We start from the raw sequence: 255,193 nt of genomic DNA on the forward strand, positions 1-255,193 counted from the left end.
GTGGTTCATAGCCTGTTACTAAAGACAGATTGATCATATCTAGTAAAGAGATGCTAACTAAGGGTAAGACTTCCTTAAGCAGCCTACTTGGAATGGAGTCAAAGCAACAGGTTGGTGGTTTAGATCAAGAAATCGTTGAAATTAGTAGGAAGGTTGATTGGAGAAAAACAGTCTAAATGCCGGTGCTTGTCCTATATGTTTTAAGACTACCTTACCAGACTAAGCAAGATTCTTCCAGTTTGGTGGAACACCATATCCTTTAAAATTTTCGCAATGTTTGCTTTAATTTGCGGAGTTGGGAGTTATACCATGGAGCTAACCTCTTTTGTTTTATTATCTTCTTTTTTAAAGGGGTGATTGAGTCAAGTGTCATTCGCAATGACAGCACCATCAACAAGATTAGCAATTTGGGAGGAACTAAAGTTAGCATAAGAGTCCTCTGTCGTATTGAGACATGGCATTGACTTTAGTGTTGATGGAACTGCTTCCTTAAATTTAGCTACAGCACTATCAGATAGACATCTAGTGAAGACATTTTTGTCTAATGGCATGTAGTCAAGTAATAGGAATTCAAAAGTTATTAAGTAATGGTCTGATAAAATAGGATTTTGTGAAAAAACTATTAAATGTTTCAATTTCTATATGTCAGAACAAGGTCGAGGGTGTGGTTAAGAGAGTGAGTGGGTTTACTTATGCTCTGAGAGAAGCCAATTGAGACTAATACTGAGCTGAATGCAGTGCTAAGGCTATCGTTATCAACATCCACATGAATATTAAAGTCACCTACTATAATTACTTTATCTGTACTGAGGACTAAGTTTGACAAAAACTCTGAGAATTCAGATAAAAGTTCAGCATACGGGCCAAGAGGACAGTACACTATAACAAATAGAACTGGGCATAAAGTTTTCTAGGTTGGGTGTGAGAGACTAAGAACAAGGCTTTCGAATGAGTTATGATTAAATTTAGGTCTGGGGTTGATCATTAGGCTTGAGTTGAAAATAGCTGTAACTCCACCCCATGCAACTCCATGTGAGTATTAATATGACTGGGGGGAGTGGATTCATTTAGGCTAACATATGCTTCATGACACAACCAGGTTTCAATAAAACAAAATATATAGATTATCCGAGATTAGATTGTTTATTAATACGACTTTAGATGACAGAGATCTAACGTTTAAGAGTCTACATTTAATTAATCATATTTTGTTGTACTATTACAGTGGTGGTGCTCATTTTTATTTGATTCTTATGAATAACTCCTCTTTTGTTTACTTTAGATTTAATTGGTTTAAGTGGTCGGGTTTTAGACACAATTTCTATGTGGTGCCAGAGTCGATAAGCATACTACTGACAAAACATACATTATTTATCATTAGTGGTAAATAAGTTGTCCTTAATATTAATGTATGCTGCATTGGCACTGTGTCTTACTTTATTCAATCTACATAGCGGCTAGAAATTCGGGGTACTTTTATTACCAGGTTGTAGGGATGTCTGTTCTGTTTGAAACTAATTTGGAGCCAATTGTGAGCCAGTATTCAACTTGCACAAGTGTGATGTGGAAACTTGAAGCCTCCAGTGTTTGAATTATAAACCTGTGTAAAAGCCCATTATGTAACACTGCAAATCAAATAACCTGCTCTGTAAGACACTGTTTGAAGTTAAAGGGAACATTATTGAATTTATGGGGACATTCTTTTCTTGCTTGTATTATACCAACCAGTGCAGGAGACAAGGAGAGTCGATGGCGCTGGCTCAGACCAGATGAATGAAAATCAGTAAAAAACTGAATTATATGTGTTGTGTGGGCTGTGCAAAACAATTTCTTATTTATAGTGGAATTCCAAGATAATAACAAGCAGTGAGTAGCAGTGCAGTTTCACATCAGCAGAAGCTCTACTTTCATTTATCCGTTTTGTCTCTTTAGTGCAGATAATGATTATAAAACTAAGACCCTTAGAGGTGCTTATCGTAATTTAATAGTTAATTAGTGATAAACACACTGCGGCATTTCCTTCCCCCTGTGTGTACATCATTCTGTAGTTGTGCCAGAAGATATCAGATGCCCTTGGGCCTCATTTACAAAATGGATTTTGGCGTCAAACTGACATTTTAAAATGTGAGATTAAAGGATAAAATGTCTAAAGTGTGTGCAAGAAGTTCATAATTGAGTCAATCTTGTCATCTTTGAACACAAGAGAGTCTGAGCATTGGACACCTGTTTTGAATTTTAATACTGGAAATATCTCTGCATTGAAATTGCTCAGCATTACTTGCCCAAGACGACTTTCTGTTCGTCAATTTTCAAAATCCTCCACATATTCAAATACTGAACTATAATACCATTTATACTCTTCAACTGACAATATAGACTCTTAAAACCCAAAGGCTTATGTTGTATCAAGGTGAAAGTCTTTAATAAAACCTTTCCTTTCATTCTGCAGAGAATTTGTGTCGTAGACATTTTTATAAATGAGGTCTGGGTGCACTTGATAGTTGGTGCAAACTAATGAAAACATCCTTAATCTCAGCACTCCCACATGCATTCAAGCTGAACACTGTTGCTGTGCAAAAGAAACAATCTGTCTTCTTTAGATTCTCGTCACAGTGTTATCATTTCCATCTCTGCCATTCTCATTTCTCTCATGTGAATATGCTGTGTGTGATTTCCTTATTGATATTCATGAATCCTGCTCAGACATATAAAATAAGCATTACCCGCCGTACAAGACAGCACTAAACACTGATGACTGCTCTTTTTTCTTCATTTTTCACATTTAGATCTCCATCTTCTGCAGGTTGCATTACTTAGTCTCTTTGTGTGTGCTTGTGTCTCTGTTTCTTGGCTTGATCATTTCTTTTCTCTGCAGATTATTACAAGAAGTGTTATTCCCTTTTTAGAGTACACTTTCACATAAAAGTACAATTGGTCTTGCAAACTAGCATTGAACATTTATTGTATTATCTAATATACATATTATTCACCACTGATTAAGATGACGAAATGGAAAGATAATGAACACATAGGAGTGAGACAAGATGAATAAAGAGAAAAAGAAAGAGGAGCTTCCTGTGCTGTTTTGCAGCACATTTATCCTCCTACAGTACCTTTTAATAAATTAACATTCGCGTACGCACACACACACATATGCCTTCATATTTACATATTTTAAGCCTTCACTGTGACGCTTTCAACAATATCACTGCAGAAACATATACACACCTGCAGGTGATCAGCCTATAATTGTACCTAAAAATGTCTGTTTTAAGGTGACCAATGCTTTTGAATTGGGCGTATCATCTCAGTGCAGCTTGTATTTGGTTGTCCATGCACAAACAAAAGACAAAAGAAACACAGGTCAAGCAGGTCACACCACAGCATATGACAGATACACTGCTGCAGCAGAAGAAAAACATTGATCGATTACTGTAATGAAAGGCCAAGTGTAAGTGATGCACCTAAAAACAAGATCAATAACAATAACAACAATACATATAAATGAAAACTCAAAATTATTTTAAAAGAAAATAACAAAAAATTGTATCTCAGACAACAAACTAACATCACATGTCATTCTTAGGTTATAGCTGTGGGTAAATATGTGGAGTGTTTAAGACCAATAAAAACATCAAACAGGTAGTAACCTTCAAACCTAAGTATGGTTTAAAGTCTCCTCCTGGTTTTTTTCTCCAAAATCGGGAGTCAAACTAATTATAGAACCAGCCTTTTAAAGACTAAACATGTTAATCCTGTTCTTATTGTTGCCATACAACAGCATAAAACAAGACATGGCCACAAAGTTCTGGTAGAAAACATTAAGCTTCTTACTGACCTTGAAGGACTTTATTTCCCTAAGAAAAAATAACCTGAGCTGTATCTTTTTCAACATTTTCTAACCAGTTTAATTTCATATCAGTATGAACACCTATATATTGTTTTTGATTCTGTCAAACTGAGGCACAAGTGTATCATCAAAAGGTTGTTTTGCACCCAACTGACTGTATCTGTGTCAACAAGCAGTGGTGCACAGGTGAATGAGTGGAGAGACACTTCAGTATGAAAACAGAAGCTGAGAAATGGGATGTAATGATTCTGTTTTACCAAAAGTGACCACTGGAGAGCACTGTTGCATACATAAACAATGGACAATTGTAATTGCACTGGGAAATGAAGGAGGTACTCAGAGTTTGCATGTGCACATTCAGAGTACAAGCATGTGAGTGTGCATGTGTATGGTCTTGCATCTCATGGGGGACATGTGCATGTGCATATACAAGTGTGTGCAATTGTTTGGTAAATTTCAATTATGTTAATCAGACCAGTAATCTCATATCCAAAGCTTTCAGTGTACAGCAGTGCCATTTATTTCAATTTTCTGTTACTTACTGTCTTTCTCTCCCATAAATGAAAAAGATGCACCACCACAGGGCTCCCCTTGACATGGAAATGACAAATATTGCTTGCCATGGCTGTCAAACTCAATATCCATGGTCAGACAGCGCAGCTGACATTTCCTATAGGTGTCTGTTTTATTGCTTTGGCATTTAGAGGGGAAAGCTATACAGATCTCTTTGGCACATAGCTGGACAGAAAAAAAGATGGTTCCGGATCACAATCATTGTTTCCATGACAACATCAATGTTGACACCAGGGGGAATTGGGTTCTGCCATTTAACAACATGTGGGTGCTGAACGGAAGTGGCTAAAATTACTTTTAAGTTGAATGTTGCTACACTCACAGTTGGCTCTTTTTCTTTAGCAGCAATTTGGGGGGAAAACATTTCATGCTGAGCTGAGTAGTCAGACTACCAAGTGTTAAGTGTAGGCATAAGTATGTTTGCCAGAGGAATGCTCACAGTGGATCCTGATGCAGATTACTGTGGGCCCGTGTACACATAACACTACAGCAGATAGCTATCTCTTTATTGTAGATGAAAAATGAACTGCTGTGTGCGTATTAAACAGTTCCTAAGGATAGAAAAACACTTCTTGACCACATATGTACATATACATATACACTATGTCATTTTTATGCTTAACAATAGAACTGCCTGTTTATTACCCTGAAGGCAGTATGTCTTACATGTCAATAGGTTTGATTTATGGTATTGTAATTAACAAGCCAGAAATATACAGCACATACACAATACTAAGCAGCATTTCCCCATTTGTGAATCTAAAGCGTTAGCAAGATGTCAAAGCGTATCTCTGAAGAGTTCATCAGGCAGACGCTTGAAGGGATGAAATGAGGCATCTGATCTTTTTGTTTCAGTTGTGGAAGCTTTGGGGAATCGGGATGCACTCAGAGGATATGATGAGTCTGCAAAGATCTTATTAGCAAAACCAGTGTGTATTATTCAAAGAGCTGGGGGATGCTTGTGTTGCTGCATCTGATTAAATTATTATTATCCTGTTGAATCTGATTTGATTTTTGATAACCAGCCTCTGTTCAGAAGCAAACATTGAATGTCAGGACACAGTGGAGGAACAGAAATACCAAACCTTTGTTGCTCAAAACCCTCAAAATGATGCCATGGTTACTCACTAACTCTATTATATATTTCCTGCTAGATACAGGGTGGTGTAGAGTTACCAAAGAATGTTTCCTCATTTCAGTGTCAGTGTGATTAAAGGATGCCAAATCCTGAAAACGTTTGCCTAAAGCCATGCTAGCAGCTCTATGAGGCTGAACTTAGGCATAGCGTGCTTTGAACTAAATCACAGTGACACTAACATACTGTCTGATGTTTAACAGGTAATGTTTGCTGTGTTCACCATCTTAGTTTTGTCTTTTAGCATGCTAACATTTGCTGATTTTTTTTAGATTGTTTTCATGTGTAAATTAATTGAATATATGTACTTGTTTTCAAACTTCCTTGCCTCAAATTGCTCCTTGAGGGATGAATAAATGTTGATGGCACTAGAAGTAAAGTCATGGGATCACCAAAGTCGGTAGGATTCAATGAATATTCAATGAATATTCAATGAATATCTGTACTAAATTTCAATCCAATCAACAGTTGTTACGATATTTCAGTCTGGACCAAAGTGGTGCACAGACTGACATTGCCATCCAGAGAATCAATGAAGATCACCTTGTTTATAACGCAACCTTTTCTCTTCACTTTTAATTTGTGTTCATGCAACACTCAGGGGATGTTCAAAGGCAGTGTTCAAAATAACACTGCCTCAGCCACAAACCTGCTGTAGAAGTTAGTTTGTGCTGGGTGCAATCAAGATTAGTAGGGACAAGACATATCACCGAGAAGCTGCTCTGCATATTGGTGACGGACGGCTACCTCTTGGCTTTTAAGCAAATTGTAATTATAGCTGCTACGATTGAATTTTAAATTTGATTACTTGGAGATGCCAAGAGCCCCTCAGAGGAATTGTTTAACAACATCACAGTAACGGATTTGGACTTGTAACTGCTTAGCAACAGACAACTCAGTTGTCTAATAGAAAGAAAGAAAGTTTTTTCAAACAAGTTAATGCCTTCCAAGGTTTACTGTGGTCTTCCTGGGCTCTGTTTCCTCCTCGAAATGCCCCTTTTTACATTTATTAGAGAGAGTACAGCTGCTGAGAGTGGTGTTTTTTCAGTAGCTCTGCCATCTGCTATTTAGAGTAGCTTCACACTGTTCACTCGTAGTGAGACAGTCCTCTTCCTGCTTTGGTTGATTACCCTCCTTTGTGTTGTAGTCAGTCCTGCACAGTTTGTAGGAAATCGTACCCAGGGACAAATGAAATGAACACACGGAGAGCAGAGAATGAACTGATGTTATAAATAATGTTCTTCTTTCTCAACAGCCATGATATTAAGCTATAAAAATCCTGTCCATCATCACTTCAAAACTTTGGTCCACTGAGCAAGACGTCTCAACAACCACAGGCCGGATTATCATTCAATTTTATACAACTGATTTGGTTGAGCAAACTGTTATTTTGCCCAATTGAAATTTCCAGCTCTGCCTCATCTATTATTTTCTTGTGTGTGTGTAATACTTTCATGAGTTTGAGGACTTGAAATCACATGAGTACAAATTTAACAATTGGTCCATTTTTCAGCCTTTAGCATGTACTTCATAGGTTAGTAATGCTGACCTTTCCATTATGAGTCTATTAATAGATGCAAGGTTTCACCTTTGCACCAACAATGCAATTAGTTGCTCTTATGTAAGACTGGCTCAGCCTACATGTGGTCACATTTTGTATGTAGAGCAGAGTCATAGAGGCCACAAATTGAGGGTTTCTGTCTGTTTTGTTCATAATTTTCTCTTCCTATCTTTGGTTTTCTTCTGTTATTTTCCATTTTCTTCTTGAGTTTTTAGGCTCAGCACAAGACATGTCATTATGTTGTTTTTCTGTTTTTACAGAATAAATATAAATTTTAGAATGTACTTGTTTGGTTGTTATAAGACTCTCAAACTAGGAGGTTGGGCAAGACCCTTAGGGAGTGATTTGTTAATGGAAAAAAGATTGTCGTACTTTGAAGTACTACCAACTCGTATGATCTTTTCAGCTGGAGAGCTGATGCCTCTGATAGGAGTTACATCTTTAAAGACCAGGTGTCTGGACAAGGTAACATCTGCTGGGGAGGCTCCTTTTCATCTGAGCAAGAGGCAACAGATGCCTCTGCACCACACCGCCTCCATAGCAATGTTCTGTCTTAAGACGAAATAGATTTTAGTTGTGACAAATTAATGATATTAAACATGCCTACTGCATACTGGATGTCTTGAGGGACAAGTTCAAGTTAATGAACATAGTCTTGTACGTTCATCTCCACATCATAGCATAACAAACACAACAACAAACCACTAAAAATACCATGTGTTACTCATTGATTTATGGCCACTTTGCTTGCCTGCTGCCAACAGCAAAGCAGATTTCACGTGGTAGCTTTGGTCAATATCTCTGACCTGGATATCCAGCTGTTTTCCAACACAATCCATGTCGATACGCAATTCATTACAGATGATGCCCACTGACAAAATGCTGGTGATGCAGCTGTTGATCTATAATGCTATTTTAAAAAAGGAAAAAATACAATTGGCAGTGTCAGCGTATGAATGTTAATGAAAGTAGGTTGGTTGGCATTCAAGTGACTACCAGACTCAAACCTCTCTGGGTTCTCATTGTGCACTGAGCTGGAGCAGTGAAAGTGTGTCACACTGCAACAGCTTGGGTACACTGTTGGTGGCCTGGACAACTAGGGCAGACAACCGAGATTGGGCAAAGCCAGAGGACAGAAAACCATTGGAAATCTGTTCCACTCAGCCTGACATGGTTCACTTGTGTGTGTCCATTTCAAATGATGGTCTCAGGCTTGAGTCTGTACAAAAAGGATCATCAAAGACTGTGCGAAGTAGAGGAAAGAAGGCAATTGATATGGCTACTTTGCGGCGCCAACCAAGATCCAGAACAGCCTCAACTCGGCAGGATCGTGGCTCCTGCTCTTCCACTGCATCATGCCCTGTTTTCTCTGGACCATACAGTGACCACGAAGACGACCCTCCAATGCGCCGCCAATCATCTCCTTTACTCAAAGGCTCTTTTTCAAGTCTACACAACTCTGGTCCAAGCCCCAAAGGTTCTCTTTCGAGCCTACAGGGGTCTGTTACCTCCCTCCAAGGATCATTACCGAGTCTCCAAGGATCTCTGCCCAGCTTCCAGGGCTCTTTACCCAATTTGCTGGGATCAATCTCCCGGTTGAAGAGACGGTCACCGGGCAGCCTGGACAACTCCAACCCATGCCTTAGCGAGCGGAGTACCAGCCCCAGCCCACAAAGCGGCAATGACAGCTCTAGTGATGATGATGATGGCAGCTGGGACACCAATAGCTGGAGTTCAGGGGCCACTTGCCTGCTACGGACACCTGTTAAGCAAGATAGTACAGAGGCATCAGGGGAATCAGATGGAAAGGCTTGCACCACTGACCAGGCTGAGCCTGAAATCATTTACCAAAATCTTATCTTCTCACGCCCTGCTGCTAAAGCTGAAAGCAAAGCAGATTGTGCTCCGGAGAGAACCTCCACAGTACTAAAAAAAGATGCAGGAACCCAAAGTGTTTCCTCGTCTTGCATGAGCAAGAATTCCGCTACCACTTCATCACATCAGCAAGACAACAAGAAAGAGGAGAGGCGCAAGTTCTCACAGTTTCTGAATGAGGTGACCTGCAGGGTGCTGAAATCTAATAGTTCTAATGGTCCTCCTCAACAACAATCCACCCTCCGACATCGCCACCAGTCTCCTCCGCCACCGCCACCATCAACCCCTTCTCACCCACCACTAACAACCGCTCTACATTCAACACCAACAGTCACGCCGCCATCTACATCAGCAACAAACATGTGGTACAGCCCGACCAGCTCAAACCTCCAGACTATCAAGGAGTATGATTCAAAGGACATTACCAGCTCCATCCACCAGTGGAGCAAGACATTACCCAGCTGTAAGATCTTGGAGCCGGGGGATGAGTTGAGGAAAGTTAAAGGGGAAAGTCACTCATACTCAGAGCACGACCTGGAGCTATGTACAAAGATCCAGGCGCAGCCCTCCACTGGGAGACTTTATCTAGAGACAGACATTGACAGAGTGAGGCGACTTGATGAACTGGTAGCTAATGGTACCCTGGGGAAAGAGAGGAGTGAGAAAGGACCGGAGAAGGGTATGGAGAGAGGGAAGGAGAAAGAAAGCAGGATTCTGTGGGAGAGAAATGGAGGCTTAGGGCCAGTGAAAGGTAAGGAGAGGGAGAAGAGAAACGAGAGCCCTTGGGAGAGAGACAGAGGAGGTGAGAAAGGGAAGGAAAAGGATAAAGGGAGAGAAAGGCCCTGGGAGAAAGACAGAATAACAGAAAGAGGGAGGGAGAAGGAGAAGAAAGTGGTACTTACCAGTTATGAGCACCCTTCTTCTCAATTGGCTTCCAGTGGACGAAGTAACCCCTGCCCTGTCTTCAGCTGGCCCGAAGGATTTCCCAGAATGTCCTACAGGTCTACATCACTACCCAGACCTGTTAATATCACTGTGAGTACACAAGTACAGTTAAAGGTTCAGTTCACAGAAATTACAAAAAATATATTTTCCTGCTTACCTTTACTAGTATCTAGTCATGCATATAGTTATTTAGATCATTTGTGGTTCTCAAAGTGATTAAAATTACATTTAAGAAGTTTGACATCATAGGTTCACAGTTTTTCAAGTCTGGCCTAAAACAATATTCAGGTGCCCAAATGAACATAAACACGTTTTTGCCAAATTCCTTGTTTTTTGTTGTTGTTTGATCCTTCCACTGCAGCTGAACAGGAAGACACTATCCATCGAGACACAAAGAGGGGATTTTTTTAACTAAAAAGACTGTAACTGTGGAAGATGTCCACTTTATCTGAGTAGGTCAGACTGTTGAAGCCTCATATATTACCTTGAGATGAACATTTAAATACATTTTAGCTCAAAACAAGGACTGTGGATTTTGTCCTCCATCACATCAATTGTAAGCACATTTGGAGGGGATCTTCTAACGGTCAGTATGAATAGGAGGAATGATTAACAGTGAGAAAAACCTTTTGCAATGTCCATAAGGGCACCTGAATGTTGTTTTAAGACAGACTTAAAAATTGTGACCCTATCCATTTAGGCTACATAAATACCATGCTACTCCGAGCACTGGCCCTGAATGTTGGTATTGGATATAAATTATGAATTGTGGAATTCACCAGCTGGAGAATAATTACTAGAAAAACTGGGCTGCAAAACACCCAGTCAACAGTTTTTACAGTAGAAAGTCATTCCAGTGAATATTTCTTAGTGACACTGGTGCTGGACTAAGCTGGCTCTTTTTCCTTCCTAATTTAATCAATATTAAGTCCTAATGTGTATCACGGCGTCTTTCTCTCAACCCCTCTGTTGGCCAGGGAAGGGTGTCAACTACCATCTGCCATATACATGAGGCTGTCTGATGCTGTTTTTGACCTGATAGTGAGGAATTTTTTATAAGAACATAAAGTCTGAAAAATGTTTATATGAGAGTGTACCAGGGTGCGTTCTGGTAGGTAGTAGTGAGCTTATACTGTTGGTTTAATTACTATATTGTAAACACAGATGTATGCACCTGAACATGCACAATTGTCCATACTGTGAAAAGTATTTGTTAGAAGTTTGATCATGACTCAATGATAGTCACTAGAATCAGCTTAGTATAGTACAGGTCAGTCTAAATATGTATATTTGGACATTTTTGCAGACTGTACTGCCTAGAGCTGTGGGATCTTATTGTTGAGGTGACTTTCAGCCTTTACCACATGTGATGCACATGTGATGATATAGATGAGATTTTATTACATTTTATGCAGTTATTACATCATGCGCAGTTACTGCATCATGAGTTATTGTGAGTATATTGTTATTCAAGAGGAACATACATTGTCTGCTCTACTATACAGTTGATGTTTCTTGTTCATGCAGTACAAGTAGATTGCCAGAAATGAGGGACGAAATGAATAAGACTACACAAGCCACTGATGATTTCACTCAACCTTTATTCAAAGCTTTGATAGAGCTTATTGCATCACATTCCTCCTTGTTAGCTGAATATTACTCTTCCCTGAGTTATTAGAATTTATGTTTGGTGTTTTGTTTAATTGTATCTGACACATCACCTACTTGCCATACTATACAAAATGTGCAAAAATGATTATTCGTTAATGTGATGTGAATGGGGAATCTGTACTATTTTGTACTGAGCATGCACAGGAATGTATTGCATATGCAGAACATATCCGCGCTCTTTCTCAATCTTTTCAGACACTCCAAATCAAAGCATGACCTACAGTTTGAATGAATCTCTTCTCACTATGTGCATTTTCATAGCCGGGATGTTCTCAAAGGGGTGCTACAGTAAAGGTCTATATTACTTCTCATTTAAATGCATTAGCATCTTTCTGCCCTCCAAGCATCCAACAGAGAGATAGCAAAGAGGAAGTATTGGTCCCCATGGCATGCAATATTAAAAACATATCCACCCTTATTTACTGCTTATTCACTCAGAGCCTAGAGTAAAAGAGAGAAAGATGACTTAGGTTTCAAACAAATTTCCCTATCTTGCTTGGCTGCCTGTGTGGAGGTAGCTAATACATTAATAATTTAAACACTTTCCTCCATTTTTTGTCAGTTTGAGCCTCAGGCTTAGAAATGCCACTCAGTACTCTGGCCTCTCACACCCTGCTGCACTGTTGTACTAACACTCGCTTGCTAAATGAGTGGACCTTGACCGATGTCCAACAGCGAGGGAACAGGAGATATTTGGGATGCAGCTTACTGATTAGAAATTATTCACCGAATGTCAGCTCCCTAGCAACTGTTGAGCCGATGAGTGGGTGTATGCATTGAAAGGCATATATTCAGTATCAAGAGAAAAAACTGCTGTATGGCAGCTTTTCACACAGTTGGTTACTTGAGAGTTGGACATTGGACAGACAAGGAGGGTAATTCTTTAAAGGCAGGAAGAAAAAGAAGACGGAAAATGTCCTTTGCAGTTAATGTGTTGAAAAGCTTTAGGAGAAGGCGGAGATACATAGTTCCTCTGTTACATATTGCATACAATGAATTTTACACATGCACTAAATAAAGGTATATCTATAGTACAATAAAATGGCAAGTTGGCAGAGTATACTAACTCATTCAGTTGTTACCAGTGTGTCAAAAGCACAAAGGCCATGCACTGAAATGAGCATTAGCCAATCCATATTAAAGCTACAATATCCAAGTTCTGGAAATCAATTGTTAGCATGAGACCCAAAAACAAACCACTCCTCCCTCCACTCCCTCTCCCTGCTCCGCTGCACTCTGCCCAGCCCGTCACCTGCATCCTCATGATAGTGCACATCCAATGTGTTTATGTACTGGAAGTAACAGAGTTCTTGCATTCGACTAAGTATTGGGAGCTTGCTAGCCAGTAAGTAAGCCAGCATTCATAAGTGTGACAAAGGAAGGCAATGCAGACTGCAAATACTCTGGGTGGCTATTGCTGAAAGATACTGGCTATAAATTAGATCAAAAACCATGGTTTCGGCTTAACTTTACTGTCAAATCTAAGCAGACACATACAAGCTAGTTTTGAGCAGAAAAAGGAGTTTTTATACAACTGTATAAAAAATCTGTATTAACATAACATGCCAACAAGAATCTATGTTATTTGTTTGGCACAAAAATACTATTGTGGGGTTTCTCTTTAAAGAGCAACTTACCAGGCTGAAAAGTTTCACTGACCTGTTGCACCTCTGACGACACCAATGATGTCAGAGTGTACTGACACACCCTGAGTACACCAGTCTAGAAACACTGCAGCAAGGTGAGAAGTTAAACCACTAGAGGTCATCAAAAACAAGATTTTTAGCTGTTGTTAAGTTGCTCTTTAATGATGACAAATCTATATTGTTGTCAGCTTATCATAATTGAGAACATGAGCATGTTTTATGGCAGCATTCACAACCATAACTGATGTAAACTAACCGTAACCAGCTTCTGGCTTGATTTCGATGATAGATTATACCTTAAACTTAGGAACAGCGACATAAAGGCTAACATGTTTTTCACTGAATGAATGTACATCCACAGTAGCTCAGGCTGAAGATTATCATTCAGTGATGCCTTTCAGGAATACCGATCCACTCCTCCTCCCTCTCTCTAGGCTTGCCCTCCCCGCACAGAGGGAAGCTGGGATGGACAGAGGGGATTACTGAGCGTTGTCTCATTCAGTAGCTGTATGAGTCATCCTGTTGTATCACTCGCACTGTTTGTAACACCCACACAACACCACGAAGCACAGCATACACGTGCTTGCTGCGCTCTCACAACCCGCATGTTGAAGCTGTGTAGCTGTGACATTCATTATACCTCACTGAATCCTCGACTATAAATCCTGAGGCTAGCTGGAACTGTGTGCAGCTTGACAACTTGGCACACACTAACACACTAACCTCCTGCAGCACTAACCACACACACACAAACAGTATCTGAACTTCTTGAACTGAGCTAAATATTCTTTGTTTTGGACCTTTTCCAGGGGATGCAGTGAGTAATTGGTTCTGCACCAAAGAATTAAGCCCAATTGAAAATGTAAATGGTAAATGCTCTTGTGAAATCCATGTCATGCATAATGAATGTGCAGCAAATAAATGTGTACAAACAAGGACCTTTTTTACATTCACCTCTAATCAGGTTCACACGTATGAAGATGTGATGAAACACAGGCGAGCGGAGTGAGGTGTCACCTCCGTCTTGTGTGATATTTCAAAATGTCTCAAATTGACTTTCATACATGTTGTTTACCTTTTTACTTTCCATGCTAGAACTTTCCATTTCCTATCATTCATCTTTTTCTGGTTCTCTTCTCTCCTTTCAACATCTACAGTATGGAAGTCCGCCCCTTGGGCACTTTCTCTCCAATTCTGCAGCACGCAGCATTTTTCTTTCGCACTGTTAATCTGTCATTTCTTGCTCTGTCTCTCCCCTTCTCCCTCTTTCACTTAATGCTCTGTCTTTCACTTAATGCTCTTAATACTGATATATTGTGTGTGTGCTGAGAGCGAGAAATAATGGATATATTTGTTTGCCGAGACATAGCCACTCTGAGAGCTCGTTAAACACCAGATAAGAGGTACTCCACAGCATGCAGTGGCAGCAGCGGCGCCAGATAAATCTGCTTGATAAATAAATCTAATCATTTCACCCTCTTTTCTTCTCTTGCTACCAGGAATCTGATGGAGAGATGCAGCATGACACGAGGTTAGCCACTTTCACTTTTTACCTCCTCTCTCTCTCCTCCCGGCAGTGACACCACCACACCTCTCTCTCTCTCTCTCTCTCTTTTTTCTTCTCTCCATCACTCCCATAACCCCTCCTCTTCCCATACACCTCCTCCTGCTTCATTCAATTCTCAGCTCCCTCTCTCACTTTCTCTCTCTCTCTGCCTACCAGCCTGTCTCCAGTCAGAATTAGAGGAGGCTTTTTCTAAATGCATGTCGCTCTGAGGGGGATGCACAGGCACATGAATATTGTGATCTTATCTGCTGAAAATGAGGCGAAAAGCATATAAACGGTAAGGCAACAAGGGGGAAGTGCATGCCTGGTTTTATTAGGTGCTCTGACATAAGTATGCATAGTTGCTTTGCCACACTTTGTACATAACAATAATGATTGTTGTCAGGGTTCTTCTGCAGCTGTTGTGCCATTCTGTCCATGTGTTGCACAGTCTGAGTGCTCCAACAAAATGGTTGGGTAGGCTTGTGGATAGTATGCTGTGCATTCAACAGTGCAGTATGTATGGAGAATATGAAAACATATTGTGCAGTGTGTTCGGGAGTATGGAGAACATGAAAACATGTTGTGCAGCATGTCTGGGAGTAAACTGAAGCGTTTTGTCACTGTAATCTCTGCAGCAGTGGGAGTGAGGCTACAGGAGACTGTTTGGTTTAGTGGAAGTATCTGCGCTTTTTGCTCGATTCAGCTGTCATTTGGCTTTTATTGGCGTGAGAATAACAAGGCACCAAATGTTTTCACAGCCCTCAATTAACTCTCATATTCATTCGCTGGGGCAAGATGATACCACAGAGAGGCAATTATGAGCTGAACAAGCGCATCATGAGAGAGAAAGTTGTTCTCATTAAAACAAACTCCTTACCTTGTATAGATTAAGAGAAGAGGAAATCCATTGTGTTGTATTTTTTTCTTGATGTCAATCAATCAATCAATCAATTTTTATTTATATAGCGCTAAATCACAACAAAAGTTCTGGAAAAGGTCCAAAATGGACAAAATGTGTGGAGAAAAGACATGTGATTTCTTCTTCTTCCGTATGTTGCATGTCAGCGGAACATAATCACAACATCTAGAAGTTAATTGCTTTCACCTCCAGTCTTAACCTCCAGCTAGAGTGAGGAAACATTGATTTTTTGAGATGATCTACACTTCCTGTTATATAATTAAAGCAAACAGCACCTCCGATAAGGTGCTGTCCAGAGGGAAACTTTTAAGCCTTTGAAGTGAGTTTTAAACTTCCTGTACAGAGGAAAGAGCTTTAATTAATAAAGAAAAGTGAACAATGTGTCCTAACCCTTTCGGCACCACAGTGTTACATTTTTGTGTTATGTTAGCTTGTGATTATTGTGTGTCATTAGTTCAAAGATGACACTAAAATTATATTCAGTATGTTAAGCTTTAGGAATGACAGTTTAGTCTTATCAATAAATACTTCATGACAACTAAATTTGGAAAAGTTTAAGCATAATTCATCACAGCAACATGTTTTCTGGTGATATAACCAAAAACTCTACTGAAATATTTGATTATTCTAATGTCCAAATGCTTAAAATGGGCCAAAATATGAGAATTAATAAGTCTTGAAGGCTGTCCAAACAAATCATCAGCTCCACCAACCCCCAGCAGCACACCATGCTCTGCTCCTCCTCAGTCTTCTGAAATGATTCTTGTCATAGATAATAAGCCGAAGCTTATCACCAAAGGCTGTTTTCTTCCTCATTTGTAAGATGAGTCAGATCGATGCCAACTAAATTGAGATCATCATGCACTGACAAAACATTACAAACTCACTGTCTTGACATGCAGGATGAACAATGTAAGCGGCACGCAGGGGAAGAAGAGCACATAAAAAGAATATTAGCCAACTAAAAGTCAGTTTTTATGAGATTAACAATTTTTTTATTGTCTTCTTTTAACTGAAACTCATACTTTCCATCTTCTTGTGCTAATTTTCTGCTTCAAAGTTCAGCTTATTGTAGATTGCCATAATTGCTATTCTTTTATTTTTAGGTTATTAATATCCTCCTTATGAGGTGACTTACACCGCTCGCTCACTTTTGCCAGTCAGACAGAAGAAATATTCAACTTTCCAAAAGAGTGTAATACAAATCTCAGTTTCAAACTGAAATTGAAAGCCAAAATGGTGATGCCCAAAGGAGCACATTATGTACTTAAAAGGGACACTGTGGCCCTTAACTTTAATCCTACCAGCTGGGGTACCTGCAGACCTGAGAGGTCTACTTTCTGTCATATCTCACAAGTGCTTTATTCTATCATTCCAATTTTTCATGACTTTGTCAATCAATTTGTTCCTAATGACTTCATATCATTGTTTTCTGTTTCCGTTTTAATTAGTGCTTTTTAAAAAAATACCAATGTTTTGGGGTCCTGGGGGACCACAGTCAAAAGCACCCAATTCTGCCCATGTGGTTGTAATAGATGGAACTATTTACTGAGTTCATGTTTTCCAGGGGTCCTAATTTAAAGTATCACACACTAATAGGGGGGCAGGGGCACTCTGTCAGTCACTTTGAAGGCTTTGTGGAAAGATTGTACTTGGGAAAAAGCCTCAATTTGTATTAAAGAAAAGTATATATTTTCTTTTCACACAACATGCAAATTAACTGTAACTTTCCTGTAATAATAATAATAATCTTTTTTTCAGATGACATTAATTCCATAACTAATAATGTTTTGAGAAGTAATAAGTTAACATTTTGGTTGGTTTTGGTTGTTTCTTACAGCTTACAGTAGTTTATTCTTCAGTCAGTAGTCTTTGTATGTTAAATATGTTGGTAGGATGAGGGTTAAGTTAAAAAAAAAAAAGTTTGGTGACAGCTTGAAACCTCGCATCTTTTCACGAGAGAGGTGAAAAGAGTTTCCATGAGTCCAAGGGTAGTGAAAGTTTCTTTGTGTACATAAGGCCGCATAAAATTACACTCGTAGCTGCTGAGATTAGTTTTGGATAACCAAGGACAGAAAAGTGATTAAAACTGTACAAACAGCCAGCTCGATAAAAAGGCATTGAGAGAGAAAAAAAGTTGCACCAGCTTCACTTGACTTGCTGCGACTTTTAATTAGGTTTCTACAAATGTTTCAGCTTACCTTCATCAGCTGTATCTACCCGTGATACACTTTGCCTCCAGCACCAGCCCCCGGGAGACATTGCTAGCCCACTCTGCTTCACTCAGACTTTGAGGAATAAACCTTAAGAGGCTTTGTTTGTTCATCTCCCGTCTTTCCCTAAGCTAGGCACGTAGCATCCAAAAGCAGATGCTATACGAACGCTCCCTTCAGGTTAGCCTGGAGCAGTTTACCACCTCCCCACTCTCATTCTTCCATCTAATTATTTCCAAGATGGTGAGATTTATGCAGAAGACATTTGTGAAGGTGGACTATTGTAGCATCTGGAAGTGGTTGATGAGGGATCTGCCTTGGAGCGTATTCAAGAGGTTGGCTTTGTCTTTGAGTGTGCACATGTGTTCGTATGCTCTGGTTCAAACCCAGTGAATCGCATGTCTAAGTCTTAAGACTCCTTCTCTCTTTGACTTCCCACCTCGCCACCCTCATCGCTCCCTGGACTATCGGAGATACGCCTGTCTGCCACAAAGCATTTATGCCGCTCCGTCAAAGCCAACAGGATAGGGTCAGCTGAGCAACATGAGCCTCCGAAGCACACGTGCTGGAGATCTCAAGTGTTTTACAAATACATGTGCTCTATGTCCAAAGAAGAGGATGTATGGCATATTTAATGCAGATAAAATACAGAGGATGAAGCTCTTCAACACCAAAGTTTTAACTTGATCTCACTGTCCTCACACAGACTATTTAATCTCTGATGAATGAACGACTTTTTCTTTGTGGTTGCAGCTTATTAATGCATTAGCTTCAGTCCTGATCTCTCTTTTTGTTCAGTGTCATGGTTCAGGGGCTGCTCCTATTATATCAACAATAATCTGTTTTGCAGCACAGCGCACACCATGCTGTATCACCAGACAAGAGGCTTGTTGTCAAACACATGTGTACAGCACTCTTATGAGCTACATGTTGAACAAATTGTGCACCTATTGCACCCATTACGCCTCAGTAAACACTTCAGTGCACCTTGGAGGGCTATGCACGCGGCTGTGTGTTCAACCTGCATGCACACAATCGTACCAACCCCTGGTCGCCTCCTGCTGTGTAATGCATGGGTTTTCAAATGTCCAATCTGGGCTGTGATGATAAAGAGAAAAGGCTCGAAGGTGAAAAGCGCAGGATTCTTTCTTCAAAGGCGAAATTTGGTCGTCATGGCCCTTTGTACTTCTTTATGCTCTGCAGTGCTGGGCCATGCTACTGTACATGCTGTTCTCCACGGGAGGGACTGGAGCTTATAGACTGTAATCTCTGCAGTCAGATTCAGAAGTTGGTTAATTCGTGTGTCTCTGAAAGAAGCAATCAGTACCGTAATGTTTGGATATAGTTCATAGTTTTTGTAAAAGTTTGATTTGTAAATAGAGAAGAAAAGTGTCTGGAATTTTCTTATTTAATGCACTTTATTTTATAACATTTTTGTGGACACACTGCTTCCACCATGTTGATTAGCTACATGTCTGCAAACAAATATGGGCTGCATCTCCTTTAAAGTACCTAACAATATTTTTATATTAACGTTGAACACATAAGTGGCTTGAAAGCTGTTGCTCATAGTAACAAACCCACAAAGACTTATCACTCAACACTGCAGTTCACCTCAGCTCTACAGAGCTTTGTAGCAACTTTCAGCTCATTATTTTAGCTTTCTAGCCTGCACCCTTACCATTCTGGTTCAGTCTCATTGCTTTCAGCATCATTTTTGGCCATTTTTGGCCTCAGCTGTTTTTCACTGAAAAAGCTCTAAAGAGTGACAAATATGCCTATAACAGCTTAAGAGCCACATATGTTCCTCAGGGGTTGGTGGAGCTCAAACAAAGCTAAAAAGAGAGTAGATATAGGACCAGAAACACAACTTCAAATGAATCTTAATGTTGCTCTGTATCTGCTGGATGTATAAATAGGCAACTTATAGCTAATACATTAGCCACATTAACTAAAAGGTAATATAATATGATAATATGCCAGTGTTGTGTTCAGAGCTTGTTTCTGCTGTCTGTAAGTGATTTAAATCACTGTATACTGTATTTTATATAAAGCTGACTATGGGGCAACTACAAATAAGCTATGATAAGGTACATTTTATGGACCCCCTGGTGGGAATGTGAAGTCTCACAGCAGCAGATGTACAAGACAGATGTATAATGTAGATACGTAACTTAAAAAAACTACAGTACTATACAGTAGATTGTGGGCTACATTATGGTCATCGGATATATAGGAAATGAAGCATAAAAAAAGGAACTAAATGTTCAAGTTTATACAACAGACATAAATAGTAGCTCTCTGTCAACACTGTTGATTCTAAACAATCTGAGGCGATTACTTTGCCAGACTGGGAGCACAGGTATGTCACGACTGTGTTGTCGTGGCAACCTCAGTGAGGAGTGAACTCAGTCTCTTTCAGAGAATTTTAACAATGGAGAAATTGAGAGATCTTAACTCAGGCTGTGGTTCTAACGCACAAACACATAAACTATGTGAATCTCCCCCTCAGTATCTCCTGTTTCTCTCTTCCTGTCTGTGTCTCACTGTCTCACTATTGTTGCTTGTTCAAAGGGTTATGAAGGGGTGAGGAGCACAGTGAACTGCTGGCCTGCAGCACTGTGTAGTTATATTGTCTACTTATATCAGGAAGCAGAGAGAGAGGAGACATTCTGTCAATACATGCAGATATAGCAATATAAAACACAAACGCTTCATCAAGTTTATTAACGCCTTTTTAAACTAAAAACTTATTTTTACTACGAGGTTGCTATTGTAAAAATTAGAGTCGAAAAAAAAAAAAAAAAATATATATATATATATATATATATATATATATATATATATATATATATAAAGAGATCTCACAACTTTGCCTTTGGCTAAAAAAGGAATTAAATTTAGGCAGGCTGGAGTTGTTTTTCTTGATGAGAAAGGAAACATCTTTGGAAAGTGTTGGTAACTTGAACAACATTTGACTTGATGAATTTAAAGTCTATTATATCATTCAAGTTGTTGCCCAGAAGGTATTCCGGCAAATATTTTTTTGTCCACCTCTGAAGTTTTTTCAATCTTCCGTAGACACTGAAGAAATTTACACATCGAGATAAATTTTTCCAGAGGACAATGTTGTACCTCTTATGTAACTGATAAAGGTAAAAGTAAATCCAGGGCAACCAAGAAGCTTAGCTGTACCAATGTTGTCCAGGCTGCAAATCTTACATTGTGTGTCATTCTCAATATTTTCCTCTAATTCTTCAGAATAAATAAGGAAAATTAAAATAAAATTCAGATGAGACTGACAAGCTTGTTGAATTGCAGGGTAATTGTAATTTAAAGCTCCTGCTCTGGAGCATGCAGTCTTTCCAGAGAACATTTCTGGTAGATTTTATTTTATATTTCAACATTCATTGTTGAGCTTCTTTGACAGAATTTTTGAGCCGCACAGAATAGTTGGTATTCTAGCCGAAGGCCAATCTCACTCTGACTTATCAATAACTGTATGTACAGTGAGTTTTTCACCGATCTAAAACTGAGATCTGAATCCAAAGTTGCAGCTTTAACTTGTAGTCCTAAAGTTGCAGCTTCATTTTTCCACTTTGCAAGCCCTCCTTTGATTTAGTGTTAATATGAAGCTTTATGAAACCTGGTTAAAGCACCATTTTGCCCATTTTCAACCTTATCTCTAGCTATCTAAAGTAGGGATATAGTGTGAAAAAAGTCAGCAGTCGTTGCCAATGTTCTCTGTGTCGCAAAATCTGTTGTTCTTCCGGCACCAGTGCCATCATTTGATGTGTACAGTGACAAGGAGGAGGCACGGAAGAAGTATAGGCCTTCAAGTGATGCCCTCAAGAACAGTCAAAGGTGGGTCTCCCAAAACACTCCACCTACCATGTTAAGCTAGTGATAAGGAAAAGCAGATATCTTACTACTAAATACTTTAAAATAGTGTGAGTGTGGAGGAGGAAGCAAACACCAGAGCTACATTATATCTGAATATATAACAGCACAACAGCGACTGTTACCTGTAACTTTTGAGACTGCCTCCAACTTTGAGCACAATCCGGTCCCACCTGCTCCTCATCCAAAATGATGAAAGACACAGCGTTTGGTTGCAGTTTTTCACCCCTTCATCCATGATTGCTTATCAAACCAAGCTGAAATGGAGGCGGCAGACTGGGAGGTTTTTTGACTGCCCACTGGAAGCTCAGCATTTTGGCTTGCGTGTCAGTAAGTTTGCATTGATCCACATAATTAACTCCAGCACGTTGTTTGTGTTATGATCCTTGCACACCATTATGATATATCCAGATTCGATGAAGAAAAACATTTTGTGAATGAAAATAAGCCTCAGTAAAGAGATACAATGCTGCTCACTAACTTTGAATCTGCTAACCGGCCGCTTTGCTGGGAAATGTACTCACCACTTGCGTTCCGTAAACACACCGTCAGTTGGATAGGACGCACGCAATGCATTTTGGTTGTTGTAGGATACCCCCTTAAGAGCGATATGTGGTATCTACAGCCTTTTTCTCAGTTTTCTCTTGTCATAGGTTACCAATTTCAAACATAATTGCACATTTCTACTACATAGGTAACCTAGTTTTAAGAAATCATCATATTCATGAAGTTTCCCTTTAAACATACACAACCAAATTTCTTCTAAAGAAATCTACCTTTTACCCTTTTACTTACCTAAGTATTTCATGAAAACTGAATATTCATGATTAGATAAGCAACAATCTAGGTTAAATTTCAGAAATAAAACATCTTCGGGTATCATTTCTGAAGAGTTTAACTCTTGAAAAATCAGCTTCATCAGAGCTTTGTGTGTTTGTGGTCTGCTAACATAAGCAAACAACCCCAACTGTAAATAGACTTTGATTAAAAATTGGCTGAATTCTGATTGGTGCATGGAAGTACAGTATATGACATCACCAGTGGCGGCTGGTGACTCAAAAATTTGGGGAAGACAGGAGGAAAACCAACATGGAATCTTACAACAAACAGCATCAAACTATATCATTGTCTCTACCTGATGAAATCAGAGGGCTGGGGGGCAATTTTATATGCCAATAAAACAATTTGCTTTCAAAAACAAAAACCCCTGAGTGGTGAAGACGTAGCATAAATATATTGTTTCTAAACAAAGAAGTGCTCATTTTAGCCGTGCAGTGGTTCAGAATGTGTCATTTTACCAACAAAGCGAAAATTCAAATTTATAGTATTGTTCTATTGTTACAACAGATTTATGTTCTCATCAGAAATAGACAACATATCACATGATTTACAAATGTTTGCTGTGTATTTTCTTAATATACGGAAATATATAAAGTACCACAAAGCTTATAATCTGATACAGGTTCAGATCAGTGCTGAATACTAGAAAGATTGAACACTAAAAACATTCACAGATCTAAAAGTGTAGGTTCACATCAGAAAGTATTAACGCATGTATCAAATACATAACTTACACACTCGTATCTATATGCACAGCATATAAAATATAGTCTACAAAGCTGACATGTTAACACTTATTATTCTAGTTACTTTAAGATTATTACTCAATATAGACATTCACACAACAGCCACTGTTTAACTTTCAGAGATGAAATTAACGATCAAAGAGACAGAGAGAGAGAAGCTGTATCTGACTCACGTTATCTGACGTCTTCTTCTTTCTTTCATGGAGATGAAGTATTCATGTCATAGCATCCATTTGTAGCTGTTGGTCATCTTGTTTGTTAGTTAACAGAGCTTTGTGGCTGCTGCTTAACTAGTCTGATATCATTAGCAATAATGACAAACAAGCTAACTCTCCTGGTTGTTTCTCCGGTTGCTTCTCTCTCCAGCAGCTCCCTGGCGGTGTCCTGCTGCTGCTGCACCTCACAGTCCAGATCCATTCTCACCGTTAGCTTAACAACAGTCCTTAACAGTCCTTCCATGGATGTATAAAGATTCCTTCAGGCTGCCACAACAAGCTAACTGTTGCATTGGCTAACACAAGGAGCTATCTACTGCTTGTTTTCTACTGCTGCTACTCTGCCTTACAGTGGAGAGAATTGAAGATTAAATCTGGAAACTATCATTAGACCAACGCGATATCAATATTGCATTCTGGTTGTTGATTGGTTAGGGAGGACGTCCTCCCTTTGAGCGTCATTTTACATGTCTTGGCCAATCATAGATTAGCATGAAAAAATGAAGTACATTAAATCGATGTAAGAGAGCCCGCCCTGCGGAGGACAGCAGGCAACCGTCCTCCTCTGTCCCACACTCCACCTCACTCTCCCCCACTGCACCCCACCACCACTTAGCACACACTGCTCTTTCTCCTCCTGCACTGCAGGTGTCGCTGTTGAAGCATTTTAACCAGAATTTCAATAATGGATTTTTTCCAAAGAAGAGAGAAAAAATATTTTATAAATAATACTGAGATTGGTAATGGTTTATTTCAACCAAATATTCTTTTTTATATTTTGATCTCCCTCTTGCCTCTCAAAAATAGAGGAGGAGCAACCTCCTCTGCCTCTGTGGAGCTCAGGTTCTCAGGTTCTTTAACCTTTAGTGGAAACCCTATTTCTCTATTTACCTACAATAACCTACTTACTGCCAGGAAGGAGGAATACTCCAAGACTACTCCAGCTCCAATTCAGTATTACACATCCATAAAGTTGGGTGAATTGCAAGAGACAGTTTAGAAAATCAGACTTTTAGTCAATTGTGTGAGTCAACCTCCAAAACCACTGGATCCTGGCTGTCCTATAATTCAGTTGTAGTGTCTCTGCTGTACTGAAGGTAAATGACCATGTCTTTGCAGTTTGCAACACAGGCATTAAATGTGATATATAAAAATGCCACTTTTTCAGAGTATTTTTTTCAAGCTTTTCAAAGTTTGCTCTAGAACCACAATAGATTTAGACACAAAAATTACTTTGACATGTAAAATCAACAAAATTCTCCTTTAAGTGCAAGTATATGTCTGTGTACTATTAATTGCTAAAATAATGTGTCTGTCTCATGATGGACCAGTCAGATCCAGATCCACCTTGCTGTACTGTGACAGATGGCCATCCAGTAAATGTAAATATATATTGCAAATAATGCAGCACAACAAACAGGTTTAAATTGGACTATGAGGAGGTTTGAGCTGCCAGTACCATAATGTAGTGAGTGTGGTTTGGCAGGAGGAAAATACAGATGGAGCTGCAATTTACTCCCCATTTAGAGGTGTAGTACATCGCCTTAAGCTTCTATCGTTTAGCTCTGTCTGCCCCATGAAGATCTCCATCAAGGCCAAATGGTCATGGCTTAGCTTAAAGACACTCTGTGGTGAGATGGTATCGGTTCTTATTTGGGGACTACAGAAATGAACAGACTAATCGGACGTTTATTTTATTTGTGAATCAGCCTGTATCATTCCTGAAGTCCTAACCACAAACACACAAAATCGCCACAGTGCTCCCCAGCTGCCTGAGCTGCACAACACACACACACACACACACACACACCACAGCATGATGTGGGAAAGATTCCCTGCGGTGGCTCCTGCTGTGGCCCCCTGATGTGATTTGATCTGATCGGGAATGGTGTGAAATCTGCCTACAAATTCTCAAAATTGATTGAACGCTTGCTGTTTCCTCTGAAGCTCATTACACGCACGCACAGTTCCACTTGCATGAATAAAACTTTGTTGACATGCTGTTTAAGGGCCAAGGATACATGGGGGAGCTGGAGGGAGTTTGATGAGTCATAGCGCAGCAGGGAAACTATTCATTATCAGTTAATTTATCCCCAGGAGCTTTTTTTGTTGGGAAACAGCATTACATTGAGAAAACCCAACTGTGAATTCAAACAGATTAGCTTTCTGGCCCTGAAGTGTGTTTAACATGACCTGCATGAACTTGGCCAGGTCTCACAGTCTTGTTAATCAATGTAAATATTATCAATGACATTTTTAGATAATTTGATCCAAGACTGATGCTACAGGCGTTCATTGTAAGAAGTTAGAGTGCTCTATAACTTTTATTATTTTCAAGGCCAATGAGTTCTTCCTCTTGCCCACTTAAGGTTGTCTCTTTTGATATGTAGATAGAAATTAAAGGAGAGATAAACAGTGTGGAGATCGCTCCTTGGTTGCAGTTCTTGTCTTCAGGCAGCAAATTGTGTTGACTAGTCATCATCCTTGCTCTGGTGATTTAATCCACAGAGCTGTTTTCCTGGCCGCTGGTAGTGAAGCATGCACAAGAGACTTGTATTTCTGGAGTCTTGCATCAGAGGAAATACACAACACGTGGCTCTCAAGTAAAGCTTCTACCACTGTGGCGGAGCATACCAAGGGGAAAACCTTTGAATTTTTAAAATAATGTTGCTAATTATCACCTCTTCTGCATATGTTTGGTCACTTTTGGTGTTGTAGTGGTGTGTAGCTGAGATGCTGTTAAAGGCTCATTCTTGTTTATAGACAGCTTATTTTTCTAATTTTGGCCATCATTACTATCAGTAATAATAAGTCCATGGTCATGATTTCCTTAACCTTAAAAGGGACATAAGATACTTTTTGTATTATGATGTTGGATGTCTATGTTAAATATGGTCAAAGGTCCAAAACTTGAGGTGATAAGTAAGTGATATGTAATAATGCACCCTGAAAGTCAAAAGCCCAGGCTTTTACCATAGTGGCGGCAGATCAGAAAACAGTCACATGAATAATTTGTGTAACTGTTTTGGAAGGCACAGACAAACAATGGATGTGCCAGATCAGAAAATGTTCATACTATATGGGTCATTTTGGAAGGCAATGCCAAATTATGTATTCTGCATATTTGAGGATTTGTTGAAAGTGGTTTAGATTGATGTTTTGGTGTTCTCAGATCTCAGCAGTTTCTTGGTTTAGTATGACGCCATCATAACCGATAGAAATATGGTCAAAACAACAAAAATAACACCTAAATTGTAATAAACTGGATTTATCCTCTAAGCTGGAATATGAAGGTTTACTGTTTACAGTTGATCCAGTGCTTTTGTCTCTGTGAGCTGTTGACCTTACTAGCAGACTTCAGAAGGGATGGTACTGTGAGCATTAATGTTTAATGCCCTCATTTGGTCACTGTGAATAGTATAACTGGCACACAGTAACCTCGCTCACCTCCTGTGGCTCATTACTTGTAAATCAACCCGCAGGCACCGTAAGGGATCCCTGTTGTAGATCCAAGATGGATTCTAGCTGGTAGTGACCTTTAGTGGGTGTGAAACTGCATTAAGGATTTTTTTTTCTGAATTAAACTGGAGTCACTATCTATAAGAGGTATTCTCGTGGAGGAGAGAAAGTATACAGGCAGAGTGGGAGGTGGAAACTGTCTACATGAAGTAGGTTACAGTCTGCAGCTTTACAACCATTTGTTCTACTCTCTGTTGTGTGCATTGTCTGATCATTGTGACAAGTTGTAACACTTGGGGATAGTATTTCAGGTAAATAGGGTTTACTTGCGTTTCCATCCACACTATAGACTTGTCTTAATAGTTGTGAGGCAAAGCTGTAGAGAGGAAAGTGCACTTAATTTACATATCTTTTAATGTTTAGAGTTTCTGGCAGTGTAGAGTATCATGAGGTTCTCTGAGGACTCAGACTTGTTCCTTCATGTGGATAGTGTTTACCTTGCCAAACAACACCTGAGGCACCAAGATCTGCTGTTTATCCCCCTCCCCCCGTGATGATACATGCAGAGTACAGTACTTCATATACACTGCAGGGAGGTGTGTGTGTCTGTGTGTGTGTGTGAGGATGGAGTCTATATACAACCACACTTCTTTACCAATTCAGCAACAACTTCTGTCCTCTTTCTCTCTCTCTCTCTCCCTCTGTGACTTACAGATAAGAAAACCACAATAGCAACCGTATTCCCAGTGTTTCCAGAACCTGCCATTGTTTCCTGAGCCAGCGTCAAAGGAAGATTAAAAATAATAAGCAGTGGTGCCATTAGAAATGGCAGCAGGCCACAAAATATTTATTCCAGTTTGTTGTTGAACTGCTACCCTGCTACACTGCCACTCTGCGGGGACCGATAAAAGTTATGCTGCTGGAAACCCCCGTTTGTGTTTATGCATTTATGCATACTTGGCTTTTAAGGACAAGACATAGTGCTTTTCAAAAGAAAATATATGGATTAAATGAAATGTTTGCTCTCCAGCTTACAGTCAGTGATTGTTAGTGGAGATATTTGTTGAGGTAAATTGTTTGTCTCTTACTAAATCTTCCATTTCTACCAGCAATTATTTGACAGTTTATTATTTGTAACATCATATTTTTTATATCAACAAGACTCATCAAATGCAGCTGATAAAGAGTGACGCACAACTGGAAAAAGGTTTATTTCAGCTTTTTATGTTTGCCAGTGGCAGGTTATTAAGTTCTCACAGTGCAGGAGACCAGAGTTCAAGCCGAGGCACCGCAGAGCAACAACGAAGGATGGAAATGGAAACACAGACGCATTCATCATAACACTGATTTATTGAGGAATAACCTCTGTAGTCAGCTGGTCAATAACTCACTATTCCATAGGGTCCCGCAGTTTGCGGTGGCTCCATTCAATTGTTCCCAACCAGAGAGAGAAATTAACGATGAAAAAGCAAGCTGAGGTGATGAAGCTCTCTACTTTTATTGCTGTAGATTTCTTCTTTTTTTGTATTTCATTAATTCAAGTTGTGGTTTTATTTTGGCTTGTAAAATTAAAAGGAAATTAAATATAAGATCATTCAATGGGAAGTGCAAAGTTCAGCTGGAGGAGCAATAATTCAAAGTATTGCATACTATTTAAGTTTGTTTACCAAACTTATTTAATTGATCCCGCAGCTCTGCTACATCGTATCAAACTTGCTTGTTTTCTGAATGCACACAGAAATCTCTGTTTTTCTCTAGAGTCAACAGAACTAAATGTGATGCTAAATCTTTGGGACTTCAAAGCTGTTTTTCTCTGCTCTCTTGCCAGGGTCATCACAGATAGCCAACTCCTATCTGCCTCCCCAGGCAAGACTTAGAGCTTTGACTGTTGGTTTGTGGTTAGAGTTCAAACTTGGCTTCAACATTCAGCCGACCAGCAGCAGCAGCAGCAGCAGAGGCAACAACTATACACACATGAGAGCCGAGGCAGAGAGAAAAATATGAAAAAGATATATATTGGCAAAACTGCCCTCAAAACCCAGAGAAATGGTTGCAAACATCAAAAAAGAAGGTAAGATGAGTCAGTCTGAGGAGTGTTTTAAATTCTAAACATCAGCCTCATTATTGGGGAATCCATTTCATTCATTCTGACTAATGGAAATGGATTCTCATTGGGAGGTCATGACCATTAAAAAGCCATTAAAAACATAATGTGGCATCCATTCATTCCCATTATTCATCCTCATATCTCCTGTCATGTATCAGCTGACATTTACATCCAAGCTGCACTGTGTTCTGCCAACAACACTCTTGTTACTTCTGGATGCCAAACAAAAATGTAATACCCTTAAAAAAAATCAATGGCTATGTGCTCAGACTTAATTAAACTAGCATTACTTAGTGATAAGAGCCCAGAGCAATTTTCACATGTACTTACAATAGCTTTGTGGCTCCTTGCCATGTGATTTTACAACATCACTTGCAGCTGTTAAGACAGCCAAGAGGTTGTAAAGATTTTGTTTTGTCGTAATGTCAGGGAAGCGGAGTGGGCTGAACCTGCAAGTTTCAGCATTTTGGATACATAAACTCTTCAAACGACTCATCTATCTATCTATCTGTCCGTTTCTGTAGGTGTTAAACCACATGCACTGTGTTATTTGTTGAGTTTTAGAGGTGCAGGCAGGTGTATTTCTTCACTTTAGACAGAAATAGTTCTAGCTGTTTCCTCCTGCTTCCAGTCTATCTGCTAAGCTAGCTAACAAATCCTGACTCTAGCTCCATACTTAAAGAAATGTTTCAACATTTTGGGAAATACTTATTCGCTTTCTTGCTGAGAGTTAGATGAGAACAATGACACCAATCTCTCATGAGTGAGGGACTCATTAGCCGAGATATTCAATCAAACCCACACAATGAGGGTAGTCCATTTCCCCGCTCGTGTATTGACGCAACACAGTCCATAAGTCTTTCTGTGGACATCATTTCCTCCTCCTTTAGTGCCAGCTTCCTAATTGAGGCTGTAGGCTGCGGTGAACTTGGAGGTGCTCTCATTGCGCCTGCTGGTTGGCGGCGCTGAGCCATCGAAACCCCTCCGTGAGCCAAGTATCCATCAGTCTGGCAAAATGTTAAATCCGCCAGAGCAAACACTGCCCCTGCTCCCCATCTGTAGCCTTTCATTACCACATCCTTTCCCTCTGTCAGTCCTGTCGGCGTGTTTTCATCCCTTGTGCTCAACCTGTATCAAACCACACAAACCAAATATTACTCCCTGTCCGGTATGTTGTTGATGGTGATGTTGAAACAATGCTATTCTGGCCTTTCACTCACTCTCTCTCTCCCTCATGCTCTTTCTTACTCTCTTTCTGTCTCTTTCCATTTTATATTTTCACCACTTCTTCCATGAATCACCCATGGTCTGTGTCTGGGGGCAAAAATCCTTTCCTATTCTTTTAGAGATTCGATAGGGGGGCAGTGTAATGGAATTCACAATTACACCAATGGGAGCGCCTTTCCCAGCCCTGCTCCCTCCCTGTGAATGGGAAATGATTAGTATTCCTCCTCCATCCATCTCCTCCTCCCCATCAGCCTCACTGCCTTTCTCCTGCCTGGGAACTCTCTCACTCCAAACTTAATTACACTCTAGCTACACTTCATCCCTTCCTCCCTCTCACACAAATACATACACACTCTACTTTTACTCTATTGCCTTGTCTGCTTGTCTCTCTGCTTTCTCTCTCCAACTCTACTTGGCTCTATGAATCTGACAAACTGTGACAGCGAAGCAAGTACAGTCAGAGTTGTCTTTTCGAATCCTGTTCTCTAAACTCTCTCTGCTGCCCGTTCAGCTCTTTCCATGACCACAAGGATGACCTTCGCAAGCGCCTGTCCTACACCACCCACAAACTAGAGATGGTGGAAACAGAGTTCGACTCTACTCGGCAGTACCTGGAGACGGAGCTGCGTCGGGCCCAGGAGGAACTGGAGAAGTTCACAGAGAAACTACGCAGGTGTGTGTATGTGTGCTGGTCGTCTTTGTGTGTATGCATGTGCTGTTTCCATCCAGCCACCAGGAAGAAACCTACTGCTTGAACACCCACCAAAGTCAGGCAAGATGAAGTGGAAAGAAACTAATTTGAGCAACGTTTGAAGGCAAACATGATTATAGGGATAGCAGTCTCTTCCTAAAAGGTAGTTGTGCACTTTTTTGTACACACAAAATGTAACAAAAGTGTGAAAAATTATAGAGAGAGAGAAATTAGAGTCCCGCTTATTTTCTCAACTTCGCACACCCGGCCAATTGCAATGTGCGAAGGTGAGAAAATGGGAATGAGGAAATGGGCATGGTTGTTGGATTGTCGGTTTTAGAAGATTACAAAAAACTGGCGGATGCACCCAATTTTTCAGACACTATTTGACAGGTTGGTCTGATTAGTCTTGTCAAAAGGACTGCAGTGTTGTTATCATTTCATGTAACATACGCACAACATTCATCCATATAGGAATGGATGTTATGCAGATGTTTTTGAAGTGACCCTTTTATATATGCTGAAGAAAGATGATGAATATTGATATTTTTCCCCCTATATAGCTTTCGTGGCTATGAAAATATGCCTTATTAACATATGGATATTTCTGTTTCCTCAAGATGTTGCATGCACCGATTTACCTTATTTCCATGGTGCTACGGTATTTGATGATTTATTTAGCATAAAGGTATATATGAAATTTTTGTGATGCTTTTTTATATACTTGATGAAGGTAATTTAGACTGAAACAGCAGTAAGAAATACCAGAAGTGAGCAGGATTCACTTTTATTCAAATTCAGCTCCCATGCAACACACCTGTCACAAAATGATGTGTGTGAAAATATCGTTCTTTCAGTTATTTCACAAGTCTGACAAAATGCATGCAAGCCTTTGCTTGTTTACTTTACTGTAAGCAAGAACAAAACCACAACCAGCATGGGATGAAGTGAATCACTTATATCATGGCCTCATGCCAGCAATGTATTCCTTCATGCTTTTAGGCAATATGCTCTTTAAAAACAACATTGTTTTGGCACTATCTTTGAGAACTTTGGAATAACTCTTAATTTATTATTTCAAGAAGCTGTAGCCTTGTAACAGCTGAAGCTACTAGCCTTCTAGCTATGAGTTTTAATTCAGCAGCGTGATGATAACCTCAGAGCAATGAGATTATCTACAAATAGTGCAAACCCTCTGGTCAGGCAGAACAGAGTGTTCTCTGTGGCAATGATATTAAAAAATATGATAAATATGCTAGTCAAATAAACTTGAAACTCTTTCTTGAAACTCATCTCTGGCCAGAAATTTGGAAACTTGGACAGCATGCACGAGGCATTTGCGTGTGCTCAGGGGACTTTTTCGCCTTGAGTCTGATCCTCTCAGGCTGTGCACAAATCCCATCTTTTTTCTTATGATTGGCAGAGCCCAGCCGCCGCCATTAGCCTAATTTTAACCATCTGTTTGATTTGTAAAGCTTGTTGAAGACAGGAAGCGCTGCCTGAAGGTTCAGGTTCATATAAGAAACAACAGTCCCTCCTCTTTATGCTCCTCACAAATGAGGTACAGCATTAAGTGCAGCCACTCATAATAGCAGATTTGACCGCAGTTGTTTGCTCTCCATCAATCTGTGAACCACTCTCCTCTGGTGCCACTCCTTCATTCTCATTTGCACTCCTCAAATCTCTTTCAGGTCTTTATTTCATGATTTGTCTTTGCTCTTTGTCTCCACTGCCCACTTCGTATATCTGTCTGGTTAATGGAGCCATGAATGCTGGTTTATCAGCACTCTCTTAGGGCTCAGAGCTAATGTGAAAAATGATTCTGAACTGAGAGGTGACATGATAAAACATCAGGAGGTTAACAAGCAGAAAGTCTGGGTCCTGTTCCATTAAACATCCCTTCCAGACATGTTTTAAGATGTATATGAAAATACTTCACTTTGAATAATAATTTGTGTCTGATATGGTTTTGCCATAAAAAAAAAAAGTTTAATTATCTTAAAGATTTTCCTACTTCACTGTATTGTCCAATCTTAGTGTTTGTGCACTGGAGGCTTCAGGTTTCCACATCACACTTGTGTAAGTTGAATACTGGACAAAACTATCTGTGAATTCACAAATCATGCTCGTAGGCCCACACCCCTTCAAATCAGATTTTCAGTGAGCACAGAGAAACTTTCCGCTTTCAGCAGATGAATGTGAACAGCCTTCCAATGTCAAACTCTGCACATACATCATTCTGCACGGTGAAGCACAAAGCTTACTAATGCACCGAAAGTATACCAAAGAACAATAGTGATGAGAGAAGGAAGTGATGATGAAAATATAACTCAAAAACAAGAGGGGGAATTTCAAGAAAGGAAGGACACATTTAAAATGAGTCATCGCTACAGCTCTGCTTATGCATGTTTACTGATTTCTTTTCATAAAATATTTAAGGGCTTAAACTTTTTTTATGATCACATAATATTTTTTTTCTCAGTAACTCCTGCTGCAGTGCTTAAACATATCATCAACCCTTTTTACAGTGTATTAGCTCAGCAGATTTATATCCTGAGTGATCTTCAAATCTGACTCAGTGCTTAAAATACCCCACAAATCCCCTCTGAGAGCCTCCGTCAGGGTCCTGATGGTTTAATTTATTTATTTCTCTGTCTGAATTTATGTGGAGATTACTGCCATTTATTGAGGTTTATGAACAGTAAAACACTCTTTAGTCATGTCATATGTTGTGATTTTTTTAACAGCACGCAATTGTTTTCTATTCTTTCAGGATCCAGAGTAGCTATGCGGCTCTTCAGAGGATCAACCAGGATTTGGAGGACAAGATGCACAGGACGGTACGAGATTCATGCTGAAGTGTTTTCACTCTGCACTTTTAACTTCACATGGCTGAAACTATCACATCAGTTTCAAACGAAAATGTAGCACAAATGCAGCTAAAATCATATCTTGATTTGTAATGAGAAGATGCAAAATCACAGCAGAAGTTATCTCAGGGCACTTTTCACATAGAGCAGGTCTAGACTCTAGAAACCTCAAGCAGAACCGGGCTCCAGGTGGGCGGCCATCTGCCTTGACCAGTTGGGTTGAGAGAGGTTGAAAGAGGGAGGGGGAGAGGGGAGAGAGACCCAGAACAATAATCATAACAATAACAACAATAATATTACAAATATGACTAATAATAATAATAGCAGGCTTAGGCGTCAAGCAGGACCACAGCATCACGGGGTCCTTAACCATGACCCATGGAAGCTTTAAAGCACAAAAACTCCAGGGAAGAAGCCAAGTTAGTAACATGCATTATTGGTACATGAATGCATACAGATGGAGAGGGGGAAGGGGAGAGAGGAGCTTGGTGCATCATGGGAAGTCCCCAGGCAGTCTAGACCTTTAACAGCATAACTAGGGGCTGGTCCAAGGTGAACCTGGGCTGGCCCTAACTATAAGCTTTATCAAAAAGTAAAGTTTTAAACCTACTCTTAAATGTAGAGAGGGTGTCTGCCCCCCAGACAAAAACTGGAAGATGGTTCCACAGGAGAGGGGCCTGATAGCTGAAGGCTCTGCCTCCCATTCTACTCTAGGAACCACAAGTAAGCCTGCATTCTGGGAGTGCAGTGTTCTAGTGGGGTAATAGTACCCTATTACCCCACTAGAACATTGAATAGTATTAGATTAAAATGTGAAGTAAATATAGGCAGCTGTAAATATGCTGTAATTGATTTAAGTATCTTTCTCAGTAGTGATGTACTTATACAGTAGAAAAAATGGTGGGAAATAACTAAGTATATTTACTCAAGTAATGTACAATTTTGAAGTAGCTGTACTTAAGTATTTGCATTTTTGCTATTTTATACCTGTACTCCACTACATTTTAGAGGGACATATTGTACTTTTCCTTCTACTGCATTCATCTGAAAGTTATAGTTACTTTGCAGATAAAGACACCATTAAAATGCTACTCACACATTAAAGCATCAATAATTATAATCCAGTCATATAATTCTGCATAATGTTTTTTTTTACTTTCACACTTTTTTTACTTTCACACGCTGATAAATAAGTGGGTATTATTCTTTTCCTGGTATTTCTATTTTTATATATGTAAAGAATGTAAGTATAGATTTAAGTGGGCATCCTTCCAGCTTCTCCAATCTTTAGGTTGGGCATCACCACTGTGCAACTACATTTTCAGCTTCTCTCTCTCAGCTTTTATTTCCTGACCGCTGAGGTTGTTTGTATTGATATTAACAAGGAGTGCAGAATCCTAATCGTGTCTGTAAGTAGCATAGAGTTCTCAGCAAGACTCTCATAAAAGATGTATGAATGTGGCAGGGATTTGTGAACTCGACCACATACTTGTGCACATAGACACATACGCAGAGCTGAATAGCTTATGACCCAAAGCTCAACCTGGAACCATTTATTCGAGAATATGAAGTCCTGTAGTTACTAGGAAACCATCACTTGGCTTTTGTATGAAACTCTTTTCTACTTTTTCCCAGTTGTTGAACAAAGACAGCCAAGGAAAAGTTGTTGTCTTGGCAGTAACTATTGCATCGGCTCTACACTTTGTACTCTGAACATCTTTTCAGTTAAATCCAATAGAAAAAAAGAAGTGTTAAAATGGAGTCAAAAAAGGGTAAAAGTAGGTTTTGAAAAGTAGCTTGAAAAGGAATTCTTGGAAAAGAAATGGCAGTAAATGCAAAAGAGTTGCCAGTTGCAGAAATATTTTTCTCTATTGTACTTTAGAAACTGTAGAAACATGCAGTCTCCTGGGTAGTGTAACAATATTCTAAGTTATATCCATCTGTTTTTAATTATTCAACTTTGTTTCTCAGAAATTGTGTTTTCAGTTTGTTTGGGGCAAATGGCTACATGCATGAAGAGGAAGCCAATCAGAGGTGAAAATCAGAGCTGTAGCCATTTCAGAATTGTTGCACTTGGGAACAAAACACTGCACCATAGTTGCTGAATTCATTAAGAATTGACCAACAGTCTAAGAGTGAACAAATTTAAACTCCCAATTGTACAGTATTATCAGGTGTTTACAATATTTAGCTTTAGCTCGCCATTAGCAGCACATCCACCAGAATTTACGCTTGGTGATTGAATGTTTCTTACTGAAATGCTCCATAGGAATTGTAGTTGCCGTCTCTACACACTTTTTTACTTGTACAGACTTTTAAATTATACAGGCCAGATGTTTTGCAAACCCGAGGAAACATTTTTAATGAATGCATTTACAAAGTCACAAAATGTTCATACAAAGTATTTCATTTGTTTTCCTACAATAACTGCTTCTGCAATATCTGCATGACAAATGTCTTTTTTATAGTTATGTTTAGGTGCTCACAGCACTTGAATAAGGTTAGGGAAAGATCATGGTCTTGGTTGAGTATTGAATAAGTCAACAGTCACTTTTGTTGCCAAAGACTAACCACACGGGATACTCAGGACACAAACCTCAATCTCCAGCATCAAAGTCCTGTGTGAATGTAATTTCTGGGTTCAGGGTTGCATTTTCAAACACAGTGCTCATTTTTTGTACTGATTACTCAACCAGGAAGGCCTCATGTCCATGCACTGCCCGGTATCATGCCAAAGCCGAAACACAATACCATGTCAGTGTCACATTTTGCCTCACCTAGGCATGAAAAGTACACACATGTACTACTGTCAAAGGCTTTTTTTCCCCCCACGACTCTAACCCACACTCATTGCCTTCATTGGTTAGATTTGTTGGGGTTAGGGTAAAAATATCAGGGTCAGAGCCAATCAGAGGCAGAGTAGGGGCAGTTCTTTGCAGAATGCTGAATAAAATAACGCCTTTCAAAGCATGTTTCAAAGAGCCTGTGAAGTGGCGCAGTTCAGATTATATCTATATAAAGTGAATATCCATATCCTAACCTGCAAAAAGTGGATCTATTGGACCTTACTGCAGGAGACCGCTGTTAGCCTGCCATCTCCAACCATGAGTGTCGGGGCTTTTTAAAAAACGTAACTCCAGTTGTCGTGGTGTTTACTGTTGCCATGATGATGAACAATGCATAACTTTAAGGAAGTAGTGACTGTAACCCACACCACGTTTCAAGTGATCATTTTAACCCAAACCATGATCTTTCCCCAACCCTAACCAAGTGTTTTTTGTGCCTAAACCTAACCAGACCTTAACCATAGTGTTGTCACACCATAAAACCGTTGCCCACTGCTGGTACTGCATCTTCATACATGTATACTTTTCACACCTAGGCAAGGCAAAACATGACACTGACAGGGTATCCTCTTGTGGACCGGCAGGTGTATTACACACTTTGGTGTGATACCGAGTTGCCACGTAAGCCTTAGGAGTGGTCCAACTGCCAGTCACCTAACATTGTATACACAAAAAATGAACACTCAACGTAATTGCCCACTTTGCAACTATGTACTGAGTAGGCATACACATAAAGCATGTGGGCAATCACATCCCAAATCTTATTGTAAGTTGTTCTAGACAAAAGTGTCTGGCTAATGGATGTAATGTAATGTAATCTGCACCCACATGCTCAGATATAAATCAATGAATGCATTAAGTGTTTGGAGCCATGCTGAGAGGCCTTGGCCTCTGTTGAAAGAGAATATTACTGGAAAAGTGCCAGACTGGAGTTTAAAGCCAAAAGGCAGAGAGACAAAATATCAATAAACACACAAGCTTCAGATCCTCAAATACAGTGATCATAATAAATGACATAATGTTAAACTATGGTCACATAGTAGCAGATGATTTAACGCTGATGATGACGTTTACTGTCTTTGCTCTTTCTGTCTTTTGTCTAAGAAATGAGAAATCTACTATAATCGATCTGAACACACCTGTTTAGCAGCAGAACCACTCTCATCTCTCTCAAAGCAATTACATGATCAAAGACAGGGAGTGCAATCAATGTCTAAAGTAATTGGTCTTACCTGCCATTTAACCCTGTTAGAAAACTATTATAGCTAACTGCTGTTCTGGTCACCTCAGCAGCAGCTGTCCAATCACATCAGGTTGAGAGGTTCCCTGAGCATTTTACCCTCACAGCCTCCACTTTGGGACTTATCGGGCAAAATCAGTGCACGAGATGAGTTGGCACTACAGCGAGGTCCAGCCTTATGACTTACAGTATCTTGATTAAAGTGGATCGTAATCTCATCAGAAGTTTGATCCATGGGGCTAGTCTGCCCAGCACACACTCTAATGGAAGAAGACTGTGTGAAATTATTAGTGAACCAGCAGCCAGTTGTGAGAATATTGACCCCCGTTGAGCTAAAGAGGCCTTTTTGCAGTCAACTGATTCTCATGGTGCATTTCACTTCCTTGTCCATTCAAATTCAGGAAAGGTAAAAGTGTTAAAGGGTTGTTGACAAAGCAGTCTCACCTCAAGGTCCAATTAGTAGCAGTTCTGGAGGTTTTGATCATACCACATGATCATCATCCATCATCATATTTAATACTTCTCATTCATGTTAGCTTAAAAGCTGAGTTTCAAACTTAATTCCTGACCTTGTAAACAGCAGTTGACACAATCTCACATCATGCTTCAATTAGTATTTAAAGGGTTGGTTCGCCCATATTACCTTCAAGGCCGGATTACCTTTTTAAAGGGCCTGAGGGCAAAAGTTTGGGGTTGGGCCCCTATTGACACCCCACCTTCAATCCCCATTTACTGCACCTGGTGCATTGTGTTTATAACCAGTCGCCTTCAATCATCCATTGAGTACAGTGCAAGTGCACACAGCTGGCTTCACATGGCAGCTTCATTATTTGCCCAGAAACTAACCCGTGCTCCTACGCTGGAATAATACTACCCAGCCTCAAGGTTTTCTGTGTGTCAGTTATTTTGTGGTAATCTGATTACAACAACGTACAACTTTGTTTAGGAATATGCACAAAGTCAGCACAATATAAACTTAAATAATTAAAGCCTTAAAACTAGATTTTGACTCTGGACCCTCTACAAACCAGGGCCATAAGATTACGCGGGAATGCAGTAGTTGACATTGTACTGTAGTGATAATGGTTTATGAAATTACCAAAATAATTTGATATACAGTGAACCTGGGGTTTTCGGGACCCCTGGACAGCTGCCTAGTTTTAATCCAGTCTTGCTTACCTCTTGTAAAGCCATGCAGACAGTTTTGGTTGTATTTGCCCAGGTTTAATATATCTCTGAGCTTTCATTGTATTGAGTTGGAGGCAATGGGATAATAAAAAATCTTGGAGACAGATATAAATTAGAAGCAAGTGAGAAAATGTTTTTGTAATTTGGATGAACTGACCCTTTAAAGTTAGTAATGTGAATAGTTATGTTTTGATTTGTGCTAGATAATGAAGATTTGCTGGTTGGATTTTCCTTTAACCTTGTGCATGGTGGTGGACCAGTGAGGTGTGAAAATTGTGAAAAAAAAATGTGAAATACAGTACATTTAGGGGACAGTTATTGGTCTTGGAGCATTTACAGCCTATTATTTGTGAAGTTCCAATGTAATCCTTCTTGCTTTGTCATGCCATGAATACACGGAGAGCTCAAAATGTCTTCCTATCATGGATCACTCCTCTCACACAGGCACATACAGTACACACTCTTCAGTGTATTCTAGTCATGTGAAAATGATTTTGAAAACTGTTGGCTTTTCAAAGGGATTGTCTGTCTAGCAGAGAGCTTCAGTGTAGCTAATCGGTCTTCATGGCAGGAGACAGTATGGGATTTTTTTTAATTTTTTTTTTTAGAGGCAGGCCTCATTGGGATTGCCATTTCTTTTGATGTCATGTCATGCAATGGCATTTCAAGGGGGAAATATGTTCCTTTGTAGAAGACAGCCTAGGCAGGCAGGCGGTGATAAAGGCAGCTCCAATCAAATCAGACACATAATTAAAAGTTCTGAGAAGAACTAGCAAGGTCAACTGAAAAGCAACAAAAAATAAAACTATTTTACAAAGAGCAACGTAAAAGATCAACACCTGGAAGAACTGACAGATACACGTTGAGATGACACTAGAGTAGTCGTACTCAATGTGGATCAAGAGGGAACTGTCTACGTTTTGATCTGCAGTTAGATAAACAGACGAACTGTCTGTCTTTACCTAAAAGAAAATCACCTTGCTGAAAATTAGATATAGCAGTGCCAGCGTTGAACTAGTTATAGCTTGGTGCCTGTGAGACTGTTTAGTAAGAGTTCAAATTAATCTTTCAGCCTCTTCTGAGACAGTGCTAATGTGAGTAGAAAATAAATATTTGCATGCAATTGTTAGTCAGGTAAGATTTTTGTCTGTTGTACCCAAACATACACGATACAGACTGTTCCTTTGAACATATCAAACTTTAAAGATGCTCCTAAAGAACACACACTGTAATTCACTAGTCATAATTTAAACTAGAAATACAACTACATGCAGAGTAATACTATAATAGTCTATATTGCAGGAGTTATTTATATACAGTATAAGGAGCTGTCTGTGGTGCTGAAAATAATTATTTTTCTTAATACTCATAAGAGTCAGCTAACTAAATGCTGTCCTGGAACTGGCAGGAAATCAAGGTCTTACTCAATGACTGCCCTCCTAATAAGAATAATGTCCACTTAGGAAGTGTCACCACAAAGCACCGCTGTGCTGTGAATCACTTATAAACATTAATGAAAAATGGTCCAGAGTTATGTGTAATCAAAAACTGGAAGATAAAATTAAACATTACAGGTCCTTTTGGAGATCTAGAAGCAACACTAAGAAGCAATAAAATAATAGCATAAAGTATTAAAACACACACATATGTCCCTGCAATCACTCCGTATGCTGACACGTGGTCTCCTGCGCTGTTGGACATCCAACAAATGTCTCCCATTTGCCCTTCACTGGGTGTTGAATCTTAAATCTGAGGTGTAAACTGGAAAGTTGGCAGTTTAGTCCAGTGACAGATTCTCAATTTCTTTTTTTTATTGTGAACTGAGGCTTGGTTATTTGATTAGTTGGTCGGGGGAGGGGGGGGGGGACTCTGAATGACATGTTATGGGCATTTTGTCATTATTTTTCATATTTACAGCCTAAATAAGTAGTTGCTCAATTGAAAGTTTAATCAGTAGAATAATCAATAATGAAAAATGACCGCTAGTTGCATCATCTCCCAAGTGGCTGTATAGTAAATATTTGTTCTTGGTATACAGTATATTTGTATCCAGATCTATTAATCTATTGCCTGTCAGAACCAATCAGAATTATTTATGTGTTTATTTATGAAGCACAGAGGCTCGGTCTAATCTCTGGGGTCTCTGAACGGTTCATTCTTGGCCAAACCTCTATAAAAAAAACATTAATATGATCAATATGATTTGATTCAGGATCAATGCATTTTAGCTGCATAGTTTATCATGCGTGGCAATATCATCAGTAATTGTTTGTGCAGCTGATATCTATTTAATAAGGACATCTTACCATTTAAAAATTAAACATATGCTGGTGCTGTAGGCAGAATAGAAGAGAAGTTAATGTAATATGAAAGTTTCAGGTAATAAACAGGCTTGATTCAGTGTGGTCGGCGAACAGAGTAGTCATAGAAACCTGAGGCTGAGATCATGTATTGTTGTTTTTGAAGTTATATACCCAAACAAATGACCAAATAGCAAACAATGTCTTTCTTATCTGTGTTTACCAGTGTGAGAGGTGTTAGATGAATAATTGCCTGGTGAATATGGGACATGTGTGAGCTGTTGTGTCCGTGTGAATGTGTGCATGTACATCTCTATACGTGTTGCTCTCTGCTCTTCAGTGAGCAGCATCAAGGCCTGTGTGCAGTACAATAATTAGTGCCATTAACACTACAGGCATTTATTATAACTCTTAAATGAAAAGTGCAAATTTACATGAGAGAGCAGCGTCATCATAGTGATGCGATACACGTAATTATTCACTCCTGATTCTGTCTTTCTAGAGCAGAAAAGCAGCCTGGCCAGTGAAGTTGTGCAAAACTATTCAAACTAATTTAATGATTTGTTAAAGATTCTGTTGCTGACAAATGGCATAGTTTACTGTGTATTTACCAAAGACTGGATTCTTACATTACATTTTATTTATTTCATTCATTAGATTTCAGTATATGCTATGACAATGCAGGGATAAAAATCATCTGTGGTTATTTCATAACTTTTAATACACTCTTGATCAGTTATGTTAGCTATTATTTGTGTTTGTTGTGAACAGATACAGTAATGTTTTAAAGTCTAGTGATAGGAAAAGACCAAAACCAACAATGAATTGAACCTACTGACAAGTATTGCTTGTGTATTCAAAGCCTGACATACTGTGGCTTATTCCTCTGTGCCGTAGAGCTCCACTGTTGCCCAAAATGCATTAAAAACACATAAAGAAGCCACACTGGGCGACATGTTCCTTCATTACAATGGACATGGGGACTGCAGTTTATTGAGACAATGCCACACTCACTAAAGCACCAAAATGCTACTTAATTCGCGCCTGAAATTAGTCCCCACAGCATAGCTTGTGAATGTGATGCTTTTTGGCTTCTGCAAGGCATAAGTGCGTTGTCGAAGAAAACTTTTACTCAAAATAAATAACTTAATTAAGTGGAGTAAATGTTGAATGTGATGGATTAACTATATCCAGCGAGGTTCAATCTCTTCCAGTTTATATTCATAATGCACTGGCATGAACTGAATCCAATGGCTGCCTGAAAGGTACTGTAGAACAATCAATCAAATATATCTCACCCATATGAGGCACAAACTGAGGCTTACTTCCAGCTGTGAATATTGGTTTCACACCAGAAGTTGATCTGGACAGTAATCGGTTTGGGTCTTCCAGAGAATCTCTCTTGCCTCCATTGTCGATTTTAGAAATATTCTCCTGGTTTCTGAAAACTGTTATTCACAAGGTTTAGAATCTGCTTCGTGCAGAATAGTGGTTATCTTTGGTGTCTTGATTTGAAAATCCTCTTTAATGAGGTTAGAAAATCTAATTTGTTGTAACTGGAGTGTAGTTTTCTGCTTCCCTCAGTGAACCGCAGTCTTCAGTAATTGCGTCTCATGAGATTTAGGCTTCATTTGTTGTCCAGTGAAGAGGCAGAATCTCCAGCAGAATACGTGAAACAAATTGGGGTGTCTTGGAAAACGCTGGCACACATTTCACATTTTTTACACTGTGCACTCAATTCAATAAATCCTCCTGATCAATAATTGAAACAAGCTCTACAAGTTTTTTTTTTTTCCCCCATTACAACCATACCTGCAGAACAGAGGAGAGGACCCTTTGTTAGCTGATTTTAATGTGTCTTCACAGGTCACGGTAACCTTTTTGCTTTGAAGAAACTTGCATATATCAGTTGTCAAAAGGCAAAAACAAGAAGGGAGCAAGTTTCTTAGTTGCCATTTGATGAGAAACAATATCCCTCCTCCTCCACTGGGTCAATCTCCTTAAGATATAATTTGCATATTAATTTTCCTTGATGCTGCTCTCTTTATATGTGTAGCACCAACTGATAAGAACGCCTTGGTGACAGCCTGTGTATCCAACACAGTGTGACTGGAGGAGATAGCAAAAAATCAGTGTGCACAGCTGTCATTCCTCCGCTGGCCATAACGCTATAATTAAAATCACACTTCCTCCCTTTCTCCAAAATACAGTACAAGATCATGTTCATCATACCAAGCCTATTAAGATTGCTCCCTGTACATTTTTAATCTATAGGTACACTCTGTTTCCAATTTTACTTCTAATCATGTCCAAGTGGAGCATCAGTGTGTTAGAAGATCAAGAGATTAGTGGGTATATGAATGTTATCAAAGTCAGCAGCTATCGTGAGGAAAAAGTGAGTACTTCTGCCTTCAAAGTGCCGGATTATTTTTGAAACTGTACAACACTGTTTTCACAGCTTTTTACCACATACAGGGTCATTCTAGTTGGCAGTACATCACACATCACTCTTGGTTTGAAACATATTTATCACAAGAGAAATTTTGGCAGAAAGAAGAATCATGAATTAGAGTTAAACCTGTTGGATACTTTTAGACTGAAATAATGAAGGAAACGGACAGTATTGTGCTTTTTGCTAATATTAAAGCTGCACAAGTAAATATTTTTATATTCAAAACCTCTTAAATCACTGAGTCTGATGTGAAAGGTGTCACTCAAGTGACAAAACCACAGAAAATTATCAGCCAACTGCAATTCCCCTCAGTTCTATGAATCTATTTAGCATCTTTTAGCTTATTGTTTTTGTCTTATGGCCCGCAACTTTTTTCTGTTTCGATTCACTGCCACCACTCTAATCAATGTTGTTCTCGGACACAGCAGGCAGCTGTTTTCAGCGAGAAAGCTCTGACAAACCAAATGTACGCTACCTGTCTAGCACCAAATGGCACAGAGACAAAGTTAGCGGCTAGCTGGTGAATATAGTGGAGCATTTACAGTAGCAGCTAAAGAGCAAGATGTTTCCCTCTAGAGTTAGTGGAGAGCAAAACAGAGCTAAAAGGAGAGTGAATATTGGACAGAAACAGCAGTAGATGCAATTATACGTTACACACATATCAACTGCTGAGAAAGAAAATGTCTTTCATTCAATAAATAATCACGTTAACACAGACCAAACAGGGAGCAATAACAGATTTGAGGTTTAAAATGCGCTAATGTAGTCATCCGCACAGTCAGAATCAAAAAAATATGAATAGAAATCCAGAGTAATGAGCTGAAGAAAGAGTGCAAGAGCTACATGTCTTGACAACTGATTAATAAGACCCTAACAGGATTGGATTTGAATATCAATGCTGGCCTATTGCTTAAACTGACATTAATTGCCACCTATTAGATTGGCTCTGCACCCCTGTATTTCAAAACAATCACTGCCATTGAGAGATTAGAAGAGAGAGGGGTGGGAGGCTAAGCGAGTGCTCAGAGCAGCATCATTTGTTAGCTGGTGCTGTGTGGCAGGTTTCACAATTACCAGTGTGTGTGTGTGTTTGTTTGTGTGTGACAGAGAGAGAGTACGAGAAAATCACAATTTCAGTTCTTCCAATAAGACCCCCTACTGGCCCCTAGAGGCTGCAATGGTAATTACACCTCACAATATGAAGATGGGATCAGAACAACCAACAAACTCAAGACTTGACATAACATATCGGCTCACGCAGTGTTCAGTCAGTAGTAAACAATCTAGAAGATTAGCTCGCAAGCAGAAGTGCTAGCTCAGCTATCCATGTTGGTCATGTGATCTCTCCTTGCAAGTCGTGGTTGTCCGTCAAGAGTCTCCCATCTTAGACCACCAGCACACTGTAGTGAAACTCATAATGTGTCCAAAGTGGAAAGGGTTCCTCTACTGCTCAATTAGAGAGCAGGAATGTGCTCTGAAAATTACACTCCTATATGCTCGGTTAGATTTTGATGTTTCTTGTTTTGGCCAGGGTCAAGTAAAATCATTAGGGAACATCCTTAGGGCACCATGACCGCTGTGCCAAATTGCAGGACAATCTGGCCAATAGCTGTCAAGATAAAAGAGCTGGGCAGACAGAGCCACCATTCAACCAGCAGCACCATCACCATCATTAGGCTCCACTGTCAGTGGGGCTGTCACTGCCTAGCCTAGTGTCACTCCAGCAGTCATTTTGCATTACTTTAACAGTAATAACTGAAAATGGAACGAGCGTTTCATTTGTCTTTCTCTCTCTCTCCCTCTTTATTTTTCTCTTTCCTCTTTCTCTCCCCATCTATTTTTCTTTTTCTTTCTCCCAGAGTAATTGATATGATATGAGTTCTGGCAAGTGTAATCTTCTTTTAATTAAGACCTGCTGCTGGCACAGGGTTTTCAGACTGATAGTGACTTACGGCTCTCTTCCTCTCATTTTTCTTCCCCTCTTCTATCATCTTATTTTTCCTCTGTTGCTCCTCCAACTTTGGCTCACTCATCTTTCTCTTTTTATCTCAACTCTTTCCTCTCACCCTGTACCCCCTGTCCTTTTTTCTTATTATCTATTCTGTCTACCTCCACCATGTCTCCTCTTCTCCCTTGTCGATTCATTGTCCTGCACTGCAGTCCCAGCACCATGAAGAGGAAAAGAGAGCCCTCAGCCGGGAGATCATCGTCCTCAACAACCACCTAATGGAGGCGAAGATCACCATCAATAAACTCAGAGAGGACAACGTGAGTAATCAGGGCCACATTCTGTACTATGAGCTCCCACTGACATCCCAGCAGCACTGTTCATGTACCTAAAGCAAGGCTATTGCAACTCATTTGACAGTATCTGAACATTTTCTGTGATTTGAGGACATGCTCAAATTATTTTTTATTTCTAGACCCACAAATTAAACAGTAGCGTGGGTATTCAGGGCCACAGAGATCTGGGGCGGTTTCCTTCCTTGCCTGGTCAGTAATCCAACTTTGTTAGCACAGATTCAATGGCTGTCTTGGGAGACCGAAACGAATACTCTTCAGAAAAAGCTGTTTTCTCCTTATGGAAACACTTTCTCACTTTTTCTGTCACTTTGGCAGCCTCTTCTGTAGACCCATTCTCGCTAAAAGTCTCATATCTACTGTATTTCTGCAACATCCGGGATATTTGTGCTTCAAGGAGCCACAGCAGATAGAGGAATTAACTCTAAGCCACTGGGTGTTTTATAGTGATTATACTGAAATCAATGGGTATCCTCAGGGCTGCCAGAAGTTGGAGCTGAGGCTGCGTGGATCTGAGCACAGGAGCATGTGGCAATTTGGTGCCTCTCTTTCTTTGAAGTGATTTTACTGGTATATCTACTAGGGGCTCCAGGTCAGGTTAGATTTTCACTCTTTGGTCTATGGCAGTTTTTTAGCACTCCTGAGCTATAGAGTATTTTGAATCCCTCCGGATTCGGCCAGGCTGATTGGTGTCAAGGTTCATTTTGAGTGGGAGGAGAATTTGTCCCATCAGAGCCAGCAGCAAGGCAGACATTCAAGCTTTGAATTTACTGCTTATAACATGGGATAAAGAAAATAACATGCCTTAGATCTGACAGGAAAAACAAATACACAATATTGAATAAAATGTATTACATCTATTCACATATTCAGAGGATGAGACAGAAAAGCCACATTGCATCTCTTGAGATTTTGCCCTCATTTAAAATGTATACAGCATGACATGACCTCATCGTGAGACCTCACAAATGCTGGCTCGCCACCAGCTAGAACCAAAAAGCTGCAGGCTGACATTCCCCACCACACAACTCATGTTAACTAAGACATCACCGAGGTCTCAGAGATCTTTTTGAACCGTCCACAAAAACTACAGGGAGCACCCGAATGTCCCCTGGCGACAAAATGAGAAGAAATAAAACGATTCAAAAAGCAGTCACTGTTAACTGGTGTGGGAGTCAGAACTGTCAAAGAGAAAGCTTTGATGTTATGGGTAGTATTGTCAGGGCTGTGGCGTTATAGAGGCACAGGGAGGCTACAGAGCAGCAACCACTGACCTTTATAAGTGGACGGATTTCACAGAGGGGGGAGAAGAAAAGAAAGACCGGCTTCCCACCCACATAAACACATGAATGCACAGACACACAGAAAAAACAACACGGAATAACTGAGCATCTGCTGCGCCAGTAGCCCTCACTCTGGTCTGAGATTTAAGTAAAAATCTAAAAACCATCCATTAAAGAGAGAAAGCACAGAGAAAGAGATAAATAATACTGCACTGGTTTCCTTGGCTGGAAGGTGCAGATAAGTGAACTTACTGTTTCAGACAACTCACAAACTGTACCAGGCAGATAGAAGATATATTACCAATGACAAAGTTCAGTGGAGTTATTAAGATCCTGCAAACCCCTGATGTCATCCTAGTGAAAAAATATAGCCCAGGTGAAAAATACTAATTAAACTCTACCAGTTTTAATTGATGAATTTGTTCCGTTCTATTTGACGGGCCACTAAATCAATGAATTGTGTTATCCAGTAGGCTATTTAACCCACTTTTCCAGCAGAATATTTATTCATTATACTTTTCATGATATACATTCATTTTGAAATTTCTTATAATTAAAAGATGGTTGCCACAGTAATGCCCGGCTTCTTGTTTTGTTTCCCAATGACCCATAATTAATTTATAATTGCTCCATAAATAGTAAATTGATATCTTTTATTTTTAGACATATTGTTGCTATTGTTCCACGGTAACATTACATCACTGTATCCTGCTATTATTTCCGCCCCAAGTCCCCCATAATTACAAAATAATTAAACCACAATAGAAGGCTGTAATCTAAAGCATTACAGATTTTTCCCAGAGGGTGTTTGAACTCACAACACCTACTGGTCAGAGGCTTGCAGGAACCATCAGGCTGCAAAAACGAACGAGATTTCAAAGCATGAATTTAATGATGGATAATCTTTCTGTCTTTTACAGGATCTGTACAGGAAAGACTGCAACCTGGCAGCCCAGCTGCTGCAGTGCTCCAAGTCTCACTACAGAGCACACAAGATGTCTGAGGTGAGCTCCTCAACACTGCTGCTACAACTGCATCAATGAGTCAATTCAAATGTGTGCTGCAACAAAAAAATGTTTGCTGACTTTAAATCAATTTAAAACAATTTAAGTGGAAAATACTTTAATTGAAAAGATGTTACTTTTTTTTTTAATACTGTAAGTTTAGATAGAGTTATTAGTGTTTTACTTCCTCCATAATCGCTGAAATAGATGAAAATTAAGCGGTTTGATCATTGCTTCAGCTATCATTAAGGACACTCAGGTCATGTCTGCTGTATTTTCTCTTGGAATTTGGGGATTCAACCTCAGGAGGGTTTACATTCTACAATTAAAAGCGTAGATCTTTCATGGAAGGTATTTCACAGGCTGTTTCTAATATATTTAGACTTGATCTGCTTATATGTGACTACTTTTTAGGCCAAAAAATGAATTAATTAATAAAGAACCAGGGCTAGATGTAAATATCAGTGCCTGTACGTTAACTTACTTTGGGGAATACAAACATTTTCTCACCCCTTCCCTTTTTTTAAAGGAACAATATAAAAATCCTCCATGCATCAGTGTTACTGAGCTTGAGGGCTAAAACTCACTCATATTCATCATAGAACTTGTGCTGTTTATAATTAGTTTGCTAATGTGGTGGAAATTATGCATATATCATTCCTGTGATGGAGAGAGGTTTCTGCTGTTGTGTCCCATTAGAAGCCTTGGTGAGTGGGTTTTCACTATAAGACAGAGTCAGTGCTCATGGCCTCTTCCAGCCCAGTCTCACATCAAAATGTTTAATGGCTACGTTGGTCCACAGTGCAAAACATAGCAGTTTCACATGGCTCTAATATTGTAAGATGCCTTTTTTTTTGGTCTATTCTATTTTATTGGTCTGTTTCCACATGACGTGAAGTTTCTGTTTGCAAAAAAAACAACAAAAAATGGCTGCCATTCCTTTTATTCTCAGTGAAAAATGCAATATTTTCAGATAGTTTCAGCATTAAAATGTATTTTGATTACATTTCTAGTGAGAAATGTGCATTAATTTTCATAATTTTCATTCAGTGAATATATATGATTTAGTTTGTCAGTTATTATGAAGATTTTTTCAGATTTTCAATCATTGCTGTGGTGGTTGCTATAGACACTGCTATGGACGCTGAAACCAATTAATGCCGAAACCGTCTTAAAATATTGCATTTTCCACTGAGAATAAAATGAATGTCAGCCATTATTTTGTTTGCTTTTGCAGACAGAAACTTGAGTCACATGATGTGGACACAGACCAATAGAAAAGAAGAGACCAAAAAAATCATAGGCATCTTACAATTTTAGAGCCATTATTGTGAAATTAATATGTTTTGCGCTGTGGACTAACATAGCTATTAAACATTTTGATGTGACACTAGGTTGCCTCTTCAGTCAGACTGATGAAGGTCTGCTGTCTGAAGAGCCATCTGTCTGTATCGCTGTGCATAATGAATGAATGAAACCCTGAGACGACACTTGATTCACAAAAAAAAAACAAAAGTTATACGCTCCAACCGTGCAGAGACACATTTGACCATTTAAATAATTAAATGTTCATTATTTATCATCAATGATTAAATAAATAGCACAACTATGAATGTGACTCTTAACAGATATTTTCTGATTTTCTCTTTAGTCAGATTTTATCCAAATAAATACAGTGATGGATATGAGGCCAAGGAATAGAGGTAGACTGAACTAGCTTAAAGTGTAACTTCTGCTAAACAGCAGCCACTGTGGCCACAAATGACGATTGTGGGATGATGGTAAACGTTGAAAACGTAGCGTAATGCTAGCACAAGAAGAGAATAGTCATGAAGTCAGCAAACTGACTCAGTGATGTCCATCATACAATATTTTTCTTAAGTTTGCTAACATTAGTTTATAAGAGGAAGAATGTTTTTTCTTCTTTTAAAAGTTAAATAGTATCACTTTAAATTCAAAAAAAGTTATAAAATGTGTGAAAACAAGTAAAAAGCTCTTCTAAATGTTGAGTTTAATGATTGGCAAATATTCTGAACTGATAACTTACAAAGTGAGGCAGAGGATTGCTAGAAGGCCTAAAAAAATGAGTGTCAGCCCCATCGTAAGCCATTAAAACCACTTATTTCAACAAATGGAACAAGACCTGTCGATTTGTATGCCATCACGTGGATTAAAACTACAGAACTGTGTCACTGTTAATTAAGATTTGCCTCAGATAGCAGCTAATGCTGAGCTAGCTTACTTGGAACACACACTGTATATTATCTTGTGTTCCCCCTACAGCCTCACCTACTTTCCATCTCTATTCCCTCTGGGAGAGGCAGTGGCTGCTAAAAATAGCCCTGACTTAAAAGATGCAGGTTATTTTATGCCGAGGCGAGCTTCTATTTCTTAACAAAGCTAAGTCAGTATTTTATCTTTTTTTCTATTCCCAGCTGGAGACCCAGAGCACTGGTTTAATTTGAATCTAAGCCGTTCCCTGTGGAACTGATGTGTGTTTGATGGTAGACAGAAGAAAGAGACATTGAGAAAAAGACAGAGAGAGAGAGAAAGAGAGAGAGGGAATGAAGGCTTTTTGGTTGAGAAGGCAGTGGAGCAAGAGGAGAAAGATGAAAGGATAAAGAAGTGGAGAAGAAGAGAGAGAGCTCAGTGTGGTAGGAACAGTTTCTACTGACCCTGACCAGCTTTAATAGGCACAAAGAACCAGTCTGTAATTGATGGGAACAGTTTTCTCAAACATGAGCCAATCAAACAGATTATATGTCTGTCCGTGTGAGTGAGAGAGACAGCAAGAGAGGAAAAGAGAGAGACTGAGAAACAGACAGGAGAGCAGGGCAGAGAATGCTTGTTTGTGTTATGTCCAAGAAATATAAGTAAAATATAGACATGTGAGCAATAAACTGAATTATTAATATCAATATCTACTGTATGTTTGTTCATCTTTACGTAATGATAAATCTTAGTTTAACAGAAAAAATAGAAAAAGGAACATATGACTGTGTTGGGAACAAAGCAGACAAATAAATAAATAAATAAATGTTGTGTTCAGCAATTTTCTGACGAGTTCATTAGAGAGGCCAAGTTGCGCAATTCCCCTGAGATACATGTACTGGTCTGGACTGTGTGTGCTTTGCAAGAATGAATTACTTTCTAAACCAGAGCTATAGATTAAAGTCCTTGAGGAGCAGCACAAAAAACACTTTTGGTGCAGAAACACACAAAAAAAACAGAATATGTTTGAGAAAAAGATTGAAGTTGGTATTAGAAATAATTAAGAGAAGACTTTTAAGGAATTCTACATTTTTTCATTCTTCATTGTATTCAGCTTAATCTGAAAAACAGCAGCTGTCCCAATAAACATCTGTTTAGATATTTGTTTTAATATCCAATCTTAATCAAGCTTTCTTTTGTCTCTCTGTGTGTCAGCTGCCGCTGGATTTCCAGGAACGCATCAGTTCCCACATGGAGAAACATAATCGGGGCAGTGGAGCCACCATGGCAATGTGCCATTCCAATTACTCTGACGCTGTGCCCACATCCATAATTGCCAAGGTCCTGGAAAAGCCCGAACCAGGAAGCAGTTGCCCTGTGACACGCTCACCCAGCCCGCTGCCACAGGATGGAGACTTTCTAACGGGAACAGGAAGCACTGATCACCTGAACCGCCGCATCGCATATAAGACCTCTGACTTATATTGCAGCGACACGGCCCTCTACTGCCCCGAACGCTGGCAAGACACAGAGCGCAGGCAGAGCATCGACCTTCATGGCACCGGGCTGCTTCAGCTTCATGCCCAAAACTCCACTGACAGCAACCCAGACGAGGAGGCCTACCACTCTGGAAGTTTCTCCCACCATGAGCCCCCATCCTCCTTCCACCACCATGATGACTTTGGTACTGGCAGCCTCCCTGCCTCCAGTTCCTACTCTAGCTTCAGCCTTGCATCGGATGAGAAGGGTGGAGTTAGTGGTGGGTGTGGGCCCACTGCCAGCAGCACCTTATCCTCTTCCCATCAGGGTCTCTATATGAACTGGCAAGATGGTGGCAGTGGGGACTATGAACGTAAAAGCATGTCCTCTTATGATAAAGACAGCCCAAGCTTCCCCAAGTCCCACAGCATCCAGCACATGGTGACACCCAGGAGCCCGCAAAAGGGCAACTCACCAGCATACACACGGACGGCTTCATGCTTCAGTGAACCATACCACTCCAGCACCCCTCGCCTGGCCTCCTCTCACAGCATGGGGTCCACAACTGGGTTAGGCCAGGCACACGGCGGAGCTCTGGACAGCAGAAGTGACATCCAGGTCACTGAGGACGACTTGAGCAACCGCTGGAGACAGCTCAGTGTGGAAGACATCAACACGTTCTCATCTTCCTATCGTAACGTCACAGGGCGGGTCTCTCCGTACAGTTTCTCGGAGCGCCACTTTGCCATGGGCCCCTCTGGTAAGGCCAAGGGGTCTATCTACAGCAGCTTCCAAGAAGGAGACGACGTCTTCCACAGCCGGGTGCTGGACCAGTGTTTCGCTGTGGGTCCCCCTTCGCCCAGCCGCAGTCCCAGTCATCCACCAGTGGAGCATCGCAAACAGGAGAAAACCTCTGTGTTGTACAGAGCCAAGGAGGACAGTCAGGACTCTGAGTGCAGTCTGTTCCTCTCAGGGAGCTCTAAGGAGAAGGAGAGCAGTGGGGGAGCGACGGCAGCAAGCAGTGCCAAGAAGGACTACGTCAATCTGAGTGCAGACAGCTCGGCTGAGTCCTTACACCAAAGCTCCCTAGAAGCCTCAAGTCTTCAGCACTACCCCAGCCCCAGGCCGAGCGTGCGGCCTCGCCCAAGTTCCAGTTCTGCTCTCAGTGTCGGCCCCGCACTCCCAAAGAAGACCTCCCCAAGATACCAAAAATTTGGCAGCACAGGGCTGACGAGGAAGGACAGTTTGACCAAGGCACAACTATACGGTACACTGCTGAACTGAGCGGAGAAAAAGAGCATTTCATTTTATGCATGATGATGATGATTCCTAATTTACTGTACTGTACTGTATGTCTCAAACGTTCCCTGCAGCAAACACATACTTGGTGTGATAAGGGTATTAAGATGTTGTTGTTTTATGTATCTTAGCCAAGGCACGTTTCATGCAGTCTGCAACACTTTTTTCTATTGTATGTCATGATACGGTGTAGCTACCTGAGACCAGCTATTCAGTATGCTTTCATTCAAATGATAATGATGATAATTAGAGCCACTGGGATGAAACCAAGAAACACAACACAGACCATGAACTTACTGTGCTGTCTTTGGTGTTAAGTACTGTTAGTAAAACCAGCAAAAGACCATTCATTCCTGTTCTAATATATACAGTATAGATAATGGACTAAAGCGTGTATAATGGGATGACTTAATTACTCATGTTTGGGAGAGGGAAGGTTATTCATTATGTATTGTGGACCCTGATGAATGCAAGCAGTAAAAAAAAGATTTATCCATTTTCTATTTTCCCCTAAACAAAATGCTTGCTGTACAATGCATACAAATCAGATGGAAAAACACATTTCCAGCAAATTTGTTTCTCATAGGGACATTATCTGTAAGCACCAGTTACTAAATGGGATGTTTTATTAACATTTTGATGCATAACAGATATTTAAAAAATGTATTTTATTTACATTTCCATGTAATATTCATAGCGAGTTTTCAACATTTTTAATTAGAAACTTAAATATCACTGAATTGGTTTACTGAAATAATAGTATCAAAATAGCCTAAAAAATATATACCAGATGTGATGATTTGTACAAATTGTAGGCTTTAGTCTTGAAATGTTTAAATTAAACACTAATAATATATAATAATACCGTGAGGATTCAGATATGAGCTGCAAGATTTTTAACATTACTGAGATGGAATTATATATAATATATAATATTTTTGTATCAAAATGAGATCATGAAATCTGAGGCTGTACTGCACAGTAGTCGCCCTCATACCAGGACACTTGTGAAATTGCCTTAATTCTGTTCAGTGGACAGAATGGTCTCCTTTACAGCATCTAACAACTGTGTACATACTGTATATCTGCTGTATTGTTACTCTACATAAACACTACTGTTACTGTGTTTTTCCTGTTTGAAGTAACACACAGGGCCGGTTTCTTGGAGAAGGATTAAGTCTGTTCTTATAGTAGAATGAAACTTTTTAAAGTAGAAAGAAACTTTTTAGTGGATATGTCCATTGATGATTTGTTTTAGTGAAAGATGAGGCTTAATCCCTGTCTAAAAAAACGGCACACAGAGTATAACTATTGGCCAAGTTTTTTCTTGCTTTTTTTTTTTTTTTTAAAGAGTCTTTTTGGCTTTTTTGGCTTAATTTGCCAGCCAAGAAAGACAGGAAACATGTGGAGATGGGGTATGACATGTACAAAGGTCCCTTGTTGAATGTTGCAGTAATGTAGTATGCACCCTAACTATTAGGCTGCCCAGGCGCCCCCCAACCAAATTTCTACCCTGACGCAAACTGTTGGCACAAGTTATATGACTGTTACAAACCAAGACAAAATCGATGCTTCTTCTAGTGCTTTTTAGAAAAGATAAATTGGCAAAATTCTCCAGGCAAGCTGGCAGTTCTGAATTGTATGCGCTTCAAGTTTACTAAAAAGATAACAAAATGACTGATTAAAGACAAAAATGTACAGTCAATGTGTTTTTAAACCAGCATGCTCAATTAGGCTTTTTTAGCAGTGAAATAGACAAAGCGTGTATATATAAGTACATAGAAAGTGGCAAAGACATGCTGTCCTGTTGGTGAATCAAACAAGCTAAATCAGACCCCGCCTTATGTTAAACAAACTCTGCAGTAAGGTTGTCAAAGTTAAAATGCTCCAATTTTTGTGCACCCTTTGGCAGGATAGAAATTCAAGGATTTTTCCTGCCTGTGTAGCTCTATAGATCTGAGAGGAATGGCGACAGGGATAAGCTAAATAAAGGGAACTCTTCTTTGCCCTCAAGTAGTTATGGATGGATTTTTTTTTCCAGAAGGCCATGCTTCTACCTCTCCCATTCCTGCAGATCTGGGAATTGGCTCAAGGCTGTTTTAAAGATTTTAAAACCGCATCTCTTCCTCTTTTTAACCATGTCATGTTTATTAAGGTGAAACTGCATCAAACCTGTGATAAGTCTCCAATCATATGCTTATTTGGTATGGTGTATATGAATCTTAAGGGTAGAAAAGATATGATCTTTGAAAGGATATAAGGTGTTTTTGTTGAGGACATAATGTATAAAAATTGATATAGATGCTACATACACTACTGTTATTACGCTATTTTTTTATCCACTTTCAGTTGATTATATTTATTGAATGTTTTGACCCCCGAATGATGAGGCTGAAGCGGTTCTGTCCTGTCCTACCTCCAGCCCTGTTCCAGGAACAACAGGCCAGCTGTCTAAATGTCAACGTTTGTCTGTCTGATGCATGGTTATATATTTTTGCTGTATGTTTATTTACTTAATAAAGATGGGTGTTGGGAAATACATCACAGACTTCCAGGGGTATTTTTTTTTAACATATTTTATTTCTGAGATTTTTAGTCCTTAAGTTCTTAAAAAAAGTAAATACTGATGTTATTCTGTACAGATTTACTATTACTATTTTTTGCAATTACAACTGGGACTGGGACGTGTTTTTAAAACACCATCACCACTTCCTCGACTGATTGTAGCCTCTATGCGTTTTCGGCTTTGTAAAGACTCCCTTTGGCTTAATTAAGTTTTGTTAGGTTTTATTGATTTCAAGGTTTTTTTAATCAGGTGACAGGGAGATGATTTTTCCTTAACTGCCATACTCATTGATGTGTGGATTGGAGTTGTCAGAGGTATTTTCCCATTTCACCAAATGTTCTTCCTCATGCTCCTAAACAGCCAAACAGTTAAAAATGAACACTTTGTTTACTTACCTGTCAAAGAAGGCCATCTTCAAAGAGATATTTCCTGAAAAGTTTACCCTTGTATTCTGCTGTTGCTGGTCTCAAGTTTATTCCTTAATCACTTCTGAGAATTGTTTCATCCTCTCTGATTTGTTTAATAGTAATGATCTTCCATTCTTGACTTGTGAGCTGACTACAAACAGCACAAAACACATATGAACTGCAACAAATAGCAGTTTTCACCAATGAGTTTAAACACTTCAACAATGGGAAGTGTGTATTCACTTCACAAATTGCTTAGTGGTCGATTAAGAGAATAACATTCTTAATTTAACTGTTATTAACTGTAGTATAAACATCCGCAGGGGCTGGATCAGTGCCAAACAGTTAAGTGTATTTTAAGGACTGTTCTACAAGAGACTGAATAAAGATCATAAGCATCTGTCTGCACTTCACCGACTGCTCTGTTGTTGACTGGCTGGATTTTAAGAAGCACCTGGCAATGCTTTGACAGATGTCTGCACATTTTTTTTAGGTCTACGCTTGTCTCTCTGTGAGGCTCTTGAGTTTTCAGTGTGAAAAGAAATGTCATATCAGAGCCAGCAAGAACAAAAAGGAACAGAGGAAAAGTGATGTGTATGCAGAACGTGGAATGAAAAACACGACTGATTAGAAAATGCCCAAAGACATTTCTTTCTTTTTGTTTTGACAAAATCTTCAAGAAAATTGTGATGATGAAGTTCCTTAACGTATCTGGAGCGGAAAGTTGACTATAAAGGCATTGAGGTCGCGTGTATGTGTGTGGCGTACAAGATATTAGACTACTTTCCCTCCACCTACCACTTTGGATGAAACTCATAACAGTAGTTCACTTTGAAATGTTCACTGTGAAGAAACTTCCTTTGATCTAATGCAGAGTAATTTAGCTTGACTTCATCTAACCCATAGGAGATTACAGGATGTTAAAACAATGCAGGATGGGCCAAACCTGAATAACATTTTTACAGTTAAGATTTACACGATAGTGACCGTTGTTCTTGTGCTGATATGTAATTATCAGTGGGAATGAAAATGTATGTGGTTGTTTAAATAGGGTTGCCGTTACTAGATCTCTAGTTAGTAGTAAATATTATTACTAGACGAGAATGGTTAATTGAAGCACAGATTTGCATATATTAGAACACGGGTTAAATAAAACACATGTGGTATTTTAACAAATGTATTTATTGATTGATTGTTTGGGTATCGTAATGAGTCTGGTGTTTCACAGTGGGGACGCTGGGCTGTTCCACCTCGTTGTTCACCTGCGAACAAGCAAATAACATGCATTGATTCATGAATCAATAGTAACAAAGTATTTCTTAATTGAGGAGTATAATGGAAGATTTATGTCAAGCTAATCGTAACAGTAAAACTGATATCTGTCTGTGTCATGAACAAACTTACCTCTGCCTGTTCTCCTTCTCCCAGAATTCCCCAGGGGTTTGCACAGCTATTAACAGTTCCAGGAGGGTAACAACAAGCAGGAAGTGGGTTGGGGGAGTTGTACTGTTCAAATATATTTATTTATGCAAGATATTTATTAGATTTATATCTGGTTGTGTAAAGATTTATTAAGATTGTATATACTGTATTTTTGGCAATGGCTTTATGCACATATTTACTGTATATTTACATTATATGTTGAAGTAACCCTGTACACGGTATGTGCCAGCCAATTATTTGAGCAGACACTCTTACATGAAGGCAGTCAGTCTGTGTGTGTAGGTGATGCTGGAATGTGTTGGGCAGATCTGTTGTACACAGCGCGATGTAAAATAAATGTTTCATGCTGAAATGTCACCCTGGACTCCTGCCTCTCCTCATTTGCCTCCTTTGACCGCCCAGGCATTTTTTGCCAAATTCTTATCATCTTACACTAAGAGATAATGGGAGATAAAGTCTTGAAAATGGATGTACCCATGAGTTTTCAGTTTAATACAGTCTTCCATTTCATTCTCTTGGCCAACCTGCTACTTCTTATAACTTTTCAAGTCCGTTTTTACTTTGTGAGTTCTCAGTGCCAGACCTTGATCTCGCCAGCCCAGTCGCAAGTGGCCGCAGTTGCAGGCAGGACAGGATGCTGAGATACACACAGGCAGGGCTGGCTGTGGGCACGGAGAGTGTGCAGCATACGAGCGTTTTGGTAGTCATAGAAGTGAGCAGAGCCGGTGGAGCTCCCGGAGGCCAGAATAGTTCCATCCTGAGAGAACTCGCACTGCACCGCGTATCCCTCCACCTGCAACAAGAAAACACCTCTTAGTCACGATGCGTTAATTTTCCATCAAGAGCCAATTTAACATTTGCATCAGTATAATAAAATGTCAGCATAATAACTGTATTGTGATCCAGGAGCACAAGCAGCAGGGAAAAGAGATAGTGTAGCCTCTCTCTTAATACTACCACTGAGGTGCCCTTGAGCAAGGCAATAAAACACAGTACTAGGTGGAGCAGCTGTAACAAGGCTGTGGTTGCACTGAGCGTCTTCAACGTGTGAATTTGAGTAGAGCTGTAACAATTAGTCAATTAGTCCATCAACAGAAAGCTAATCTGCAGCCATTTTAATAATCAATTAGTTGTTTTAGTCATTTTTAAGCAAAAATGCCAAAAAATGCTGTTTGCAGCATCTCGACTGTGAGGATTTGAAGCTTTTCTGTATCAAACATGACTGCAAATTGAATATCTTTGAAATTTGGACAGCTGATCAGACAAAACAAGACATTAAAATACATTACTATGAGCTTTGAGAAATTGAAATGGGCATTTTTCACTATTTTCTGACATTTTATAGACAAAGCAATTAATCAAGAAGATAATTTGAATCTGAATGAAAATAATCATTGGTTGCAGCCTTAAATGTGTGTAAGTATGTGACTGTGGATCGGGGGGCATCTTCTGGAAAAATACCACGACACAATAGAACAGGGTTTCTGCAGTGACATTTTTAATACTGGATAGAGTGCAATTAAATACCCTTTTCGCAGTCATACTAGTCAAAAAATAATGGATAATAAGGCCTACAATTACCTATAAATCATATGAATTTACTGACATTTATATCATGTTTTTTGACAGTGCTTCTCAGCTATATATAATAATATTTCTTTAAGCACTATAATTAATCAGTTAAAATGACCTGGACACAGATAAGTGGGATTTAACAGCCTCCTATGTGCACAATCCCCTGTCACACCAGTCTAACTTGTAGTTTATAGATGTAGGACGTCAAACAGCCCTCAACCACATACCAAAAAAAACAGTTATGACTAATGTTACTGTCTATATCATGCTAGAAAAAATACTCAAGACCTTTGAAAATGAAATTTAAAATGTTTTTAAATTTCTAAGGCCTTTTTTGAGGGAATTGAAATAAATGCTTTTTTATGACTTTCCAAGACCTGTAGATACCCTGGTGGAGGTGATCTTTCTTTAATATCTCTGGTTGCATTAGGCTTGATTTTTATCATTTAACTCACTGGATGAAGTAAAAACAGACATTCTGATCTAGTTATTTTATATATAAACTTTTTTCTCAAGTGAATTTCAAGGAAATATACTATATCAGTATATATACTAATAACATGATATAAAATTACATGTAACATGATGGAAGATTTTATCCATATGAAACACCCCTTCCCTGGTTACATAGAGGTAAAACATACAAATTAAATCTTCATCATTCTGCCCCAGTTTGAGTGTCTTTTATATATATATATTCTGTATTTTTCTTGGAGCAGGATGACACTTAAAGACACTTACTATTTCAATTAAAACTATTGTGATTATTTTTCTATTTTTTTAAGTCTTTATTGATACAATACTCACATTGTGCCCATACATTATTTAGTGTGTATATAGTATGTGTACGATGGAAGTCCATACAAAAGGACGAACTTCTGAAGATACCCTCTTGAATTCAGACTACTGAAGTCTCATCTTAACTTCTGGTGGAATTTAGAATGAGATTTATATATAGAACTGGGACTGTAGATTTTGTCCTGCATCTCTTACATCAACGTCACGCTGCGAAGGGACGAGCATGTGAGTACTGCATTAAGACAGACTTGAACAAATCTGAACCTATCCTTTTAAATATTTGTTGGTATTTTTAAATATAACAGCTCGTTGTCATCAAAAGATGACACACACTTGCTTTCAGGCTATTTTTTGTACTGACAGTAAAGGTTGTGTGATGCCCTGATTGGTTGATAACACTGTTAGAAGTCTTTGCTTCAAAGTACTATATCATATAGAAAACATAAAAAAAGGCTCAGAAATGCGATGTTTTCAGGAATTATTTTTTGTTGATGTTGTGTTTTGCACCTCGGGGCCATCAACAAGAAAAAAAAAAAAAACTGGAGTGTGAGATATCAATTTGTTTCCTATCCATTTTTTGTATTTTTTTTAATCAACAATCCAAACGCCACAGTATCAACTCAACATGTTTTGAGTGATATTTATAATCTACAGCATATAGGCTCAGTGGAAATATTGTATTGTACTTAGTGTGTTTGTTTTGGGGGAGGGTGCTGTAGAGTAGATGCCGCAGGCTATGGATCTTACATAGCAACTATGTGTTGTGTAGGTTACAATGAGTGTGTATAGGTTTATGATTCTGTTTTTGCACAGCTTTGTTTGAATGAGGTTTTGTGTGTGTGCGTACATCCGACTCCAGTGCTTTTCTTATTGATCAGGCCTGTGTAACCCCCCACCTCCCACATCCCTGCCCCCGAGGCCACAGTCGTTACTGACCTTGTGTCCTTCATATCGCCGTCTCTTGTTCATCCTATAGGGCTGCTGGGAGGAGAACACCGCAACGTAGTTCCCATTTGTCTGGGCAATGAAGGACTCCTCCAGCGGATGAAGAGCCAGGCTGGGACATGTGTACCGCTCCTGGTGGTCAAATGATGTGGAGGGAAAAATCCAGACGGGAAATTACTTCAGCATTTGACCTTTTCTTGCTGTTACTAACCATAGAGGCAGCTGAATGTCAACTAGTCTATTCTGAAAAAGCGTTATGTCAAGAGGTCCGACAGGCGCACAAGGAAACAGACACACTTCATAATATGACGCAATCAATCCACGGTTTCAGAAAGCTGTTGATCCAACCCCATGTTCGTTTCTGAGGCAACAATACAGTTTGTATTAGATTATATTAACAATATTGTGAGAGTAGTACAGAGACTTAAAGTAACTGCTGTAGACAGTATTCTTCTGTACAATTAATGCTTCAACTGCAGAGACACTGATTCGAGAATGAGAATCTATTCAGTGCAAAAAATCTGAAAGCACAAAGGTTTTTTAAATAGGTGTAGTGCACACCCCCTCCAACCCCTTGTAACTGTCAAAATATGCCAGGTCCACATGCCTCATTACCAACTTGTTTCACATCAGGAGGTTCACACATTCTCAGGAATGTACCTTAAATAGGAAATGAGATTTGCTGTTAAAATTCCCACTGCTTTAAAGCCTTTTAGCTGGCAATTTCAGAATTATGTGCAAGTCAGCTCTATATTCATTCAAGGGCCTTTTTTCTCATTTATACACAGATTTCCTTACATGGTAGATCTGGTTGGAGACCTTGGCTGTGGTCTGGTAGTCCCAGGCAATGAGAGTGCGGTCCGCAGAGTCTCTGCTCACACAGTCTGAGCTTGTTATGAAGTCCACACCACCTCTCAGAAACAGAATGTCCAAGGTCTGCTGGATTCCTGCTTTGTACACTTTCACCACCTGAAAACACACGTGCACAAATCAGCAGGAAGCCCCTTAAAATTCATTGGAAAAAAAAAACAAAAAAAACATGCAGGCTGCTCTGAGGTAGTTAATATGCCATGTAATCTGCATGTCAAGTGTTCAGTAAAATCAAAAGTAAATATATACCACATTTTGTACAATGAATTTTGGAATTCATATTAAAGCTATTCATGATGCTTTTATAGCACATTTCTTCTTGTCATCCTACCTTCAAGGCAGGATGACAAGCAGACAAGTACATTGTGTCAGTGACCTTTCCTACAAAGACTCAGACATTTGCCTTTTATGCACTCTTAATATAGTGTTTTTGATCAACATGCTTCTACATTTGTTGCAATGTTGCAAGAACTCAAGGTGCTGTATCACATTGAAGCAGTGTCCAAACAACAGCTTATATAACTTATATTTTGAAATTTAACACCAAAAAAGCATCCAAATCAGATGTTTAAGGCTTCTAGTTTAAGGTAAACTTTAGTACTCTAGTTAACTTAAACGTTCATCTGCCATGAAAAAATTGTTGACTTATACGAACTTAACTGAACTTTTTCCTCTGTAACTTTGAACTCTTGCTCTTACGCACAAAACTGCACAGCTCCATTATTTTTAAAAACAGACATATCGTACCTAATCTTATAACACTTTTTCATATCGTCTATTGTTCATTTTTAACTTATGTTTCTTATATTTTGCAGTACTTGCCTGTTTTTGCAAATTCCTTGTATTTGAAAACCTACTTGGCAATAAACCCATTTCGGATTCTGATTATCAAACAGTTTTAACATAACATTGTGGAGCAATCTCATGAGTTTGTTTGGCAAGACTTCACACTAACTGTTTAATGTTGTGCCTGTGGGTGGGTGAGATGGTCTAGTGGTCCTTTTTATCTAGTGGGGTAATTTCATCCCGGAGCAAGCAACACACAGCCCGGGGCTCAGAGTGACAGGCAGCCTGGATGCTGCTGTATTAACAACCTCTTTGCTGAGGAGTGGTTGACGCGCTCTCCTCGCATTGACACCTGCTCGCATTGACACCTACTGGCAGAAGCAATCCCTGTTATATTGAAATCTAAAACCCTGCGGGGAGAAACGATCCAGTTTGCTGAGGGGGAAAAATTACATGAGAGCATTCGGATTCTGAGAAAGTGAATAGGATTATCATATTAAACAGTCCATTAAGCTTAATAGCAATATTAGGTTGCAGTTTCACAGGAACAATTTATGAGTCCCGAATGAAATTAAATTTTTCTTTGAACAATTAGTGAGATAATCTGCAGTGTTACTCCTATGGATGTAATAATTTTAGTGAAATATAGCATGGGTCATTGTGCACGGCCAAATGTAGACTAATTTGTTTGTGTTCGTGTTTAACTGTGAGTGTGTGGGAGGGAGCTGAGGGTGAAGAGCATTTGTTCTAAGCCTTCCTGCCTTACATTTATAAAGGTCAAACAACAGTCGGTGAACCAGAGTCGATAAAAATGATAGATGTACTGTAATATGTTTGACCTTGCAGGTGCGAGAGTCCCAGGCCTTAACCACTGAACCATAACCTCCAGTCAGGAATATCTCTGGGTTGCTGGGATGCAGGGCCACACACATCACCTTGAACTGGTTGTCCAATTTCACTACCTGCTGCCCTGCAGAGAGACACACACAAACACACAGAAAATAATAAGAAATGCTTCTTTCTTTAATTATAGATCTTTACAACTTTTGTCAGTGGAGTCTTGAATTATGAAGCACTAAGTTGAACTGTGATGGAAATCCGGAGAGATTGGTCCAATATTTTATTATATGGTTAAGTCAAAAGCTAAGATTCTTATGGAAAGAGCAACTTGCAACATCTTGAACTTATATACTGAATGCTGTTACTTTCAATCAGAATATGACATAAAGTATATTTCTTTTTATCAGCAATATTTTCAAATAACATCCAACAATAAGGAAGCAAAATATATTCACACGCAGTATGATGGCATCAAGGGCAAATAAGTCCAACACAAAAAGAGTTCAGAAAATTCAGTCAACTGCAGAGTATAACCTCTATCTATGACCACAGTGCAGTCTCCATATATTTTATAAAACAAAAAGGACCCCAAATTTTTTCAAAGAATAAGTGTTGTATCTTTAATAGTGTAATGTAATCTTCATTTAATCATCTACTTCGTGAAACAATACTGTGTCACTGAGTGATTATTTATCCTCTGTAGTAAAACGTAAAGAGTGTGTTGCCCACTCAGCTGTAGAGAACTCATTTTCAGATCAACTCTGTCCTCAGGCTTGTTTTCTGTTCTCACATCTCTCTGAACAAACAAATAGACTCTTCATGCGAGACTCTTTATAGGCTTTTTTGTTGTTTTTTTTTCATGTTAAAATGATGTAAAAAAAAAAAAATTCTCCAGAAACAAACCAACAGGGCACCTACATCTTGTGAGTGTGTTCTTCTGCACATTTTATTCACCGTTTATGGGAGAAAAAGGTTCAGACCAAATTGTCGCAGTCTGTGCTGCACAAAAAGCTTGATTAGACATTTTGTCTTTCTCAGCTGTCAAGACTAAACTAAACAATAAATTTCAACTACATTTCTCCTGAGATGCAAACTGTGCTGAAATTTCTCTTTGGTTTATTAATTGGGCACACTGTGAGGATCCAGTCCTCCTCGTGAAGGGCCCATTAGATTTCTGTGCAGTAAACACTGGGTGTAATTAAATTGTGCTGTCGCCTTTGTTGATAAACAGTGATTCACAAACGAGCTTGCTAATAAAGGATACAGTGAATCTAGCTGTAAGTTGCTGCCAAAGTTAGTGCTCCTGAATCAGTGTAGCTTCTGAAATCCATGAAGGAATGAACTAAAAAGAAGAGAAGCTTTCTGTGATCTCTTAGGTCAGACGGAGGGTCTGAGCTTGTTTACAGGCTGAACCCATCGAGTGTTTTTGATCATGTGTCTTTCTGTCATTAAAAAAAAAAAAGCTTCATATAATCTCACACAGGGACCATGGAGAGTTTCTTGCGATAAAAATCAAGACTTTTATATCATTGGATGCCCCAGAGCAGTTCAACAACTGAACTGTATGTCTCTAACTCACTTTAATGATGGTGATGATGAGCGTGCGATCCATTGAGGGACTGACCAAACATCTCTAAGATTGCATGGCTTTTGTTGTTTATTGTGTGGGGTTTGCAAGAGCCTGTCTGCATGCATCAGTCTTTGAGAAGCTACTTGATTTATACCTCGCTCAGGACACAAAGATAATCTAAACTGACAAAGACGTAGTGATGTAGAGAAGAAAAAACAGAATATAAAACACTGTTTTGGCTAGAGGCGGCTTTATCTAAATCAATTAAAAAGTGTCATACTTAAAAACAAAACAAAAACACCGAGGGGCTTAAATATAATTAAGCCTGACATGGTGCGACCAAAAATTAGTTTCCTGGGAAACAATGAAGACGGCTACATAAGCAACCAAGCCAGACTATGAGCCAGCAGCTCAGTCAAAGGCTATGCAAAGCAGTACACCTCAGGGTTCAACGGCACCTCATTAAATCCATCAAACAAACAACAAAGACCCCATCCAAAACAGTCTTAGGCAGTTAGCCCACAACAAAAAACGCACTTCATTACACACTTGTACCAGAACATTCCCACCAAGCCTTTTTAGAAAAGGGGGAATGAGTCACAGCTAATAAACTGCAGCAGAAATGGACCTGCTTTCACTTAATGGCGGACTAGCTTGCTCCCAAACTCGATTGCATTGATCCAAAGTTTTTAACAGCCAATTTCGTTGCGCTCACACTTCCTGCTTAATTGGCTTACCCTCGTGGTGATACGGAGAAGATCTGTCATCTAGATTTTAAACTCATGTTTGGCAAGACGATGAGAAATCAACATTCTCCTCGTAATAAATAGGGCCTCGTCATGTTTTGATTAAGCAAGATTAATTAGCTTGCTCGAGAGGGGAGATAAGGGAAGACTGCGGTGATCTGTCCCTCCCTCCCGATAGTTTACTTTGTAGTCCTGAAAGAAATGTGATCTGTGTGCAGAGCTGACACACACTGGATGACTGCAGAGCAGAGGACATTAGGGATGATTGGGATGGCAGGGATGAGCCCCTTAGAGCAGTAGGAGGCTGGGATGAAATGGATATTCTGCCTCATTACCGGCACCACCAAAGCAGGGTGCTGTCACTGCACATAAGCAAAGGTTAGAAACACATTACTTGGTTTTGACAAGCCTTATCCAAAAAAATATAGAAAATAGGCTTAATAAGCCACATTTGTAACTAGTTTGATCTTTTAAAGATACGTGACATTAAGTATGTACTGAGTCCAGATAAATGAGAAGGTGAGGAGACTTAAAATGACTGAATCTTGATTTATTATTTCAATCTTAATGAAAAGTTTATGTGCTACCTTATACACTGTACAGTGTGCTTACTGTGCTCCTGTATAGCTATTGATCACGACAGCAAAGATACTGCAGATTTACAATGTGACAGTAAGGAAGCAAAGTAAATATGTAAGTTTTTTTTTGTCAAGCTGCTGTTTCCAAGGTCAAAAATAAACCTTCCAGCTCAACTGAAATCTAACTCCAAAGTAGGAACAGTTGCAAGGCAATTGTCACAGCATGCATGCACAAACACTGGCTAACCTCTTTGAAAAAAGGCAAATTTAGCTACATTTAAGAGGTGTTAATGTATTGTAATGGCTCCTTAACCTTGATAATTGGGCTTGAATGTGCTTCAGTGATCATGCGCTTAATTAGCACCCCTCCACTGACAACCAAGCACGACAAAAAAAACAAAACCTAAAAGCACAAGCAGGTGACAGTTATCCCATCAAGGGTTGTTGATGACACTAGTATTGCATTAATATACTTAATAATATAGATATTCACTGAGACATTAAAACATAAATCCTAGGGGGGGATGAAAATACTTTAGTACTTTGAAGTAATAAAGCTGCAAAACACCAGACGTAAAGACCTCTGGGAACACATCCTGCTTCATGTTGGATCATATCATCACAGAAACAGTAAGTATGCACATACAGTACATCCTATCAATCTACCAATGATTCAATATAGAATGATCTGAGTTTAAGTCATTAGTTGCTTTTTTAAAAGTGGATCTTTTTTGTAACTTAACGGGGAAAACCTGTGTCAACCTAGCAGGTTACTCTTGTAAAACAAAGCCTTCAAAGTAGGTCAAAATGCAAATATGCTTGCCGGTGGCATTTGGAGTAAATGCTTCGTTGTGTGCTGCTGCATACATTGTCTTCTGGTGTGCATTGCTTAAGGCTGCTGTGATTATACAGCCACGCTGTACTGGTTACCTCGCTGAATATGCAAATGAGGTGTTAAGGAGGTAAAATGGAAGATATTGAAGAAAATACTTCAGTGTTGCAGTGTTTATAAAGACAAAGCATGTTGGTAATGTTATTTGAAACTTTGAGTGAAATTTACATATATAAGATTAAAACTCTTGGATCATTTCATAAATTCCTACCTATGATTATATAAAGTACCAGGTGTAGATTTGATTGACCAGATACCCCTAGAGACGTTTTTCTGTCATTTACATAAACTATAATTGAGAAAATAATTATGTCTTTTCATGCTCACAGCTCAAACTGTTAAGATAATTACCATTTATTTTTTGTAGAGTATCAACCATCAGTTGATTCATTGATTAGTTGATAGACAGAAAATTAAGCAGCAAGTAATTTGATAATTTCATAATCGTTTTAGTAATTTTTTAATGTAAAAATACCAAAAATTAGTTGTTTGTGATGATTTAATGCATTTCTTTGTCATACATGATAGTAAACTGAATATCTTTGGGTTTAGCACCACTGGTGGGACAGAACAAGACATTTTAAGATGTCACCTTTGACTCTGGGAAACTGTAATTTTTCACTATTTTTTGGCACTTTATAGACCAAATGATTAAACAGTTCATTGAGAAAATAATCCCATTTATTGATAATGAAAATAATCATTAGTTGAAGCCCTAAGTTTCTGAAATCATAACTACATACATTTCTGTTTAGTCAAAATTACATCATATTGGCCAAGTAACTATTAAACATGTAAAAACAATGATGAGTAAAAGTTTGTTAGGAATAATGTACGTGAAATAATTGCAGCAGCAAACACATGTCCCAGTTAAAATTTTTGAGCTGGAAGCCCACTGTGTGAGTGGTAACAATCTGGTACAAGTGCTTAAAATTCTGCACAACTGCATGTGGATTTTGATGTAAAAAAGACTTTCTGACAGTGTGGGTTACATGGATAGCCTGGTTTACTCCAATATATAACACCCAAATTATTTTTTTTAAACCAGCAGTTTTTGGTGGGATGACCCTAAAACTCAACCAAGCAATGTGACTCATTATTTTGCCCTTGCACTACTGGAACATGTAGCTTGAAGCTCATTCTTAGTAAGAAAAAAATGATGCATCTCACTGCAATAATGTGAAACTCCGTCGTACAACCTAACTACTGTTGAAGCCTTTAGTAACATTCATCAAGCATGATTTCGCGGAGCCAAAGTCAGGCGAAAGGCACTCTATAAGCCCACTCCAGTGCTGGCGCTATATTTGTGTATTATTGGTTTTTGGACAGCAAGGAGGATTCTGGCAGTGCCTGAAGGGATCTGGACAGATGACTCAAGTCCTGCATGCACATGCACAACCTGACACATCAACCTGCGGCTGCCTGTGGGTATATGGGCCTATTTTCCTATGCCAACCTCCGCCAATCAGCTTTTCCAAGGACAGCCGTGAAAGCGCTGGACAACAGCTGCCACTTCACACTAATGCCCTCCAGATGAAATTCATTTATTCCACTCCCCAACTCCTGCTCTTTCCGTTTCTCTTCCACTGGATTTATTCTGCCTCTTTTGATTTCTTTCTCTTGCATTCTTCCTCTCTTCTGCCTTTCTCTTTCTGCATTATGCCTCTTAACCTGCTCTCCCACCCTATATCCTTCTCCCCCCTCTACTATTGCCATTCAGCTGTGACAGCCTGTCCGTGGCCCACTGGGAGTTTATATAAGATTCGACAAATTAAATTGGACACAGGAACAACTGCAAAGATGGCCGGGGAAAATGGGCCCACACACCATTTTGGATGCATGGGCTCCTCTATAATTCCATTTCTCTGTAAACATACCTATTGGTGCAGCATCTGGTTGGGTATGCTAAGGTTAAAAACGGGGTCAGGTGTCCTACGAAGAAAGCGCAAGACTCTCACTGATCATTAAAGGGCCCACACACCTCTCCAAAGAGAGCCCAATTGAACAGAATAGGCCCAGCTGCCCTCCTCGTTGTAGTTGAGAGGCTCTGCATTAAATTGAAGAGTGTAAAGATCACATTTATCCTGATTGCGGTCTGACGAGCCAAACACTCCATACTCTGCTCCCTCAGTATCCCATCACTCCTGGTAGAGCTGGAGTTAACACATAGACTGCATTAACATCAGGAGCTTCATTAATTTTTCAAATATCACTGTCATAATTATGCCCAAACCTTGGTGTGTCACATGTGTCTGAAGTATAAATCCCCTGGAAGAATGGGAGATAAGCTTACTACACTGTGATGAGAAATCATAATTATGTTAGCCTGTATTGAAATCATTACGAGGCAAATTATGCATGCAGCTTGGCCTGTGTAGTATTCTCACTGCTTGGGTGTGATTGGTTATTAAGTGTCAGTACCTGGATCTTAGCTGTATGCACTACAGTTGTGCAGAAACAGGAACTGGAATTCCCAACTCCCATATTAATATGCAACTAAATTGAATTTCCTCAATCTTGTACTGCCATAGGAATGCATGCAAGCACACATCTGCCAACAACCACCAAACATAGTTTATTGGAATTTATATTCAAACAGAAAATAAACATAGTATGAATATAAATAAGAATAATGAAATATGAACAAAAAGGGAAAGGCTGTTGCATTGTCGGAGCTCTCTGGAAATCTGACATTACTTCAAAACTGACAGTCTGAACCCACTTGGGCATCCTATATCGCTCAGCAGGGCACTGGTGGCAGCCAAAGTATAAGACCAAAATAAACATTTGTTTGTTTATAGTTGTGGTTTGTGAAGTTCCAGTGTAAGGTCATGGTGGCTGCTCCTGCTGTGATGTATCCATTATTGATCCCCTTCCTGGAGCTGCCTGTGTGTTTAATGGGCTGGCCAAGCTATTATCCGTAGGCTTTATTGGCAGTATTGACAGACATGCTGAGAGGGGAAATGCAAACGGCAGCACGTCACCACAGCAATGTGTTGACCCTAGAGATGTAGATGCCACGGGGGCTTCAAAACGATGTCTGTTGTATGTTAACTCATTCTGATAAGCTTCTCTGTGGTCTTTTCTTGTACATATAAGCGCTGCAATGTGTTCTGGTAAATGCTGGTTAATGAACAGAAGGGACAAATACAGGGAGTTTAAGGTGATTCTTCCTGTTCAATCTGTTCAATTCAAACAGATTTTTTTTCTATAGATTATTATCAATGTTTTTAAATTTGGCTTTCTAGGAATTCATGAATTGTTACAGATAAAGGAAATGAGAGAATGTTATGTTAGCTGCTGAACTAACATAAGTGGTTTTCCTGTAATAGAGTGTGTGCTTTTACATGCAGTTGATTGTGTGCAGTTGAGTTGAGTTGTTCTCATCCCTTCTGCCATGCTTGTTAAATGTACACTTAGCCAGAAAGCACAGCATTTCCAAAGCAAACCAAATTATTGATCTTCTGTAAATGTCACCTTGAAAATGCATTGTACAAGCACACAAAAGGGCCGACAAACACAATGAGCCAGTGGATTAGTCTCAAAGTGGATTTTTACTGTTGATAGACAAAAATTGCCTTCAAATAAAGATTTTTAGACATGAAGAATGGTTGTTTTCTTTGTAATTGTGTACTGTACACCTGTGTTTGTATGTGTAAGAGAGATACAGAGAGATGGAGAAGGACAGGCGTCTCCATTGAGGTGAACATGAGCCTTCATACAACTTAATTTAGAGGATCGACCCGCTCTTTATATGAGACTGTCTTGAGATAATTCACTGCAGTGTCACTGCAGATTCTCAGGTCTGTAGAAAACAATGCAGCACAGCAACAAAAAGGTCACTGCAGGGAGTAATTAATGTAAATAATAATTACACATTTACATATTTTATGATGACATTATAATTAAACTGCTCTGTTAGTTGTTGTTGGCAGCTTTAATATTTTGTGATATGTTCACTGTTATAATCCTTTATATACATTATGATAAAGAAATGATGTTGCTGCAAACTAAACGCAGAAATGTCAGACATCATGAGCTGACGTGGACTGAATGCACAACTTAACTGGGCCGCAATGGATCTTGGGATGCAACAGGCTTTAAGGAAATGCCGGTTGTTTCATTGAAGTTTTGGGGAAAAAGGCAGCAGCATCTCTTGGCTGCATTTGGAGGAGTCGTGGGAATTGGATAGTTAAACTGGTCATGATGCATTTGCTCTACAAATGCGGATTTTGAAGCCCTTTGAAATGGTCGCAACTATAGAGAGAGGAGAATGAAAAGGAGAGAGAAGCAGCTTTGCAATGGGTCTAACAGGTTTTGGAGCTCAAGGCAATTTAAAGTCACTCCACATTTATATTACTATGCTAACTTTAAATTCAAGTTTGAAAAATGCTAAAATTGAAAGAACTGAAAGGGCCAAAAAGTTTTGTTTTCCCACAACAATAGCTTAGAGAAAAATGTCTGATGAATAGCACTTCAAACTGAATTTCAATTAAGTAAATTTAATGCTGTTTGACTGTAACTTTTTCAATATTTGAGGAAAATAGGTCCACCACGGTTATACTGGTTTAGTACCTCAACAGAGGGAGGAAACACTGGATGTATCAAATATTACAGCTAATATTGAGTTCAGCAGAGGTGACGTACTTCAAAGAGTAAACACAGCGGTTTGCTGTGTGACACTGTGTTCATCAGACCTTCAGAAATAAAGTGTCGCTGCTCACCTGTCTCTACGTCTGTGATCACAGCAGTGTTGTCAAATGAGCCAGTGAGGAGGCATCGCCCGCAGGGGGTCCAACAGGCATCTCGCACAGCTCCTGAATGGCAGGTGTAAACCCTCAGGCATTGTCCGCTCTCTGCTCCATCCCACACCTGCCAGACACATCACATAAAGCCAAAGTCACAAACACAACTAGACTGCAGTAACAAAGACATTTTTACATACTGTGCAAAAGCTAAAAAGTTTTTAAAGAAAGTTTGTGCTACAGAATGACTTGAATTGAAAGGAAATGATGTCGCTTAATGGTTTTCAGCAATTTTCAAATCCAGAAGAGAACATACAAATAATTTGTGCTCAGTCTTTGCAGGTTTCTTTGACATTACTGTTATATGAAAGAGGTGTACTAAAAAGTTAACAGGTGACACTTACTGCTTCATCCTTTACACACCAAACAAACACCTGATGAAATAATATGCAGTATGACATAAGGAAGCAGCGATAGAGACAGACAGCACTGACACACTGTGCTTTCCTTCACACAAGCATGAGAAAAAGGACCTGCATGCTTTGGACGAGGTTTCAAGGCAGTTTACTGAGAACCAAGTATTTGGCGGCCACTGATCTGAAATTTTTTCTGCCAGGTCCTTAGAGCTGACGCACGCAATGTTGTCCTCCAGCTCTAAAACGTTTTCCTGCGTGAATGACAACTAGTCCCTTTCCCTCTTTTCTGTTTCTCTCTCTGTCTTTCTCTCAAAGCTGAAAAAGATACAATCAAAGTCTTCCTTGGCTAAATTCTACTGTAATGAAACAACATGAAATGACTGAGCAAAGTGCTGCGGGAAAAAAATGCCATGATAAGTACTAATCAGGCTTATTTGGAGGATTTAAAAGCAAAAAACAACCTTTCTAATTAATTAATCGCACTAATTACTTTTGAGTGTGCCTATAAATCAGTTCTCAGTAAGGTGTTATGGCTTAATGGTTTTATATTGTCAAGGGCTCCTGTGATCACAGACTGAAGAAAAAAGCACCCGGCTGTTTGTTGTGACCACCGTGACTATTCTATCTATGAATGAAGTGCTAATCTGAGAATTTGGTGGCTTTGTCATTAGTCATTTCTGTGGTAATTTTGCACTTCAAAAAGATCACTTTGCAAGAAGGTTGGTCAATATTGTGACACGCTTTTCATCAGATTTCCTGTTCATAGGAGTATGATTTTCTGTCAGAAAGACAAAAGCGTCTCCCTGAAGCCGGGCCTGAAATACAGTGGGTGGTCTTGTCTGGTGCCCACTGAGGTGAGGTATTACACTAATGATGAGAAGGTTTTTTTCTGTTTTTTGTTTTTTTTTTCCTCTCCCAGCATCACCAGGGCCACAGAGGAACTTTGAAGATCTGTGGGGCACTGCAGATCCTTCTCTGCCTCTCTCTGTGTTTCATTATTAAATATGACTCCTCCAGTCAGCATATGAAACACACTGAGAAGTAGTGTACCAGAGCTCCCACAGGAGATAGACAGGGGGGGGGGGGGGGGGGGGGGGAGATGGACGAGAGAGAGAGTGACATATCAATCCAGCAGGCGGTAGTTTAACAAACAGAATGCCAGAAATGCCTCCGGGGTGTGAAAAAAGTAACTGGCAGAGAGAGACAGAGAGAGTTATTTTAAATTGCAAAAAAAAAAAAAAAAAAAACGCTAAATATGAGAGCGATGCATTCATTTGGAATATTTCAATGCATTGTGCAACAGGATAGACTCCCTCTCTGTGTGATCTTTGGCTTAGGGAAACACTGCCACCTCAAGGTAACATGGAAATCTGTTGATGGTAGGACGTACAGTCACAAAAGCTCCAATATATTCAGCCAAACACAGTTCTTCATGGCAAGTCCGACAAAGTGGCATGCTGCTTAAGCCCTGTCTCCAGGCTGTTTCCTATGAATGACAGTGTTAATGAAATGCTCCATAAATACACCATTCAGTGCATACATAATTGCAATAATCCCATACAATGTGAGACCTGAGCATGGGTGAAAACGAGCATTTGTTTATTTGCATCCCCTTTAATTTCACCGGCCACTTAACAGACATGCTGATGACTCATTGGGTAATCTGCTTTCTAAATGACTCTAGGTAATTAAAACTAAATTGGTATTCGTGTTATCAACTTAAAACTGCTGCCTTACACCTGCTGTAGCCATGGCGACAACAGCTGCCAAACAGGCTGGAATAATAATAGTCCGACTCTGCTTCTGAGGAAACTGGCAGACAGAATGGAGGAAGAGAAGCGGGAAGCCTGAAGGGTGTTGGTGAAGAAACGCAAGTACAAGGAGGAAAATCTTCATGAGGAGACTTCATAGACTGTGTCCCCTGTCTTTCTTAAGCCAAACACAAGCTGCAGTCAAAGTGAAAGAGTGCTGAAAGACATAATCAATAAAGACATACAATTTAAACGCCCCATTGTGAGGCAAAAAGGGATTTTCACATATGAGCCTGTTTTCTACACCAACACACCTCAGAATGTATTAAAGTACTTATACCATTGCCGCTTACCAAAGAAAAACTTAAACTGTACTTAAACCGTGTTAACATCAAAATAGTGTTTGATTTTTTTAGACCTTAACCACTTAGTAATAATCAATAGTAATAATTGATAAGTCATTCAAGTTACTTATCAGGCAAAAATGCGAAACATTCCCTTGTTCCAGCTTGTTCACAATTGTGAGAAACCAACATTTTTCTTTGTCTTGTGTGATAGTAAACTAAATATCTTTGAGTTTTTGGACTGTTAACTGTATTAATTGAAGAAATAATCGTCAGATTAATTGAATCGATGATGATGATGCCACTCTGCATACTTACACTCTGCATTTTTTTATGTTTGTAGTCAGTTTGATCCATCATTAGGTTTTACTACTAAAAGTTAATTGGTAACCCAGTGTGAAGCTGTGTGAAGTATTGTTGCTATGGTTACCTACATTTAACTATACTGTATTTCAATTACTGACCTACAACAGTGGATAAACTGTTGACCAGAGGCGTTAAATTGTGCAATTTATTGAAAACTTGCCATACAATTGGAAATACTTTTAGTGGCTATTACATAAAATATATCAAAAAGTGCCCGATGGCCACTGGTTTTATTATTGCAATAAATAACTGTCTTCTGAACTGCTATGACTATGAAGGGAAACATCTCCTATTTTCTGCCACCCGCTTATTACTTGATTACTTTAAGCTAAAATTCGCCATTACTATTGAATATTTATCAAGATTACATCACAATCATAATAAATCTTGGCCAAGATCATTAGAAAATTGTCTGCAGTAGAAAATTGTAATATTGTTAGCACTATTTTCATGTCAGATTTTGACAAGTTATAACTGAAATTACTATGTGGAAGCTGAAGATCTCTGAGTTCATTATGAACTTTTGGAGAGGAAAACACAACCTGTTGAAATCCCCCTACTAAAAATGAGCAAAATGGCTCAGGAGACTTGTGCATAGACAATTAAGAGTATTTCATATGCTCCTCTAACAATTCGTCTCACAGAAAACATCTGGTTACGTAGCCTGAGAGGGAGAAGAAGAGAAATCCTTGCATACAAACAACCAAACCTTCTCGTCCCCTCTCCTCCTCGTCTCCACCATCTGCTCCAAACAGCACTTCCAGGTGCCAGAAGAGGTGGCTGCCATATTGCTGCACTTGTATGATTATGCAAATGATCTCATGCATATTTAAATTATTAATTATTCAGAGTTCTCACAGGATATTGGTGAGGTGCGTGATTTCGTACTGGGACAGAAATATTCCGTCGCTGGCAGTCACCTGCATTGCTTGACCTTTACAGTAGGGAAATGAGGGATTGTTTTCCTAACCTGACGCATCAGATGGATCACAGAACCATCTAAGAAGTCATCCTTGGACACTGTTTGGAAAAGGGCAGGCACTTTGAAAAAAATACTTAGCAGGTGATTGGATGAACCATCTGTCTATCACCATCTATCACCGTCTTACCTTGCGGGGCAGCTGGATTCGCAAGATCATGCGAGAATCCTCATAACGCGCTGATTAGTCCGAACTATCGGTGGTTCGGACACAAGTGCATAACTTGAAGTCTGACAAGATGGATGTAATCCAGCTGCCTCGCAAGGTAATTGTTTTCCTGGTGTGAAATAAAGAAAAGGAGGGGGGGGTGAGGGGGAATCAGAGAGAGACCGAGAGAGAGAGAGAGAGATAGGAAGTCCCATGGGTCCTGACACAAATTCAACTGACAGTGACAGATATGATTCTAAAGAAAGTGGTTTGTGGTACATTTATAAAGTGAGGCAGCAGGGCAGATATGATCTCTCTGCCTGTGTCACTGTGCCAATTACATTAAATGTCAGGTAAGTGATTTTCCCCTTAGACCTCTCCAATGCACTTGGCACCTGCCTGACACTGTTCTGATAAATGGATTTTTTGCCAGACCAAAATGTATATGGAGCAGTCCATAAGTGACCCATAACCAAGTCTGACAAATTTTAATCACATGAGAAAAAACAGCAGAATGAAAAATTTAAATGGTTACTTTAATTGCAATCATCAATTTAAATAAAATAAGTCAATAAAACAAGCCTTCATTATTGGAAATGTTGCACTGCAGAGGCAATGAATCTCTCCTTTATTGTTTTTCAAAGCCTCCGAGGCTAAGCACATCAGGGCTCCGTTCTTTGTATGTGGATAACAGAGTGATCCAGATTGGACTGTTGATGATTTGAACATGAGTCTGGATTTTTTGGTTCTTAGAAGCTGTCTTAAAAGCCATCTGGAACTGTTGTCATAGCAACAAGTCCTTAAGCCCAAACCTGCTAACATCAGCTGGATCATGGCCGAGATGTTTTAGGGTGAACAGCATGTATGAACTGATTTTCTAATACAAATGTCTCACTTTCTCAGATTTATCATGAAGGAATGTTGATATAATTATGATTTTAGATGAAAAGATGCAGGTTTTTGATAAATCATTATGATCTATTGGTGTAATTATCACAATTTACTTATAATTAGTTATAATTAAGAGTTACCTATACTTATACATGATAAAATATAGGCTACAACTAAATGAAAGTTTGTACATGAAAAATGAATCAATACAATTTTTGTTTGAGATACTCTGTGCAAAAAGACAACTAAAAGACTGGCTGTTAGACTAATGGAGCCAGAACATGACATTTAACATAATATTTAGATGGGAATTTGTCATTTGAACACTAAAACTTATTGAAAAATGATTAACTGCAGAACTCACTTTGCTGAAACGTATTTATGCACTTAGAGCTGCTTTTTGAGATTTGTTTTTCATTTTTGAGATGTTTTAATATGGTTTCATTGTCATAGCAACATTCACAGTCTTACCACATTCACTGCTAACATCTAATTGTTTATCAGCGATGAAAGTGTGGAAACAGTAGAAACACAATGTAGAACAGTAGTAACAATGCAGGAACACACTTAAAATGAGACTTATGTCAATTAATCTATTCCCCCAGTGCATGCTGGGATGAGTTCCCAACACACCTACCACTTTTAACAGCAATCATATGATCAGCAATCAGCCAATCACATGAATACTGATCATTCTTTCAACTCTCTAATCATTTTTGCTTTTATTATTCGAGATGACTTCATCCAGGATTAACAAATCAAACCTCTAACTGCCTTCAAAGAACCAAATTAGCTGGATGAGAAATAACAGGATTATTTTAGTCTGATAACAGCATGTTAACCTGAATTAGTTAAGCCACATTTGAAGAAGAAGGCCCATGTCTAGTCTAGCCTTATTGTTGCTATCGTTACCTTGAAAGTCTTGTCCATGGAGGCAGACAGCAGCAGATGACTGAGATGAGGTACTGGACACCATTGCACTGTGTTTACCGGGCCCTGGTGGCCTCCCAGGCTCATTAGAAGCCTCCTCGGTATCCCTGCAGCTCCAGGTTTGTGAGCAAGATATGGCTTCACTTTCGTCGACACGTCTGAGAGAATTTGGCTGTCCCTGGTCTGAATCCCTGGGACTTGCTCTGCTGGATACTTTGTGCCCGCTTTCTCTACTGAAGTGACAAGTCTCTGTCTCTTCGGAATGTATGGTCTGACACCAGGTGGGACAGTGTGAGGTCTTTTTGTTGTGTTCGACCCATCGCCGAAGATTTGTGCCATGTGAGGAAGAGTCTGCAGTTGTGTGAGCTTCCCCTGAGTACCAGGTAAACACAGAGGAGCGGCAGTTTCCCTAAAATGTTTATCTTGAGCTGCACCACTACTACAATATTTCATTTCCCTGTCAAAGCAGCTCTGCGGCTGTAGTGATGAACTGTTTCTTTCTGGGACGTTTTCATGATATTTCAACATTGTCCTGTCAGGGTCAGCTGTGTAGTTGTGAGGGCTGGGTGTTACCTCAAAAAAATTACATCCCCTGACTTCTTGGTTGTCTTTTGCCTGTTTGCAAGACCCAGTATGGACAGAAGCTGATCCTCCTCCCTCCTTTTGATCCAAAGAATCATCCTCAGACTCAGAATCCTCATAGGCCACTAGTGAAGACATCTTCACATGACACCCTGTTTGGAAAGAGGTGACAGGTGAGATGTCAGTGTAGTTAATTCATTACAGGCCCAAGAGTGACATCTAGTGGTTGCCTGGATATTTCTATATCTAAAAGTAGGATGTAAAGGACAGGTTCACAATTTTTCAAGTCTGTCTTAAAACAACAGGCTTTTCGAAACAGGCTTTGCTTGCCATAATCATTCCTCCTATTCATACTGACCATAAGAAGATCCTTTCATGATGCACTTATAATGTAAGTGATGAGTCTTTTTAGTGCACTCTTTTTGTTAATATACACACAAAGAGGGAATTTGATGTTAAAAAGACTGTAAATGTGGCAAATATCTAGCCTACTTGATATGACTAACTTGAACTGCTGAAGCCTCATATAAGCTTCAGATAAACTTTTAAATGCATTTTTGCACAAAATAACTGTGTGGACACACTGTGAATTTTGGCCCCCATCACTTACATCAAAAGCACATTTGAAGCAAATCTTTAAATAGTCAGTATGAACAGGAGGAATGACTACAGCAAGGAAAACCTCCTCTTTCAGTGTTCATATGGGCGCCTGACTGTTGTTTTAAGACAGAATTGAAAAATTGTGAACCTATCCTTTAAGCCATCACTGCCACTAACATGCCACATTTCAGAGTTTTGTTACAACAGCGGTTTCTACATGAAAATAACATGACTTGGAAATTTAACAACAAATTTAAAGTTGTTGTTTTAACTTAGGTTATCCTCATTGATGAGCTGCCATGTCTAATGTGCATCAACCATAGACTGTATATAAAGATAAGTATCTTTATTTACAATCTATGGCATCAACTGAATAGAAACAAGAAGAAAAAACTAGAGGGCTGCTTGCACTTACAGAAAACAATTAAAAAAGGGGAAAGGGGACAATATTTTAGGCTGTTTCTGTTATCAGTGAACGTTGCCAAAACACAGAGTAATGTTAGCTAACTTATAATTACCTTCTACTAACAAATTAACTCACTACCTTGGGCAGAGCAAAGTCACTGTAGCTATGAAAGTTATATTGTTCCTACTTAATTCCTATTATAGACTGAGTAACGACGACTAACGTTATACCGAAGTTTGCACGTTAGGGAAACGTTATTGTTGTAACGTTTACATCGCAATATTAACGTTAGCTAGTGTTAGTTCTTCGCATTTCTGACTCAAATAATGACTTTGACACTGCTAGCTTACACACGAAGATATCCAGTAAAATACTGTGTACCTGTAAGCAATTGTATCCGATGTCTGAAACGCCAAAACAGTCAAAACGTATGTGTGCTGTCCAACATCCCGCAAATTGTAAAAACAGCCGGTAGGAACCAAATATCTGTCCCTCTCTTCCGACATCTATCCAATTATATGTATGTATATTTCATTTAGGTTGCTAGGTTTCATGCGAAATTAACCTTAAAAAATACAGGGAAAAAAACATTTTTGTATTAAAATGATCTTAAAATTACAAGCTTCCAAGTGGCATTGTTGCACTGATGAATCCATAGCGGAACGTTGGAGCAAGACAGTTTACCTGGGAAGAATTTGACCCAAACACCAACTCACACTCACAGCAGTAGCAGGCTGATGCAAGTTGCTGAATGAGTGAGCTGTCAGTTCTGAGGAGAATATCGTCCGGTAAGCTGTCTTGTCACTCTAATTATTCAACATCAGCGTATTACGAGTTTATTGTAATTTCGACTGTTTTATAATTTGTGAAATAGGCCATTGTAAATTAAATTTGGGTAGTAAATAATGCCAGACGCTTAGCTACAGAATAGCTAGTTAGCTCTATTTGTTCACATATGGGAGTCCTCTCAACTGCTTTGGATAGAGATACACTAACGCTACAATAGATAAATCTATATAATAAAAAATACTGCTGATCCCATGGTAGACAGTATTTCACTTTAACAATGTTATCCCTTGGATTTTTGATTTTTTTTGTCTGATTCTGATAATCCATAAAATCAATTAATCAATTCTTCAAATGTCTTGGAGCAGTGTGAAGATGACAGACTGTCAGAGTCCAATGGAGCTCTATGAGAGATTGACAGAACAGGGAAACACAGTGAGGTCCTTAAAAACAGCTAAAGCTGAGAAGGTAAGTGCTTGTAAACCAACTAGCCTAAATACTAGAAGATTAATAGTAAATTTCTCTTTTTTCCACTTACTGCTACTATGAGCTTGTCGTTCAAGCAGTTTTGATTTGATTTGCCCAGGTTTTGAGATATCTGAGATTTCTGTGGGTACAATTTGGATACGTTGAATTTCATTTGTAATGTTCACAGCATTGAAATTTGTTTATTAAATAAACATCAACACCTCTTTAAATAAAGGGTCCCTTTACTCTAAATAATCAAAAGAACATGCTATCAACTATTTCACCGAGATTTTTGTCTTCCATCTGTGGATTATCCCAAATAACACAAACATCGTTTCTGTAAAGACATGTTTGTGTTGAATTTTTAAAGGTACAGTGATTTTTTTTAATGCTATGAACACAATAAACAAAATTATACTCTGTTATTAGCTCATAACACCACTTCTGTTTTCATTGCACTGGCTCCCTGTGTCGTTCAGGGTTGACAACAAAGTCCTGCTACTCACATACAAATCATCAATGGACATGCGCCTCCCTACCTACAGGAACTCATCACACCACAAACCTCCACCCACACCCTCAGATCTGCCAGCAGCTTGCTCCTCCAGATCCCCAGTTCTAAGCTCCGGCACCATGGGGGATCGAGCCCTCTGCTCTGTTACACCACGCTTGTGGAACAACCTTCCTAACCATCTCTTCCATCTCTCCCAGACTCTTTAAAACAGGCTTAAAAACTTTTTTATTCAGGAAGGCTTGTTATTTTTTTATGTTATATGTTTTGAACACTGAAGCACTTGAGATTCATTGCAAATGAAAAGTGCAGTACGAATTAAATGCATTGTTATTTATTATTTATTATTAGGGTGGGGAAAGTTAGAGGCAGATATCTCAAAACCTGGATAACTAAAACTGAAACTACCTGTGTGGTTAGACACCACTGGGGTAAAAGGAAAAGAATGTTTTTTGTGTGTGTGTACTGACCCTTTTAAATTAAATATTATGCTGTTTGTATTCCTTAGGCTGAAATTGACGCTGCTGTCCAGTTGTTGCTAAAGTTGAAAGTGGACTACAAACAGACGACAGGTCAGGATTACAAAGCAGGATGTCCGCCCTCAGAAAACTCTGTTGTCCCTAACAACGGGCCAGCAGCAGATGGTGCTGATGATGACGACACAGTTGACCCATGGAACGTTTCCACCACCAATGCAAAGGGAGTAGACTACGACAAACTTATTGGTAAGATTAAAACAAGCTTCACGGGGTCATTTAAGGTTAATTAAGCAGAATAATTCACATTCTGGTGTCTTTCCTTAGTGAGGTTTGGCAGCAGTAAAATTGAAAAGGAGCTGGTGGACAGAATAGAAAAAGTCTGCGGACAGAAACCGCACCGCTTTCTTCGCAGAGGAATCTTCTTCTCACACAGGTCAGTATTTTAGGAACTGAAAATATTTAATCAGTTTGACTTTGTCATAATTTCATGTTCCTTGTTTCTGAGCTGTAGTGAATGGGTGTTTCATCATCTGTTGTGACTCAATAATTCTCAAACTTACGGGGAAAATATTCACTCTGAACTTTTAATCTAGTGACCATCATTCATATTTCCGTAAAACAGATGGTGGTGAGAGAGTTCATCGAAGAGAATTGACACATCAATAAATCACTTTCCTCTTATCGCTGTTTTTGGCAGAGATATGCATCAAGTTCTGGATGCGTATGAGAAGCACAAGTCCTTCTACCTTTACACTGGCAGAGGTCCGTCCTCAGAGGCCATGCACGTTGGCCACCTCATCCCCTTCATCTTCACCAAGTGAGTTCTTCTTTCAGAAAGCTGTCAAGATAAAAGCACGTTTGCCCGATGTCGTATTCAACAACCAATTACATTTTGGTCAAAGAATAGAGAAAAAATAAGTGTTGTATCAGCAAGAGGATGTCATGCCATTGGTGTGACAGCCCATTATTCCAAAAACCCAATAGAAATAATTAGTCCGACGGCCCGTTATCCCAAAAACAAAAGCCCACTGCTCTAAAGGCCCATTGCTCTGAAAATACATGCGCTCCCTGGAGTTTTATTGCCCTTAATATCTTTCTGTATTTTGACATGCAAAGATACCATTTACAAAATGCTTGCTTTTTAGTACATTAATAATGGCAGTGCGTCCACACAGGTTCCGGCAGTCCAACAACTCCAGTGTGTATTTTCGGAGTAATGGGTGTTTGTTTTCAGGATAACAGGCCATCAGACTAATGGGCTTTTGGTCCAATGGGACATTTTTCAAACTATTGGGGTTTCAGAATAATGGGCCTTCGGACCAATGGGCAGTCCCCAGCAAGAAACCATTCCATATTATGATCTATGTGTTTGAAGATTTTATACTGGTTCCAAGTTACAACTGAAACCTACTTCCTTGTTGCAGATGGCTGCAGGATGTGTTTGACATCCCGCTGGTTATCCAGCTGACTGATGATGAGAAGTACCTGTGGAAGGATCTAACGCTAGAAGAATGCCACCGCTTTGCTGTGGAAAACGCCAAGGACATCATCGCTTGTGGCTTTGATGTCAACAAGACCTTCATTTTCTCTGACCTCGACTACATGGGGTAAAATATGACAGAAAAATATCTTTATATTCCTATCTGGCAGACTTTACTGCAGAAGCTTCCTAGGAAGAGGCATAGATAACAAGGAAAGATCCACCTAATTTGAGTCATCTTATAATTTCTTATTTTAGTCAGAATTGTTTGTTTTTTCTCAATGTTTTTTTTTCTTCTGCTCCCAGCGCATCCCCTGAGTTCTACAGGAATGTGGTAAAGATTCAGAAGCATGTGACGTTCAACCAGGTCAAAGGCATCTTTGGCTTTACAGATAGTGACTGCATTGGTAAGACAACTGAAAAATAGTCAATGGTTTAAAAAAAGAGATGTAGTCTTGTTTGAGCTATCGTGGAGCTCTGCTCATAATACTTTGGAAAGAGGAACAAACCTGAAATTAAGTCTATCCAGTCTTTTGCCCCATGCTTCCCAATTTAGAGTTTCTAATAATACAGTAATAATTATTTTGTTGCTAATCAATAAATTCACTTTTTAATAGATGACTAACTTTGTAAAACATAAACAAATGGCTGATTATCAGCACTGTGTTTCTCATTAGTTTATTTGTTATCTATCCAGGAAAGATCAGCTTCCCAGCCATCCAGGCAGCCCCGTCCTTCAGCAACTCTTTCCCACAGATCTTCAAAGGCAGAAAGGATATACAGTGTCTCATCCCCTGTGCCATAGACCAGGTCAGAACAGCATCACAGTAATACATAACAACACCACATACTAGCACCGTTACCTACAAATGTCTGTGTCTGTCCCCTCACTCATCCAGGACCCCTACTTCAGGATGACCCGTGATGTAGCCCCAAGGATCGGCTATCCCAAGCCAGCCCTGCTGCACTCCACTTTCTTCCCCGCCCTGCAGGGGGCGCAGACCAAGATGAGCGCTAGCGATGCCAACTCCTCGATCTTTCTCACCGATACACCCAAGCAGATAAAAAATAAGGTGCTGCCAGGACAGGATTAGTTGAAGTTAATCTTTGTTATTTGTGCATGAATGAATGAAAGGGGGCAAAAAACGGAATAAGATCTCATCCGTTGCTACTAGTCAAATTTACTGTATTTAATTTACAATTGTCCTTGACCTGATCTGATCTACAATTACTCACAGGTAAACAAACATGCATTTTCGGGAGGAAAAGACACAGTGGAAGAGCACAGAAAGTATGGTGGTAACCCAGATGTAGACGTCTCCTTCATGTACTTGACCTTCTTCCTGGAGGACGATGAACAGCTGGAGAAGATCAGACAGGTAAGTGGTTCAGACAACACAGAAAGCAAATTATATCTTCCAAACTTTTAAGCTTTTGCTAACCACACCCTTCCGTCTGTTTTGTTTTCCTCATTCTCTCTATGACATTCTGCTTTCCTTTCTTGTTATCATTCTTCTCTGCACCATCAACCTCCTCTACAATTTCCTTTCTGCACACTCCTCCCGTCCACTCCCACTCCTCCAATCTACTCTCTCGGTAGGACTACGCGAGTGGAGCTCTTCTAACAGGGGAACTAAAGAAGATTTTGATCGAGACCCTGCAGCCGATGATTGCCGCACATCAAGAGCGACGCAAACAAGTCACAGAAGAGACAGTCAAGCAGTTCATGACACCCAGACCTTTAAATTTTAACTTCTAGCCTGCTCGAGCGTCTGAGATGTCTAGGTTCATCGTGCTGTTAAACTCAAAACAAGAAAAAATAATCAATCCAGCTTTTTTTCCATTTAAAATCATTGTCATTTGAATTTGTCATGGGAAGACAGTGGCATCAGGACTGGAGAAAAATGTTTATGTAAATTACTGTATTGATGATTTGTGGCTCTGTGTCAAATTAAGCATGGCATTGCATTGCACAAGCCCTCATGCTAATTGTCATGCTATTTGTTAGCTTCATGCCGCACTAAATGTGCACGTTTCTCTTCATCAAGTGTTTGTGTTTGCAGCACTGACAATTAAAGTGAAAAATCTGCTCAACAACAACACAACTAGACATCTTTGCAAAATGTTGGTTAAGAAGTAAAACTTAGTTTTACTTGGGGAAAAAAGCCTTCTGAACAATAACTGAATCAAAAGCAGCTGTGATATATGAGAAATAATGAGACGTTCATCTCTTTTTAAGAATTTGATCACATCAGGTAGTAGGCTGTCAGTGTCTGACTCAAGGGAACTAAAGCAAATGTAATTGCTATCAGCAAAAATGATCTGAACTAAGGTAACTCTTTCTCTAAGGGAAGAAGACATTTCATTCAACTTATTCCCAGACTAAAAAGTAAACTGCAAAAAGAAAACATTTTTAAAAGCACGTTTTATTTGAAAATTCAATCATTTTATTTTATTCTATTAATAGAATACATTTTAATTAAAGTAAGTGTCACATTAATGTGTGTACATCTTTTTTAATGTTTCTATGGTCACACAGCAAAAGTACCAATTTTTTCCATAATATCTGACATATCAAGATTGATATTTAGTGATATAATAACTGTGCCACAGACATTTTGCCATGCCACAGGAGCAAAAGCACAGCTGTAAATAATTGTATTAAATATGGCTGAATTCCATTTAGCTGCTTCAGTTTCAAGGTCCTGGTTTATACACTGTCAGGGCTTATTGGGACATGAATAGAACATAGCTTGTGCTTTTCCTTCTATAACAAGTCAAAATGTCTGTTGTGAATTATTTGACCATTGAGGAATTTTTACATGTTTATTTACATTAAATATTTCATCATATTATGTTCCATTAAAGGCTCTGCACACTGACACAGGCGTTTTCAATTACTCTGATTAGATCTTTGGTCAGGTGGACGTTGGGTGGAGCTGTGTTGGGAATTACATGATGTCACCAACTCCTTGAATCAATAAGAATAATAAAAGCATAAATTGTCCTGCCCCAACATATTAAACATGACTATAGAGTAGGGGAGAGTCCAGTGCTAATCAGGCACAGTAAGTGAAAGCACCTGTGTAGGTGGACTGTGGGTGTCTAGAGGATTTAAAGGCACAATTTTTGATCAGAATTCCAGAATTCACTGTGCAGTATTGGGACCAGCTGTCACTCACACATCATTGTCTTCAGATGTTGTAAATGGTACAGTTCTTACAATATATATAAGAATGCACCTGTAATTTAAGCTAAAACGATATGATTGGTCCTTAAATGATAATAATGCAGCCCCGTGTCTGAGAGAGCAGGATAGCGTTAATGTCAGTAACATGGAGATGGGTGCGAGATGTTGCAAATACAACTCAAAGGCAATAATAAAGATAAAGCTGTTTTTAAAGAGGTAGATTTTAAAGAAATAATACTGGGTACAGATGGCCCCATGAAAAGAGCATATTTTTATCTGCTGTCTGTATTGGATGGATTCTCAGTAAAGGGAGTATGATATTAACTTCCTCACAGAATAAACATTAACAGTGATTAACAAGCTATTTAAAATATATTACATCTAGCCCAGTTGTTCTCTGCGAAAAAACTAAAATTAATTAATTATAATAGATTATCACAAACAGAATTTATCCATTGCAATGTTACACTTCAGCGTGTTTTACATTATATATATTTACATCATGTATTAAAACCAGAATATGCAATAAACCTGGTCTATTTCAGATTGTTTAGTATTGATATAATGTGGTTAGAAGAATGTGATGTTTTACTGGAAGGACAATTCCCTAAAAATTGAGCTGCTAAGAAATGATTTCTTGCTTAAGTCTAAAATCACTTGAAAGCAGGTATCTGAAAACCACTACAGCATTCAGACATGTCAGCATCAGCTTTATACAACTCCACACAAATATTAAAATAAAAAATATTTAGCACAGCCTTGAAAGTCCCATGATGCATTCTCTGATTGTGGCGTGATCCAAGCTGCAGGTAGAGTTAAGCTGAGTGTTTCAGCAGGTGCATCGTTATTTCATACACGGAGAAGACCGCCATGTTGACAGGGATGGCTCGCATGCAGTTGAGACTCAGGCCCTTAAAGAAGACACCGGGCCCCTCTGAGCGTACACTGTCTGTAATGCAGTGGAAAAAGCCTTGGTACCTTCGCTCACCAATCCAGTCCATCTGAAGACGAGTTTTGATCAGGTCCATGGGCGTGGAAATACACCAGCCACACATCCCTGACAAGCCCCCTGCTAGAAGCACCACTTTCCACTCTGTATGAAGGGGAGACATTTGTATGAGTTTCAAATCATAAAAACTGAAAACATGACTATTGGTTTCCATTTTGCATATACGTGTTTTCAGATGGATGTTCTCCTATAATTTACTGGTAAGCAGAGTTTGGATTTACCTGGCTGGGTCTGTCCCGGGGTCGACAGCAGTTCACAGATGATGTTATAAGTAGTAAGGAATGTGGCAAAGAACGGTCCATCTCTTAGAGCCAATGCCTGGGCTCCTTTGTAGAGGCCCAGTACTCCTTCTTCATATGCAATAGTACGCAGACAGTGCACAGGGCCGTGATACTTTGGTTTGAGGGCTTTGGCTGAGAATGATGAATTGGCAACTCTCTGACACTGCAGACGCACCTTCACCATGTCAGCTGGGGACATCAGTAAAACCTGAGAAAAAGAAATAACGGTATGAAAGTACTTGACAATTATAAAACTTGGAACATCTGCACATTGGCAAAACAATGCATTTCAAGAGGGTGTCCTACATTATTTGAGGATAAAAACAAAAACAAACAAGAATAACTGACACTGGACACTAATTGCACCTTTGAATGACTGGAGGCTAATTTCCAACTTGCTCATCAAGAACACACCAAACAACTAAAGCGAAGGAGAGACATGTAAAAGACTAATGTGTTTGTTTAACATGAGACATACTACAAGACAAATACAGACAATTCAACAGCAAATACAAGTATGCAAAATACCCTTTGTGTAAGTGGAATTCCCAAAAACATTTGAATTGTTCTCGTTATAGTATAAAGGCAAAGTTCAATGATTAAATACCTGTGCAACTCCTCCAGTCAGGCCTGAGAGAAAGATGTCACACTTGGCGGGCCGGGTATCAGGACTCCCATGCCGTAGTTTACACAGGCGCTGAAGGACGTTCCTGTAGGTCCCAAACACCACAGAAAAACTGAGGGATACAGCTATGACAGGCATTGTCATTCCCTTGTAGAAACCACACACCTACAGCACAGAAAGGTTTAAAGGTTTAAAGAAAGCAGGCTCAAGAACAGTAATATTATATTGTTCCACAGGGAGGCAGCTGTAGATGAACTATGCTTCAGATGTGAGGAAATCAGGCGTCACTGACCTTATGTGACAGTTTGAGACACTCACCCCCTCAGTCTTGTATGTTGAATGGATGCAATGCCATATTCTTCTGTACATGTTGTGGGATTGAATGTTCACCTGTGACGTGTTGACAAAAAAGAGAGCGTTGCTGAGCTGAATGTCCAATTTACATCTACTCAAGCACATGTAATGACAGTGTGTGTGTATGTGTGTGTGTGTGTGTACCTTTACAGTGTCAAAAGGGTACCCAACTATCACACCAAATGCCCCTGAAAACACAAGCATCACATCACATGACAAACACAAACGTGGCTCCAAAAGCAGACATTTAGTCAACAACACTAATATACCATAAGAATTGCTGTGAAAATAAATAAAAAAGTAAATGAAATGCACCTGCCACTGACATTAGCTGAACTTTTTAAAAAAAAATGTAATCATAACCTCCTGCAGATCCAGCAATAAAATCCATTCTTCTTATGTTCAGTTGGTAGGCTGCTAGCATCCAACTCAGTGTGACTCACCACCTGTTAAGACCTTAAACAACCTCATGTGTCTTTCTAGAAATGTCAACAAAACTTTTGTCCAGAGGCTAAGAGTTAATGTAAATGAGGTTTTTTTTTCTTTCACAACTTTATTAGCCAAATATTGAAAGACAGAACACACACAAATAATACACAAATAAAGGAAAACTATCACATAAAACAGTCAAACAAATCCATTAGGGGACATAAAAAATCACAAAAGAAAAAGAGAACTGAACACAATAAATAACTAAATAAATAAAAAAAAAATAAAGATTACATGTTTAAATAAGTTCTGAGTGTCGAGACAGTAGGATGGCACTTTTGTGGTTCCTCATATGGCTTAAACAAAGCAGGAATTTCTGCAAGGAAAGGCAGCAAACGAGGTGGGGATTTAGAAAATTTGCATTCATGGATATAAAATTTAGCCATGGCTCATCAATGAAGCTGAAAACAAGGGTAGCAAGTTCTTGCCAAAAAGTCTGTATGACATCACAGTGAAAGAAAAGATGAGCAATACAAAAAGCACAAAGATTTGCAATGTCCGCATATTTTGCAATAAAGGAATTAACAGGATAGATACAATGTAGAATTTCAAAATGCCTTTCTTTTACCTTATTATAAAGTAAAAGCCATTTTTCCTCCAATTTATGTTATCAGTGATCAAAGCCCAATAGAATTTACCTTCTGGAACAATTTTATTTTGGTTGTGAAGAATTTCATGTGTAAAATTACTGCTACACTTCCTATCAGTTAGTTGAACACCTCCTAAGAGCGGTTTAGTGTGTACAGTTAATGTTTCCCCAGAGCTAAGATGGGATTTGGCAAGATGCATTGGAGCACAAGGAACAGCTTTAATGACTGAATTAAACTGAACTGAATTAAATGAATGGGAAATTCAAATTAGTGGAGGCATTGTTCATATGTAAGTAAAGAATCTGAATCATCAGATAACAAAACAATGTTATCAATACCTTTTTCATGCCAACTGGGAGGAAATATTGACTTATTTTGAACTGTGATATCTGCATTGTTCCAGAGTAAGGCTTTATGTGGAGAAAAACTGTGAACATGGCAGATCTTTCAAGCTAACAGAGCTTATTGATGAAACTTTGACAGTTTAACAGGTAGTTTACAAAAAAACGTGCAAGATAACAGAAAGCTTAAATCATCAATTTTGTTGAAAATGTGAGATGGAATGTTCCAGATAAACTGGTAGGATTGTTCAAACATCTTTTTAACCAGTTTAAATTAAACATGTTGTTAAACATGTGGTGTAAATGAGCTCCTACAGTACAGAGTTCCCAAGCTCACTGTGTTATACACATCAACGTAACCTGAAACATAAGCACGAGGCTTTGGTTTTGTATTACACTGCTTCAGTGACGTCAGGCAAATTAACATTTGGTATTTCCATTTATTTGTGTCCCAAATAATCTAATGGGCCTTCCCCGAGGGTTATAAGGAAAATAGGTCATTAACGAATATGCAAAGTTGTCAAAATGGTTTAAGAATCAGGCCCATTTATTCCTCTCCTTCTCCTTTTCTCCTTTTTTTTCCTGGTGCACCTACAATGATTGTTTATTTTGTCATCAAGAAGAACTTTCTGTGTTTAACATTACTGCATATACTATAATTTTTTCAAATCATTTTACAAGTGCATCATATTATATACTAAAATACAAGCTTGTTTGATATTATATTTATAACCACATCATAGATGAATAATAGAATTAAAACTGTACTTGACATACCTAAATGCACAAAAAATACACTTCACTATAATCACACTAACACACTTCACTCATAGACAGATTAACCTGCTAGGAGGCACTCATTAACACCCCATTCCTCCTACTCTGTGTATTTGTGCACAGTTTTTATAATCTGGAAAACTCTACCTGGCCCAGATTTCCTGTGTGCAAAAATTACCATGTTAATTAGATTTAAAAGTCAGAAAAATACAAGCAGATAACTGAAATAAGTAACATATTAAAACTCATTTCGGTTATAAAACAGAACCTATCATGTCATTTACTGTGTGGTGCATATTCAAGAAGATATTTTTAATTCTCAAAACAGTTGATACACAGTAAGACTGGAGCTTTAGTAATTCCACCTTCATTAGATTATTTACCCTCTAGTTAGTTTTATGACATAAAAATACTATTTCTATACTATTTCTTCAAATTACATCTACTCCTCTCTCTCCATTAAATAATCCAGAATCTACGCAGATCTATCTACTAAAGGAAGGAATCTGTCTATATGTCTGTGTGTCTGTATGTGTGTATGTCTGTGTCTATATGTTTGTGTGTCTGTATGTCTATGTATCTGTATGTCTGTGTGTCTGTCTGTGTCAGAGAAGCCTCCCTCTCCTCCATGAGTCCCTCTTGTAACCCCTCTGAGGTGCTGAGCTGAGGGTGATGCAGCAGTCTGCACTTCACAGTCCATGTCCTGGATGGCAGAGATAACACCCTCTCTGGCAGAGAAAGAGCTTTCATCATAATCCATCAGGTGAAAAGTCTTGGAGTGATGGTCAAATTTCTCAACGATGTCTCTGACCACGTACCTTCCCGCTACAGTGCAAACCTCGAGCAGAAGAGGTGTAGAGACAGGTCCATACTGAGAGAGACAGGGTACTGCTGAGTCAATCAGCAGTCTTCCAACCTCAGTGCTGGCAGCTTCAGTTTTGGCTTCACTCTCTGGTTCCTCCAGGAGGAACTTCAGAGTCATGTTCAACAACACTCAGTAAGTCTCAACAGTAAGATAATAAAGGTGATAGTAGACTAGTGTTATATGCAGGTTTACATATCACACTACAGTTTGAAGATTCACTATATGTTACTCACCACTTCAGCCACAAGGAGATGTTTTATCTCCCCCGATCCTTCCCTGTAATACAAAATGTCAGTTTCCTATCAGTGTAGGAGTGAAATAACAGTCAATTTGACTCACTCCTCCACAAAATTTCTTCCTGTCAGCAGCCAGGTCTTCATGTGTCTGACTTAATCCTGCTGCTTCATCAGCATAAACTGCCTCAGCATCATTTTCTGAAAGACATATTCAGTGTACAATCAGCTCACAGAAAGACCATATTATACTCAAATGTAACATTAAATTGAACAGTGCACCTTTGCATTTGACAGTGACTTATTTCTGCTTGATAGCAGTGTGGCTCTTTTTCAGAGAAAGAGGATGGTCTCATTTGTTGTACTAGTTTAAAAACAAAGTCGATGTCCATTTTTAAGAGATGTCAGTTTTCCACAGAGAGACAGATAATAATCAATCAGTAACAGTAACACTCAGTCAACAAGTTTGTTTAACACAGTGAACGAATACATTGGTTCAGAGAGTTTGGATAGCTGAGTAATCAGATACCAAATGAGTGAGAATCTGCACATGTTGCTCAAGTTAAGAGCTTACAGAATGTAGAAATGTGTGACATGATCAACATCATGATGGTGAAGGTTCGATCAGAGAACAAAACACATCAAAGCATGGGACCAATATTCAAATCAGGGAACCAAACACTGAAATCAATGCATATATGTATTAAAGTAATATATTTTTTCACAAAAAGCATCCCCCCAACAGACATTTTGCAGAATCTACATCTTTCAAACCATACTTGGCCAAGTTTCCTCCAACAGACAAAATAATTATAAATATAATACTATATACCTTTCAGAAATGTAAATGGTTGTAAATATATAGTTAAAAGAGAAGGCTGGTAATATTCTGTAATTTTTCTTTTTGTAAACAAATACCATGAAGAGACCAAAACTGACAAGTGTGTGTGTATCCAAAGCCTGTATATCCTCTGTGCCATAGACCTCCACCATTGTCCAAAAACTTTTAAAATCACATCAATAAGCCACTAAATTCTAATTTTTCTCTCACATTCACCATCCTGTTGTTGTAAATACTCGCTAGCAAAATATAGATTAATCTTGCAGCTGAAAATAACAGCTGATATGCTTCTTCTCATGGTTGAGTAAAATTTGTTAAAAACTTAAGCCTTATCTTTTAAATATTTGCCTGGGAAAATACTACAACTAATTACAGTAAGGTCCATGTTGTAAAGGTATTAAAGAACCACACCTGGGGTTTTGTATGTTTTAGTCCTTTTACTGAAAATCAAGTATATTTTGAGAGTAGCTTATAGTATTATAGTATTGCTTGCCACAGCATTTTGACTCTCTGACCTGATTACCTGGACATCTGTGCCTCCTTTCGTCCTCCTGCCCTGCTGCTACATTCACTTTCTTGGATCTGATGAAATATAAGATACAACTTAGAAATAAAAGTTATACCTCATATCAGCAAAATAATAGCAACTAGTTAGTAATTCAAGTAAAAGTAGTCTGATTATATAATGGCTAACGTTAGCCTAGCTAGCTTACAGTTCAGCTAACACAATGACACAGCTGAAAATAAGACTTTCATTCAATTATTTGACTCATGAGTGGTAGGGCCATAGCAGTAGCGTACCTCCTGTTGGGAAGAGATTTTTCTCTTTTTGTTGTTGACCAACCAATAATTTTAAGTTGTTGGTCTTTTGCGCTCATCTTGCTATTGCTCTCTGCTGCTGCTTGAGAAGAGGCGGGAGGATAGGTTGGGCGCAACCAAGTCTCACAATACAGGGGTGGAGAGAGGTTGAAAAAAATGGTATTCTTTGCTTGCTAATTACATTTAATTGAGAAAACCAACCACTTTATCATATTTTATAACAGTTCATATTTTTCATTCATCATTATGATATGATATTTGGGAGGGTTGTATGGGCCGGTTTTGGTTATTGGGGTGTTACAAACCCCCCCCCCCCCCCCCCCCATAATTTCCGCCTATGCAAATAAACTTGAAACTTGCTTATTGTGTAATTATTATTATTATATTATTTTTTGTCAAAGTTACATTATCGTTATGAGATAATGCAATGCGGACTTCAATTCAGTCTGTTTTAAAACTGCATTGCCACACAAGTACAAAGATTAACGCTGACCAGATGTTTTTTTGATTATTGTCTAATCTTTGATCCAGATTGGAAATCTCAACAAATTTCAATTTGTTCAATATTTCAGCTTTTGTCCTTTGTGCCCTGTGCTTATCAGCAAATGTCAGAATGCTAACATGCTAAGCTAACATGGCAAAAATGGTAACCATTACCTGCTAAACATCAGCATGTTCATGTTGTCATTGTGAGTATGATAGCATGCCAACATTAGCATGTAGCACAAAGCACGGCTACGCTAGTGTGCCTATAACGTTACACTCTTTATTTTTTTCTTTTTAATTATTTTTTACATTTTGCACTATAGAATGTAATGGGTATTGCATGTGAGCTGCGGAGCTGCTGGAATTGTGTTGGTGGCTGCCCATAAGTGAGCTTATGAACAAACATCATATCCTGTTGTTGAATGTTTCCTCTCCCTCTGTCCTCTGTGTTTTCCACTATCCCTCCATCTACCTGGTTTATTTGTATGTAAGAGCCATAAAGTGAGAGACAGAGAGACAGAGAGGCAGTAGATTAGCCGGAGAGCATCTTGATCAAAGCTGTCACACGACATGTATACCAATCACATCGTGGCATCATCCTTGGGGCTTCTGCAGCTCAGGTCATCCATCTCATTCACTTTACCTTGCTTATTCCTCCTGTCTTCCAGCTCCATCAGCTTGTTTTTACACCTCTATTGAGTCCTCCTCTGAATGCTTGTTTTTCTACGACAACACCTGAATATCCACAGCACTGCAATGATGGATGTGTGGAGCTAAATTCAATTAACTAGGCAGTTGTTGGTTAAAGAGGTGATCAGCAGATCCTGCCCAGCCCTGAGTCCATCAGAGGAGGAGTGTTGCTTGGCTAGAGTATTTAGAGATATCTGATATGGAAGGAGGGTAGCAATTTATTGGAGGTCAAGCCTTGCTGTCTCGCATCTTGTGGACAAGCAGACATTGCAAAGACGAATGTAGATGGTAGTGTCAAGGCTTCTACAATCAGCTATTCTTTGTTTGGAAGAAAAGAGAGCAAAGAAGAACAGAAAAGAAAACCAATGCAACATTTCTGGTGAGAAGTTGGAGATGGCAGGAAGCAGAAAGTTGAACCAAAGAGGGGACATTTGATATTATATTTTTACTTTCTCAAAAGGTGATATTGGGACATTCATGAGGAAAGTCTTCACACATCAGTGAATCAGGTCTGGCAGGTCTCTCACTTAATGGTGATCTGCTCAACCACTGTAATGGAGACCAAAATGAAGCCCCTTTTTAAAAAACAGAAGAAAAGAGGTAATTATCTGTTATTACAAATACCTGGGGAGGCAGGCAAGTTAGAATTGTTGAGCAATCAATTAAATTCTTAGATGTGTATTCAATTTCACTATATGCACTTTATGAAGTAGGTGGATGTTGAACTACTATGCTTGGTAAAACAACTGAAAATTGCCTACATAAATTTAGGTCTGTCACACCCCCTTTAGAAGTAGAAGACATGTAACCCCATTCTCCATGTAAACCAATTTAAAACACCCATTAAGTCAACATCATGTCGCTGTTTATCAACTGTAGAGCACAACTCGAAAATTTCATGTGAATCAGATGATGTTTGTCATATAAGGTTGACACCTGTGTCATCAAAGTTGTGCAAGTTTTGAGCACGGTCACTTGAATTTCAATTAGTACATTGAAAAGTCTTGATGAGTTTGTGTGTAAAACAAATTAATTTCCTATTTTTCATCGTCTATTTTTAGAAAAGTAAACACTTTCAACCCACATGATCTGGTCAAAGTTTTATTGAAATGTGTACTGTCACTGGGCTCTACAGTGCGAGTATTTCACCCGCATTTGCCCCTAAAAATAGATATGTGTGGAGAAATAATTTATTCGCACACTGTGCAACTACAAATTACAACCATAAGACTATATGAATCACTAGAGGGATTTAAAGTTGAAACAATGGATACAGGAAGTGGCGACGCTTGTAAGGCTAGCAGAGCGTTAGCTGCAGCATGACCGAACAGAAGCACAACCAGTTAGCCTCCGCTAGCCTCTCAGCTAGCCCCGGCTCTCTGTTTGGATCCAGCCAGACTACCGAGCCCCAGTTTGTTATTCAGGTTAAAGTGGGAAGATGCAGCAGGTCTGTCGGCCAGCTGAGTGAAGTGAAACCTGTGGAAGAAACACCGGTACCATCAGGGTGAAACAGTCCGTCGAGGAGCTGCTGTGTTCAGCTGCACAAATAGGAAATCCCTTGGCTGACAGGCGGTACCACTCTGTTTGGTTTTTTGCTATAACTTTATTGTAAATGCTCCAGTCTGCACCAAACTCCTCCCGGCCTGAACACGTCTACATGACAATATTCCATCAGTGATGCAAACTGGCTGAATAGCGCCCCCTACGAAATTTCAGCGAAGCAGCCTCAGCAGCAGGCAAAATAGTGGACAAAGGAAGTGATGTTTATCTCCTTCTTGCACTGTCTGAAAACAGCCTGGGTCTGACAACATCTACATGCCCGTGACAGAAGCCCTTCGATTGCTCCGTGGCCCGATGTGCGTGGAGGCGCGAGGGCCCATTCATCGCGGCTTGCAGATTTAATTTCTTATTGACATTGTGGGTGTATGTGATGTGCTGTTGTGTGTAGCTTTGTATTTTGTATGGTGTGTTCTGTCTGTTTGTTTTTTTTGCTTCGTACTGTTTGTTGTTGTGCTGTTGTAAGTTGTTGTAAATTAGCTTTGAGCTAACTCCGGTGCAGTGCATCTTTTATGTTAAAAACTGTACAATGTCCCAATAAATAAATACAATCAAACACTGAGCAGCATCAGCATTAATTTTTGTGATTTTCTGCTATTTTTATATTGTCATGATATGAGGTATATGAGCTAAACATGGATGGTTAACGTATGTAGAAATAGCAACACGTGCAAACTTCTCACAGTCGTAAGCACTGGTTATTAGTAATTACATGTTTCATGGCTTGTCAACGTAGCTTCCAGAGCCAGCGGAAATCTCCTAAGGAGCAGCTTCCAAGAGCGAAGTAAAGTGAAGTTTTTCCACTAAAACCAGCTTCCTGCTGCTGGTAATGGGGTTAATGAGAGCGGAGTTCCGGGCTCAAAAACCAAAACAATGAGCTAAAAATGTTAAATCCCTGTAGAGCTAATGCAGAACTGCAGAGTTAGGTAATAACTCTCGGTGGGTCTGTAACTCTGAGCCAACATTACACTGTCATTTAGCTATTGTTCATATAAAAATAGTGATTAGTGCAGCTTTAAACTTTACTTCCATTCTACATCTTTTATTTTCATGCCTGCTCCCCCTGCAATACCTCTAGCACCCACAGGGGGAGCCCGTCTCACAGTTTGAGAACCACTGGTCCAGATACAGTTCCATACACATTCCTTACACCTACACCCCTTTTAATGTGAAGAAGCCGCTGCTTGATCCATTCTTGTCTATCTACCAAAAGGAAGGAATCTCTGTCTGTATGTCTGTGTGTCTATATGTCATGAGAATGTCAAGGGGACGACATCTCTCTCCGTTTAATAACGTTAAAAGTTAGGCGTTGTTGTTGGTTTCCCAACTCATTTTAAAAAAAGACAAGAAAAGAGAGAGGGCGAGTGACAGAGACACAGGCTGGAAAGCTTTCTCTGAGAGAGAGAAAGCCCTTGAACAACAGAAATACAATGTTATTTTCTGATTGTTTCACGGTGGTTATGTTCTAAAGCAGAAATAAACAACCATCAAATACTCAACAGGTGATTTACTGAGACAGCCACTCTTTTGGTGCAATATGGACATGTGTAACGTTTAATAAGCTTTTAATAAACAAGCGAACAGCGAGCTGCTCAGCTCTGTGTCTGAGTGCAGCAGGTGCTGTTTGATATAAACACTGTCACATCATAGTGGGGCTTCTAGGCTCTGACTCGCTGAGCAGGACAAAGGCATGTGCCCCGCTCAGTTAAACTGCCCAAGAGAGAAGAATGAGCATACACAGGAGTAGTAAAACTAGCCAATAGGAGCAGAGACACGTTTGATTGGCAGCAGAATCAACCAATGGAAAGCCGTAAATTGCTTCTATGATTCAACTTCAGTTTAGTCTCACTGCTGAAGTCTCTGCATTAAAACCATTTAATCTATTAAAGCCTTATTGTTTTAATTGATACATGTGTCGGTTGATACATATATATATGGTTCTCGAGAAATAATAAGCAACTGGCCTGTTCTGAACAGGCATGTTTTGAACAGGCACTGCACTAGTATTGTTAATTAAAAGTTGGACACAAGATGTCTCCTATACTTCACTTAAAAGTCTATTGTCAGCATATTCAAGTTTTCACATCACACTTGTGTAAGTTGCATTGAGGACCAGGATTGGCCTCTAAACTAGTTGTGATATCACAAATCCTGCTTGTAAGTACATGCATTACACTTAGATTTTTGGTGACACAGAAAAACTTTCCAGCAGATTAATGTGAAATCAGCTTTCTAGTGTTGAACTCTGCACATAGCCTACATCATTCTGTATAGTGAAGCTCAAACATCACAGTCAGGTGACAATCAGAAAAACACATTTTTGAGTGTAGGGGGACTTTAATATTTTGTTTCCTCATAAAGTATACACATAAGTATGCTTTAAAACCAAGGCTACTACAAAATTTGCACTCAAAAATTACCACAGTTACTTCGGCTCTTCTCACACAAAATTGATTATTAAAACTCCCAGATATTTGCTGAAGGGCTGTTTGCACAGGCGCTCATGATGCCATGTCCTGGTACAATATACTGCACGTGGATTCCCTTTGACCCTTTAAAAGTATGCCAGTTGGCAGTGGTTTAAGAAGTACTCAGATCATTTACTAAAGTAAAAGTACCAATACAGCAATGTAGAAATACTCCATTACAAGTAAAAGTCTTGCATAAAAAATCCTACTTAAATAAAAGTACATAAGTACTAGCAGCAAGATGTATTTACAGTATTAAAATAAAACTTCATGTTTCGTCCCTGTGACTGATATATTATTATATACGACATCAGCAGATTATTAATACTGAAGCATCAGTGTGTAAGCAGCATGTTACTGTTGTAGCTGCTGGATGTGGAGCTAGTTTGAGCTACTTCATATACAATTAGATAATTTAGTCTGGTGGTTCCCAACCTAGGGGTCGACCCCTCCAAAGGGTCACCAGAAAAATTTGAGGGGTCTTTTTTTTCTCTTTTTCTCTAACCTTGATTTTTGGTGAAATATTGGATTATTTGAACAGTTATTTAAACTGTGTAAGACGTTTAGAGGGAGAAATCACTATTTGGTGGAGCTGTTAACAACTCATAGACATCTGAACTGTGACCCTGACTACACATTGCTTTTTGTAAGATGTCAAAAGCCAAAAAAGTTGGAAACTATAATCTTTAACAGTGTGTTGTATTTTAAAATCTTGTTATATTATCCATTGTGTCAAATCTTCATCTAAAAAGTGTGAGGGAAATTATTATATAAATATGAAAAATGCTTGTGTGAACTTCTGAAAGGTTAAAATGCTTAGTGACAGAAAATAGAAAAATGAGGCACAAATCAGACCAGTTACCACAACCAGAGGCAAGCCAACCAGACACACATCCACGCCTGTGTGATGGGTTCGAGATCAGTTGTGGACCTAGACCTGATAGCGATTGGAGAGTCTTCAGCCAGTTCATCCTCATCACCACCTCCTTCATATCCTACAGATTCAGCCAAAGAAACTCTGTCAAAACAAACAAAAGCGGACACAATCTACAGAGGCAGGAGCAGACAACCTCCCAGGCAGGTGACTGTGACCCACCTGCAGGGGGACCAGTACTATGATGAGGTAGACGGGGCCAACATTTCTGGTGAATGCACCCCCAACACCAAACATTCACACAATGAGGAAACTGAGAAACATATTCAAATGACAAACATTTCAAAATTGCTTCAGAACTATTATCAGCAGCACCCTCAGCATCATTGGCACCCCTCCTAGTGACACCTGAAAGCACTTACCGACTATGTCAACAACAATACCCACTGAAACCAGAAGCCGTTGAGGGAACCACACCAGTGTTCAATAGTTTGCTACCAGCAGGAGTGATTGTGCCATCTTCTGACTCACCTGTCAGAAACGCTATTTTTTCCACCCAAAAAAGTACAACTGGAGGGTCTGAGTTTACCTGCAGGTAGTGTTTTGACACAGTATGTAGATGACCGAGTAATCTGTTCATCTACCCAGGAAGCAAACATAAGTGACACTGTGGCACTGCTGAAATATTTAGCAGAACAAGGTCACAAGGCTAGCCTATCTAAATTGCAGTTTGTATCACCAACAGTGACATTTCTTGGGCATGAGATCAAATCCTAAAAGAGTGGAGGCTATCCTAAAAATTCCATAACCAAAAAATAATTTCAATTAGTCAATTGATGTCCTTTTTAGGCATCACAGGCTTCTGCAGACAGTGGATCTGTTACTCTTTAATTAATTCTTAACTCTGTAATGCCTGACTGGAAGGTAGCCATAATACATGACCATGGCCTCAAACCGACTGACCAAGTGACTTGGACCCCAGACTCAAGACAGCATTCATTCGACCAAAGCAGGCCCTCACATTCACACCTACTTTAGGATTGCCAGACCCAAAAAGTCTTCTACTCAGACCATTTACCAGAAAGGGAACTATATGACATGAATAAACAGTCAATGCATATTTAACTTAAAAATAGCAAACGCTCATAAAGTTGGTTATGCAGTCGTGAGTGACCATGACATAATTGAAGCTGCATGTTTACTAAAACCATCTGTCAGCTCAAGCTACAGAACTGTTTGCACTCACAGGAGCCTGCCTACTAGCAGAAGACAAAACATTAACAGTGTGTACAGATAGCAGCAGGCATGGCACATAGACCATTTATACATAATTTGCTTATAATCTGAAAAGTGTGAGGGGAAATTATTGTATATGAAAAAAAAATGCTTGTGTGAACTTCTGAAAGGTTAAAATGCTTAATGAAAAAATAGAAAAATGAGGCAGAAATCACACCAGTCACCACAACCAGAGGCAAGCCAACCAGTCACACGTCTATGGTAACCCTAGAATGTAGGGGTCGCCATCTAGACGCGACCCCATGATAACACTGTTGATTTTGACGGTGGGTAAGAGCAGCAGCCACAATTTCAAACTCCTCTCTGCGGCTGCAGCCAATGGGTACGAGGGGCGGAAAGGAGCCGCTAGGGGAGTTGTCTACCTCCAAGTAATCTGATTGGGCCCCCCCCTTAAAAAAAGTCCGAACACGCTCCTTTCTTTTCTACTTTGAACCCCCGCCTCCTCCTCCGCCTGCTGCTGTGGCACAGAAATAGAAAGGTTTGGCAGAAAGCGTTCATCCAGTAGTAGGAGTGAGGACACATCAGCAGAAAATAAACCAGTCACAGCTTCAGCGGGATCTCAGTAACCTGATTATCTTCCGTTTTACCTCAGCATCAGCAACGACTGAAACCTAAAAGGAGGATATTGTAGAAAGTGCTAACCAGCTTGGCTCAACACCAAGTCGGGTTTTTTTTTTAAATAACGAAGTTGAGACAGACACCATTTATAATAAAGTACCCAGAAAGGGCTTGAGAATTACGGTTTTTTGTCGGCCACACATTTCAAGAGTTAGCTTTGTGAGGGAATGGCATTGGATTTCGCTGCAGGATGCGTAGGAGGTAAGTAGTTATAGCCAGTTTGATGTTAGCTTAGCCACGTTAGCCAGGTTAACAAGTTTCAGCTAGCGACTAGCATTAGCTTTAGCCGGCTTTCCAACGCGTGGACAGCACCAAGCAGCAAAGTTAGTGATTTGTGTTTTCATCTGTCACTTCTGAGAATCATTACAAACCGATAAGGGGAAAGATTTGATTTTAAAAACCTAAGTTTAAGCAGTTTTTTAAACGTTAAGTTTGTGAAAATCCCGGATATAACGTTAGTTTGTGACGTTACATTCCTTACCTGTGGCATTTTAATTTTTTCATGTTGTCACTCATGAAAGTGTTTTCTTTAAAAACTCTCACACATTCACACAAAACCTGACGGTATTGTATTTCAGTGTTTTAAGTTTTGTTACATTGTCAAATCAGGATACACTATCATCTTTCTCCTCTTTTTTTATTATCTGACAATCTCCCTCATTCCTACATTGTGAAATAATCTTCATTCCACTTTAGGGAGTAGCCTCAGTCTCTGGAGAAAAAAAGGGCTACCAGGAAGTTGCCTTCCTGTTTACATAATGTCAGCTCAAAGTCAGTTTTTTTTTTAAATCCTTTGGGAATCTTGTCAGCTGTTTTGTCTTTACTCAAGGCCAAGGTCTTCCCAAAGTTTAGCACAATCAAGGAGCCTAGCTCGACTCACCACAGAGCAAAGGCCCTGATGTGATGACAAAGTCGTGCACCAGAGAGCCGTAGTAAGAGTTGTGTTGTCTTTTCTGACTATTGAGAGACTGAGACATCCTACACTTTAACTTATTAGGTTGAATATTAATTGTAATTCAGCTGCATTCAAGTGGGATGGGTGTTAGTGGTTTAGGATAATGATATTACAGCAGTTTGTTACTATATCAGCTACGCTATCAGGAATGGAGCCTGGTTTGTGTCACTATAGGCATGGTTATAGACTGTTTGTTATTCATTCACTGATTTCTGCATGCCAAAGCTTTTTCCATAGTTACAAATCAGCGAAAACAAGAGAGGTATTTAAAAAAAGTCTGGTTATAAATCATATTCCCTTCTATGAACATCTATCCAATAGCGCTTCACCACCCTCTGAATAATTTAAATGGCTTTTTGTATTTTTACTGTTTGCATTCAACATTTTCATATCAGTAATGACACACAAACGAGGTGTCAGGTTAATCATTACATGGCGTTTAATGGATGCATTTATCCAAAGTGCTACCTGTTAGTATCATCAGTGCAAATGCAGGAGTTGTAGTATAAATCAAAAACCTGCAAGTACTCCCTACTGAAATTTCAAGGTCACTTTTATTGACTCCCACAGAAGTAATTTGTCTTGGATAAAGGGAATTGTTGCAACAATCACATCACAGTAAGAAAAAAACGCAATAAATAGGACACATGGAGACACTGGCCTAAAATTTAAAAAAATACCAGAAAATTAGTACAAAAATCATTGGCTATATTAAAAAAACTGCAGTTTTAAGGCAAAAGCATCTCAAGCATACTCACCTCAGTAAATCAGTTGAAAACAAACAGACACATCTCACTTAACACACATACAAACAAGCACAAAATCGGTGAAAATCAGCAGTTATCTGAGTGCCTCTCAAATTTCCAGAAACACTGAAATTAAATGCAAGTTTAAAAGTTTCCCATAAACAAACTGTATAAATGTGTAAATGTGCAACATTTTCAAATGAATTACCGCCTCATGATTGAATGCCTCTTGGCTAATAGGTCCTAATATTACATGGTCAGATGTTACTGTTTGTATAATGTTTTTTTCCGATTATTGGCATAAGTCAAGGGCAGGCCACTGTTAGGCTTTCGTCATTGGGTGCAGTGCAGTCTCGTGATGGGTGGGCTGTTTGCTGTTGCGAGATGAGCCATTTGATCATATACCTTTTTCTCCCCTGATACCAAATTGTACACCATAGGTTTAGGAGTGTGTTGCTATATCACTTTTATCAGGTCTAGAGGATAATGATGAGATAATGAAAAATAATTTGAAATCCTGCTTCCTATCTTTCAGGTGCTGCTGGTGTTTTGGTTGGACATCCGTTTGATACCGTGAAGGTGGGTGTCTTCTTCCTTCCTCCCCACTATTTACTCATGTTAGGCAATGACACGATTCAGGACTTTGCTGTAAAAATGTTGTGCGTCACACCACTCTGTTGGCAGCCTGAATTTGAATCCAGATAACTTAAAGGTACAACAGTCAGATAATTGAGCAAGAGGGGTGAGTCCTCACATTACTCTATAATTAAGATATTTGTCAAACCATTAAAATCATATCATGTTTACTGTTATAAATGTGTTGTTTTTTTAAAAAATTTCTAAACAATTTCTACACACATCTTCAAAAATATACACAATGCCTCTAACAGGTTGTAAAAGATGTAACTTAAGCTTCTTTATATTGTTGTCCACCACCAAACAAGTTAGTAATATTGCTCCAGGTTAACTTTTATCAGTTTGCATTGAAGTTCAGAACAATGAGGTGAGGTGCACTCACTAATTTTCAGATTTCATTGAAATCAATTATCACAGGCTCTGTATGGAAATTGGCTTCAGTTTCCAGAATTTTGCTGGATATCTGTGGATGTCACTAATCATACAAACTCATTATTTTTGACTAACTGCTAAGTCACAGCAAGTGTTATTGGCATTTGATGTGTGTAAACCGTCTATGTAGTAATCCTTTGGCTTTAAGCTACTTGTTAAAGTCAAACAAAATATTGAGACTAACATTTTTTTTGCTATTGTATGTTTTTTTTTGTGTGAATTAACATGAATTTTCAATGTTTTAATGTGAGGCTATTAACCTATGAAATTTCTTAAACATTACAAATGTATTCAGTTTGCTGTCATAAATCATTCACTTGATATGTTAATGGAAAGACAATGAAGTTTTAAATATAGCATACCATTGAAATTGAAACACATTGAAGTTGGAGAATCCACTTTGCAGGTATACATGACTGGTCAATAATTTGGTTGTAGCTCTTTTATACTTTGCTTTCAATGTCATTTCTCCCCGAGCTGGTGTCTGCTTGGGGGCTCGGGGAGGCTGTCTTTAACAGCAACAGTGTCACTGTGTTGTAGATGAGAGAGAGAAATAAACAACCTCTCCACGGAAATGTGACCTAGTAAGTATGGTCAAGGTCTTTCTTTCTCTCACCCTATGTCCTGTTTTGAGCTTTAGAAATATAAAACACCGAAGACATTTTGTTTTTTGTAAAAACATTCTCGGTTAATTTTTTTTCTCCCACATGTTGCAATCCCTAAGCATAATTTTTTTTTTTGTACCCTGAAAGAAACCATTTCAAAGCACAGTTGCCTGCTTGTTTCCATGTAAACATGTATTGAAATATGTGGTTTGTAGCTGTTGTGGTCCTCTTTGGCCATGTCACTTTTGCATGTGACTGTAACATGATGGCTGTCGTCCACAGGTGCGACTTCAAGTTCAAAATGTGGACAAACCTTTGTACCGTGGGACGTTCCACTGCTTCCGGTCCATCATACGCCAGGAGTCGGTAAGCTTGTCTGTGTTGTGAATGTCTAGTAATGTTTTTACTGCTTTAAATCAAATAATTCTTGGGTCGCATTCAAACATGTCATGGCTGTAACATAGCTTTCACCATGTGCTGCTTACTACACCATATTACTTACTGTTGAGTCAGAATGGTCCATGCGCTAATTAAAGTGTCCAGTTACAGTCCCATCTCTGAACACATGCACCAGCCAGCATGTTCCTAACATGGGGTGTTAAGGAGAGGTGTGACTGTTACCCGGGGTCAACGAGGGCCTTATTCCGGTGTAGGCTAAATTAAGCTTTGGACATCATGGCATTTGAGCTAAGCCGAGCATGCTTGGTCACCATGATTTTCTCATGCTTGTTTCATACAGAAACTGTATTCCTACCACATACTGAAATTTTAGATGTTTTCTCTACAGAACTGGACAGTTTACTTGGATAAAATCAGTGATAATTGATTTATATAAGAAAAATCAGTATTGGCACATGTCAGTTGTAAGGGTTAAAGGAGATCAGCAGGCTAGAGAATATGTGACTGTGCTTTGTTTTAGTGGTATTTGAAAGGTTATATAATTTTTAAGTAATCAGGCAATGCCACGGTCATAGCCTCGAGGCTTTCACTCTGACATAACTGACATGAAGTGTTTGATTTATGGCGTTTGACTTTCTCTAGAGGTGTTCTTGGATGACTGTCAAACAAGTCGGAATGTTACATTCCCACATTTTTTTAGCCATGCTAGTGGCATGGCTGTAGGGATGATGACGTCTGTCTGGTAGGACAGTCAGTTCAGAACTTTTGGTACTTAAAGTATTAACAGCAGACCTTGTGAAAAATGTCATCCGTTTCTGTTCACGTACGATAAAATGAAGCAAGTCGCAAACAGAATGTATTGTTCAAAGATAATGTTACAACATTGTGTTTAACAGTCCAAACCAGAAGTATATCCATGTGTTAAAGTCAGAAATTAAAATCTATTAAACCCTAGTGGTCCATTTAGATTGTCCATGACATGACTAGACAGTTTGGGTTTTTTTTTTTTGTTCATTTTGCACTGTTGCACAGCTGCACTGAACATTTCCCATTGCAGTGTGACAGAAACAGAAATGTGGTCTAGATAAAGGCAGGTGTCTTCATCAAGATACAAATTATGTATAATTGTGGGTTTGATGTTTTGTGTCAAATAATGAAACATTTTTATCATTGTCTAAAACCAAATCTTGTGCATTTATGAATGTTTTTATTCTGGACATGTCAAAAAAATTTTGGCAAATTAAATTTTTTCATGTGTTGATACAACTCAGTGCTGTTCAACAAATAATCCCAGTAATCTGCCCTTGTGTCTGTAGATTTTCGGTCTGTACAAAGGCATCGGCTCTCCAATGATGGGTCTGACCTTCATCAACGCCATAGTTTTTGGTGTGCAGGGCAACGCCATGCGGAAGCTTGGCTGCGACACACCACTCAACCAGTTCCTGGCTGGAGCCTCTGCCGGAGCCATCCAGTGCGTCATATGCTGCCCAATGGAGCTGGCCAAGACACGCATGCAGTTGCAGGGGACTGGAGAAAAGAAGTCAAAGAAGAAGATGTACAAGAACTCCCTGGACTGTCTGGTAAGAATCTACAAGAAGGAGGGAATCCGTGGTATCAATCGCGGCATGGTGACCACCCTGATCCGTGAAACGCCAGGGTTCGGCGTGTACTTTCTTGCTTATGACACATTTACACGTTATCTTGGCTGTGAGCCGGAAGACCCGTACATGATCCCAAAGCTGTTGTTTGCCGGCGGAATGTCTGGGATCACTTCCTGGCTCTCCACCTATCCTGTAGACGTGATCAAGTCCCGTCTTCAGGCGGATGGGGTAGGCGGTGTCAACCAGTACAACGGCATCATGGACTGTGTGAGACAGAGCTTAAAGAAGGAGGGCTGGAGGGTGTTCACACGTGGACTCACATCCACTCTGCTCCGCGCGTTCCCAGTGAATGCTACCACATTCGCCACCGTGACTCTATTCTTATTGTACATGCGCGAAGGAGAAGAGTGTAACATTCAGGACTCGGAGCCACAGGCCGTCGCGCTGCAGCCACTGCAGCCACAGGCACAGCCGACCAGCATGTAAGCCACTACGCAGCTGAGATAATTACTACAGTCCTCAGCAAATCTATCCAGTATAGATTGAATTTGCAGCTTCATGCAGGTCTGTGATCTGTTAACTGGTGTCCATAATGACAAAGGTGAACTGATCCTAGGTATGCATCCGCCCTTGGAGCTTCAGCCAAGTGACCACACTTAGTATTTAAGTAATATATTATAAGATAAAAGCAGCATTTGTAAATATGGTCTCTTTTTAAAAGCTTGGTTTTGTACACATTTTTTAAAAATGTTGAATTTAGGAAACTTGACGGTTACAAGAGTTGCTGTAATGTACAGTAACGGTTACAGATGTCCCAAAAATGTATTTAGAGTCAAAGAAATGAATGCTGTGTTCAGGTCATAATGAGGTATGCCTGGAATTCATGTTAAAACTGGTCTCTACTATCAAGACATGCTTAAACTTCACTCAGTATTAATGTCATTTTAAGTTTAGATTTATTAGGTTTAAGCAGCTGACCAATCCATTGTATCTTCTCCATGGTGTGAAGAAGTTTTCCCCTTTCCATTTACCTCCATATAGTGTGAACACAGTATTTCAGCATTTTATCATAATGGTTACAAATACAAAGAAAGCCTGACACATGTACTGTACATTTATGTAGATATTTTTTCTTTCTCTAATGTTACAATTGTGTTTGTAGTTGAACTTTCCTGTGAGAAGTCATAGGAATGTCATCCAAATGTTATGAGGTGTCTGAGGTTTTAATCAAATGAGGTGTATTTTTATTTCTTTGTCTACTTAAATAATCTGCTTTTAAATTCTGAAATTCAAAGAGAAAATATTACTGGCTTGGACATTGAATTTCCCATTGTAGTGTGATAGACACATGGTGTAGATAAATGCAGAGATTTCATCCAAATATAACATAATTATGTATAATTGTGGGCTTGATGTCTTTTGAAATGTTTTTTATTTGACATAATCATTGTCTAAAACCAAATTTAAAGCATTTATTAATCTTTTTGTTCTGGGCATCATGCAGTGTCCAAAGAAAGCACCTTATGGTATAATATTAAGCACATTACTGTAAAAAATACATTTTTGGCAATCAGATTTTTCACTACAGTTACAATAGATGCAAGAATCTGTTACAGTGTCAAGCAAACTGATGGCTTTGTTAAAGAAGGCTTTTGAAAATCCAAACTATATTTTTCAACCTTCTCTCCCTCTAATTAGATGTGAAGCACAATGTTCCACAAGAGGGAGTTTTCATTGTCAGATGAGCTCCGTACACACTAACCTGCGCCACCTACAGGCAGAGAAAGTAACTGTTGCTGCAATTTTAACATTTGTAGCTGCAGATTTTGTTTGTCCTTGTTACAGCTGCTGTTTGTGTGTTTTTAATAATGTACATTTGTACTACCTGTTAGCAAAATTACAATTATATATCACTGTGTCACTAACCTCCAAGTGGATATTAAATACTCAAAGTGAAATAAAACTAAGAAGATGTTTCAAATGAATTTATCATTTATTTCTGTTTCTAAATGTTTCTAAAACCATAACCTTTTCAGACATTAAAGTATTCTGGCAATAAACACCAGATTTCAGCTAACGCCAACTTCAAATACTCACCACCAAAGATAGAACCAACCTCTTTTGCTATTTTTGTTTTTGTATTGCTGTCTTTAAGCTTGTAAATCCAAAGCCTTTATATTTTTTTTCTTTCTTTTTTTTTGCAAACAAAAATGGTTAGGAGCCCCCTGCTTCCCCCTTCATGTTAACCAGGACAGGACAGAAGGCAAAATATGTCACTCAGAGCGAAGTGAACTCTGAACTCTACCCTGTTAACATTTGTTGAAGTTAAAACTTTTTACCTCTCACAAGTTAAAAATGTAAATCATAAACAGCAGCTGAAATAAAAACAAAATCTATAACTTTAATTACCTGCAAGTGACAAGTGTTATAATCGCAGAAGCCATTACTTTTCCTGTGTGTAGATAGCGCACATTCTCATGTCTACATCTGCAGTTGTAAACTGCTGCTGCTCTTACTTTTCCTGCAACAGGTGACAGGTTAGACTGGGACTAAAGGGTCAGAAATGAGGGTCTAAGACTACTTGGGGTTGTCGAAAGACATAGCGATGTGTGTATATACTGTGAATTTGGTGTTCAATGTGTGAAATCTCTCTAGGCTTTGGAATTATTAAATTACAATCTATTATTTCTGTCCCAAGATTTGTTCTGTATTTTCTATTGTAAATTTGATGAGGTTTGTCTGACTGTACTGGTGGGTGACACACAATTGCTAATATCTTTGTAAAAGAGTTTCTCTAAATATCTAATGTTGTCTTTTGTGTTCTGTACTTGTTCATGTACATCTTGCACCAAAGCAGCATGCACACTATGTAGTCCTGAAAGAATGGTGAAATAAAAGCCACATTTTTTCTCATGCACTCTGACAGTTCTTGGTATAGCTGCCACCACAATATGTTAGGTATATGAGTTTTAGAAATTGATCATAAAATGGTTTAAGTAATTAATAGATTGAGTAAGTTTCAGTCAGTCAACTGATCCAAGAGAACTCAATTAATCCAGTAACTGATTCATGTTCATGCAAAGTATCTGAATTCTAGCATTTACTTTGTGGATGTTGAAGTTTACTTTTATTTAAGTGGAAGATCAGAAAGCAGTTAAATGATAGCAAGTGCTTTTGACCATATAAGAGATGAAAGACTGACCTCTAGTGGTTGTAATAGGGTCATAGATTTTTGTGAACTTTGTGAAACAATAATTTACAAAAAAATAGACTGTTTATTAAAGAAACTTGATGACATATTTAGTCATTTCAGAGTAATAAGTTACAGTGAGAGGGCTTTAAACAAATGTATACATAATTTAACAAAAACAAGTTATTCAAGTATCAATCAAATATTGATTGAGTTCTTAGGACCACAGTATTGCCTCCACACTGTCTTGACACTAATAATGCCAGCACATGAGTCTAATACCATGAAACGAGACAAGATGTTTGGAAACACCACTCACTCACTCACGTCTTACATCAAAATAGTAGTATATTATAACAAAAATTGAGTTGAGTGGCATTCCCCTTCAACTTGTTGTGCAAGAAGTTTGAGCTGATATCCTGAGGCTCCTTTTTCATTCAGATAAAGCAGAAGATAAAGGTGTCTCCTGGTCCCTGGTGAGACTGAAAAAGAAGTAAGGAAACAAGAAGGGCAGAGAAAAGAAACAGAAGATACATCACTAAGAAAAGAGAAAGTGGTGGAGACAGAAAGGAATACGGAGGATGAATGGAGGAAATGGATTTCAGGTCGTGGCTCTCTCCCACGCTACTAGCAGGTTTTCCATGCTTTTGATGTGTTCATGAGGAAGGAGTCGCAGGAGTAGCGCAGGAAGCGGTAGATCTCCTCCGCTCTGGGTTGACTCATGCAGCCTCCTTTCTGTATGGCTTCAATAGGGCTGTAGGAGGAAGATGGAAAGGTGAAGAGCGAGTTATAAAAGAGGGGAAAACCTTTATGTCAGTGTCTGAAATCACCTTACTCCAGCAAAGCATCACATTCTTGTCTGTTCCTGTTTTTTTTCAAATATACTGTATATATACACACACTTCATCTACCTGTTTATGAGTTGGGCGATGGACCTGAAGTTGTGGCTCATGTTCAGAGCGTGAGCATAGTTGACTGAGGGCAGGCTCAAGTACATCTGCAGGGCCTGCTGCCTGTGCTGCCCTTTCACCTCCAGGGGCACAGCGATGCCCTGACCTTTACGCTGCTCCAGCCGTGCCAGGTCTGCCAGCAAGCCTGCACTCTCCTCGGCACCATTGCTCCACAGCAACCGCACACCGGTTTGCACAAGCGATGCCAACGTGCTGTCGTAGTAACGTGTTCGCTGGAACGGACGTGAGGCCTCACCTGGGGCAGTGACGGTACAGTATAGTAGTTAACAAAAGGTCATTATAACTAACTTTGTGTTACATAATGAATCTTATATTTGTAATTGGACAAACAATGTAAACCTGTTTAAAAATTCACAATTCACATTTAAAAAATATTGCTTAGTATTAAGTCATCAAACCAAAGAGCTGACTGACCTGGCTTGGTTCGGTCCTTTTCCACAATCAAACAAATGCGCTCAAACAATCCCTGCAAGCTGTTCACTCTCTCGGCCAATCGCTTCCGGTTCTGTGTTGCGGCCAGATCTGATTGGCTGTGCCGCTCCACTGCCATGCGGTTGCTGACGATGAAGTAGCTGCCGTCCAGTGAGCAGACGTGGACGGTGGCTGCGTGGCGCTGACGCAGGCTGGTCATCAGCTCCACTCCACTGCTGATGCAGCGACTGTCCACCAGAATACGGACGGACCCAGGCGGAGAAGGAGCCTCGCTGACTGACAAATCCTGTCTGATGGACCTCGGAGGCTGATGCGCTGTTGAGGTGGCTGGGGTTTCCTGGACAGTATAAAACAAAACTCTGATGTGGATTATTTCAAGTTTTAATCATTTGTTTGTGTTTCTTTTTTGGCATTTTGCCTTTATTAAGTTTTAGTGATCATGTGTCCGCATGTTGTGTGCCTATGATATTCACACATGCACTGTATTCACCCCAGCAGGTGTGTATATGTGTCATCTTTGGATTCTTTTTTTACCTGAAGCTGCTTCTTGGAGGATAACAGCGAGTCTGACTCCACAAAGTCTAGCTGGTCAGAGAGCAGATGTTGATTTTCTAACCTCTGGCGACACCTGCAGGAGAGCAAAAACAATGCTCGAGTACTTCATGAATGTTTAGGTTTGTGCATGTGTGCAACTATATGAGGATTTAAATTACCTCTCATTTTGCAGATCTTCACTCACTGAGCCCCTCTGTCCCCTGCTCAGCAGTGAGACCTTAGATGCTATGGTTGAAGAGGAGGAGGAGGAGCAGGAGGCTTTCTGCTTGCTGAGATCTGAGTCATGCTGTACCAGCTTTGGCTGCAGGGCAACAGTAATATCCTTTCCTGTTACAAGACTTCTCTCTTTACCAACTTCCTCTGTCTCCTCCTCACTGGAATCCTCTAGGCGTATGACTCGGGTGCGCTTGGTTTTCACCCCAGCCCTCTGCTCTGGTGGAGATTCAGCCCTGGTCTTAGCACCTGCTCCGGCTCCAGTCTTTGCTCTGGCTTTGTGCAAGAAGACACGGCGTCTGGTGGCGTACTGCCTCTTCCCGTCCACATATGAATCCTCTGGCATAAGTTCAACGACTTCTTCTTCCGCCTCTTCCTCACTGCTCTCCAGCTCGTCCACCTCATTGCCCACCACAAAGCTGTCCTCTGCATATGTTTCATCCATCTCAGGCACCTGAGACCAAAGGTCAAGTTTAAGAACAGAGCTTAAGGTTATGTTTACACCAAAGGTTACTTTAATGATGTGTCTTTAAAACTCATGTTTGCTATTTGCGCCATCTGTAAATACACACAACAGCCTTTTATTTTTAACCAAAATGTAACACTGAGGATAAAATATACCTGGGAAAATATGTCCATGTTGTGATGGTTTCTGTAGGACATTTTGAACTTGCCATGGAGTGCAGGGCTTCTTACTGACTTCAGGTAAATCCCGTGCATCTCTGAGTCTGATATAAAGGAGAACACACAGGAAAAGCCAAAGAGTGACTATCGATTCTCCTAAAACTGAAAGACTCGGTCCAGGAAATTAGAAATCAAATCCACTGACGATACTGTAAAATAACATTTTTTGGAATAACCATGGTGCCCTACCATCAAGTCCCTGGGAGGAGTGTGTGTTGTCGACCACAAAGCCTTCTAGAGAATGGTTCATTTCTTCTCCATCTTCTTCATCAGTTGACACCTCTTCCCGCTCGTCCTCTGACAGCTCTGCTTCCTCATCCAGGAACTGACGACCTTTTCGACATATGTTGTGCTGACAAAGGGACAATGGGAAATATCAAGGCTGATGAATGCTGAGGGTGTCGGATATTGACATTTATTGAGACTTGACATTTTTATGTAATGTCAAGTCTGAAATGTGTGATGATTTTTTTTTTTTTGTTGAAAAAGACAAACAGCAGTTGTTACTTTTTGTGTATTTTTAAAGGTTAACATAAGAAATAAATGATATAATTCACAGATTCAAAGCATCTGTTGCCACACAGACCTTGGTTTTGCCCTGTTGGACTCGCTGCCTCTCAGGTGCGTGTGCTGTGGTTCTGCGTATGAACACAGACTCATTCTGGAAATCATCATCGGAAACAGCTTCGCCCTCCATCTCATCGGACTGGAGAATCAGGGAAAGAAATTATTTAAATACTGTACACTCTCTTCACGGTTTATGTTGCTGCATATAATGTAGAAATTAGTATAAGTAATGTGTGGAGTGAAAGTGTTTAAATCATATCAGCTGTGTTGAATAGGTTGTAATAAAGAAAATCTTACAATATCAAGTGCAGCTGCACGTTTCCTTTTTGCTACCACCGGGGAATCCACGTCACTGGAGATCTTTGACTAACGGAGACAAAACATGTTACATTTTGCATACATACATGTGCATTTTCTGTTTTTACACTATATCTGTGAACAGTTTGTCAATGAGTATTATATGAATTACTCTGTTACTCTGTCATGGTCAAAGTGGTTGTCATGGCAACTGCAGGTACCTTGGAAATGATGGACAGAGGCAGACTGAACCGTCTGAATCTGATACCTCCTGCTTAGCTGGTGTTATTGTAACATAACAGACAGATGACATCTACTTATTTCTAATGTATACCAAAAGAATGAGCCTTTATGTGAGCATTTCATTGACATTATGAAAGAGCGGAAAATGAATAAAGCAGGCGTTTCTCACCACTTCTGGCGAAAACAAGGGGTTGACCTTGTTCTGATGTCTTCTTTTATGAACCACGACCTCATCCTCACTGTCAGTGTTGCACTCTGCTGAGGAAAAAAGGTGAGACAAACAGAAACAGGTAGAGATCTTGACATATAAATGTAAATTGGAGCAGAGAGAAATGGAATGTACCAACTTAAAACATGAGCCTCTGAAGAAAAGTACCTTTTGAAGAGTAAACAAACCTGGATGAAGAGAAAAGTCAGGCACACACACGAATTCCTGGCGTGAGCCGTTTTCCACGCCTGGCCCCGTCTCTGCTTCGGTGGTGCAGCCTTCCGGTCGTCTCCGTTTCAAGATGGAGAGCGAAGACGGGGTGCGAGGCCCGGCTGGACCTGATATGAGCATGCGTCTGGCTGCTGGTGATGTGATTGGAGATGGTAGCGCCCCACCTTTAGACACCAAAGGTGAGATCAGAAGAGAGGACATTTCTCTCTTCCTGTGCTCCGACAGCCTTTGGGGTGTAGATAACTTGGGCTCACTGGAACGTACAGGTCTATGGACGCTGTTATAAGGAGTGGAGGAGTTAGAGACGCCCGGCAAAGACACTGTGGAGTCAGCCTGCTTTTTAGGCTGCGGGGAGGTTGGCATACATGGGGCAGGAACAACCTCTACTTCTTCCTCCTCCTCCTCAGAGTCCTCCAGTGAATATCCGAGGTCAAAGTTGACAGAAAAGTAGTCATGGGAATTGTCAAATGACTGATTTTGTTGCATTGTAGGAGATTTACAGAGACTTGTAATTGCCTTGTCTGTTGCGTTTTTACTTGCTGCTGCTGTGTGTGTGTTATGTTCTGTTTCGGTAGTGTTATGGGTGATTGTGTCCCGAGTTACATGCATGTCAGCTGAGTCTGTAGTGCTACATGGGTTTGTCAGGGTTCGTGTGTCTGAAGTGTTTGACATCTTTTTTGTGCTTTTAGCAATATCCTCAGCGCTGGGAGATGTCCTGGGCGTGACGGCGTCTTCAGGAGTGGGGATTTCTGGGATGGTCATCTGCAGGAAGGCTTCATCATCCTCAAACAGATCCATGCTCTCATCCCTCACATCATCCCTCACATCCTCCCAATAATGCTCTGTTTCCTCACTTTTGCCACCGTTCTTACTTGTTATTTCTTCACTCTTTTCTGCTTCTTCACCAGCCCGTTCCCCCTTGACGTCATTGCACATTTCGTCATCGACCTCCATGCCGTCATGATTCTCATTTTCTTCTTCGTCATCAAAAACCTCATCCCAGGTCGGACTGTCGGCTGCTGTGCTGCCCCTCCTGACAGGCTGCCAATTGTTATAGATCTTATTGTCCTCTTTCTCCACTGAAGGCTCATCAGCATTGTCAGCGTCACTCATCATCGCTTCATCGTCGTCGTCGTCATCCACATCCAGGGTGAACCTGACCTGGAACGGCTGATGAGGCCCCTGCACCCGCTGAGGAGAGGGAGGAGGTGATGGGGAGGCCATGGCAGCGTCTAAATCTACAGCGAGCAGCGGTGGAGATCGGGACAGGAGCTCTGCCACATTGGTAAGGATGGTCTTCAGACTCTCATCTCTTCCTGGGAGGAGTTTGGCAGAGGAGAGAGGTGCTAAATCCCATTTCGGAAGATAGAACATGGCCTGAAGTTCAACATCTTCTTCTAGATCAGGCTCACAGTCATCGATTTTTGTGATCAGCTGTGAAATATTGTCTAAATTTACCGCCTCTCTCACTGTATGCTCTGCTTTTGTGACGTCCTCATTAACGATGACACATTCCTCATCCACCTCGGCGCCTTGACAGTCATTGTTCGACTGAAGTGGACAAATTGTGTGATCTCTGATGTCATCGTGAGGTTTATTGCTCTCATGTTCAACAGGAGGCTTCTGTTTTATCAAGACTGATGTAGAAATTAAACCCATTCCTTGTGTATCTTCCTCATCAATGTATTCCAGATCAGAGAAAGACAAGTGAGATGGTTTGGGTTTGTTGCTGGAAGTTTTGGCACAAGTTTTTGTGCCTTTCTGTGTCTTCTTCTTCTTCTTATCTATCTGTCCGCTCTTCACGTGGCCGTCGGCATCGAGGTAAGGAAGAAGCTCCTGTTCGTAACGACATTCCCCCTGAAAAGATGCATGAACAAAAACAAAAAGAAGAGTTTTGTGTAAGAAAAGATTCCTCTGTGGGAGAAGGCAAGGTCAGGGAGCTGTCATCAGCCTCTGGACTTTCCAAACCTTTTACGACACACGTAAAAGGGCAGCCAATGGGCAGCCAATTGCCCAGCCTAACAGCTTGTCAGTTCATGTTCATACAGTAATCTAATCAGGAAATACCCTGTGAAGAGACGTCACATTGAAGCCACACACTGAGCACGTACAAAATTCTGATGTAACATCCCATTTATTTGTTTTTCCAGAACGTCAAGCAAGACTGACGTGGGAACATCTTGTAATTAGACACTGTTCACTTGCGCAAGAATTTTAAAAAGGACTATGCCACTATTTTCCTCTTGCTTAATAAATCTGCCCAATATTAAAATATCTCTCAATTTCCTTCTGTCTCTATCTTCCACACAAACACAAACACACACACACACACACACACATCCTATTCATCAAACACCTGTCGTCTGTGCAAACCATATGACCTGGAAGTGATTCATCGAGAGTGGTGTCCTGCTTGGGCCGGCAGGGTGCCATCGAACCTGTGACCAGCAGGATGAAGAGGCTCATCATACGGAGAGAGGAGTATGAAAAGACGGTGTTTAATGGAGGCTGAAAGAGCAGGACAGAACTGAGATGCGGAAAGCAAAATACTGTTTTTCCCTAGAAAGAAAATAAAACCTGATGAGAGGGGACTTTGTGTCAACGTATTCATTTAAGTTGTTTGTTTGGGTTAGGAAATTTGTGATGATTGACATGAAAAACTGCCTGTTTCACCCTTTATTCTGTTACAAAACCAAGACAGACACCCAAGTTTCATGCATGGCACTTAGACAGGCCACACATACGGGGTTGGTGGGATGCTGCTTTGTTGTTATGCTGACGGGTCACTAAAGAAGAGTACTACAGGATTGTACGAGTGCAGTTTTTCTTTTTATTAGACATGCTTTCAATACCAATCCCATTCACTCAAATATGTAAGGATTTCTAAAATCAAACCATTTCTGTTTGCCGCTGGCCTGCTGAAAGTTAGTCATGCCTTAATTTCATCCTGCCTTGATTATTTAACTCTCTATATTTAGCACCCAATGAAAAAAAAAAAACACTAAATTGTCTTCAGTTGGTCCAAAATGCAGCTGCAAGGCTTTTAACTGGAACTACAGCTTTCATCGGCTTCCCATTGCTTCAGAATACAGTTCAAAATCTATCGATCACTTATAAGTCGTTAAATGGATTGACTCCAAGCCATATTTTCGACCTACTAAGCCCCTACATACAAGGCTGCATGTTAAGGGCAGTTGAAAAAGCTTTTCTTGCTGGTACTAAGTCTATATTAGCGGGTAAGAGTGACCTTGGCTTGGCTGTCATGTCATCCAAGCTGTGGAATGAATTACTGTTCACAATCTGCACCGCTACCTCTAACCCTTTTAGAGTTTTAGTCTTTCAACTGACTTGTATGATTTTTTAACTACATAATTTTAATTAATCTGGTTTTCTGGAAAAAAGGGAATATAACAAACAAAATACCTTATGTTTTTTCCTCAAAAATGTATGATTTTTCAAATACATTAATTGTATTGATTTTTCTACAAATCTCAAACTTTTTTCTCTGCTAAGAGTGACCTAAATAAATAAAATCTTTATTTACGTCAGATTAATTGTGCAGCTGAGCTAGTTCTGTAATATTCATAGTGTCGTTCCTAACCTCTTCATGAGGAGTGAATTGAATGTACTGAATTATTTCGATTCTTGCTCAGCAGGTTTCAACTTTGAGACCTTGTGCCAGTATGAAGAGTAGTGTGTCATTCAGCGGTTTTTATTGTTGACTTGCGTCTATCATCAGCACGCTATTGTGGCCCTGGTAAGTTTGTTTGCCAACTTACTTATGCAACGATCGCTTTTGAAATGTTTGGCCTTTAGTACACAGATAAAAAAGTTGTATATCTGTGTGTGCTAGATTCATTCCACAGCACATAAGATTACAAGTTCATTGTCTTAAATAACTATGACTTCAGTGATGACATTGTTCACTGAGAAAAGCTAATAAAATGATAATTAACAACACCTGAAAATATATCTCTTCACATGTTGGACACCTCGCTTTATCCTTTAGTTAGACAAACAAACCTGGAGGCAAACACTAAACAGCTTGTTGGCGTCACACTCTGTACTGCTAAAGCACAAGAGCTGTAATTAACACTTCATCACTTCTCAGTGAGGGCGGAATACTTTTAATAGGTGAGAATTTCCACTGAAAAATATTTCTGAACTGTCACTGAATACAGTCCAATAATTATCAACGCTTTCTTCCCTGTTCAAAATAACAACAACAACGACAACAACAGGAACTTTTTTCAACTGCCGGAGCTGTTTTAACGTTGTTACTTGAAATTGTTCCAACAAAACCAGATGGAAAAATATATCTACTTAACAGCTATTATATTTTGAAAAGAGAAAACTTGCTGTTTAGCTACTTGTAATGGTGCTATTCTGCAACACTTCTGACACCATATTGATGCAGCAATGTTCTTATCATGGAGGATGAGTGCATGTTGCTGTTTAGTGTGTATGTCAAATAGCTGTTTGTCAAATAAAAGAAACATTATCTTTAATTTAAGTGTCTTTAAACCTTTAAATTATAAAGAAGAAGACATTTTTTAATATACTTTGGAGGTGGAAGGCACATTATTAAAGGACCATTGTGTAGGATTTAGTGGCATCGAGTGAATGAGGTTGCAGATTGCAACCAACTGAATACCCCTCCCTTTCCCTTCCAAGCATGTAGGAGAACCTACAGTGGACACAAAACTCGCCCCTTCTAGAGCCAGTGTTTGGTTTGTCTGTTCTGGGCTACTGTAGAAACATGGCGATGCAACATGGAGGCGTCCGTGGAAGAGGACCCGCTCCCCATGTAGATGTAAAGGACTCATTCTAAGGTAACGAAAACACAGCAATTCTTATTTTCAGGTGATTATACACAAATTAAAACATACTCATGAATATTATATTCAATTTCTGCCAAGTCTGTTCTGCTAGATGCCACTAAACTTCATCTGTTTAAAAATTCAACTTTTAATTAATAATCCATAATCCAAATCTGTATTTTCTGACCATGTAAATTACTAGCATAAAATATACAAAAATAAAAAAAATACATTTTCATGAATTTATAGTTTGAATTCAAAATTTAAAAAAAATCAAGATATTGTGTTTTCCTTAGATGATCATTATTAAAAAAATGTACTGTAGTCCTGTTTACACATGTGTTTCCAATCATTACTCAAGGAAACAAAGTTTTAACAGCATAAAACAACATTAACAACATAGATTTAGTTGTTATCTAGTATTAGTTTGTGTAATAAAACACCTGTCAGTCAGTTTTGGAGTGATTATGTTATGTTATTACGTATCATGGATTGTGCCTTTAAAGACAGAATACGTTTGTCCAATTAATTATCATTTTACTGTTTTTTAAACAAAAAAAAGAGAGAGGGGTTTTTACCTGGGTGCCACTGAAGTTAGTATTGTGAGATATTGTGAAAGTATTACCCCAAATCTGAGAAATAAATCATAATTTTTTTAAAAGGGTAATCCATCTTATACAAATCCTTAATACTCCTGCATCCCTCAGACACAAGCTTTGCTCATAGCGGTCCATTTTGCGCAGAGACCAAGGCCACAGCGTGTCCTTCAACATCACAATCCTGATAGAAAAAATGGAACAGAGGCTTTTAGGCCTTCAAGGCTTTAGTCACACTAGTCAGACATCGGGGGAATCCATTATGTTCCTCCTTTGAAGAAATGTTTTAATATCTTGCTTCGAGTGAGTTTTGACACCCTCTCGTCCTGAAAAATAATGAATAGAACTCGATTCACACAGGATTAACCTTAACCCCTGGCATGCAATTAATTAATGATCAGATTAAGTCTTTGGATCTAGAGATGCCGCAGACTGAAATAAACTTGATGACGAGGACAGAGCGCTGCAGACGCTGGAACGGTCAAAGGGTTTGTGTTGTTCAGACCACATGAGGAGGAAGCAGCAAAGTGGAAACTCCACTCTGTTGATTATCTCACTGCACTACAATAATCATACAAATTTGATGCTCATGAACACACACAAAGAATGCATCATCCGTATTAATCAGTCTGCATGACTTTGTTTTCAAACATGCAACTATCCTCAAATTGCTAAACACTGATCGACCGACAACACCGGCTGTTCTGATTCAAATGGTGTAAAACCTGCTTCAAATCCTGCAAACTCTACTTATGAGAGAAAATGTTAGCAACAGTTACAAATTTGGCTGCAAACCACATGGGTTTGCAGGTGAATTTCAACTTATTGGCCCTTACATGACAACTCAAGAATAGGACTGCAATTAACGATTGTTTCCATTGTGGATTAATGTGCAGATTATTTTCTCAATTAATTGTTTGGTCTATAAAATCTCAGAGGCAGTTTTCCTTGAAAAGTTACACAAAAGACTAATAGAATATGAAAATAGTTGCAGATTAATTTCGGCAATCAACTAATTGGCTAATTGTTGCAGCTCTACTCAAGAATAAATTAATCTGGATAAATAAAAGAGAAAAGAATGATCCAAAAGGCAAAGGACAAGTACGTCAGCCATATATACTATATATACATATGCTAGACCTGTAACACTGTCGAGCTTTAACACGTTCAAATGTCAACAATAAGCAAGAATGAAATGTAAGACATAAAACTTCATAACACTTCACTGTGTTGCAATGCAATTTTATTCCCAAAATCACTGTATAGTATAATGATATAATATAGAGGCTTAAAGTTTCTTCTAATACATTTATTTCTTTGTCTTTGTTTAGATTAACGCAAACATTGTAGCTAAACTTAAAGCCATGTAAATATCGGCACTATCTCGCAGTGTATTGCAGACTTTAAACAACTCAAACACCATCAAATTTAAACTATTCTACATGAAATGTAGAAAAGTGTTGTTTTTTTTTAATTTGGTTTTTATTTATTTTTACTTTTTGCATCTGTTTTTTGATCTCCCACTCTCTTCCCTGCTCAGTGCGGGATACATCTAGGCCATCACAACCTGACCTACTTCCAACTTCCTGGCTTTATGTAACAGTTCAGAGAATGGTTACATAATGATGGGAGAGGAGGCCTGCTTGCCTGCCTGCTTGCCCGCCCTGTGTCTCTTCATCATAAGGAGAAAGAGGCAAAAACACAGCATGCTTTTGAACTCACCCAGACAGAAAATGGCCTCAAATGAGGATAATGCTTCTGCAGTGCTAGGCTATTAAGGTGAGGTGGGACATTTGTGAGGAAGATTTACAAGAAAAATAAAGGCTGGACTTTCATTTGGTTGCTTTATTTTTTTTTTCTTTTTTCTGGAGCAAAAAGGTCAGAAGGCCTCTGCAAATTCAGGCCAAGCAAGTAAGCCTCGGCTAACGCTCTCCCTCACAGAGTAAGATGAGTGTGGAGCAGGTGCTGGGGGGGGGGAGGCCGCTGGTGTGTCAATGTGAACACTTCTGTTTGCGAAGAGCGCGAATTTCTACTGTGCATGGGCTTGAATAAATTAAATTCATCATTGCTAAACAGAATTTATGTTTATCAAAGCACGTTTGAAGATGAGTAAAATTGTTTGGGAGGATTGTGGATTTGATATATCAGAGGAAAAACCTCAATACACAGCATAGGAAGACAGATTTGTGAGAAACATTGTTGTGGGTTGGGGGGGAAAAAAAGAAATATGCAAAAAAACAACAGACTGGCTTATTTAATCAAAAAAAGAATGAATGCCTTTCTCTGGAAAAAGCAGATTTTAATTTACTTTTGTGGAAAGTTAGGCTATGGATTAAAAGAAGTGATTTGTTTTTGGTGCAGATACAAGTCCAGGTTTTTAAAGATTATTTCTGTGAGATATAGAAAACATGTGAAACCCTTTTGAATCATTTGTATGAAAAAACCTGAAGCATATCTCCAAAGTTTATCTCTGGGTAACATGATGTGGATCCAGATTAAACACTTCTATACCTTAATTACTATTAAAAAAAAACCCAAAAAACTGATTTAATAGATGCAGCCTTAGTTGAGGTGTGTCCTCTCCAAGTGCTTTCAAGTAAAGCATTAAGTCATTTATATAATTTACAGTATATCAAACAAAGCTGAAAATGAAAATTGAATGCTCTACAGAAAAACTATCTGTTAAGATGCATGATTCACAGAGCAAACCCAGCCAAACAGAAAAGACAAAGTGACATACAATCAGACCTACGTACTGAGCAGTATGTAGCTAAACAACTGCAGAGAGACAATAATACTCACAGAATCCCTCTGCCATAAAAAAAGACTGCACTGCTTAATTGTACTTTGTATGTTCAAGTGTAAGGTTTATACTTTTGGAGACTACATAATACTGTTGTAAGCTATTACAGTATCTCTGCCACATTTGCGTACAATCAAATGTTTTGACATTAATTCTTCTTTTTTGAGGGATGTGAGCTGCCATCTCGACCTCTAATCCTGTTTTGTTTTTACAGGTGGGCTAATTCTCTCTTTCCCTAGTACAGTAAAGACCCACGGTGGAGAAAACAAACAACAACAAAAAAACGTAATAAAACCCACTTTGTGTTCAGCCAATAGTCAGTTTTACCATAATCTCTGACCCAAATTCGAGGATTTGGACAAATTCAGGGGTCTTATCGATGGCACAATCTTGCGAAGTAGCAGATGGTGAGACGAGGAGTTCTGAAACATATCGACTCATCGATACTGTGTGAGATATTTGGAGGCGATAAGAGATTGGCAGAATGGACACAAGGTCTAAAAGAGTCTTGTGGTTAAATTACCCGTCTGACATCGCTTATCTCGCCGCATCGTAACAATACGGTGCAGTTTTTGAGTATATAAAACATAATATCCATTTGAAAGTCCTCCCTGCCAGAGAGATTCTGTTGCTTCAATACAACTGTTGTGTGACTAAGTTCTAGTGGATCCGATGACCTTGCTGATATAACTGATCCATTCAAACAACCAGAAAAACAAGATTGCTATCAACCAGCAGCGAAGACTACGACCCGAACGGCTACCAGGTCAGCAGACAGCAAAGACAGATTGATATAGAAAATATATATATATGAAAATAAAGCTGAGAGATTTTGCTCTTTCAGCAGCTTTTTTATTTTAATGGGAGAGAAAAAAGCCTCTCTATAAAAATATTTTGTCACACATGAGAAAAAAAGCAAATGTTGACCATAAATTTGGAAACAGGAGCATGAAAAATTATCATTTATACAGTAAACAAAAATAACTTTTTCAGTGTTACGTCTTCAGATTTTTTTTCCAAAGGGAAGCTGTTTTCTTAAATCTAATTTGAGAAAAAGAAGAAAAAACGAAGAGAATTATCAATGTTATTTTTGTTGTTTTATTTTTGCCTAAACCACAATTACGCCATTTGAGCTTGTTTATCACGCCAGGAATTTGCCTTCCAGGTCTAAACGATGAATGTGGTGACTCAACACAGATCACAATCGTATGTTCACATGCAACTCAGCTGACTCCTTTCAGCCTGGTTTAGAAAGTTAGGTTTTCCCTGACGTAAACATCACTACTTTCTGATTTTTTTTTTTGTGTGAAACAAAGCAAGATTTATGCAAGATGTTGGAAAACCAAGACTCTGATTAATTGGTGAGTACTTTGAATCAGTGATCAGTTAGATGGTAATGTGATTGATTTAGTGAGCTATAAACACATACAAGTTCACTTGTGAACAAAGCACGACTTGTTCTCACCTCATTTTCCTCTCTCATGCCGTCTATCAGTCCCATCACCTTAATGAAGTGCTGGCAGCGGAGGGAATGATCAACAACATGGGTTGGAAGTGCTTTGTGCTGCCAGTGTCTCCATTCCCACAGTGACAGCTCTCTGGATTGCGGTCCGCTTTTGGAAACTTCCTCCTTCGTAACATGAAATGGTGTCATAAAAATATAAAATAGTAATATTATATTCGAGCCAGTAACAAAGGACACACACGTCCTTGAAGGGTTCTTGTATGTCATTTTTATACATAACGTTCCAACCTTGGGTTTAAAATTTAGCCATCTGAAATCACTGCAAATTAAGCGGCTGCCACCTTGCACTGTTGAAAACTGCAGCTCAAGAAGAAATGCATGAAGATGCAGAACCATTAAACCTTAAAATCCACAGACATCCATTCAAAATATCCAAATTAACAGTCAGTTTTTTCTTCACGTTGTTATGGTTTGTGGTTTCTCTGCTGATAATCTGTTTCTTAATAGCAATCTGAAAACATCTATTTCATTAGAAGATAGTACATCTTAAAGAGAGGTACATTTCACAGCATGTTGCTTGAGTGGCAGGAGTCAGCCAATCAGTGCAGTGATTTCCAAGATTTAAAATCAAATCCAGGCCAAACATCCCTTCATATTTTGTATGTTTTGTATGTAGCAAAAAGTATATTTCATTTTTAATGTGTTATTTCATTATTATAGGATCTAATAAAGACATACACTATATGTGGGGGTCATGGCATGGGTGTGTATGTTAGCCTCTAAATGGACTGACAACAGCTTCATCCTCATTTATTATACATCACCTTCTCATATTTCCTAAACCTCAACAAGAAAAAAGAAAGAAACAGAAAAAAAGGACAATTAAAAAAAAGAAAGAAAGAAAGAAACCTGAGGTGGCAGATCACTGGGCAGGGACACGAAGTGTGACTGCTTCAAGGTTGGATGAGCTTCATCTTCCTCCAGCCTCATGCTGGACGCCCACAGGGAATACTCTGTGCTGCTCAGAAAACCATTGCACGTTGCACCGCCCTGCCGAACTACAGGAATAAACACACACAAACTCAGAAACCCATGTCCAGTTTTTTCCAATTAAGGAAACTAGATTTTTGTCCTCTTAAACCTCTGCAGAATAACAACACCAACAAAAAAATCTAATGCTGTAATGCTCCCTTACTCAGATTTTGAGGGTGGATGAGGGAGGCTCGTCCCTCAGAGTGTGACCGTCTACCCCTGACAGACCGCCTGCTGCTCTCCTGGTGGTCAAACTGGCCACAGGTAATGTGCATCTTATGCAGGGTGGGGTTCACCCCGTCGGGCAGCATGCGGGGACTGTTGGGGTACATGTGGAACCCATTTTTGTTGCCGATGATTGACTTGTACACACTGCGCTTGTTGCTCTGGCTCTGGTTGTAAGTCTGAGAGAAAGAAGAGTTAAATTTGTGCTTTAGGTAGTTTTGTAGAGATGTTTGTGGCTGACCAACGCTGAGCTTGAGTAATGTATAGTGCGTCAAACTTTTCAGCTGAAGGTCATTTCGTCTTCATGGTTTTTTTTTTAGATCCAAGTTACTGTAGAAAACACTCACCCTCTCCTCACGCCCCTCAGCCAGGATGATGACGATGCGTCCCTGCCGTTTACGTCCAGTACGTCCCATTCGCTGCACTAGACGGATGGGATTCTTCTGTGCATCGAAGCAAACGATGAGGTCCACTTCTCCGATATCCAGCCCCTCCTCCCCGACACAGGTCGACACCAGCGTGTTGAAGCCTCCCTGTCGGAACTTGTGCACCACCTAAAACAAAAGAGAAACTCAGACACAAAGCTATAAATAGCAGAAGCATTTGAATCTGTCCATCCTATGTTGTCATCCATGTGTCTGGCCAGACATATATCCAGTTGATGTAGCAGTATGTACATACTCTGCTCAATACAGGTGGAAGTTTTTGTGTACATGTTCTAAGTAAATGCCCCTTTGGAGCAGATTTAAGTCTGGTATATTTATAGTAAATGACGTGTGTACAGCTACCCATAGGACAAAATGTACATTTACATGTACTCTACCATACGTGCATTATTTATTTAGAGGAAATGGCAAGGACAGTCTGCAGAGAGAAATTACAATGCTAGGCAACCAGCAATAAAATCAATGAAGCAGCCATCACAGACACTTGTTTTGTTTGTTTTACACAGCACACTTCTATAGTATCACTACATGAGGTTTAAATGAGACCTGACAACTTGAAAATTGAACGTAGCCCCAAAAAGGAGAAAACAAGAAAGTTTTAAATACAAATCTTTCTCGCTATAAAAGGATTGTGACAGTTTTGCTAAAACAAATATGTCTTGTGTTTTTGTTTTTTTTTTGACATCCTCCTATCACTGACAGCGCTGTTATTTCCAACTCTTACTGTGTTTCTGGGCTTTTGAGACTTTGTCCTCAACTTTCTTCACATAAATTATGTATTTCATTGAAGCAGGAATTAATCAGATACTCTCCACTCTAAGTTTATTGCTTGGCAATATTGTGGTATAGTTGATACCCACTTTGTACAAAATGTCAAAATATAAATTTAGGTAATAATATGTTTTGATATCTCTTACAATACAAGCCACATTATTGTAAAGATGTCTTAAAAAAGGCACATAGTCTCTACCTCCAGCTGTTCTTTTTGGGTAAAACCTTTGACTCCCTTCCCCGCTGATGCTTGCCCCATAAAGGTCATGACTCTGATCAGCGGAGCGTGGCGGTTCAACATGGCTGCGATCTCTTGCACGCTCTCGCGGAATGATGAAAAGATCATCACACGCGTGCTTACTTCCTGAGGATGCGAACCTGGAAATGAATGAGAGAGAGAGAAGAGACAAAAACAACACATTAAATATTCCTTCAGTAACCATGAGCCGATTTCTCACGGCGCTTAAACACACAGTATGTCTGTTTGATTCAGATGCTGGAATGCTTTGTTCTGTGATCCTCTCTAAATCTTATATCCTAAGTATAAAAATACCCTCATCAAATTCTACCTTGAGATTATTAGCTACGGGCACAGGACCAATTATGCTGCAACTGCTTTATTTTGGATACTTTTGCTTTCAGGAGGATGGATTTGAAACACTGTTTGAACACGGTGTCACTATTAAATTACCAGGAACCTTAGAGTAGCCTTACATAAGATAAAACTCCATAGCAACAAGGATAAACAACTGTTAACACCCTGCTAGATGATGTCTCTTTAAAGCAGTTGGAGCATCAGGAGAATTATAGATTTCAGCTTGAACTCACTGAATGTATGAGTCACAGCATAGCACCGCTATAATAAGTAAATCACCGTTATTGTCTGCTGAGCTCTCAGCCCACAGTCTGAAGTGCTGCAGAACCACCTCCTCCAGTTTCTCCAGTTTGGGGTGACTGTAAATGAACGGCTCATCTGGACCTAGAAGTGTTAATCATAGAGGAGGTTATTTCAACAGAGGCTGGGAATGTGTTATCTGCTATATTTGGAAACAGCTGGCAAACTGAGGCATTTTTTCTCTGAGTTGCAGAGAAATGGTATCCACATATGATATGAAGAAGTGCTTAGGTACCAGCAGATGGTTTCACAAACATTGCCTCCATCTCTTGGTAAAGGTCTATGAAGGTGGGAGTCCTCTGCAGCTCGTTCCTGGCTCTGGTCATCTCTGAACCACACAAAGGAGGAAGAGCGTTCACATCAAACATTTTACAAATCATATACAGTACATTGTTTTGTGTGCATACAATAAGTACAAAGGATTAAGAACGTGAAAGGGTTTGATGAGATGAGATATATGAGGAAGAAAAATCTTCTGCTTCAGCCCAGCTGTTTGTACGGATAAATAGCCTAAAAACCCGGAGGTGGGGTGACTGACCTTTAGATCCGTCCATGATTCCCTGGATGTAAAAGAAGAGCGATCTGAGCCCCATCTGCATCAGCAGTTCGTAGCCGTGGTACAGGCTGATGCAAAGGGCAAAGTCGCCCTCCAGCATTCCCTGCTGTGGACCCTGTAGAGAGGGCATGTGAGTCCATAAGACCATTGTGAGACAACTGGTAAGAAATTGATTACGAGGTAGCCATGATATCTAAACCCAGCAAGAAAATCCATCAATATCTATTAAACTACCAAACAGTTCTCTAAAAAGAGAAAAGATGGGTTGTTTTTTAAAACAGTCTAGATATCTTGTGTGATTGATTATCTTCTACAGTCTTGGGCACATCTAAGGTACGCCAGTGAATCTGGAGGGTGATCATATAAAAATAGAGTACAGTATATCACACAGTAGCACACAATGATTCCTGCAGAGTTCGTGCCTTGAGGTATGGCGGGGGGTTCTTGCGAAACTGATCCCGGGCGAGGATGAGCTGGTATTTGGTGAGAGTCCGCAGGTCTTTCTGTGCCATCACCCGGTTCTGGACCAGACGAGACATGAACTTGTCAAGCACCTGGCAGGAAGATAACAAAGAGAAATATAGGTCATAAATAATAGGCCATTTCCTGTGTTAGGGGGTAATGCATTTGACTGACTAGCTAGCCCCTGCTGACACAAAGCCACACACACACACACACACACACATATATATACATGCACTCTGTGACCACTTTCAGATACACAGGTGTTAGGCTTGCACAGCCCTGTGCAACAAGAGACACATAATAACGTTATTTTTTTTCTTCTTCCCATCCTCATTTCCTCATAATGGGAGGAGAGATGGAAGCAATTTGTCAAACAGACAATTTTAACAATATCTATTCATCCTCACGACCGCAGATAATGGGACATTTCAATTTCAATTTCAGCTTTGTGGAACTGCTGCTCTAGAAACAGACCAGAATAAAAAAAGGCTGCTCTGAAAGAGGAAGTGGGCTGCCCTTTGGAATCAATTGATAATAAAAAAAAATGAGATTTTATAACCGATGACAAGCAATTTTGTTGTTTTGCTTTGCAAATGGTATTGTGTAATGGAGTGAAAAAAAAAGCTTAATTGTACTATAATGTGAAAAGTAGGCTGCATGACATTAGCCTACATTCACACAAATCTCATGATTTTCACATTGATAGTTGTATCTACTTTTTATTTAGTTAAATAATAATATAGGCACTACTACATTTATAGTATAGTTTAACATGTACACATATATTTTAAAATAGTGTATACACAATATATAAAATACACATAAAACACAATAATAATTTAGTAAAACAGAATAGAGAGCAAAGTATACTTTAACATACACACATATTTTAAAAGATTTTAGATATTATATATTTACATATATATATAGATATATTTAAAAGAAATACTTTAACACATATTATTTTTTTATTTGAGTAAATAGTCTCTCACAGCCTCTATTCCATCTACCCACAAATCACCTTGAAGCCAAGAGTCATGACTCATATTTTATATCATATAACAACCCTTACACTAATGGTTTTACTGGAACAACACGTGACAGTAATTAAATTGAACGGAATCGGCCCATTTCTGCTAAAGCTCAGGCTGCTGGAAATGCGAGCATCATTTATAGAGCTTATGAAGACAAAAGCAAAGGGTTAAATAACAACCCTTAATTCCCCTGACCTTTCAGAAAACATCAACAGCTATATCACCTATCTTTAAACGTTCTTACACGCGAGTACAAGGAAGCCAGTCCATCTGGTCAGGATTGTGCTTCATCACATATGATATGGTTCAAACCTGAAAACAGATCACTTCACAGGTGATTTCCAAAACAGATTTATGGAGAAATTGAGGAAAAACATGTCTGAATAACTTTTAGCAAACCCTGCTTTACTGAAATGATGCATTATCATTATCCAAAAATATTGGACATTTTTTATTTTGGTTTTTAGAATATGGGACCGAAAAAACTTCAAAATCATTTTCTACAATTCATTTATCAGTTATTGTGGCAGCTGAAAAATCATGTATCACAAACAAACTAATAGTAAATATATCCAGATAGATATCAGAAGATACAAGTGCTGTGATGAATAATGTGCATGCATAAATACACAATAGGAAATGTACAATATTGTGTGTGTGTGTATACATATAGAGCATGTACTGTTCATGTGTACTTCTTTATAGGTGCCATTGTTTTTTTTATTGTATTTTCATTCTTTATTTTATCCTGTAGTTTATAGTATATCTAATTTATACTGTTTTAAAAGGCAGCAATCGAGCAAAAGTTGTAAATAAACTACAATTTTGTAATTGATCAATCATTACATCTATGAAGTGTTGAAAATAATGGTCATAACAACTCGCTAGAACCTAAAGTGATGCCTTACAATGTGTTACTTTGTCTCGCCAGCAGCTAAAAACACATCTATATGCATTCAAATGAGCTGTTTATGATAGCAGCTGAATTTCTTTCACAGTTAATAGTGGTTACCCTCATTATGTTTGAGATGGATAGGTCAGGAGGGAAAGAATGATATCTGTCAACAGCCTTGAGCTGCGTAACGAGCACATGAACCTCATGCTGCCATGTTACAAAAACAACCCCATTATCTAAGTTCACATTAACAAACATTGTACTGTATTTTCTGCTGCTAAAAGCCAACATATTCCACAACCTCTTCATCACTGATCAGAGTGATAAATGACCTAATCTGAAAAATGATGAGCAGAATTTAAAGAAGCTGCTGAAAATTATGATGATTTTGGACGATGCGTGAACAGTTTTAGGTTTAATGAAGGTTTAATGTCAAAATTTACATGCTCATCTTATTTCTCAGATATCTTGAATCACTTCCATTTCAGATTAACTAGCAGTGGGGATTCAAGTTGGTTCATTGTTCCATTAATCCAACGTTTTGGTCCAGATGTGACTAGATTGCCAGGAAATTTGCAAACAGTCACGGTCTCCAGGAAATGACTCTTAATTATTTTGGAGATTTCATCTACAGTAGCACCATCACCAAAATGTTCATGTCCAACAACTTCAGTTAACGACAGGATACACCCAAAAGTAATTACCGAGTTTCGGTTTGAAGGTTTGAAGTAAAAGCCGACATAGTTAGCATGTTACCATGCCAACTGCACAAGTTTATAGTCATCCATTATCTATACCTGCTTATCTTTTTCAGGGTCGCGGGGGGCTTCAGCCTCACATCGTCTTGTTTTAACGCAGGACTGTTTTTGCTCTGAATCACACCTATGGGCCATTTAAAATGAACCTCACCTAATTAATCTAACCAACAGTTAACAATACCACAGGTCAAGTTTAGTTGTTTGCTCTACTAGTGGCAACAATCCAAGAGAAGAAATGTAGGCTTGACATTTTTATCGAACTATTTTGTTTTCTCAACTTATTTAAAGTGAGCGTTCAACGTTTATCTTGTCAGTCTCTTTGTGAGTTAGCAGAAATGAGCTTGTACTTTCACAAAAATGACACGGAGAGGCTTCAGAACAAGCAAATGATTGATATGGTAATATGAAGTATTTTGCAGTAGGTGTATATGCGCACACACACGTCTGTGAGCTCGCGTGCGTGTCAGAGAAGCAGACAGCATTGAGCGAAAGGGCCACAAGCTGGCCACAAGGCAACATCTCTCTAGTTAATTGACAGGTGGGAGCTCAATGAGGGAATGCGTACGCAGCAGTCAGGTCCAGATTATGAGATTACACAGAACCAGATTAGTGAGGTCGATGTTTTTGTCTGGTTGGAATGTGAAGTGAAATGAAAACTGGTGCTCTGCTTTAACTTCAGTTCAAGAGCAACTGCAGATTTGAGACTCTGATTTGCATGTGTCGAAGACTTTTATCACGTTATCATGAGATGAATTTATTCTTCACCTAACATGGCAGTTAGTGCTAACACTTTGTTTACTAGTTTGTTTGTTGTACTAGTACTTATAGGCTTAAAAGCATGACGTGGAAAGAAAACACCTTTGGCTTTTGCGATTACTGTTATTCTGTGCCATTTTCAAAATTGCAGGTGTTTGGGTTGATATTAGTTTTCAGTTAAAGATCAACTTTGCAAACTATTAGAGTCCTATATAGTGTCTTTACCGATTTGAACGTATGTGTCTGAGAGCTACGACAAGCATAATCATGTAACCTGTCACAAATAACATTAATTTAATGTAAATGTTAACAAATATTTTATAAAGTGAGTGAGAAGACAGAGACAGAAATCTCTCCGTGTTGCGTCACCAGGGTAAGGACCGGCTCACGTAAAAATCGTCAGGGGTCTGCAGCGATGATATCATAGTAGTAGTACACATCGACAGTGTTTGTGTTATTACTCTCACTGCCAGAAGGGGGAGACAAAAGTTCCCAGACTGCAGATTTAAGTTTCAGGCAATGGCAGAAGGAAGGAGGAGGAGGTGGTGGGAGTAAAAGGCAGATGGAAAAATCACTTTCTACAACACTAATACAAACAATTCCACAGGGATAGACGCTGACATTTTTGCAGAACCATTAGTAATGTATCATAATTAAAATGATGACATATTCTCGTTAAATATGCTTAATGTAGTGCCTATAATTTAAGGCACATCATGGTAAGACTTGGATTATTCCTTAAGGCAGTATGGTTATTAAAAGAGGAGAGGAGAGGAGAGGAGAGGAGAGGAGAGAAGAGGAGAGGAGAGGAGAGGAGAGGAGAGGAGAGGAGAGGAGAGGAGAGGAGAGGAGAGGAGAGAAGAGGACGTGCGCCAAATGACAACATCGTCAACGGCAGCCTCACAGAGCACGCTCAGTGGGGGCCAACAGCTGATTGGTTGAGGGGCATGGAGCTAAGTGACGTGGGGAAATCAGAGAAAAAGCTGGTCTGTAGGCAGCTATTAATAACAAAACCTACACTAAGCTGAACTCTCACTCCTGCTTGTCAACAATGTGATGGACTTACTGGTGTGTGTGTGTGTGTTTGTGTGTGTGTGTGTGTGTGTGTGTGTGTCAAAGCTTGTCTTGCCATCACTGACACTTGTAAGCAGGTTACTCTACTCAAATGAAGAGTGGAAATTCCAATGTGCTTTATCACTGTTGCCGCAGAGGTTCTGTTATAGGGCTGGGCGATATGCACAAAATCAATTATCACAATATTTTTGACCAAATACCTCTATATCTATATTCTGACAATATTGTAGGGATAACTATTGGTGCTTTCACAATGAGATTTTTGATAAATAATCATCAGTAATGTGGATAAAATGACTAAATACGTAAAGGCAAACAATAGAACAACTAGAACAGTCTGGTAAGTTCAGAAAATTACATCATTTTACTAGATATCTAGTCTAATATTATGATATTGATATAATATCGATATATTGCCCAGACCTATTCTGTTGTAAATCAAAATCCAATCACCATCTGTGAAAATTTCTACAATATACACATAAGGGAAAAGTCAAATCCAGCAATGGTGTAGGTCCTGAGGCAGGGGGCCTATTAAGTCTTTCTCCCCGTAGAGTGTGTGTGCGCCTCAGTGTATGTGTGTATTTACATGGAGGCTCCCCCACGGACTGTAGAGGATTATATAATGTCCTCTCTACGTGCGTGTTGAAGGGTGCAACATGGTGGTTGGCTGTCGCAGTGACACAGATCAGAGGAAATCCTGCCTTGTCTATCCCACAGCGCACAAGTTCAGTTTTGTTTATTATACTGGGCTGGGAATTTTTTTTGTTTTGTTTACCATCATCCACATTAAAAGACAAAAATATTAAAAAATGATAAAACATGAAGAGAGAGATGTGCAAAAGCAATTGTAGACTAGAGATAATTATTTAAAATGCATGATTATTCTTCTTTTTTAGCTTACAGTGTAGTGGGTCTGTTAATCCCTCTCATAACACAGTTACAAAGACATGTCACGCAGACACACACACACACACACACACACACACACACACACACACACACACACACACTCTTGACTCGCTCCCTGCTGCCCTCTACCACTGAGGTGTCCTGTTGTCAAAGCATTCATCAATATCTTAAAGGGTCTAGATGTAAATAATCACATGTACGTGCAAACTAGGTGTCAGTATTGCAACCAGTGTGAAACACATTAATAAGCTAAATGTTTCAATGTAACTGCAGCGTTTTATTACTCCGTAGGTAGACACTGACAGGTGTTGGAAGTAATAATTGTGCAGACAATTTTTGATGTTAATAGTGTAAAACATCACAAAACGAATGAATAGACCCACTTCAAAATGCTAATATACAACAGTGAACAAGGCAAGGCAAGTTTATTTTTATAGCACCTTTCAAACACAGAGACAATTACTTTACATAAAATGCACAAGAACAACCATTTAAAAAAACACAACAAAAAGCAAAATAAAGAAAAAATAGAATAAAATGAGATTTAGAACATTTGAATAAAATACAACAAGATAAGAATAATCGATCAGGAATATAGTTTCTAGTGTTAAAACAATTAGTTGATTGACAGAAAATGACTTTCCAATAGATAATTTGTTTGAAAATTGAAAATTATTTGTTATTTATCACTAGGGCTGCAACTAACAATTATTTTCATTGTCGATTAATATGTTGATTATTCTCTCGATTAATCAATTAGTTGTTTGGTCTATAAAATGGCAGAAAATGTCAATTACTGTTTGATGTCCAAAAATATCTTGTTTTGTCCACAAAATAAATTCAGTTTACTGTCATAGAGGACTACGGACACCAGGAAATATTCACATTTGAGAAGCTGAAATCAGAGTATTTGGACATTTTTTCTTACAAAAAAAAAAAGACTCAAAATGATTAATCAAGTATCAAAACAGTTGGAGATTAATTTAATAGTTGGCAACAAACAATCTCTGCAGCTCACACAACAAATGCCAAATATCATCTTGATCCAGCTTCTCAAACGTGTTGATGTGCTGCTTTTCTCTGTTTAAATATTTTTAATATGCTTTGAGTTTCATGATGAATAAAAAGTGTGGCACAAATTAAATGTATTATTATTATGATTATTATATAGTATAAAGTCTAGGAAATTAATCAGTTTTAAAAAACATAAACAGATTACTTGATGGTGAAATGAACGTCCTGTTTTGGATAATAAAGTTAAATTGAAATGTAATGTTTTTGTTTTTTTACTCCCCAATCTTCACAAACAACAGGTAAATAAATGACAGTAATAACGACGTCATACACTTGCAGAGGGCACCTTTACTTATTGTTACCATCATGATTTTGCCCAATCTGGGGTTACTTCTGGATGAAACGTCTGTGCCCCGTAGAGGGTGGAGGGTAAATGAAGGGTGGAGGTCCCGGGTATTTATCGTCTGGGCCAGAAGCAGGAGGAGGAGGAGGAGGAGGAAGAAGGGGGGGTTTGTGAGAGGCCGCAGCGTCACGTGGTCCGCCCTCATCTCCTATAAACATCGTATTCGCCTCGGGCCACGACGAGGGAACCGTCACGCTGCTCTGCACGGTCGAAGGAGACGACTACTTTCTTGGGGGGGTTTTGGCGTACAAAAAGTACACCCAGCGAAGGAATATGGCTCGTTTAACTCAGATATAACATTGCGAATATAAATATGGCTAAATACGTCGGGGAAAGCTGCGCTGCGCCTGGTTTGTTGACCAAAAAGTAACGGCTGTCCTAATCTGGACTAGCAACGCACCGCACCGCACTTAGACAAAGCGTCATATCCGCGACGATTCATAAGTTATTTTAGTTATTTTTAAACTGCAAACAAGCCTTTGAGATATTTCTCATAGGTAGTTGCTAATCTAACGAACAGAAATGGACCGAGGTGGCTGCCAAATGAATGGCGGCGGCGGCGGCGGCGGTGGTGGTGGTAACGGCGGCGGGCCCGACCAACATGGGATGATCACACTGGAGGACCTGGAGTCTTTCTCCGAGGACCAGCTGTCAGACTCGGGCAACGGCAGTCTCGAAGAGGAGGGTGAGACCATGGAGGAAGACGACGACCGACTGCTGCATTATTGGCAGGACGCAGCGAGGGGACACCAAGTGGAAGTTCCTCAAGGTAAAAAAAAAAAAAATCGAGAAAAACAACCGACACACTCAACATATTTTGTTTACATAGCTTACATATTTACGAGGTTGTAGCCCTCACCCCTCCCCTGTTTTGCCCCAGCTCTCTTTTTGACATATAAACTTTCACACGAGGTGTTCAAACAGGTAACAACTGACACGTTTTACTTTAATTAGGATACTTGTGCTCAACTTCCTCAAGACATCCCACCATGTACATTGACCTAGTTTACAGCGAGGCACATAAACCAGTTTCAGCAAAGACAACACATCCCTCTGCCAGACAGGCAACCCTGTACTTCCAGTTCAAAACTGGCGTAGCTATTTATAAAAGTCAATACATTCAATGCAAAACCAAACTTGGCAGCAGACAGACAAATAAGCGAAACTCCTACTATGCAGACAAGTTGTAATTTTAAAGGGCCAAACTGTTACATAACAAGTTAGTACACGCGCACTTGTGTTTTCTATTGTAGTCATGGGGTCTTTAAGGTCCCTATAGGGGATTTCTGATGGGCCCCAGAAATATGAGAAAGAGTTTAGTATCAGCATTATTTTAATTGCATTTTAACTGTAAGTTGTTCCACAACACTGCAACCAAGATATGCTCCGATAAGTTTCTTTGGTCCTGTGAGTGAAAACAACTGGGAAAGTCCGTCACACTTAACGCTGTTTACCAGAAAGCATGAGATCACAATTGCAGTGAGGTGTTTGGAGTAAGCCTTGAATTTACATGTAAACTAGCTTTTTTTTTTTTTTAAGTACGGTGCAGCTTTCGCTCAGATCCACTCCACAAAAATCATGTCTGATTGTGTTGTTGTCTTCAAGTATATAACAAACACCTGTTTCCTCTTGCTAGCTTAAATATTCTAGTAAGACAGTGCAATACAATTATAACAATGTGATAGTGGCATTAAAGTGAGAGTATGGTCTAATACTATTGCAGTAATAATGTGAATCATAAATAGAATAGTACAAATGTCGAAGTATCTGGTTGTTGTCAAACAAAAAGAAAACAAAATATTGAGCATGTGAGGCCACTCTGCTGGCAATTTGTCAGAAATATTGCCTCTCACTTCATGAGAGGCAATAAAACATTGTTTGTATTACTCTCATATTTACTGGAATATGGAATCTCTGTCATTCATAATTGAATGATTTGATTATTTGAAGTTCAAGATGAAATAATCCAAAAAGCACATCAACACGGTAAACACACTGTGTTCTCAGCTGCATCTGATGAGATGAGGGGCTGCTTTGTGTTGATAGGGAAATGCCGAGGATAATGATAATTATGCTGTGATAAATACAGGCCACTAACACTTTCAGTCCTTTGTGAATTAACACAATAGGTTTTCCTTTACCTTATGATTTGACAATACATCCTGATTCTATAGGAGCTCATGAGGGTTACGTGGGTAAACAAGCAAGATGAAATAACACCGAAACTGGACTGTGTGAATGGTTTTATGTTTTTGAGCTACTTTTTGAGCTTTGTACTGTACAATTAAACCACTGGTTTTACAGCTGACCTAGAATTTGTAAGGTAAAGCTGACTAAAAGATTGTGACTCTGACATCAGCTTCTCATGTTGAAGGGCTCCATTTACAATCACTGGTGTTTATTTCTACCTCGTTTAGCTTAAAACTGCAGCTTCACAGGCAGAATAATGCTTTAATATTATAGTTTTCAGTTGATTGGATTTCTAACCTTAAAACCTCCCCACATTTTAATACTGCAGTGGGCAAAATTGCAAAAAAAAAAAAAAAGAGAGAGAGAGAGAGAACGGTGGAGCAATCTTATTCCTTGCTTGATCTGCTCATTCAGATTCAGAGAAAACAGAACAAAACAGATATCAGATATTTAGCCTCACCCCAGTGGCAGAGTTGGTGGTGTGTGTGTTCATACGTCCATGTGTCTGTATGTACATGTATGCATGACCAATCCAGCGTCTGGGTCTGGCCTGGCTGTTCCTCATGCAGCCCTCTTACAGCAGGAAAAGTGCAAACACACACTTTCTAAATTGGTCTTTACTGTCATATTTCCCCCTTGCAATCTTTGTATTTAATCTGAAGTGGTAACATTGTATTTAAATTTGATTTTTGATAGGTACTACCACTTTATTATTGAAAATGTTTGTTGTGAAATACACATAAACAAAGAGTGGAAAGACAGTCAGTTTTAATTTACTGATTTTTCCATTAATTCATCTCCAAAGTCTAATACGTTTAAGCATTTTTCTCTAGAAAATTGTTCTCCAATATACTTCTTTAAGACTTTAAAAGTCTTCTTATACATTTCCAGATATGGCACTCAGCTGGAGACGACAACAACAGCAGTTTTGAACTCTGAAACCTGCTACGTCACTGCTGTTCACACATGTTGGATATACAGACCAGAACAATGGACCAATTGAGATACGCTAAACTTTTAATTCTTGCTTCACAACAGGAAAATGTTATTTTCAAAACACACTTCCGATATTTAGTTTTATCGCCTAGGGCCAAAAACATACAAAGTAAATGTCAAAGCCTTCTTTATTAGTTAATGTATGGTAATCATTTGTTAGTGTGCGCCGGGCGGTCCTAACCTTTTTGGCTTGTGTCTGCTTGAAATGAAGCACTGTCTGCGTGTGACCATGACACCAGTTGATATGTCATATGTGATTTTTCCCTCAAACTGTTAAGGGCAAGTGTCTTTTTAGAGTCCTAAACAACAAGAAAACTCTCTCATTTCTCACAAGAAGATAGGAATTATGACAGGAAAGTCAAACAATAATTGTGTGTAGATGAAACATGCTTGTTATTCTCTCATATCTCTTTGGGAAGTCCTGACACCCAGGTTGCTGTCTAACTGACAACGTGTCTGTGTGTGCCCACTGAGAATCCAGTAACACAGTTTGGCACGTCCTCCTCCCTGTGCCCTTAGCACTAATTGAGGACTTAGCACGAAATCACTTGCTGGGGCTTTCTGACTCAGGGGGGATTAGCTACCTTGTCTGTACTGGTACTTGTGCCCGCTAAGTCCTGCACTACAATACTGTAGCTAAGGACACAAGCCAAGGCCTCAGTAAACTCATTTGCTCTAATTGGGATGGAGTCGGGTAGACAAGGGGGGTGGGTGCTCTGCCTGTCATGCAGGTTGCTGTACCTCATGAGAAGCTGCTAAATACAGAGAATTTGGAGTGATTTGATTAGCTTACATGAACAAAGCTATAACCAGTATTTTTATAACAAGTATCAAATGATTTAAGAAGCTCTGTCATGATGTTGAACCAACACCTGACAGCTGCAGTTCCCCTCGCCTTTTTGGGGCTTCATAGCAAGTTTCAGCTCATTGTTTATCTGTCCAGCTGCAACTTTACTGTTTGGTTCCCTCTCACTTCTCTCATAGTGTTGTTTTCAACCGCAGCAGGGAGCTGTTTCTTTTTAGAGTAAAAGTTTTAAGAAGCCACTGTGCTAACTGCTCAGCACCAAACAGCAAACAAACACAATTAGCACGTAGCTGCTGCACGTGGGAGTATTTAGCGGCTAAAGAGACAGATAGTGTCACAAGATAGCACAGAGTTAAAAAGAACCTACATTTATCAGGCAGCCATTAACACGACTCCAGAAAAATGTTCTCATTGACTTCATTAGGTGTTAACATTTGCAAATCGATGCAGAATCGTCCATGTCAAGTTTAATTCCACTGTAGCTACCTGTTAATTGTCTTCATAGTTCCCCATTGTGAAAAATACCACCTATATCGTTTCATCAGTATCCGTGGCAACAAGTGTTGCAGCCCTTAGCAAACTAGGTGGCCGTAAACACAAATCAAGATCACCTAAGACCCACCTTTGTGTGATGTTTATGCCCTCTCAGTAAAGCTCTTTGCAGGAAACAAAGCAATATTAATATTTGCAATAGATACACACAATGGCTCATTGCAATTTAAAATGAGGTCAGAGGAGCAGATACAATCTGTGGATGCAATAAGGCCCTCTGGCTTGTAAACAAGATGGAATTTATTGTTCCAAAGATTAAGGCCAAGAACGGTCTCAAACGGCCATTACACAGTGTGGTTCCAACTTCACATCAATGAACACCAATGGAGCAGTTAATGAACAAAATTGTCTTAGTCTCCCTTCATAAATGTTGAAAACAATAAGTACCAAGAAACAACCAACAAATAAAGCAGCAGTATTCTCATGTCAAATAACACAAACCCTACTTAATTACATGTTGATCCTTATAATCTTTTGTGATATGGCTGACGTTTCTTCATTTTGTGAGTTTGAAACTGATTCAGAACAAGTATAAACACGTCAATGTGATCTGTTCCCATCAGTGAACTTGCTTCTTTATTAATAGTGTGTTTATTAATAGTGCCACTGTAGCGCAACAGTTAATATTACAAGCTAGTCAACACATCAAAGATTCCCTGCAGTGGTTGGCAAAGTCTATGATGACATGCAGGTATACACATAGCCCACATCGCCCCTGAAGCACTAAAGCAAGGTTATTTTGGGTTTAACATAATTAAGTCAGCCAACAGACATCTACTGTAAAACCACAACAGGCTTCAGGCTTGAAAAATTCAAAACATTTAAATTATTGTATTGAGCTAATCACCCCAGTCACATATATATATATATATATATGGTTGGTACAGGGGTGATTATAGACAGTACTTATTCTACACACCTGTCCAACTTCTGTGCAATTTTACAAAATAAAATTAAAAAATAAAATGGAATCAAAACTTACTGCTTAAAGGATAGGTTCACAAAGCAGATCAGATACAAACAAATACATTTTTGCACAGAAGGAGGACTGTGGATTCGGTCCCCCGTCACTTATGTTGTAAGTACATTAAGAAGGGCTCTCTAAAGGGCCAGTACGAACATGAGGAATGATTACAGCAAGCAAAACCGGTTTCAGTGTTCATTTGGGCACTTGAATATTGCACCACTATGTATTTTTGCAGAAATGTTTTAAATTGATCTTTCTGAGAAGATGAGACAGGTCGACAGTGTATTCTTCACATACTCTAAATCTGCTTCTAATGCTGCTGATAAAATTTGAAAACTTATCTTAACAAAGAAGTTTCTTTCTTTCCATTGATTCAGTGCCAAAAAATGAGTAAGTGGAGGCAGGTATATAAACAGATAATGAATAAAAATATAGAAAAACAAAGTTTTATAGAAGTTATAATTGCTGTAAGCCATTTAACTGCTTATACACTGCTTATGAATGCAAAATAGGGGACTTGAAGTAAAGTTTTACCCAAAAAGATTAACACATTTTGTGTAATATACATCTAATAATGTATTGAGAATATGTATTAAAGTCATGTTGGGAAAGTGGTGCTACTGTTGCAGAGTAACCTCATTGGAAGTGTAGTTTTTGAAAACTATTTATGGACAGAATACCGACAAATTATGTGTCAGTTTTTCAAAGAATTTGCTAAAAAAAAAAAAAAAAAAGCCATTGTGGGTCAGAGGCTAGTGGAACAGCAGTTAGTCTGAAAGTTGGACGTGACTCCAGTTCTGTATTGATTGGAAATCCCAGCTACAAAAGGAAGTGTGTCTGTTTACTGTTCTGCAATAACACCGAGCGACTCTGGAGGTGCAGCCATAGAAACAGATTAGTTTGCTTGTGTGTAGGAGCAGTATGTGCCTGTATGTGCGGCTTTTTTGTTTGTTTCCTGTCTTCTGTCTCATTTAAGATACTCACATGCAAACTGGCAGGTAATATTTTAAAAGTACATGCTTATCATGTACATGCCTCCTATCAGTGACTTACAGTGTAGCCCTCATTTTATTATGTTAAATGAGTGTTGTACTGCTGACATGTACTGACACACACACACACAGACACACCAACCCATAGCGTTGTTCATTGACAAATGATTGATCACCTAAATACCCCAGATCCCTCTGACCTAGTTGTCCTCCATGGTATTGACTGACAAAATTTGATTGAAATGGGTTCACCTTGAGCGCCTTGTTTGACTGTTCAACAGTGGAGCACAATGCCATTATTTAATCTGACAACATGGGCATCATCATAAAAGAGTCTGCGTGGTGTTGATGTTGTTATTGTTTGCATCAGTGACGTGTTTGTGTATGAGTTTCCTCTGTGGTCCACTTGAAGTATATTCAATAGAGTCCATGATACATTCAACCGAAGCCTATTTTTGAAATCCTTTTGTTTCATAAGTGTTGTATCAAAGTAATTCACACATTATAAATGGACCAGAACCTCGTTCCCGGAAATCACAAGTGTAGACAAGATTAAACTAACTTGTTGATACATAAAAGACTGCAAATTTTCATTCAAGTGTTGGTTAATAGGTAGGTGAAATATGCTCCAGTATTTCAAAAGCACTGGCCACTGTAGTCTGTCTCTGTTAATACCAGTCTATACCTGGCCTTGGGCAGCTTTAGTCAGTGTTCTCTCCATCAGCTCTAATAAACATTACTCTCTGCGACATCCTGGCACAGCACTCTGCCCATCAAACTACCAACATCGCCTGCCAGCAGATTGCTGGAAGTGTGGATATTATACAGATTAGAGCCAGGAGATTGCAAGTGTAGATATGATGCGAAAGGCGTAGAGTTGTATAGTATAGGTGCTGTGAAAGAAAGATGTAATTGCATTTTTTTTTAATGGATAGAAACATCTGCTTTCATTCTTTGATGAGTATGCAAACAATAGTTGTTATTTGATTCAGGCTGGTTGTGTCCATCACAAACATGACTTCAGTTAACACATGTGAACAACAGAATATTTGTATGCTCTTATAAAAGTGTTTTTATTTATATCAACAATATTTTCCGACCATGTTTTAAACTGACCAAGTATTGTTTGTTTGTTTGTCTGTTGACAGAAATGTCAGGACCCATTCAACAGCTAACCAGCAACAACCAAGGACGCAGTAACAGAGAACCAATCCCTTTCACCCTCCTTTTACGCAAAGAGAAGGTATCCATCTTACTTTTACAACACTGACCATGACAAATTGTCTTTATATCCTCAGCAACACCACACTTTTCTGCATGAAAAGGGAAAAGTTTTTAGGGCCTTATGATTTCCACGTTGCGGAAAACACAGACAGAATCGTGGAATTCAATAGGAAAAATGGAATCAACTGTAAAACACGGAATATTGGGGATTGTGCCAAAGTGTGGATACAATTTATAAAAATCAGGGGTTTCCCCACCATTATAAGACTTAAGCCCAAGCATTTTTTTGACAGCACCTAAGCCAAATGAACAGAAAAAAGTCTCTACCACGTTTTGGTGTCATCTACAGGCGTGCTGCTTCTGTCCTCTGCTGTCTGTGTTTGAGTTTCAACGAGGGCAAGGCTCACCTCCTCCACACACACACACACACAGCGGACAGCAGAGCAGAAAGGCCACAGTGGATGCGGTGAACCACGTGAAGTGAAAGATAAAGTTTTATTCGAGCCAACTACAACTACGCTTGTTTCTAAAACAGCAATAAAAGCTCTGAGTAAAAAGCCAATAAGTGTCATTTATCAAAACATCTGTTCAACAAGCAGAAACATGTAGAAAAGGGACATTTTCAACTGCTTTGTCCGTAGCAAATTGTTATGAAGAAGCTAAAACAAAAGCTTTTTGTATGTAGCCTAACAGTTAAGCTTAGTTTGCCACGAATCTTAAAATCTTAAACTGCTTTTTGCTTTTATGGCACACAGTGTGATCACTCACAAAAATGTGAAGGATTACTTTAGGCCATATCTGTTTCACTTCTTCATGCTAATGTCTGAGTGTACTGTGTTTTGAAGTGCACATTCTATGATTAAAAATAGTGCAATGTTGTGTTGCATCATTACAAATTCATAGATATATATTAATTTCATACAATGATTAATGTTTTAATATTTTCTTGTTGACACTCTGATGACAATATGTGCTTAAATTGTAAAAAACAGAATCTGGAAAAAATTAAAACGGATTTCATAGGGCCCTAGAAAAGCTACCAAATTAGTTGGCAGTGACCTAGTTTAATATAGTAAAGTGTATGTGCACCAGGAACTAAACCTGCAAATTAGGACTTTGCATGACAACACAATCTTTGCACGCAGTATGACCAGTTGGACATTCAATTGCTACAGGCAAAATGCTCACATTAATAGCAAAATGTCTGAACTGGAGTAGCTCATGAAAACAACTTTGGCATAAATGAATAATTCAGGATACGAGAATAACATCATTATGAGATTAAAGATTTTCCTGGAGGAACAAACTATTCCAGAGCTCTTTCTCTGCTGTTCCAGTTGAATTTGATTGAGCTGATTATTGGTTCATTTTAGGTCAGATGTTGCCCCTACATGAATATACAGTGTGACATTGCAGATTATGATGCTTGAACCCTCTTGTTCTAACCAACAACAAATAGATTTTACAGTACTGAGGTGCAGATCACAGCTCTAAAAAAAAAAAAGCCTTGAATTGCACTTAAAATAAGTCAAACAAATCAGTTCTCTTACTAGACATTAAATCATCAGTCTATGATCCCATACAGATCTTCTGTGCGATTATGGGTCAGCTATTTATTTTCAAAAGGATTGTGTCACCGAATACAATAAGCTGTTTAAACTCCTTAGGGGACCATATAAATAAAGAAGGGCTAATTGGCTTAACTTGAGTTAATTAGTTCATTAAAACTTGGCGGGAGACTCTGGTTAAACAAAGGGCAACCATGGCACCCTATTCTTAGAGCAGGTTTAAGTGCCTTGTAAAAAGAAAGCACAATGAAATATATATTTTAAGGCTGCAACTAAGTATTATTTTTCATCATCGACTATCGAGTATTTATCAGAAAAGTTCAAAGATATCAACTGGACAGAACTGATATGACTTGGGGTCTATTTTATTGGGAATTTAATTGTAGAAATATTTACTGACAAACTGTAAAACTTACTGATGTAGCTGCTTTAAACAGGAAATCACAAAGATGTACTGATTGTAATCACACTACACCACATATCCTTATAAAAATGTCACAGTTCTGTCTAAACAGAGCTTTGCAAATACGTGGGTAGACTCTCGCTCTCTTCATAAGGAATGTCACATCCTGAGTACACGCAAGGCCAAAAACACTGTATATCTTGAATGATTATATTTGCAGCAGCGGAGGTTGTGTGGGATGTATTTTTCCACACATTTTTAGTCAGAAATTAGTTTCCCATTAGTCAGGACATTGGCTGGCAGTGCTGTGCTCCAGTCATAACAGAAAATTCTACAGAAATCAGCTTCATAAGAAGACTTGATTGACTTTCACAGTTTATTCAAATATGTATTTAAGTTGTCTCTCGTCAACAGTGTGGGGAGCTGCTGTATGAGAAACGCCACTATGAAAAGGGCCACTGGGCTTGTATAACGATGCGTGAGGACACTTATGAACAGAGCATCTGCTACGGTTTTATGAGGATAATGAGATACATCTGCGAGCAGAACTCCTTCGGTGAGTCAACAAGCAAGGAACCGTTTTACATAAACAATCGAGATCTGGCCTTATAACTGATAATCCTCTCCAAACACAGTAAATGAAAAGATGCCGTTTCATCAATCATTTTGCTGTTTTCTTCACGTTTAGGTGACTACTTGGGCATGACGCTGCCCATCGTGACAGTGGTGCGCACAGATGAGAACCATTCTGTGATCTCCAATGATGTCACCGTGGCGTACTACCTTCCCGCTCACCACCAGGCCCAGCCTCCAACACCTACCGACAATGAAATCGTCTTAGAGATCTGGCCTGCCACTATTGTATACACAAGGTAAGAGGAGAACCAAATAAAAGCGACTATTGTGTTAATCAGCTATCATTAGAATAAAAGTGCTTTTCCTGCTTGGCACTGACATGGACATTTGATTCCTCATACATCCCTCCTTCTGTCTTCCAGGGCCTTTACCGGTCCCACCAACGAAGTGACCATCATTAATCAGATTAATGCCATGGCTGAGCTGCTAGACTCTCCTGGTGTGTGCGTCAACAACTCGTTCATCGTGGCCGGCTACACCAACCCCGCTCACAGCAACCGTCAAAATGAGATCTGGTTCCTAGAGCAGCGCTGAAGGATGAAAGGATTAAGTAGCATCCTATCTGTGACCCTTGAGCCTCATAAGACTCCCTTAACACTGCCCCAGCTCAGCTACAGCCTCAGGTGCAACATCCTCTTTAGTCACCACCTCTACCTGAAACGAACACCAGCCCAGCACACTCCAGATCAGTCGGGGCTTTCAAAAATCAGCCCTTGTTCCAGCCTCAGAGAATTTTCTTACATGCTCATTTGAATAGATTCTCATTTCACCCATAAGAACTAAACTATACTACTGCCATTGTCTCTCGGACACAACCCAGATGCGTATGCAGTGAAGCATAGCATTCATCTCCTGCTCTGACTATGAGGTGGCTAAAAACCTTTCCTAAACACAGTGCCCTCTTGTCAAATAGTTTTAACTCTTAGCGCTCTGTGAACTCAGTGACCATGGAGTGCTGTCAGAAACATGCAACAACCTGTCACAGCAGAAACAGGTTCCCAGTGGACTTGCAGCCTTATTGTGCTCCCTTTTGTGTTTGTCGCACAGCTACAGTGTCTTGTCATGTGGGGTGTAGGTCAGTGAACATCTGTCATTCTCTAGCTTGCTGGGGTGATTTGTCGCTGTCGATCTGCTATTTCTTCATCTCTGGACAGTATAACTCACTACAGGTTACAGTTTTATGTGATGCAGTCACACTGCATAAACAGTTACTTTTATCTAACAATAAGTGCAATATTTACCAGATAACCAATAATCAACAAGCCGGTTTTACAATTACTGGGTCACTAGCCTAACCAAATCTAATGGTGTGCTTGAATCAGTTACCGGTGCGGTGAGGTGCGCATGTAGAGGGGAGGGGAGGGGATCTGCAGCCTGCAACACAACCCGATAAACAACATTTATACCTGGAACATCTGGTGGCTTCAACCAGATATAGACTCAACATAATAGGTGACACAGATTTAGCAAACAAACACATCTAAAGACAACATGTCCGTGTGTGGTTTGTGCATGAATATACGGCTACAAGGAGAGGGTGAAAACAAACATCTACACTTCTACAAACCAAACGCTGCAAAACTCACTGATTTTCCTGCTGCTTGACAATCAAAGTACTTAATGCTATACATCCTTTTCGCTCAAGAAAACGATGCAAGTCAACGCATTCCTCATGTTTCCTCAAATCTCGTTCACGCGCAGGAATAGTTTACCTATGTACCTCTTTCTCATGCTCTTTCTACTTGCTACTCCGTGTCAATGTTAGTGAGTATGCATTCACTACTGTATTGCAAATTCCACTGCTGCTGGCTAGAGACAATGCAACTACAAAAAGAAATGGAGCACAAAGAATATCTCTACTGTGATAATCTTTTTTTTTTTTTTAAATAGACAAAATCTATACTGATTTACCGTTTTTAATGTTCTATCACCAATGTAAGGACAGACTATGAAGTCAAAGTGACAGAAATATCTCTTCACTATGTTTTAAAATAAAACTTAATGCAATGCAACAAAAACGGAGTGATAAGCGTCGCACCAGCTACACCAGTAATGTCTAATGTTTCTGCTTTGTTTTAAAGGAAGATACATTTACTGCCTGGGTGTCACACAAATAAAATTCAAGATTCATCCACAAAAACTGAATTGAACTAGTCAAATCATCACTTTGTTGGCTTCTACCAGGACAGGGGCATCCTATGAAACACTTACACAGGCTGCTGTTGAGGCCTATCTAATGAGTGTAAAAATACAAGTGAAATTCAACACATACTAGAAAAAAATTGTTTCATCTTATATTATCCACACAAAGATAATATCAAGAATTTGACATTCAAGAAAATTAGTTTTGGGTTAGGGAGGTTGCCCAGTCTTAATGTCTGGTTCAAGACATCCAAATCCAAAGAATTTATTTTGCGTTAAATGATTGTATGGTTGATATGACAACTGTAGTGTGTAAACACTTGCAAAGCCATGATACATGTGGGTTGGTTTTCCCTTTAAGAGTCTGGTTATATGGGAACATCCAAGTTCGAGGATACATTTATTCTCCTTTCTTTTTGCTTACTTTAGTTTTGCAAACGTGTGCTGTACTGTGAAAATTCAAGTGCAACAGCAAGAGCTACTGTGGTTTTTCTTTGTTCAATAAACATGTGCTTGTCTCCTGTCTTTTGAAATCTACAGTGATGCTGTGTTTTGTTGGGTTTATGCAGTGGTGTGACAGCAGCAGACATTTTTACATTAGTGTAGCTACAGTTAAAGTAGTTACAGGATCATTGTCCACATCTCCATGTCAGTTTTGCTTCAGTGTCTACACAATCATAACAGACACAAAGTATTACTGCAGAAAAGTGCTTCTGTAAAGGCACTTCTTCTTCTTTTTTAAAGTCATATTCTCATCTGTTGGAAAATACAAAACCGCTTAAATTATTAATAAAATCCCTCCAATTTTGATATGTGGAATATAGTTAACAATTCATATACTTAGTATTACAGCTATTTAACAGTTTTGTATGAGTTAAAACATTTCACCTTCATACTCAACATTAAAACAGAAGCAACACATTCTTAGTAGGCTGTGTTTCAGACTACATATGTGTTTGTGCAAAACAACAGGTACTGTACACGTAATATGGAATAATCCCTAAAGGGTATCCTGTCCTTTTTATGGGATCAAATGTAGCAAACAAAAGGGGCCACACCTTACTTTGTTCTGAAACATATAGCATAGCCTATTTCATAAGAACTGGTGCAGCCTAGTAACACGTTGTGCTCTCACAAAGTGGACACAGACACACACACACACACACAGCGGTGTGTATCAGAGAACAGCATATTGCACAATAATGATAGAGATGCTACAACAAGCTGATGGGAGGTAACATGAAGAATTTGATTCTTTCAGACTTAGTTTGCAGCTGATGCAAAGATAAACATGATAAAAAATACTATTCTAATAAATGTGAAAAATATTAATATAGGGCCAATGTGACATCTGTTTGTCTCTATGTACAGATTAGTTTTGTTCTAGTCATACATTTAAGCACATTTGTTTTCATAAATAATAATTCCTCCTGAAGAATTAGTTAAAATTCATAGGGAACACCATTAAAGCTTAAGCCTGAAATTACACCAACAGCTTCCATCACAACACAACACAGGGATGTAAACTGAATGAAGATATCTCAGCACTGTGGCCTCAATATAACCTCAATGCATGCTCAATGAAAATCACAGCACTAAGACTGAAGGAACGAGGCCTACTTCAGTGGTTATATGGACAAATGTTCCTCTCTCTCTGTCAGTTCACTGCATGTGATAAACTGGGTCAAAAACTGTAAGCAAAACACACAACTGAACCTAAAAAAAAACCTCTGCATGACTGGTTCATTTTTCTGATTTTCCCAACAATCATTAAATTCTGCCTGAATGACTGCGGCAATGCTCATTTTACACCCGAGCACAGTGTTGTCTCTACTTTGTGTAATGCCTTGTCAAATTAAGGAAGAGCAGTGAGAACAGGAGGTTAACAAGCAGGTTGCGGACTCCTTCTGGTTCAGAGGTATGCAGAAAAGGTGAAAATGAAAGTCAAAGCAATTAAAATAAAAGCAAGAAAAACTATTATGACAAACAATCCAAAAATAATCCAAAAGAAGGATGTAACTGAGCTGATACACAACAGGTCTAAACTTTCAAATACAGGTGTTACATTCCAGCTGTTCAGCCAGTTCAGACAGATGAGGTGAAGCTGCACGTTTACAGTACAATACACACAGACAGTGAACCAACCCGCGACAAGGAGGGGAGCCTGTTAATGATCCAGAACCATTTAAACACTGAAAGCCAGACCTCAGAGCGTAACAGGATGTTGCTTTCAAGACAAATCAATCTGTTTAATATTAACTGACCCATTAAGAGGAAAGACGTGATGCTGAGAGAAGGATCACAGTTACAACAGAAGCAGCAAACACTGACCACAAGGTGGTAGCAAAGCACCAAAAAACAAATCATCAGCTTGATGGAACCAAACCAAACAAGACCAATGAGCGGATGTCGTCCAAGTCTAAAACGTCCTGGACAATAAAGACTCAAAAACTACTCAAAAATTCATGTGTAATATGATATCATGGTCGTATTATGAGCAAATGACTGTTTTATATATGTTGTGGGAAAAAAATAAAAGCTGTACAGAAAGGTTTAGCTAAATATGGTGCGTCACTGTGGGAGCCTACCTGCAGGTAGCGAGCCTGTTGAACAGCCAGGGCCTCTCCCAGGGGAACCACCACTTTCTCAACACTGCGCTGGTGGGAATGGGCCCGGATGTCCAGGCTTTCTTCTGATCGCAGCTCAATGTGGGAGATGAGCAAATTAGAGATCACCGACTGCACCGACTGCAGAGACAGACCAAGGGAGGAGAAGGAATCAAATCTGAGAAAAGTTCAACGGAGAGTTTACTTTTATGTCGGATGGAAACAAAAATATGTTGTTCTCACCTTTGTATCTCCCCCTGGAGTGGCACTAAGAGCCAGGATGCGGAATTGTAGAGTCTGACTGCCGAGCTGTCTGATCACCTGAATAACATTGAGAAGAGCAACACTTTATTTGATCGTCCAAACGCGTAAGCTGCCAAAGGTCTTGACTGCTCACCTAAGGATGAAGCAACTGCTAGGAAATAAAATACACTGATTGCAACATGATCCAACTTTTAAGAATAACTTTTGTTTTGTAGAGCTGCAATAAGTCGATTAATTGATTAGTTGCCAACTATTGAATTAATCAGCAACTATTTTGATAATCAATTAATCATTTTGAGTCATTTTTTTTTTTAGAAGAAAATGTCCATATTCTCTAATTCCAGCTTCTCAAATGTGAATATTTTCTGGTTTCTTTAGTCCTCTATGACACTAAACTGAATATCTTTGGGTTATGGACTGTTGGTCGGGACAAAACAAGACATTTGAGGATGTCACATTGGGCCTTGGGAAACAGTGATTGACTTTTTTTTTTTTTTTTTTTTTTTACCATTTTCTGGAAAACCAAGCAACTAATCGATAAATTGAGAAAATAATCTACAGATTAATCAATAATGAAAACAATCGTTAGTTGCAGCCCTAAACTTCAGCGCCTTCAACAGGGTCTTGATTTCCAACAAGTAAGACCAGTGAAGTAAACTTAAATCAGGTGTTACATACTTGCTGCCTTGAGTTTGACCACAGCTTTCATACTCTGTGAAGGACTTTTTACTGTCACCTTTCAATCCCATAATGGAGTATTTCATATTCAAAGGATAGATTTTGGGCAGAGGATCACTTTAAAGTCACTTTTTAGAAAGGTGAGTATTGGAGTTGAATTATGCAAATAAAATATATCCTGAAAATCTGTTCAGGCCAGTCAGTGATGTAAAAAATTAACTCAGTGCTGTGATCATCATTGGAAGGTTGGTGTACCTGACAGTAGGCATGGTTGCCCAGCGCTTTGTGGGCTTCATCAATCACCACACACTTGACCTGCTGAGCTGGGCAGGTGTCTCTGGACAGGTCGTTCACCATGACCTGCGGGGTGAGGAAGAAGACGCGTTTGGACCTCCACACCTCCTGCCTCTGCTTTGCTGCTGTGCTGCCTGCAGATAAGGAGATGAACTCTTGTTAATAATAGATAAATGAGTAAAATACGATGCTTTCTTGTTGTTAAGGTGAACTGAAACACACCTGTCAGCTCAGCCATATGTGCCTGAGGGATCCCCATCACTTTATAACAGGCTTCAATCTGCTGTGCCACCAGGGGTTTAGTGGGAGCCATGAAAACAATCTTCCCGGATGGATACCAGCGGTAGAAGTTGTACATAATCACAGAGGCTATAAAGGTCTTTCCAAGGCCAGTGGGAAGACACACCAGTGTGTTCTGAAACAGGGCAACCTCTGATATCTTCAGCTGGTACTCCCTGATGGGATAGTTGGTGGGGTATATCCATACCTTTGCTGAGGAGCTGTCAAAGCCAGGAAAATCTGGATATGTCTGCCCACCTGATGGGATGGGAGAGAGGGCAGTGCTCTCTGTTCCTACAGAGTTGTCATCTTGAAAAAAGTTTGGATTATCAAGTTGCAGGCTCTTTTCAGCTTCATAGACAGCGACCACCATCACATCATCATCGTCGTCTTCATCTTCAAACGCAGGTGTAGGGTCCTCTATCCTCACTGGCCTCTCTGACGTGTATGTGGACCCCTGAGCAATTTCTTCCCATAGAGGATTCCGAGGAGGACGTGATGCAGCTACATTTACAGTGTTGCTTGGGGTTGTCTTGCGCCGTCCAGCGGCTTTTTTGCCATCATTCTTCGGCGGGACAACTTTGTTTTGAGACACAGACGCACCCCAGGTCTGAAACAAAGTCCTCTGATTTGAACCACTACTCATTTTCATTAGTTATGGCGAGAAACTTAGAGGAAAACTGCCATGTGACGAGCAGCTGCATTGCAAATTGAAAATATATAAACACCGGAGCACTTCCGCTACGTATTTCCAGAATATAACACCACAAGATAACGACAGTATTACTCCGGAGTTATTTCGGTCATTTGAATACAGTTTCAATTGTTAAAATCTCCGCATATTGTGTTTATGACGATACAGCAAGCTTAACATTGAACTAGTATACTTATGTGGTCAAATTTAACAAGGAGCTTTTACTTTTTAAGTGTGACACCGGAACCAAATCAAAAGTTCGAGTTCATCTCCCGCTCTCCGGAGTAGCGTTACCATAGCAATGGACAGGAGCAAATGGGAGAAGATACTCACCTATTTTCAGGTAATAACATTAGCTAATGAATTAGTTTTCTTCCTGTGAAGCGGTAACCTGCGTATTTATGCTTGTACTGATTTGCCGTCAATTGATATTTAGCTGTTTTAGCTGTGTGTTCAGCTGCTAACTCTGAAAAACGGTTGCCAATAGTGGCTATTGTTTTTAGCATTGACGTGACTAAAGTCAAGGCAAAGCTGCAGTAGTGGACTAGCCACCGTTACTATAGTTACTGTAACTCTCCTCTGCTCGCTATAGGCATATGCACGTGGATATCTGGTGAGAAAAGAAGTCTATCGTGCACGAGAAGACTTTGAAGATATCGTGAACGAGATTGATGGAGGCTTGGCCCACTTAAAGTGGAGAGAAACAGTCATCTCCATTCCCCACTTCACAGACACTGTAAGTTTCTGTAACTGCAATGAAAGTGTGATTTAATCAGCCTCTCAGTATTTTTCTCATGCTGTTGCTCATGCATCACCAGGATGGCCCATTTCTACGACCCAGCAGCTGCGCCAGTGAACGCTCAGATCCAGGACTAGATGGCAGTGCTAGTTTCCAGAGCCCAGCAGCAGCGGCAGCAGCAGCTCCCTTATCTGAGGAGAGAGGGGAGGATCTTCATAACCTTCCACAGAAGACTGAAGCCGAGAGAGATGACTCACAAACCAAAAGCCCAACCTCTCTTTCCATAGACTGTTGTAAAGAGAATAGAGAGGGACAGAAAGTAAACACTGTTGGGTTGATGGACAGCACAGGAGACTCCACCACCATCTGGAGCAGTTTAGAGCTGGACATGAACTACAGTCACTCTCACAAAGGTGAGATTTTTGCACTTAGTGGTCATGTCCCCAGATAATTTTTTTGTATATGCTTAGCCATTTAAAGATTTTGAAATAAGACAACTTTTTATGTATGTGTCTCCATCTCTCATTATTCATTAGTTACAAAAATTGCATCTTGCTTTAGGGCTGAAATTTAAAAATGTCTTCACAATAGATTACAGCCATGAAATTTCAGAAATGGTGAGGAAAAAGCCCATCACGATACATTTCTTTGTCCAACCAACAGTCTAAAACCTCACGATATGTAATTTATAATTGTATGAAACAATGAAAAGCAGAAAATCCTCATATTTGAGAACCTGGAAACAGTAGGTGTTTGGTTTGGTTTTCCTTGGTAAATGGCTGATTCATTAAGTCTTGTGTTTGTTAAAGAATATTCCGGTCTTGATTTTATGAAAATGACTAAAAAATCTGCAAATTGGTTGACATAAGATTAGTCAGTGACCTGTGTCAATACTTTTAAATAGCTTCAAGAAAAGGATCAACTCAGGTGAAACAGCATTGCATACAATTTCATCACATGGGAAGGCTTTTAACTCATTAAAGAAAAAAAAAACGAAATAAGATTTTGACAATCAATATTCACCTACAAGAATAATGCAGATCTGCCTTCTTTGTGAAACACGTTTAATATGTCTGGTTGCAGTTATTTTGAATTTGCCATCCCTCTTTCAGGTCCCCAGCAGTACTGCTTGGCCCAGGAGGTGCCACGTACCCCAGAGGCCCTGCGTCTCCATAGAAACACCCTGACCATGGAGCTGCTCTGGCTCCAACAGGCCATTGACAGCAGGAAAAAGGTAAGGCAGAGGACGGGAGAGATGTAGTGTTTCCCTACATTTAGAGGCAGTCTCCTGTGGTAAGAAAATAGCTTCTGCTGCAAGGAAAATTTATTTAGTGACAAAGTCAGTACAGAAGGCACAAGACGCAGCATTTCTACAAGAAATAATACCTGCACCCAGTAACAAAGTAAGTAGCTATTTACTGACTACAGTCGACAAGTCAGCTTACACTTACAACCATGGATACTAAAGCTGCCTTTATGGTTCAGCCTGTTTTGCACTATTTGTACTCAGACTGTGTACTGATTTAATTCCTTTAATTTATTTTTTAACACAATCAATGTTTTCATGAATTCCATGTCACTGCTTCCACAAAGCACCATGCATTTCCAAAAGGTGTAAAGGTGCCAAAATGTGGAGTAATGTGGACAGAGAACACATACAATATAAACCTCCACTAAACCCAGGCTAGAGATAAGCAGAATCCACTTGTGTACCCCAGCATACAGTTTTCAAGAGCAGTTGTAGTTTGTGTCAATCTGGGTCTTCTTTGGTTTTCTATGACAATAAACTGAATACGTTTGGGTCAGGACTGCTGGTCAAGACATAAAAAGACATTTGAGGGCATCTCTGTGGGCTTTTTGAAACAGTGATCACCATTTCTCACCATTTTCTGACATTTCTTACACCAAATGACTAATGGAGAAAATAAGAACAGATTAATCGACATGACGATAATCCTTAGTTGCAGCCTGAAAAATATTCTACAGTACTCACCAGGTTAATGGCTGAGACCTAAGAATGTGCAGACATTGCCAAAAGGAGAGCAACAGAACAAGGAACACGTGTAGTCAACCGATCATACAGGTTTTAAACAAACCTCCAGGTGAAGCAGAGTTATTTAGAAGAGAAAACAATGGCGAACAGCAAAATTAGAAACCAAATTGCCTTTCTAAACATCCATCACAGTTCAGACCAGATTTATTCTTTATTGTTTTGTACAGATCCCTGCAAAAATCACACCAGAATCATTTAATCTTTTTCAATGAAAATGAGAATAACAATGTAAAAATAATAATTCCCTCTAAAATCACAAATCATGTCTCAATTGCAGTATCAGTCAAAATAATTTCAATTTGATATTTTTTCAAACTCTTCAGCCCTACCACTGATACATATGTATGTTAACATATTTAATAATTTCAACTATATAATCCAAAACCTCTCTTACACTTGGCGTCATGCACTGGGAGTGTGCTCACCCAACTGTTTCAGTACAGGGTAAAACTTTGCCGCAGAAAATAAACTTTTAATGATTGTTTTTTTTCCTTTCCTTCCTCTCCCCTGCAGTACTTGTCACTGAAGGACAGGCTGGGTGCATCCTGACAGCAGATGTTATCTGAACCGGGACCGACGGCCTGACTGCGGTCAGTCAACTGGACTCTCTGTAATGGAATCCATTTAAGATATGAGGACATACAACTGCACGGAAAATAAATTGCTTTAGAGTAGTATTTATAATGTGTTTGACAGAATATGAAGAGTTAATAAACCTGTACACTGTGTGTTATTTGTTAACGTAAAAAATGAATAAATTTTATTTTTCTATAAAGTCTTTCTTCTGCTGTTGTTGCCACTGCACTCATATTTTCCTCCGAATAGCATAAACTGTGAGAGGTTGAGGTAGCTACTATTATGATGGAAGAAGGTCTATTGAAAGGAATTCAAGGGAGGGTACTTAGCTATAAACAAGTTTGTGTTTTGTCATCTCAGAAGCTCAAATTTCCCATTTGGATCACAATGAATGAGCTGATCACATGAGAAGTTCATCCTACAGATATTCACATGACAGTCTCCTATTAAGCTGCTGTTGTCTTTTGCTATTAATGTCATTGAAGAGCACGCATGGGAAGACGCATTTAGAGGATAAAAAATAGAGTAAAGAGAGTAAAAGCTGCACTCTCCAACTCTAAAAAACATGTATATATCTAAAAATGTTATATATAAAAAGGGTCACATGAGGATTTTCGGTAATGCTACTGTGAGCTTCAGGTACTTGAACTTGCTTTATATTGCTATTATTCACTGTTATTTTGGCACATTTCAGGAAAATACAGACAACAAGGTGTAGCTGTTATCTTATTGATTCAGCTTACAACGCAGCGACCCACCCATTCTCCCCTCCTCTGTCTGTCTCTTTTGTTGTGGTTGCTGCCGATGGTTTGGCCCACAAAGCCAGTCATTGCTGGCCATGCTGCCATAGCAACCAGGAAATACTCACTGCCGTCAGTGGAGTAGTGTGTGTGTGTGTGTGTGTGTGTGTGTGTGTTAGGGGGGGATAGAGTGAGCGGAACGTGTGTGAGTGGGAGTCCAGACAGACCACAACAACAGAAAGGACTGATTTTTCACCTTTGCCTTCAATTCTGCGGTTTTCCCTGCTTCATCCTCCACTGGACGTTGTGAGTGACTGATCAGTGTGTCTGTATGGAAAATCATGTTGAACAAGTGTGACTCAAAGAATGTAGTATGAGTGTATGAAGGTGGTCAGTAGATGCAACTCAAGGTTTAGTTAGTAGCACTACATGTCTGTTTTTGTGCATAGAGAGAGAATTATGTGGTGTATGTGTGTGTGTGTGTGTGTGTGTTTGGGCTCAAAAGCACTCTACATTTGTGTGTGTGTGTGTAACAGCTGGCCCAGAGATGGCTGCCGGCACTGCAGCCGCAACTCTTCTGCCTCCGGTGAAGAGCGTGGTGGTGTACAGGAATGGAGACCCCTTCTACAGCGGACGGAGGTTCATAGTCAACCAGCGACAAGTGGCCACTATGGAGGCCTTTCTAAATGACGTGACCCAGAACATCGGTGCTCCACTTGCCGTCAGGACTCTGTACACCCCCAAACAGGGCCACAGGGTCACAGAGCTTCAAGACCTTCAGACAGGAGCCCAGTATGTTGCTGCTGGCTTTGAGAGGTTCAAGAAACTGGAGTGAGTACAAAATCTATTATCTACTATAATACATTGCTTTTCTAGCTCTAAAATGAATTCAGGATGTGTTTGAATGATACAGCAGGCGTCTTGCAGGCTTTTCTTCATCATATGTGTTCTTCTCATGTATAGTTACCTGAACGCAGGAATGAAAAAGCAGCCCGCTGCCCGTGAAGAAACTCAGGTAGGCTGTTACAGTATTTTCTCATGTGGGCAGCTTCTTTTAAGGCCAGCAGTAACAGTCCATCACTCATTAATCCCAGTCTAACCAGGAGGAATGCACCACCAGGCCATACTGTGCTCATATCAAGTTGAACTCCTGCCAAGTCAAATATGAAAATGAGTCCGTGTGTGGTTTAGTGCAGGATTTTCCATTACAGAGGAGATCAGATTTGCCTATAAATTTGACAACACATTGTTATGTTAGCATTAGTTAGATTATTTCAATAAGAACTCTTTTTGCGCTGTCGGTCCCATTGATGCCACTGGTTGTCATGTAAATTACCGGAATTAATGAGCTAATCATTGTGCTGTCCATCAAACAGTCAGTCAGAGCTTGCAGGGCGCCCTTTCAGGGCTCTCAAGTGACATTAGATTCAGTAATTAAAGCTGGTTATCGTCAGAGATCAGAAAATTCCCAGAGTGCATCAGAGGTTATGATTTCACGAAAAATCCTCTGAATGAATCTGAGCTCTTTTCTCTTTAGTTGTTAGAATTTGACCTTTTTTTTATTGTAAAATGAAAGGGAGGCATTATGCAAAGAGAGCCTCTTTTTGCATGATCACACAAAATCAATTTCAAAGCCGCACACACAAAATTACACACATAGAGCCACTCATATTGACAAGTGCTCGCTTTGTATTCCAACCAGCTGGCAAGGGTCACACTGCTTGGTTTTTCAGACCCAGAGTGTGCTTTCTGCTGTCTTAAGCCATCAGAGCTACTTTTCTGAAAAACATAAAAGAGTGGAGAGTAATTGTGTGTGCCTTGGAAGACCGCCATTTGGAAAGAAGTGTTTTCTTTTTTTTTTTTTAGCCTGTGTGTTTGGTTTTAAAGTCTTACATGCCTGTGTTGTGGTTGCTGTGGAGCAATACAGGAAGTGTGTCCGCATGTGAATGTGTTTTATCCTGCCGGTGAAACAAAGAGTTAGGCTTCCACACAGTGTTATCAGGGCGATGTGCATGTCTGGGCAGGCCTAATGCCCACATTCACCACCCCACGCCTCTTTTCTTTCCCTCAGAGACACTGTAAATGCATTAAATGTCTGCTACTTCAAAGTAAAAACAATAAGGGAAGATTATCAGTGTCTGCTTGAGCTGATTGATTTAGTCCAGCTACGTTTATCAAAGGCAGACGCAGATATTGGCTCCAGATTTCATTGATATGGGACGACATGGGTAGCAAATTTGACAGGAGCCCTTGGATCAGACGCGTCATGTGAATGTGCCATCGAAAAAAGTCTTGGAGTGACGCTGGTTTCCATGGCTGCGGCTCTTGAGCTGACATGAGCAGAATATTCACTCAGTCATTATATGTTTTGGATCACTGATTTCGCTGTGATGGACGTGCAATGTATCTGATGCGCAGAACACGGATGACGTAAATCCGAGGAGGGAATTTTCAATATCGGTGAGGAAATGACAACATTATGATGTTCTGCTGCATGATGCATCTTATTTTCTGAATGTCCCCCTGCAGGCAAAAATCATCCAGAGACCAAATGTCTCAGCCAGATGGAAGAAGTTTATACCTGTACCTTGCATTATACAGTGAGTAGGACAGTGTACATGCAAACGCACAATCATCCGAAGTGTACATACAAAGCATCTGAGATCACTCCCTGTAATGTTTCAGCGTTTTCCGTAATGGAGATTTCCTGTGTGCGCCATTCCGATTCATCATTCCTCGGAGCATGCAGCAGGACCTGGAGCAGATCCTGAGTCTGGTCACAGAAAAAGTCAGTTTACGGACCGGAGCTGTGCGCAGGTCAGTGACACTAACAGAAACACACTCTCACATACTCAATGAATACAAAAAGAGAGATAATATCCAGTAAATGTGACTCTAACCCCCTGTGCTTTATCAGGTTGTGCTCTTTGGAAGGAGTGACTGTGACTTCTGCTGGGGAGCTGGAGACCGGCCACTGCTACGTTGCCGTGGGTACTGAAAGGTTCAAGAAACTTCCATATGTGGAGCTGATGGTTTCAAAAGCCACAGAGAGGTATTGTTATGCAAGGTCCTGCATATGTGTGTGTGTGTGTGTGTTTATGTGCATCTGGGCTGACCTTTCAGCATTCTAAAATAAAATAATGATTGAATTAATGATTGTTTTCTTGATTTTGCAGGTATTACCCAGGAAAGAGAAGGATGTTGAGGAGGGCTCAGGTAACTAATCCATTTGCTAAATTCAGTTTATAATGCAATTTACTCACCTTGCCTTCATGCCATAAAAATACTTTCTCAGCATTGTTACTCTGCAGCCTGCAGTTCATTTGCAAAATGTCAGCTGTAAAAAGATAACTAACTTAAAAAACAAAATCAGGTAATGGACATCTTCTGTTTTTCTCTCAGAACAGGAAAGCAGAAAGCGGTCCAGAAGACCAGTACAGTGACTCAGCTCTCCTCGAGTCCCCAGAGGTAAAAAAAAACGAAAACAGTGAGACAAAAAGTGCAGAAAGCAGTTTTATCTTTATGTAATTCACCATACATGAAGTGACTTTAATTCAGTTGTATCCTATGAATGTCAGATGTCAGACGGGCGAAGGGTGAAGTCGACAGGAGACGAAGCTGCGGCTCCACAAGCCACACAGCAGAGGAGCCGGAGAGAAGGAGCCGATGAGACATCCATGTTCTTCGCCAGGCCGGTCAAGATCCGCAAAAACCGAGGGCAGCCGAGACCACCACTCAGCAACGGATCTGGTTAAGATCTCCCATCATTCTGTTTTGTTTTTTTCAGAATCTAACTTAATATATTGAGTTTTAAATTGACATTTTTCACATTCACAATGAATGTTTGTATTACAGTCCAGCGCAGCGTGTTTAAAGGGGGAGCACGGAAGAGGAGAGAGGAGGTCAGAGGAGCCGAGGAGGTGCAGGAGGATGAGAACACAGCTACAGAGCTTCCTGTCGACCAGGTTAGCTTTGCAGTCATCTCAATGTCCTCTCAGGCTTGTAAATACATGATAAAATATCACTGAATGAGGCATTTTTTCATTACTTAGAAGATATGCTTAATAAATGGGCGAATCTAAATCTGTCTCTCACTTTCCATCTAAAGAGAGTGGCAGAAATAGTGGAGGATGAGGAACAAATCAACACAAATGATCTTCTGCACAGCACACAGCAGGTAGGCCGAACACAAACTCTATGTTAATATATTGCTTATTATGTAAATGAAGAAATGGGGAAAAATTGCTATCTTTCACATTTATTTGCTATCAGCTTCCCTATCAGGTACAAGCATAAGGGACAGACATTGAAGGTATAATTTAGAAAATGATCGATTCAGGAAAATGGATCCATAATGGTCTGGATAAGAAATATGTTTATATGATTATGTTTATGGATTATGGTGCCCTTGCCAGATTATGTGACATATTTTTGTCTGAAAATGGAAAAGCAAAAACAGCAACCAGTCCAGAAAAAACAATCTATTGTATAAATTCCTGTCTGACACACTAATATCCACGTTATTCTTTCATTTGTGTGCAAAGTACAGTTATTTATTCACTGTCACAAGCACGAGTGTGTGGAAAAAAAAAACCCACATAAAACCCTATCTGTTTTTCTCAAGAGACATGCACAAATTATAAAGCACGAGAACACCCACACAAACACAACGGAAAGCAGGTAGAGTGTGTGTGAGTGGGTGGTTGCATTTAATCATCCAATCCTATAAAAAGTGTTCAGTCAACTTTTTCTGCATTAAATGGGTTCAGAAATAACTTCTTTTTTTTTTTGTCCTTTTAAAAGGCGTCATCATCTGAACATGACGATGTGGAACAGACGACGTTAACGGATGCTCAGGATATGACAGAAAATACTGCGAGAGCTGAGGAGTCTGCTGCTGAAATATTGGTACACACACCCACTCACTTAGCAACTGCTTGTAATATGTAACAGCTTAGAATGAGTACACGGACATGAAAACATAATCAGCGATCGATGTGTCACTTGACTCAAAAGGAGCCTGAGCTGAAGCAGACGTCATCAAAGTCGAGGCCTTTGTCGTCCAACTCTCACCGAGGAATTCGAGGAAGGAACAAGGAATTTCAAAGAGAAAAGGCAAGTTGTCTTGTTTGGCAGCACCATAAGTAGGTCCAAGAAAATGTGTGCTTGATTATTTCTGCTTTTACACTTTTAATATTTTTGCAGGAGAGCCCTCGGGACTCCCCATCAATAAAACTAGAACAGAACCATCATCATCATCAGGAAGGAGCAGTGATTGATGAGCACAGAAGCTTCAAAGAGCTCACATCATAATAACCACCAACAGCTGAACTACAGCCACAAGCACAGCAGATAACTTACTGTTTTGATGTGACCTATGCGGCTAAATGAATGTTAGATTGATTGTATTTTAACTGTGGTTATGAGCCAAGTAACAACATTGAATTTATGTTGTTGTTGTTTTTTTTTTTAGCAATTGTTAGAGTCAAAAATGTGACCACGCTCAAATAAGAACACAACAGAAGATCCACACGATATCACGTGCTCTATTTCTATGTATTACAATTCACTTTGAAAATGATCACACAGTTAAATCAACACAGTCTGAACAAAGACAATGATGAACCTAAGGTAGTGTTTGATGCAAGGATAATTCTGATGCAGATAATGTGTAGATGTTCAATGATGCAATTTATTCCACATACAAGATGTACACAAGAAACAATATTTTGGGACATTTCCGATGTATCTCGGTTTGCAGACATTTGTGATGTGAAATCACAATAAGAGATCACGACAATGCAAAGTCTTGTGTCAATTAAATACTGTGATAATAAAAATATATATTACTATGTATGGGATGTATTTCTGATTACTCTACAACTTGTCCAGACATATTTACAGAACATAAAGCAAGGTCACTGGCTGTTAAAGCAACTAAGTCCTTATTAATCTTCGTAAAAAAAACCCAAAAGGAACTACGTTGCATTTACCTCAGTAATACATCATGTATATGATGCAGCAGGGGAAGAATAAAGAGGAGAAGAAAAATAAGTGAATGAAAAACAACTTTACCCTCAAGCTAAATAGAAATATGTCCTCTCCTGTGTCCCGCTCTTTCCCACACATCGAAGCTGACAAAAGGCAGTCGCAGTAAAATGCCCCTATTAAACCAGGAGGTGACACCTAATTGGTCCGTTTCAAACGCCAGCCTTATTTGTATGTGGTCTCTATAGTGTTCATGCAGATGCTAGTCACACGGTGGGGCAGCAGAGTGCTAAAAAGTAGAAGTTAACAACCACCGACTTCTATGCAAACTCCATAAATCTGGTCTCGCTCTGGGGTGAACCCTACTTGAACCCACTTCCCCTTCAACTTGGTGTGAGAGTTTCTAGGCAGGTCTTTTCAAGCTCACGCTGAGTTCATTTAGGCACAATTCTCCCACCAGAAACCGTTACTCTAAGTAGTCGCTGCCTGAATCCAAATTGCCCCCTCAAGTCCGGCGCCAGCTCTGCTTTGCCACTCTGTACTTCTGTGTTATCTGCTCACAGGAAGGTATATCCTTGATCTTCTGATCGAGACAGGTCACCATTAGTGCACGGACTGAGTCATATCCTGCTTCCCAGAGTCCTCAATGGAGCTTATCACACACAAAGTGATGCCAACCATGGTGAGGAACATCCCTGCAAGAGCCTCTGAAAAAAGAAAGATGTGAGGGAGGATATGAAGGGAAATTAAAGTTTTTAAAGAGGCATATCTTAAAAGACAGAGCACAGAGGCGTAGAGAAGTAATATTGAGCAATTCTTGTTCAAACATGTCTGAATGTGTTCCAGTAGTCTAGTGTTTGCTCCTAAGTGTTGGAGCATCTTAGTTTCCTAGATGTGTCCCTGTGTGAATCAACGTAAGCAGCTGTGTGACTGGACTCGAGCTGAAAAGCTTGCCAATATAGTAGTATCCATATCACCGACATAACATGAGTCACTTACGTTTGCCTCCAAACTCTTCGCCCAGTAACTTGCCAGTGAGCAGAGTGCAAAGGAAGGTGAGAGAGTTGGCCACAGGAACGGCAAGAGATAACTCTGGATAAGAAGAAAAGGAGGAAGATCTGGGTATAATATTTTCTTATCAAATGCTCCAATTATTAGATTGACATGTCAAAGTAGAAGACGCATAAATAATGCGTTGCATTTAGCTGCTTCAGTTTCAGGGTCCTGGTATTGTATGTGCTGGCTGACTGCGATGGCTTACTGGGACATTTAGCCTAATCAAAACAGAGCCATTGTTAATGTTATTAGTAATACCTGATGCCTTTACCTACTATGACAAATTAAAAAACATGAATGCATAAATACGGTGTGGTCCTTAAATTTGGATCTCTTATTCATAAGCATGTTTATTAGATTCTATGAGATTCTAAAAAACACTTCCTGGTTTCTTTTTCTTTAAAAATACCATTTAAATGTGTGTGACGTCTTCAGTGTGGGCAAGTAGGGCATATACAGGAAAAGCACAAGGGTTATTAATAAAGAAAATGACAGGTGCAGGATATTTAGGTGATATTTAGGGCTCTAGGGCCCATGCTGCATGCTGGCATACTAGGATGATTTAGGGACACTTGGTGAAACTGAGCCATAATTGATATCATTAGCCTCACCTGGGCTTTTGAAAATGTCTTCTGTGAAAAAGGTATATTGACCAGAGTCAAAAATGAACCCATTCTCCCCTACGTTTTTCATTATAACAGAGGCTGCAGTCAGACAGTGATGATGTTAAACTTGAAGCAGCTCACCTGTGGTGGAAAGGGTGTAATAGTAGACCAGAGAGCCACTCTGGTTCAGCAGAAACGGGATGAGGTACTGGGCACCAAGATAAAAAGGAAAAAGGTGTTATTACACCAATTTATTTTGATAAAGTAATCATTACAAACTTGCACAATGGCAAAAAACCCAAACCAAAACCCTGATCTCTGAGTTTACCTTGAGATTGAGGAAAAGAAACTTGACCTCAGCCAGTAGCTGCGAGACCCTGCTGGTCTGTGACACATTTTCTATCCCCTCTGTGCCTTTCTTCAGGAAAGGGTTGGTGCAGCCCCACAGCACTGCCACCAGCAGCAGACTCAACAGCTCCACTGCGACAAAGGACACTCACCTTATACCACCTTATTATTATTAGTTTATTTAACCAGAAATCTCTTGAGATACATTTTTAACCTACTTTTACAAGGAAGACCTGGCCATATTGGCAGTGTAAAATAGGTGTCAGAAGGTCACATATCGACTTCCATCAACTACTATTGATTAGTGATAGTCAAGCCAAGGTGTAGCTTAGATAGCACCTGTGCTAGCTGGAACGGTGTGAATGTTTAGCTTACTTCCTTAGCATGGGCTCTAAGATGACAGCTAGATCTGGGTTAGTTTTGTTTTATTAATGCTATAGAGAAAGTGGATTCTTATAAATATTTAATGAAACTCAAACTAATAATGCAATCTTTCTTTTTTGGAGCAAATACACGATTCCAGAGGATAAATTAGCTTGTTAGCCACTCACCAACGGTCACCATCGTAATAATGTAAACAATTCGCTGTAAAGTCGCATTCAAGACTGTTCTTCAGCTGTCGGTGAACTTAAATATACACGTACTGATTTATGAAAGGCTTCGGATTTGTCTATATATCTCCAGTTATTTAAGGACTACAAAGTGATAAATGGAAATCCAGACAGGCACCGATTTTATGTCGACAATCTCATTCGTGAGCGTTTTGCAACGTTTCTTGTCGTGAATGCAGCTTTGAGATATTTCAACGTTGTAAAGCCAGAAGGTGGCAGCTGGGGGCGCAATAACCTGCCTGCAATTTAGGATTATACAACATAGGGTGAATTAGTCAGAGACAGTCTATAAAGACAGTCTTTATATACAGTCTATGATTAGAGTAAAGTGGGGCAATTTTTGCAACTGACACTTCAGCAATATATTTCGACTTTTTATTTAATTATAATATTACTTTGTTTATCTCATCATCATTATTATTATTACCACCTTACTTTTGTTGCGTTTTTATTATTCTATGTTGCGTTTGTGAGAGCAAACGCCAACACTCATTCTTTGTTTGCTTGCATACTTAGCTAATAAAACTGATTCTGATATTAAGCTAGTTACATTATATCCGCACCCAATACCATTCTGAAATCCCCACGGTGTTTTCTAATCGTATCAGAAAAGAGAGAAGAAATGGTAAATATAAATATGAAAGTTTTCTTTGTTCCAAATTGTCCCAGATTATGTGGCTTTCCTAATGTGGGACAGTTCAGGCTGAAATCTGGGACACTCACTGGGAGGCTGATCAATATTACTCATGGCCAAAGTGCATGCCCATGTTTCATCAATTAATTAATTACAATATCTTTGCTGTTACAAATAGTATTATGTATTATATATGAATATTAGTAATAATATAATTTGTAATCTGCCTAAAATAACTAAAAATAAGCATTACAAGACTAAGACCCCTGCATAACTATTAGTATTGCACATTTAATGTGCCTAAATGCATATTTCACCAATTACAGAGCTTATATGACTGTCCCACATTAGTAAAACCATGCTGTCCCATATTTCAGACCACATTTTCTAAAGTGGGACAATGAAATATTGACTGAAATTTGAAAAATACCATATTTTGAGGCATGAATGTATCATGAACACAATCTGATGACAATTGGCAACATTGCCTCATTTATGTCAGATTTATATACTTGTCATTAAATTACTCTAAATCCTTTGTCACTGACCTTTGACTGGACTTCACAGCAAGTACTTCCTGTTGGAAAATTTCCCCACCCTAGTCTATGGCATCACATGTGTGAAGTTGTGTGATTTCAATTACATGACACTCCAGGTTTAATTTGACAGCAGTCCTATGAATTAGCATTTGTTAGAACAGATCCCTGTTGGTGTAGGGTGTCCCCCTACACCTCACAACTTTTCTTCTTTTCTTTTCTTCTTCTTTCTTTTTGTCATTATTTCAAATTTCCTTCCCAATTTTCATACCATGCTTTTTTCTCTGTGTTAATAACACTGAATTCTAACAATCAGGCCAGGAACATTTAGAAACTTTAAATTTTTATTTTAATCTCATTTCATTTAAAGAACCACAAACAATACAAATACAGAAAGCAACGAAAATAAAGTGCAAAATCTTTTGGTGTCAAACTAAAAAAGGATCAGCGCATTAGGCTGACAACAAGATATTTCACCAAATATCTCTGTGGTCTCTTAACTCTACAGGGTAAAAATAAGACATTTTATAGATATTTTTTAATCAAAAAATAATCTGAGCGGATGTATGTGCAGAAGACAAAGATAGTATGATGCAAGTTAAACTAGATTAAAGCAATATTAACAAATAAATCATACTGGTAACCACTATCATACTTCATACTGTCTTTGTCTCTTCTAACGTTTATACTAATTCTACTCATGAACCTATATGGTCCTCTTTAATACAGAAATGTACACACGTAAGACCAACAATGTCAAGCCTTTACAGTCTTTACTACACATTTTCTTCATTGTATTAGTCATGATGGAACATCTGCAAGAGTACAGGAACTTATGGCATCTATACTCTGAACACTGACTGTAGCCAAAAACAATTCTTCACAAGAGAGCTTCAGTTTTAGTCCCATCCTTCATGCAGTCCATTGTGTCTGTTTATGGTCCAGTTTTGTTCATAATGTATATTTTTGTCTTGTTATCCATGTCGTCAGTGGCAGTGGCTCAGTGGGTGGAGATTGACGGTGACAACACTAACGTCACGGATTGAGTTTCCACAGGATTCAGTCAGCGCGCAGCATGTGGTCACGGATGAAGACAACATATCAGTCAATGCCTGTTGTGAGACTAAACCGCAGTCTTGTTGCTATGTGTTTCCTAATGATGGAGGGTCATGCATGGTGACCACAGTGGATCCACTGGTGGTGCTGAACTGCTCTATTTGGTTTCCCTCCATGCTGTTCAGTTCCACTCCGGGAGGCTGGAAGCCGTTCTCTGGGTTTGAGTTGGTGATGCTGCCCGACACAGAGTTGACTCCCATGTTGCTCAGTGGCATGCTGCTCTGAACTGTGGATTGTGACATCTTCGGACGAGGTTTGGAGCCCCCGTTGGCTCCCAGGACTCGGGATACATGTGTCCGCCTGACCACAAAGAGACAATGATGTTAAGACAACTCTCACATCAGTCACTTACAATGTTGTATTGTGTTGGACATGTTTGGCATTCAATGTTAATGCTGAATAATGTGATTCAGCAATTGAAAAGTCACTTGTGTACAACTATGATAGATATTGCCTTGTCATCACTTGTAGTATTACTTTGTTTGTAAATGACAAAGATAATGATTTAATTACTGAATTAAAGGTAACAAACATCAGATACATCACTCATATGTGAAATATAAAAAAATCCAAAAGATAAGACTGGGATTTTCTGTCAAAACTGTTAATATTATGGCCTACACTGTGCTAATATACTAAGTCAGAGGTTTTTGTCTTGCTGTATGTCCCACTGGAATGAAGTGATGAGTACAGCTTAGAAAATAGTTACAATTAGCTCACACCAGGACAGCTACTAAATTAATATGCTGCTTACATAGTTATGCATCCATAATGATAATCCCATTATATAATGACACACAGACAGATGTTATTCTGCTGCCTAAAGTGTACTTTTACTTTTAATACTTTAAGTGTTTTGCTAATAATAGGTATTTAATTTTATTTACTGTATATAAACGTTTAAATCCAGGAATTTTACTTGCAGAAGATTATTTTTACATGGAGATATTGCTACTTTTACTGAAGTAAAACATCTAAATACTTCTTCCACCACTGCAGACTGAGTCATAAGGGCCATATAACATAAAAAAGAAACATTTGTTTTTTTCTTTTAAATTGTGTAACATTTTACCTCCTAATGCCTCTGAAAAGTATTCAAATTAAACAATCTGAGAAAGGATTATCAGTCTTTGGTTGAACTGCTTGCAACTCATAGATACATGTGACCTGTGACAAGGGGTTCCCAGTAGACACTGTGTCACTTTAAAGGATCACAAGCCAAAAAAGGGATTCACTGTCAAAGAGTAACATAAAATATGAAGATGTGGATGAATGTTTGCTTAGTCTACATTATTACACAGATGCAATAATAAAAAGATGAAGAGCAGCAGCACATGTCTGGTCCCCCTTAAAGCACTTAATGGTTTGGCTCCCCAGTATATTTCTGACCTGCTCACTGACTACAATCCAGTCAGACCTCTCAGGCCATCAAGTGATGGTTTCTTAACTGTACCTTGAATACAATCCAGATCTGGTGAAGGTGCTTTTAGCTACTTTGGTCCTGTTCTCTGGATATAATAGCCTGAAATCTGTCAGAACTGTGTCCAGATTCAAAAGTAAACTGAAAATGTTTCTGTTTCTGTTTGTTGTCTGTTTGTTTTTGAGGCGTATGATTGTGTGTGTGTGTGTGTGTGTGTGTGTGTGTGTGTGTGTGTGTGTGTGTGTCTGTCTGTGGGATGGTTGTCAGTGTTGTTTGTTCTTGTATTTCTTGTACTTCTCACTTAAGGCACTTCAATGTAAAACACACTGAGTTTACCTGTAATGAAATGTACACCAGATAAAATTGCCTTGTCTTGAAGTTGATAAAAATAGCATCATTGTTTCTTTCATGACTCCTGACATTCAATATGCAGGTATTGTTCTGTTCAAGAGGAATGTGGCCTTACCTGTTGTATGTCTTCAGGATAATCAGTAGAATGGCGAGAATGATGATAATACCTATGACGATGACAGCGATCATTGCCCCAGAACCTGAGAGAGACACAGAAAGAGGGAATGATTAACATGTTGAAAGGTTGTTTTCAGTCTTGTGTCCCTTTTAAAATTTGCATTTTACATTTTACACATTCCCCCTGCTCCACGTGGTGCCACTTATTTTGTGTATCCTCTAGTGAGAAGCTCCCGTCTAGTAGTTTAGCAACACAGGCAAACAGAACATGTCAAAGATTTTCTATTAAATGCACGGGTGCCACTCCCGCACAAACCATCCAGATTCTACTCCATGATGCAATAGATTGTTATTTATGCAGTTTGGCTTATCATATGATATTGTTTCTGATCTGAATCTCCACCATGGGTGGCACTGAGATCTGATAGTGTCTACAACAAACAACTCATTCACAAGGGCGTGTTTAATTGACAAAACACAGACATGAAAACAATGTGGACGTTCGCACATGCACATTCCCACACACACACACACACACACACACACACACAGGTTTACTTAAGTCACTTTTGGGGTATTTACTTGGACTTATATTCATTTTCTGGAGACTTACCCTAACCCTAACCATAACCCCTACTTGTCTAACCCTAACCCTTAACCACTGACCCAAAAATCTGTGTTCTACCAATTGGATACAAAGGCTTTTTTATCCAATTGCACAAGCCATCCCCAATCAACTTAAGTCTGGTGTGTGTCCCTGAAAGTGACTTAAGTCCTACCACACACACAAACACACACACACACACACACACACACACATAGAGGTGACTTGTGATGTCCTTACTCTGGATGAGTATTTGTTCTTTGGACTTGGTGACAGTGGTTGTGTTTGAAGGTGTTGTAGTGTTGCTCACAGGTGAGACAGTTGAAGCTTGCATCTTCAGCAATAACCTGCACAGACAAAGAAGGCAATTGTTTTACTCAATTCAATTCAATTCAAATAGCTTTACTGGCATGACCATAACAAAATATAGTATTGCCAAAGCACTGTATGAATAATGAATGTTGACAATGACTGAATCTATACAGATACATTTGTGTATATATATTTTGAACAGCATACAAAACTCCAACGGCAGAATTAAGGTCTTTTCTTTTACTCTCTGAAACCAAAATTAACCAAAAAAACATCATTTATGTAAAGAAATATTTTAAAATAGTAATAAATAAATAAATAAATAACAAAAAAACAACAAACAGTTTCTGCCACAGTCATACAACAAATAACTGAGGAGACAAAAAATATGGGAAAACAGATTTGATGATTAAAATATATGTGTGATATACAGTACTTGTATAAACAGTAGGTGGAATAGCAGTAATAGAAGTGGAAATGAATTCATGTTTTATATAAACCACAGGAATGAAGATCTTCACTAGAGCATTACATATTAAGTACTGAACAATGTAAACTTCACAACCAGAGGACTGACGTGCCAGTAATCCAGACTACAGCTGTTATTAAGATATTTTATGGCTCACACTGAACACTTTCTTTTTCTTATCAAAGCAGAAACATCACTCACTGCCGTGCAATGAAAAACCATCTCTCCTACACATTTATGACCTGTAATGTATTGCAAAGACGTGATTGAACAGCTTTGTGTTTGCTCTCTGGCTTTAGGATGACACAACATCATTGTCATGTCTGCTGCAGCTTTATGAAAACATTTGTGGTTTCAGAGGTGTTACTATGTGACAGAATGATGCCAACCATAACAGAAGTGGAAACAGTGTTCAAACAGGTTTGACAGTTACATTACATTCATTAAACCCTTGATCAGATCCTTTTCCCCAAAATGACTTACAATAAGTGCATTTACAGTACAGAGCTGCAGAGCATAGATTAAATGGCCGTTCTTCAACATCGGATAATTCACCACACTTCCTACGCATATGTGTACACATATATGCAACCTATCAAATCCTTATTTTTCAAGGTTTGTTAGAAGTTTGAGGAAATTATGTTCCATATTTTAAATGTCCAACAGGATTTAAACAATAAGACTGTTTTTGACTGGTTTTGGGTTGTTGAAAGGGAGAAATTGTGTCCTTGGAGATGGTGTAGATTAAAAGAAAAGTCTGGTAATTTTCTATATTAATCTTGTTGTCATCAAATCCCAAAGACCAAAACCAACAATGAATTGATCCTACTAACAAGTATTGTTTGTGCATCCAAAGTCTAATATAGCTTATTCCTCTGTGCCATAGACCTCCATTGTTGCTCAAAAACTATAATGAACATGTGACTTGGCTTCTCTGTTGCACTGGATGACGTGTTTCTTCATTACGATTAACATGGGCACTGTAGTTTATTTTATATCAGTCTCGGACACTGTCCATCTGCCGTAAATACCCACTAGCATGTCAAAAGTGTATTATTCCACATCTGAAAATAGTCCCCGACAAATGCACTATTTACTCCTGTTTGAGTACTGTCTGCTAAAAACTACAGTGCCCAGCTATTTTAGAAAACATTTTAACCTCTTTTTAAAATGAAACTGTGTATTTTTGACTGTTTTTTAAAGATTCATGTCTTCAGTGGGAATGAATGGACTGAATTGAGGTTGAATCCTACAGACAGGATAGGGAAGGTGGAGAGTACTGAGAGACAGAGTAATGTGTTTTTGGTTTTGGTCTTTTTTATGGGGTTTGTTGATGGTAAGCTCACTTTTGAAAGATTTCCTCCTCTAAAGTCACATGTAACTCCCTCAGAAACATTTTCTCTGTATTTCACAACAGTCCTTCTGTGCTATATTTTGGTCTCCAGACAAAAATTGCAGGTGAAATTAGTAAGAACATCCTCCTTTAAATGTATCTTAAATTCAGTTTTTCTGCTCTGTTTATGCCTATAATGGAACTTTATCACCCTGAACTTGCTGTGATAAATAGATGTATTGATAAGATTTGTCTTCTCTCTCACGATTCATGCAATCACACATCATCAACAATGTATGTTCTCAGCTGTTATTTTGCCTCAGGCAGACCATCAGGGCAGCTTTAATATGTTTTTTATTGATATTGGCAAATCTTAATCTTGATATTGATCTAATCTACTGTGTTGTAATTGTTATGTGTCATGCGGAGATCATCTGTCATTTAGGAGGATCCCTGATACTGTTCAGGAAACAATCCACACACAGCTGTAGGTCAGGGCTGTCCCTGTAACTAATACTTCCCCAGTGTCACGATAATACGCCTTCGCATGCTCAGAGATAGAAAACTTCACTTTGTCATCGCTTTGTTTTAAAGTTCCATAAAGAAAACAATACATTATGATTACATGGAGATTTACTGCAGAAGTGTTCACAGGGTCTTTGTTTTAGAAATTCAATCTCTCTGGAACTGGACGCACGTCATCATGGGAGTTCCTTATCCTCTTTTCACATAGTGCAATGTAAAACAATAAGTAAATAATGAGGTCACTGTCTCATTCAATTGTGACTTAGGCATGCAATCATTAATTAGAAAAGTATAATGTGCCATCAGATCTTAAATCATATCACTTGACTTGTCACCGTAATACAAAGTCTTTTTGTAGGCAGTTTTGTAAATCTTACTGACTTCTGCTTTTTGTACTTTTTGTCACTTCTCAATTCTCACTTCGCTTTGTTTCACAGCCTCAGTGACTAACTCTGAGTCTGCTGGGAGTGAAAGCACAGTAGCAAAATCAGAGCAGGTGCTTCAAGGGGACAAAATTTGCATCAGCTATAAAAAGCTCAAAAACTGCAGCACACGGAAGAGCAACCCCTGTGCTGGTCCATCCCTCGCTGTCTTTCTTCTCTAGGTTAGATTGATGGCACTATTGATTGTATTCAAATTCACAAGAAAATATGCAAAACCTTTGATTCCATAGCATCACTGCCTGTGAAGGTACCGCTGAGCATGAATAATTATATAAACTACAGATTAAATTAATGAGAGGCTGTTGACAGACATCAGACTGCTGTCACCCTAACTGAAGATAGCAGGAAACCCCTTGTATGAAGAGAAAATAAATTATAGAGTAGCTCGGTTTGGTCCTTACTGGGTGAGTTCACAATTAAATGTAATATCCGTGATAAATTTCAGGTATGTGCATCAACTACAATGAGCCTCTTATAATAGATGAAAACAGACCTGGGTGCTGAAAGATACACTGAAACACTTTCTCTTCTCTCTGTCAGACACACACCTAATTATTTTCTGCCGCAGATACCGCAGCTGCCACTACTGCACTTTGTTTCTTAATTAAGGTTTTATCTTAACTAGTTATAAAAAGACTCCAAAGTTTTCCAAACTTTACATTCATAAAATTTCACAGAGGTTATGAGATTAGATTTCTCTTCTATGCCCCTTTTTGAATGATATCTGGATACTGTGTCTGAGCAATATGGATAGTGTACATATCTTTAACCACTAATGGAGGGTAAAAGTTTACATTTCATTGACAAGCAGAGCATATCCTGGAAAGAGTGCAGCACTGCATTTCCTATATTGTGCTCATGATTTATAGAAAACCTTCTACAAACAAGGATTTTGACTTTTCTCACATGTGATGAAAAACCGGATCAGAATTTCAACTATAGGCTGACAAAAGAGACTCGAAGCTGGTATTCGATACTGTGTACTGTACGTCTTATCCAGCTTCCTGCTCAACAGCAAATATTGCACAACCAACTCTCCCATTGTTGACATACCATTACCCATAGAGATTAGTAATGACATATATCATGTTTGCTGTTTGCAAAGGTGACAGCTTCTGATAAGTGACTAACTGATCATATGCTGCATAAGGTTAGTAACACCATTGCTTTGGTAACACGGTGGAGAATACAGCATTCTGTTGATGTTGGCAAAGTTCTGTGACCAACAGTATGCCGTCAAGAGTGACGCATATCTACGCATATGACTGAAAAAGAAGAAACAAATAGATATAAATATCACCTTATTTAATTGTTAAGATGGATTTTGTACTGATGGGATTACATTTAAGTGCATAAGATACACTCTGTTCACTAATATTTGCTCTGCCATACCATGATTTGTTATCGTCTTTGTTTTTAGTAAGTTTCAAGCTGGTGTCATTTGACATTGAATTCACATATTAGATGAAAACTCACAAATTTTCTCCTTACATTTGACTCTTTTTTTTAAATGAAAAAAGTTCATTACACAAATGTATTTACTGTCTATTGTCAGACTGTCAATATGGTGTCATAAGAAGAAATTCATTTCAGAAATTTTCCTCATGGTAAATCATTTTAAAGATATTTTAAACAGGATTTTATACTCTTAGCAGCCGCAAAAACAATGAAAATCTGTTTAAAACTTGATCATCTTGACACATTGACAGGGTCACGTCTCATGAAGAGAGGTGTAGTTAATTTTTTGCCGAGATGCTTTCTTCTTCTAACTAGAAGGTATACTGTGTGTGATTACAAGAAAAATGTCCTGTCTCTATGAGAAAGTTTTCTTCACTACATGGCAGAAGGTTTGCAAAATGAAAAAAACAATAAAAAAAAGCATCTTGGTGTCACTTTGGTTAATCAAAATGACACTTTCATGGAGAAAATTCACTTCAACAAATTGTGCGGTCTGGAAACTGAGACGATTTATCTTCCAACTTTGTACATCAAAGGATGATAATGTGGTTTTAAGTGGATCAATCCAACTGATTTGATCTTTAGTTTGAGTGTAACAATTCACTGAATGGTTTCCTTTTGTGTGGCCTTGTAGTTATAGCAGTGGCGGTGCCTCTACAGATGGCATCACTGCTATCTCTCAACAAAAAGTGTCTTGGCCGGCGCAACATGATTCTGACATGGATTATGCATTTCAGCTTTTATCAAGAAGAGGTGAGGTCATGGTTGGAGTAAGAAAAACTAGATTATTAATAAAAAAAAACTGTGCCTGTCAACATCAAACTGTAGCGGTAGCACAAAATAGGTGTAACTAAGAAGAATTGCCAATCAAAATATTGAAGGAATTTGTTCACTAAGTCACTCCAGTTGGCAAATCATATCCTTCTCATTGGTATGTACAGGAATTTTCCAATGTTGCTGACTGACCTGGCACATGCCTGGTGTTTCATCAGTTTTCGGATAGGTGTGTTGACTTTCACAGAATGGGGTGTGTCGACAGAAGTGGGTAATACATCAGATTGATTGCATGTTAGGTTTAGGTGTAGCTTTGGTGTGGGAAAGGATGTGGAGAACCTTCAACTGAGGGAACACCTACATTCAACACACGTCATACTCTTTAATATGCAACTAACCCTTGTACTGATCACCATCTTACAGCTAGTTCATTACTTCAATTGGACTCTCAGGTATACAAGCAATTTGCACTTGGGGCTGTCTAAATACCACATACTGTAATTGCTGTAAGTAGTGCACATTGCCAAAACTATTACACATGAACCTAGGCTAAAAGGTGTTCCTTTTAAGCATGCAAAAGGTGGGTATCCATTCATCTGGTGCTACAGAGGCAGAGAGCTAAACACATCTCTCCACATTAACGTCAGTGGAAACCATGTGAAAGATGAAACTGATAAACAGAATTGCTTCAGGATGCCAATCATTTTCACGCTTATCATTCAGTCTGAAGTTCAAGTTTGAACGACCAGCCAAAAGAAACTCTTGTTTGGATGCATTAACCTCTGAGATAATACAACATGGAAAAACTGGACGTGTCACATGTGTCAACTGTTATATCATAGCATCAAATCACATATATTATTTTAAAGAAAGACAGGCTGTGTGGGTTATCTATGATAAAGAAGCAGATGCTTTGTGATTTCTTCAGCCTAACAGCATAGCGTTAGAGTCAATAGCTAAAGCTCACATACTAACCAAATACAGTAGCAAAATCAATCTTTAGTTAGTCAACAATGGACTGAGATGCAGATTTGAAATGCCTTTTTTAAATTATATGGTCACATTTTTTATCGTCCCAGTGAGAGGAGGGAAATCTGGCAGGCAAATTCAAATGTGACTGCCAGTGTGTCGGCCAGTTTCTTGATGGAGGACAGAAAATACATCTCGCACATGTGAGAAAAATACTGGTAAAAGCCAACTTTAGCATGAAACTCGACCAAGTTTGTTACACAATCATCAATATGCAGACTTGAGGGATATTTTAGACTTTTTATCTGTTAAGTTTCAAGGATTTCTATCAATCAACACATTTACTCCCTAGTGCCACATCTTGGAAAAGCAATTGGTGCATGAAATCATTCATTTTGTGTATGATACATGCAAGACAGCATGTCAGCATGATAGATTATCTCATTCACAAGGTTAACTGTAAAATACCTTAAAGTAAAATTTGTTTTCCCTACAGGACAGCCATGTGCAGTTATGAATGATTCACAGTAATCAGATTTCATAAACAGTTAGTCACATACTGTGAGGTATCATTTCAGTTCGAAATGTCCGCTGACGCACAAAGCACAAATCATTTCACTCAGTTTAAAGTAATGGGAAACCATTTATATACATCTTTTTTTAATTTAGATTCGTATTTTGAAGACAAAGGAATTTGGAACTAAAACTAATCGGATCACTTCATTCTGACATCTGTATCTGCTTCCTCATTGGCCAGTTTCTCCTTTCTATAATAATAGTTTGTTTGTTGTTCCACAAATTGCAGCTCCAACTGCAGATTCAATATCCTTTCTTCCACCCTAAGTAAACAAATAATTTATTTGCCTGTTCAGAGAGTGTTCCCTCAATGCAGAACAGGAACAATTTAGTTTCCTCTTTTTTTATATGAGGAAAAACCAGACGAGGCTGTTGACTGGCACGACCTTTTCTCCTCCACGCATATTCATCCACACGCAGACACACATATCCTGCACCTACGTTCACAAACACATTCAAAGTATAATCTTCATCAAATGATGGTCGGAGTCAATATTTGAGCAGTCAATTTGAAGCAGTTCCCAGGTTAATAAGACACAGGTGGAGTTATTGCTTCAGCTTTCCCTGGAAGAGCAGCCATGCAGTCTGAAGTCACAGCAGAGAGGTCATCTGCATCCAGTCAGATATAAATTTTACCATACCATTTGTTTTCCAGATGTCACACCGAAGAGGGATTTAACTATGACTTATATGAACCTCAATAAGTCACCAAGGCATGTGTAACAACACAGACAGATCTTTGGCTCGGCGTACAGCGACCTGTAACTGATGTAAATGATGAGATGACATCAGAGATTTAAAAACGTATAAATTTAAAAAGATATATGTCGTAAAGAGGCGATATATCAAGATTGTGTTTCAGCTCGGAGTGTGAGAGTTTGTGAAATCTTCATGGCTGCATTGACCCTGAAATATCTACAAATCAGGATGGGCAACTGTCATCCAAATAGCAAACTGGGTAAGAAAAAGTATGATTTCAAAAGGTTTAAGACAGAAGAAGAAAACCACTTTGTCACTGAGGGGAGATTTGCACAGCATCTTCTTAGCTTTCAATGTATTTTTTGCAGAGTTATGAAAAGCCTGACAAATTGATATTTATAGAAAGGCAACAAAAATAAAAGAGCTGTGATGTGATGGCACAAACGAGCCATTTTTCTAGTCTTGGCTTTTTAAAAAAAGGCTTTAATTGAGCCATTCATTGTCTAAACCACCACTGTGGCTGAGTTTGGAACACACTCATGAGTGTCTGCTCTAGTACAAAAGACTGAAATAAACTGATTACTATTTGTGCCTTATGTATTAAATCAGTTTATGATTCTTAAGACTTGAATACTTGAACTTGAGCCGAGATAGTTGGACATACATAAAAAGTTACTCTTGTCTGAGACTTCATACTGAAAAACAAACAGTGTCTAGTGTTCACTTGCTTTGTTTATCATGTTTAAAGCGTTTCGATCTCTGACGTTCCGTTACAGGTTTTCTGGGTTCACTTACTGTGATCAGAAGTGATAAAGTTAAATCTATAGTTAAAAATCTGTCAAGTGCATCTATGTGAGTCAGCTACTGATAACTATTGTCTGCCTTTGGCATGAGGGCACAATGCTGAAGCAGAGAGATGCATGCAAGGTTTTATAGTCCTGATGGAAGCTGATTATTCTCTAAATCTATTTGTTATCATGAAAGAAACCTGCTCAAATGATCTACATTGAAGTTTCAATTAGACCAATCAGAATATTCTGGTTTCTCTTGAACATTATAATCAAATAATAAGACTAATTCTAAAAACTGTGTCCTTTTTTCTGGAGTTCCCCCCTCTTATTGCCTTACACTTTATGCATCCTGAAATACTGCGTAATTTCAAGTAAGAGGTGCAAATTAAGAGCATATTCAAAGGCTGAATAATAAAGCAGATTTTCAAATAGTACCAGAGTTAAATATGATAACAACAGAAATATAATAGCGATGCACTTTAATAATTTTTAGTGCCAGCCATAAGATAATATTCTATATTTCACATCTTACTCACTTAAATTATCATTCTAAAAACTTACTTGACTTAATATACAACATGTATGAGCTGGTCCCTTGCAAACTGTTGAACTAAGCCAAAGCAACAGCCTCAACTCAAATGTTCACTCAAGCCAGTTACAGTAGGTGTAGTTGGTATGCAAACATAGTCATTAACCTTTACAGGAGTGAATGTCGCCTGATTTAATGAGGGAAAGACACTACGAACAAATAACTTTTCTATTTTTAGAACTATAAAGACTACTCCCTTGGTCAAGAAACTACAAATGACTTAAACTAGAGCATATTTGTTTAATAGCAGCCCAAACAAAGCAACAATTTCCTCATGAGTGGATACATTATCATCTACACTACATGTCTCTGGTGAGCTCTGAATTAGAGCTGCAGTGCAGCCATACAAACAGCAGTCATATTTTCCTACAACGTAGTGGCAACTGATGGAAGGATAAGTACAGCCGTTCCATCAAACAGTCACTTATCAATAAGAGATACATGGCCAGATAGTATTTGGAAATGACATTTAATCTTCCCAACTCGGACGCAAATCTGTGTCATTCTATTGGTTCAGCGGCAACGGTGGATTTTCTAAATCTTAGAGCTCTTTGGAATGTGAGTTATTCCCTTTCACCTGACACTCACCTGCTGTGTCTCGCCATGTCGTCTGGGAGAACCCCCGTTCTCACAACACACACACACACACACACACACATACACACACACAGTTGTGTTTCCATCACTTCAGGGTGACATAACATTGACTTACATTCATTTCCTGGAGACTTATCCTAACCTTAACTATAACCACCACATACCTAACCCTAACCTTACCCTAACCTTAACATAACCCTAAACTAACCTTAACTTTAAACCAAGTGTTCACCCCAAAATTAATGATTTACGTTAAAGGGACTTTCTTTTTGTCCTCATAAGGGAGGGGGCAAGTCCCCACAACATGACCGTGTAAACAGATTTATGTCTCTACAACATGAGGAATACCTGGCACACACACACACACACACACACACACACACACACACACACACACACACACACACACACAGCACAATTACAATCACAGTGCACACAGAATAGACTGACCAACTCACTGAGAAATTACTCTTAAAAACAAGAGACAAAGTTTAGATGGAAACAAAAACTATCAAGAAAAAGGAGCCAAAAGCAGTGATTAGGCTTGGGACTTACCTATCCGCCTCCACTTTGATTTCAGCCCAAGCTTTCTCCAGATGGGAGCCTGAGCAGCAACCTGAGCAGAGCCCCCTCCCTCAGCTGACTGAGGTGGGCATAGTCCACCGGTGGAGGGGGTGACAGTCACACCAGGTCTGGGGAAGGAGGCAGGAGGGAGTGGAAGAGTGTGCTACTCCAAGAGACGAATACGTCACAGCTCCTGCTAAAAGTGCCAGTCCCACAGGCGCAAACAGACGGGACAGACACAAACAAAGAACACAAAACGCGCAGAGATGCGTCTGTGTGTGGGAACCAGAGTGTTTATGTCAAGAGGAGGAGGAGGAGAGTGTGGAGGAGGAGGAGGAGGCTCCACGCTTGCTCACTTGGTGCTCCTCTCTGAGAGTAATAATCTCAGGCAGCTGGTTTTTCAGGTCCTTCCGCTTGGCCCCTAGGCGTGACGCGGCCACAGATCAAAAAGCGAGGCTCCTCTCCATAGTTTGTCTGCTCTGCTCTGCTTCCATCATGACTACCTATCAAAATCACACCGGCTGCATCTGTGGGATGTCTCGTATGAACTACATAGGGTTTGGCTCAGTGCGTATTGTCAGAAAAGATTAAAATAAGTCACGATTTTAAAATAACATCAGTGTGCATCTAGTTGTATCATGTTCAATGAAAAAAAAAAATCTATTGTGTGCCTGTTGTGTGAGAGTGTGTAGACATAGAATGCGGTTTCAATGTTATCGCAAATCCATTCAACATTGCATGAACACATCTTATGTATGTAGTTGAAAATTAACTATGTGAATTACAAAACTTGTCCAAAGGGTACTGGGAGTGTTTGCAGAAACAAAATACAGTGTGTAATAACCTTTCTTTTCTTTTGTGTTTGTGACTTCCATCACCTGGAGGAGGTATTTGAACATTTGGCAACATTTAAACATTTGGAAACATTTGTGTGAAAGTCATCTACTGAATAGGAAACATGTTTTTACAGGCATCAGTTTGCAAGTCATATTCTTAATTGTTCTACTATTTGTCCCGGTCGTATTGTAGCATGCAAGCTCCTGTAACACATCCGCATCAATATTCTTTCCCCAAACAGTGCCAACAAGTCGTCAGGATCGAGCCTCATGTTACCCTCAGGGGCTAGGTGGTGCCCACAACTATGAAGCCAGTCAGTGTTGTGCTTTTGTGAGAAAGTGTAACTAAACTTCATTTGGGCAGACACACATTGTTCTGCTTCACCCAATGGGCTGAGAGCGCTGTTTATGGCCTGCTTACGTGCACAGCGCTAGTGTCCACATGTCCCTATGTTCAGCTGTGGAAGACCATTACATAAGAACACGGATAAAAGCTGGAGGTCAGATTTCACTGAGAGGAAAAACATCTTTCGAAATGGCATCCCGTCATTGTGTTGGTTTCAGATCAGTACAGATGGTGTAAACACTCTGTGCGTGTGTAGCTGTACTTAGCTAGTAACATGGTCTTTTACACTAAATACTCACAATGATAATGTTAAAGCTGCATTAACTGATTTTTTTGGCCACTTGGGGGCAGCAGAAACAAGTTGTGAACACAACACTGACAGACATCATCACCTTTTTAAGTTGATATGTTGAACTCTCAGCAAACAGTTGTTTCTTTACACATCCAGCAGTTACAGAGCAACATTATCATTCATTTGGAGTCATCTTCCTTACCACCTGCTGAATGTAATTCCAATATCAACTCCTGAGGCAAATATCTGGCTATTTTGCTGCTAAATGCCCTGTTATGTTCACCAGCTAGTCACTAACTGTGTCTGTTAGTAGAGTTTTTTTCTCTGAAAACAACACTATGAGAGCAGTGAGACTGAACCAAAACAGTAAAGTTACAGTGGACAGCTAAACAATGCGTTGAAACTTGCTGTAAAGCTCTGTAAAGTCAAGAGGAACTGCAGAGTTCCTTGTGATAATTCTCTGTAGGTTCATCACTCAGAGCAACACCTCTGTTAATATAAAAAATATCAATTATAGCCACTTTAACATAATTAGGTATAATGTTTCCCACGTTCAGTTTAACATCTTAGCATGCTAACATTTGCTAATTTGAACTAAACACAAGTTGGGCATGGTGGGAATGTTGTAGCAGGTATTAGGTAAAAAAAAAACAACATTTTTGATGATGATGGTGCTAGATGAAAAGACAGAGGTGAGACATTTTACTAAAACCCACAGACTAGCTAGTTGGCGAGACATTTCACTTAAAACCAAAAATATCTAGCGTGACTACTATAAATTAATATTCTTGTCTTGTCATAATTTCTTAGATACACAATACACATACCTCGCCAAGAATCACATTTCTCTCAATTACAACCTGATTATATGATCTAAACAGGTGTATTTCCTGACAGTATAAAGCATATTCTTGAGATTAAAAACTGCTTGTCTTACAGCAGCTGACCTTTACATTCACTGTACTTTATTGCATTAGGGGACGTCAATGTAAATGTTTAAATATAAGTCAAAGCAAACCCATTATCCAGTATCTGTTGATTACATTTACACCACTATGTTTTACTTTACTTTTAAGGAGCCACTTTACAAAAAACTATATACAGTATCCTTGTCGGCTCATGACTAATGCATCACTTGTGCAACACGCTGTGCTGTGTAATTCTGGAGAGTCCCTTTGAAGGAATCTGGAGGTACTGGCTCCATTAACACCCACCTGAGGCACGAGTTAACCTGATCTGTTCTCCTTAGGTGCACAAGCATCGTCACGTTCAACAGTAAGGGTCATTGTGAGGAGGAATTCCCCGTTCCCCGTGCCGTGAAGAGAGGGCTTTTTGTGTCATGGAGAGGAAGACACAGTATGCCTCAACTCACAGCTGTTGCTAAATCTCTCCACTGTCCACTGTTTTTTATCTCTAACCATTAGGTACATCAGCAATGACACAGGCAACCTTTACAATCCTGGATCACCTGCTTCTTAATGTGAAGCATGGAAAGGTTAGGACGAACAAACCAATAAGATATTTTAGGTTTATATAACCAAAGATATCTTTTTTCATGTAGATAGACCTTTTCCTCCTTTGTGAGCAAACTATGTGCTTGCGAAACATCTTTTTGTCAAATCAGGGATGACAGCGTGCCACTGTTTTGGCTTTGTTGTTTAACACAATAATGAAGTGCAGTTTGTCATGAAGAAATGGATGAGAGAAATCTATTGTTACTGAATTCACAAGCAGTCATCGGTCTTTTCTTTGTGGCTGACAGGAAGAAACTGCAGCTGTGAAATTCAATAAGGTGCTGTCTGAACTGTAGGTCATGGCTGTATTGCCACACATTCACCTGCCTTTCATGTTATAAATTTCACGTCTAGTGTTGCTCACTAAAACAATCATTAACTTGACCTTGCTGTCATGTATTTACCATTGAAACTCTGACCAGGTCCCTGGGGGAAAATATGAGGTGCAAAGTGAAAGTGACAGCACCACTGCTGTATTCTATAGAGAAAGATTTAAATACATGTCACTGTGGCGATAAAGGCTTTTCACTGTATGGCCTTGTGTGAAACACAAATCAATACCAGTCCAACGGGAATTGAAACCTACTGAGTTACTAGCACGAAGCTAGGCTGAACTCTTGAATTAAAGACAGCAAAGAAGTGGAGAATTTAGGAGGGATGAGTTTATGATCAAGATGGAATACTGTACATTGTGTTGGTGTGTGTGAATGATAGTAGGCTCCATTTTAAGTCTCTGATGTATTATCATTACATGTGACTGAGAGCTAAATATCTATTTCTGAAAAATAAATCTCATTGGCAATCTTTCTATAAAGCTGTACTCGCAGGTAGTTCTTTGAGCTAAATGCTAACCACAGCATGATAAAATGCTCACTATGATGCTGTTTAGCAGGTATGTTTGTCATGTTCACCATCTTGGTTTAACATGTTTGCATTGCAACATTTGCTAATTAGCACTAAACACAAAGTACAGCTGAGGCTGATGGGAATGTCTTTAGTTTTGCAGGTATTTGGTCACCTGATGACAAATGATTACATTTCATGAATATGTGTACCAAATATTATAACAATCTAATCCAATAGTTGTTGAGATATTTCCATCTGGACCAAAGTGGTGGACCGACTGACTAGACTAGACACCCACACCGCTAGCATAGCTATGAAAGGATTACAAGAAAATTGATAACACTTACCACAGTCTTCGTTATTTTCATCCATAAATACTCTTCTGTTCATGTGGTTAAAAAAATATTCTGTCCACTGCAAAATAAAAAAAGTATTTTGTTGCATTTTCTAAGTTGCGACTTTATTTTGGAATTCAAAAAAGATTGTAGGTGGCCACATCTCCTTGCTCAATTTGTACAACACAAGAAATATATTGGAAATTTTGTTTTGAATGAAAATACAGTATAAAATTGAGGACAATAAGATTCATATCTTAATTAAAATAAATAAAATAAATAAAAATAAATTTATTGGTTTACATGGTAAAAACTGAGCAAGCAAGGAAAGAAATATATCACTTCAGTCACTGTTTAGATTAGGAAATAAAGCCACAACTTGCTAAAGCGCTTAAAAATCTTTTTTTTTTATTATGCAGCTGATGGAATACTATTTAATCCATTTGGACAAAAGAGTCTTTGATGATTCGGGAAATACATTCGGGTGTTGTTGAACAACATTTTGTGTTTCTGAAGACTGTCGGGAATTTGTCTTTCCGGAAAAACAGATGCTTAGATCTGTGATGTGAAGGTGGCTCAAACTTGAGCTGGGGCTAAAAGTGAGTTGTGAATATATCTGACCATTATGTTGTTATAAATCTAGTAGATAGTTATACAGCCTACTTTAATTAATGAAACTTTCATTAACTCAAATGCGCAGGTATTTGTATTTGCATCCCAAGTGTGTTCATTTTAAAAGTGAAAGTAACCCTTAAAATAAACAACACTAAACATGGCTTTAAGAATAAGTCTTTATGTATTTCTCTATGTGAAACAAATGACTATTATACTACACAAAGAGAAGCGGATACTGTAAGAGACAGAGACCATCTCTGAGAAATAAGTACAGAACATGAAAATACACAAACCGGTATTATAGAACTGTAAATTATTGCTTGTTTTGCTACTTTGTTTTCTGGATTCCTACAATACAAGACACAATATTCATATTTCAACAAAAACAGTACAACAGTGACAAACGGTATTATTGACCTTTTTAGTAGACGTTCCCCAGAAATAAAACATTCAAACAGAGTCCATGTTGAACACAACACAATGACAGTTGGTTTTGATCGAGCATCTTCAGAACTTATTGTTACACATTTTTGTTGTTTTTTTTTTTTTTTCTCAATTACAACATTGCCAAGAGAAGCCATAACAAACCGCACACTGGGACTGGCCTCAGCAACAACAACAAAAAAAAAAACAAACAAAAAAAAAAAACACTTGGCATATGTACATAAATATACATTTTCATTTCAACTGTGACCAAAATGCACTCAGTTTTAAACACCATGACCACAGAGAGTAAAAAAGTCTTCACGAGTGTCTTCCTCCTGCTTCCTCTTTATCATAAATCACCTCAGTAGTTCCACCAATCTGCTGTCTGCTTAGATAACTGTGACAGCCCTACTGTAGTGCCAATAAAACTGCCAACTGCAACATCTGCCAACATGGCGCATTTCAAAGACCTGTTTTAACTTTTCTGGGAGATAAGATGAATGTTTCTTGTGGACAAACACGAAAACAAAGACATAGATTTTGTTCTGCTGTGTCATCCTTCCCCATTTTAAACCTGTACTGCATGTCTACACCTTTTACAGTAGCACACTCCCACAGATCCAAAAAGGCCTGAAAATTTCCCAAGGTTCACACTAGCAAAAAGGAAGTGGAGTGTTTCACTCACTGCAATATGCTGGTGAAAAGGCTAACCAGGTGTTCAGCTTCAGATAAAAGAAGAAGAAGAAGAAAAAAAAAAAAACACAAGAAAGAAACAGAAGAAATGCAATGTGCTTCCTACTTTGTCTTGAGAAAGACTATTTTATGTGAAGGAAACAAAACACTGACGATAAAGTGCTCACATGCAGACGGACTTGTCTTCTGCTTACTAACATTGTTATATAGCAAAAAAAGTCTTTTTAGATTTCATGCTGCCTAATAACAAATAAGGTTTAGACTCACCGTTGACTAAAGCCCTGTTAGGAACATTTGTTCATGTTGCTTCAAAAGCACTGAAGTATTAAATAAATGGGAAGGTGAAACGTACTGATCTGATAAAGGACCGTGGGGAGAAATAACCATAAATGTAAGGAGCTTATGATTACTTATGTATATTTGTTCGGGTTTATATTGAACAAGATACTGCAAAAAACTATGTCTGTTAGTACAAAATAAAAAAAAAAAACAATATAAAGAACTGCAGTTGTGTTGGGAAAATATGATTTCTTTCAGCTCAGTTTGACAATATACCATCTTTGAGTAAGAAAAACCGTTTTATGTTGATAATATGAGGTGACTGAATGCTTTGGTTGATATCTCATGAGACTACCTAATTTTCCCTTTTCTCAGCAAAATGCTTTCAGGTAAACTACAAAATCTAAAAGGACTATTTCCACAAATCTACCGCTCAGCTATGTACAGCGAGAAGCAGCGCAGTACTCTGGTGCGCAGGAGACGGTCGAGAGCCCCGAAATTGCTTGGAGATATCAAGAGATACTCAGTGCAAAACAAGCAAGTAGTAGGTTTCAGAGGAAAACCTGACACATAGAAAGTGAGTTTGATTAAACAACATAACCAAGACATTAGAGATGTTAATTACAACAATTAGAATCAGAAAAAAAAAAACCCATCCCAAACCCCTTGAAGAAAATGAGGGGGGATGAACTGTCTCTGATCCATCAAATCCCGACAAAAGCGTCAAATTTGCCATCAAATTGAAGACCGAACCATTCCGCTTTTTTTTCTCTCTCTCCCTAAGACGTCACTTTAAACTCTGCGTGGGGATATGCACTTGCGTCAAAAGCGTCACACCATTTCCCTGTCGTCACAAACAACAATAAAAAAAAATAAAATAAAATAAAACACCTCAGCTCCTCATCTACAGAAGTAACTAAGCATGCAAAAAGTGTTGGGGTATCAAATACATATTAAGAATACACATCTAGTAGTTTAGCAAAAAACAACACCTCTCCAAATAAAAAAAGACAGAAAGCGAAAACGAGCAAAAGACAAAAAAAAAAAAGAAGAAAGAAAGTCAACCACCACAACTTTGTTAGTCACATATGGCGCTTCGTGCTGTGTGTGATGTTAAATAGGTTCCTTTTTCTTGATATATCTTGTTAGTATTTGTGTTTCTGTACGTATTTTTTGTAATACAGTATATACATGCAGACAAGAGCGGGAACATCACACACTCAATCTTGATGCAAGCTGAAGCGACAAACCAGCAGATATGAAAATGGATGAAAAAAAACATATTTATATATATAATTATATATATATATCCTGAAAACATAATTCATTGTAAAAAAAAAAGAAAAAAAAGAAGAAAATGTCTATTTTGAGGTATCGCATGTCCTCAACCAAAGATTAGTGTACACATGATTGACAGAGGGAGAGGTATGGCTAACAAGCTAACTGACTAGCAAGCTACTGAGCAGGACTAGCAATGAGAGCTGAGTGTGTGTGTGATAAGTGACAGGTGCCTGCGTTGGGACAGGTATTTTGACCCCTCTTGCTGGAAAAACAAGTGGGGTTGGTGGGGTGGAGGCAAGCGTTGCCCGCCGCTCCCTACGCTGTCCGCAGAATGTGATGAGTGTGTGTGTGATTCTCATCCATCCCCTTCAGGCCGCCTCATTCCATCGCCACGCTCCCCACAAACACCGTCTCGAGCAATGTTTGTTGGTTTGTTTTTGCTTGTAGTTGAACTGAAATGAGGGGCATCGACGCTCTCTGTGAGTGCAGAGACAAGAGAGAGAGGGCAGGTGTGTTGCGGGTTAAAGGGCGGTCAGGGGCCGCGCCGGTGTCGGGGGGTAGGGGTGTGGGGGTGGGAGGCCTCTCTAGTTGAAGACTTTGGGGGGTCCGTCGGGACGTCTGGTCTGGACGATCTGCTGCTTTGGCCGCGCCGCCTCGTCCTCTTCTGTCTCGCTCTCACACACGTGGACGACCACGCTGGGGGTGGACTCTGTGCCTGCGTGGAGCTCGTACTTTTCACCTGGGGGGAGAGGGGAGGAAAAAAAAGGAGTCACAGTATTAAAAGACATTTTTCACACTTAATATCCCTATTTGAAAGAAATTATTTAACATATTTAATGTATCCAAGTAATGTACTTCAAGCTTAACACTGGGGACAATCTATATTTTTCATTATTGCCAACAAAACCTTCATAAAACAATGAAAAACGACAATAGGCCTGTTTGACAGCAGACATTTTGACAAGTCATAACAGGAAAAGTACAGGTGTTACGAAAGACAAAGGAAGACTTGTCAAAACATCTGCTGTGAAAATGACTGTGAGTCAAATCAAACTAAGTATCCCTAATGTAGAAAATCTTGATATAGATAGATAGATAAATGAAAAAAAAATTCCACTGGCACTAGTTTATTTTCAGTTGATCCCACATACACTGTCTTGATTCTTAATTAAATGATATTAAATACTCACTAGCAGCTGAGAAACTGCCCCCAGCAAATGCAAAATTGACTGCTGTTTGAGTGACGTCTACTAAACTCTACAGTGCCCAGCTGTTTCAAGGATCTTACTTTGCCTATGAAAACATTTTTTAACTATGTGTATACGACCCGTTTTAAAAATCTTTATCTCCTCAACAGGTGCAAATGGGCTCAGGGCTAAATGCATCAGACAGGGTAGGGAAGTTGGAAAAGTATTACAGTACAACACACTGTTAGTTTTGAATTTTACATGAGATTTTTTGACGATAACAAATGTATTTTTACTCCATATTTGACAGTTACACTCACTACATACTGTGCAGATAAAGATTTTACATACAAAACCTATGATATGCTCATAAAATATGATTTATTATACATCCAACATATAAAATAGTTAATATTAGCTCCACTTCAACCAGTTCCAACATTTAAATGCTGCTTACAAGATAAGGCTTTAGTAATAATAATCATTCTGAATAATATACATAATAATAATGTAATTTAAATAAATGATGTGATCATTTTCTGGTAATACTTCTGTAGTTTAAGTACAAAATTTCAAGGCAGGACATTTCTAGTAGTGGAGTATTTTTACACTGTGGTATTGCTAGTTTTACAGAAGTAAAGGATCTGAACGTCAAATAATATGACTACACGATTTATTATTTACTATTGCAATGTATTATATGTTAAGGGTATTTTTACAGCACAAAACAATCTACTGTTGACTTGTTTGAGATCAGTTCAGCACTGAGGTGGAAGGAAGGACAAAGCGAAAACAAAAGACTTTCCTTGGAATAGTCCTGCCATTTGTCCAGATGCCAAACTCAGCTGACTCAGATTGAAAACATACGTAAACTCGCTAGATTGTATCACAGTTTCCATGGAGATGAGATCAGACAGCTGGCAGACAGGACGAAATTGGTCTGGTAGCTTTTCACTGTGGTGCCAAACAGAAAGATGGACAGAGAATAAGAGTCCTGCTGTTACCGCAGGGAGTTGACAGAGGGAGTCAGCGCGCCGTGCTGCAGCCGAGCGCTAATCTGATTTTAGATGCCAGGATGTGAGGCAAAGGACAGAGCCGTTTCCTGATGCCTCGTGTTGCTATGGTAACAGTAGAATGTGTCAAAAGTGGTCCTTAGGGCTGGACAACGTGTGTGTGTGTGTGTGTGTGTGTTTGTGAGTATGTGGAAAGTGTAATCATGTTTTTGTTGATTCTAAAAAAAGATAAAACAGTACAAATAAATACAGAAGTTATGTTTTCCACTTCATCAGCATGAGCATACCCACATTCACATGCACATACAGTACACAAACATGGAAAGACGTTGTGGACACGGCGCACCTTTTCATGTGTGTGTTAGATGACATTTTATAAAAAGGTTGCTGCAATCTGAAATCTTGTCGACAAGGCAGACAGTGGCGACATTATTTCTGAGCTGAAAAGCTGCCAGGGGAGGAAGGAGGCTGCTGAGAAAGATTTTAAAACCCCTCTGAATCTAACTGTGCTGTGCTGAGCTGCCTACACGTTTCATGTACTTGCTGAAATTGTGATAGGATGGGAACTGAAAAAAGGACTATTTTTGGTATAGTGAAACTGAAATGGAGCTATGGCTAAAAGTTCAGTCAGGAAGACTCTCTTCGCATGTGTAAGCCTGTAGTTTTATTTCTCATACCCTCATGCATCGTTGCATCTCTCACGCACTCATAATTTCCTTTGCTGTCGACTGAGCTATCACCTGTTCACATCAGCTGGTCACATCTATCCAATAGCACGGCGACACACATCCGCTGTCGGCTTATCATGGTGTGGCTGTCTTTTTAAATAGGTTTGTCTCCCTCTCTCTGCCGTAGTGCTTTCATGCAGCTGTTATACGCAGCCCACCACATCCCTGTCACCTCCAGTCTTTCGCAGATTCATCAGTTCATCAACCTCATCAGCCTTTATCAGTCTCAGCGGAAGTCATCAGCCATCACTACCACCAGTGTCTGGACTCCATGGGGGGATTTATCTTGCTGCTGCTCAGGACTGATGTCCCTCGATTACATAAATCTCCCCGTAGAGTCTAATCGCCAAAGACTTTTGACAAGACTGATTATCAATATCATCTGTACAATAGACAATTATCTTTACTTCATTCACTTATCTCCTCTGATTGAACTATATTAATGATTATATCAGTTTATGGTGTTGTGTTTATTTGAATTTACTATTTCATTGCCTTCTTCATAGGAATTGAGAGTCTGTCCCAAAACCCACACGTGCAGTATTTGCAAGTAGTCAAGTGCCTTCTTGTGTGATGTCACGTAACTGATGTTTAGTAACTGCCAACAGTTGCTAAATGCTTGTTAAGACAGCGAACGTATGGAGGTTTATCAGCGTTCACTGGGACAGGCTGGATTAATGCAAATACCATGTAAGTAGCCTAAGTACAGCTTAGCCAAGCTGCTGGTTTTACTTAATTTCCACGTGATGAACAAATAAGTAGGATCAACCATACATTATTACAGTTACAATTAGATGAGATCAGGAGGTGAATTAGTAATACAGTTATGAATACATATAAAAGTTATCACTAGGATCCTTCGTTACTGTTGATTACTCTGCGAAATTCTAAGTAAGTTCCTAACAGTTCCTTGATTTCAGACAGAGGTAGACAAAAGCAGACTTCTCATTTCTAGCCCACAACTGGCAATTTTGTCAGCTAAAATGACAACTGTCACTGGCAGATATCATCAGCTATACAGCTTTATAGAATAGCTAGCTCTAATTATGCTAACATTAGCTCCATGAGTTGGTTGAAAATGCATCTCCAGCTGACTTTTTCATGTTTCAGACATATTTTAAAATGACAATTTTGTAAAAGGGGTATTAAATATTCCCTTTGATGGCTACGTACATGACGTTGTGCTAGGCTTGAAATCAGTGTCCCTGACATGTAACACAAGCACACAGTTTAATCCATTCCTTACACCTTTTCTTTTGTGGTTTTTGGTTTTGGAAAGGCCAAAACAAAAAGACTCTCTAAATTTGGAGGATTGCTCCGACCACATTGACATAAGCTTCAGCATTTTCAGAAATCGAAAGATTGACAGGCTTGCCGTGCCTAGTTACAGTTGCTTAGATACGATTGTACAATTGCCTTTCAGGGCGGGGTTTAGCAAACAGGCCATTTACATTTTGCGAATTCATAAAAAAAAAAAAAAAAAAAACCCCAGACACATATTGGCATTGATGCGTATTTCCTTAGAGATGTCGGGATGCAGCAAGTAGAGGTTATATATGGAGCTAAAATTATAGCAATATTATTTTAAAACGTGTGTGGATATTTGAGCACCCTTGATATTGACAGATAGTGGCCAGGATGATTTAGGATGATTTTTCTTCTTTTTTTGCTGCCTGACCATGCCCACAGGCACAGTGTCACTGCAGCAGGAAATTCAATGTAGGCAACCATTTCACACAGAAAGATTTTAAAATGTCAGTCAATTCATAATGACATTATAAAAAGGTACATCATAGCAGTCTTATATAACAATGCATCTGTGATCAAGCAAATTAGATCTGTTCCTGCCTCACAGACAAAAGCCTGCAGGAAAAGTCAAGAATAAAACAGTGGTGATTCAACAATGTCCACCCCAATTCCTTTGTCCTAATTGCTTCCTAGACACATAACCTTTTCAATAACATCCCACTGAGGAGCGTGAAATGACTTCCTGTTTGTATGAGGACGAACGGCTCAAATAGAGACTTTATAATTAGATTTTTTTATATCTTCATTATACACTGTTTCCACAGTGTGCTCATTGTGTGCATGTATGAGTGTAATGTACAAGCTTGTTGAACCTGTAATTGAGTACTGACCAGGTCCAAGCTTGGCTACTGCACACAGCAAGTCGTAGTTGATGACAGGTGTAGCATCTTCGCTCTGGCTCCAGCCCACGGGTGGTGAGGCAGGCGGTGAAATCAGAAACTGTTTGACGGGCTGAGGAGGGGCCAGGTATGACTTGTCGATGTTCTCGTCGCCGTTCTGGACCTGTCGGAGGGAAGATGACAAAATGATAACCTCCTGTCTCCATCACTCAGGACCAAGCACCGGACCTGGGGCAACATAGCTGCCCCCTTCCCTTGCACTGATCTGTGATGTTTAAATCACCAATCAAAACTCACCTTTTCAGATCTGCTTTTAATTTGTTATTAATGTGTGTTAAATGTTTTTAGTGTGTTTTCTATACTATATGTTTTTAGTGTATGATATATGCTTTTAGTCGTTTTTCTATGATTATTTTAACTGTAAAAGTGTCTTTGAGTACCCTGAAAAGTGCTCTATAAATAAAATGTATTATTATTATTGTAGCACTTTAAAGAAGAGATGAAAGAGATAGAAAGAGGGTGAGACTGTTTGATTCCTCTCAGAGAATTATTCATGCTGATATACTTGCCAAAGTTTCTCTTTCACTTTATTACATGTGATTCGGATTCTTAAGCACATTAGTTTTGCAGTCACAGCTTCAGTCTTTTAGTCTCAAATTGCATGCTCTGTCCCATGAGGGGATTTTGGCATTTTGATAGCTGCCAATTGCCACAATTACAATACCTACATGTGGCATCTGTCTGAGCTGTAAAATCCTTAATCCTCTTATATCAAAGTACTGAGAGGTACAGCAGGGGTCATGACTGGTGTTATATTTGTGATAAAAGCATCAATTAGAATTTGACTCATGATCTCCCAAGGAGCTGAATTTTATGATTTGCAGGCCAAATGACATTTAGGCTAATATAAAAATGGCTATATTTTTCTTTAATCTCGGTTATATATACCATTTGTTATGACATCATTTTGATGACTACATTTCAGTGGGTAGTTAGGACCTCCTACACATTTTTAATATGTAAACAACTGGAAGTCAAACTTCAATCAAACTTTTAATTGAAATTACTGGACTCCTTTTCATCCCCAAATGACAAAATCCACACTCACTCTCTTATTCTTGTGGAAGTGAAATAATATACAGTACCAGTCAAAGTTAGGACACACTTTTTCATTCAAGAGAATGGGAAAGTGTGTCCAAACTTTTGACTGGTACTGTACATATTTTCATAATAAATGCATCACGGTGCTGAAGATATAAACTCTTCTTATTTATCAGCGTTTGCACTGGAAAGACTTTACTTTTTCTGTTCCTTTCTTCCCCGCAGGCAACGTACACACACACACATAAACACACAGCTACTGTTTTCATGAGTTCAATCACATGACTGATGGGTTTTGACAGGAGGGTTGGTGGGTTGAGGAGGCGGTCAGGTGTGGCGTAGAAAGCATCACTATAAAAGAGTTTTCTGTTACTGTTCTGCAAGTGTATTTGTGTGTGAGTGTACGTTAGACTGTATAGCGCACTATAGCATAACTTTCCATGTAAATAAACAATGTTCCTCCTTACATAGTCCATATGAAAGAACCTTAACTGACACTTACTTGGGCAAAGTAGAGCTTGAGCTTCTTTCCGTTGAACTCGGACTCATGCAGCTCGATGCGAGCGCGGGCAGCAGCTTCTGGGGTGCTGAAGTTGATCCGGATTCTCCGGAAGCTTTTGAACATCTGGAAAGTCGTCTGTTCATCGTAGATCCTAAACAATGCCTCGAACCTCTCCTGTAGAGGGAAAAAAAAAAAAAACATATACAGTATATACATATATAAATACAATGTGTGCAAATGTGATGAGGTGCATTTCACGTTGTTGTTCAGCACTTTCTTGACGTGTGCGTTGACATTCTAGATATATATCTACAAAGCACAAAGGTGACATCTTCTAATGTCTCGCCCCCAAGATGTTTATTCACAATGATATACAATAGAAAAAAGCAGCAAATCCCCACATTTAAAAAGCTGGAACCAGCAAAATTGGCTTTTTTTCCTTGATAACTTATCTAAACTATTCATTGTTATTGATTAATTGTCTGTTTATCATCTAATCATTTAACCAACTAATTGTTTCAGCAGTGGCTACACAGAGGAGTGGTTACCTTCCTATAAAATGTCCCCTGGAGCAGCTCAGTCAACGCCATCTTCTATTTGTTTATTTATTATGTACAGTAATTGTGAAATTGTATTAATTGTTCTCAAAGAATAATTTGTGTAAACGTCCGACACAAACTATGCCATCTAAGCATTATTTTCCACTATTTATTGAGGAGAAGAGACATTTCCAGGGTTTGAGTTATTCAGCAACACCTCTGTCTGAGGAGCAGACGTGACTCTAACTGTGCTGCCCCCATTTCATTTGCTATTGAGTTAATTGGGAAATTAGATTTCCACCTTCCTGTCATTATCCTGCAATCTTCTCTGATGCTGCCTGTCTCTCACTCTTCTGTTCTCGCTCCATGTCCCTGTTATTATTTTTTATATATATAATTCTCTCCTTTCTCTGATTACTTCCCCCTCCTCCTCGTTCACCGCACTTTGTCTTTACTCATATAATATGTTCCTGCACCCCCTATGTTTTTTACTCAGTCCTCTCCATGGGCACCAAATTGGCCTCCTCAGCTGTGAACTCAATCAAGCAGCTCAGTAGGAGGGCTAAAGGAAAAAGGAAAAAGGCCGCTGGGAGAGTTGGTTTCTGAGTAATCAGTAGCACTATTCTTTGTCACCTAGCCGACCATCATCCGTGACGATGAAACAAGAGTCTTCTTTCCAAGAATCAAGATGGATGGCGGACTGAATGTGCCATTCTGATGAGAGGAGATTGTCATGAATGGGACGACTTGATTCAGACTGCTTTGAGTTTCGCAGGCCCTTCCCAAGGGTGCAGGGCTCATTGACAAGGTGACGCACAATGATTGAACTGTCAACATGCCCTTTTAAGAACTTCACTGAACCAAAAGAAAACGTTTGAGGCCAAATGTGCGACGTCCAATTACGAGAGTCCATATGTGTGCAGGCGGCGGCATCGATATCAGTATGACTATGGCATCAGCCTGTGGTCGTATGACTGCATGGCAGTTGTCTAAATATATTCTTTTCACTTCCAGGCAGTGGGAGACAGAAGACTGAAATACTCCCACAGCGCTTCCCTTGTTGAGCTGACACAGCACCTCTCACCAGGATGGAAGGGGTGCCTGTTACCTGAAGGAACACAGGCTGCATGTTGGCTGTGAGATCTGCCTCTGCACATTAGTGACAGCTTACTGATGGGAGACACCAGCTATCTGTAAACTCAGCACACAGAGATGAATACCGTAGTTCTGCCTACAGTGTGTGTCCTGTTAGTCCTGCGTCCTGGTGAATCCCTGCAAACCGTAGCACATATACTTCATAGTCTTATCTTTTTGACATGTTGAGATTCAAAATATCTTTATCATTTGACATCTGTGACAGAATTGAATACCGTACATCACAAAGAAATGCACTGCAAAGCTTTGGGTGTGCTTATCACATGGACTAAGGTAAATATCTTATCGTAATGTGAAGGTGAATATGGAAGGAAGCTGCTGGCTGAAATAAACAATTATTGTCATTATCTCTCAATAATCTGCCAGTTATTCTCCATTAAGCATTAATAGTTTGATCCACAAAATACCAACAGTCACCTCCCAAAGCCCCTCCCCCCAAAAAATATCCAATTTACTATAATGACAATAAAAAGCAGAAAATCATCACATTCGAGTAGCAGGAATAATCAACTATTTATGGTGTTTTTGCTTAGAATATGACTTTAAAGATGAATAGATTATCAAAATAGTTTGATTTTTCTGGACATATTCCTGGATTAAATGACTAATCATTTCACTCTGCTTCCCTTTATGTAATTTCAGGACATGAAAAGATAAGTACTACTGCGCAGCGAGCACTAAATGTATAAAAAGTCAATATGTTAGAATCTAGATGTATATTATTATACTGAGCATCATCTGCACTTTTTAACACCTAAAAATTACAAATTATTTCACAATTGACAAAGAAATAAAATCCACACAGATAACACTAGACATTTTATAATAATGAATCTAACTATCTCAATTCTGCAGGCCTTGATGAATCCCCCAGTTGTTATTATGAGACAGTGAATATGCTCTAAAATACAGCTTGTTCTCTGCATCTCTGCGGAGAAATCACACCATCACTCCGTCTGACACATGCAGAGCTGTTAATGATTCAGCAAGCTGTGAACCACAGTTATGCTGCAGTGTGGTGTACACTGTGCTAGGATAATTTGCATTTTTTAAAATAAGCAGATTAACAGTTTTACTCATAATCCTCCCATTCCCTTCTTGTTTTACTTCCCCTTCTTCTCCCCCGTGTGCGTGCATCTGGTCTTCTCTTGCTAAACGCTTCGGGGGTTGCTGGCTAAACTTGAGAGCTGACTTCACATCCAGGCTCAGTGATACCATTTTTAGTCAGGTTTCTAGTTCGCCATACAAGGTGCATTCTAAAAGGAGAGGCAAGGAAAAAGAGGTCGACTCAGGAATGTGTGAATATCTTTCTGCGTTTGGGGAGAATTACCAACTAACTTAGCAATTAGAACGCAACAGTCCCAAAAAAGCCAGAGGAGAGGGAAGAGGGTGAGTCACCACGATGAGGGCAGCCAAGTGTTAAGTGTGCTCATTTAAAATTGATTCTCTCAAGCCACAGACTACAGAACCAACTGCATAATAGTAGATAACCAAATACCTTCCTTCCTTTAATTGTGTATAAACAGCAGAAGAAGCAATGTATCAAAATAGTGAATCGAGGGTTCACTCCTCCTTATAGGGAATAAAAATCTGAATATCTCAGCCTAATAGGTTTTAACATAGATTTTGATCATTCTTTTTAACATCTGTCTCTTGTAAGTTCCAAAATTAATGGAAATAAAATAGAAAATCACGGAGGAGCCCTTTAATTACAGTCTTTTTTTTTATGGGTTTGTTTTTATCAGGTTTCCTAGTGTTTCATGCCCATGAAACCAGGACACATCCTGCAGCAAAATTGTTTATAAATGGCTTTCACATGGGCAAAGCTAGTTTTTATGTGACCCAACAAGGCATATTTTCTTATTTTTGTTCTTTCTAAAACAGTGTTGCTGTTTAAATGTGGATTTTTTGGCAACTGGGAGGCATCACAACAAGCTGTAAGCACGGCATCAACATCTTATCACCTTATAAAGTCGATATGGTGAACATGTTAGCAAACAGTTTGTACACATCCAACAGATCCCACCCGATGAATGCTAGTCCAATACTCACTCTGCTTTTAGCCCTGAGAGAAATTTCTGGCTGGGAAGCTGCTTAATACTCACTACGTTCACTGGCTAGTTGGTAACTGGTGTCTGCCGTTTGGTGCCGGCAGGTAGCGTATAGTAGAGCTGCATACATCAGAATTTTTTCACGGGAAACAGCTGCCTTTTAAGAAATTTTGGAAAGCTAAGAAATGCAGCTTCTATGTGGAAGCAGAGTATGAAACTGCCAAAACTGTCTGTGCATATTTCTTAATAATTTCTGAAATAAAATGATGTGTTCTAGCAGACATCAGAGGGTTATGTAACACCATTACTGTCAAACTACTACATTTAATTTGACCGCATTTTACAGTAATCAGCTATTGTTTGTTTGCAAACTCTCTTGATTTGGGTTTGATTGTAATTAGCTTGAGAACAACAACAAGGCACTTGTTTGCCCTGTCTGCACAGCCCACTTAAGCCCTTATTCAAACCGTGAATTTTCCATGAGCCTTAGCCAGCCACTATGACTCACATGTCATGAAACTCCATGTGTGATAACTGATAAGGTAGTCTTTCACATAAACACACACACACAAACATACACACACACATACACATACACACAGCGGGTACTTCCTTAACCTAAATTGATGTTTTGGCATGAAGAGAAATGTGGGAAAGCTCCAAGATCATGTTCCATAATAGCATGCGCTGTTTGTTTTTAACCCTGCACGCGGACTATGATACACCCACGGCGGATTGGTGTATAATAAGTGAGCGTGCTGATCACTAATTTATGTGGTCTCTATGAGCGGACATCCTGAGGGAATGAGAGGAGGAAGAGGAGGGGGAACGAGGAAGAGGAGAGGGGTGTTGAGTTACGCACGGCTGAAAAGTGGCCTACTCATCTGCCATCGCAATGTTCCCTGCAGTGACCCATTCCCTTTGTTCTCTATATGCGCCTGTGTGTGTGTGTGTGTGTGTGTGTGAGAGAGAAAGAGAGACTTAGCAAGTGAGTAAGCATGTGTGTGATGTAGACAATGTGTTCAGGATTCTTCGCTGTGTTTCCACAATTAGTTAGCTGTTATTTCTGTAGGTACCCACACGCGTACAGTACACACACACACACACATGCATGCAAAGAGGGCGTGTTGGCATGGTAAAATAATGTGACAAGTGGTACCATTAGTATCTAAGCACAACTAAAAGACGACTGTTCGTCTGCCGGCACAGATGGGCTGGTTTTAACCGCACAAAACACACGTGTACGCAGCTTGATGCAGCACCTGCTACTGTATTTGCAGTGAGTGAGAGCTGTAAGACAACAGGTGAGCGCAGGGTGAGAACAGCGTGTTCTTGTTTTTCATTCTCAATGAGGCAGATGACAACATCTATTGAAGAAGCGAAGAGTTATCTTACTGGCTAGGTTACAGAAAACAGATTTCCTCGAAGAACAAATAAGGAAATAACAAAAATTTGGAAAGCTAATGTGTTTCTCCTAACATCGCTGTCATGTTTCCCTCTCACATGAAGTAAAAGTCTGTGTTTTACTCACAGGTTTTGTTAATCTAGAAATCTAGATGATGTGTGTTTGTGTGAAGGAGGAGGTGTTAAGTCACAGTTCTCAAATAGCCAATGACATGCCTTGATTGAAACAGCAAGTGCTGTCATTGTTGACCACATGTTTCTCCATGTCACCTTTACGTAACAGACAGAGTGTACTTCAACAGGTTGAATTCCCTTCCTTTCCTGTCCCAGAATGTCTCTTTACCTTCAGCTCTGCTGTAACACGACTCACCGAGCAATCCGGGAAGATGGTAAAAGCATGAAGGAAAAGTTTAAAAAGTAATACAGAAGGAAATAAGGTCATGTTGTATGGAAATATGCTACAATTTAGGTTAACATTTTCAGACTTTACAGATTTTCTTCTGTTTCTTTTTAAGGAGCATATGTGAAAAAACCAAAACTGATCCCCAGTTTACAGTAAACAAAGTCCTCTTGATAGTTTGTTTTTCAGTTTTGCGCTTTAAATTGTATTTTCAATGTCAAATTTTCACCCAGTTTTTTTATTATGTAGTATGAATCCTTTCTATAATGTTTATATACATATATATATAGAAGGAAGTGAAATAAATCAGATTTTGAGTGCTAACATTCCTTTAGGTTACTGTCGTAGCAAAGCCCGTATGTCCAGGGGGGAAACAGGAAGGACAGGTGGACAAAGAAAACAAGATACATACAAGAGGCCCAACAAAGAGACTGAAAGCACAATAAAAAAAAAAAATCCAATGTGGAGCGATGTAACGTTTGCTAGTGAACCGCAGCCACTCCACTGGTGTCTGCGGGGCCATCCTTCAGCAGATTGCCTCTTGGGTAATGAGGCAGTTATGTTCCTGACGGTAATGGAAAGGCTGTCATCACGGTGGCAACAGGACATGACTGTGGGCATGACTCACATTCAGCAGCACAGCGCAGAGCCAGCTAGTGGTCCTAACACACAATCATCTGAACAAAAGATCAGTCAGCTTAGGGATGAGGCGCGGGTTTATTGGGTGATGTCAACGAGGTTTCGTCTGGGGCGAAGTCTGGTGGCACAACAATAAACAGCGGTGATTGACAGGAGAGTGCAGAGCTACCTGGGGACAGGAGGGGTAATAAAGCTGAGCAATGAAAATATATGTCCATGTATCATACCCTCCAGGTAATGAATAGGTCAAGTGGCGGAATTAGGTGTAACCCTGTGACAGACAAGTGTGACTTAAGTGTTTTCCTTATGTAAAGGCAGGATTATGTTTCTTCAATGTGTAGGGATCACTGACAATTAACAGAGCTGCAGGTCCATCCTGTTCTGTTAGCACGGTAAACACGAAGATGGATAAACATCCATTTGCACGCACAGAAACAGACTCCGACTACGATGGCAGTGAAACGTCTGCGCAAATACTAGATTATGAACGTATCCTCAGCAAACTGTGATGTTCAAAAAAAAAAAAAAGCTCCTGCATGCTGTCGACTTTCATTGTTGTCACTGTCAGCTCGTCGTGCGCTTGAAGAAGTTAAATAAGGTTCACATATTCAGCTGTTTGTTCTCTGTCATTGGTGAGAAGTCACATTGGCGAGGAGTCACACTGGCTGCGACACATCACCCCTTCCCATCATCCCTTTGAATGGCCATTTTCCTAAAACATGCACTAAACACACAGAGATAAGTACAAAAATCGCCCTAATTTTCATTTAAAAATGCTTACCATTACACTGCTGGGATTCAGTTTAACAGAGATAGAGCAGCATGTAGAGATCTAATATAGATTACTGCATAATAGGAAGTGAGAAATGCTGAACTGAAAAAAATATGTCCATTATTACATCAACGGCAAATTAATCTGCAACTATTTTGATAAGTGATTCATGATATTAGTCATTTTGTAAGCCACAATTTCCACATTTCCTTTCAATTTAAAGAAGTCAACATGTGCTCTTTCTGACATTTTATAGACAAAATGACTAATCAATTTATCAGGAAATCAGCAGATTAATCAATATTGAAAATGATTGCAGCCCTGATTAAGTCCTTACAACCATGTATTTCCTTTGTAGAAATCTGCAGTTATAGCATTTAAATTCACTGAGTCAGAGTGTCCTATTTTCATCTGGTTTTTCATTTAAGCTGGTACAGTATTTAAATAAGACTGGCTCTCCCATACCAAAGTCCACGACTGTAATCCATAAACTAGTTCAATTTTATGTTGAATTACACCATTTTGCATTTCGGATCAAAATGAAAAGATTACAAGAACCTAATTGGGACGTAAAGAAGGGTTATTCAGTGTTTTTTTTTTCCCCCTTTGGCAAATCACTCATCTTTCTCTGCGACACGTGCGTGGGTTTAGCACAGTCTAATCCAGACCCCTGTGCTTGAATGGGATTTGGGTGAAAACCAACAAACTAGGCCACGGAGCCTCGGGATGAGTCAAGGACAGTGCTAACTACTAAAAATAGATAGATCACGTTGGAATAATTAAGAAAATTCATATCTTAAGTGTGTGAACCATCATTTTTAATTACCGTCCTCCCTGAAGGGGCCAAACTGGAACCATTCTAATGAGGTCGAACGGGAGAGGCAGATTGTAAAGATAACAGACGGAGCTGGATGAAAAATCTCATACCTGCATGCCTGTCTGTTCCAGCACATTTTTGCTTATCACATTCCACATTTTTTTCCATGACTGTTCCATAAAACAGAGCCAACTTTCCATTGCAGTTATATCTGTGTGCAGCTACAACTATCGTTTGTGAGATGAAAATATGATGTTTAAAACAGGGCAGAGCCAAACTCCACTACGGACACTGTCTAAAGCGAAAAAACACACTCAAAATATGAAGATGTTTCCATTACGTTTGTCATGTTTTCAGCCTTGTTCTACAGCACAGACCCACATCCAACTGAGTTATTGTTACCGAGTGCCTAATTGTGTATTGCTTTAAAACACCTTCATCTTGAAAGGATTTGGGAAAACACGAGTGTCCTTTGTCAGCAAATTGCATTAAAAGACCAAAACTAACAAAATGTTAGTCCGTCTCTTACTACAGTACTGTCCAACTGTCCTACCCTGTCTGTGCCACTCTTAATAAAAATATAAATCTTTAAAAACAAGCTACAAATATGTGTTTCCATTAAAAAACACAACAACTCAGTACTTTCCTAAAACCTGGGCTCTGTGATTGTTAGCAAATGTTAGTCAAACAGGAGTAAATACTACATTTTTGGGGGGACTATCTTCAGCTGCGGATTAATAAACATTTGGTGCTCTGGTGAGAATTTACTGCAGCAAGATGGTGTGTGTGGGACTGACTGAAAATAAACAAGTGCCTGTCTTCATTATAATGAAGGAACATGTCACCCAGTGTGGCTCATTGATGTGTTTTCAACAGTTTTTGGATAACACTGGAGCTCTTCTTTGGCTACACAGACCGATCCATTGTTGTTTTTGGTCTTTTCAAGGAATTTGTTAACAATAAGATCATTACAGAGGATTGTCCTTTAAATATCATCCTTTACCTTACTTTATCTTTTCCAAAGATGCCTTTGACATACATACATAGTCTTCCCAGGGATGTCAACTGCACTGTTGGCTGTACACTTAGTGTGTTAGTTAGTGGTCAATGGTTTGGCCCTAGGGGAGACTGTAATCGTCAGTTAGCTTGCTGACTACATGTAATGATGTAATATGTGGTCACAGGAAAAACAGACTTGATATCAGGGGATAAACCAGGGGTTGTGTGTGTGTGTGCACTGACCCAATATTCACGACACACAGGAAAACACGGCTCCTGTCAAAGCAGCCATTAATATTAGCATAACAGCACATCCTCCGCATTACAAAACAACAAAAACAACTCATGAATAATAGCTTTGTCTGCATTGTGATGGCTGCAGAAGCACTGGGGAAGCATGTGAATGGGGCAAGTGTTATTACAGCGGGATCAATACCTCGAGCAGGGAGCGGTATCGACAGGGGCCGACGCTGCGGCGCTACACTGTCGTTCCCTTGGGGACAGTCTGTCCATTGCAGGGAGATTGAAATCAGTTTACGGCATGCGGGGACACATTAATCCTATTACCACCAATCTGGTCGTTATGGTTTTTATTGAGGCAGGAGCTTTTCCTCGTCAGCGGCACTTAGGCTCGCTTGAACACACACACACACACACATGCACACAGTTTTCTTACATCACACACTTTTATCATGCAAGTGTGTCCACACAGTCTCCTTTGCAGACCCACACACTTTAGAGGCGACGGTAATCCAAAGAGAAACACAACATTACATAAGGCGACTAAGAGATGCTGCACCAACAGCTCCTACCTTACGCCACCACAGCATATGGACAGATGAGCTCTTCCTACTGCTCTCTCTTGCATTTTCTATTTCTCCCTCTTTCCCCATCTCTCTGGTGGCATCAGTGCATCACTTTGGTGGTGATGCAGCTCACGGCCCTAGTGATGATTAAGCATTACAGGAGCAAAGAAAGATAAAACTGAGAAAAATCTGCAAACCCTCACATTCAAGAGTGTGGAGCCAGCAAATGTTTGACATTTCTGCCTTATAAATGACTTTGACATTTAATCAATTAACAAAATTGTAGTCGATCAAGCTTTTGTCAATCCACGTATAGTTTCAACACTATTATATGTCCTCAGAAAAGTAAACACCGCTGGAGTTCATCTTTAGCTTGCTGTGTGCTGTATATATATAGACTACAATGCTCTGAAGCCCTATTCTCTTACGGTAATGGGTTTTGGTGTTACTATTTTTGGAAGTCTTTCTAGAAGCGTTTGTGTCAGACTGGAAATTCGATTGGAAATTCTGACACAAAAACAACACTCATTTGGTAATTTTAATAACAAAAGGTCAATCATCGTGTTGTCTTCCTTGGTGACTAAATAGTGGGCCTCTACATTCCATTGCGAGACCTTTTTCTTTGCTTCTAATCTTATCACTTATAGTCATGTCGTCTTGGCCACATGGTAACCAGACACCCCATCCAGGAGACTGTCCTTTGTTCTACGTCACCCTAACGGACGCAGCGCTAACCTTTAGCTGACACCTGAGCCCTTGTGCTTCTCTTGGGTTTCAGGCCAATGTGAGCTGCCCATCTCCACCTGCCTAGTGCCCAGACTGGGGGAGGCAGGCACACCTGAGCCCACTGCTCTGGCCCAGGATCGCTCAACCCTGCCAAGATGCAGATCTGGTTTCCTACCAGCTCAGAACATGATACTGTAACCGTCTACATCCATCCTGCTCTTGCTCCTCTGCCTCTTTACTTCACCTCAACGGCTGGTCAGAGTGCATCAGCAGTGTTTTAAATGCTGCTCCTAGATCATATTAACATTCAGATTGATGAGCGTGGTCTGAGAAGTCTGGCAGTGTCCTTTCTCTAAATAATAGCAATTCAGAAAAGGGGGCAAAGAATGCTCGAATTGAACAGCAACTGTTTGTTAATAACAATCAATGACAATTAACATTGGTGATGAATTAACTGAGAACTTGCCTAGGATGATACGCAGACTTGATATTTACTGTAAGCAGAAAATAAGAGCTAATCAATTAGTTGATTAATTGAATAGTTGATAAGCAGAAAATCAATCAGCTAGTAATCACTAGTTGCAACTTCTCATGTGGGAATATTTGCTGGCTTTCTTAGTTTTCTATGTTAGATACCTGACTAGGCCGGTTTTCACTATTTTCTGACATCTTAGTGTCTTAGTGTATTTTCTGGCATCGTTAGTTGCAACCCTAAAAAAAATAAATAAATAATTCAAACCAACCGTCACACTAAATCATCCTACACTGCCAGTGATTAAGTGGGCCCAGAAAAGAGTGAGATGTACCACATGTGATAACAAATCACATAAAATAATGCAATTACATGTAGTTTTGCACCTTGCTTTGTTGCTAAGATGCTCAAAATAAACATCACAAATCAAAAGGAATGACATCATGTTATATAAGATAGTCAGTGTGTCAAAAAAGACAGTGGGAGAGAATGAAAACATCACGGACGTCAGAAAATTCACTCTAGTTTTGCTGAACTACAAATAGCAGATTAGTCATCAAATCTCTCCTCCTTCCTCCTAAACAGCATAATTTCTGTGACGATAAAGCCCGAGAACAGACATGACACAAATGACAAACGAACAGGAGGACAGACGGAAAGTGACCCAGGCTGATGGAAACTTCTCCAGGCGTCCTCGGCGAGGAGTTCTGTGTGTGTGTGTGTGTGTGTGTGTGTGTGTGTATTTGCTGACAGAGGTGTTTGTCTGTAGGTCTGTGAGTCCGCTGACTCACTGTTGTGGTTGGAGTGTGTGACTGTGTCAGTGTTACTACAGTCTTCTGTGTGTGGGAGAGCAGGCTTAAGTTGAAAATAGCTGTCCTTTGTGCCTTGCGATGCTGTCTCTGTAGTGCTCATTTTAATTTTAATAAGTCTCTCTATGATAACGTGAGAACAGGCCATAATGTCCAAACGCTGTTTCCTCCCAAAAAAAAGCCTTGATGTGTTAAATCTGTCCTAATTAAAATAAGCACATTTCATTCTGTGACGGGCTGAAGCCAGAGAGGCACTTATGAAGAGAAAGAGCAGGTTGACAGGCTGATTAATTATTTATACCTATATAAAAGAGCAAATAAATGGGCAACCATCGAACTAACAAGCGACGAAATAAATAATTACATGTAAATGCCAGCATCAGATCATGCATGCGAGGTAACTGTAAAAGCTTACGTCACACTCTGTGTTCAGTAATACATTCACAGCCTGCCTGCCAACATGCTATGACCTTCACCATGTGTCCTGTGCTATCATCTGCTGATGCCGGTAGATTTTCCAGGTAATGATAGTGTTGTGACGAACATGCACATACTACAGCGTCTGCCGTCGACCCACAGCTCTGGCCTCGCTAAACCTCCTGACAATAGTCCTTTTGTTTCTTTCCCAAAATCCATACACAGCACTTTGGAGTGAGAGCCTACTGTACAGCACTACCAGCTCTGCCATTATTATTATTTGTATTATTATTATTATAATAAACCATCCTGTCTACAGTCTCTCTGTTTGGCTCATTAATGATGTAGCCAGCAGGGTTTGAGCCAAGGCGTGGGCTTTCCAGTTTCAAGCCATTTCAACTGTGTCAAAACAATGGCACCAAAACACCACCGCCCATTCACAAACCTTCTCCTTTAATTAAAACCCTACCATTCACTTATTTTCTTCACGCCGCCCATTCAAACACCACTGCCATTGCCTAATCTCTCCCTGAAGTGTCTATAAATAGCAGCAATCCACATATTAGTTCACCCAAAGTGCTTTGCAACAAAAACAGGAGTCTGATTATTGCTTCTCATCTTCAGAGAAGATTCAGGGATATTAATAAAAACAGGGGCCTTAGACAGGCTCAGATCTTGTCGACTGATAACAAAAACAAGAGCAGGCTGACAGGGAGGTGAGCTCAATCAGAGGCTGTTCCCCACGTGCCCTAGCTTTAATCTGCCCTCTCCCCCAGCGCTCTCCATCGTTCTCTGTGTGCCAGAAACCGGGATTAGCGGTGTTCTTTGTGCCATTCCAAAGTCAGCCCTCTGTCTGCTCTTTTAATTGTGCGGCAGACCCCCTTTTCTTTAGGCGAGTTATGGGAAAGGTTGGCTGATAAGAGCTGCTTGACAGGAGGCTTTAGTGAAGACTGCGCTCTGATCAGACTGTCCTGTCTGTGGCTGTGTCAAGCCTGTCTGAGGAGGATGGTTGATCAAAGAGCGCTAAGCAGGTTTCATTAACAGAACTAACAAAACAATGAAATAAATGACGTGTGATCCAAGTCTCCTATTGCAACACGCAACTACCGGGTTGTAAATGAAGAGACATTCTCTTTATGTCATGATCAGGAGTATTAAGAGTGGTATTCAGCAGAAACACTGCACAATCAAAACCTCTGAGGTTTCACAGTGTATTTTTCTCTCACCCCAGAGTCCCTTGGAAATCTTAAAGATGTAACCACAACACCATAGTTACAGCACTACTGCAGAGTGACACACTGGTATCTTTCACCTTGCAGTGGTTAGAAAGTGTAATGAGAGTTGGAAGCAAACATAGCACAGCAGCTGCCCGGCTCACTGGGGAAACACTGACCACAGGGTGGCTCGACATGCATTGTTTGTGTGTGCATTTTTTCGGTGACATCAGATTACAAGCACATGCCGTTCTTACGTGCAAAACATGCCTTCACAGAAACAGTTTATGTTTCATACAGTATATACATAAATATCTCTTGGGGTGACTAGTGTAAGGTTCATGATGGACATAAAAATATAAAATATAGCTGATCAAGGTGCTGTGGGGGATGAATATGGGGTTACTGAGTGCTTAAAACCTGCAAATGCTGCTGTTAGTTGCAAGAAACAGCTGAATACAGCCTTCACTGCACCAGAGCACATTGGTGTGGAAGAGTAACTGGCACAGAGGAAGAAATATGATTGTTTCTTTGTGTTTCCTCACCAAAAAAAAAATATTCCCGAACCTACACTGGCTGCTCATGATGAACTATGCGTATATGTGATGTCTGTAAACACGCTGATCCTGGTCAAAGGTGAGGTGCTCTAACTTGTGTCAGACTGCTGAGCGACACTGTACCTCGGTTTTATTCTCTCTCTCTCTCTCTCTCTCTCTCTTCCTGCGTCTCTTCGCGTTTCTTTGGTGATGAGTCCAATCAGACGAGCAGACGAGCAGCCAGCAGGTGAAGGAATATATCCTGACATGGAATTTCTAAGGGGTTTATTGGGTGAGCCGAGCTTTGGCAGACCATCTGTGTGGCCTTTTAAGCACCAAAACTGGCATGTTGCAGTGCCAAAGTTGGGGTTCGGAGGCTCACTTTGAACACATTTAAGTGCAACTGCTTTACTGCTCTGTGACTGACATGCAGCATATCAAATAGGCTTCCTGTGCCTGCCCTTGAGACAAATCTGTATTCCTATATAGGGTGCGTTTAGGTCAGTACTAAGCTTATGACCTACATGTACATCGAGTCATTTTTTAATTTAAAACTACAGAAATAAACTCACATTACGTACACTAACTGTATTTGTAGTTCCTGTGTCATCAATACCACCCATACAGACTTATGGTAGGATTATTTATAATACAGTATTTTAGCATAATGTGATGTTTTTAAAATATTTCTCCAAAATGCTTCCTCGATATGCTGTAGCTCCTTTTTGTAAGGGAATCTCATCTAACCTAGTGCACCTGCAATGCTGATGGGATGAGGAGAGAGCAGAGATACAGAGGGGGAGTAAGAGGGGTCTGTCCGCCACTGCGTCTAAAACTGCCTCACTTCTTCCCCTGCGTGTGCCTTGCATGGACAATCAAAATTCATCACACCCTCCCATTCAACTTGCGCATCATCCCCCAACAACTCGCGCTGTAAAAAAACAAAAAACAAAAAAACAAAAACTTGAAACAAAACGATAGAACAATTGGTGCATGAAGAGACCGTTTTCTGTGTGTCCCATTCTTGCCTTGTCTACCCCATTTCTGCAATTCATCCAGCGTCAATCACTGCGCCGTGCACGCTGCGCGGGACGTGCGTCTTGGCGAGATGCGGCTCCCATTGACAAAAATCCTCGTCTGAGACAGGGCTGCATTCAACGTCACCAAGACATGCATGCACTTCTACAGGGCAGTATGCAGTCGGTCCCGAGCAAACTGCTGCACAACCACACCGCAAGGGCAAAACCATACTGATTAGTTGCAACGTGCGTTTCGTGCTAAAAAAAAAAAAATCGTACCTGCATTTTGTCTGACGTAAACACCTCGGTGTCTACTTCGCAGGCGATGATGGTCACCATCTCCAGTTTCATATTTATCGATGGCATTCCCTTTCGTGGTTGGGAAATAAAAACCAAAATGGAGTTGAAGTCTTTCTCTTCCTCTCTTATGTGGTCGCAGAGAAAGAGTCAATCAGTTCTTCCTCCACAAACTCAACGTTAAAGTCCAGCGGACTGTTGTGGTTGCTTGTATGAGCTGAGAGAGTTGCTGCTGGACTCCTCACTGCACTGGCGCGCTGCTGACAGTGATGCTGCAGCAGCCGCACAAACTCTCTCCTGTCCTCCCCTCCCCTCTGGCTCATTGACGTCATTACCATCCTCACGTTCGTCGTGTTTTACGCCACTACAGTGCTCGACGAACCGTGCACGGCCACTGCAGAACTCACGGTCCGGTTTATTCCGCTTTTTTCTTATATTTTGGTGTGTTTTTTATGTTCACCGAGAAATTCAGTGAATGTGCTAAACTATACATGGCACATCATGTAATATCAGCATCACTGTCCCGGATTAACCCCCTGCATTCCAGCAGAGAGCCTGTTGTTTATGCCTTTCTTATATGCTAACAATGAACACAATACCACAGGGAGTGGACATAATAACAGGAACATTTATACTGTATGAAACAAATGAGGTCTTATGTAACAGCCTTTCAATAACTGTGCTGATACTGTTTTTCAGCTTGTGTTGAAGAGGTGTTGAGGCAATTTTCAAGGCAAAGTTTGTAGTGACAGTTGGACGATGTTGCAGAAATAATATTCAAAAAATCACCATTAAGTTAAACCAACACCTCTCTGACACAGTCACATCAAAAACTGAATATTATAAGGTCGTAGCGATTGGATTACAGTAGACTAGAGGTTCCCAACTGAAGGTCTGGACCCCGACATGGCATCAAGAGATGAATCTAAAATGTTGTGAGATGATTTCTGGGATAGGGAACAAGAAAATTAAAATTCTTTTACATAATTTTATGTGTATTTTTCAGGCTTTTCTTGTGAAATACTGTATTGTTTTATCTCTTCGGGCTTCAAAAAAAGTAGTTAAATGAAAAATCTCTCCTAATACTTCATGAAGGAGGGAAGCACGTATATTACGCTTTGTATTAAGGGGTCACAAGCAAAAAAGGCTGGGAACCACTTGACTGAACAGGTTCCTGTTATTGTGTCCATATGACCTGTGCACCAGCACCATAACAAGCAGCACACAATAAGATTCGGTGCTTTAGATCACTGATAATATCCTTCAAATTATAGTCACATAAGAGCAATATTTGAACAGCCGATCATAAAATATTGTTTTGCATACAGAAGATTGGCTCAAATTACTGTGCGTCAAACATACGCTGCCTTCTGTGGGCGTCCACTGCATGTTTCCCCCCCCCCCCGTCAATGCAAAATTGCATAAGCGAGCCTGGCAGCAGCATGCTCTGGAGTTAGAGCTGCCTTCAGTTGACATGATCTGTGGCTTCACTGGCTTAATAATAACAGACAGACTATATGGCTACAGTATGTGGTGCTCAAGCTGATGTGTATATTGTCTCCCTACATGCTCCTAATAGATATGGTACAACTGATATAAAATAAATAGGCACCTAATTTGGACATTAGAGGTTATAAAACGGCCTTGCGGATACTTTGTTGATCCTGTTTAAGACCCAACATATGAAAACTTTAAAATAACTTCTCAGTGAGCTGTACCGTACTTTTAGTGCTGACTTGTTGATTGGAGATTAACTGTACCGTGACTCTCTATCACTCACAATAAAAGCAGCTGATGACTGCCCTGCTGCTGCTACAGCTCCTTTTTTTTTCTTAATTATGATGATACAGTGAGAGTTTCCACTCCAGCTCAAGACCAATTATTAAAAAAGACCCCACAGACATTATATCATTGCATAATATCCTAACAAACCATATCTTCTTTCCATCACTCAGGTCATCTCTCTCTCTCCCTCCCTCCGTTTCATAATAACAATTGCCAAGCCAACTGAGACAGCTAAGTCCCCTATAAGCCATTAATATTAAGGCTCTAGGCGGTGAGGGCTATTTATGTCTGTGTGTGTCAGGCATTGTCCACGCTGAGCAGACGGAGAACATGAGTGAGATACGTGAGGATGACTGTGACATTCCTCCACCAGACAGCATCAGTCAGTCACCCGCACAAGTCTGGAAAAATCTGCCTCTAAAACACCAGACACTGTAGCGTGTTGGCCCATAAGCCCGGACGGCATCGTCAGCTGGTTCATCTGCTGGGAGTGAATCTGTTTTATTCTCTCAAGTCACGGTGGTAACAGCGGGCAGCACAGAAGATGCTACTTGACAGGTTTAGATATGGTTTCGAAAATCACCCCCGCAGTTTATTAATCACGAGATCAGAAGTGATAAAGCAGCGTGCCTGCGTCACCTTTTCTTTTGAATCCACACTGTTTTCTGGGATCTAATGTAGTCTTAGCTCGCCAAGAGTTGTGATCATTTATTTATGCAGTCATGGAAAATTCTCTTTTCGCTTGCCCCTGTTTACAAAAGTGGAGGGTCAACAAAAGCTGGTGGAGATTCAGCGTCTTGCTCAAAGAAACTTCAGTAGAGGAGATGCTTGTTGGTGCACCAGGGTCCTCAAAACCATCCTCACTGAACTAAACCTCACATGCAGTTTAATCTGATCTAGTCTAACACGATCTAGTCTCATGTCATGTGTCTCTGCTGTATAGTATAAGCCATAAACATACAGCCCATTGGATTAATGTTTTTTTCGGTTATCAAAGCACTGCGTCGATGTGCCGCTCTGATCCCTTTGTCACTGCTGATAAGTAGGATGGATCGCTGTGGATGATGAAGCACTTTTCTTCCTCTCTGGCCTCATTCTGCAGTTCTCCTCCTCCTCCTCATTCTCAATTCTCTACTCCTCATTCACAATTCCCTCTGTTAGATCTCACAGTCAGCACAGCTTGAACAAGACTCCATGTTGGAAAGTATAAACACATGCTTTGTCCATTTGAAAAAAATGCATGTGTGACTGAGAAGACACATGATTATAACCTTTCAAATGTCGCTGCCTTATAACAGTATTGGGTGTTTTACTTTAATGTCGACAATTATTTCAAAACGGAGGATCTTTTTTTTTTTTTTTTTTTTTTTTTACAAATGTCTAATATCAGGAACAGATTTGTACACAGTAAATTGTATCTGTTCTTAAAGGAATATTTTGACATTTTGGAAAATACATTCACTTTGTTGCCAAGAGTAAGATGAGAAGATCAATACTACTCTCATATCTCTATGGTAATTAAATTTTTGAAGCTCAGTCTAAAAGGTCAGAACATCCACCTAACAACACCTCCAAAACTCTGTTTTTGTCCGTCCAAAACATGTAAATATGTATGACAACATGCAAATAAAAATAGGGTTATAATAACTGTTTGTATAAAATACAAACAGGTGGTTAGATTTAGGAAATCTTTGCTCAACTAGTGTTTTATTTTCCCGTTTCTTCATGTGCATGTAACAATAAATGATTATGCATGAAGCATAAATTCACAGGTAAGCCGCACGGTTAATTGAAGTGTAGAAATCTGGTTACAACAGTATGAGTCTTGAAGTGCATGATGCATTTTGTAAGAGATGAGAAGAGAAGCAGGCAGAGAGGCTCAAAGGGTGAGACGCCATGTCTCAGACTCACTGACGAGCATGAATTTGTATTCTGAAGTGGAGCTCTGCAGAGGAGCAGGAGGGAGGAAATCAGGGCAGTGGATCATCAGGGTGGGATGATATACGCATGCTCATCATACACAAATGTGAATGCAGACACGCATACACATACACACACACACACACAAGTAAACAACGCATCAGTAAACACAAACAAGGAAATCTGCATGCAAATATATATTGTATTTGTGCTATAACTTCTGTGGATTCGAAAAGAAACACACAAACACACACACACACACACACACACACACTAACAGACAGGAGATATTCCTAAACATTTACTCACTACAATAACTCACCAAAAATAGAAATGCATCAAATATGACAAATATGACAAGAGTTCTCACAGACACACAAGTGATATGAGCTTTGTCTATATGTGTGTGTGTGTGTGTGTGTTATGTGAAAGCAGAAGAATGAAAGGAATGACTCTGGAGAACGGCCATAGCAGGCATGCAGACAGGCTGCGGCTGCACAATCCTCATGATCTTCACACACCTGCACACACATGCACCTGCACACACACACACACACATATATACACATACACATACACTCTCAATCCCTTCATTGCCAACCCCTTGTTACACCAGGCTACCTCACTTGGCTCTGCCAAACCAACCTCTGGTGCCAGCGCCAATGCAGCTGCTGTAATCTAGGCCAAGCTATTTATAAAGCAAGCAGCCAAGTACAGGCGCAGAGAGCCAGGGGGAGACAGAGGGATGGGAGGATAAAAGAGTGTCTACAGGGCAAAGAGACAGATCTAAAGAGTGTAGGTGAGACAGAGCAGGGGAGAACAGAGAAGCACAGAGAGGCATGATGGCACAGAGGGAATAAAAGTAGTGAGAGGGTGAATGAGAATAGAAAAAGCGGCACAGAAAGAGATGCAGAGAGGTCATTAGGTGCAAACGACAGCGTGAATACCTGAGGACGAGCGGACACCATCATCGGCTGTAAATGACAAACACGAGTAGCCTCGATTGAAACTCCTTCAAAGCTCCAAACTTGTTTTATCTGGTGGTTTGAATTCTGACTGGATGAAATGTACGGGAGGGAATGTGGCTGCTGCAGTATTTAGTCATTTGGATGTTAAAAATGTTGATAGATATGGATTTACATGGCTTCTGGCAATCCAGCTTTAATTATTAGTGATAGAGAACTCCCACGGGCCAACTCTGACTCCAACTCTTTTCTCCTAATTAACAAAAACGATGTTCTCACGGGAAACGTGTACAATCATTTGTGCAAAAAGAGCAATTCAGTGCTTTTTCATTCATTTTTTAAAATGGAAATTTATCAGTTTTGGAACAGGGATGCACTGATCCAAATATTTTCTCTTCAGTTATTAATTTTGATAACTAAACTAAACGTATTGGATAATATAAATGGGATAATGTACCATAGTAGTTTTTATGCAAATTATTCTACGTTTGTAAAAGTTTGTTGTTGACAGTCACTAAGAAACAGTATGTAGATAAGTCACATCTTATCAATAATCTGTTTAATAAGGTCTGTACTGACACCAAGAAAACAGAAAAATTATAAACAATTATGATAATTGATTGAATTGATAATCAATCAATTGTTCAATTCATTTTTTAAGGAAAAACATTTTCTGGTTACAGCTTCTCAAATGTGAGAATTTTGTACTTTTATCTGTTTTATTTCTTTGTTATTTAGGGACATCAAGTTGAGCTCTGAGATGATGTGATGATGATGATGTGCATTTTTCACTATTTTCTGACATTTTATAGACTAGACGACTATTTGATCAATCATAAAAGTGTCAAATTAATCAATAATAAAAGTAACTTAGTTGCACCTATCCTGTGTAGAAACTTTACCTTAACAGAAACTGCTTTGAGAAGACCTTTCAATAATGTGAATATGTAAAATAAATACAAATACCTGCGATAAAACAAAAAAAGCTGCTTTATGTACAGTATGAAAGGCTTTAGGAAACGGTGTCACGGATACTGTCCGAACATGTAGGCTGAGAGTATAGTATGTTTCTGGTTCATAGCCCACATCTGGTGGGCCACCAGCAGCTGTTCAGTGTTTTAACCCCGTCCAGCAGCTTAGGAGCAGGAGAGATTGAGCTGCCATAGCTGTGTGAGCGGGACAGAGACAGAGGGGATAGGAGGGGGACGGAGGAGGAAGCACAGAGCGACACGTGCCGATGGCTCTACTGATTGCTTTGCTTTGAAATCAGGTCAAACATTTGGATGGGTTAGGCAGACTCTTTAACCCGCATGCAGGCATCACTGCTGCTGGAATACCAGACACAACAAAAAAAGAAAGAAAGAAAGAAAAAAAAAAAAAAAAAACGGTCAGGGAAGGAAAGGACCCAAGGCGGTTTCAGATCTAACACAAAGCTTTGAAGACAACACAGCGCTCTGAGAAGTGGGTGCCATTTTCTAAGGCAGGCAAACAAAGAGGGAGAAAGAAATGATAGACTTTTCACCAGAGGATAGGAAGAGCTCTATATTCTTTCACTTCAAACAGATCTAATTTAAAGCCATGGGATCAACATGGCAACTAAAGATGAGCACAAGTGGCAAACTGGTGTGATGAGATTGCAAACATTAAAGGATAAGGCTGGCCTATAAGTAAACTAAAATGAAAAAGAGAAGAAGGGTATTGATATAGCTTCCAGATCTGTTTCAGACAACTGAGCAGCCACTAAAGCAAAAGATGCTCAAACTGTAAAAATCACAGACACAGACAATCACGAGGGCCCCCTAGACGTCGCTATTGTGGATATAGACTGTCAATAAGCAACATGATGGAGACAGTGAGAGGGAGAGAGAGTGAGATGCAAACAGAGACAGACTTTAAAGGTGCAGTGTGGCAGTGTACAGGATTTAGTGGCATCTAGTGGTGAGGTTGCAGATTGCAACAAACTGCAACCTCACACTCCCCTTCCAAGCATGTGGGAGAACCAATGGTGGCTGTGAAACTCATGAAAAAGGCCCTCTCAAGAGCCGGTGTTTGGTTTTTCCACTCTGGGCTTCTGTAGAAACCTGGCAGCCTCCATGGAAGAGGACCCGCTCCTTATGTAGATATAAAGAGCTTATTCTAAGGTAACAAAAATACAACAATTCTTATTTTCAGGTGATTACATTAATTAAAACATACTTATAAATATTATATTCCATTTCTGCCAAGTCTGTTCCGCTAGACGCCGCTAAATTCTACACACTGGACCTTTAACTTAAAGAGGGCAGAAAAGCACTCATGGGAGAAATTAACAAATGAAAGATCTAAAGAAAAACAGAAATAAACACGAACCAATATAAAGCAAATTGAATTGGGGAGAGTTACATTCATGATTGTTTTTCCAGCGAAGTAACAAAAAAAACGACTGCCGGGAGACTGTCAATAGTCCTTTTCTGTAAATGACAGCCGGCAGAAATTGATTTGAATGCTGGTCTCCTCGCCTTCCTCCTAATAAATAACTCCAAGAAGCAGCATCACAGGGGAGCCAGCTTTGCAGACTCGGGTGCCACACAACATTTAGACATCAACAAAGTTCTGCAAGTAAACAGAAAGGTAAAAGAAAAGGAAATAAGGGCAGTATGAGCCAAACTGGTAAGTAGCATAGTGAAGTACAACGTCTTTATTAAAAAGTTTAAGATGTACAACACAGTCCAGCAGACTTTCCGTGAAGAAGAAATTTCCATTTTTAAAATACAACTAGAATATAGACAGAAAGAAAGATCCAAAAACTGACTGGTTCTCATAAATTCTCACAGCTTAGCTAAACTTCCTGTTGCCTGCGGGTTTATTTTAGCTCCTTATTTTTATGGACTTTATTATTGCAGTTATGCCTCAATTCATAGGAGTCTGTTTATACTTGGCATCAGTTAAATAAGAAATCATTCTCTGTTGTATTCTGAACTGCTATTCTTGAATGCGCCCACAGAGTGTTTCTTTTTTTAGACTGATTGAACCAGAAAATAATCTTGATTTAAATAGAATCGCAGAAGCACCACTAAGAACAAATGACACAGCGGCTTACGGAGCATCCTAAATCTTATAGTTTCATATTCAGCCCGTGTAGTAGGCGAGTGGTGGTGGTTGTGGTGGACAAGATGAGCTGTTGCTTTTATCGAGGCAACCATGCACGAAACCAAATCATAATCACTCATCAAAGAGCCAAAAAAAAAAAAAAAGTGTTTCCCTGAAGCTCTTCATCTGAAGGTGTGGGAGTGGTACTGTGTGAAGTTAATAAAAAAAAAAAACTGCTGCTGTGAAATGATTTTCATCATGGTGGAGATATTAAATAGATGTTTGTGGATAGAGGTTTATAGATTAGGGGTTTAGAAAGTACAACATGACATAATAAACTAAGCTGTGGGAAGCATTTTTCCCAAATTGCCATTAAATTGAAACACATTCATGTGTTCAAGAGGTATTTTCTAATCTAATATCAGAGTAAAGATATGATTTCTGGACTCAAAAGTGCAACCCGAGACGACTCAGGGATCAGCCACTTTGAAGAATATAAAAAAGAGCAAAGACAGTGTGAATAAAAAAAGTTTATTGTTAAAGTTAAATGTTATTAAAGCTAACAAAATGGCAGAAAATAGTTAAAAATGTCCATCACAAGTTCCTTGCCCAATGTGATGTCTTAAAGTTGTTTGTTTTGTCACTAGCACTCCAGCAATGATATAAAATGGAAAAAAGTGAGTGCAAGTGAGTGAAAGGACAGTGACAGAGGTTAATTACAGCTGTTAACGTATCAGCCAGCTAGCCATGCTAACTCCTGCAGTTTATGCTTACGACCACACTCACGCCATTTCCTGTCCTGTTTGCATTTTGACACACCACACGAGTACATTTCGCCAAGTACCGAAATGTACTCGTCTGATCACACCAATCTGTCCCGCCCTATGTAATCAACCAAAATTATTAAAATCACTTGTGTGGGTTTACCATGGGCTAACAGGGCCTTTAATATGTTCTGTCACTTTATTCCTTCCCTGTTTAAAGTTCTACCCAGGCAAAAAGACCTTTATGTGTTCAACTTCTGCAGAAAATGATTTAATGTCCATAAAAGATCAGTAATGTTATGTAGAAATTACTGTTTGAAAAGTAGATTTTGTTGCACATACAGTGTTAATTACAATCCAGCATTAGCTTGCCTGATTATATCTGTGGCCTCAGTAGAGGCTCAAATTTTACTGAAAACTTTAATAGTTGTCTTCAGCTTGAGATACTCATCAAAATGCAAGGAGTGATGCAGTTTAACAGAGAAAAGTGGAAAATTGTTATTGGATAAGAAAACACTGTCTTGTCAAATGTGCAAAATACTTTGAGTGCCACAACAGCTCAATTTGGCCAAATTGTGCTTTCCATTGTTGTCTTCTCAGCAATGGAATTGCTTTCTGCTTGCTTCTGTTTGATAAATAGATGCAAAACAAGCACACCAGGTCGGTGAGACAACCCCAGTCAGTGTACCAGAATAATATTCAGGCCGCAGCAGGAGCAGGGGCCAGCGGCACTCACTCACTCTGCACTGCATCATGTCTGACCTTCAGCCTGCCAAGCACCCTCTCCCTCACGTTCACCCCCCCCCCCCCACCCCCCGAGACCGACGCCCAAAAATAGACTGTAGTCTGACAAATGCAAACATATCACTACCACGCGCTTGCATGCACACTATGTACATGCATTGCGTGTGCAGATAACAGACACACACACTGGCACTCACTTTACATCTCACTTTTCACATCCTCTATCACGCTATCTTTAGTCCCTGATGTGTTTCATTGCTCATTGTTCATATATAGATATATACGTATACACATATATATGTATATATGAGTCACACTATCAAACACATTAGACTGAAGTGGGTCCATCTGAGCAGCTCAACTTTTCACGTACTTACAGTACTCTATCGCTGCTACACTGCTAATGCATCACTAAGTGGAACTGTTTGAAAAATCCTTGTAGCACTTCTGCAGTAAAGATAGAGAAAGTTATCCATTGCTGCTGGTATTTTTGGGACTGGGAAACCAATGTGCACATCATTAAATGGTCGGTTCGCCCAAATTATAGAGGAACATATTTTCCCTCTTACTTCTAGTAGTACCTAGCCACGCAGATACAATAGTTATGCTTTTTGTGCTTAGTTATCTCTCAAAACTCAGATATTGTATTGTCACCACTATCAGAGAAATGTCAAGATACACAGCCCTACTGGTGAATTTTATAAATGTCAGTTTTCAATGCTGTGAGCACAAACAAATGACATTCACCTCTATTGATGTAGAGGCAGAAATCTCAGAAACGGGTGACGTTAAACCAAAACTATCTGCACACATTCCACTAGAGCTAAGTGAGAATATGTTTTTTGTAATTTGGGTAAGCCAGTCTTAGCAGGCTGTAATAGCCTTTTCCTTTCTTAATACTTTTTTTGGCCACTTGGCAGCAGAACAAGCTGTGAACACATCATTGACATATTATCACCTTATATAAATATTATACATGATATGGCAAAAACGTTAGCAAACAGTTGCCTATTTATACGTCCAAAAGACACGGGGCAACATTAGCATTCATTCTGAGTGATGTTTCCTTCAGCTCTCCACCAACTCCTGAAGCAAATATCTGGCTCTTTAGCTTCTAAATGCTCCACTATGTTCACCTGTTAGCTGCTATGTTTGTCTCTCTGTCGTTTGGTGCTGGGCATGTAGCAAAAACAATGGGCTGCTCTGCCAACTCTGCAATTCCGTCTTTCAGACCTACTATTACTCAACCCAACTCCTCTGCATCACCCCCATGACCTCCATGATATCCAGGAAGACAGGTGTAAGGGTTTCCATCAACCACCTGCTGGCTCCACTCCAACACCACCAGCGTCTAGACTCCAGGGGGGCCTTGTGCTATCTCCTATCTTCATAACACTTTATGAAGATGCTTCACATCGTCGTTGATCTCTCCTGATTGAAATGAAAGTGATGTGAGCCCAAACAGGAGGCTGTAAAACCAAAACAATGACCTTCAAAGATGCCCAATATAGCTTAAAAAGACTGCAGAGTCAGGTAATAATTCTTCATCTTTAACATTGAACTTGACAATGTGACCCATTGTCCATTTAAAAAAATATTGAATAGTGCAGGTTTAGCTGAAATTAATCATTTAGTATTACCCTGCAGCAATGCAGACCACTAACTTAAAAACATCTTGTTTAGTTTTCATTACGTGTCAGATAAAAACATTTTGTTTGGTGTTGAGTTAAGCTTGCAGCTGGCGCTTGCTTGATTGCGCTGGTTATGGATTGAGGAGGGCTCAGTCTGACAGCAGCAGGAGCAGTGATGAAAGCTTTGCTCAGTGCTGATTAGGCCTGATATACACTGGGCCCTATGAGGGACCACTTATAATGGCTTCTCTGACCTTTCTCTTGACAAGCACAGAAACCACTTTGCCTCGTTACTTTGCCCACACACACACCTCTGTCTCTACCTCCCTCACTCTTTGTGCACACTTGTTTTCCGAGGGTGCTACAGATAATGAATCATGTTGAAATTAGAAACCACACTGGCTGCGGCTGTGTTCGGTCTATGCAACACTGTTAATCGTATTCACAACAGAATGAGATGAACATTCCTCAGACCACAATGAAAATCAGTCTAAGGAAGCTAATCAGGGCTGTATGCGACTCAGCACTTTACAAGTCAAATCTGATATGACTCAGTGCAGACTCAGTACAATTGAATTTGGGTAACAATTGTGGGGTGGGTGAAGGTTCTTTTGGTTTATTTTGGTTTAGAGACAACATTGTATTATAGACCGATAAAGTCCTGTACTTCCAATCATTGTCCCTGGTGTTTACACAGTCCATTAACCTTTATCAAGCTGGAGAAAGGTGTTCCACTGAAAAACTAGAAAAATTTAATCATATGTACAAACAATACATTTTTTTTCCAGGAAGAATAAAACGAAGGATGTATTTGGTGTGACGTTTTTCCAAAGAAAGTAACAGGAAAGACTTGCTGACGTGCTTTCCATTGTGAATATTTATCTTTCTCAAGCAAGTTTCATGTTCTGATTTTCATATTTAACAAAGGTGGTCCAGAAGGTAGGAAAACACATTAATTCATCTAAAATCCTTCAATATACTTTGAAAAATAGTCAACAAAATAGTCTTCTAGGGCTACTAGAACTACTTCTACGGGCTACTAGATTTAATTTAAATGGAAACATGGAGAACATGGAAAATCAAAAATAATGCCTGTTTGAACAACTGATCCGACAGATCATTAAAACCATTAAGTGTAAGGGTGCAGCACTGTTATAATCACAAGAATTTATTTTTAATTAATAAAATGAATAATTAACCCAACTGTTTCAGCGAAGTGGTGGGCTGATCTGGCAACGCCTGAGCTGAACTTCCTAACGAAACAGTAAGCAGTTCTAAGGCGTCTCTCCATTTTACCTAAAAGCTGGTCAGGAGAACAAAATACTGCACATAAAAGAGAAAGTGTGCCACTAGGTTCTACTTTCTTTTCACTAATGCAGAAGAAAGGAAAAGGCTTTTACAGCCTGCTAAGAGTGTCTTATATATATGGGGCTCTCTCTCTCTCTCTCTCTCTCTCTCTCTCTCTCTCTCTCTCTCTCTCTCTCTCTCTCTCTCTCTCTCTCTCTCTCTCTCTCTCTCTCTCTCTCTCTCTCTCTCTCTCTCTCTCTCTCTCTCTCTCTCTCTCCTCTCTCTCTCTCTCTCTCTCTCTCTCTCTCTCTCTCTCTCTCTCTCTCTCCTCTCTCTCCTCTCTCTCTCTCTCTCTACTAAAGGAGCACAGCGTGATTACTGAAACAGCACATCCTCCTGCATGCGAGCCTTTGAGAACAGAAACAGAAGGTAATGTCGGTGTTGGGAGAGAGCCAAGAGCCCAAAGACACAAAAATGTAGGTTGCCATGTCCCTGTTCTTCACTGATGATGTAGAGTTTAGAGATGTCAAGTTTTTATCAGCTGAAATTTTGCAATTTTAGAAAAAGCTAAAGACTCTGTGTGTGTACGGGTGTGTGCAGAATCAAACAGCACTGCTACAAGCCAAAAACAACCTAATAAAGTTCCTGTTCGTGCTTTGAAAATATCACAAGCAACCTGTTTTTTTTTTTTTTTTATTTCATACCTCATCCCTTTCCTGTCCTCATTTTGAAAGTTTAAATAAATGTCAAAAGTTCTATTTTTAGCATGGCTCATTTAATTGAACCATATGGAGAACAATCTATTGACATGCTCTGACTGAAGGGTGCGTGGGTGGCATTTCCACTTAAAAGCCAGAGTGTGAATTGTAATGAAGTGAGGAGGCAAAATGAAAAGGGAGGGAAGGGAAGGGAAGGGAAAGGAAGGGAAGGGAAGGGGGAGGACTCCACTGCTAGGAGCTATGGGTGTACAAACAGCAAACTCACAAAGCAAGAGTGATTCATTTAAAGGGATTTTGTGTATGCGCCAGATTTAGCCTCTCTGCTTTGCATTTATATACACAGAGAGGATAAATAAAGAACACTTAGGAGAGAGAGACAGAAGGGGAATACTAAAAGAATCGAGAAAGGAGAAGAAAGTTAACATGCGAGTGTGTATGTGGTGATCAGAAAGAGGACAGAAAACTGTTAAAGGAAGATGAGATGGATAGCTTTAAGATACAGAAGAGAGAGATGCATAGACTTGACAGACAGATTAAACAAGATACAAAGACAGTAGAGGAGATGTGAAGCATGCCAGCTGCAACTACTAGGAATAGAGGGACAGCATTTTTTGGATTGTTGAAAATTTAAAGCATTATCTTTGTATCCTTCTCAAGCAAACAGCATCCAGTGATCCAAGTATTCTCTCCGTGGAGCCTGATAAAGCTGCGACGGACAGACTCGACGCATCCTAGAGAGGCCTCGATGGCATATAAATGTGTGTGCACGAGTGTGATTGTGTTTGATGCTTTAGTATGGAGGCCTGTGGACACATCTAGAAGCACAAGTGGGCATGTATGAGACACTGCATGGGGTGATGATTGAATGACATGCACAGGCACATGGATTAAGGCTAACGATTCTGTGCAAGCCATATTGTAATCCTCTGCCCTGCATTGATGTTCCCTGGCAAATAAACAGCTGGCATCAGGTGTGTGTGTGTGTGTGTGTGTGTGTGTGTGTGTGTGTGTGTGTGTGTGTGTGTGTGTGTGTGTGTGTATGTGTGTGTGTGTGAGAGAGAGAGAGAGAGAGAGAGAGAGTGTGTGCCTTTGCGGTTGAGCAATCAGCAGCACAGCTTGAGATGGTGACTGGACTTTGACAGGCAGGAGCAAAAGCTGTGGATGACATCATGCACATGTTGCTGGGCTTTAAGTCTCGGATGCGCTGACACATTCAGCAAAGATGACTCAAACATACACAGACTCACGCACACACACATACAACCAAAATACGACCCAGAAAGTGAGTTTGCTCAATCTCACCCTGTGCGCGTCCTCTTCGAACACGGCTTCATGGACGCTGCACGCGAAGAGCGCCGTGGGGAGGTCGCTCAGATCCATCATCTCCTCCGCCATGCCGTCCTGATCGTTCTCCCCAAACACCATGTCCTCCTCCTCCTCGTCCTCCTCAGGATCGCTGCTGTAGGCCTCTGAGCCGTTGCTCCAAGCCTTGGAGCTCTCTCGCAGCATCTTGAGCCTTTTAGGAGGCCGCAGACAGGTGGGTGTGGGACCACAGAGGCTGGGAAAGATCCGACTGGGGAGAAGGGAAGGTGAAGAGATCGGACATTGGGAGATAAGGTGAATATACTGGCTGGACGTTTGTGGAGAAAATGAGGTGATAGTGAGACAGCGGTGCGTGAGGATTTCAGGGTCGCAGTAAAGTGTTCATCAAGGGATGATACTACGCAAGGTGCAGGAGAGATAAAAGAGAGACAGGGAGAGAGGAAAGAATGAAGATGAAGGAGAGAGTGACAGCAAAAGCACACGATAATGAACAAATGTCAATAGGAGCAAAGATGTGGTAACAAACAACAAAAAAAAAATTATAAAACAGAGAGGAAAAAAGCCAAAAGTTCCATGTTTAGATCCTTCTTTTAGGTCAGTTTTCTTGCTTGAAATATCACAATTTCAGTCTGTCTGTTAATGCTTCAATTATATCTAAGCATTCGTTGGTGATGAAGAGAAAATATACCAGCTGCTCCCAGTACAGAGTCTCTAGAGAACCATCTTGCAATCTTGCACGGATGCCTCGCAGCTGAAACAATTAGTTGATAAACAGAAAAATAACTGATAACTGATTAATCGTTTCAGGCGTTTTTCAAGCAAAAATTGTGAAAAAAGGTTACGTTCTCAGATTCCAGCATCTCAAATGTTTATTATTATATATGACAAAGAGTAAACTGAATATCTTTTGGCTTGGGTTTTTATATCTGATTGACACTGGGTGAATACTTGGGTTGTGCCTAATAGCATTGGGCTAGTTAGTTGTGAGTTGTATAGATCAGTGTATACTTCTTCCTACTCCCTTTCAGACATGTAATATTTATTTATGTTGTTTATGAGAATTTGTTTATTGAGAGTTTGCAGTAGGGGAGAACGGGGTAAATAGAGCCAGTGGGTATAATGAGCCACCCCCTTTATCTAGATAACCATAACCAAAATGAATCATGTGAACACAAATTAAGAAAGTATAATCACATTACTCAATCCATCTTGGACTCAAGCACATGGAGAGAGTGGTCAGCAAAACAGAGCAAAAAAAAAAAAAGATTTTTGTCATGCCAAGTGAATTCATCATGTCACTAAAGTTATCAGTCTTGTATCTTAATTAAAAAAGATAAGTTTTGGACATTATTACATGTTGATTTAAGTCAGTGTAAGCTACAAAACAAGGTCATAAACTTAGCATAACTGTGGATCTGAGCCACTGTGTGAAACAGTTTTGTCAAAATGAATGTAGTGGGGTAAAACGTGCCAGTGACATTGGGGCAAGTTGAGTCAATGGCTCAATTTACCCCCATAAATTATTTTCTGATATTCTAGAGACTAGAGACCCTGTTCATGTTAATGTTTGATCACTGTTACAAGTATTACAATGTTGATGAATAAATACCTAATTGTTGACTGATGTTAAGTTTAAGCCACACACAAACATGCTGTACATACAGATGGGTGGCAAATTAAAGGAAAAGCCAACATAAAGTGTCTTAGTAAGGTGTTGGACCACCAGAACAGCATCAATACACATGTTACATGTTCCTAACAGATACTATCAAAGGTAAAGTGTGGGACTCGGTCATTGTAACTTTAGAGGGAATGTCCAGGGAGGAAAAGCAGATAATGATTTGGCCTTCAACTCTTAATTCTCAGCAGAGACCGAAAGAAACTCCCAAGAGATATGGTGAATTAATTAAAAATAACTGTTAGGGTGATGAATATGGGATGATTGTGATGCATGTGTATGTATGTATATGCAAGTACCAACACTGAACTTCATTCAGTATCTCTTCAGCCTAGCAAACTGGGAGATTTGGACTTGCAAATATGGATTCTGGATATTGCAATAAAACTCTGAAAGACAACTTACTCTCTGTGAATTCATCTTAAATTTCCACTACAGTTATCCCGGAGGAAACAACTCCCATCAAGGTAGAAATCTTTGATCATAGGATAAAGGTGATCACTCAGAACAACTTTGTATTGATTCACAGCGACCCTTCCCTTTAAGGGGACAAGTGGACCCAAACCACGCCAGAAAATGCCCCCCAAAGCATAACAGAGCCACCAGATCCCCTCACTGTAGGGGTCAAGCATTCAGACCTGGACCAGTTTTTCCTTTAATTTGTCACCTGTCTGTATACACAAAAGCACATTTACACACATATTCTTTCTGTAGCTAACACACAAAGATCACAGTTTAATCTTTACTGAAAGTGTTTAGGTAACATGTTGAACAACAGGACACAAATATATAATTTTACTGAAAAGTATGAGTTTTTGCCTTTGTTAAATTGATGGCATTAATAAAGTTCAAAATTATCTCAAATTAGTTTGATTTTGTGTGATTTTTATATCAGTATTTAATGGTAACACTACTTACCCATAGAGCGCTCAATTTACCCCATCCCCATGCTCATTTTACCGCCACCTTGGGGTAAGTTGTGCCATAGGACTTAACTTATCTAATTAGATTTGTTTTAACTTCCATGGGTACACAACAACCTGAGGTATATATAGTTACTATTATTTGAAACAAATACACTTTCATATTGCAGTAAAATCATCAAATGTAAAAAGTGGCTCATGTTACCCAGTTCTCCCCTATATATTTACTGTTCATTTTATTTCTTATTTTTGATTTGTTCTTTTTTTTCTTTTACTTATTTGTTACATGTTCAAAATAAACATAGACAAACATTTGAAGACATCACTTTGGCTTTTTTTTTTTAAATCAATTAATCTAAAGGGTAATTGGCAGATTAATCAATAATGAAAATTATTAGTTATTTGCAGCCCTAGTGCCATGAGATAGGCCTATTTAATATCTATATTGACTTAATAGTTTCCTGATGAACTTTCACCTTCAAAATTATTTGTGAAACAAATCACTAAGTTTAGTCATAAGAATACAATTTTAAAAGCAACACAGCTGAAAACAAAAATAACTTGAGTTACTTAAATAATTTGAAGAAAATGTTATGATGAAGCCAATTATGACACAAATACATAAAACTTTCATTGTCATTTTTTCTGTAACACCAACCTCTCCAACACTGTACTGAGGATAGAGTGACATCTAGCGGCGCATATGACCAAATGAAGCTTATCATCTCTATTTTTTATCACAATAACGTCTGAAAATCAACCAGGTCTCAAATACTCAGAATCAATACAGAGTGGATATTGATTATTGATCAAAAACTATAACCTGCAGTAATTTTATACCTGTAAAATGACGTGGCACTGGAGCACACGAGGGCAGTGGCACCAATTACGTCACACGCCCTCAGTATAAATGGCCGGAGAGGGTCGTGACATCAAAGCATGTATATTGCGTGTAATCCCAAAGGAAACCCCGGTATGTTACGCAGAGGGCTCGTGCAAAAAATGCGGCACAAGCGTATATAATAACAGTAATAGATTCTCTTTCGTGAAGGCACTTTTTTGTCTGCCAAACCAAATACTATTTTCAGCCTATAATGAAAGAAAATCCATACGAAAGTTCCCACATAGTCATGGTAGCGCTCACACGACTAGAAAACCCTAGAAATTAAGTTCATGTTGTAATTTCTCTACTCGGTTTCAAATGCTATTCAGTGTCTGTATAACTCACCTCACTACCGTCAGTGAAAGCGGCAGAGACAACTCATTTTCAAGAGGACTAAAAGCAGAATTTTCAGCCGACTTTGTAGCAGCTGCTGTGATATTTCAGGGTCTGCTGTCAGACGCGTCGGTGTTTGTTGTTGCTGGATTACTAAATATTATCGGATGCAGCCTACTCCAGCGTCAGGGAGCCGCAGGTGAGACCAATGAGGGGCCGGCGTAGCCTCACAGCGACCAATCAGGTTGCAGCAAAGGGGAGGATGCTGCACGTCAAGATTGGTGGCGATCAAACGGCGAAGTGGTACACTGCGCGCGCCCTGCTGCGAACTGCGCTTCAGTTTGTTTGAGCCGTGTCACTCCGCCGGTTGATCAATCAATAACCTCATCTGTTGTGTAAACGTTATGAGGTAGTTACATCTCTACCGACCTTTTAATGTTTGCAGATAGATTACAGTTAATCCTTGTGGATCCACCTGTTGCTCACACATTTACAGGACAAAATACTTGAATTTTGAATGTTTAAAGTTAAATTTAGTTCCTCAACTTAAGCATCACCATGACTTGTTGCAAACATGAGGTTAAAGGGTTTCAAAAAGAGGCAGGTTGTTGGTTTTAGTAGTATATTTTACACACCAGAGTGCACACTGGATTATAGGACTCCACACACACAGCTAAATAAATGAAATTGTTGTTAAATAGTTGTTATTTTGGATAATATCCAAAATCATCCTCATCATTACCATCACTGAACTTGTATGGAGAGCTGTGGTGTGCAGTTTGTGAAGTAGGTTTCGTTTTTGCAGAATGATTCAACAACACAGTTCATGACTGCACTGTGGTAGCCTATATGTTGGCACATTTATCATTTGCATTTCTAACGAAAAGCATGGTGAGTAACATCAGTGTGAATTTAGGACAAAATGTGGTTTCCTCATCAGCTTTTGCCTCATTTTATTCAGTGAGTATAGTATTAGATGTATGTCAAGTTTTTAAAAACCAGTGAAGCTGAGAAAATTTTGTGATCAACAAATGCTTATCACAAGTTCCAGGTATGAACATAATCTAACCATTTAAACACATGAAGCTAGTGCTGCAATCATATTTATTATTGATTTATCAATTAGTTGTTTGGTCTAAAAAAGTCAGAAAATTGTGAAAAAGGTTGATCACTGTTTCACAAAGCCTAACGTGCAACCCAAAGATCTTCAGTTTACTACGTTAGAAGACTGAAGAAACCAGAAAATACTCAGATTTAAGAAGCTGGAACCTGGAAAAATTAGGATATCTTTTCTTTAAAAATGACTTAAGAGAAGTAATTATCAACATATAATTTACAAGGAGAAAAGTTTACAGCTTAAACAGTGTTTCAAAGGCTGTCAGGCTGTCTTTCAGTTAGTTCACATAGGGATGCAAATGTTGAGCTTCTTCACGTAACACACTTCAGTCAACAACCTTAGGCCATACCACCAAAATAACCACATACTACATACTGTGCTGAGGCTCTCTGCTTTATTAACACTGTAAAAATGCATTGCCACATACTGTATGTAGAGGTGGAGTGTATCCGATTTATACAGCCTTTTATTCATTGTGGAGTATTTATCATAGAACACTTAAAAGACATTTCACTTACTGCTGTATTATCTTACAGCTTCTAAAAATGAAAAGGTTACATTACAAATAATTCATGGTAATTTATCAACATCAACTTAATATCTTCAGTTTTATTTCTTGATATATTGTCATCAGAAACTCCAAGGTGTTAAGTTAAAGGAAAACCAGAATTAACTATTTTTAAGTTCTTTAAGGCAAATTTAGACTTGTAGACTTTTTCCACTTATACATTGAACAAATTGTACAGTATATCAGTAATTTCAAAATGCAAATGTATTTTGAGTAGTCAAAACCGTTACTACCTTTCTTTTCAAAGCATTTCAGAGTTTTGTTTTGATTCAGAGACGCACTGACAGATCAGTTGCCTTTTGATAACTGAACTGCTGCAGTGATGCTTCCCTCGCCTACCTGGGTTATGTACAGCATTTACGGTAATTTATCCAGTGTAAAGCTACTTTTCAAGGCACATTAAAAGCAAACTTAAAAATTAATAAATAAATTATAATAAATTAAAACTACAGCCATTGTTTGGTCACATCGGAAAAAAAGTATTAATACAATCCCACCAGCGAGGCAGAGAACAGTGGAGTGAAAACTGCTCGCAGAAGACAGTTAGAGACAGATGTTTAAAACAGCTGCAAAGTTAAAATGTTCATTGGCAAGTCTTCTGAAGAAGTCTGCAGCTACATTATATATATTCATATAATAATGTTGGTAATGACCTGAAATTGAGGAGTAACTTCACTATCCTCTTTAAAAATGGAAGAACGCATCACTGTATGTTCCCATTTATGGCTAAATGGGAACAAAATTGCTTAACAGTCACACTGAGGTCAGTCCTCACACCTCAAAGCTAACACGGGGTAGTAAGCTTCAAGGCACAACACTGTATCTGCAGTCATATTTCTGCAGCCATGTTTGTGAATCCACGTGTCCTGTACTGACATCACATCCAGCAGCTTCACGTTAGTTCTGTTGATTTTTTTGGAATGAATACAGCTGACATCTTCTGAAAATAGGAAAGCTTCTAAAAAGGTCACATTTTGGTTTAGAAATGTAAAAAAGAAAGCATGTAGAGGAGTGCAAGAGTAAAAAGAACATTAAAGCACCCAATGGACACCTCCAACTAGGCTGGAGGGTTGTGGAAGGTCAGGAAATCTTCATATACTGGTGTTCATGTGAAAAGAAAACTGAAGATACCCATATTTGCCTTTTAAGGTCCTTGAATTGTGTTTATAGTGAAATGGAGTGAGAGGAAAAAAGATAAAGAATATAAATGGTTGGTTCTAATCTTTCTTCAGGTCAGGTGGCCCGTGAGATGCATCGATGGATCGGGAGGTGACTGCCGGTTGTCCCAGGTTGACGGGTAGATTAGCAGGAGCCACTCCATCGTTGTTGACCAGAGTGCCGTACGAGAAAGAACCGGCGAAGTCTGGCTGAACTACCATGCCCTTGTCATGAATAGTTGGGAGACCTGATCACAGAAAAGACAGGTAGTTTAACTTCTATACGCACTTACTGCATGACTTCAAATAAGCAACTGCAGAGTTAAAGTCTCAGTTAAAATCTCAATGTTCAGTTTTCTGTATTTAGTGTTTAAAAGGTACACTTGGCAGGTTTGGTAAAACGCTAAAAAGTGTGAAGAGTAATGAGTTAAAAGACATGTGTACAGTATTTCTATGGAAAAAGAAATGTGCCCAGTGTAGCTTTAAATCTAAATAAAAGTATTTTCTATTCGTGTACAGTTAATACCAACCATCAGTCATGTTCATAGTGACATAAGGCTCAAACGTCTTGGTCCTCTTCCTGTTTTTGGTGATGAGGAAAACCCCCAGGAAACAGACTGCAGCTCTGTACACGGCACAAAGTAATCAGTTACAGCCTTCATCAGATGTCTGTTTTCTGTGTAGCTTAGAGTTGGGCTATAGTGTTATAAATACTGGACTAGTTAATGATCACTCACCCCAGCAGAAACATGCTGATGTGAAGAATGTCTTCATTTTTAAACTCTAAGTAAAACACAGCTCCTGAAAACCAGAAGAAAAGAAACCTTGGATGATTTCCATGTTGTGACTGTAAAGGTGTGTAAAATCAGTGCAAGAGTGCTGCTCCTCAGGCTCCGTAACACTGCTGCTTTTCTTTTGTGTTGGGCAATGAATTGAACACACCTGTTAACTCAGGTCAGATTGAAAACTACCTGTCAAAACACACATAAAAGAATGCAGCAAAGAATCCCAAGAACTCACCAGCAGTCACAGCAAAGATGGTGGAGAAGCCGTAGTTGACACTGGCGATCAGAGAGGAGTCGAACAGCTTACAAGCTTGGGAGAGAAATCTAAGAAGACAGTAACACACAAAATGGTGAACAAATGCTTCTCAAGAAAACTGAAATACCATGACTCATTTTGTCCATCTGTAGCTTGCACCATAGACTCATGATTAAAAACAAGCCAGTGTTACAGTAGTTCATATACAAAAGCTCTTTCAAGAAGGTGTATGTATCTTTAGCTGTTGTCATCATGACTTTTTGCCGCCAACTGCAATAAATACTTTGTCTTTGGTGTTCCTGTCACTCACCTGGCTTGGAAGACGACTGAAGCCACCATGCACACAAACATGACACTGAAGATCGGGTAGTTGAGCTGCATGGTGCCCTCGATGGTGAGAACCAACATGCCGGACACCGCCTTCACTGTAATGACTGTGACAGAGCCTGTGCACAAAACACAAAAGTACAGTTAAACAAAGAACAAACAGTGAAATAAAAATGGTTTCACACCAGCTTTGTCGCCTCCTGAACGTTCAAAACATCGAAATAACTATATTGAATCATGTGGTCAAATTAATTATGGTGACTTTATAGATGGTATGAAATTGATTGGCTTTTAATGCTGGAGACTCACCCAGTAGAGCAACCAGCAGCAGAATAATAGCGAGGTAGTTAGCACTATGCTGCTTGTAGAAGTATAAAAGCAGGCAGAACATGATAATCTCCAGGAGCTGTTGATAAGGATAACAACAACAACAATAAACACCAAATTAGTATCAAACACACAAAACGGGAAACACAGCAGATTCAATAAAAGCCAGATTAATCTTGCAGTTGTCCAGTGTTTGTATGTTTTCATGATTATTGAGATATTTAATCCTTGCCACATTAAATGATGATTTGTGACTGATACACCAGAAATTCAGGGAGTGACAATATGGCCTCTTATAACTGTACGTGCCTTAAAAATTCATTAAAAAAAAGCGACTGTCAGACAATGTTTAAAGATGACACATGACACTAGTAATTGGTATTTAACAATAATACTGTATGACTCACTAGTGCAGATGTCACTGTAATTGTAAATCACGGGAGCCACTGCCTGAATTTCTGGTGTGTACAAACTGCAATTCTGCAAGTTGAACAGACACATTATGCCGAGCAACACTCACAAATAGACCAAATCCAACTCTGACTCAAAGACACAGCATATTTTCTTTTCAACACTACAAACTAAAGCCTCAAAAATGAGCAATGATTTAACACCTTTGACAGTCTCAACAAAAACAAAACATGAGAACTGCCAAACCAGTACTGCAAGGTTTTAAAAGATGTTGTATTGGCATAACATGAATGATGGGTGCAATAGGCGAGTAGAAATTGCATTTTACAGGCCCACATACGTAAAATACAGTCTCTAAAAATGCTGTAACTTTCTAATATACTATTTAGCAATGTCATACGTTTGGCTGCTACACCTAAATCCAGTAGTTTTATATCTCAGTGTGGAGTGGAAGCACAGTAGAGTTGAATGTGTCTAGAGCCTTGAGCTTCTAAGCGTATTAATTAAATGAATATATCTTACCAGATACAAGAGAACAGGCCATCCTACAATATGCGACACAATGTTTTCTGCTTTTAGTTTTTCATGAGAGTTTGGTCCAAACGCTACAAAGAGGTATGTTCCTCCTACGGTGAGGATACAACCCAGGAAGGACAGCCCATAGTGCTCTGAAATAACACACAACAAATGACATATATTCAGTTTCTGTGAAGAAGGAAATAAAACATGATGTAGTAGAAGGACTTACAGTCATCAGTGAAACTTGGCAAACAGTATTTTTTTTTTATTACACAAGAAATTGTACCTTTGTAAAATCTTATAGCATTAGCTTCCAACAAAATAAGGTGTGCGCATGGGTAAACCTTTTGACTATAATTCAGGTCACTGTATAACAGCTAAAGAGGCAGAATGCAGTCTGCCAAGTGCCATGAGGCTGATTAGGAATTTGCATACAATGGCACCAATTCAATATCATTTCCTTGTGAGTGTCAGTGACAGTGCCACTGCAACCACATCTTCTGGCAAACACATATGCAAAACTTACTGATTGATTTAAGGCCTTCAATAGTGTGAACAGTTTGCACTAGCAACAGTTTTTTCTTTCTGAAATTCGATGTCCCTGATTTGAGTTGCACCCGATTCAGCTTTTACTTAGTTTTTACTAATGTTGAACTTACTTGCTAAGTCCTTTGTCTTAGATTTCTCACGCAGAAAAATAAGGCCCAAAATTGAGCTCGCTGAAAAACAAAGAAAAGCATAATGCAAGATGTTAATACAAACTTTCCTTTTCATTTATTTGATGTACAAGTTTGATACTGTTAATACATATTTTTAAGGCCATTTCAGAGTGAAACTGCTTCGTTTTGTAAACGATTTATGAGAGATTATACTGAATATTTATGCCCATACATCACTGACAATATATCAGGGAATGTGAAACAAACACTCACTCAGGACAGACACAGCATTAAGAGGTGCTACAAGAGCGAGGGGTGCGAAGGCATAAGAGACAAAGTTGGCTGATTCCCCAAGACAGGTCAGTAAAAAACCGCACCACCAGGTCTTTGTGCGGTAGAAGGCACGCGGGTCTTTTGTCCCTGCTAACGTCACATGGCTGTATTTCTGTAAGTGAGAGGCATGCTGGTAAAACACATTGATTGACAGAAGGTAAACAGAAAACTAACTGCATGCTATGCATAGCCTAAGGAAAGCAAACACATAAAGTTGTCTTAAACCAAACAAGGCAAAATGGTTTTGCTGTTGGGAAATTATAAATAAACAGTATAGCAGGGATGGGCAATAGGGGGAAAATGAATGTATCATGATAATGTGATAGAATATTTAATACATAAAAACTTCTATGAAAGCTAATAAAGTATATAGTAATTAAAGTGTAGCCCTATTGAAGATGATGTATACTGACAGAGTAGTGACATAAGAGCACAGTAATAAAAAGGCAAAACGATACCATATAGGAGACATAATGACTGTACTTGCAATTTTAACTACCTTATTATGCATACAATACAGTATGTGCAGTACAGATATAATAACAGACACTAGAGTAAGTAAATATCGGGGTTTCTTCAATAGAAGAAGAAGCTCTGTACCTGAATACTTAAGGCGATGCTGACAAGTACATTTCCAAAAATAGCAAGCAAAGTCCCAATGAGATTGTCCTAAAGAGGAAAGAAATATTCAGTCGATTCAGTTACATTGAATAAACTCATTCATATAACTTGCATAACTTAACTGTAGTACACTTAACAAAAACATGATTTCAGTTGAGTGTTTTCATTGGCATTATGTCTCTGTGGCAACTCAAAGATGTGAAGTTATCATGAAGTTATGTTTCCTTACTGACATTCAAGTAGGAGTCTGAAGTATACTAATATATTTTGATATAAAATACACTTTTTCGACGTGGAGAGACATAAAATACGGATACCAAAAACGTCCTTAAAATGTTTTTACAGTTGTAACGACAGAATACACTGAAACGACGACTACAAAGTGAGCTAACTGCTGTGTCTCACCGTGTAGGAGCCTCCGTCAGCTCGGTTGTTTAGCATCCTGTTGTCCTTCACTAATTATCCGCAGCAGCCAAACATTCACATACAAGATATTTCATGTTGTCGCTTTGCCTCTGGTTCGATATAAACTATCTACCGTTAATTTTTGTTGGGTTTGTCTGACGTTACGATGCGGTAGACAACATCTCCGAGACGAGCAGCATCTTACTTCCGGATTGAATTCACTTGTTTTAGTATACAGCATGACGTACGACAGTTACGCTTGAGTCACGTGACTCTGGACAACTGCGAGGTTTTATTTACAAATTTAATATCACAGACGACAAAAGAGGATTGTTTATCTGATACGATGGAATCTGCACATTGATGTCCGAGCTTATTCCTCAATTTATATGTTTTCCTATCATTCAATATTATTTTTATTACTATTTTTTTTAAAAAGCTTTACTCAGAAAAATACAATATACGTACTGTTTCTTGTAGGAATATTGATTATGCAGTAGATTCAAATCAGCAAGGCTAAACTGACAATAAATACAAATAGATACATACATAAATACAAGTACGTTTTGTGTTTCTTATTTGCAGCTGTGTACAGTCTGTTTAGCCTGCAGCGCTGCAGTACCACTTGAGGACAGTAGGCTGTGCCATTGAGCCAGAATTGCCTCAAAAGCATATACAACTGATATTGATCAATTTAATTGATACTCAAATGCTAAATTCTTGTATCGCACTTAAAGGGCAGTGGTTCATCATCCTTCAGACACTCCGCTAATATCCAATCCTAATTATTTTCTAAGCTTTCTACACATTCATTACAACCAGATTGCATGTGTTTGAATTAGGCAACACTGTTCATTTACATAAACAAATCTTTTTTAAAAAATGACTGAATGAAGGCAGCCCCTCCTGTCCCCTCCCTAAAAAAAAGAGTGATAATGACAATCTCATCATCATATTGTAATATTGACTAACACTGATGGTATGTTCTCTTTTCTATTTGTGTCATTAGAGCAGTACGTCAGCAACAGTGTTTCTATAATAGGAGTAGTGGAAAAAAACAAAGGAAGGTCAAAGAAGGGTGTGAGCTACTCTTTTAAAAGAAAGCATAAGTGTTTTTTTTTTCAAGTTTCAAAAGCAGATGTAAATCATGTGAACAACTGATGAGTCAGTGCTTCCACACGCGATACTGGCAAGAAATATGGCAAAGTGCAGTCGCTGTGGTAATACTTGTGGACATTGGTTTCAGAAAGTTTTCCATGTATCTCGGATTTTTAATGTGGAAGATGTGACTTAAACTAAGTTGAAATTGCAAACTAACAAAAATAGTATACTATTTTATATGTATTACTCTGGTCCAAACCTAACTTGACACTTTGAGCTTGATATCAGGCAACAAAATTACCTCTTTAACATTTAACATGAAATCTGCAATAACATTCCCTCCTTACATCTCATTTGCTAACCAGCAGAGGGAGTGAAACACCACAGCTGGAAGAATGCCATCAGCCTGTCATGTTGTGCTCAAATCAAAGCCAAGACATTCCTATGCAAATGATCTGTAGTCATTTCGATCGGCATTTAATTTTGCTCTGTGCCTGCAATAATCTGACTACATGAATAAGTGAATGCATGCTTCATGTGAAAGTAATACAGGACATTAAGTATGTATTATTGGCAAACTGTCCCCCTTTTTTTCTGACTTGCATGTAGTGAGAGGCAATTATTTGCTCTGAGGTGTGAGCTGACACTTTCTGCTGTAGATTTTTATCAAACGATACAACTGAATACTGTTTGATTGGTCATGGATGTGTTCTTCTTCGTCAGTATCCAACAAAACCTGCAAGATAATCATGACATCCAGTGACAGCTCAGTTGCACTGTTGTTTCCTTTCACCTTTTAGCCTAAAAAGAGTTATCAACACAACTTGTGCATGTTCTTCAGGTGGATTGTAGCTAGGTCTTGCATGATATGGTGAACATATCTGTAATTCATGAGGCTAAAATAGAGACTGGTGCAATTTTATAATAGTCAAATTACTTTTGCAGATTAAATCATCATCTTCCTCCAAACTACAAAGCCTCTCTTGCCTGCCACGCCTGTTACAACATAATGTCCTTCATGACTTGCTGGAATGAGATGGGCGTTATGGGCTGTAGATATTCATCACACAGACACTGATTACAACTCACAGACTGAGGGGAGCGGGAGTAAACACAGCCAGTGAACAGGTGCTTCTTCCCTAGGGTGTTAACAGGTGTGTGGAGGTATTCAGGTAAATAACTTTTTCCACCGCATTACCTCATATGAGGTGAGAATCATGTTATTCAGGGTGAATACACCTTTCGATTAACCTCACAGTCAAAGTGTCAAGAATATGATAATCGAAAGCAGACAAATTATAGCATTAAGATCTTGCATAAAGATACATATTTAACACAGACATTTAGAAATGTTTTGTAATAAAGTTTTTTGCTTAGATTTTTTTTTGTGTGTAGTTTAGCTTTAATTTGGTTAATTTAGTTGATTCATTTTAATTTAGTTTGGTTTCGTTTTACTTGTGATGTGATTACCAAAAACACTGATCAGTAAATTTGAAAAATGACAAATGTGATAATGTAATAGATAAACTATGATGATCTTTAAAAAAAAAATCTCAAAATGTTGATAAGCGAATGAACAAATTAAATTTAAAAATCTCTTAATACAGTATAATGAAAACAGCAACACACTTGCAGCATAAAGAAATAGATAATAATTTAAAAAAATATATTAGAAAAGCATTTCCCAGTTAACTGATGCAACCATAATTATCAATAAAACTTGGTCAGGATGTAATGCAATGCAATTGTTAATTACTTTAAATAACAAACCCAGTTTTCTTCATACAATTGACAGATAACCATCATCACCAACATCAAGAAATTACATTTAATGTGCTTTCATGTCTTTAAATATGCAAATTTTCAACAAAGCACCTGTTGCAGCAGTTATCATCAATGTTCCAACACAGCACTTGATTCATGCTGCACGATACTAAAAGTAAGATGTTTACAGGTTTTTTTGCAAGACAAAGGTGTGTCCTTTCCTCGGGTCAGTGGATCATCCTGCATAGTGGACGGACCTGTTCACTGCCACTTGTGTGTGTTTGTGTGTGTGTCCATATGTGTCCCTGTGAAACAGCTTCGAAGGCCCAGACGAAGAATGAATGGGTTAACATGCTGATAAGTGGAAGAAGCGAATCCAACAACGACAACAATGACAAGAGCTGTCAAAATTAAAACATGTCTCACATTCTTCTCCCGTATACCATGCTTTATTCACATAATGTTTTCAGCTATCTCGCCTGGATGAAGACGTGTTTCCATCTTGATGGACTTGCATTGAAGCTCACACGGGTCTGCACCTTGCTGTGTGTGTATTCTTAAAGCAGAATTTAATTTTTAAAAAAATAGCATCCATGAGGCAATACTTAACAATTATTTTCAGTATCAGATCATCTGTTTATTATGTTCAAGATAAATCATTTGGAAAACAGAGGAAAATGCCCAATCCTCCCAAAGATATTCAGTTTACTATCATAGGAGACTGTAACCCCCTCCCAGAAAATATTCACACTTGAGAGGATGGATCAGAGGATCAGTGAATTTTGCCATTCTTGATTACTCAGCCATCAAAATTGCAGCTGACTAATTTTCTGTTTTTTGATCGACTAATCATTAAGTCACCTAATCATTTCAGTTGATTATCCAGTCCCTTCCCTCTGCATCTCTTGCAGGATGGAGGTCAGAGGAAAAACTGAGTCATAGGCTTTTTTTTTGTTTGTTTCAGGTTACAAAGAAGTCAACACAAAGTTCAACTGACATCTTTTGAGTTTGTCAAACTTTAACAACTCTGGCAAGAATTTGAAATTTGTGTTTTGGTGTTTGTGTCTTGTAATTTACAAAAGACAAGGAGTGTTTTACAGTTGCTAATACATCCTATAATTTAAATTTCTCAGCTTTAACTATTTTTGTTTACCCAGAAAAGGAATATTACTCCCCACACTCTAAAAGACAGTGTATTTTATAATTACTTTATGTTTACTATCAACAAAATATTCTTGGTGGCTTTCTCTCGTGCCAGTTTCTTGTGTTGCGTGGGCGCCGTCTACCATCTCTAGAGGAATGTGCGAACGTTAGCGACAAGCATGGCGATGTGTATTTAATAACTGTCAGGCCTGTTTTAAAAACCAAACAGACCAGCATCCATTTGTAATGACTGAAGAATGCGTGTACGTTAGATAGGAACAGGGAATGAAGGGGATGTATTCACTGCTACATGGCACCATGCAACAGGAAGTCATTTCTTCATGAGGTGATACTCCAACTTGTGAAGGAATGTTAACACGTTAAGTGATGGTGGAAGAGCAGGCTTTTCCTAAATCCTCTGCGTGTCCAGGCTTGTCGGGATCACGTCTAGCAATGAGTCCTAAGTGACAATGACAACACTATAAAGAATGCTGGATTGGATATTTAAGTCTGATTATACATGCGAGTGACTGTGAGTGTAATCATGATTATGTTAACAAATCAACTTACTATTGTGATTTTTGGGCATCCATCCAGAACACTGGTTTCGGTGAAATTGTGCGTGTTTTCATCAATCAGCCAATCAGGATGAGGAAATATGAGGGACAAAAGAATAATAAGATAGACCGAGATATCAACTGAGAATGAAGTGAAGATATATGTCTAATAATGAGACAGAAAAGGTATTCCTACAACAGTATCTGGATCCTCTATTGGGCTGAAGGCCTAGAAACCGCTTGAATTGTTTTAAAATTTCACTAGAGGAATCACATTTTTTATGACTCAGATTGTTCTTACCAGTAAAAAAGGGAATTAATTGATGGCGCATCTCTCAAATACAGTTCCTGATGTCACATTTAGAGCCAGAGTGCACTGTAATTTAATTCTGGATGTTTAAAAGATTCTTATAACTAATCCTCTTTCATACTAACCCTCAGCCTATTAAATCCATTTCCAGCTTTGTGAAACTTCACAGCAATTGCCCCTTTAGGTCAACTGAATTACCCTAAACCTAAACCCTCTCTTGAATGTACAGACTTATTTCTGCAGGAAGCAAGCGCCATAACATCAAATTAAGATAAATTGGCAACAAAACTGTGTCCATCTTTTCTCCTAGTGGTCTTATGCATCCCTGAGCTCAGCTGGCGCTTTATTGTTCTGTGTGTCATACCTGGCTATTACGTGTGAGAGGACAATTACAGAGCACTAATCTCTGTAATTAGGGATTTCTTTTGCGTGAACACAGACAGAGAGGTTACAGAGGCTTTAAATAATTTTTTCAGTTTCTGCCGTGACTCCATTTGAAGACTTAAATCAGGGAGCGTTTCAGAGTGTAATTCAGGAATAATTATGACATCAATACAGATCATATATGCTTCTTTGAATTATAATTGAAGTATTATATGACCAGTGTGATTATAAAGCTGTTACAAGGTATTTAAAAAAAAAAAAAAGACTCATTCCAATATGAGCCAAAACTAAAATTGTTTGAGGAATAGTAAATGTAAGTATTGATTAACATTTTATTTATTGTGTCATGCTTCCATTTAAAATTTAAGATAATATTATTTTCAGAAAAAAATCAGCAATAATCCCCCACAGTTAATTTCAGCATTTTGGAAATTGATTTCTCATTTGTGACACATAATTCATCGACTGTTATTCCAGGATAATGTTATAATAAACTTGTGATCTCGAGATAACAGATAAAAAAAATTATATTAACAATTACATCTTGAAATGTAATAAATTACAAAGCATCTGGCATGACAAAGTTGTTTAAAATCATTTGCGCTTTTCATTTTTCAGTTAGTTCATAAATAACTTATGTAAGTATTCCTGCTAGGATATTATTATTATTACTTTTATACTTTTTATACATTTTTGTAAATAAGCGTAGAACACAGAATAGAAATAAAACAAAACATAGTGGAATGTACAGTTGGTCACCTATGCATTCATGCAAGCATTATAAAGATAGAAATACATGTCAGTTCATACAGTAATGGCTCAGTAGTCATTTCATGAGGTCACAAACACAATACATTTTCCCAGTATTGCAAGAATTTCTTTACCTGTAGATTCAGCGAGAAGGTCATTCTCTCCATACTTTGAACATTAGTCACAATATCTATCTAGTCAGTCTTTGTTGGAGGATCGGTCTATAACCGTTTTCATGTTACAGCTTTCTCGCCAGCTGCTAATAATAGCTTCAATAGATATTTGTTGAAAAATGAGCTGCAATATTGCTCAAATAGATTGTAGAGACCCACCCAAGATAATTATACTAATTATTATTATTAATCAAGTCAGAATTCCAGATAATTCTCAGCATACTTGTGTCATGAAACATTATTGTGACTCAGGGCTTCAGTAGTGACAGAGTGTCATCATGATGCATTATTACAATGCAGTTCTGATGTCCGTGCACTGAGATAAGATAATACTGAGTAACATTTAAGTGCCATTTCACCTCACAGTCTGTATTTTGTAGTCATTGTTTCTTCATAATTCATGAAACATTTACAATCAAAAAGGTAAAATTCCACCACCATTTCGCTGAATTTCTGCTTCATCTTACAGTAACTTTTGGTTACTGCAATCGTGTTGGAGAGTCAAACAGGGTGACTGATTAATTTGACACAAACGCTGAATCACAGAATAACATGAAGACAATATTGTGAGAACCCATATTCAACACAGCACATGGTTTGCGGCTTTTCCTTTTCTCTCACCCGCAGTTAAGACAAGAGTAAGATAACACTTTGTCTCAACTATTGACCCCGACGTGCTGTATAAGTTACACGCCTGTGAGTGTCACGGTGACATATCCCGAGTGTCCATGTATACAAGGTGAGGTGACGATTTCTCAATAGGACACTTTGTACTCTCGGTATATGTGATTAAGCATCCTGTGTCAGAGTGTACTCTTTGTTTTAGGTTATTTTTCTGGCATGTTTGGCATTATTACTGCAGATATTTGCCAGAGAAACAACATTATTTCACTGCACTATAATGCTACATTAATGCATCAGTAATAATAATCCAATAATATGATATTATAACACTCTTAAATGGGTCATTGTGCTTACTTTTACTTTTGGATTTTTACTTGTAATGGAGTATTTTTTTTCAGTATTTTTACACAGTGACTTTGCTACATCTATACAAATAAATACATCTTTCACCTTTCCCACCAGGAAGCCCTCGTGGTGCACCGCGTATGACATGTTTCTCCACCTGTGTTTGGTTGAGGTGTGTGTACTGTATTTACTCATGAGTGAGTAATGTGTGAATTTGGCTGTGTGTTTGACTTTAAGCGAGCACTGCATGTGTATGATTTTATTGTGTGTGTGTGTGTGTGTAGGGTTTGTGTGTGTGTGGGGGGTTGCTCACTGATATTGATGCTACCTGCATGTTTTCTGGCTGTCTGGCAGTGCAGCATGACCTGAGTCACAGTTGACTGCACACAACTTTATCCTGTCTACCACATCTCTTTCCGGGCTAAAAACATTTTTTGGGGGGAGTGATGGCTTTTCTGTTTGTGTGTGTCTGTGTGTGTATGTGTGTGTGTGAGTGTTTGTGTCAGAGACAGTGACAGAGAAAAAGAGTAAGAGACAGAGATCGCTCTCGTCTCTCTGAAACCTGAGTAGAGAGAGGGGACCAGAGTGAACAAAAGGCTGTGTTTAATTTTCTTTTTTTTTCCTGTTGTCTTTGGTTGTTCCTTCATATTTTCAGCACCCTGCAATCATGGCATCTTGTTAGCTTTGGATTCAGGTTAAACTTGTTGCAGGAGACGTCAACTCCCTCCCTCTCCTCCTCCTCCTTGCTCTCCCCCTTTTCTGTCTCCTCCACCCTCCTCATCTCCTCCTCCTCACATCTTCTCCAGTCTTCCGTTCACACTTCTGCCTTGATTTGCGTTTTCCTTTAAACGAGTGACAAGCAGGATTTGTCTTGAAGGCATGAGTGTCTCTCCCAACTATGTCTATTCATTCTGTCCTTCCCTCACCCCTCCGCCCCCCCTTGTTGAACTGGCAGGTGAATTCTCTTTCAAGAGCGACTTAAGTCATACAATAGGTGGAACAGGTGCATGTCTGCCGGATATGACTTTCAAAGATTATGTTTACAGTATATGGATGGATGCAACCCAACCATCAATCTAATTAAAACAATATTTAATGGAAATATTCCCTGCATACAGTTTTCCCATTTACAGCATTGATGACTGAACTTTACATTATGGAAAAAAACCACAGATTATCTGATCACTGGATTAAAGTTTTCAACTGTGTTAGACTGAAAAGGGCAACGTTTGCCAGATAAAGACCTGTTAGGGTGGAAACATTTTCTTTTTCAGTCTGATAAAGTCTTGGGAGTTTTAATCTAATGTTTAGATTCTGAACTGTCACTTTTGAACTGTCACTGGCCTAAATGTAAGATGGGATGTGCTCATATCTACATTTCTGCACCTGAAGTTTACATTTTCCTCTTTGACTTGATTTAAGGTAATCAGGAAATGTTGTTTACATGGCTTATCATATTTAAATATCATCTTAATTGTGACCAAATCAAAAACTTTCAATCCAGGTAGTCAGAAGATGATGCTGCCTGCTGGTGGCTGCTGCTCCTGCAAATTATTTTTTCTTGTGGCTTAAAGTCTTGCACAAAATCACCAGAACGTGAAACAGTTTCAATGGGTGTTTCACCCTTATTCACTCTTCTTATTCTTGGCAAACAGACCTCTCTCACTATTCAATGCTTTGCCTACAACAATAACAATGGTCATTTCCCTCTTTGAAAACTTGAGACTTCTTGAGAATTTAGGAGAGGTAATTCTGCAGTAATAATTGCCCTGCAGTCTGAGGGAATAAATAAAATGTTCCATCAATCAATGCTGCTTTAAATCAGATGAAGTTTCATCATATTATTTCGACTTGCCCAGTTTTTTAATGAGATGTCAAGCAGAAGGAAAGCAGTTTTACAAAGAATTAATCTTGAGTTTGATACTAATATACATATATGTTTAAATTAAATAAATTACAAAATTAGAAAGTTAAATACATTATATATTTCTGCTTTAATACAAGCCAATCAATGGTATTAGTCAGTGTTTCAACTTTCTAGTTTTATCTTAACTATTCAGTAACATTTAGAAATTAAGAATACTTTAAATATAATAATTTTTGAAAAGTAGAAAAATGCTATTATAGACATAAGTGATGTGAACTTTTGACTGAAGAAGGAGGCAACAGGTTAAATAACAGACGGGCAAGCAGTTTATTACAGAGAAAAACTAATCAACTCATTTCTATGGTAATTGACTCTGGCTGAGGATCAAACCTCAAAGGGATTGCACATCAATCTTCCTTGTTCTTCGACTTGCGATGGGACGCACCCTGCTGCAGCCCTTGAGCAGGGCATACTGTGATTGTTCCGGAGCCTTGAGGAGAAAAGGAGTGTGTGGTTCCTCTAATTCTCCGACGAGCCGAGACATGTAGACTGAAACTGGGCGCGAGACGAAGAAAGGAAAAGGGAGGGAGAGAAAGAGAAATAGATTACGGGGAAGTATCACAGGTGAATATGGAAAATTTTTTTTCTTCCTTCTAATCCAGGTAGGACTTTGCTAGGTGAAAGTCAATATAAACTTTATTCTGATATTAAATTTTTTTGATACTGTTTGTGTTTTAAGATAAAAAATGATGAAAAAGTTTAAAAAGTTGATTCTGTAACGCAAATATTACCAGACTTGAGAATAAGCAGACAAACACAAAAATAAACCTATAAAAGTGTCATAAAAAGAAGATTAAAGTGAATGATGCAAGAGGGAAGACAGTGAACAAGTGTAGGAGCACTATAGAAGGAGGGAATGTGTGCACAAGAAGGGCATGCCTGTAGAAATCGGTTTCTGTCAGAGGGTTTCAACAGTGACACAGTGAGGTGGTCTGGACATGTTCCCTGTTTTATTTGAGATGATGAAGCAACAGGCCCTGGAAAGCTCTCCTCCTCCACTATCCCACGGGAATATCACCACTCATCCATAGAGGAAGAGGGACAGAGAGGGATGGGGTGGATGAGGAAAAGGCGGAGGAGGGAGGGAAGGAAAGGAAAGGAGTGATGGGAAGGTGGAAGAGGGAGAGAGATGTTTATCGTCATGAGGGGAAGTAAAGGATGTGTAAAGAAACAGTTCCTGCCTCATTGAAGAGTGATAATTGATCAAACCTGCACACATGCCTGGTTGAGTGTCGTTTCCCAGAAACATATTCTCACTACTGCCCTCATCTTCTTCAGTTTCCACTTGACTTTGACCTGCACCCTCAGACTCAGGTGAACATCCATGCCTGTATATACCCTGATACCCTATGCAGAAAAACATATATACAGACACACACCCAAAAAATCATGCTCCCGCATTTAAGTCATGCAAAGAATTAAGTAACATTTTGTCTTGTAATTGCAACAGTGTCCCATTCTCTTGCAGATAAAGAGCAGATTGTTGCGACAGCCGACGATATCATGTCTTGTCATGAAGAATATGAGCTGCACTGTATCTGCTGTGAGCCCACACCACGTGCATGTAGTATTACTGCATGCAGTAAATTTTAACCAAAATATGAGGCTCTACTCTTCTCCAGGGGACAGATCAAATTACCTGACAGATATTCATTTTACATTAAAATTACCACTGATATTACATGTGATGGTTAAGAATGTTTTCTGAAATGTTCAACTTGTGGAAAATTAAAACTTGCTTGAGATAGGTAATCCATCAATGTTCAAACTATGGTATGCTTTGGTATGACAGCATTTTACTGCCACCACTACAAAAAGAATGTGCTCAGTTTCCTGTTATAATGAGAAACATTTTCTCCTTTTTTACACAATCCTTTTCATGTTATTATGAGATCCTTTTAACGTTATAACAAGATAGTTTCATGTTATAATGACATACTTTTCTTGTTATTACAAGATACTAAATTATTCCGTTTTACCAAGAAACTTTTCTTATATCTATCTATATCTGTGTGTGTGTGTGTATATATATATATATATATATATATATATATATATATATATATATATATATGTGATATTATGTCCAATAATAACATACCTTTGTATCTCATTAAAACAAACTTTTCTCATTATAACATGAAAAGTTGGTAACTTATAACAACAAACTTCCATATGTTGTTTAAAACAAGAAAAATATCCAGTCAGTGCCTATAGCGACGATCTTGTAGCCTACATTGGCTAGAAAAAGTGCCGTAATTTGGGGGAATTTATTTAAGACTTATTCGTGTTAAGTGAGAAGGTCAATACTGCTTGTTTGTCTGTACAGTAAATATGAAGCTGCAGCCAGCAGCTAAGTTAGCTTAGCTTAGCAGAAAAGACTGGAAACAGGGGGAAACAGCTAGCTTAGCTCTGTCCAAAGGTAACAAAATCTAGCATATGCCATATCAACACCTCTAAAGCTCACTTTAGAACATAATATCTATTTATTTTAGTGCGATTAAAAAGTATCGTGTGCCGGACTAATTCCTCTAAAACCCAACTTTTGTTGTTTTTTACTCTTGTTTTTGTAGGAATTAAACAAATGAGATATGTCACCCTTGGACAGTGCCAGGCTAGCAGTTTCCCCCTATTTCCATTCTTTGTGCTAAGCTAAGCTAAGCTGGCTGTAGCTTCATATTTATCATACAAACGAGACAGTGGTATTTCTCATTCTCAATTTCTCATCTCGACAGGAAAGCCAATAAGCTTATTTCCAAAAATGTCAAACTGTCAAGCACTAAAGCTTGCAAAACCCCTGCTATAGCCTTTTAAACCTTTGATTAAAAGACCAGTGGGTTGCTCTAAATTTTGTACACAGTTGCTTTATACAGCAGATGTTTTACTTTGTCAAGTTATAAATTTAAGATTATGAATGTGGCTTATGTGAAGCACGCTATTACTTGCACACACCTGGGAATGTTGCATCAACCCCAGTCAGAGTGCAATTATGCACATTTCTAAGCGGTCGTTAGTTGCTGCAGATAAGAGTGTCTCCCAACAAACTATGAAGTAAGGTTGTATCTACCTCTGGCCTCAGGGACCCAGAATGAAACCTAATATGGAGATGAGCCCAATACCTGCTCTCTGTTTGGGTGGGACTGCAATTAGTGCTCTTAACACTATAAAGTGGCTGTGTATGTGTGACAACCTATCAAATGCATTTTTATTTGACCTTTTTATCTTGATTGTGTGACTTTATCAAAACCAGATTTTCACTACAGTATGCCTCCCTTCCTAGTGTGGTTCAAAAGTGTGCAGTGTGTGTGTGTTTATATCATCTTACGTCTGGCATTAAACGTTTTAGCTCCAAATCATGGTGCTGAACCTGCTGCATTCTTCATTAAAAAAAACACACCCACACAGCTCTACAATTTCCATTTATGTGTGATCTTTTCTCAAATAGCCAATGGTGCCAGATTTATTCGCTGTATCAATATTCTATCACAGATAGTGTTTCTTTAAATCTCAACACTCCCTGAGTTTCTTGGCAGACGTTCCCCAAGTGGCATTACATCATTAATTTATCTGTTTTCTGATATGGCAGAGTATAGAGAAATGAGAGATGAAGCAGAAATGTGGCTGGTGTGACAGACAACATTATCACCTGTCTATATCTCTAACCTTTGTGTGTGTGTGTGTGTGTGTGTGTGTGTGTGCTTGGAGACAGCATGTTTATAAGTAAGAGAGAGAGAGAGAAAGTACGGATGTGTGCTTATTTGTAGATTTGTGTGTGCGAGTGTGTGTGTGCCAACGGTATAGCATGCACATGTCATTCCGCAGTTGCTGTTATCTTACTGACTCTTTCAAATGTATTCATGCCCCAAAAACAAGAGCGTAGTGTGAGACAGAAATGAGTGAGGAATGGCTCTAAACAGACATGACACAGACTACAAATACCAACAGACTTTCCACTATCTTAAGCAAACAGTATGCTTGGAATAGGCCTACATGCCTCTCTTACTGTGGAAAAAAAGAATACCACACTTTGAAAGGACAGCAGGTATTTATGCAGAAGTAATGAAGAATTAATGAAAATAAACAGCTTGCGAAATACCCTCTGAGTGCTGATTTTAAGAAAAAAGACCAAGATTCTACCTGAGTCACTCTGTTGAACTTCACAGTATCCTTGTTGAGGATTCAAATAATATCTCAGAAGCTAAAATGTCTTTCAGACAGAAGATCAAAAGCATCATAAATTCTTCCAGGACAAAGGGTTTTTTCCTAAAACTTTGCGCAAACTGACAATACATTTTCACATATGTGCACATATGTATAAGTTAGTTTACTTAAGTCAGACAAAGTACTTTGGTTAAAATTTGATTTAGATTTAGGTAATTCATATATTGCTCACGGTTAGGAAAATAAAAGTTCTTGGAAAAGACTTTGGTCAAAGCTAAATCAGCAAACTTTTACCTTAAAGGTAATATATGTAAGAATTGTGAAGCAATTTACATGTATTAATTGTTTTTATTGCCAATGAGTGAACGGGTTGTTACGTACCTTAAAAAATGAAACCTTCCCCGACTTTCTCAGTTGGGTATATCAACCTGTGCACTGATTTCTATGTGAAGGACTCGGGCAATTTTTTCTGTGAAAATCCAACAGATGTGATGTTTGTGTGCTGAGTGATGCTGAGTGCCCTACCTCTCTCCCGCTAATGTCAACAAATGACCGGCAGCCATCAAAACAAAAAACTGTGCTAACTTATCTGACTAGAAACACCCTACAGATATTAGCTCTCCAGCTCTGTTAGGTTGGCTGGTGGCTAGCCGCCTAACCATTCCAGCTATCACGGTTTCTGGCTAAATTACCTTTGTTTTTTGGGGGATTGAGACAGCTCGCTGCCTCCGTCGACCACCACACATTTCACAACAAAACCGCAGCGTGTTTCTCCCCGGCCACAGGCCCGCCACACTACTAGGAAACACAGTTGGTAAACAAAGTTGGCAGTTTGCGGTTGATTAACGCATATTTTTGCGGGTTGGGTGATGCAGATTGCCTCTCATAATGGGTTGGTCAGGTGGGTGTGGGTATTAAAAAATCCTGAAGCGTGCATCACAACTAGCCAGTGGTCACAGCGCAGCAGGATCCTCGATGTAGCTGTTTTCACAAAAGAGCTCCCAACGATCTCTAGAGAATCAGGTCCGGACGTTTTCCAGAGTTGCCCTTTCACACATGTAACACACAGCAAGAGATTGTCCATGTCAGATGTGTTCACACCCACTGGAAATACTCTGCTTGGTTTAGGCAAGGGGTGCAGGAGGCAGGACATGATGCAAAAAGTATGTTATGGTTGTAATTCAGCATTTTAAAGCTTTTCATTCATCAGAAATAAAACAGCTTTTATTTTATTAGAAATCACAGGAAGTCCTTTCTCCCATTAGCGCTAGCTGACTGACTGGGAGTGAGAGACGTTTTGCTGAAGCATGGTGCAAAACACAACATTAGAGATCTTTTATGTTATCATGAGAAGTGTAAGTGAGGAAAAAGACATCACCTGCAATAGTCTTGCATTGCTGCTAACTCACGCTGGCAGAGTGTGAGCACACGCAGGAGCACAAGCAACGGGATGCTGACTGCAGCTCATTTAACAGCCACCGGTGTCACTAATGAGAAGTAATTCTGATTCTTATATATACAACCTTTAAAATGAAAACTTCATTGACTTCATTGTACCTGAATTGTCAGGCATATATCACAATGCCATCTTTAACCTTAACCAACATAAACAGTTTGTGGCCATTTTTCTTTCATGTAATCCTCTTATGGAGGGAAAGCATTTTTTTAACATTTCATGCACAGAGCACTATTTGTGTTTTACAACTTTGTCCTCATTGCATCAAGTTGCAGGAAACCAGGCCCTTTATTTTGACTATAAAATCCCCTTTTAGCCACGTTGTCAACACATTTGCCCCCAAGCAGAGCTCAGAGAAATGCATTCGCATTGAGCAATGACACCACCATTTTCTCCTCTGCAGCTTTCCCCTGCCTCAGGCATGTAGTGTCCTAACCTGCAATAGCCAACATGTAAATGTCAAAGTGCTTAAACTTTGAAGTGGCTGCAGAGCTCCGAAACTCTGCCGTTCCCCCCATTGCTTCTCCATATGCTTGCTTGGTGGCAAGCATATCCTCCTTACTCCTCATTTCTTACACCCAAATCCCCCCTCATCTCTTCCCCCTAGCTCTGATCTGTCACTCGAGGTAATGTGGAGTTTCTGGGAGTGGCTGCTGCTGGCTGGTGGGTGGAATAGTAGAAAGGAGAGGGGGGCTGATGAGGTGGGGGCTAAGGAGTCTTTCCAGACTCTTGGAGCCTCTCTAGTCCAGGCCAAACAAAGTGAAAGAGAGGTCTCCCCATTCACCACAGTTTCACAAATTTGAGGAGGTCAGAGCACCTGGCAGAAGTCAACAAATCATGCAAACACACACTTTGGTAAACTAGCTGCACACAGAGCTCAGAGAACAACACAGTGTCCTAAAAAGAGTTAGCTTTAGTATCAAACTCACACACCAACTCACTCTTGCAGTTAGGGCTTGGTAGCAGTACTTGACTAAATCAAAGTGATGGCAAATAGCATCACAACAATGCCAACCAAATTATTAAAGCAGTCAATACTTACCCAGTACTTGTAATACAAAGTTTACAAGTACAAGAGTTACAAAGTTTTGGTTCTCTTCAACAAATGGCAACCTCTTGGTTTTCTCATTCACTCCACTTTTTGTGTGTAAAAACAAAATATTTGGAAAAATGTAGATTGTCAGTCAAAATAAGCAGCCAAGCTCCTTATTGTTATGGTGGTCTAACTGAAGTTGTCATGCCGATCAAACATGACTTTTAAAATGCAGAATTTATGAGGTTAAGTGCTATTATAATTTTTTTTTTTAACTGTAGCATTACTGTCAGGAGAGCAGAGGGTAATGGTTTGGACCAGTATAATGTGTGTAAAGCTTCCAGTTTCATGATTGATATTCAAAAGAAAAATATTTGTTCAGTGTCAGTGTCTCTTCAAAAAACTTGTATTCAGTTTAGTGTTGAACAATATCCTGTGTTACATACAGGAATACTACATTGCACTGTCTTGAGAGCCTCACTATAGCTGCTTGTTATGTGTTAATGCAGTGCGTAGTCTTTGACAACCTGAATCCTCTATATTTTTGAGATGTTTCATTTTTAACAATACATTTATTATTTGTTATCTTTAATTACACTAAATTGTTCTAAAAACACTGCGGGTAAAGGATGAAAAATGAAAGTAGTTAAGAGAGGAGCAGTGGTGGTTGGTGGAAAAGCGGAAAGAGTGCAGTTAAGGGAAACATGTCAGGGCTTTATGGTAACAGGTGGAGAGTAACAGGCCCCGGGCTCCTTATATCTCTATCAACGCTCAGCACACATTCCTCCATGACAAACCAGGCATTAGAACAGATGGAGAGATAGAAAGAGAAAGAGATGTAGAGAGATATATGTTGTGTAGGAGTTGATGAAAAGGATCCACTGCAGAACAAAAGTTTTTCATTAGTTTCTTCACCTCGCACGACTTAGTCACTGTAGTTTAAGAGCTTAAACTCACACGATCTTTACATTTAGGCTTTAGGTCATGTTGAAAATGTTCTCAAGCGGTAGGATCAGGATAAGATTTAGTGGTCAAACAGTCGTAAGGGAAAGGAGGAGCAGCAAAAGTAGGTGAAAAGAAGAGTAAGCGGGAGACAGGAAAAAGAGAGGGAGAGATATATAGTGGGAGGAAAGAGGTGATGAGAGAGCCCCTTCTCAGCAGCAGTCGTGCGTAGAGCCAGCACTGACGTGTGTTTGTATGCTGCCATGCATGGCTGCATGCACACATGCACACGCACACACAAACAGTCACACAACAGACCAAAGCACCAGGACACTTGGGTCTCGACTTCTTACTCCATAAGTGAGTTTCAAGGCATGACTGGCAATCGTTTGAACATCTTGTGACATCCATCCGTCTCCCCTTTCCTTATCGTTCCCACCCTGTCGGATTGGGACAGAGGTCTTTATGGGGCCATTCACGCGTGTTCACAATTAAAAATGAAAGTAAAAGTGAACAGCAGAAGATACGTTTGGTTGAACTTTACTTATGCTTAACAAGGTTATATTTTCTTTACATGTGTGTGTTTTTTAATAAGTTTAAAAAATTAGGAAGACTTACAGACAACAGGAACAAACAGGAACTTGACTTCCAATGTTGCAAGCTCACCTTTCTCATTTTCCTGCAGAGATATTGCTCCACCCAAGTAAATATGAATTAATTATTAATCTATTACTGAAAACTTTATTCTCTGTATATGTTGAAATGTATGCTTGCTTGTAGACAGATTTTAATTTTTTGTGTTCATGTTCATGTTCAGCTGCCGTAATTAAAAGACATTAATCAACTGAAAGTAGACCAGTTGAACCAACTGTCTCCAATTTCCCTATAATGAGTACAACATTACAGGAAATGTTTTTGAAATTGTCAGGAATGTATTTGGAAATTACAGTCATTCACCTTTTTCTAATCCCAGAGATCATAAAATCATGGTTAACTTTATATTGTTCATGTATGATTGAATATGAATGTAGAAAGCAGGTAGAAAAATGCAGTAAAATATTCAGCAGTTGCTTCTTATCCTTTGTTGCACCTTTCAAAACAGCTTATTTCTCTATAGTCAAATTTCTCTCTAAGTATAGATTTGGTTGTGAACAATATCATGAACATCCAGCTTGTTTCAGTGAGCGTTTGAATGGTCGGCGTTTAGATGTCTGTTTTTCTTGTGGAGCAGAGAGAGAAACAGAGAGTGACTGAAGTGAGGATAAAAGAGGTAACGTTTTGATGTGGTAATTTCAGAGCACTAATGAGGAGATTGAGGAAACATGAGGCAGACCAGATGAGAGAGAAAGAAACCACAGGCGAGAGAAGCCCTTCACGCCCTCAACGAGCTGATGAAAAGTAGAGAGACCTACATCCATGTTACCATGTCTGCTCTGTTAATGCCTTCTTCTCTCATGAGTTTAAACACTATATCAGAATGGGTCTTTAGAGAAGCGTAGATATGTATGAACCTGGAAGAAAACATATTTTAGTTTACATTTAGAAAGCTCATGTGTCAGGGATCTAGCATTAACTTCAATTAATTCTATTAATTTTGACAGTAGATGTACTTTCAATACATATACTGTGGAGTGATGAAGGTGCGTCATACACAGAAAGCCGTCCTTTCTCTTTCTCTTCTGATTCGATGCCAACTCGCCCTCGGGGTCTCCGTGTGTATGTGTATGTTATTCTACAAGGGTGTGTGTGAGTGTGTGGGCAAGCTGCACAGCACGCACCCTTCTGGTTTACCACGCCAGATTCCCTCAGGTGCCAGCGGCAAGAGGTGCTCACACACACACACACACACACACACACACACAAGTAAACAGATAAACAGCTACATGCAATTATACACATGCACGTTATTCCATGCATTTGTGTGTGTTTAAGTGTATAGCAGTGTGTGGGTGGAGGATATTATCTCTGACTGACATCAGGCTATACAACCCTAATTCTGTTCTTGGATTCCTGATAGTTTGAGGTGTGAACTTTAAGTGTGTAAATTGTGTTTAACTGCTAAGTCATTGTGAAAGTGATCATTTCATCTTTGTAGTTATGACGTGCACTGATACTAATCAGTGTTTTGTCCCCAGTCATTTCTTTGGCGTCCCATCTGAAACAAATCCCACTTCTATGTGCAAAGCCAAAATATATTTAGAAATCATTTCATTACTTGTTGGCCAGAACAAATATATATTATTAACTCAGAACACTTTTGACAGAAAGATATACATAATTTAGTTATTATGGAAAATGTCAATATCTAATTTGCTGTTATTTTAATAGCAGTAAATTGCAGTGGTGGAAAGTAACTACGTACCTTTACTTAAGTAAGATTTTGAGCTACTTGCACTTTACTTGACTATTTCCACTATTTATACTTTACTGCACTTTTAAGGGAAATTTTGTGTGCAGTCCCACATTTGTTTGTAGCTACAGTTACTAGTTACTTTCCAGATTAATTTTTTTCATAAAAAACATATCATTCTATAAAATATGATGCACTATATTAAGCAGTTAAAAATTGCTGCAGCTTGACAAACTGCAGCATTCAATTGCTACTTACTGAATATGTCAGTGCATCAACAACAACCATAATATCCAATAGTATAATATACATGATAATATAAACCTCGAAAAGGGACTTTTCTACATAAAGACAACTTTTAGATTTGATACTAAGTAAGAATTTAAATATAGGACTTCTATTTGTAATAAAATATCTGTATTTTAATGGTATAGCTACTTTTACTCAAGCAAAGAATGTGAGTACTTCTTCCACCACTAGTACATTGACACAGTTTTATTGATTTTAATAGACTGGATAATGGTTTGTATTGAAAAATGATTTATTTATTTTTTTTTATAAATTTGTTTTTGCTCTTTTCTGTTTTTCTGTCACAATTTATTCAATTCTTGATTTAATACTGTAATTAGGGAGTTTTATATGTATTAAGAAGGTCTTGTGTAGCATATTTTGCTGTGTTACTGAGAGTTCAATTGTACTGATTAAATAACAACTTTACAAATGCATTTGAAGAACTGACACTATCTGTGCAATTCTAAATTTAAGAAATAACTAGGTATTGGTTTGT

The 255,193-nt window shown here is 39.2% G+C and overlaps 13 protein-coding genes and 1 long non-coding RNA gene across 32 annotated transcripts; 7 read left to right on the forward strand and 7 right to left on the reverse strand.

Moving 5' to 3' along the window:
• The first annotated feature begins 30,783 nt into the window (after window positions 1-30,783).
• Window positions 30,784-56,136, forward strand: LOC122997765 (brain-enriched guanylate kinase-associated protein). The gene is made up of 5 exons (XM_044373963.1): window positions 30,784-31,104; window positions 33,896-33,962; window positions 46,179-46,286; window positions 48,523-48,606; window positions 52,033-56,136. Exons 1-5 carry the CDS (start codon window positions 31,007-31,009, stop codon window positions 53,578-53,580), a joined length of 1,905 nt encoding a protein of 634 aa, XP_044229898.1. The 5' UTR covers window positions 30,784-31,006; the 3' UTR covers window positions 53,581-56,136.
• A 2,340-nt stretch (window positions 56,137-58,476) lies between these two features.
• On the reverse strand, window positions 58,477-80,365 carry wdr25 (WD repeat domain 25). 4 transcript variants are annotated; one of them, XM_044374475.1, is made up of 7 exons: window positions 80,151-80,365; window positions 78,164-78,915; window positions 72,336-72,483; window positions 63,825-63,955; window positions 62,128-62,298; window positions 61,321-61,461; window positions 58,477-58,804 (listed from the first exon to the last, which is right to left on the reverse strand). In XM_044374475.1, exons 2-7 carry the CDS (start codon window positions 78,899-78,901, stop codon window positions 58,583-58,585), a joined length of 1,551 nt encoding a protein of 516 aa, XP_044230410.1. In that variant the 5' UTR covers window positions 78,902-78,915; window positions 80,151-80,365; the 3' UTR covers window positions 58,477-58,582. The 4 variants fall into 4 exon arrangements, with proteins under 4 accessions (XP_044230410.1, XP_044230412.1, XP_044230411.1 ...); XM_044374477.1 differs by lacking the exon at window positions 80,151-80,365 and adding an exon at window positions 76,343-76,490 and having other exon boundaries at window positions 78,164-78,247; XM_044374476.1 differs by lacking the exons at window positions 78,164-78,915; window positions 80,151-80,365 and adding an exon at window positions 74,163-74,831.
• Window positions 80,366-80,460: 95 nt separating this feature from the next.
• On the forward strand, window positions 80,461-87,072 carry LOC122998012 (tryptophan--tRNA ligase, cytoplasmic). The gene is made up of 11 exons (XM_044374479.1): window positions 80,461-80,557; window positions 80,924-81,023; window positions 82,043-82,259; window positions 82,338-82,446; window positions 82,711-82,830; window positions 83,438-83,620; window positions 83,800-83,900; window positions 84,191-84,303; window positions 84,393-84,566; window positions 84,732-84,872; window positions 85,094-87,072. Exons 2-11 carry the CDS (start codon window positions 80,931-80,933, stop codon window positions 85,250-85,252), a joined length of 1,410 nt encoding a protein of 469 aa, XP_044230414.1. The 5' UTR covers window positions 80,461-80,557; window positions 80,924-80,930; the 3' UTR covers window positions 85,253-87,072.
• Window positions 86,052-97,613, reverse strand: slc25a47b (solute carrier family 25 member 47b). 12 transcript variants are annotated; one of them, XM_044374487.1, is made up of 10 exons: window positions 93,890-94,177; window positions 93,612-93,670; window positions 92,354-92,448; window positions 92,248-92,290; window positions 89,316-89,757; window positions 89,097-89,140; window positions 88,917-88,988; window positions 88,581-88,763; window positions 87,914-88,181; window positions 86,052-87,776 (listed from the first exon to the last, which is right to left on the reverse strand). In XM_044374487.1, the coding sequence occupies exons 5-10, from the start codon at window positions 89,374-89,376 to the stop codon at window positions 87,499-87,501; spliced, it is 906 nt and encodes a 301-aa protein (XP_044230422.1). In that variant the 5' UTR covers window positions 89,377-89,757; window positions 92,248-92,290; window positions 92,354-92,448; window positions 93,612-93,670; window positions 93,890-94,177; the 3' UTR covers window positions 86,052-87,498. The 12 variants fall into 12 exon arrangements, 11 of the variants coding, with proteins under 11 accessions (XP_044230422.1, XP_044230419.1, XP_044230418.1 ...); XM_044374484.1 differs by having other exon boundaries at window positions 89,316-92,119; window positions 92,404-92,448; window positions 93,890-94,065; XM_044374483.1 differs by having other exon boundaries at window positions 89,316-92,119; window positions 93,890-94,065.
• Window positions 97,614-101,684: 4,071 nt separating this feature from the next.
• Window positions 101,685-110,183, forward strand: LOC122998013 (mitochondrial basic amino acids transporter). Its single transcript, XM_044374480.1, has 4 exons — window positions 101,685-102,097; window positions 104,133-104,176; window positions 105,553-105,636; window positions 106,986-110,183. The coding sequence occupies exons 1-4, from the start codon at window positions 102,064-102,066 to the stop codon at window positions 107,754-107,756; spliced, it is 933 nt and encodes a 310-aa protein (XP_044230415.1). The 5' UTR covers window positions 101,685-102,063; the 3' UTR covers window positions 107,757-110,183.
• fancm (FA complementation group M) lies at window positions 108,845-153,280 on the reverse strand. Its single transcript, XM_044374474.1, has 24 exons — window positions 152,321-153,280; window positions 152,060-152,232; window positions 151,106-151,183; window positions 150,845-151,003; window positions 128,893-129,024; window positions 128,453-128,585; window positions 128,150-128,242; window positions 127,894-127,998; window positions 127,219-127,397; window positions 126,150-126,356; window positions 125,741-125,981; window positions 125,455-125,603; window positions 124,546-124,710; window positions 114,819-116,718; window positions 114,592-114,680; window positions 114,180-114,248; window positions 113,902-114,021; window positions 113,505-113,667; window positions 113,253-113,359; window positions 112,577-113,085; window positions 112,398-112,491; window positions 111,846-112,200; window positions 111,372-111,666; window positions 108,845-111,214 (listed from the first exon to the last, which is right to left on the reverse strand). Exons 1-24 carry the CDS (start codon window positions 153,027-153,029, stop codon window positions 111,088-111,090), a joined length of 6,351 nt encoding a protein of 2,116 aa, XP_044230409.1. The 5' UTR covers window positions 153,030-153,280; the 3' UTR covers window positions 108,845-111,087.
• Window positions 121,769-126,218, forward strand: LOC122998018. Its single transcript, XR_006407304.1, has 3 exons — window positions 121,769-122,056; window positions 123,295-123,365; window positions 126,123-126,218. It is a non-coding gene; the product is annotated as an uncharacterized LOC122998018 (long non-coding RNA).
• soul3 (heme-binding protein soul3) lies at window positions 135,907-148,793 on the forward strand. Its single transcript, XM_044374493.1, has 5 exons — window positions 135,907-136,550; window positions 143,432-143,526; window positions 145,893-146,034; window positions 146,167-146,350; window positions 146,477-148,793. The coding sequence occupies exons 1-5, from the start codon at window positions 136,304-136,306 to the stop codon at window positions 146,646-146,648; spliced, it is 840 nt and encodes a 279-aa protein (XP_044230428.1). The 5' UTR covers window positions 135,907-136,303; the 3' UTR covers window positions 146,649-148,793.
• Window positions 153,281-153,304: 24 nt separating the features above from the next.
• On the forward strand, window positions 153,305-156,651 carry iqcc (IQ motif containing C). Its single transcript, XM_044374494.1, has 5 exons — window positions 153,305-153,414; window positions 153,664-153,807; window positions 153,890-154,223; window positions 154,923-155,044; window positions 156,377-156,651. Exons 1-5 carry the CDS (start codon window positions 153,373-153,375, stop codon window positions 156,410-156,412), a joined length of 678 nt encoding a protein of 225 aa, XP_044230429.1. The 5' UTR covers window positions 153,305-153,372; the 3' UTR covers window positions 156,413-156,651.
• Window positions 156,652-157,260: 609 nt separating this feature from the next.
• On the forward strand, window positions 157,261-162,532 carry dcdc2b (doublecortin domain containing 2B). Its single transcript, XM_044375822.1, has 14 exons — window positions 157,261-157,485; window positions 157,716-158,010; window positions 158,143-158,194; window positions 159,709-159,779; window positions 159,865-159,996; window positions 160,097-160,231; window positions 160,356-160,395; window positions 160,582-160,647; window positions 160,758-160,929; window positions 161,035-161,144; window positions 161,288-161,356; window positions 161,983-162,087; window positions 162,196-162,294; window positions 162,385-162,532. Exons 2-14 carry the CDS (start codon window positions 157,727-157,729, stop codon window positions 162,490-162,492), a joined length of 1,443 nt encoding a protein of 480 aa, XP_044231757.1. The 5' UTR covers window positions 157,261-157,485; window positions 157,716-157,726; the 3' UTR covers window positions 162,493-162,532.
• A 319-nt stretch (window positions 162,533-162,851) lies between these two features.
• On the reverse strand, window positions 162,852-165,926 carry tmem234 (transmembrane protein 234). 2 transcript variants are annotated; one of them, XM_044375824.1, is made up of 5 exons: window positions 165,728-165,926; window positions 165,157-165,308; window positions 164,970-165,036; window positions 164,167-164,259; window positions 162,852-163,874 (listed from the first exon to the last, which is right to left on the reverse strand). In XM_044375824.1, exons 1-5 carry the CDS (start codon window positions 165,738-165,740, stop codon window positions 163,771-163,773), a joined length of 429 nt encoding a protein of 142 aa, XP_044231759.1. In that variant the 5' UTR covers window positions 165,741-165,926; the 3' UTR covers window positions 162,852-163,770. The 2 variants fall into 2 exon arrangements, with proteins under 2 accessions (XP_044231759.1, XP_044231760.1); XM_044375825.1 differs by lacking the exon at window positions 165,728-165,926 and adding an exon at window positions 165,395-165,711.
• Window positions 165,927-167,143: 1,217 nt separating this feature from the next.
• LOC122998806 (non-compact myelin associated protein) lies at window positions 167,144-181,122 on the reverse strand. The gene is made up of 4 exons (XM_044375823.1): window positions 180,656-181,122; window positions 170,806-170,912; window positions 169,960-170,044; window positions 167,144-168,373 (listed from the first exon to the last, which is right to left on the reverse strand). The coding sequence occupies exons 2-4, from the start codon at window positions 170,897-170,899 to the stop codon at window positions 168,100-168,102; spliced, it is 453 nt and encodes a 150-aa protein (XP_044231758.1). The 5' UTR covers window positions 170,900-170,912; window positions 180,656-181,122; the 3' UTR covers window positions 167,144-168,099.
• Window positions 181,123-185,606: 4,484 nt separating this feature from the next.
• rcan3 (regulator of calcineurin 3) lies at window positions 185,607-228,048 on the reverse strand. Of its 4 annotated transcripts, none has more exons than XM_044374966.1 (5): window positions 227,914-228,048; window positions 224,064-224,334; window positions 194,806-194,979; window positions 193,194-193,365; window positions 185,607-188,866 (listed from the first exon to the last, which is right to left on the reverse strand). In XM_044374966.1, exons 2-5 carry the CDS (start codon window positions 224,268-224,270, stop codon window positions 188,712-188,714), a joined length of 708 nt encoding a protein of 235 aa, XP_044230901.1. In that variant the 5' UTR covers window positions 224,271-224,334; window positions 227,914-228,048; the 3' UTR covers window positions 185,607-188,711. The 4 variants fall into 4 exon arrangements, with proteins under 4 accessions (XP_044230901.1, XP_044230903.1, XP_044230905.1 ...); XM_044374968.1 differs by lacking the exon at window positions 227,914-228,048 and adding an exon at window positions 204,394-204,524 and having other exon boundaries at window positions 224,064-224,143; XM_044374970.1 differs by lacking the exons at window positions 224,064-224,334; window positions 227,914-228,048 and adding exons at window positions 204,394-204,524; window positions 209,860-209,931.
• Window positions 228,049-229,393: 1,345 nt separating this feature from the next.
• Window positions 229,394-235,618, reverse strand: nipal3 (NIPA like domain containing 3). Its single transcript, XM_044374965.1, has 11 exons — window positions 235,387-235,618; window positions 234,961-235,029; window positions 234,301-234,472; window positions 234,028-234,087; window positions 233,372-233,517; window positions 232,421-232,517; window positions 232,095-232,230; window positions 231,764-231,852; window positions 231,481-231,544; window positions 231,274-231,368; window positions 229,394-230,991 (listed from the first exon to the last, which is right to left on the reverse strand). Exons 1-11 carry the CDS (start codon window positions 235,420-235,422, stop codon window positions 230,804-230,806), a joined length of 1,152 nt encoding a protein of 383 aa, XP_044230900.1. The 5' UTR covers window positions 235,423-235,618; the 3' UTR covers window positions 229,394-230,803.
• Between the last annotated feature and the right edge of the window lie 19,575 nt (window positions 235,619-255,193).

This window comes from Thunnus albacares, chromosome 15 (genome assembly GCF_914725855.1).
Source record: "Thunnus albacares chromosome 15, fThuAlb1.1, whole genome shotgun sequence".
NCBI lineage: Eukaryota > Metazoa > Chordata > Actinopteri > Scombriformes > Scombridae > Thunnus > Thunnus albacares.

What these genes read in the sequence shown, in the direction of transcription:
- LOC122998012 (XM_044374479.1), top strand. Translation starts at nt 80,931, where the DNA reads ATGACAGACTGTCAGAGTCCAATGGAGCTCTATGAGAGATTGACAGAA. An exon ending in AAACAGCTAAAGCTGAGAAG is followed by an intron (nt 81,024 to 82,042) that starts GTAAGTGCTTGT and finishes TGTATTCCTTAG; the next exon opens with GCTGAAATTGACGCTGCTGT. An exon ending in ATCCCCTTCATCTTCACCAA is followed by an intron (nt 82,831 to 83,437) that starts GTGAGTTCTTCT and finishes TCCTTGTTGCAG; the next exon opens with ATGGCTGCAGGATGTGTTTG.
- slc25a47b (XM_044374486.1), bottom strand. Translation starts at nt 89,376, where the DNA reads ATGCTAGCAGCCTACCAACTGAACATAAGAAGAATGGATTTTATTGCT. An exon ending in CAACATACAAGACTGAGGGG is followed by an intron (nt 88,764 to 88,916) that starts GTGAGTGTCTCA and finishes TCTGTGCTGTAG; the next exon opens with GTGTGTGGTTTCTACAAGGG. An exon ending in TGACTGGAGGAGTTGCACAG is followed by an intron (nt 88,182 to 88,580) that starts GTATTTAATCAT and finishes TCTTTTTCTCAG; the next exon opens with GTTTTACTGATGTCCCCAGC.
- fancm (XM_044374474.1), bottom strand. Translation starts at nt 153,029, where the DNA reads ATGAAAATGAGTAGTGGTTCAAATCAGAGGACTTTGTTTCAGACCTGG. An exon ending in TGACTTTTCTCTTCATCCAG is followed by an intron (nt 114,681 to 114,818) that starts GTTTGTTTACTC and finishes TTTTTTCCTCAG; the next exon opens with CAGAGTGCAACACTGACAGT. An exon ending in CCTCCAAGAAGCAGCTTCAG is followed by an intron (nt 112,201 to 112,397) that starts GTAAAAAAAGAA and finishes TATACTGTCCAG; the next exon opens with GAAACCCCAGCCACCTCAAC.
- LOC122997765 (XM_044373963.1), top strand. Translation starts at nt 31,007, where the DNA reads ATGGTGGAAACAGAGTTCGACTCTACTCGGCAGTACCTGGAGACGGAG. An exon ending in AGGACAAGATGCACAGGACG is followed by an intron (nt 33,963 to 46,178) that starts GTACGAGATTCA and finishes CCTGCACTGCAG; the next exon opens with TCCCAGCACCATGAAGAGGA. An exon ending in ATAAACTCAGAGAGGACAAC is followed by an intron (nt 46,287 to 48,522) that starts GTGAGTAATCAG and finishes TGTCTTTTACAG; the next exon opens with GATCTGTACAGGAAAGACTG.
- iqcc (XM_044374494.1), top strand. Translation starts at nt 153,373, where the DNA reads ATGGACAGGAGCAAATGGGAGAAGATACTCACCTATTTTCAG. An exon ending in AGATACTCACCTATTTTCAG is followed by an intron (nt 153,415 to 153,663) that starts GTAATAACATTA and finishes TGCTCGCTATAG; the next exon opens with GCATATGCACGTGGATATCT. An exon ending in CCATTGACAGCAGGAAAAAG is followed by an intron (nt 155,045 to 156,376) that starts GTAAGGCAGAGG and finishes TCTCCCCTGCAG; the next exon opens with TACTTGTCACTGAAGGACAG.
- LOC122998806 (XM_044375823.1), bottom strand. Translation starts at nt 170,899, where the DNA reads ATGCAAGCTTCAACTGTCTCACCTGTGAGCAACACTACAACACCTTCA. An exon ending in AGAACAAATACTCATCCAGA is followed by an intron (nt 170,045 to 170,805) that starts GTAAGGACATCA and finishes TGTCTCTCTCAG; the next exon opens with GTTCTGGGGCAATGATCGCT. An exon ending in ATCCTGAAGACATACAACAG is followed by an intron (nt 168,374 to 169,959) that starts GTAAGGCCACAT and finishes CTTTGTGGTCAG; the next exon opens with GCGGACACATGTATCCCGAG.
- rcan3 (XM_044374966.1), bottom strand. Translation starts at nt 224,270, where the DNA reads ATGCTGCGAGAGAGCTCCAAGGCTTGGAGCAACGGCTCAGAGGCCTAC. An exon ending in TCAAGCTCTACTTTGCCCAA is followed by an intron (nt 193,366 to 194,805) that starts GTAAGTGTCAGT and finishes TCCCTCCGACAG; the next exon opens with GTCCAGAACGGCGACGAGAA. An exon ending in AGTAGCCAAGCTTGGACCTG is followed by an intron (nt 188,867 to 193,193) that starts GTCAGTACTCAA and finishes CTCTCCCCCCAG; the next exon opens with GTGAAAAGTACGAGCTCCAC.
- dcdc2b (XM_044375822.1), top strand. Translation starts at nt 157,727, where the DNA reads ATGGCTGCCGGCACTGCAGCCGCAACTCTTCTGCCTCCGGTGAAGAGC. An exon ending in TTCTGCACAGCACACAGCAG is followed by an intron (nt 161,357 to 161,982) that starts GTAGGCCGAACA and finishes TCCTTTTAAAAG; the next exon opens with GCGTCATCATCTGAACATGA. An exon ending in AGGAATTTCAAAGAGAAAAG is followed by an intron (nt 162,295 to 162,384) that starts GCAAGTTGTCTT and finishes ATATTTTTGCAG; the next exon opens with GAGAGCCCTCGGGACTCCCC.
- LOC122998013 (XM_044374480.1), top strand. Translation starts at nt 102,064, where the DNA reads ATGGCATTGGATTTCGCTGCAGGATGCGTAGGAG. An exon ending in CGCTGCAGGATGCGTAGGAG is followed by an intron (nt 102,098 to 104,132) that starts GTAAGTAGTTAT and finishes CCTATCTTTCAG; the next exon opens with GTGCTGCTGGTGTTTTGGTT. An exon ending in CCATCATACGCCAGGAGTCG is followed by an intron (nt 105,637 to 106,985) that starts GTAAGCTTGTCT and finishes TTGTGTCTGTAG; the next exon opens with ATTTTCGGTCTGTACAAAGG.
- nipal3 (XM_044374965.1), bottom strand. Translation starts at nt 235,422, where the DNA reads ATGCTAAACAACCGAGCTGACGGAGGCTCCTACACG. An exon ending in GCATCGCCTTAAGTATTCAG is followed by an intron (nt 234,473 to 234,960) that starts GTACAGAGCTTC and finishes TCTCACTTACAG; the next exon opens with AAATACAGCCATGTGACGTT. An exon ending in CATCTTTGCTGTGACTGCTG is followed by an intron (nt 231,545 to 231,763) that starts GTGAGTTCTTGG and finishes TCTGGTTTTCAG; the next exon opens with GAGCTGTGTTTTACTTAGAG.
- tmem234 (XM_044375824.1), bottom strand. An exon ending in TTCTTTTCCTCAATCTCAAG is followed by an intron (nt 165,037 to 165,156) that starts GTAAACTCAGAG and finishes CTTGGTGCCCAG; the next exon opens with TACCTCATCCCGTTTCTGCT. An exon ending in CGAAGAGTTTGGAGGCAAAC is followed by an intron (nt 163,875 to 164,166) that starts GTAAGTGACTCA and finishes TTCTTTTTTCAG; the next exon opens with AGGCTCTTGCAGGGATGTTC.
- soul3 (XM_044374493.1), top strand. Translation starts at nt 136,304, where the DNA reads ATGGACCGAGGTGGCTGCCAAATGAATGGCGGCGGCGGCGGCGGCGGT. An exon ending in CCAAGTGGAAGTTCCTCAAG is followed by an intron (nt 136,551 to 143,431) that starts GTAAAAAAAAAA and finishes GTCTGTTGACAG; the next exon opens with AAATGTCAGGACCCATTCAA. An exon ending in GCCACTATTGTATACACAAG is followed by an intron (nt 146,351 to 146,476) that starts GTAAGAGGAGAA and finishes TCTGTCTTCCAG; the next exon opens with GGCCTTTACCGGTCCCACCA.
- wdr25 (XM_044374475.1), bottom strand. Translation starts at nt 78,901, where the DNA reads ATGTCTTCACTAGTGGCCTATGAGGATTCTGAGTCTGAGGATGATTCT. An exon ending in CCATGGACAAGACTTTCAAG is followed by an intron (nt 72,484 to 78,163) that starts GTAACGATAGCA and finishes TGTGTCTGGCAG; the next exon opens with GTGTGGGATGGAGCAGAGAG. An exon ending in GGGACTCTCGCACCTGCAAG is followed by an intron (nt 62,299 to 63,824) that starts GTCAAACATATT and finishes GTGTGTTTTCAG; the next exon opens with GTGGTGAAAGTGTACAAAGC.